The sequence below is a fragment of the Schistocerca gregaria genome, chromosome X (assembly GCF_023897955.1).
Source record: "Schistocerca gregaria isolate iqSchGreg1 chromosome X, iqSchGreg1.2, whole genome shotgun sequence".
NCBI classification, from domain to species: Eukaryota; Metazoa; Arthropoda; class Insecta; order Orthoptera; family Acrididae; genus Schistocerca; species Schistocerca gregaria.
Window position 1 is genome coordinate 207,599,797 of NC_064931.1, and position 265,299 is coordinate 207,865,095.

The 265,299-nt window shown below is 39.8% G+C and overlaps 1 protein-coding gene across 1 annotated transcript; it reads right to left on the reverse strand.

The window, feature by feature from the left end:
• Positions 1-121,645: 121,645 nt before the first annotated feature.
• On the reverse strand, positions 121,646-237,657 carry LOC126297970 (histone-lysine N-methyltransferase trithorax-like). Its single transcript, XM_049989286.1, has 11 exons — positions 237,607-237,657; positions 237,369-237,560; positions 206,619-206,861; positions 182,236-182,397; positions 168,871-168,983; positions 159,595-162,162; positions 159,028-159,528; positions 155,648-158,937; positions 154,744-155,527; positions 149,737-150,049; positions 121,646-122,374 (listed from the first exon to the last, which is right to left on the reverse strand). Exons 1-11 carry the CDS (start codon positions 237,655-237,657, stop codon positions 122,201-122,203), a joined length of 8,391 nt encoding a protein of 2,796 aa, XP_049845243.1. The 3' UTR covers positions 121,646-122,200.
• Between the last annotated feature and the right edge of the window lie 27,642 nt (positions 237,658-265,299).

Consider the following 265,299-nt stretch of genomic DNA (forward strand, 5'->3'; position numbering starts at 1 on the left):
AATAAACTCTTTTTATAGTCTCAAATATTTTATTTATCCAGGAACTGCAGAATATTGCAGTTTTGTGCAGCTGAAGTAATTAAGTCACGCAGAGTACATTGTAATGTCACATGAGTGTCATCAGTATTTATTTGAAAGAAAAAGAACGTTTGATGATTAGCACCTAATGGCATGTTAACTATTTGTGTGTAATCAACAGACCTATTTTATAAACAGACATCACAAAATTAGAGCTACAGACCTAAATGGAGGTTACCAAGGAATAACACATAACATAATTGCTACTGTAGCATTCCTTGATCCTTAAGTATCTGATGAAAATAAATTAATAAAATGCAGATTTTCAATTTATTGGTTGTGTGTGCTTCAGGCTGTGAATGGACTGTATTTCCAGCTGTATCGCTAATTATTTGAAAAGGTAATCTGCAAGAGTTATTGATGTTTCTATATGATTGCTGCAGCATTATTGAGTTCTTGCTATTGGAATATACTGGCATCTAATCTGCAATTCTGTTAAGGTAAGTTTTGAAATGAGAACTCAAATTTGATTTAATGAATAACTTTCCAACTTTATTCTGATCAGCTTCTGAACTACACTTTAACAAAACTTCAACTCGGTTTTGCAACCCAATAAACCACATACTTGCTACCAAATATTCAGTACAACAGCTACTGTACATAACTAAACTTCTGTTTCTACTGCCATAATACACTTGCCAGTCACATTAATGTGACCACCTGTCAAAAGCCACAATAACCACCTTTTGCAGCAAGGGCTGCTGCAAGACATGCAGGAAGTGTGCCGATGAGACTCTGAAAGGTACTGACAGGGATGTGGAGCCATGCCATGGCCAATTGCGGTAGGGTTCTCGATAGGGGGTCCATGGTGTGAATAGCATGATTGGAGTAGCACTATAGAGTCTTGATTGGGTATAAATTGGGGAGTTTGGTGACCAGCGGAATATGGTAAACTCATCCTGGTGCTCTTCAGATCTCTCACGTACACTGTGAGCTATGTGACACATTGTATTGTCCTGCTGGTAGATGCCTTCATGCCGAGGAAAAACAAATTAATCCATTGTGCCTTCCAGAATGACGAGATCACCGAGAGAATGCCACAAAAACAATATCCCAGACCATAACACTTGCAGGGTGTTTGGTTGCAGGCATTTGATGCCACACATGGTAATGGCCATCTGTCCACTGGGGCATAAAATACAATTCATCTGGAAAGGCCACCTGTCACCACTCAATGGACATCCAGTTGTGTGGAAATTCCAGCCATCATTGCCAATGAACAACAGTCAGCATGGGTGCATGAACCAGGTGCCTGCTGCGAAGAACCATAAGCAGCAACATTTTCAGAACAGTAGTTGAGGAAACACTGTTTGTTGCCCCTTGGTTCATCTGGGCAGTCAGTTGCCATGATGACATGTGAACAGTTTAAAAACTTAGATTTTAGAAATGGTTCCACCATTGGCCCGAAAGCCCATGGTCATGTCCTTTTGGACATTAGATAAACCACTCTGTTTCTCCATTAAGACAACAGCTGTACTGTTTTCCACATCCCCTAACACGCACTGAATGCTCTCCACTGTTAGTGCTGCCACTTGCCATCTGTAGATGATTATTACATATTTGACATCGAACATAGGTGTTGGTCACATTACTGTGACTGGATCATGTACACCTACTACTGCAACTGCCTGTGCATTCGTAGCTGCCATCATGTGTACAGTGTCCCAGTAGGAATGATCAGTACTCACGAAAAATCATTTGAAGTGGAATAAATAAATAAATCACATGGACATGTGCCCTATTCAAATGGTTTCTTAGACAGAACAATTTAATGTACATTATTCAATACATTGTCATGTTTACACATGTACAACAGTTAGTAATCATTACAATATGTGATTTACAAAGTATCAGTTGAAAAGTAGATATTTTTAACACATTGCAGCTATTGTAAAATTTGCAATAACTCACAAATATCCCACCATCACCGTCATTGCATCTTTGCAGTGTTGGAAGAATATGTCGTGTTGCTTGCCTTAGTGGCTCTGCACATTCCCTAATGAGGACAGCGGCATCTATGATTGACAGTTAAGGCAAACATATTTGTTCAGATGCAGACTTTTTACAGCAATACACCATCATTTTCACCTCGGCCTTCACTGGATGTAATTACCACACCAACCTAGTTCAAAAGCAGATTTCCCAGGCCATCATATCCAGTCCTGTTACTTCTGATCCCTCTAAAAATGAAATTAAGAATACATCTCTTATCACATGATATTATCCAGGTCTTGGGTGTATTAATCATCTACTTCAACAAAGCTATGACTTCCTAAAATCATGCCCTGAAATGAGATCCGTTCTGTCCGACATTTTGCCCACTACACCTAGAATAGCTTTTCATCGCCCTCCCAATCTCTGCAGTATCCCTGTCTAACCTTTTGCTACTTGTGCACCCATTGCCCTACTGTATGGCTCCTAACACTGTTACCATTTGTGCTGTAACACTTGCCCTATACACCCTCTTACCACCACCTATGCCAGCTTTATAACTGAAAAAAAAAGATATATTATCAAAAGGACAGCCACCTGTGAATGACACTTATTGTGTGCCAGCTGTTATGTAGACATTGCTCAGCCTTTCACATTGGTATGACTATGACTAAGTTATCAGCTAGGATGAATGGCATTCTACTAGAGGGTGTATACTGGCAACACACAATATCCTATTGCAGAACATGCTCTACATTGACATCATGACTTGGTGCCTATTTCACCACACGTGCCATCTGGTTTGTTTCCCCAGACATCAGTTTTTCATGAACGAGCAGGTGGGAATTGGCTTTCATGCCCTTGGTTCTTGCCACTGACTAGGCCTTAATTTAGATTAATTTATTTTGTCTCAGCAGTTCTTGACAGTTACTGCTACTTTCTTCACTCTCTTTTAGTTTTCAATATCTTTTATTTCTGGACCTGTCTATATTTTCCTATCCTCCACTTCTACCTCATAAAATGCACTTTGCTTTCCCCTCTTATCAATTCATGCATTATGTTTTATCAGTAATCTCTGTTTGTGTATTACCCTATCTTCCACCTATGAGCCCTCATGTTTTCAAATCTCATCTGTCACAGTCCCCAACCATCAGTCTTTCCTTCTCATCCTGTCTTATAAGTCTCTCCCAATCCAGGGTTCTGGGTGATTTTTTCTGAAGCCTCCCCATTGGCTACACCACACCAGTCCTCCTCCATCCACCCCTCTATTTTCCTCTTCTGCCAGCAGAAGAAAAAGAAGAAGAAGAAGGAAGAAGCCACTGGCTCCGAAAGCTTGCAAGTTTCAGCATCTTCATGTGTGTTCTTGTGCTGCCTCTTGGTGTATAGAGTTTTTTGTCTATCCAGTTGATTATATTTCCAAAAATTGATTATTTTCATTAATGAATTTGTCTGTGTGACCATCATTCCTTCTCATGTAACCCACTCGTCTGTGTTTGCTGTCATCTATCTTATTCAAACTGTCATTTGTTTTCAACCTTATGTGCTAGTTCGCTTGCTTATTTACCTGTATGACCTATATTAACCTACATATTTCCCCTACATCTTTTCTAGTACTTACTTCTGTGCACTTAGATGGGTCCATTGTTATTAACAAATTTGTGTGTAACTTCGTTTACAGTTTGCCCTGTAAGGCCTTCTCCCAATTGTCATTTGCCGGTTTATTTGCAAATTTGATGGCAATTTTCTTCCCCACCTCCACTTACCTTGCTTCTGTGCAGTTCTTTCATGTTTTCATGCATTTGTTTTTGCCAAACCATATTGATCAATGTTTACTGCCGTGTCCTGCATTATCTCATTTGCCAAACTCTTCCCATTTCGTACACCTCACCAGTCCTATTCTTTCACATCTCTTCCTTCCGCTTCAGCCATTTTGCCTGAAGGAGGAGCCACTGGCTGCAAAAGCTTGCAAATTTCAATATCTTTATGTGTGTGTTCTCTTGCAGCCACTTGGTGAGTAGGTTTTTAATCTATCCAGTTACATTATATTTTCTGAACTTAAAATGTTGGTTATCTTTAGGTATGATTCTGGGTTCAGATCAGTCCAGTTCAAAATACATTAAAGAACTGCTAAAAAATTTCATTGTTTGCTTATGACACAAGAATATTGAAAAAGACGCTAATTCCATCTTTTCAGAGATGGCCAGTATCATAGCTGTTTTGGTTAATGACAAACCAGTTTGTCTTAATTGCACAAAACTCCTACCATATATAAAACAAATAAAATAATTTACAAGATCTAACATTGACATTACTGCTTCTGCACAAATTAAACAGTGTGTGCAACATTTTTTGGTGGTGTTCTGCTGCTCACACACCTATCTTTAATGTACTGTGTGTCATCAGGTCATATTACATATTTCATCATCTGCCTCTTACCCATCTAATAAATACTGTTATAAAACTTGCTCCTCACATCATTCTATGATTGCCTTTTCTGAGGGAAGATTGTATGCAAAAATCATTGTGTAGGTTTCAAACGCTGCATATCTTACTGTGTAATAATGACCACCATAAAACTTGCCATACTTACGTGACTAGACATGCACTGCACAGCACTACTTACTACTCCAGTCAGTCACAAATCTGAATCTTAATAGAAATATATATTCCCAGAAACATAAATTTTATTACAGCCAACAGTATCATGAGCTCCTCTCCTCACCTTCCAAATGTACTTTTCATTATTCCAACCTGGATATGCTCCTTTCTTCCTTTCCAATTAGTGCTTCCTGTTTTCAGTTACTGAGCCTCATAGCCACCACAAACATGTTACATATTTTTTTTTACATTCTCATCTCACCTGGCTCTTTTATTCTACACTTTGTGTGTGTATCAACTTTACTGCTAAAACTGATTTTGTCTTGAGACATTGGTGTAATTGCTTTTACAGATTCTGAAATGATTCCTATCTCTATGTATTACTGAGTGATGTGAATCTTTGTGATGTTTGGTTTGTGGGGGGGTCATCAGTGCCCATACAAAGTTCCAATTTTTTTTACACAACCCAATCTAGCCACTGTCATGAATGATGATGGTGGTGATGATGATGATGATGAAAGGATGAGGACAACACCAACACCCAGTCCCTGAGGCAGCAATGCTAGCCATTAGACCACAAGCTGCGGATGTAAATCTTCATGGTGGAAGAATTTTCTTTACCTTGCAAGGGTAAAAGAAAGGGTGGTATATAGTTTGCAATCATGAGACTGTGCATAAAACTACAAAGTCAAATCCAAAACCTATCTCCACTGTCTTAAGATGTGAGGGTGTACGGCATTGTCAAAAGCAATGGCAATGGCAGTTCATATGTCAAGTGGAGGCGGTACGTTCAGAGGTTTCTCGGGTGTTACTTGAGACGAGTAGACTGTATGACAGCAGTTGCTCTCACTCATGCACAACAGCACATGCACAACATTGCACTGTATCAGCATTTGTCACAGACACTCTCACAGTGTCAGAAATTGTGTTAGCAGTTTATTAGAGGTCAGCTGAATGCAATGGAAACTCATGTTCACTAGGACCTGGAGCAGTACAGCAACACATTGTCTCAAATACTAATAATCTAAGTACAGGATGTGTGTGACAAGTAAAACTGTGGATCTTCTAAAGCACATCTTACTGTTAATTCTGTCATATATTGATGACATAATGACTTGTACGTTGTTATGCTTAAGGCTATTTAGAGCCATCAAGGTCACTCCAAGGTAGGAAATCAGAGACAAAGCAGAGAACAGGCAAAAATGGTAGTGTTTGGATTACTGGAAATAAATAGAAATACTAGAGGCATACAAATCACAGACACTGTATGCAGCTGTCCCAGGGGAGAAGTTTCACTCCAGAGAATTAACTGGGAACTCCATCTGCCACCTAGCTGCTGTCATAAGGTGTCACTGTAGAAGGTGGCCACAAAAAGGCACATCTTAGCAGAAGCAGCAAGTTTGATACTTGCTCCTGAGAACTGCATCAGTGGGTTTACACAGGTTAGAGTGCTACTACAGCAGTCCCTACCCACAGATGGGCAGAGGTCAGGGCCAAGTGGCGTAAAATACTGTTGTTGCTGGCCATAATTGGAGTGGCAGTGACGTTTAGCTTTCAGCTGAACACATTTTATACCAAACGTGGACTTTGTTAATGTAAAATCCAGAAGCATCCCTACCTACCAATTAGTGGTAGGGGATTGGCCAGAGGTGCCCTGGAGGTGCCGAACGACTCACCAGATTGCAGGTGGACTGGTGGATCGACTATAGGAAGGGAGAAATGATGCATACCTACCATTCTTTAAAACCACATGTGTATTGTATTCAGAGGAAGTTCTCAGTCAGATCGCCAGAGTGCCTACTCTGTGTCACTAGTGCCCAGCCTCGGCAAGCTCCGACATATCTGGTTTTCTCACTTGGAGTGCTGCCCTCAAGTTTGTACTTAACATGCTACTAGTCTTCACTACTTCTGTTAACACCTCCCCCAATGGCTTCAGACACTGCCTTCTGTTGTGCAACCAGTTGCCTCGTTTACTTTTTCTAATGCTTACAATTAGCCTCCAGTGTAATAGTTAGCCTGATCAAAAATAGTGTTAGTCAGACCCCTGAATTCCATGAGTCTCCTGCTGCAAGCATCCTGTCAAGTTCCAAAATCCATGTCTCTCGTAGATGCCTTGTGACAGTGTTTGCTGCTGATCCAAGTCATCAACCTGTCTTCACTGGGAATTTGTCTTTCTGCATTTGCTCCTCCACTGCCCGGAAACTGCAGACTGACCTTAAACCCCCTGTCTCCCCTGTATACTGTGTCAGGACACGACAGTTCCCTTAATCTCAGATGAATACTTTTTCTCTTAACCACACCGTACTTCTTGTGTCTTGACTGGTGTGCTGGGGATCTCATCCTAGCACTTCAGTATTTTATTCAATAGAGCCGTTTCTTTTCTGCATCACAGAATGAAGGAAGATCAGGGTTTAACATCCTATCAGCAGTGAGGGTAATTAGGAAAGAGTATGTGACTGGATTGGGGAGGAGGAGGAGATCATTGTTTAATGTCCCGTCAACAATGAGGTCATTACAGATATAGCGCAAGCTTGCACTAGGAAGGAAATTGGCTGTGCCCTTTCGAAGGAACCATCCCAACATTTGCCTGAAACGATTTAGGAAAATCACAAAACTTAAACCTGGATGGCCAGATGCGGGTTTGAACTGTCATCCCCCTGAATGCAAGTCCCGGGGGAACTTTGCCTTTCGCAGGCAAGTGCTCTACCACCTGAGCTACCCAAGCACCACTCAGGATCATGTCTCCGCAATATCCTTTCGTTCAGGAGTGCTACACTCCTGGAAATGGAAAAAAGAACACATTGACATCGGTGTGTCAGACCCACCATACTTGCTCCGGACACTGCGAGAGGGCTGTACAAGCAATGATCACACGCATGGCACAGCGGACACACCAGGAACCGCGGTGTTGGCCGTCGAATGGCGCTAGCTGCACAGCATTTGTGCACCACCGCCGTCAGTGTCAGCCAGTTTGCCGTGGCACACGGAGCTCCATCGCAGTCTTTAACACTGGTAGCATGCCGCGACAGCGTGGACGTGAACCGTATGTGCAGTTGACGGACTTTGAGCGAGGGTGTATAGTGGGCATGCGGGAGGCCGGGTGGACGTACCGCCGAATTGCTCAACACGTGGGGCGTGAGGTCTCCACAGTACATCGATGTTGTGGCCAGTGGTCGGCGGAAGGTACACGTGCCTGTCGACCTGGGACCGGACCGCAGCGACGCACGGATGCACGCCAAGACCGTAGGATCCTACGCAGTGCCGTAGGGGACCGCACCGCCACTTCCCAGCAAATTAGGGACACTGTTGCTCCTGGGCTATCGGCGAGAACCATTCGCAACTGTCTCCATGAAGCTGGGCTACGGTCCCGCACACCGTTAGGCCGTCTTCCACTCACGCCCCAACATCGTGCAGCCCGCCTCCAGTGGTGTCGTGATAGGTGTGAATGGAGGGACGAATGGAGATGTGTTATCTTCAGTGATGAGAGTCGCTTCTGCCTTGGTGCCAATGATGGTCGTATGGGTGTTTGGCTCCATGCAGGTGAGCGCCACAATCAGGACTGCATACGACCAAGGCCAACACCCGGCACCATGGTGTGGGGAGCGATCTCCTACACTAGCCGTACACCTCTGGTGATCGTCGAGGGGACACTGAATAGTGCACGGTACATCCAAACCATCATCGAAGCCATTGTTCTACCATTCCTAGACCGGCAAGGGAACTTGCTGTTCCAACAGGACAATGCACGTGCTCTAGAAGGTGTAAGTCAACTACCCTGGCCAGCAAGATCTCCGCATCTGTCCCCCATTGAGCATGTTTGGGACTGGATGAAGCGTCGTCTTAAGTGGCCTGCACGTCCAGCACGAATGCTGGTCCAACTGAGGTGCCAGGTGGAAATGGCATGGCAAGCCGTTCCACAGGACTACATCCAGCATCTCTACGATCGTCTCCATGGGAGAATAGAAGCCTGCATTGCTGCGAAAGGTGGATATACACTGTACTAGTGCCGACATTGTGCATGCTCTGTTGCCTGTGTCTATGTGCCTGTGGTTCTGTCAGTATGATCATGTGATGTATCTGACCCCAGGAATGTGTCAATAAAGTTTCCCCTTCCTGGGACAATGAATTCACGGTGTTCTTATTTCAATTTCCAGGAGTGTAGTTGAGCAAGGTTTGTAGAAGAGCATCTGTGAAGTTTAGAAGGTAGGATATGAGGTACTGGTAGAATCCAAACTGTGATGGCAGGTTGTGAGTTGTACTTGGGTAGCCCAGTTGGTAGAGCACTTGCCTGCAAAAGGCAAAGGTCCCGAGTTCGAGTCTTGGTCTGGCACACAGTTTTAATCTGCCAGGAAGTTTCATATCAGTGCACACTCCACTTCAGACTGAAAATCTCATTCTGGAAACCTCCCGCAGGCTGTGGCTAAGCCATGTCTCCACAATATCCTATCTTCCAGGAGTGCTAGTTCTCCAAGGTTTGTATTTTAGTGGCTAAAATAAATGAAGGAACTAAAAGCACGAAAGCAGTCTAAATAAAGTTATCTGAACTCGAAATCCATCAATCAATCCATCCATCCATACATACATACATACATACATACATACATACATCCATCCATCCTTCCTTCCTTCTGCAGAAATTTCTTGGTTACTGCCTCGTAGAATCTGGATTTAACAACTCACAGGTCAGTAAATAATTCTTTCTCGATGGAGATAAGACTTAAGTCAGTCATGCAGCTCCTCATTTGAGCAAGGTGGCAGTAATTGTATATCCTTAGTAATGAGAATGACCTCTCGACAAATGATGTAGTGGAAGGAACTGTTGAGACCAGCAATGCCAATTTGTATATTTCTATAAACCTGCTGATTAAATCATCTCCAACAGCTAATTTACAATCTGAATTGGTGTTTTGTCCAGCCCATTATCAGAAGCACACGATACGTGAAGTTCATTCTGGAGTTCGCTTACACTGAAAACACTGCCATAAATGTTGTTCACTTTATGCAATTGTTATGAAAATTCTCTCTTTTTTGAAATGAGCCATTTTTATTTGATTTATCAAATTGAATTACTCTAGGTTTCTAAATAGTGCATATGTAATTTTTAACTAATTGCTGATATTATCAATAATTTCATAATAAACTGACCAGAAACAATGTTGCTGAGCTTTAATGTTCAATTTTCTCCTTTTTATTTGAAGCACCTCTTCATTTTCCACAGTACCATGAACAGAAGATCACACTGCTCCAAAATACCCTCTTTCATTTTGCAATGTCAATGTTTTTGGGTTCAAGTATACTAAACAAAACATGTGAATCAACAAGTTGGATAAAACCTTTATTAGAAATATGTTCCAGAAATCCTTCAGGAAGTTATTTCCTTCATTGCAATAACACAGTCAAAGTTTCCACTTTCATGAATACATTCCAATCACATTACCAATACTTGTCTGTTCTCACAAACTGTTTGGATAAAACTAGAGGTAAAATTCCATCAAGTATTAGACAATGATTTGAGTTTATGGGACATGAATGTTGATAGCTCATGCAACCTCTTACAAGAATGAGAAAAGAATGTACGCAGTGATTTAAGTTCAGAAAAAATATAATAATTTGAGGTTCTTGTTACATTCTAATGATCATTGAAGTATCAGGTTCATTATGTGAGCATAGATGTGTAGACAGAGCCTTAGGATACTTTTCCAGAACTTTACTTTGGGGTGTATTTAGGTAGCTACACATTATGTCAGCGTCATCATAGGTTTGGGCAATTAGTTTATTCCCACAGTAATACAGTTCCAATATTTCATCGACACAATTAAAAAGAGCTGTTGTAGTTCTGTCAGCACTCACATTGTGAATCCCAACAAATCGTTCCATTGCTTTTTTTCTGTTAAACGGAAACGTAACAGAATACAATTGATAACTGTAATTTATTACCTATATATGATGTTTCACTAAGCATAATAGCCACAGACTCCATATTCTTAATTTAATTAAAGAGTTCATCTCTCAAAACATCAGATATTGCATTTACTACATCATTTACAATGTTTGCCAATGTGCTGCAGAAACCTGTAGATGTTACTAAATGTTCTTTCAATGGAGGATCAAATTCGGCATTTGCAAGAAGAAATTCCATGTAATTTCCTTTGTTTGTACATTCTGAATTTTCCTTGTGACCTCAAAAGGAAAGTTCCTGTTTCACTAAATAGCACACTGCATTAATTAATCTATTCAGTATTTCCCTGCTCCTTCTTTATTTTCTAACTGTGCACTTCTATTTCTACCTTTCATTAAGAACTCAAAAGAATGACAGTTCTAGCAGGCATCACAATAAATCTGTCGTATGTTAAAAAGTGAATTTCAGACACACCATATTTCTTCATTGCAGTATTAAGATGAATTAAATCACAATACCCTTACTTATTCCACACAAATTTCTTTGTAGCAAATAACATTTAGGTTCAACAATAAAATGTATTTGTCACACCACAGCCACAAAGCCAGTCTGATAACCCATACAACTCGTTACAAAAATGTCTCTCAAATCCCTTTGCAGTAGAGCCACAGTTTGCCTTCATGCACATTGATACTGTCAAGTTAGGGCACAGTCTGCCATCATCAATAATTTGTTTCTTCTCTGTTTAAGATAGTAATGAAAAATGACTATATAATAGTCCTTGCACAATGCTTTCACTACTCATTTAAAAACTACCGCAACCTTCACATACACAAGAAACACTAGATGTAAACAACACCACAGTAATCAGCCAGCCAGCAACGTGCTGAGTCAGTGACAAACGAGACAGCATCCTAACTGCATTCTGGTTGACCAGTGAATGGAGCTGACGCATGCGCAATGACATTCGCACAGTGAGGGATTCAGCAGTGAAGTCATCCAATGCTTTGGTTCATTTTTAGTGTGTTGCGTACTGCCATAGGCTTGGCTGGTGGTAGACAGTGAAGTTGAATAATTGTCAAGCAAATTCATGGACACAATGTACTTTATACTTATTAAGAATAGTAATAAGGGTGATTCAAAAAGAATACTACAACTTTAGGAATTTAAAACTCTGCAACAACAAAAGGCAAAGCTAAGCACTATCTGTCGGCGAATTAAGGGAGCTATAAAGTTCCATTTCATTGTACATTGGTTTGCTTGAGGCGCTGTTGACTAGGCGTCAGCGTCAGTTGATGCTAAGATGGCGACCGCTCAACAGAAAGCTTATTGTGTTATTGAGTATGGCAGAAGTGAATCGACGACAGTTGTTCAGGGTGCATTTCAAACGAAGTATGGTGTTAAACCTCCTGATAGGTGGTGTATTAAACGTTGGTATAAACAGTTTACAGAGAATTGGTTTTTGTGCAAAGGGAAAAGTTCTGGACAGCCGAGAACGAGTGATGAAAATGTAGCACGCATCCAGCAAGCATTTGTTCGCAGCCCAGGAAAATTGACTTGCAGAGCTAGCAGAGAGCTGCAAATTCCACAATCAACTGTATGGAGAGTCCTACAAAAAAGGTTAGTTATGAAACCTTATCATCTTAAATTGGTTCAAGCACTGTCTGCAGCTGATAAGATTAAAAGAATTGATTTCTGTGATTTTATCCTTGCTCAAATGGAAACAGACGAATCTTTCATTTCAAAGATTGTGTTTAGTCATGAAGCAACTTTCCACACTAACGGGAAAGTCAACCATCACAATGTCTGTATATGGGGCACTGAGAATCCTCAGGAAACAACTCAGTATGAACATGACTCGTCTAAGGTGAACATTTTCTGTGCCATTTCAGCCAATAAAGTTTTTGGTTCCTTTTCTTCGAAGGTGCTACTGTAACTGGACTACAGTATCTGGAGATGTTAGAGAATTGGCTGTTCCCTCAGCTTGAACAAGAAGCACAACAATTCATATTTCAGCAGGATGGAGCACCACCACATTGGCACTTATCTGTGCGTAACTACCTGAACGTCAACTACCCGAGGCGATGGATTGGCCGCCAGGCAGCCCGTGACAGAGCACTTCACCACTGGCCTCCAAGAAGCCCTGATCTTACCCCCTGCGATTTTTTCTTATGGGGGTATGTTAAGGATATGGTGTTTCCAAGAAGCCCTGATCTTACCCCCTGCGATTTTTTCTTATGGGGGTATGTTAAGGATATGGTGTTTCGGCCACCTCTCCCAGCCACCATTGATGATTTGAAACGAGAAATAACAGCAGCTATCCAAACTGTTACGCCTGATATGCTACAGAGAGTGTGGAACGAGTTGGAGTATCGGGTTGATATTGCTCGAGTGTATGGAGGGGGCCATATTGAACATCTCTGAACTTGTTTTTGAGTGAAAAAAAACCTTTTTAAATACTCTTTGTAATGATGTATAACAGAAGGTTATATTATGTTTCTTTCATTAAACACACATTTTTAAAGTTGTGGTATTCTTTTTGAATCACCCTGTATAATTTCCTAATTTTATTCAGACATTGGTGGCACAACCTGCACATCGCAAGGGGCAGCCGATGGCTAACCACTACACCGCCTCAACACAGTGGCTTTGCACAACTGCATGCACTACCCTAGCATACCTCCCTCCTCCATCAAAATCCCCATTTATGCCTCAGCCCACTTGGTATTCCCTAAACTCGAACAGCTTTGCAGAGGTTCTCCAATTGTATCGGAGTAGCACCTGAGCATCGAATGGATCGATAAAACACCTTTGTGTGGGTTTCAGGCAGGATGCCCCACTTTTTTCATTTGATGTTGAGGTGCTGTCCAATACAGTTGGAGAACCTCTGCAATCCTGTTCAAGTTTAGGGGGAATACAGAGTGGACTCAATGGGGTGACTAGGACTTTGGATGGAGGACGGAGGCATGCTAAGGTATTCCATGCAGTTCTGCAAAGCCACTGTGCAAAGTGATGTAGCGGTTAGCGCATCGGTCTAGTGAGGGGGAGACCTAGGTTCAAATCCCACCCAGCCTTAGTTGCGTCAATCTGCATGCATACTTTTCAACTTTGTAGCTACAAGCAAGCATATCCTTATCCACAGCATCAGTAAATGAGCAAGGAATATTGATCATGATGTCATATAGTGACTATGATTACTGAAGTTAATAAATGTGTCAAGAAGGCTGGGAGCATTTTTATGCTGGAACAAGGAGATAAGGAATAGTTAGCATCCCCAAAGTTTAAATGGATTGTAATTGGCGCTCTGAAGAAGTACGTGCTGAGTAACTGGTTACTCAACTTCGACAACTTCCTGTCATCACAGCAACATCGGCAAACAACTGCAGACTATTGCTCACCCTGCCCATTAGATATTTTATGTATGTAGAGAATAATATTGATCCTATCACATGTCCCTGTGGCTTTCCTGATGATACTCTCTTTCTTTTCCTACTGTCAAATTGCAGTCCCCCATCACAATTAAATTTTCATCTCCCTCGATTATGTGAATAATTTGTTTTATTTCCTTCATGAAGTTTGTTGTAAATAATCCACTACTGTGCAAAAGGAACAATGATGTACATAATTGGAATACCAGAAGGAAAAATGACATTCATTACTCCATATTAAGATTGTCCTTAGCAGAAAAAGAGGAGCACAATGCTGCAACAAAAATTTTTGATCACTTACCCATTGATATAAAATTTCTGACAGACAGAAAAGTAAAATCTAAAAACAAATTGAGAAAGTTTCTCATTGACAACTCTCCCTATTTCACAGAAGAATTTCTATTACTGCAATGTATACATAGAAATGTTCAGACTGTAACAATACGCACAAATTAATTTACAATGTGAATGTAAAATGACTCGTTCCACATTATTACGATCTAGCATGCAAAATGATCTGTGGAACATGAAACTAACTTTCTTTTAATCTCTTCATCACTTGCAGCACTAGTTGGCATATAAACATGTACTACTGTGAAGGGTGTTGGCTTAATATCTGTCTTGGCTATGATAATTCATTCACTATGTTGTTCATAGTAGCGTACTTACATTCCTATTTTCTTTTATTCATTATTAGGCCTACTTCTCCATTACCCCTATTTCATTTTTTATTTATACTCCTGTAATCACTTGACCAGAAGTCCTACTCCACATGCCACTACATTTCATTCATTTACAATATATTTAACTTCAACCTACCCATTTTCCTTTAAGTTTTATAACCTAACTACCCAATTAAAGGATCTGGCATTCCATGCTCTGACCTGTAGAATGACAATTTTTTTTTCCTGACATCCTCCTGAGTACGCCCTGCCAGACAGTAGAGCTGATACTCTCAAGAAAAATAACAGCTATAGTTTTCCCTCACTTTCAGCCATTCATAATACCAGCACAACAAGGACATGTTGACTAATATTACAAAGCCACATCAGTCACCCACCCCAACTGTGGCCACCAGCTACTGAAAAGGCTGCTGCCACTCTTTGAGAACCATAAGTTAGTCTGGCCTCTCCATAGCTTCTTCTCCAATGTGGTTGCACATGTGGCATGCTAAATGTATCATGGAGGCATGTAAGACACCCACCTTGGGAAAGTCCTAGAGATCTCAATGGGGGACTATTCCAGGCCACTTGTTCTGTGGATGCATGGTGTGTGTCTTTAATGCAGTGGTTACCATTGCCTTCTGCATCCTGATGCTGTTGACCATTCGTGTTTCTTCTGCCTTTTAGCCGGCCATTGTGGCCGAGCGGTTCTAGGCACTTCAGTCCGGAACCGCATTGCTGCTATGGTCGCAGGTTCAAATTCTGCCTCGGGCATGGATGTGTGTGATGTCCTTAGGTTAGTTAGGTTTAAGTAGTTCTAAGTCTAGAGGACTGAAGACCTCAGATGTTACATCTCATAGTGCACAAAGCCATTCTGCCTTTTAGGGGCAGTTTTCCACTCTGAGGGCAAGAAGTGCCTTGAACCTCTGTCCACCCCGTTTTGAGAAGACCATTGACGGAATGAGGGTGACTTATTATCCTCTAATCTAAATCTGAAACAAGTTTGAGTCCTGTGACTATTAAATACAAGTACAGTGCTTAACTGCACCTCCTTATTCTGTGATTTTTGTTAGTACTGAAACAACCACATATGCCATACACATTAGAATACAAATTACAAAGCAACCATTGGTTATAGTCACCTGAATAAAAGCATACTGACATTTTTTAACCCACTAACTATAAGTGTTTACAGTTTCTGTCATTTTCATTTGCAGTTTGTCATTGGCTTAACATACAAACACTATGCAATTACAAGTCAGAACAGTAAGTAGGCAATAGATGAAAATGTTATACGATAAAAGGTTTGACACATTGCCAGGCTTGAAATCTGTAGCCTTGATATTCTCTTCAGTACAAACAGCAGCATACAGAGACACAATTTATTATTGTCAGAGAGCACTGAACTGTGCGCAGTGACTCTTCATGGCAAACAAGTCAAAAATAAATAATGTGGACAGGTACGTTCTGTGTGTCGTATATGTTATCTAAGGTATTAACATGAATGTTTGGAACACAAGAGAGGTAATACTACTCTGTCTTTATTCTGTTTACATGGACTATAACCAGTGCCAGATTAGCCATAGTTAGTGCATGCTATGGGCTGCATGCCTGTCAAGTTAGATATTAATGGTATTCTACCTACGATCCAATTGAAAGATGATGGTGACCAAATCTACAGTGTGTAGTAACAATTTTAGTTCATTTGTAAAAATGAGTGCTGGTCACAACATTGCAAAATTTACAGGAAGATGATGTCCAAGTTCATCATTATAAACGATTGATTAGAATAGGGTTCTACTCGTTACCAATAAGAAAGTAATTAATAAATAACATTTTTGTTTTAGTAAGTCTACTATTAGTTTTTTTCCTTTCTACAGAGTATTTACTTTTTTTACAGACCCTTACATTTGATACGGGTCTTCTAGAGTAATGGTTACTTATTTGTTGATGGGTTGTTGTATAATGTGTTGTAGTTTCATGATTCTGTGTTCGTTTTGTGTTTTCGTTACTTTGCCAGTTGCTGTGGACAAATGAGCTGCTAGGGGGAACACAATGGTAAGCGCCATCACTGTGTATTTTGCGGTAGATGGCTAATGACACCACCTGTGGGATGCACAATACAGTATACTTAATAGTAGTTCCAAATTCACTCAATAGATGTCAGGGCGGAGCTTAATGGTAAACGCCACTGTCCATCTGTTGTGGAAACATAATGGTAAGTGACTGAGAGAATGGCGGCAAGTAAAAACATCTCCGAGATTATGGTAACAGTGAACATGGCAGAAGATGAGGAATATACTTCCAAAGATACTGATATCTTCGAGAGGGATCCAGAATACATTCCTAACAATTCAGATGACTCAGAGGTACGTTATTTTGTAAATATACTGTCTTTAGTACGTTTCAAGAACATAATGGTAAGTGCATGTACATACCATTATGTTCCTGAAGTACAACTGAAAATTAAGTTCGCCGACAAGTACAAGATATGTACAGTCCAGATCAGTGGTGCGAGATCATCAAGAAGTCAGCTAAGAAGAATCCATTGCTTGTATATAATATGAAAAGAGAGGATTTCTATCAAATACGACACTCTAAAGAAGCGTTTGTCTTGAGAAAGAAGACAGTTAATGGTCGAGGTGTCAACCTAAGGAAAGTATGCAGGTGGAAGGTGACCTCCGGAAATCAATTATCTTTATTCATCAGCGAGACATTTTGTCATGACATTTGGCATGAAATAAGCTTCAGGAAACGTGGAAGGCAAGGGCCAGTTCCTACGCTTCGACTTAAATAAATGGGCCAAGGCTTATTGAAAAGAAGAAAGTCGCTCCTAAGTAACATACCTCCTGTCCACCATGGATTTTTCCTGTCACTAAAGCCAACAGTTTTGGATGAAAAAGACATTGGTAATGAGAGTGATCAATGATTCTGCAGTTTCAGTAAAGTGTTGGAGACTTACTGTAAAATTTAATATGTAATGTTCTATCACTAAGTGTTGTTAATGGTGTATGGTAATGTAATAATTTTTGTATATTTCATTTGTTTTAGTCAGTTTTGATTTTCATTTATGTCTATATAGTAGAAGATAGATGTTAGAATCAGTACAAAATAAAAGGACTGTTCAAAAAATTATTCAGATTTGCAGATCAATTGAAACTTTAGATGCCCTGTATCTGGAAACTGTGATTTTGGCGCTTACCATTTTGTTCCCCCGAGCAGCTCAAATAAGGCAAGCTTATTTGTTTTGTTTATCTATGTTTAAAAAAAAGTTAGGTTTTATATGCCACTTATGTAAGTGTGTATCAATTATTGGCATTTGATCTGATAATGACATGTTATCATTATAACTTGTCTACTTCTGAATACAGTTAAGATTTATTTGCCACTGAGACAAGGATAGGCATTGATTTTTTGAAACCACCCATACAGTGTTATAGGTTTTTGTGCCAGGTTTCACGTCATGCAGCCATCCAACCTGGTAGACCTTTGTTTGTTAAAATGTGTCAAAATCTGCCCATAAGATAATGGCTAAGGCTCTAGGCTCATAAGCTAGAGGTTGTGTGTTCAATTCCTACATAATGGTATTTTTTAAATCTTTACTGAAAGAAAATTTTTAATCCTTGAATGTTTCATTTCAGTCAGTGTGCTTACTTTATTATTTTGCAAAAATTTCATGAATTGCATTTGTATTAAAAAATGTGATTGCAGTAAGGTAGTGTCAATATTTTCTCATGGTGTACAAAGAATTTATGTTTTAAATGTTTGTGTGATGATAACCATCCAATGAAATGCAAATATCATTTTGGGACTAAAGCATGGAAAAATACTCTGAGGTAACAAAAATCATGGGATAGTTATATGCACATATACCGATGGTGGTAGTATTGCATATACAAGGTATAACAGGTCTGTGGATTGGTGAAGCCGTCATTTGTACACAGGTGCTTCATGTGAAAAGGTTTCCAATGTAATTATGGCTGTACGAAAGGAATTAACTGAAGTTGAATGTGGAATGGTAGTTGGAGCTAGATGCATGGTGCATTCCATTTTGGAAATTGTTAGGGAATTCAATATTGCGAGATCCGCAGTATCAAGAGTATGCTGAGATTACCAGACTACAATCATTAGCACCCACCATGGGAAACACAGTAGCTGATGGTTTTCACTTAATGACCAAGAGCAGTGGCAGTTGAGTAGAGTTATCAGTGCAAACAGACAAGCAAGACTAGGTGAAATAACCACAGAAATCATTGTTGGACAAATGACAGTACCCGTTATGTCAGTGTGGTGAAATCTGACATTAGTAGTCTGTGGAAGCAGATGAGTGCCATGAATACCTTTGCTAACAGCAAGATATCACGTGCAATGCCTCTGCTTGTGACATGGACAACTGGAGAATCTTTGCGTGGTCAAATGAGTCTCAATTTCAGTTGTTCATATTTGTAATGAACTTTATGAAACTTCCGTGTGACATTTCTACCATAGTAGATGATTGTCAAAAGCATATGTTGTGAACCTTGATGCAACTGTTTCCCCTTGCACCGCCCATCACCCCACGAAAGTTTATTTACTTCTTCTCCTTTTCCCTTATACCCCTCTGGACAAGACTTACTGAAACTTTTACAGATTCTAAATAGTGGGTTTCATCTGTGTTTAATTGATAGACTGGTAATTTTTTAAACTTCAAGTATTACAAAAGATTACTAAAAGTACAATAATTATAATGACATAAACAAAGACTTCAAACGAAAAAAGAATAGAAAGAAGAAAAAGTTTGAGCAAAATAAAAAATTGCTTACTTTAATGTGACCCAATCAGAATGGGCAGATTTTGAAATTCAGACTGGAATGCTAATACTTCACTCTTCTGAAGCCTAATTGTTCAGAAGTTGGGATACATTACCAATTTTAAACTTACTTCCTTAAGTGAACATCTAATTACTAACAGCATTAAGATCCTAATGCTACCCCCATCTATACAACCCGTTTTTCACATAGCACCAAAATCTTTCACAGCCAGCACTAGTTAATCCATTTGCAAATTACAATCAACTTATATCAAATATGGGACATCACATTCAACAAAAATAAGTAGATTCATTTACGTAAATATCTGTTTAGATCATGGTGGGCATACAACCCCTTAATATTATTGGTTCTCGGGTATGCCACGAAAACAATGAACATAATGGCAATGATGGCTGTAGAATTATTATAGTGGTAATGTACAATTTTATCTCCACAATGTTAGATCAGATTATTTAATTACAATATGATGATTAAAATGACATGGGTAAGGATTATAAATGAACTAAATAAATAATTATTTTTAAAACCAAATTACATGGATAAAATTAAAGACAACAGTCATTTTTTTAAGATTGTTAAAAAAAATTAGCAAACCACTGGAACTAATGCCACAATCTGCAGTTTACAATCATACCGCTTTGCTCATTTTTTGGAGTGTAACTTCATTGGGCATGTGTAAAACTTCAATGTTGTGACACCTGCATCACACACAAGGTTGGTCACATAACAATTAAACACAAAAATGGCATTTGTGCATGAACCACACAAGATAAATACATGCTGTCATGGAATGATATGTAGACCTCTTTAAGATCTACAATTTGGCACCATGTATAATTTAGTATCTAAGGGAACACAACAATAAGATGTATCAATGTGATTGAATGGATTTGGGGAACATTTTGCCACCTGTGCACTACTTCACAATATACTGCCTAAGCCCTAACAGCTACATGAAAATGATGTAATACTAAAATGTAGATCCCAAAGATATGTACATCAAACACTATGATGGCATATGTCTACTTTATACACTTCACTCACAATTGCCAGGTTAGTATTTTGTCTTCACTGCACACAGCAACATCAAATGAGGCAAATAGTGGTGATTGTGGGTACTGTAAAATATAAACAGATATATAAAATATTATATACAACAGTCTTGATTGCATAAAAACATTTTTATTCATAAGTGTGATGGCCGTCAACATCAGTGGGTGGTATCTAATGTTCCTTCTCTGTGCCATTGCCTCCACACATCATCACAGGAGTATGGTTTGAAGGCATCCACATCAGATAGAAAACAGCCACAGCTTAGGAATAAAAGTATTTTTTTGTGATCCAGACTGGTCTACATGGCACTTCATTACTGTTCATTGTGATTGCTACTATGCCCAATATAAACAAATGCTATCATGGTGTTTTGTGTATGGTAAATGTTTTTGAGTACATGTCAACAGAAACATTGCTCCACTAGAACACTACAGAGTGAGTTTATTTTCACGCAGAAAAAAAAATTCTGAAAGGTTTTCTTTTTGATCATTTAAAAAATTACTAACACTTGTTCTCTTAACTTCAAGTGTTTTGTTTCACTGTCAAGAACTTTATTGAAGTGTAACTTTTACTGACTGGGCAGAAGTACTTTCTTCACAATGGTGAAGTTTACTGAATGTAATTTTTTGGGTAGTTTTGTCACAGTACATTGCTGATTCAGAATGAATGAGTACAGGTGTCCATGCAAGTGTCGCTGCATCCACTTTTGGATGGGTATGGCTATTCTCCACTCCAGTTTTGAAGCTACAAAGGAGGGACCATCAGAGCGCACAGCTGAAGGCTGTGATACCTGATTTCGGAAAGTTGATTCCGCCCCTTCAGTCCTCCCCTATGAGAACTTATTTGTTCTTCCATCTGAGGCAACCAACTGGCATTGGCTTCAGTACAAAATGGATATAAATTATAATACCGAAGTGTAAAGCCATCAAATTAAGTGGCTGACTTCCATTTTACTTTTATTTTGCTTTCTATGCAGATCAAGGAAGCTAACATGAGCAGCAGACCTAGAGATACAGATCAATGTTATGCATCTGGAAATGCAAAGCATAAAGCAAAAGATGAAAAGGAAAAAGAAAGCTTGTTATATCAAAGATACATAAGCTATCTGTGTTTTATAACGTTCAGCATGATGTTGATTGGTCTAAAGAAACTGAAACCAAAAACGGAAGTGGCAACTCATCATCCAGATGATGGTGGTAGGTCCACTATAAAATATTTATTAGAATCTGCAAGTCTTTCCAATGTAGCTAACAGTGATGCTGTAGTCATATGGACAGCATGTCCTCCCAATTCAGCCACATTGTCTAACAACTGGAGAGAAGTTAAAAGCTTTGCAAGCCCTCCTGCTCTGCTACAAGACAAAAACGAAATGAAAGTAAATTGTACTCCAATGATATTGGTGTATAACCTAGCAACTTTGATCAAAGTTATTGCATTGTGAATGGCAATAGAGAAGTGCAACATATGAACACTAATTTTTTGTCTTCAAAGAAAATATATGCAAAGAAAATAAATCACAATTCAGTCAAAAGCCATTTTCCACATACACATAAACTAACAAATAAACGAAATGTAAGAGATTGGCTGTGTTATTTAGAATGCAATGGGGAAGGTTTCTGTTTTGTTTGCAAAGTTGCAGATTCAGATAGATTGTCAAGGTCTATGAAAGATGGATTACATAAGTGAAAGACCATGAATATGTTATTGAAAAGGCACGAAGAAAGCAATTCACATTGGTAAGACATAATTTCATTGTTACTTTGCAAAAACAAGGACGTACATGTCAATTCTCAACTTGTAAACGAAACTGAGACCAAACAAAAATATTGGCACCCACTGTTATAACGCATTACTACATTTGCAACTTTTTTTTTTTTTTTTTTTTTTTTTTTTTAATACCAGAATGAGGTCTTTCATTTCAGGGGTGATGTCATTGTTGCATCACCTCACAACAGACTTATGTTTATTAGAATTAACATTAACATGTGATATTTTTCTTGGGAAACATATTCATGCAAATAAAGGGGAGCAACATCTACTGTATTTGTTAAAAACCACATGCGAGGAATTTATCCATCTAATTGCATCAAGCATACAGGATTATATTATTTGCAAAATTAAGAGTTGCAAATATTATTCTGTTTCACTGGCTTCTCCTCCAGGTATATCATGTATCATTAGGGAAAGCTCGGCCCGATACATGAATAACCAATAGTATTTCAGGATAATGAGAGCCAATGAGATTGCTTCATTTTGGATGAGCTTGACAAGTGTCTAATATCAGGAAATGCAAGGCCTGCATCTGGTGTTTGGCTGAAATTGGAAAGTGGCCCATGATGCCCCTCCGTTTGGTTGAACTTGGAAATTGGTTGTGAAGGATACTTTAGAAGTTTGCACCTGCAAAACAGAAAAGATAATTATAATATCAGAAAAGAATACAGGATGAATGATTCCTCAACATGTGAAAATAATGTCGTCAGTGTGCATCTTTGGGTCCAGCAGTGGAAGCTGCATCTGTAACTTTTCACAAAGCCCAGGAGGGGAGAATTCAACATTAGATAGTTATGGTTTTATGCTGCTGCTAATGGCACCATTTCAAATAGAAATGGCCAGGACATAAATGCCAAATAAAGTCTTGACTGACAGTACTCATGGTAATAACAAATACAGTTTCCATTTAACCACTTTAGAATAAGGTGTCCTGTGACATTTTGCTGAAGTACACATACTAATATGATTTCAATGGAGGTTTTCACACAGGCAATGCTGAAATGAGTCAGGCCCTTAAAAACACAGGTAAAAAAATGATCTTTTATTTGTCAATCTTTCATGCATTCTCTTTCTTGAAGTATCATGTGCTATAATCGGATTTTTGTTTACTTACTAGTGTTCATGTCTGACAATTATCTGATGCACTACAATGCTTTGTGTACAGTAATGGGCCAGTGTAATAATAAATTGTTGTGCACTTGGCATGTCGACCAAGCTTGGAGATGGAGCTTGAGGAACAAAGTTGAAGAGAATATGATTAAACATAACCTGTACAAAGTGTTGGAGACTTAACACATTGAAACCAAAAAAGATAAATTTTGTCTGATGCTACAAAGTTTTGTAAGGTAGTGCGCAGAAGATCACAAGACACAAGAGTTCAGTAGTTATTTTAGGAAAGAATCTGCAACAAGGCCAGAAATGTAGGCCTACTGCTACCAAGCAGGGATAGGGCTGAATACAAACAAGCATTTGGAGCTGCTCCAAAAAACTTTCAAACATTGTTATTTTTCTGGAAAAGTCAATAATAGATGTGACATATGTGTTCGGGCCCTGATCCATCACTCAAGGGACTTCCTGTTTGAGAGGGCCACAAGGTTAGCCAAGAGAGGATTGGCATCTGGCCACAATGCCAGATTAATTCAAAGCTATAAACAGAGAGTGAGTATGAAGGAGGAAAGCAGATGATAAGTGGGAAGTGATACTGAATGGCCTCTCATATATTGTGATCACTGCACACAGTACATGTGCTGGGTGTCCTCTATCCTGTACAACACACAAGGTATGTTTACTTGTTTTCAAACTTATATTTTGTGACTGCCTGCCAGTAGAATTCTACTTCTTCTTTCTTATAGGTATTTGCACACAGGGATATTTGCTCCTGCATAGATTTTGAGGTGTAGAGCAACTTCTGTAAACATGTCCATAAAGTTGCACTGCACCATGGAAATACTGTGGGCCCCTGACAAGACAAGATAACTCAAAAGGAGGCACTGCAGATTATAATGGAAGTGGTAGCACCACAGCCATCCTCTGTTGCCACCACTTAGATCTGGCATGCTGTATTATTCGAGAAAAGTGCAATGTTCCAAGCATTTGCAGTAAATGTTAGTGATGAAGATGCACATTTTGTTGTGGCAACACTATATAAACTCATACAGCCAACTAGTGCAGCCATTTCTTCACACAAAGAGAACTTGGCTGTTCAAGTTGCAACTATTTCCCTTTTTCCGGTCACTGCATCGAGAGTTTCAGCAAGCAAGAAGATTCCTACTCAGTAAAAGAAAGAAACAGTAAACAAGGTGGTAATTTGTCAGCACAGACACCTTCAGAAATTGTTGCAACTGAAAAAGGTCTCTTGCATGGTGAAAATATTAGCACAGCAAGTGACCATACTTGCCTTTAATTTTAGCTTTTTTTCAACAGTCTAATGTGATACAGAATCAGAAGTTTTGTTAAGTATATTAGTGTATCACAGGTGGTGCCCTCTATGTTTACTGGAAGTGTAACTGTAATTTTAAGGCATTCAGAGGAAGTATAATCAACATGGCTATAATTTACAAGATATAGAACAGGGACATTCTGATTTCCTGAATTATTCATTTTAGAACATACTTAACTAGCTGCAGTGCCTGTCATTGCCCAGGATGTTTAATATCTGCTACACAAAGTAATTGGTTCTGTTCAAAGTGAATGGTAGCCATGTGAGAAACCGCAGTCACTTTACATCGAAGGGCATATCTGAATCACTGGCTGTCAATGGAATGCAATGAATGAATATTCTTTCCCTGTTTGAAAAGGTGATTAGTTGCACCATCTGTTGTTAGATTTTGCAATAAGTAACTCATTGTGTTTTTGATGAATTTGTCTTCTATTGTTTCAGCTCTGTTTTCACTGGTAATTGGTAACAACAAGGGACTGTATAAATTTATAGACAATTAGTTAACAATTTTGGTCTTTGGTCATTTTAATGTTAGAATAATGTAACTTTGACAAATAAGTTATTGGTATGTGTTGGTTTTTTTCCTTTGGTAAACCAAGAAAAGAATGAGAATTCACATGATGTCCCACATGTGACAGTGGCCAATTAACTACTTCTTCTAGTTTGTTCACTCTATAAAATTATTATTACTATTATTATTATTATTATTATTATTATATGTTGAATATGTAGATAATATTATGTAGTTTTAACAAAAAATTTATTAGAATAAAATGTTCTTAGGTTCACAGAGCTTTTAAACAACAAACGAAGTCCCACACATGACAGCTGAATTTCCTTCAGTATTTCAGATACCAACATACATTCCAAAAATTAATTCCTATAAGTAACAGAGTTCTTTCTAGACAATTTTCAGTGGCACATTAGTTGGTTGTTACATTATATTTTTAAGGCAGAGTAATAAAAATGTACCAATAAAAAGTGTGCTAATGTCTCACTGTTGACTGTAGAATGCTCCTATATGATGTGGCATTATTTTTTGGGTAACACAAGCAAAATGACTGCAGTACTAAAATTACAACAAGCAATTGTTAGAAATATGTAATACAAAACCAAAAGAATCCCATCGGCTACTGTTAATATATTTAAAAATATTAAGTGTCCCAAGAGACATCTTTTTTTCTCAGTTTGTTGTGTTATAGTGCCTGAAAGTGCAATACTGATATATAAAAATTTGGATCTGTGGAAGGGTCCGAGTCCACCTGTCTGCTTTGTCCCGTGAAGTAACTGTGTTGTGTCGTGTGACATCACTGAGATGCAGTGTGTTAGAAATGGACTGTTTTTGTGAAGGGCGTTGGACTCTAGTGTTGTTTGTTTGTTTGTTTATTTCTAAATTGTCCGTGAGTGATGATAGTGCAGTATTATACTTAGTGCTGTTACACAGTGTTGTGGGAGTTTGTTTTTGGCAGTATGTTATCTCAGTGTCTTTAGTTGTTGGCTACTGATTTATTTTTGATTTTGAACTTGCTAGTTTGCTGTGTTTCCTAATTGTTTGAAGGTTATTTTTTATTTTTAGTACTGTCTATGGATGTTAGAATGAAATATGTTAGTCACTGATTTCTTGCTGCTTTGGGTGACAATATGGCATATACAATTATAGTTCATCAGTTATATGGCCACTGGGCAAAATGTGCGTAGTGTCAGCAGTGCACGGTAATTACGAAACTGAGCCAACCTTGATGACGTCATGAGTCAAAGCTGAAGGGAGGAATCTGACATTTCCATATTGCAAAAATTCTACAGAAAGCAAATGGTTCACAAGTTTTGTTAGTTAAGTTTGACAGTTTCTTGTCAAATAAATGACTGTTAATTATATTTTCATATTAATGCTAATGTTATATATTGTTTCTGTATCACACATCAATTGTAACTGCAGTGTAGACAAGTCTGCTGTAGATTAAACCCAAGTTTCTAGAACAAAACTAATTAAGAAAAACTATTCCTCTACCATCCCACATTGACAAGATTTAATGTACAACATGTATGTTAACAGAGAGATAAGAAAAACAAACTCAAGTATTAAATTATTATGTTCAAGATATGAAAGATGTTTAATTTTAGATATAGGCACATTAGATGAGAGCATGCACACTATCAGGGTAAACGTTTGCTGCGTGAAAAACTAAGCAAATTAATTACAAGAAAGATCAAACTTGGGTAGCTTAATACATGAAAACAGTCCATTCTTGAGTGAAACTGATGTCCCTTTTTTTTTAAATGTAAATAGGCTCTCAGTGTGCACACATGAAGGCAAAAGATTTACTGACAGCATCAAGAAAGATGAAAAATGCTAAATAATGTTCCAGAATGTCCATAACATTACTAACAAAGTAGAAAAAGTTGATGGAATTTTAGGAGACAGTAAACCACACATACATATTGCGCATGAACTTGGGTGCAAGAATGATGAAGGTCATAGTTTTAAGTTAAGAAATTACAAAAATGTGAGTGCATATCAGAGAAAGATAACAAGGGTGGTGGTGTAGGCTTTTATGTTAGAAATAACATTCATTGTGAGCACATTGAGTGGGTTGATAATCTTGCAATGGAGATGGTATTTGAAGTAGCAGCAGTTAAAGAGAAGGTAGGCAAAAACAGCTTAATAGTTATTGACCTGTATAGATCACCAAATAGTGATGAAGAGGAATTCTTTTGCTGATTAGAAGAGCTCATAGATAAACTATCTACAAACAAAAACAGGTTGTAATAATAGGAAATGTAAACATAGACCCTTTAAGATCTAACCTAAATTATCTTAGATATTCTGACTTGTTGCATTCCTATAACCATATTAAAATAAATTAGGAACCAACTAGAATAACACCTAACTCACAATTCTGCCTTGTCCATGTTATTACATATCTAGACAGAAAAGAAACAGTAGTAAGAACTGTTGAAACACAGCTCACGAACTGTAGAGCTCTATCCATGGAAATTAATAGACCACAACAAAGTTCTGTAGAGTGACCTGCTCACTTTTAAAAGGAAATTAATTATAACAAACTTAAGACAGGACTTGTACACAGACACTGCCAGAAGGTCAACAGATTGCATGATATTAATGAAAAGAGAGGCCTTTTCTGTGCAATATTAACCATAATTTCAATTGGGAATGTCCTCTAGTAAAAAAAGAAAATTCCCCCAGAGACACACAAACTAAAAGCAAATATGAAAGAATTAAACATGCTGTTCCGAGGTACTAAATTGCACTACTTCCTAACAAAGTACAAAAGCAGCAGCAAATTATACAGGGAATCCCTGAAGAGACTAAAAGCACACCGTTATGCTCAACAGATAAGTAAATCCAATAATGTTAACAAAAAAGCCTGGCATGTACCAAATAACATGAACACGGAGAGAATCCAAACTGTAGCAACAGAGCGGGTCAATAGAAGCGTTGTCTGTTTTGACCAGTGACATAATGGTGGTGTGGTGTGTTACACCACTACGGAGCAGAATTTTTGAGTTGGTTGTATTTGTAGATGTTGTGTTTTGTGTTTTATGGTGTCCTCTGGTGGTGTATGTGTATGTGCTAAGTGTAACATGCTGCATTGAGTTCATTTGAGGTTTGGTTATGACAGTTGTAATGTCACAGAGCGTATGTAGCAGGTGGCATAATGTGGTTTGGAACTGTTTTCTGTGAGTTAGGTGGTTTTCTTTGTGTTTATTGTTAGGTCAGATTTGTTTGGTATGGTTTCTGTTGTTAGGTACGGATATGACAGTGACATTTACTAGTGCATCATTGCAGGCAAGATGGGAGAAATCATTATGTCTGTTAATAAATTTCTGCAGTTCTTTGGGCTCATTAGTTAGGATGTTACATGTAGCATAATATGAGGCTCACAAGAGTTCTGGTGTCTGAGACCAGGGACATGTATACGTGACAATGTCAGTGGGATAAGTACCTGGTTCAACAAGTGCAGGTTGGCCATGAGCGAGATTTTTTTGCTGAATTATCATTTTTTGAGCCACCAAGTTAGCCAAGAGCACTAATGCGCTGCTTCCTGGAATCAGGTAGGCGCGCCGGCCCCGGATCGAATCCACATGGCAGATTACTGATGAGGGGCAGTGTACCGGCCAGCCTGGATGTGGTTTTGATGTGGTTTCCCACATCCCACTAGGTGAATACCGGGCTGGTCCCATACCCTGGCTCAGCTACACGACTTGCAAACATCTGTACATGTTGCTCTGTTCCATGGATTACACTAAATGCAAATAGCTGGGGTACAATTATTCTGTTCCCAAGTGGGGAGAGAGGGGGTACGGGGTGGCAACAGGAGTGGGACAAGGGCACAAGGAAATGATGATGTCCTCTATCAGCTCTTGTGCGCATGAGACTGGTGTGAGCGAGAGAATGGTGTTGGATTGGTTTTCGTTTTGTTGAGAGGTTTGTTCTGAGTATGTTAAGTAGCTATACTTCTACATCTACATCTACATTTATACTCTGCAAGCCACCCAATGGTGTGTGGCGGAGGGCACTTTACGTGCCACTGTCATTACTTTCCTTTTCTGTTAGAGTCGCGTATGTTTCGTGGGAAGAAATGTATGAAAGCCTCTGTGCTCACTCGAATCTCTCTAATTTTACCTTCGTGATCTCCTCGGGAGGTATAAGTAGGGGGAAGCAATATATTCGATACCTCATCCAGAAACGCACCTTCTCGAAACCTGGCGAGCAAGCTACACCGCGATGCAGAGCGCCTCTCTTGCAGAGTCTGCCACTTGAGTTTGCTAAACATCTCCGTAACACTATCACGGTTACCAAATAACCCTGTGACAAAACGTGCCACTCTTCTTTGGATCTTCTCTTTCTCCTCTGTCAATCCGATGTCCTGGCACCCGCCTTACCAACAATTAATTTTATATAATCATTCCACTTCAAATCGTTCCGCACACATACTCCCAGATATTTTACAGAAGTAAATGATATCAGTGTTTCTTCCGCTATCATATAATCATACAATAAAGGATCCATCTTTCTATGTATTCGCAATACATTACATTTGTCAATGTTAAGGGTCAGTTGCCACTCCTTACGCCAAGTGCCTATCTGCTGCAGATCTTCCTGCATTTCGCTACAATTTTCTAATGGTGCAACTTCTCTGTATACTACAGCATCATCCGTGAAAAGCCGCAAGGAACTTCTGACACTATCTACTAGGTTTTTTATATAAATTGTGAAAAGCAATGGTCCCATAACACTCCCCTATGGCAAGCCAGCGGTTACTTTAGCGTCTGTAGACGTCTCTCCAATGAGAAAAACATGCTGTGTTCTGTTTGCTAAAAACTCTTCAATCCAGCCACACAGCTGGTCTGATATTCTTTACACTCTTACTTTGTTTATCAGGCGACAGTGCGGAACTTTATCGAACGTCTTCCAGAAGTCAAGGAAAATAGCACCTACCTGGGAGCCTGTATCTAATATTTTCTGCGTCTCATGAACAAATAAAGCGAGTTGGGTCTCACACGATCGCTGTTTCCGGAATCCATGTTGATTCCTACAGAGTAGATTCTGGGTTTGCAAAAACGACGTGATACTCGAGCAAAAAACATGTTCTAAAATTCTACAACAGATCGACATCAGAGATATAGGTCTATAGTTTCGCACATCTGCTCGACCACCCTTCTTGAAGACTGGGACTTCCTGTGCTCTTTTCCAATCATTTGGAACCTTGCATTCCTCTAGAGACTGTTAGAAGGGGGGCAAGTTGGCCGGCCGGAGTGGCCGAGCGGTTCTAGGTGCTACAGTGTGGAACCACGCGACCGCTACAGTCGCAGGTTCGAATCCTGCCTCGGCCATGGATGTGTGTGATGTCTTTAGGTTAGTTAGGTTTAAGTAGTTCTAAGTTCTAGGGAACTGATGACCAAAGAAGTTAAGTCCCATAGTGCTCAGAGCCATTTGGGGGCAAGTTCTTTCGCGTCCTCTGTGTAGAATCGAATTGGTATTCCGTCAGGTCCAGTGGACTTTCCTCTGTTGAGTGATTCCAGTTGCTTTTGTATTCCTTGGACACTTATTTCGATGTCAGCCATTTTTTCGTTTGTGCGAGGATTTAGAGAAGGAACTGCAGTGCGGTCTTCCTCTGTGAAACAGCTTTGGAAAAAGGTGTTTAGTATTTCAGCTTTACGCGTGTCATCCTCTGTTTCAATGCCATCATCATCCCAGAGTGTCTGGATATGCTGTTTCGAGGCACTTACTGATTTAACGTAAGACCAGAACTTCCTAGATTTTCTTTCAAGTCGGTACATAGATTTTACTTTCGAATTCACTGAACGCTTGACGCATAGCCCTCCTTACGCTAACTTTGACATTGTTTATCATCTGTTTGTCTGAGAGGTTTTGGCTGCTTTTAACTTGGAGTGAAGCTCTCTTTGCTTTCGCAGTAGTTTCTTGATTTTGTTGTTGAACCACGGTGGGTTTCTCCCATCCCTCACAGTTTTACTCGGCACGTACCTGTCTAAAACGCATTTTACGTTTTCCTTAAACTTTTTCCATAAACACTCAACATTGTCAGTGTCGGAACAGAAATTTTCGTTTTGATCTGTTAGGTAGTCTGAAATCTGCCTCCTATTACGCTTGCTAAAGAGATAAATCTTCCTCCCTTTTCTTATATTCCTATTGACTTCCATATTCAGGGATGCTGCAGAGTCGAAAAGTTCGGGTCTGTTTGTTATCAGTAGGCCCAAGATGTTATCTACACGAGTCGGTTCTCTGTTTAATTGCTCGAGGCAATTTTCGGATAGTGCACTCAGTATAATGTCACTCGATGCTCTGTCCCTACCACCCGTCCTAAACATCTGAGTGTCCCAGTCTATATCTGGTAAATTGAAATCTCCACCTAAGACTATAACATGCTGAGAAAAGTTATGTGAAATGTATTCCAAATTTTCTCTCAGTTGTTCTGCCACTAATGCTGCTGAGTCAGGAGGTCGGTAAAAGGAGCCAATTATTAACCTAGCTCGGTTATTGAGTGTAACCTCCACACATAATAATTCACAGGAACTACCCACTCCTACTTCACTACAGGATAAACTACTACTAACAGCGACAAACACACCACCACCGGTTGGATGCAATCTATCCTTTCTAAACACCGTCTGTGCCTTTGTAAAAATTTCGGCAGAATTTATCTCTGGCTTCAGCCAGCTTTCTGTACCTATAACGATTTCAGCTTCAGTGCTTTCTATCAGCGCTTGAATTTCCGGTACTTTACCAATGCAGCTTCGACAGTTTACAATTACAATACCGATTGCTGCTTGGTCCTCGCATGTCCTGACTTTGCCTCGCACCCTTTGAGGCTGTTGCCCTTTCTGTACTTGGCCGAGGCCATCTAACCTAAAAAACCGCCCAGTCCATACCACACAACCCCTGCTACCCTAGTAGCCGCTTGCTGCGTGTAGTGGACTCCTGACCTATCCAGCAGAACCCAAAACCCCACCACCCTATGGCACAAGTGGAGGAATCTGCAGTCCACACGGTCGTAGAACCGTCTGAGCCTCTGAATCAGACCTTCCACTCGGCTCTGTACCAAAGGTCCGCAGTCAGTCCTGTCGACGATGCTGCAGATGGTGAGCTCTGCTTTCATCCCACTAGCGAGACTGGCAGTCTTCACCAAATCAGATAGCCGCCGGAAGCCAGAGAGGATTTCCTCCGATCCATAGCGACACACATCATTGGTGCCGACATGAGCGACCACCTGCAGATGGGTGTACCCTGTAACCTTCATGGCATCTGGAAGGAACCTTTCCACATCTGGAACAGGACAAGCAGTCATGTCCGGTCGAAGATCAGTATCAGCCTGAGACAGAGCCTGAAACCGGTTCGTCAGAAAAACTGGAGAGAATTTCCGTTCAGCCCTCCGGAATGTCTTTCGCCCCCTGCCACACCTCGAGACGACCTCCCACTCTACCACAGGTGAGGGATCAGCCTCAATGTGGGCAGTATCCCGAGCAGCCACAGTCGTAGTCCGATCGGGGGATGCGTGGGAAGAGCTGGCCATCCCCGACAAACCTCCATCTGGACCCCCACAGTGATGCCCATTGGCAACAACATCAAGTTGTGTGACCGAAGCCAACGCTGCCTGCAGATGGGAGCGAAGGAATGTCAACTCAGCCTGCATCCGAACACAGCAGTTGCAGTCCCTATTCATGCTAAAAACTGTTGTGCAAAGAAGGTCTGAACTAATCCACAGAGAGCACAAACAAATCGACACAAAATTTAAACGCTTATTACAATACAAGACTGCCTAGTAAATGCAGTAATGCTGCTACTTGCGCACTGCTGACACACTGCTTGGCAGTGGAAGGAGACTACGCGATTTTAAACTATTCAGGTACTAAAACGTGATGCTACAACTCTCAAATACTATAATACGCCCGAAATTTATGAATTAAACAATGCAAGTACCAAAAACACGCAAAGAAATTAAGAATTAAACTATGTAACAAATAAGTGAACTTTTCGCACTTGTAGCACTTGTTTTTTGGTATCAACAGCTGCGGTTGAGCTATATAGGTCAATGGAATTGTCCGATTCCATTTTTTGTTGGTTGGTTGTTTGGTTTAAAGATTAAAGGGACCAAACTGCAAAGGTCATCGGTCCCTTGTTTCATAAAAACACAGAGCACATTGAAACTATCCACCAGTCAGGCGAAGCACTGAAATAAAAATTCCGGGGGAACAAAAGCCCCAAGGTCAAAAGTAAGACAACATGGAAAACACAGCACAGCAACAAAAGTATCATATAGAAGAAAGGCAGAAGGAATTAAAACTGTACAGCAGAGGACTGTGGCTGTCTTATCACGAAAATAAGAGGATGAGCCAGCAACTCGGCAACACGTTAAAACCTCCAGCATAAAAGATTAGGCTAAAGTCGAATTACAACACAAAACTAAGTAAAATACACAGCACAAAAGAGGGTGATGCAATAAAATTAGATTGACCTGCAAAAGCCGCTTGCACAAATAAAAGTTAAAACACGATCTGCCATGGAGACATTGTCATCTAAAAGAGATGATAAATCACCCAGGAGATTAAACGTTCGCCTGAGGGCGGTTAAAAGAGGACATTCCAACAATATATGGGCCACCGTCATGTTTGCACCACAACGACAATGAAGGGGTCCTCTCAATGCAGCAGATGACCATGCGTCAGCCAAGAGTGACCAATGCAGAGCCTACACAGAACAACAGAATCCCTGTGAGAGGCCCCCATGGAGGAATCCCACACAGTCGTGGTCTCCTTTATTTGATGCAGCTTGTTCGGTGCAGACAGAGTGCGCCATTCGTCTCCCCACATCCCAAAGACCCGACGGTGCAACACCGATTGGAGATCAGTTGCCGGGAGGTCGATCTCCAACGTCTGTTTGCAGGTAACCTCTTTGGCTAACTTGTCGTTGAGTTCGTTTCCCGCTATCCCAATGTGTCCCAGGGTCCATATGAACACCACCGAACGACCACGATGTTCAAGAGCATGAATGGACCCCTGGATGGCACTGCAAATGACGAAGGACTCTCCAGTGCTGGCACGAAAAATGGCTGTCAGTTCTGCGGTATAAACACTGCAGCCTTCCGGCAAGGAGCACTGGTCAACATAGTCCACATGAGCAAAGGCGTACCCCACACGGCCATCAACCATCAAGCCATCTGTATAGATAACCTCCAAGTCAAGGGATGCATCGAGGAGAGCAAGAAATTGGCGGGGCAAGTCTGCAGGAGGAACTGAATCCTTTTGCCATCGTGAGAGGTCCAGTCGAAGCTGCGGCCAACGAATACTCCAAGATGGTGTATGTGGGTGGACCTGAAAAGCAGATGGAAGAGGCAAAGACTCGAGTTCACTAAGGAGTGACCAAACACGGATTCCAATGGTATGGCCTGATCACGGCCGCCAGTGTGGGATATGGACTGCCACATTAGCGAAAAGGAGACTGTAGTTAGCGTGACGGGGCAAACAACGGAAGTGGGCAGCATAGTTGGCTAACAGTTGTTGACGCCGAATGCGAAGTGGAGGAACCCCAGCCTCAGCAGGTAGGCTATCAACAGGGCTGGTGCGGAATGCTCCTGTCGCCTGTCGAACCCCACAGTGGTGAACGGGGTCCAGCAGTTGCAACACTGAGCCATACGCCACACTCCCATAATCCAGTTGGGACAGCACGAGGGCTTTGTAGAGCTGCAGCAGCGTATTAAGATCTGCACCTCAAGTGGTGTTGCTGAGGCAGTGGAGGGCATTCAGATGCTGCCAGCACCGACACTTGAGCTGATGAATATGGGGAAGCCAACAGCATCGAACAGCATCAAACAGCAATCCCAGAAAACGGTAAGTGTCAACAACCCTGAGCATGGCATCCTGAAGATAGAGCTCAGGGTGAGGATGGACAGTTGGACACTGACAAAAGTGCATAACACAAGTCTTCACAGGAGAAAAGTGAAACCCATGGGCTAGGGCCCACACCTGAGCCTTACGTATGGCTCCCTGCAACCTATGTTCTGCAACACTAATGGTGGAGGAGCTGAAAAAGATGCAGAAATCGTCAGCATATAACGTGGGTGAGACAGACGACCCCACTGCTGCTGCAAGGCCATTAATGGTCACAAGGAAAAGTGGCATGCTCAATACAGAGCCCTGTGGAACGCCGTTCTCCTGGACATGAAGTGAACTATGGAATGTGCCAAGTAAAACGCGGAATGTCCGAACAGATAAAAAATTCTTAATAAAAATGGGTAGAGAGCCCCAGAGACCCCACGCAGGCAATGTGGCTAGAATATGGTGCTGCCACGTCGTGTCATATGCTCTGGAGAGCTCAAAAAAGACAGAGACGAGGTGTTGGCGCGTGAAAAAAGCAGTGCAGATTGCAGTCTCAAGGAAGAGCAAAGTATCGGCAGTGGAACGGCCCTGACGGAGGCCGCTCTGGCACGGAGCCAGAAGACCCCGAGACTCGAGCAGCCAACACAGCCATCGACTCACCATATGTTCCAGTAGCTTGCACAGAGTGTTTGTCAAGCTGATGAGCCGAAAGCTATCCACATTAAGCGGGTCCTTACCAGGCTTCAGCACCGGAATGATGGTACTCTCTCGCCATTGCGACAGAAAGACACCATCGCTCCATATGTGGTTGAAGATGGCAAGAAAACATCACTGACAGTCTGGGGACAGGTGTTTGAGCATCTAATTGTGGATGCCATATGGCCTAGAGGCTGTATTGGGGCACTGTGCCCGGGCGCTTTGGAGTTCCCACTAACTAAATGGGGCGTTATACACCGTAGGGTGGTGAGAAGCAAAAGAAAGCCGTTTGCCTTACTCCCGGCGTTTAACACGCGAAACGCAGGTCAGTAATTCCCTGACGCAGAGGCCTGAACATAATGCTGAGCGAAATGCTCAGCAATTGCATCGGCATTGGTGCATAGTGCCCCGTTGATGGTAAGCCCTGGGACACCTGTAGAGTGCTGCAATCCAAAGATGCGCCGAATCTTCATCCACACCGGGGAGGGAGAAGAACGGGAACCAATGGTGGAAACATACCTCTCCCAGCACTCCTGTTTCCGCCTTTTGATGAGCCGCTGGACCTGAGCACAGAGACGTTTGAATAAAATGAGGTTCTCCAAAGACAGGTGCTGCCTATGTCGCTGAAGAGTCCGCTGACGCTCTTTGATGGCTTCAGCGAGCTCTGGAGACCACCAAGGCACTGACTTTCGCCGGGGGCACAGTAACGAACGAGGAATGGTACTTTCCGCAGTGGAAACAATCGCTGCAGTCAGTGTCTCAACCGCCACATCGATTTTACCTTGGGGGAGAGATTCAACAGTGGCAGCAGAAGGGAACACTTCCCAGTTTGCCTTGCTAAATGCCCATCAGGGCATGCTTTCATGGGAGCGACGCTGTGGTAGTGAAAGGAAGATGGGAAAATGGTCACTACCATACAAGTCGTCATGGACTCTCCAGTGGACCGATGGTACAAGCCCTGGGCTGCACAAAGACAGATCTATGGCCGAGAACATGCCATCCACCACAGTGAAATGTGTGTTGGCATCAGTGTTTAAGAGGCAGAGGTCGAGTTGGGTGATGAGATTCTCGACATCTCTGCCTCAGCCAGTAATCTTCGTTCCACCCCACAAGGGATTGTGGGCGTTAAAATCCCCCAGGAGAAGAAAAGGTGTGGGGAGTTGAGTGACAAGTGCAGCCAGTTCGGCCATGGGGACTGTACCACCTGGAGGGAGATAGACACTGCAGACGCTTATGTAGTGGGTAGCCCTTACTCTAACAGCCACAGCTTCCAATGATGTGTGAAGGGGCACGGGAGCACTATATACAGAGGTAAGGACATACATGCAGGCTCCACCTGACACACTATTGTAAACGCTACGGTTACAGTAATAGCCCCTGTAACCACGAAGGACAGGGGTCCGCATTGCCGGTAACCAGGTTTCCTGGAGTGCAATGCAGAAAGCAGGTGTCATGCTTAGAAGCTGTTGTAGCTCAGGGAGATGGCTAAAATAACCTCCACAATTCCACTGGAGGATTGTACAAAGCGTGTCCTGTAGGGGCATTAAGGCACTGAAAAAGCAAATTACTTCACAGAGTCAAATGCTGCCACCGACTGAGTGACTGACGACGCAACTGCCATCGTTTATGAGACGGCGAGATCCAGGTCATCAGGGGACGCAAAGAACTCGACCTCATCCTCAGAGGCTGAGCTGACAGGAAGCGGTGGCGCGGGAACCACTGGGTCCTTAGTCTTATTAGAGAGCTTCCCCTTCTCTCTCTTGTCTTTGGGAGGAGGGTTCACATGCTGGGAAGGCTTTCCTGACGCACTGTCAGGAACAGAGGAAGAGCGTGAAGCCCTTCGACCAGCAGCTGGTGGCTTCTTCAGCCACTGGCTAGCGTCTTGCGAGACACTGGTAAAGTCCTTGGAAGGGACTCCCCCAAGGGACCCCTTCCGAATGAGTGAGGCCTGAGGAGGCTGTTGCCTCTCCGGCTGAGCAGCCGGAGGAGGCTGTGGCCTCTCCAGCTGAGAGGTAGGGATGGATTTCCCAAGCTGATCAGGGTCCACTGCTCCCAAACCAGGTGTTTTGGGAGCAGTGGAAGAGAGTGTGGCCCCTACCAGCAGTGGGGCAAGCGTAACTTGACTGTTCTGTGGGCCAACTGAGAAGGGAGTTTTTGCAGGAACTGGTGGCGGCAGAGTTGCAGCAGCATAACTCCTCAACACAGATGTGGGGTTGAGACGTTCTACCTTCTTCCTCGCCTCTTGGTAAGTTAAACGGTCAAGGGTCTTAATTTCTTGTATCTTCCGCTCTCTTTGGTAGACTGCACTGTCTGGCGAGCAGAGAGAATGATGCTCCCCACAGTTAACACAGGTGGGAGGTGGATCACACGGAGCATTAGGATGTGAAGGTCGTCATGACACATGGGGCTGGCAGTGCATCTGGAGGACATATATCCAAACTTCCAGCACTGGAAGCATCGCATAGGGGGTGGGACATAGGGCTTGACATCACACCGGTAGATCATGACCTTGACCTTCTCAGGCAAGCAGTCACTCTCAAAGGCGAGGATGAAGGCACCGGTAGCGACCCTATTATCCTTGGGCCCCCTAAAGACACGACGGACAAAGTGCACACCTCATCGTGCCAGGTTCTCCCGTAGCTCATCATCAGACTGTAGCAGAAGATGTTTATGAAAGGTAATCCCCTGGGCCAAATTTATGGACTAACGGGGAGTGACGTTAACGGGGATGTCACAAAGCTTCTCACAGGCGAGTAATGCCCGTGACTGTGCAGATGAAACTGCTTGTATCACAGTAGCCCCGCTCCTCATTTTGGAAAGAGATGCCACTTCCCCAAACTTATCTTCAAGATGGTGACCAAAGAAGAGAGGCTTAGTCCCCAGAAACGAATACCCAACGGTTCTGCTGCACACAAGTTATCACGGTAAATATCGCTCCCTTCTGTCTGTAGCCCTACATTCCTCCCATGGCGTGGCTAGGGAAGGGAACGATAGGGGTCAAATGTCACAGCATTAAATTCTGTCTTACCGCACTTAGAGACGTTGGTGGTCGTGCGACCACCGGATTGAGACTTCACCCACTTCATTGCGGGGCATCCACCCCGATGCCACCCACTCCGACCAGGGGCTCTCCCCACGGGCGCCACCCAGCCACAGCAAAGGCCACCTGGCAGGATGGCCGTTGCCGGAAGTCCTGATGCCCCAGAGAGACGAGCATCTACTCCTTGGCTTGCGTGGGGAGGTGTCAGCTCAGGCATAGGCAGTATGATCCCCGTGTTGTCAGGAGGGTACAACCTAGAGGGTACATGACGACCCCACCACAATATACTGGCTACTATCCTGGATTTTGGGTGCCATGGGAAGTCCATAGCTATCGTGGGTGCAGATGGTGACGCACTAATGGTGTAACTTACACAGTCCATCAGGTGCGTGTGCCCAAAATGAGGGATGGAAGGTGCAGTTACAACGCCAAGGTTTTGGGGCACAGAGGACTGATGATGCACCACGTAAGGTGTCCTTCCCCAAAAGGCTCGTAGTTCTGTTGAATTTGGAAAAATGGAGGTCAAACCACTATGGGGACCATCATATTAAAGGCCGGAATGGTTGAGACTCCTTTTAGTCGCTTCTTAAGACAGGTAGGAATACCGCGGGCCTATTCTAACCCCCGAACCCGCAGGGGGATCCATTTTTTGTAGTTGCAGTTGTTATTTTGGTACTGACAGCTGCAGTTGAGATGTACAGGGCAAGGTAAATGTCTGATTCCAGTTTTCACAGTTGTAGGTGTTGACTTTTTGGTATCGACAGCTGCAGTTGAACTATATAGGTCAAAGGAACTGTCCTATTCCTGTAGTTTTTTGTAGATGTAGCGGAATGCTGCAACTTTGGTTTTTTTGTGATATTGTTTAGTTTTGGATCGTGTGGTGTTTTTTTATTATTGTATACGTAGATTGCTCCCACCTTAGATACCAAATTTTCTACGAGTTGTCTCATTACTTTCATTTTATTTTTCGAGTGACACAGTACTGTGTCATTTAAGTGTGTTTTCGCGTTTGTTGGCATGTGTATGTAATGATGTCATAGTCAGTATAATGAACACACTGAATGTAGTAGATACTGACATATTTATAATGTCATGGATCAAAGCAGATGGGTGGAATCGGACGCTTCTGTAGAAGAAACTGGAATATAGTTGAATAAGCCAAAGACAGTACATGACGCCTTCATAAAACATTTCAATACGGCATGCAGAGAAGAAACTGGTGAACCAACACTACAAGTAAACTCAGTTAAAATGAGTACTTCAGTTTTTCTAAGGAGTGTAACTGAATATGTCATGAGAATAATCTCAAAATTCAAAATAGAAACATCTAGTGGCTGGGAGGAGATATGGTCTACATTACTTAAAGAATGCAAAAATGAATTAATAAAACCAATAACACATTTAATAAACAGTTCAACTGGCCAACAGATCTTTCCTGAACTTTTCAAAATTACTGAGATACGACCAGTGTGTAAAATGATTGCAACCACTGACATATTTAATTACAGGCCAATCTCATTGAGTTCTCACACGGCAAGCTGCTTGGAAGAGTAATTCTAGATAAATGAAATCCTCCTCCTGTAAATGCAATCTATTAAACAACTCGCAGCATGGGTTCCTAAAAGGATGGTCCACAATAACAGCAATAGCAGCTTTTCTCCATGAAATGCTGAACAGACTAGAAAAAGGAAACAAGGTTATTGAAACTTTTCTAGATTTGTCTAAAGCATTTGAGTCTGTGAATCATGCAGTACTACCACCCAAGTTAGAAACTTATGGTGTAAGAGGAGTATCACTAAAAATCTTATGTTCTTATCTCCGAGATACAAGACAGTGAACTAAACTAAGTTATAACAATGAAAGTAATATCCAAATAGTAAAATAAGCATACAGAACTCTGAACTGTGGAGTTCCACAGGGAAGTCTACTCAGGCTATTCTTCTTTCTTGTATATATTAATGACTTACTACGGCCACAAAACTCAAACTAGTGAACTATGCTGATGACACATATTTATTTGCTGGGGATTTAGTGAGCAGCTAGCATTCCAGAGCAATAACAAGAATTTTGAAATGATCAGAGAATGTCTGACAATGAACAAACATACACTAAATAAGGACAAGACCATAGTAATAAAGTTCTTGTTAAATTATAATAATGCTTATATTGAATCTCTTTCTACAGTTGAAAAACCTTAAAAACGTAAGTTTTTAAGCATTTTGATAGATGAACATCTCACATATGAGCAACAACCAGATGTGACTATCATAGGATACTGACTAACAAAAGAACTACACAGCACAGACCCTTTGAAACTGGGGACAATTCTACAATAAGATGCCGAATAATGTACAGAAACACCATGGCACTCTTTTTAAGGGCAAGTTGGAACAGTTGTTCACTGAAAGATGTTTATTCTCAAAGAATTCTGAGCTGCAATACAGACAATTCTACTCTTATATACTGCAGTATATTCGTGATGATAAAGGTCTATGTAAGAGAATATAATGTGCGACTTGATGAATATATTTATTACCTGTATGGCATGACACCATTGTTACAAATGCACAAAAAAATTAGAATGTCCACGCCTGTAAAGTTAATGTGGACAAATACAGATTATTATTACTACTGTTATTTAACTTTGTAAGTCTGATTCTGATAGTAAGCTGTGAGCGAGTCCATTTCCAAATACAACAACTACCTCTCCATTAATAATGCTGACAATGTTCATTTCACCAAACAGCTCCAGATTTTGCAATGTTTATCACTGCTGGTCTTTTAACGTTTCCACATCATCAAAGTCTTAAGTCATTCACAAAGTGTTAACTCGCACCACAGTCCAAATACCACGAAAAGATTCATTAAAAGCACTAGTACAAAAAAAATTGCATCAGAATTCACAGAAACGTCTGAAGAGTCACAACTTACTGAGTTTGCTGGACCTTTCTGTTTTTTGTTTCTTTTATTTCAGTCATTCCTTTTGTGTCCAAATTCACCACTGTTATTATTGGATTAGATTTAGGTTTCATTCCATAGACCCAAAAAAGAGATGGTTCCTGTGAGTGTGGAACAAGTCAGAAAGTGTAACATAAAAAAAAACATAAAACATTTGAATAATATACTAACTACCCTGATCACTTGTTTGGTGACTGTCGTAATAGGTGAATACAATACATTAAACTGGTGCTTAACTTTATATTTTCCATTACGTATTCAAAATGGCTGTCGCGCAGTCTATTATTCTTAAATAACAGTTTTTATCACGCTATGTGATATTTTTGAGATGTTTGTCTTTCTCAGCCCATCCCTTTTCCGTTTCCCTTACTATAAACGTCACTTTTTCTATGTATTCTTTGCTGAAAATCCAACAAATCTAATTCAGCAACACATCTTGCATTCGAAATGTCCAGTTTCCACAACTGCTTTTATCAGTAAGTGGAACACGATATTTGCTTTACTATTATTCCGACATTTTGTCATTAAAACTCAGGAACTATGAATACAAAACTGCTTGCACAATAGTTACTTTACAAACTAAACTAGAAACTTCCAACTAGCACTATTTAATTTCTGTCTCTGGATCCCACCTGTCGAGGAAAGTGTAAAGCGTTGTTGCAAGCGAGATACGTTTTGAGTTGAACTGATTTATTCACATACGAAAACAAATGATCACAACGACAACGAACAATCTAGTATTTACAAGCATATTGTAGGAGAAAGACGTGGAAAAAAAAACTTCGTAACAAAACTTTTAAATATATCAGAGAGTTCATAAACTAGGCGATCGCACTAGCCGCCACGGTTCAATGCTCACGATGAAGTGGTGAACAAAGGCGCAGTGTGGCCACCTAAAAAAGCGTATGAACAGAGCAAGCACCAAGCTCGGACTGCATTCGTCATCGTAGCAGCGCATGCGCAGTACAGGCTGTTATCTGGCGCTGTCTGCTAACTGCTCAAACCTGCCCTCGGCGAGCGTGGGTTAGGCAAGAATGCAAGAGGAGGTGCTGCACCATGCCCAACTGGTGCGTGAAATACAATTGCTATTCCTTCAAATAAGAAATACAAAATACTTTGCAGTTATATTTTTGTGGACATTAAGTCTCGGCAGAGCTTTAAAAAAAAATAAATGGCACTCAACATCAAGGTTTGCTGATGAGCATGATGTCGAGCGCCTCCTCAACCCAACTCAACTCAACTCACCGTCAAGGTTATTAAAATTATTGCTAAAACAGTTGGAGGAGAACTGCTTGAAATATGTACAACTTAAAACGACATACGACGTTCATTCCATGCAGCCGTGTTCACATACGCAACAAAAATGTCGCCACGGCTAATGGCATACTGCAGTTGCATGTGTGAATGTCCAGTTTTCAGTGGCGCAGTTTATGAAATCCAACAGTTGTCATGCCACAAAAAGTTCAACTTGGTTGTACTTTGTTACGCCACTTTCCTTCCACCACTGCTTCCTGTATATAAATAAATAAATAAATAAAATTTTATCGTCAATCAATTGCTACAGCATTAGACAATGTCAAGTTACAAATATATACAAGAACACAGTATATACATGAAAAAGATTAGTTCCTAAGCAAAACTACAATAACCTTCCAACAAAGCTAAAACAATTCGAACAAAGTGTCTTACATTAACGATGCTAGAAAAAAATTTGGTACACTCTCCAAAGAATTAGCACTCTGATGTCACATTTACAAAAATCATTAACTAAGTAAAAAGGATTAATAGATAATCAACTGCACAATCTATGCTTAAATAGGTCGAATGGAGCTTCTACTTATTCTAGAGACACTTTTCTACCTGTTACTTCATAGTTGTTCAATGATTTACATAGTCTACAATAAGGTGTGTCAATATGCCTATTATTTCTAGTGCCATGAGAGTGTAGATCTGGTCTAAGCTGGCATTCTCATAAGTTATTCTTTGTATAGAAGAGAACAATGTAAATGTGCAAGTTCATTACTGTTAATATTTTTAGGTCAGTCGACGATGGTCTGCAGTTGGCAAGTTTTTATTAGTTTGTAACAACCCTAAAAACTTTCTTTTGAAGTACCAAAATATCCTGAACATGTGTGCTATTGCCCCAAAATAAAAGCCCGTAGGATGTAATAATATGAAAAATCAGCAAATTAGACTGACCTTACATAAATCAAAGGTACACGATTTTCTAAATTTCTTAACTAGTACACCAATCTAGACAACCTAGCACTAATCTACTTAATGTGTGGACCCCCAAGACAATTTACAAACAATCACAAAACCTAAAAACTTAAGACTACCTAAAGAGACTTCTACTGGCAAAGCTCTCAAACTAAATACAGTTTGGTGTGGTTTACTGACTTTACTCGCACTGAGAAAGACTCCATATGCTCAAAACCAGATTGATATTTGTGATATAGAATGTTCAGACATAGTTTGAAGGGTATGAAAATCTGAACTGACAGTGAAAAAAGGGGTATCATCAGCTTAGAGAATGGAGTGAGAACGTATTTATATAAAATGGCAAATCATTTATCATGCGAATAAATAAGAAACATCCCAAAAGTGAACCTTGTGACACACCACACTTAATTTCAGCTACTTGCGATCTCTCTTTCTCAATACACACAATTTGTTTACAGTTATTAAGAAATGATTCAAAAATGTTACCTACTTTGTTGTTAATGACACTGTAAAAAAATAATTTGCTCAGAAGCGAATTATGGTCTACACAGCAAAGGCCTTGCTAAGATCGCAAAAAGTAGCCTGAGCAAAGTTTTTCTCCTAATAAGCACTAAGCACCTTTTTAATCAAAGAGTCAATAGCATGTACATACAGTAGATTTGCCTTTTCTAAAGCCAAATTATGCAGCAGAAAGAATGTTGTTATATTCCAAGTACTCACATAACTGGTAACAGACGATGGATTTAAAATCTTTTGAAATACGAGAATTCTGTGGCAGTTATTGTAGAGTAATTGCTGCTGTGCTTCATTCCATGTGTGGGTAATAACCTCCCAGTTTGATGTGATAGCTGTTAAACTAAAAATTAGTTTTTGGAATATCAATAAGGTTCTAAAATTTTGGAACCTGCGGTGAATCAGCAGGTCATATTTATATGCCAGCTGTGGATTAGTTTGCCCTAGCAGACAGTATTTTCATCTTCGAGTGTTTTTTTCTTTTGTAAATGTGTTTGTGGCTGCTGGTTTATCTTTGAACGAAATGTGTTTTCCAATCTAACAGTTGGGTTTCATCTTCCTTGTGTTTAACTCTTGTCACAGCTCTAATGCCATAATCTGCACTATAAAATTAATACCCACACTTTTTTCTTCAGTTGGAGACATGTTTAAAGCTGTGCATCTAAGTTTAATTTGTGGCATCCTGTGTGAACAGTATCTCATGGCGCCACTACAGAAACCCACAAACTGTGGTGTCACATTAGCTGCATGCATGAACCTAGCTTAAGTCGGCAACCATGATATACCTTGTGATAATGCGACAATGTCGGAATTCCACCATTTGCACTGAACCAGTAAGGCAGTGTGTATCTGAATGCCAACATCAAAAGGGTTAAGTTACAACAGGTCATGGGAAAGGGTGAAATGAAACACACTTATTTGAACTCTATGTAAAGTTATTGTGCACAAGTTCATATGGAACAAAAATGAATCAAAATCAACTATTGTCCTTCAAAAAAGTCCACCCAGTGTACCGACACAGTGTATCCAACGACGGGGAAGGCACTGAAAGCCATTGGCATTACCATCAATGTGTGTCACTTGTGGTCAAAATTCCGTGAGGATATCCACCCTGTTTGCAAAGCATCTCTCACATAATGTTATCTTCAGTTGTGAAACTAGGTCAAAGTGGCATGGATTGATGAGGTGAGTAAGGTGGAAGTGGGAGGATTTCCCACTCCCACCCCTGCCCCTGTACATAATTTTTCATGACGTCTGCAGTGTGGGCTACAACATAATCAAGGAGTATGATTGTATTATCCAGTTGTGCCTAACGTTTTGCTGAAGTGTACATCACAGATGGTACAGTAGAAAGTTGTGGTAGTATTGAGTATTGACTGTGTGGTCATCCCTAACAGGATGACTCTCCAGAATAGCATTGGCCATCATATGCCAGAGTGAGCCAGGCCTTTATGGGTGATGGTTTCTGTCGCACCTTTTGTCATTGCTGTGAACCCGGGTGACACCACTCTGCTGATTGGGTCTTCATACACTCATGTCCATGTTTAATCAGCTGGAAAAATGTAATTGAGTATGTCATTCTCTCCTCACTCAAACACTCCAGACTGATATGGCTGGTCTTATATCACATCTACTTTTGCTCTGCTGTTAACTGATGTAGTATCCATTTTGAATACTTCTGGCATTCCTTCAAGTCCTGGCGCAGAATGCGCAACTGTCATACCCTTGACATACCCATTTTTGTCATTAATTCTTGCACAATCCAACCTCGGTACACTGTTAATCATTGTTCAATAATAAAGGCAGACGTTAGCCACCCATTTTAAGCGAGTCTGTTGTTGCTACATGTCCACATCGAAAAGCCTCCCTCCAAGGAGCAACTGTTCAGTAGGGTAATGCCCTCTCACTCACAGATGGTCATAGTTCCACATGATACATAGTAGCATTTCTGACACAAGAAAGGCAATTTTCATTTATGCTTGCTGTTCTACTCTGCTTACATCCATGTTGTAGCATGACCAAACTCACCCCGAGTGTTTCAGGAGCCGGTTCCAAGCCATTCTCTCATGGGGTCACAATCTTTTGGTTGATTTTGATACTGTTTCTCATGGGCTTTTGAATGTATTGTCTGCAGTTACGATGTACTATAGTTGCCACAACTTATGGAATGACCCTCGTATAGTATTGCCTTTTTAAAATCACACATTCATTTTAATTCACCAGCATCATCCACTTGTGTTGTCCACAAGGCACTTTTCCATGTGGGCTACACTACATAGTGCACTCATAAAAAAAAGGCAAATGGTGAAAAAATGCGGCACATTAACTTAAAACAACAAGCAAGCAAGTAATTCTTCATCTGTGACAAAACTATTTAATGGCTATATACGTGTCATTGCAGAAAATACCCTGATGCAGCTTTCTGTAATGAAACCCATGGGGGCCAAGTATAAACTGCATCATGACCAAAATAAGCTTTATTAGTGCCGTCTTTGGACATAAAGATGTGAAAGCAGTAAGGTGACTATCCTCTCATATTAAGCTGGTACTGATTTCAGTCCTGTGTAATTTTGAAGAAGTATTTGTAGAACATAGTAACTCATTTAACATACATAATTATCTCAGAATGCATTATGTATAAGAAACTGATGTTATTTAAAGGTAAGAGTTATTAATAATTATTTGTCGGTTCTGTAAATTAATTCAGTACACAACCCATGACAGTTATGTCATAGGCTCAGTTACTTTATACGGCGTTCTACAGCACAACAGGTGTAAAACAAATCATAGGGCTCCAGGTACGTAAACACTGGTCATCACGACCAATCCCATTAATACATTCTGCAATGCATTTAAAATGGTGGCATCCACACAAGCTGTGCCATCATATCATGTCACATAATGGCACTGTTAAGGCTTCTGAGCAAGAAAGTTTTGATGGTTGACATTATCAGTCTGTTGTTAATTACATGACTCCCCCCCCCCAAGCTCATTTCCTCCTGGTACATGGCCATTCACAGATCTCATATTTAATTTTGTTGTGGTTGATATCAGTTGCTTGTTGTTTGTTATTTTTGTTATTTATCTAAATAAATCCCATGGCGACCACACTGTTTCCCGCCATTTCCCCCCACCATCTTGGATTATGTCACAGGAGGGATGACAGCACCCTCTGGTGATGGTACTGTGTACTACGTCAGTTGGAGTCCGGACCCTTGGCGACCACACTGGATGGTGCTAGTGCCTCTAATTGTTTCAATAAAATAGTGCATGCAAAATACTAAAGACTTACATCAAGCACAGGTTGAGTCCTCTCCCCACCAATCAGTAGGAAGAGGTGGCGGCTGGGTGACCTAGGTTAGTGGAGGTGGCCCAACTGTCCTTTCTTTCCAGCCATTATAATTAGGTTAGTAGAAATAGTCCAACTGACCTATCTTCCTGCCAAGATTCAAACTTGGCTCAGTTCCTAGGATGAGGTGGCGGTCAGATGACTTAGGTTAGTGGGGGTAGCCTACGTGACCTATCTTCCCGCCATTTTTTTACGTTAGTAGAGATAACCATGGTGTGATGCGTTATCCTGTTGGAATTTGAACTTCCCGCCATTTTTCTTGGGGTGGGGATTAGAGGTGAGGTTAGGTTAATGGAGGTAGCCCAAATGACCTTCTCACCAAAATTCAAACTTCCCATCATAATCCAGTTGTATTCAAATGGCGAATGATGGTGGTTTTCTTCAAGTGCTGTGGACAGATATTGGAAATCCACTGCATGAAATCAGATTTCTACAAGGTGACAGTAGTGTCAGTTGTTACCTGTGTCCCACATTGGGAAGGGAGGTTGGCAACACTTTTCGAAATTTATTTCACTAGTAAAATAACGCAAAGAATTAATTCCAGTCCCCTAAACAACAGTTTCCTCTTCGAAGGATATGAAATTACATGATGTAGCACAAATGTGTGCCTCAGACAGATCTAAACCGTGAGAAACATTTGAGCCATTACATGCAAAAACTGAACATCAGCTATGAATCAGCACTGTGAGGCCCCTTTTGCTTTCCAGTCAGAAAGGAAATGTTACATTAAATGAGCTGGATTATACCTGATACTAATTATACACAGCCTGCCCAGTTGGCCATGCGGTCAGACTCATGGCTTTCCAGGCGGGAAGGAGTGCCTTGTCCCCGGCCTGAATCCGCACAGCGGATTTGTGTCGAGGTCTGGTGAACTGGCCAGTCTGTGGATGGTTTTTAGGCGGTTTTCCATCTGCCTCGGCGAATGCGGGCTGGTTCCCATTATTTTGCCACAGTTACACTATGTCGGCAATTGCTGCGCAAACAAGTTCTCCACGTACGCGTACACCACCATTACTCTACCACGGAAAAATAGGGGTTACACTCATCTGGTATGAGACGTTTCCTGGAGGGTCCACCAGGGGGTGAACCACACAATAACCCTGGGTTCAGTGTGGGGCGGTGGTGGGGTGAAGTGGACTGCAGTAGTCGTTGTGGGGTTGTGGACCACTGCGGCTGTGACACGGACATAGCGTCTCCATTGTTTCCGATTAACATACAATACAATACAATTACACACAAATTTAATTATTATAATATACGAAGATTGTTGCAATGAAATAAATTACATTAAACAAACACACATTCAAATAAACGAAATTTCTGGCTTTTCACATCACTAATTTTTTTTAAGATTATGTCATAGTTAATACCAGCTGCTATTTCCGCTTCAGTTGGTACTACTGACAATGCATCTTCCTAGGCACATCGGGATTCTTAAGTATGTCTTAATCAATTTAACTTTCAGAAATTTCTCTCAGCAGAAGGGGTACTAACCGGAATTATGAGTATAATTCAGATTGTTATGGAAAGATTTGGAACGAAGAGTCAAAGAAGCTGATACATCTGCCTGATATCGTGTAGTGCAGAAGTGCTACAACACAACGTGGCATGGACTCGAATAATGTCTGAAGCAGTGTTGGAGGGAATCAACACCATGAATTCTGCAGGGCTGTCCATAAATCTGTAAGAGTACAACCGGTAGTAGATCTCTTCTGAACAGATACTTGGAAGGCATCCCAGATATGCTCAATAATGTTCATGACTGGGGGGTCTGGTGGCCAGCAGAAGTGTTCAAACTCAGAAGAGTGTTCATGGAGCCACTCTGTAGCAATTCTCGATGCGTGGAGTGTCGTATTGTACTGGTGGAATTGCTGAGGTTTGTTGGAATACACAAAGGACTTCAATAGACACAGGTGATCTGACAGGATTCTTACGTATGTGTCATCTCTCAGAGTCGTATTCAGACGTTTCAGGGCTCCCATATCATTCCAACTGCTAACGCCCCACACCATTACAGAGCCTTCGTCAACTTGAACAGTCCCCTGCTGACATGCAGGATCCATGGATTCATGAGGTTGTCTCCATACCCGTACACATACATTCGCTTGATACAATTTGAAACGAGACTCATCAGACCAGGCATGTTTCCAGTCATCAATAGTCAAGTGCCAGTGTTGACAGGCCCACGCAAGACATGACTTTTGTGTTGAGTAATTTTTAAGGGTACACGAGTGGGCCTTCGGCTCCAAAAGCCCATATCGATGATGTTTCGTTGAAAGGTTTGCATGCTGACACTTGTTGATGGCCCAGGATTGACATCTGCAGCAATTTGCATAAGAGTTGTATTTCTGTCAAGTTGAACGATTCTCTTCAGTTGCCATTGGTCCCATTCCTGCAAGATCTTTTTCTGGCCGCAGCGATGTCAGAGATTTTATGTTTTACCATATTCCTTATATTCACAGAACACTCGTGAAATGGCCGTATGGGAAAATTCCCACTTCATCAGTACCTCAATAACGCTGCTCGTGACCCGACTGTAATACCATGTTAAAACTCACTAAAATCTTGATAACCTGTCATTATAGCAGCAGTAGCTGGTCTAACGAATGTGGCAGACACTTGTTGTCTTACATAGGCATTGCCGGCTGCAGCCCCGTTTTCTGTCTATTTACATTGTATCTCTGCATTTAAACAGCCGCGTGTGGTAGCCACATGGTCTGAGGAGTCTTGTCATGGTCCAAAGGGGCCTTCCATCGGAGGTCCGAGGCCTCCCTCGAGCATGTGTAAGCTTAGGGACCGATGACCTCAGCAGTTTGATACCACAAGACCTAACTGCTATTTGTATTTGAACACACACTTCTATACAAGTTTCTTTGTGCACTTCAGTGTACTTATTCCAAATTATTTTCTAATATGTACTGAATAAATTGTTTTGTATCTTTGACTGAGTTGTGTAAGTTTGATTTTAAATGTTTGAGTTCTTCATAGAGTTTGGAAGTTTGTCACTAATTTGGTCTTCTCGATGTATTGTATCTGAATCATTACAATGTTTGCGGAGGTCGTCCTTGGATAATGATTTGAAATTATTGATATCATAAATAAAACGAAATTGTTCAAAATATTCGTTGTGTGCGTTGCATCGACATTCACTGTTGACTATTATAGTGTCTATCATTGTATTCAAAAGCTAATTCTGTACTGCATTTCAGCATTTTATTGTAAAAAATTCATTAATTTGTTCATAACTGAACATTCGTTTATTTCTGTGCTATTCATTTTTTTTAAACTAGTACCCAATTTCCTAACTACTTTTTTCTACAAACAGTTGAGTTTCTGCAGCACTTGTTTCAAATCCTGAATTCTTGCATCCAGTCATGAAATGAACGTAAAGTATGGTAAGCGACTTTCAAGTTCATAGTTTATGAGGTACCGGGGTGGAGAAGAGTTTGTACCTAATCCTCATTAGTTCTAATGAACTCTGCATGAGAACTGGACATGCACTTGACCCCCTCCTTTCCTACCACCTAATTGATTATGTGCACAATGGGAACGAAAGGAATTGATGGTGGATCCTGCTAGTTGGTAAAATAAGAAGTGCACACAATAATTTAATAAAAATCATTATCTACTCCGTAAAGAAAAAAGGAATTTTATTGTAATAAATGAAAGGAAATGGGTTTCTGCATCTATCTATGAAATGATATGCGGATTAAAAATTAAAATGTGATTTATTATACATCACAACACAAAGGTACTTTATTGTCAATACAAACAGTTGGCTACTACCAGTCCAAATTTAATAAATTTAACTGAAAATTAAAACAATGAAAAATTCCTGAAATTCTAAAGAATTTCCACATTTTACCCAGATAAAAAAATTTCCATGATTTTCCAACATTTCCTTGGATGTATACATGCTGTAATCAGCTACATTTGCAAAGATGGACTTCACTTAGTTCCATCACAATAAAAATTGTTAGTATACAGTACTGAGTTCAGGGATATGAAATGAAATTTTTGAAATATGCTGATGAAATTTTAATTGTGTTAGAGATGCAAAGGACTGGTAGGAGCAATTGGGCAGAAAGGATATTGCCCTCAAAACAGCATGATTTATTCAACACCTCCCACATCTGTGTGGAGAAACCAGCAGCAGGTAGTGTCCCCAATAAAAATTTCATATAACTTTAGTAGGTGCTAAATCTGAATGTAGAATGAAAAAAAGCACAACCCTTATGCAGGTTTTGCCGCTGTCCCATTATATATTACTAGATCAAAAATATCCACATACCCCTATGTAATTTGGAACTGACCACTAGACGCTGTGAGAGGCAGACCCACCAACATAAAAGAGACAGGAAATATTTTATTTCCAGTATAGAAGCACTGACAGCAGAACGGACTGGTTACAAGAACTCAGTGACTTGCAACATGGACTAGTTACTGGATGTCAGCTGAGCAACAAATTCGTCAGAGGGATTTCACCTATCTAAAGCTGCCCAAGTTGACTGTTGGTGGTGTGACTGGGAAATGTAAATGTGAAAGAAGTGCTACAGCTAATCCAAGAGCAGAATGAGATTTTCACTCTGCAGCGGAGTGTGCGCTGATATGAAACTTCCTGGCAGATTAAAACTGTGTGCCCGACCGAGACTCGAACTCGGGACCTTTGCCTTTCACAGGCAAGTGCTCTACCATCTGAGCTACCGAAGCACGACTCATGCCTGGTACTCACAGCTTTACTTCTGCCAGTAAGTTAATCCAAGAGCAGGTTGACCACACATATTGATGGAGAGCGCCATCAAGCATAGTGTAAGGGGGTTGTGAAAAATCACACAAAATCAGTAGATCGAATCACTCATGAGTTCCAAAGAGGTACCAGATGTCCAGCTAACACAACCTGTGCAGGAAGTTTCAAAAATGGGGTACAATAATTGAGCACCTCCTCATAAACCATTTCTGTAGTCAGTGATAAATGACATTTAAGGTGTTAAACAGTGATAGCGGATGACAAAACGAGTGATTTGGAGTGATGAATCATGCTACATCCTGTGGAAAACTGACAAAAGTGTTTGGATGTACTGAATGCCTAGAGAATGTTACTTGCCATCATGTGCAGTACCAACAGTTAAGTATTAATGAAGTGGCAATGATTTGGTAGGAGGGTATTTTTTGTGGTTAGGACTGCACGACTGCATCTATAAAAATGCTAAATAGTGAAGGACATGAATCCATTTTACAGCATAGTGTACTAGATGCAGTAAAGAGATAGTTTGAAGAAGATGACGAAGAAGAAGATGATGATGATGATAGAATCAGCATGACAATGCACTGTGTCTTAATACACCATCTGTGAGGCAATGATCTGTAGCATTGACATTTCTCAGATAGACTGGGCACCCCAGAGTCTCAACATGAACACATTAGAGTACATCTACATCTGCACGATTACTCTGCAATTCACATTTAAGTGGTTGGCAGAGTGTTCATCGAACCACAATCACACTATCTCTCTACCATTCCACTCCCGAACAGCGCGCGGGAAAAACGAACACCTAAACCTTTCAGTTCGAGCTCTGATTTCTCTTATTTTATTTTGACGATCATTCCTACCTATGTAGGTTGGGGTCAACAAAATATTTTCGCATTCGGAAGAGAAAGTTGGTGACTAAAATTTCGTAAATAGATCTCGCCGCGACGAAAAACGTCTTTGCTTTAATGACTTCCATCCCAATCCGCCTATCATATCTGCCACACTCTCTCGCCTATTACGTGATAATACAAAACGAGCTGCCCTTTTTTGCACCCTTTCAATATCCTCCGTCAATCCCACTTGGTAAGGATCCCACACCGCGCAGCAATATTCTAACAGAGGACGAACGAGTGTAGTGTAAGCTGTCTCTTTAGTGGACTTGTTGCATCTTCTAAGAGTCCTGCCAATGAAACGCAACCTCTGGCTCGCCTTCCCCACAATATTATCCATGTGGTCTTTCCAACTGAAGTTGTTCGTAATTTTAACACCCAGGTACTTAGTTGAATTGACAGCCTTGAGAATTGTACTATTTATCGAGTAATCGAATTCCAACGAATTTCTTTTGGAACTCATGTGGATCACCTCATACTTTTCGTTATTTAGCGTCAACTGCCACCTGCCACACCATACAGCAATCTTTTCTAAATCGCTTTGCAACTGATACTGGTCGTCGGATGACCTTACTAGACGGTAAATTACAGCATCATCTGCGAAAAACCTAAGAGAATTGCTCAGATTGTCACCCAGGTCATTTATATAGATCAGGAATAGCAGAGGTCCCAGGACGCTTCCCTGGGGAACACCTGATATCACTTCAGTTTTACTCGATGATTTGCCGTCTATTACTACGAACTGCGACCTTCCTGACAGGAAGTCACTAATCCAGTCACACAACTGAGACGATACCCCATAGGCCCGTAGCTTGATTAGAAGTCGCTTGTTAGGAACGGTGTCAAAAGCTTTCCTGGAAATATAGAAATACGGAATCAACTTGAGATCCCCTGTCGATAGCGGCCATTACTTCGTGCGAATAAAGAGCTAGCTGCGTTGCACAAGAACAATGTTTTCTGAAACCATGCTGATTACGTATCAATAGATCGTTCCATTCGAGGTGATTCATAATGTTTGAATACAGTATATGCTCCAAAACCCTACTGCAAACCGACGTCAATGATATAGGTCTGTAGTTTGATGGATTACTCCTACTATCCTTCTTAAACACTGGTGCGACCTGCGCAATTTTCCAATCTGTAGGTACAGATCTATCGATGAGCGAGCGGTTGTATATGATTGCTAAGTAGGGGATATTGTATCAGCCTAATCTGAAAGGAACCTAATCGGTATACAATCTGGACCTGAAGACTTGCCCGTATCAAGCTATTTGAGTTGCTTCACAACCCCTAAAGTATCCACTTCTAAGAAACTCATGCTAGCAGCTGTTCGTGTATCAGATTCTGGAATATTCCATTCGTCTTCCCTGGTGAACATTTTCGGAAAACTGCGTTCAATAATTCCGCTTTAGCGGCACAGTCGTCGGTAATAGTACCATCGACACTGCGCAGGGAAGGTATTTACTGCGTCATGCCGCTTGTGTACTTTACATACGACCAGAATTTCTTCGGATTTTCTACCAAATTTCGAGACAATGTTTCGTTGTGGAACCTATTAAAGGCATCTCGCATTGAAGTCCGTGCCAAATTTCGTGCGTCTGTAAATTTTAGCCAATCTTCGGTATTTCGCGTTCTTCTGAACTTCGCATGCTTTTTCCGTTGCCTCTGCAACAGCGTTCGGACCTGTTTTGTGTACCACGGGGGATCAATTCCATCTCTTACCAATTTATGAGATATGAATCTCTCAAATGCTGTTGCTACTATATCTTCGAATTTGAGCCACATCTCGTCTACATTTGCATAGTCAGTTCGGAAGGAATGGAGTTTGTCTCTTAGGAAGGCTTCTAGTGACACACTATCCACTTTTTTAAATAAAATTATTTTGCGTTTGTTTCTGGTGGATTTGGAAGAAACGGTATTGAGCCTAGCTGCAACGACCCTGTGATCACTAATCCCTGTATCATTTATGATGCTCTCTGTCAGCTCTGGATTGTTTGTGGCTAAGAGGTCAAGTGTGTTTTCGCAACCATTTACAATTCGCGTGGGTTCGTGGACTAACTGCTCGAAATAATTTTCGGAGAAAGCATTGAGGACAATCTCGGAAGATGTTTTCTGCCTACCGCCGGTTCTGAACAAGTATTTTTGATAACATATCGAGGGAAGGCTGATGTCCCCACCAACTACACTCCTGGAAATGGAAAAAAGAACACATTGACACCGGTGTATTAGAACCACCATACTTGCTCCGGACACTGCGAGAGGGCTGTACAAGCAATGATCACACACACAGCACAGCGGACACACCAGGAACCGCGGTGTTGGCCGTCGAATGGCGCTAGCTGCGCAGCATTTGTGCACCGCCGCCGTCAGTGTCAGCCAGTTTGCCGTGGCATACGGAGCTCCATCGCAGTCTTTAACACTGGTAGCATGCCGCGACAGCGTGGACGTGAACCGTATGTGCAGTTGACGGACTTTGAGCGAGGGCGTATAGTGGGCATGCGGGAGGCCGGGTGGACGTACCGCCGAATTGCTCAACACGTGGGGCGTGAGGTCTCCACAGTATATCGATGTTGTCGCCAGTGGTCGGCGGAAGGTGCACGTGCCCGTCGACCTGGGACCGGACCTCAGCGACGCGCGGATGCACGCCAAGACCGTAGGATCCTACGCAGTGCCGTAGGGGACCGCACCGCCACTTCCCAGCAAATTAGGGACACTGTTGCTCCTGGGGTATCGGCGAGGACCATTCGCAACCGTTTGCATGAAGCTGGGCTACGGTCCCGCACACCGTTAGCCCGTCTTTCGCTCACGCCCCAACATCGTGCAGCCCGCCTCCAGTGGCGTCGCGACAGGCGTGAATGCAGGGACGAATGGAGACGTGTCGTCTTCAGCGATGAGAGTCGCTTCTGCCTTGGTGCCAATGATGGTCGTATGCGTGTTTGGCGCCGTGCAGGTGAGCGCCACAATCAGGACTGCATACGACCGAGGCACACAGGGCCAACACCCGGCATCATGGTGTGGGGAGCGATCTCCTACACTGGCCGTACACCTCTGGTGATCGTCGAGGGGACACTGAATAGTGCACGGTACATCCAAACCGTCATCGAACCCATCGTTCTACCATTCCTAGACCGGCAAGGGAACTTGCTGTTCCAACAGGACAATGCACGTCCGCATGTATCCCATGCCACCCAACGTGCTCTAGAAGGTGTAAGTCAACTACCCTGGCCAACAAGATCTCCGGATCTGTCCCCCATTGAGCATGTTTGGGACTGGATGAAGCGTCGTCTCACGCGGTCTGCACGTCTAGCACGAACGCTGGTCCAACTTAGGCGCCAGGTGGAAATGGCATGGCAAGCCGTTCCACAGGATTACATCCAGCATCTCTACGATCGTCTCCATGGGAGAATAGCAGCCTGCATTGCTGCGAAAGGTGGATATACACTGTACTAGTGCCGACGTTGTGCATGCTCTGTTGCCTGTGTCCATGTGCCTGTGGTTCTGTCAGTGTGATCATGTGATGTATCTGACCCCAGGAATGTGTCAATAAAGTTTCCCCTTCCTGGAACAATGAATTCACGGTGTTCTTATTTCAATTTCCAGGAGTGTATAACCGTATGAGTGGGGTATGTATTTGTTACGAGACTCAAATTTTCTCTGAACTGTTCAGCAACTATATCATCGGAGTCTGGAGGTCGGTAGAAGGAGCCAATTATTAACTTAGTTCGGCTGTTAAGTATGACCTCCACCCACACCAATTCGCATGGAGTATCTACTTCGACCTCACTACAAGATAAACCACTACTGACAGACACAAAATCTCCACCACCAATTCTGCGTAATCCATCTTTCCTGAACACCGTCTGAGACTTCGTAAAAATTTCTGCAGAACTTATTTCAGGCGTTAGACAGCTTTCTGTACCTATAACGATGTCAGCTTCTGTGTTTTCTATTAGCACTTGAAGCTCAGAGACTTCCCCAGCATAACTACAACAATTTACAACTACAATTCCGACTGTTACTTGATCCAAGCACATCCTGTATTTGCAATGCACCCTTTGAGATTGCAGCCCACCCCGTACTTTCCCGAGGCCTTCTAACCTAAAAAACCACACAGCCTCCGCTACCCGTGTAGCCGCCAGCTGAGTGTAGTGAACTCCTGACCTATTCAGCGGAATCCGAAACCCCACCACCCTATGGCGCAAGTCAAGGAATCTGCAGCCAACACGGTCACAAAACCGTCTGAGCCTCTGATTCAGACCCTCCACCCGGCTCTGCATCAAAGGTCCGCAGTCGGTTCTGTCGACGATGCTGCAGATGGTGAGCTCTGCCTTCATCTCGTAAGCAAGACCGGCAGCCTTCACCAAATCAGATAGCCGCTGGAATCCAGAGAGAATTTCCTCAGATCCAAAGCGACACACGTCATTAGTGCCGACATGTGCCACCACCGGAAGCTGGCTGCACCCTGTGTTCTTCATGGCATCCGGAAGGACCCTTTCCACATCAGGAATGACTCCACCTTGAATGCACACGGAGTGCACACTGGATTTCTTCCCCTCCTTAGCCGCCACATCCCTAAGGGGCCCCATTCCGTGCCTAAAATTAAAGCTCCCAACTACCAATAAGCCCACCCTCTGTGATTGCTCTGACCTTGAGGGCTGAGAATCATCCTCTGAAACAGAGCAGGCAGCTGCATCTGGCTCATCCAGAGACAGTGCCTGAAACATGTTTGTCAGACGCACCGGGGAGGCTTTCTGATCAGCCTCCAGGGACGTCTTTCGCTGCCTGCCACGCCTTGGAACGACCTGCCAATCAACCACAGGCGAGGGCTCAGCCCCACTGCAGCAACCGGGGCAACTACAGCGGCAGACCGATCTGGGGACAGACGGGACGAGGTTGACATCCCTGTGATATACAAGTCCGGCTCCCCACAGTGGTGCTCATTGGCAACAGCCTCAAGCTGCGCGACCGAAGTCAGCGCCGCTTGCAGCTGTGAGCGAAGGGATGCCAACTCAGCCCTCATCTGAACACAGCAATCACAGTCCCTGTCCATTCTAATCGATGTTGAACAACGGTTACTGAAACAAGAGTCCGTGCCTAGATAACGCAAGGGAAACACACAAAGAATGTAATAACTAACCTGTAAAAATGCCTAACGACTGCGCTACAATCTGACTGAATTTACGATTACAGTAGCTAAAACTCGAAATTACACCTCCTATATGAAACTCACACGCAATTTAAGTAAGAACCTACGAAGTAAACACTAAAGCGCGATGATACAACTCTCAAATACTATAATAAGCCCGAAATTTATAAATTAAACAATGCAAGTACCCAAAAACACGCTAAGAAATTAAGAATTAAACTATTTAACAAATTAGTAAGCGAGGGGTATACGACTTGCTGCTGCAGCTGCTTATCCAACGGCGGCAGGGAACACACTGGGAGTACCTTTAGTGTCAGAACACTGATCTCGCCTCAGACCCGAGCATGCAACATCATGATTATCTCTGTTTTTGGCTTTTATGGAAGAACAGACTGCCATTTCCCCATTGATATTCAGACAAATCACTGAGTGTCCACATCTGAGTTCTGATTGTCATAAAAGTGAAGGGTGGACACACTCAATATTAACACTTTGCTGCCCACACATCTTGTACAAATTTAATCACTTGGCTCCGGCAGCGCTAATTTGGCTTGTCGCCAGCCGTTCTTGACGTAATCAGGAGATTATAAATTCTTAAGTTTTACTAATCTCATCATCTTTTCTCATAAGTTCTCAACCCTGTTCCCTTACTTTCATAAAATTTTGAAGATATACATAGATAAATAAATACAAAATTTGTTTCATATATTTGTTTATTTGCATTGTCTTTGGTACTTTGTATTTCTCTTTCATATGATATGCAGCCTAACAGTTTCCAAGATGTAATGCAACTCCACAAGACTTGCACAATAAGTTTGTTGTTCTTTTTTTCTTTTTGGGATATACATGGCAGTTTCTCTGTTTTTGTTTATTTGTTCTGGATATAAGTATTAGTCGGTGTTGCTTTATGTGACCGAAAAGTCTGTCAAACGGAACATGATGAGATGTACGCGATGTAGTGGCAACCTCTAAGTTTTTCTCAGAAGGAGGTACACAGTCTTTTATCAACGAATCAGATACTTTCAATAAAAAATTGTGAAATCAGAGACTTATATTCTGTATTGAAATAATGACATGTACAGAATACATTAAATAATGCGCAATAAAAGAGGTACATGCAAACCTTTTTTTACCATTTTATAGTTTTTGTGTATATAGGTTGATAACTCAAATATCGTTCTGCCCGTTCCACTCCTTTCATGTATTTGTTGTAGTCTGATAAACTTTCAGGTTTTTTATTGTGTAATTGGTTTTTCTACATTTTCGTCAAGTGTCAGTCAAAGTGGCATTAGATATTGTAGAGATCATTCATAACATTTCAGATTTCGAAGCACTCCACCATACCTGTGCAAGTGCTACACCTTTCCATTGACGATAAGCTTCAAACACATTGACTTTTGCACACCTTAATTTTTTCCGGAAATCCTCTATTTTGCCATATCGTTCCACAAACTCAAATTTTCTGTTCAAGTAACTTCTCTGTAAGTTATACACTGTTATAGTCATTATCCATGTAGAGGTGATGCCACTTTCCATAATAAGGTATCAATAGTTTGATCACTGTTTTTGCTAAAGGCTGTCCAGTGCCGGAATATATGTCGAATGAGGAAATGTATCCCATACTCAAATCACACAGCATCCAAATGAGTATGCCATATTTTGTAATTTTTGATGGACTGTAAACTTTAAAATTTAACTGTCCATCCCATGGTATCAGCCCTTCACAAATTGAGATGTTTTGACTTAGATTAAAAGTTTATTTAAACTTTTTGAAAAAGTAATCAATTATGGATTGCACTTTGAAAAGCTGGTCAGCATTATCTGGTTTATTGTAGTTGGAAAAATGTAAAAATGATAATATTTGTTTGAATCTGTTGCAGAACATTGTTTTGCGAAATATTGGTGTGTGTATCAATGCATTCATTGATCAATAATCATTGATCCTTGGTTTTTTTTTACAATTTTCATAAGGATAGTAAGCCCAAACCATTTTCTAAGTTCAGGTCCCATAAATTTGACAAATCTGGCAATTTTTTATCCAGTTTCCTTCTATTGCAATTTTGACTGTAGTACTTGTTGGTTTTATTGCTAATATATTCAAATAGATCCTCCCAATATATAGTTCTATGATATGCTTGACTCTCTGTGCATCTTTGGGAAATGTGTTTGAACCAAAAGATCCTTCAAATTTATTGCAGTGAAGGCAGTTAAGGACAAGAATAGCACAACCACACCACTTCCACCACCAAACACAGCAACTGAAAATTTCCAACAAGAAAATGAAACTGAATCACTGACAACATGTCCAGCACTAGAATCTCCACTTTCCTCAAAAACAGCTGAGATAAATGATTCAACTAGGACAGAAATTTCCAAAGCAGCTTCAGCAGAAGCAGCTACATACTACGCAACTGCATCATTAACAAGAAAAAAAACGCCTGATGTGCCAGCAGCCAATGACCTTTCATTAGTATTGGCCCCTCCTCAGTCTTCAACAGTGAAAGTCTTTTCACCAGCTTCACCATCATCAGCAGTAATAGAAGCAAACAGAAGAAGCACAAGAACCAGGAAACTTACAACTCTGCAGGATTTTTGGTACCCGGCCTGAGTTACAAGACTAACATAAGGCAGATACCTTCAGATACACCAACTTCCAAGTCTAACTGGCAACAGACTCATCTCCACTGTCATCAACAGAAGAATAAGCATACCACCAGCTCATCTAAAGGATTTTTTAGCACCAGGTCTAAAGGGAAAGGTGCCACCAAGATAAGTGAAAACAAATACCTAACAGTGTTTCACCAAAACATTCAAGCCATAAAGAACAAAGCACAACAGCTAGAAGTAGAATTGGAAAATTCTGATAGCAAAATTTAGTGTATCACTGAACACTGGTGCAAAGGGAAGGAAGTTGAACACATTGCATTAGCCTCATTTGGCCTTGCATGTTACTATAGCAGAATCTCAATGAATGATGGAGGTTCATATATCTATATATAAAAAAAAAAGGTATGTCATTTAAAGTTAGATATAATCTTTTAGATCTAGGTGAAGACAAACATTTTGAACTTTCTGCTGTTGAAATAATAGGACGTGGCATAGCAAAAAAATTAGTAATATTTTGTGTCTACCACTCTCCCAGTGGAGACATTTATATTTTCTTCTCAAAACTGAATCAAAGCTTAGACAAGGTTTCTGGACCAAAAGCAAATGTAATTATCTGTGGTGACTTAAACATTAATATGATGAAGCCTGATAAGGCTAGCAACATATATGTGAATATTCTAAGCGGTTATGGAATATCTTCCCTTGTTAATTGTCCAACTACAATAACGAAAGAATCTTCCTCATCTATAGATCACGTAGCTACAGATATTGATAGTAAAAAATGTCATATTGTTGTCCAAAACCTGGGCCTATCAGACCACCTCTGCCAGATCTTAAAAACTAACATTCATGAAGAAACTCCTCCTAAACTTTGTACATACAAAAGAATGTTTTCCAAATCAGCCCTGTATCAGTTTAAATCCCAGCTAGAATATGAATATGCAGAGGGAAGTCTACGGAGAAACCACTGCAAATCAGAAATTTATGAAGTTCATGTCAATTTTTGAACTCAGATTTGAAGAGATGTTTCCCAAAACTCTTTATCAAATTAATACTACAAAGAGGAATCAATGGGTGACTACAGGTATCAAAAAATCCTCAGAAACTCTTAGATATCTCAACACCATAAAAAATAATAAATTTAAGCCAGAAGTTCTGCAATTCTACAAAAAGTACAGGAAAATATACAGAAAGGTGTTGCTAGCCACAAAAAAACTTTCAGACAACAAAATATTACTTGAAGCTGAAAACAAGAGCAAAGCATCCTCGAACATCGCCAAACAGGAACATCTAACTCTGCTAAAAAGGACCTCAATTCACATATTAAAAACAAAGAGGTACCAGTAGGTAACCTTAAAAAATTAGCTGATTTTGTAAACTCATATTTCAGTAGTATTGCAAAAAAATTACAGCAGAAATTTCCAGATTCATATGATTTACCTACTCAGAACCAGCCAACAAACTCAATGGTGCTCTTGCCAACTACAGAAAGGGAAGTGGCACTAGTACTACATCAACTAAAAAATAAAACTTCAGTAGGACTTGATGAAATCCCAGTCTGCGTAATTTAAGAATGTATAGACTCCATAAAGGGCCGATTAACAGACATAATTAATGAATCTTTTGAATCTGGATACTTTCCAGAGTACGTAAAACAAGCAAAAGTTATACCTATCCTTAAAAATGGAGATGTGGAAAATGTAGAGAACTACAGGCCGATTTCTATACTGTCTACCATTTCTAAAATAATAGAAATACTAGTCAAAAAGAGACTGCTAAATTACCTGAATAAATATAACCTTCTTTCCAATGACCAATTTGGTTTTAGGCCCGGAAAAGGCACACTTAGCACAGTTCACTAAAGTAATTTTAGAAGCGCTGTACAAAGCTGAAAATGTAAGTGGTATCTTTTTAGACTTGTCCAAGGTCTTTGATACAGTTGACCACAAAGTCTTACTTCATAAATTAGGGCAAACAGGAAGAAGAGGTGTGACGAAGAAGTGGTTCAAATCATACTTGGAAAACAGACTTCAACGAGTTGAGATATCACAAGTTTCAAACAATTCCCTTACAAAACACCTGTCTGACCCAGAAAATGAGAATATAGGCGTCCCACAGGGAAGTGTATTAGGCCCAACATTGTTTCTTATATATGTTAACGACTTCCCACAAAGTATCAGACATGGAGAAAAAATACTTTTTGTTGACGACAGCAACATAGTAATAACAGGTGAAAATCCAACACAACTGTCAGAAAGAGCAAACGAGGCTCTCAATTATGTCCACAACTGGTCATTAAAAAATAAAGTAACCCTAAATGTAAAGAAAACTAACTATATTAACTTCCAATTGAACAAAAAACACAATGCCACTAGAATAAAAGTTAATAATAATGAATTAGAATGTGTAACAAGTACCAAATTCTTAGGTATGAATGTAGACAGCCAATTGAAATGGAAAAACTATGTCAACATTTTGGCAAAGAAATTATCCACAGCATGCTATGCTCTTAGAATCCTTGCACCGGTATGCAGAAATATCTGTCTTAAAATAACATATTACGGACATCTACACTCAGTCCTCAGCTATGGGATCATGTTTTGGGGAACAAGTGCCAGTAACATACAAACTGTGTTCAAAGTACAAAAAAGAGCCATAAGGATAATAACAAACAGCAACAACAGGGCCCACTGTCTAGAATTATTTAGAAAGCTAGGCATTCTAACTGTTTCTTGTGAGTACATCTTTCAGAACATAATGTTCATTAAGAAAAATCTCAACATGTATAACACAAACAGCCTAATACATGACCATGAAATAAGAGCTTGTCACCACCTCCATCTAGATAGAAAGAACAAGGCAAAGACACAAAACAGTATATTATATAATGGTATAAAACAGTACAACAAATTACCACAAGAAATTAAAGAAATAAATGAGCCCTTCACTTTCAGACAAAAGCTTAAAACCTTTTTAGTAAGTAAAAGTTGTTATACTGTAAATGAATATTTAACATAGATGTAGATTATTAGCAACATATGACGTTATCACCAAAAATATTATGTAATTATAAAAGTGTGTATGACTAGTTATAAAGACTACACAAAATATGAGAAACCTGTTTCATTGTAAATGTAAATGTGTGCTCATGTGTTGTGAAGTGACGACATCCATAAAATATTTATTGTTCCACGGATGGATAAATAAAATTATTGGTCCTTGGTAAAATAAAGTCTGACCATAGTGCACTGTCTTCTTCATCTGATTCATGTGAATCACTTGGCAACCGTAGCATTCGCCAAATCCTTCTTGGAAGTATTTCACTATCTTCCAACAATTCTGCTTCACTTTCATTCTTTTTATATCCTATGTCTTCTTCCCAATCGGCCAAGTCGCCCGGAACATCAGACGAGACGTCCGCGCATTCATCATAAATAATCGTATTGTGTCTTTCGTCTGCCATGATAAAAGGGCACAAGAACATATAAAAACAAAAAACTTGTTGACATGTGTAACTGATTGTTACCTAAATAAAACACCAACAGAATGCGAAAGATACTAAAGTGCTGTCACTGGCCACTGCGCAGATCTATGCTCACAACACCACTGTGGTGTCGCTGGCCACTGATCGATTTTATGCACACGACATCACTGTGGTGTTGCCAGCCTGCTATTTCGCGCACGACACCACTGTGGGATCGCCGGATGGCATAGTGTTAATGTACACTAATATGTGACTGGATGCTTTTGATGAGATAGTGTATAAGGATCAATCAAAAAGTTTCTGTTTGAGACAGTTGCTACAGTGTATGTTCAATGTAGTGAGACTGATATGAATATATAAGCACCTACATATTGGCACATTCTTGTCTTTCCTACATTCATGCGGTAAATGTGGAAACGTGAACTATAATGATGTTACTATCTAATGCATTCAAAATTAGGACTAGAGGAAGGAACAAAATAAGTGTAGAATTTAAATTAAGAGTCTGTTTTTCATTATGGCTCTGATACTGTCATGGCATGAGGCTGTACAGAGTAGCACATAATTAGGAGTAGCAATGAGAAGTTCTTAGTAAAGCTGTAGCAGTAACGTCTTAGTGTCTGGTTGGAGGAAGTCTGTGAAGAGACTTCTGATCTGAATGATAAAAATGTACAGCGGAAAATGTCACTAAAACATAACAGTTCCGGGAAATGGACAAGAAACAAAATTTTGCAATTATATGCATTAATAACATTATTTGCATTAATCGAGTCAGCAGCATGCTTTTGAAAGTAAGGACAACTAGTCTGAAAGAAGATGCATAAATATTCAGTCAGATATTGATAAGACTTCAAAGTGGTGCAAAGACTGGCAACATATAAAACATATAAAACTGTGCACTTCACAAAATGAAAAAAAAACATAGTATATTATGACTATAATATCAATGAGTCACTATTGGAACTGGCCAACTCATACAAATACCTGGGTGTAACACTTCATAAGGACATGAACTGGAATGATCACATAGGCTCGGTTGTGGGTGAAGCAGGTGATAGACTTCAGTTTATTGGTAGAACACTAGGGCAGTGCAATCAGCCTGTAAAGGAATTGCTTACAGAACACTCATGTGACCTGTTCTAGAATGCTTCTCAAGTGTTTGGAACCCATACCAAATAAGAGTAACAGTGTATATTGAATGTATACAGAGAAGGGCAGCATGATTGGTCACTTTCTTTTCTTTTTTCTTTTTTTGTTTGAAGAGTGTCACAGAGATATTGAAGGAATTGAACCGGAAGACTTTTGAAGATAGATGTAAACTATCCCATGAGAGTCTATAAACAAAGTCTTAAGATCCAGCTTTAAATGATGGTTCTAGGAATACATTACAATCCCCTACGCGTCTCCCAAACAGTGATCATGAGGATAAGATTAGAATAATTACAGCATGCAAAGTGGCATTCAAACAATCATTCTTCCTATGCTCCAGACATGAATGGAGTGGGAAGAAACCCTAATGACTGATGCAGTGGGACGTACCCTCTACCATGCATCTCAGAGTATATATGTAGATTTAGATGTAGTTTTTAAAAAATCATGTGCACTACTGCAGGAGAAATTTCTGGGTCATGTCATTTCATGTCATGGAGACCAGAACTGGCCACGAACATCTTGTGGCATGACATCATGTAGCTCTTTCCTTTTGGGTTATGCAAAACCATGTGTTCATGTGAACAAACTGAGAATGGCTCCTTGGTTAAAGGATGAAACTGGGCATATTACAGAGGTTACTAATACAGAAATGTGCAAAAATGTCATTAAAATTTTTATAAAAATAGTAAGAATTTGTCAGCTGATTACTCAGTTCTTGTTGCAAAAATCTGAGTAATGCAGCTGTGCATAGTCATGAGTTTTCAACAATCTTGTTGTAGTGCCATGCTCAAATGCATGTGTCTATTTCGAATCCCAGCAGCTGCAGAGTGAGGAATATAAACTGTTTCTCCTTGCAAAGTGAAATGCAACATTTCAGATCTAATACAAAATGAAATCTGTTTATGGGGGTGGTGTGATGAATTACACTAATGTGTACAAGTGGTGGTGTGAGTTTGGAACTGGCAGAAGAATGTTCATGATGAATAAAGGAGTGGGCATTTCTCAATTGTGACTGATAAAATGGTGAACAGGTTTGAGGAAATGATTCATGACAACCTTCAATGTTTTCAGGAATCTATCTCTTCTGCAAGAAATCATTATTGGAACACTTGGTTTTCACAAACTGCATGTGAGGTTGATACCGAACCAGCTCACACATCAGCAAAAAGTCAATAGGCTCTCTCCTCTATGGGAATTTTCTTGTGCACTACAAACTGGAAGGTATAATAATTCTTTGACTGACAACAAATTTTGGGTGGCCCACTACACCCCTGAGACAAAAAAAAGCAATCAATGCAGTGGTGAAATCAATCCCCACCATCAGTGAAATAAATTCACAACTGCAGTTTTGGTCCAAAAAATCATGGTCTCTGTCATTTGTGGGCCATAAAGGGATTCTCCTCACAATATTTTTGTACCAGAGAAAAATAATGTTGTAGGGTACTTTGAAACCCTAAAAAACTATGAGAATGGCACAGAACAAAAGAAGTGGAATGTCAACAAAAGCAGTGTGCTCATTGTATGGCAATGTATCTTCCCTCACAGCCAACATCACAAAGCAAATCTTTCACTCATGTGATTGGACATCATCAATCTTCCCATTCACAACCCTAATTTGAACCCTTTAGATATTCATTCTTTCTCTCATTAAATATGTTGAGGAGTGTGTTTCATACTAACGGTGAGATCAAGAGGGCCATCAAACAATGGGTGGAAGAGGTGAGAGGGGTTGGGGGGGGGGGGGGACATTTCTGACAAAGGAAAAAGAATGCTTATTCCTCAGTTTACAAAGTGCTTGGAGAACAACATCCAAACATATTGTGAATTTTCAATTTTTAAACAGATGAATACACTTAATTTCAGGACATAACTCATATTTTCCAAACAGATAAATATAACATTTCCAAAGAGAAATTACTCGAGAGACAACTAACCTTTACTTCACACGTGAGTTATGTTTCTACAGGAAGTCTCAGGTCTTTTGGATCAACTTGAAACAGGTCGTAGTAGGTCCACAACTGATTATATTGAGATATGCAACAGATGGTCAGAAATGCATATTTGTTGTGTTACAAACAAACACAGTGCACACTAGATGACAACAACATAGCTCACAGTAATTGTTCAAAGTGACAATCCTTATTCTCAAAGAACCCATATCAATGGTGCATGAAGTTCTGCTACACTTTCTCACTTTCTCAAAGATCCTTGATGTCCGTTGTACCAGGAGACAGGCAGATGGACCCTGGCAAGCAGATCTTCATATATTTCTATGGAGGTTACATATACCAATGTCTTGATGTAACCCCAGAGGAAAATATCCAGAAGTATAAGATCTGGTGACTGTGCTAGCCACAGGACTGGAACCCTCCCCCTCCCTCCCCCTTCCAATCCAGTGATCAGGGTATGTGTTGTTTGGGTGCTCACAGACATTAAAACTAAAATGGGGTTGTGTACTGACATGTTGAAGCCACATCCTTTCATCGGCAATAGGAGTTAAAGTGTGCAAGATTGGTGGCAGCATATCTTGAAAGAACATTAAGTAATGTGGACCAGTCAAATGGGGAGGTAGGAAATATGGTCCTATCAGCTCATATTGGATAATGCCCACCCATACATTGACAGAGAATCATTGCTGGTAGCCACTGATGTGGGTGGTGTGAGAATTGCCCTCAGTTAACACATGGCTGTTTCGACTGTTAAAAACATCATCATGGTTGAATAAGGCCTGATCCATGGACAATAGAAACTATTTAAAGTTTGGAAAATCCAGGACGGAATGTAACATTATCACCATATAGTGGAGATGATTGTGTGAATCTTTTTGTTGTGCCTATCACGACTCAGCATCTCCGCTATATGGTGAGTAGCAACTTTCCTTCTCTAATATTGCTATTTGAAGTTTGCCACTACAGCACTGTGGTGGGTAATCTGTTTATAGAAGTGAACACTGGGCTCAAAATATGTTGGTCCCAGTGCTTGCACACATTCTCTATGATAGGGGTGTAATACCTATTCTACCAGTACTCTCCACAATATATCCTTTGAAGTGCACATTTCATGGGCAGTTTGATGAGTGTTTATTCTTGGGTGGTTGGTCACATATTCGAACATTACCTTCTCAAAGCCTAGTGTTCAGATGTGTCTTTGGCAGGAACCCTGGCCTTCTCTCTGTGGCATGAAAGACCCCATCTCTCGTAAATTGGTATCCACAGAGATACATTTCTTCCAATTAGGCTAATAATTGTTGGGAAAGTGTTCTCTGTACATTCCTGCTGCTTTATGGGTACTCATCCTACCACACTGTACATTAAATGAATGTCTGCCAAATTTCGTGATGAGTAACATTACACCTTGACTACATGTACACAGTAACACACCTCACCATTGGCACATCACAAGCTGTCTGATCTAATAGATAACGAACTCCAGGGATAGTGGTGTGCATGGATCACAGGTCAAAGCACCAGTCATGCAGAAATCACCTGACATATGTGCTATGAACTAAGTTGTGTACAGGATGTCTGTCTGCTGGTTTCAGGGGTGTATGCTGTTTACCACTTGCTGCCTGTTCCAGTGCACAACATACACCCAGAATCTTCGTGAGAGCTTGGCAAAACTGCATGCATTGTTGCAATACACTACCAAGACTGACAGTCATCACATTAAAGAATTACTGGATGTGCTTAATACAATAAATATGCATTACTGACTATTGGTTTCCTATCTCAATATAATCAGTTGTGGACCAATTACCACCTTTCTCAATTTGACCCAAAAGGTTTTGAGACTCCCTGTAAAAGTTATCAGCTATGTATAACAGTTTCATTATTATTATTTTAATGCAGGTTATAAGATGAAAACCCATGCAAAGTGAGTTTTTAGAGACTACAGAAATATGCCCACTTGTCAACAGAATGGTAATTATCTTACCTCACTACATTTACAATTTCACCAACAACTTGACTTTCTGAGGGTCATAGACAGCACTGTTCTGACAGTGGCACTGCTGAGAGCCGTTCTTACCATATTTCTCCTGACTGCAGCGGCAGTCACACTGCATGCCATCCTGCCCTGGATTAAAGAAGAGTTCATATGAGTAATTTAATAGTTTCACAGTGTAGTAGCAGTTAAGCTACAAAACTAATAGAAATTGCATTAACAGGAAAATTCAGCAGAAGACCATAAAACAATGAGAGACCACAGCGTTCAAGTAATTACTTTACAGAGACAAAATATTTTATACTGCTGACAGACATGTACACTCATGAACCAAACAAATTATGACCACCTGCTCGACCCTCTGAATGTCTAGGTATCAATCTATCATTACTCCCTACCAATTCCAGAAGTGTCAGAGTACCAATTTGTTGGTATACTGTTTACTTTTGCTCAGCTTGGAAAATTCATCTTTAGATGTAGCCAGCATACTCAGTATTGATGCTCAACATTTCAATTTATGTGTACATCAATAGTTAATCCAACTTCTGGGCATCAGCACAGTGAAAAATTGACAATAGGTAATTCTGTTACTGCATTGTTCATTTGTTGACATCATGCTACATAATGTTTGTTTATATTGTGTAATTTCATTCAACACCATTGTTTTTGTGTAGTATTGTTATTTAAAATTGTTTTGGTGCTATTTTTCTTTAAGTCAATGTTTGCGGTGTTTTATTTCATTCACTTGTGCAATTTGTTTTATAAAATGTGTCCAATAATGAAAATTGTGAGTTACTGGAAAATACTAGTAATAGGGAGTATTTTACTGAAAGTAGCAGCAGTTCAGAAAAAGACAGTAATGGTCTTGTTGGAATATTGAGTGAAAGTGAAGACAGAACAGAAAATATATGATACACTGAAATGATTTCATCTGAAATACTACAGGTGATAACACATCCAACGTTCAATTCATGAGATGCCTGGACCACAGCATGTCACCAGTGGGATCTACTGGTATTGAATATTTCAGTCTATTTTTCACTGTAGTGTTACTTCAACTAACCATCACTGAAACAAATTGCTCAGCTAGGTAATTTATATCTAAACATGCTTCTACTTTGTCCAGCCTAATTTAAAAATGGAGGAATGTCACAACATAGAGGTAATACATCCTATAGCATGCTTACTAAATATGAGACTCAACAAAAGACCTACATTGCCTTCGACAGTTGTGTATGAAAACATTTACAATGTGTGTATGAAAACATTTACAATTTTTGGAAAAAAGTATTTTACTTCAAAACACAAGTGTCAGGTGACACAGAACTGCATACACCAGGCTGACTGGAATGTATTGTACAATTATTGTAACTATTAGCCGTGTAAATTATATAACAAAATTTAATTTTTCTTACGACATTTTATTCACGAATCTATATAGGTTTTATGGACATTAGTGAGCTGCTTTTAAATCAAATTTAGTGTTAACTATATGGAAGCAAGTTCGAACAATGTGTGTATGTTGTTGACAAAGGCCTTAACGGCCAAAAGCTATAATTGTGAGAGATTTTTTGTTGTGCCTATCTGCGACTCAGCATCTCTGCTATATGGTGAGTGGCAAATTTCCTTCTGGAAACAAAATCAAATTTATATATTTTTTTAATTATTTTTATTTCATCACTTATGCACATTTTAAAGTGAATAAGTATGACAGTCTGGGTGGATAAGTGGTGCTTTTTCCATATTTTTAAACTCAATGCAGCTTGATATATGACAATTTAAATAAAAGACTTAATGACAATATAAAAACATTTGACATTTTTAGCATTCACCACTCAAAATGGCAAACTGCAGAAGCATTAATATCATGTTTTTTCACCTTTGGAATGCAATACAGCAGTAGTTCTGTGTGGCATGGGTTTCTCAAGCCTTTGACAGATATCTAAAGGTATATGGTACACCACCAGCTGTATATTCACAGGCCAAAAGCCAAACATTTACAGTAAATTTTACACCAGTGGTTTGTCAGCATGGTGCTGGTGACTGTGACCATCCCAGATGTGTTCCATTGAGTTCACATCAGGCAAATTCTTGCTCACAACAGAAATGAGTGTCCATTATCATAACCCACAAACCATGTAGCATGATTCTGACCTCATGACACACACAGTTACCCTGTTATAAATTTACAGGCTTCAAATGTGAAGGGATGCAGCTGATCTGCAATAATGTTCACAGTCAGTAGAGCACTTGCCCATGATAGGTAGAGGTCTTGATTTCAAGACTTTGTCTGGCACACAGTTTTAATCTGGCAGGAAGTTTCATATCAGCACACACTCCACCACAGACTAAAAATCTCATTCTGGATTTGTTCACAGCTTTCATGGCACCTCTGATTACAACCACAATGTCCTGAGACAACTAGCAAATAGTAAATGGGGAACCAGACCAACTATATTAAAAACAGCTGTCCAAGCATTTTGAATTTACACAAGAGAATATGCATGTCCCATTGGGTCCAGATAGAAACACGCCAAAAAAATCAGTGCAAGACTTAATCACACAAGGAGGATAACAACAGGGTGTATGAAACTCACACCACTTGCGAAGTTATATATTGTCAAATTCTGAACCCAAACAATTGCTCATGAGCATACAGAAAAATTTCAAGAAACTTTCAATGAGTAGCACCTGCTGCATGGTGCTTCATGCAGACCTCACAGATTAAATCCCACAAGAGATTCCTTACTATTGAACTAAAGTAGGACTACTACATCTCACAACAGATAACCAGTGGCAATGTATCAAGCTGGAAGATTTGGAGAACACAGAATCACGCCAGAACAAGTGTATTGCTAGTCAACAAATAAAATGGAGCCTTAAAGATGAAGCAGACAACAAATGTGACATGGTGAAGTCCATGCCATGGAAGTTCATCTACAATGTCACAGTTACCCAAAGATGTACCTTTTATGACCTACAGCTTGACAAGAAAGGAGCACTTGACACGGCTCAACATTTGGTTGAAGAACTTTCAGAGAAATTTTTTTGACACAAAAAAGTAGAGTGTCACTGAAAGTCAAACAAAAGCCAAGAAGACCCCCCCTCCTCCCTCACCGCCCTCCCCATGGTGTAATATACAACCATTGACCTGGTGTAACAAGAAACATGATTCATCAAACCAAGTGTCACATTTCTGCTGATCCATGGTCCAATCTCACAGTGTATATGTGGACAAGAAAAAAATTCACAGATTTTTGCTGGATTTATCAGTTAAAAATGCACTATTTCCATGTTAAGTGACAATATACTTTCCATCAAAACTGTAATACTTGTCAATGGTTTGAATGATAAAGGTTTCATACACCAGTGTAGAATTTCCCAGCACTTTAGGAAGTGAAACCTATAAAAAATAACATTATCTGGAAAGATCTGACGCACAGAAACATGTACACTACATATTTTTATATTACGGAAATATAGACATGAATTCCACCAAATACAGTATGGTAGTTTTCAAAGTACTGAAAACAAGACTGTACTGTGTGATGCACTTTTGTTAGCCAATCATAGCTCATGTCATTTTATCTCACCAGCCAATGACAGCAGATACTCCGAACATAGGATATATGATGTAGTCAGCCAGTAGCAACGTCATTGTTAAGCAACTCAAACACACAAATAGGAAAAGTTACTGGTTAAAATTAATATAAAAGTGCTGCCCTTCTGTTTTCTGTTCATAGAATTACTTTGAAAGGAGCAGCAGTGAATTTTAGAGCTGTTTGGAGTGTGGTTTGGAGAAGAGAAGACGATTCACTGGCAAAACAAGCAGAAAACTGGCAAAAAATATTTCTCTGATTTATCTTTGTATGCCAGAACACTTTGACTTTTCCATAGAAAAGCCAAGTGAAATTGCTCAGTAACTTAACTTGCACTTTTTATAGGATAATTATACTTTCTGCCATTGTTATTGCGTAATTTGTATCTATGAATAAAATGAAATTGAAGTTTGGACATTTTTAATGGGTTTTACCCATTAAGATATATCAAACACAAATGTGTCAGTAAAATTTTGAAAAATGGCATAAATGGCTGATCTTTTGGGTCCAAATTTTTTCCAACTGGCTTGTCCTTAAAGTGACTTAAGAAATACATTCCATATTCTCGCATATGACATAACTCATCTTGTGTAAAGAAAATTTAGTTTGGAAGTTATGCTTCTCAAAACACCAATTACAATATTTTCCTCTGACCAGTTAAAAGTGTAAACAGTTGTGTTGTTATGCACATCAAAAGTAGTTTGTTGTTAAGAAGTACTGCACAGCCATCATTATGCTGTCATCAGATGCTTGTGTTTGTGCACTGTATTTTGTTGTTGTAAATAGTGCATTTTCTCTACAACAAAAGTTTTATTTAGGTTTTTGTTCTCATTTATGTTTTATTCCTGTAGTATTATTCTGCAGTAGCAAGCTAACATAAAATCTTTTGCCAGATCCTCAGTTCATAACAGCCAAAATTATAAAAATTTAACTGGAAACTGGAAAAATTGAAAATCCTTAGAATTCTAAAAATGACCAGGTTTTCCTTTGATTGCTCCCAGATGAAAAAATTCCCACATTCTTCCTGGATTTCCAGTTGTCCCATGGTGAATACACCCTGAATCTCAATGACACTGTGCCCACTGCCATCACAATTGACAGTATCATGGTGTCAACATGGGAACACAGAGGGGTGAACTGCTGCAGAGTCTCATGTTTAATGGCTTGACACTTACTCATGACTTCAGCATCCTTCAACCACTTTCCTCAGATGCTCACGACAGCAGCATGCAAACAGCTGACCAGCTTTGTTGTTTGCTGGGGGCTCAGTCCTACCTGCTGTGCCACAACAATCTGCCTTTCGTCCAAGTCACTGTATTTCAATTGATTGCGTCATTTGATGACTGTACTATCACTAGCACGATTCACCATTCACCTCTTCTCCACTTACATACTTTCCTTCCTGCATTACATGCCTGTGAGAACATCAGGCAGCATTCAAACTCATGGCAGGCAATTGTCATAGTTTGATATTTGATGATGAGCTACAGTATTCAGTATTAAAATCTGTTCCTGAAATTGAGCTTAAATGTAATTGGTATATATGTACAACCTAAAGTGACATATGAAAATCTGCACCAGATAGGGACTCGAACCCAGTTTTCAACTTATCCCAAGGAGTCAGCTTACCACTTAGGCTATCTGAGCACCCAAAGTTCCAAATGTGGCACATCTCTCTGTTTCTTCTTGAGGCTAGTAATTCAGTTACCCACATTCACACACCTTGAGATACCTGTGCAGGTTTTAGAATTGAGACAACACAAACTCAGATTATCAATATGATTTTCAAAAATGGCTTCTCAGTGTCTTGATTTGAAAACCTGCCAGATGTGTGAATGAAGATAAGTGAATTAATAATCTATAAGAAGAAATAGATAGGTGTGTGCCTTATGGAGTTTTGGTCAGTCTGAGCAGTGTGCTCTGGTAGCCTAAGTGGGAAGACAACCACCAGCAATGGCCATAAAATCCAGGTTCAAGTCCTAGCCTGGCACAAACTGTCGAAAGTCACTTTAGGTTGTACATCTATACCCATTACTGCAAAGTTAAATTTCAGGATTACATTTCCATTGTCATAATGTTTTGGCTTACCAATATATAAAGTTACATTACTCTATCCTAACTTTCAGAAATATTAGTTCTTTCCTTCAGAAGGGGAGACTTGGACTCAGTGCTGATTTGAATCTACAAGGGGTATATTTTTTCAGACTTAAGTATAAGCGGGACCAACATGCTGTGAGGAACTAATAGCTTCAAAAGCTAAAATATTTACTTGATCCTTTACATGTACCTATCAGTGGGACTATTTCAACTTCTGAAGGTGAATACTGGCCAGCAATTCCATTTTCACAAATTATACGAGATGATTCAATGTGACAATTTCAGTAGTCTCCAACACCAGTTTATTTGTATATAATGTGAAATCATTCAAACTATAAACATCATCTGGGACAAGGGTACATTGTAATCTGATACTGTAAACAATAACACTTGACTCTGCTGTCAAGCCTCATTTGACACGATTTTCGTAACTGTCACATGATTTGTTCACAAATCTGACTGTACTAGGCATTAGTGCTGCATAGTACTGCATGTGTTAAGTCTGTGCCAAACTATAGCATTTGTGTTGTGATTCGCCGATCTTTCAAAGTGCAGTTACGGAGCGTCCTCTACATGCGGCGCTGTCTGCCAGCCATGCAGCAGCAGCGCCACCTGAGCGGACAGCCAGCCAGCCGCCGCTAGACTTGGACTCAGTGCTGATTTGAATCTTACTGTCTACACGTCTTACTTTGTCTACTTGCTCTGTGACTTAATGTGTTGTGTCGTTTTTGAAATATGTGTTCAACTTGGCGTTATAACAGTTGGCGACGAAGTAGTGGTTTTTTTCCTTTTCATCGTTGACCCACAGGTTTCCATGGCTACTTTAGTGCAACTATTGCAAGGTCTCGTTGAACAGCAAACGCTTCTCAAATCGGCGATTCGCCATTTCGTCGCGGCATCAAATGTGGGGCGTTTCTCGTTGTTCCTCCTTTTCCTCCTTACGACGAGACGGCGGAAGACTGGTCTGATTACGAAAAACGTCTTCGACAGCACTTCTTGGTATTTCATGTCGCGGACGAACAAACATGTAAGTCTCTGTTCCTTTCATGGATTTCTCCGCAAATGTATCGGTTGTTGTCGCAATTGGCTCCTGTGAAAGATCCTGCGTCTTTGTCCTTTGCTGAAATGTGCTCACTTCTGTCCGTCTATTTTCAAAAGCAAACGCATGTGGTGGCCTCTCGTGTTACTTTTTATCGCTGTCAAAAACAATCGAATCAATCCTATCACATTTGTGCCGCTGAACTTCACGGCCTCAGTAGAAAGTGTCAATTTGTTACTTAAGTTCAGAAAGAATCCTACGCCGATTCCATAATACGGGATGCTATTATCCGGTCGGCGCCAGACAAAGAAGTGCGGCAACGTGCCCTTCAGTTGGCAAATCCGACTCTACATGAAGTGCTATCCATCGCGCAGTCGTTTGAAATTTCTCGCGCCGCTAGAGCGTGAGGTGACGTTGGGGAAATACAACGTCCGTGCGCTGTTGACGACGCGTACGGCATGTCTCCGTCGGCCGCAGTACGCTCCCAAGCGCAGCCTCGGCCTAACCGTAAACAAACCTCTAAGAAACTGCAGCAAAACCCCCGGCAACTTCCTTCATGTCCGCGGTGTTTTACGAAACATTCACGGGAGGATTGTCCCCAACGTTGGGCCGTGTGTCACAATTTGCAAAAAGAAGGGTTATGTGTCATCCATTTGCAAATCCGACCGCATACCTGATATTCGTGACCATGACGCTTATTCTGCTTCTGTGTTGTCTATCAATGGTACATCTTTCCTTTCAGAGAAGTTATTCCTCACTGTCCAAATTCTTGCTCAGGATGTTCGCATGCAGGTTGATACTGGTTCTGCTGCCTATCATTAATTTCATCGATTCTCAGACATATCTTCAGTTGGGTTCTCCAATCCTATCACCTGTCACTCGGCAATTACGGACGTACAATAAATAGAAGAGTTCTCTTTTGGGACAATTTAATGCTGAGGCATCTTACAAATCCGTCATTCGCACTGTTACAATATTTGTGGTCGACCATAGTAACGCGGAAAATCTTTTTGGTTTCGATGCCTTTCGCGTTTTTGAGTTCTCCATAAATGACTCTGTCAATATCGTCTCTGATGCTATTCCTTATGCTCAATTGGATTGCTTGTTGACGACATTTTCGTCCCTTTTTTTCTCCTGGGTTAGGCCGTGAAAATGACTTTGAGCTCACATCACGCTCAAACCCACTGCTCGGCCTAAGTTTTTCGGGCTCAGCCCATTCCTGTGGCCCTTCGTGATCGGGTCAAACGGGAGATGGATCGTCTCACTGCTTCAGGGGTCTTGCTTCCTGTCACTTCAAGTGAGTGGTCCTCTCCTGTCGTTGTCGTTGCTAAGACCAATGGTGATATTCGTCTCTGTGGCGATTTCAAAACCACTGTAAATGATCAATGCTTCATCGACACTTACACTATGCCCCGACCTGAAGAATTATTCACTAAACTTGCTGGAGGCCAGTATTTTTCTAAAGTTGACCTGTCAAAAGCTTATCATCAACCTCCTCTCGACGCTGCTTCCCAGCAGTTTCTGGCCCTTAACACGCCTTTCGGCCTCTATCAATGCCAACGACTGCCACTCGCGGTTGCCAGCGCCCCTGCTCTCTTTCAGCGATTCTTGGAACAATTATTGCTCACTGTCCCTGGGTGTATAAATTACCAGGACGACATTGTTGTCACTGGCTCCACCACTGACGAACATCTTCAAAATCTCTGCACACTTTTTCATGTCTTACAGACTGCCGGTCTTAAGTGTAATCTTCAGAAATCAAAATTTTTTCAGGCATCTATCATGTACTTGGGGTTTCAATTCTCTCGGGGTGGTATTTGTCTGCTTCAGCAAACTGTCGCTGTGATCAATGCCCTTGCTCACCCTACATCTGTTAAGGAACTGCAGGCCTTCTTGGGGAAAATAGCATACTATCACAAGTTTTTACCGTTTGCTGCTTTGGTGGCTCAGTCGTTGAATCGCCTGTTGCATAAAAACGTTCCTTTTCACTGGTCCGCGTCATGCGATGCAGCTTTCCAGAAATTGAAGACTATGATGAAACAGGTCCCATGCCTGGCTAGTTATCGACCTGGCCAACATCTTGTTCTTGCCACGGACGCCTCTCAATATGGGGTCGGTGCAGTCGTTGAGCACCGTTTTTCTGATGGTTCTGCACAACCCATTGCTTATGCCTCCAAAATGCTCATGGATGCCCAGCAAAAGTATTCTCAAATTGAGAAACAAGCTTTGGCCATTATTTACGCTCTTCATAAGTTTGGTGTGTTTCTCTATGGATCCAAATTGAATCTTGTTATGATTCACAAACCACTTGTTTCCTTGTTTCATCCATCAATGTCACTTCCCGACAAGGCTGCACACTGCCTCCAGCATTAGCCTCTACTTGTCTCGTTTCAATTGTGAGATTCATTTCCGGCTGACATCTCAACATGCGAATGCTGATGCACTGTCTCGCCTTCCCATGGGTCCTGATCTGGCATTCGGTAGGGACGAACTTTTGTGTCTCACCTGGATGTTGACGACCAGCCGGATGTGGACGGGTTCCCCATCACCGGGGACCGGCTGGTGGCTGCTACGGGCTCTGATCCTCCCTCTACTGGGTTTTACGCTGTATTCTGAAGGGATGGCCAGATCGTCCGTCCGCTAAGACGTCTGATCCATTGTGGAACTACTACACTTTGCGCTCCCACCTCACGGGTAGGGATGGTGTCATCCTCCTTTCCACCCGACAATGCTTCGCCGCGTGTTGTTTTAACTGCGTTTTTGCGTGCTTCGGTCTTGAGCCTCCTTCAGCAAGGGCACTGGGGTGTCTCTCGCACAAAATCTCTGGTGCGCCGTCATGTGTACTGGCCCGGCATCAACTCTGAAATCGCACACAAGGTCGCTGCCTGCGGCCCTTGTGCGTCACAGGCTGCTGCCCCGAAGGCATCTTTGTCACCGTGGCCTTCGCCTGAGAAGCCCTGGGAGCGTATTCATGCTGACTTTGCGGTACCTTTTTTAGGTACTTATTGGCTACTTGTTATTGATGCCTACTCTAACTTTCCTTTCATTGTCCCTTGCACGTCGCCTACCACTGCGGCAACCACAAGTGCTCCAGCACGACGCATTGTCTCTTTGGAATGCCTTCCCTCTACTCTTTTGTTCCCGTCACGGCGTCATGCATGTCACGGCCCCTCAGTTCCATCCACAGACAAAAGGTGAGGCTGAACGACTGGTCCGCACATTTAAGGCTCAGATGAGGAAACTCCTGTCTTCTTGTGCTGCTGACGATGCACTCCTCCAATTTCTGGCTTCTTACTGTTTCACCCCCATGGGCGACCACAGCCCAGCTGAGCTCTTACATGGCCGACAGCCCCGCACGCCACTTCATCTTCTGCGGCCTTCCACCTCACAGCCGCGGGTGCCTTCGCTTGGCTGATTCACTGCCGGCGACCTTGTATGGGTACGAGGATATGGCAGGCGGCCAAAATGGAGTCCTGGCCGCATCTTAAGACACTTTGGCCGACGCCTGTATGAAATCCAGACGGACACGGGTGTTGCAGCAATCATTCGGACCAGCTTTGGCCTCGTATGCCAGCAACGCCTGTTCCGAAGGCTGCTACACCACCTTCGGCTCTACCTGATGCTCGGGATCTTGGCATCTCCCATTACTCACAACGCAGCCCTCTCACCATCATCTCGGTGCCACCAGGAGACGTGCCCATGCAGGAACCGGATGACCATCATCTGTCAGAGCAACTCTACTCGCCTCCTTCTCCTACGGACGCCGACACATCGCCCATGTCTCCTGTTATAACAACCGGACTTGCTGCAATGGGCAGATTGATGCACGGGGTCCCAGCAGATTCGACCCCTACGTCTCCTGTCATCTCGACCCGTTATCATCGGGGACACTTCCTTCCGTACGGGAATCCTCCTCCTCGAGACTTTACGGCCAGTCAAACAACGTTAGCAATCTACAGGCCACCTCCATCAAGACCAGTGCAAAAAATATAAAGGGAGAAAAGTGTTGTGACTTGCTGATCTTTCAAAGTGCCACCGCACAGTTACCCGCGTCCTCTACATATGGCACTGTCTGCCAGCCATGCAGCAACTGGGCCACCTGAGCAGCCAGCCAGCGGCCGCTAGACTTGGACTCGGTGCTGATTTGAATGTTACCGTGTACACGTGTCTTACTTTGTCTTCTTGCTCTGTGACTTACATGTGTTGTGTCGTTTTTGAAATATATGTGTTCAACTTGGCGTTATAACAAGTTGTATTGGGACAAAGGTTGTTATATTTACCTTCAAGTTAGTGGGCGCAAAATGGCTAGTTTTTCATGCAACATCCTTTCTGAGGAAAAGATTTTAGACCTTTAATAAGAATTTCTAAGTTAAAATGGGAGCAACAGTGATTGTGAAGATGAAAGTGATTCATTTGTAAACAATTTGAGTGAAATGACAATGGAAACAGTCCACCCTGAAGAGTTGAAAAAAAAAAATCTCTCAGTGAATGTTTTGTACGGTAATGCTTATGTAAATATACTTGAATAATGCACATTTTGTTTTGATGTGTACCCTGATTGTTTAGCAGTGGCCTCACTGTTTCCACAAAGAGACTTGCACAATTCTCTGTGGTACACTCACTGCCAGGGCAGCAGCTATTTGAAATTAGGTCACGTAGAGACTCTCTGTGCCTGCATTATGGAATGTAAAGGGTTAAGGAGACAGCACAGTGACAAGGATGCATCTGCAGAAACAACATCTATTTCTTTACTACCTGAAGATATGAATAGTAAACAGAAAAATAATCAAAATTAACAAAAATGCTTATATCTTTCCTGTATAGTATTAATACCATAAAAGCTTTCCTTCTTGTGTAACAATAGGCCTGACCTCCCCCAAGTTTGTAATAAGTAGTAAAAAAGCCAGCAAACCAGATATAACAAATATTAAGGATTAAATTATCCTAGGTGTCTCCAGACACAAGACATTTATCTCATTATTTTCTTAACGTTTGTGAACAACGTGTAGTGTTGACTATATAGGCTTTTCTGATGTAATAATTAGTAGTTTTGTTGTCAGTTTTGCCACTGGATGCTGAAATCAACTAGGCATAACATAATGTTTCAAAGATTCGTACTTTCACCATATTTCATTGAAAACTTGCTCAGCAATAAGTTGCTCCCAGCAGAGGTGATAAACATTTGATAAGAGCTCTGGAACTTATTCTGGACACACACATTCCTTGTATCACAAGCTGTGTATTTTTTGCAGTTTTGACCTTGCTACACATGGCGTTGTGTCATCTTGAAGCACTGTTTTCATTTTTGTACAATGCATTGTGTCGGGAAGGTAGATACTGAATTAATACACTGTGTGGAGGAAAAAAAGTGAAAACTCATAAGTGGAGGAGGAAACAAAATTAAGCTTCATGAGGTGAGAGGGTGTGTGATGCTGATTTTACACTGGAGTGCCAAAGAAACTGGTACAGGCATGCATATTCAAATACAGAGAGATGTAAACAGATAGGATGTGGTGCTGCAGTCTGTAATGCCTACATAAACCAACAGTGTCTGGCACAGTTATTAGATCAGTTACTGGTGCTACAATTGCATGTTATCAAGATTTAAGTGAGTTTGAACGTGGTCTTATAATTTGCGCATGAACAGTGGGACACAGCATGTCCAATGTAACGATGAAGTGGGGATTTTCCCCTGCAATCATTTCACGAGTGTACCCTGAATATCAGCAATCTGGTAAAACATCAAATCTCCAATATCACTGCAGCCAGAGAACGGGACAAGCAATGACTGAACAGAATCATTCAACGTGACAGAAGTGCACGTCTTCTGCAAATTTCTGCAGATGTCAAAGCTGAACCATCAGCAAATACCATTCCACAAAATACCATTGATATATGCTTTGAGCCAAAGACCCACTTGTGTACTCTTGATGACTGCACGACGCAAAGTTTTACACCTCGCCTGGGCCCATCAACACTGATATTGGACTATAGATGGCTGCAAACACGTTGCCTGGTCAGACAAGTCTCATTACAAATTGTATTGAGTGGTTGGACGTGTACAAGTAAGGGGACAGCCTCATGAATGCATAGACCCTGCATGTCAGCTGAGAGCTGTTCAAGCTAAGCAAGGCGTTGTTCCCCCTGTGGGTTCTGGGGTAAGAATAGGCCCACGGTATTCCTGCCTGTCGTAAGAGGCGACTAAAAGGAGTCTCAAACGTTTTGGCCTTGTGAGATGGTCCCCTAACGGGTTTGACCTCCATCCTTCTAAATTTTCCGAAGAGCGAGCCGATTGGGGAAGGGCGCCTTACAAGGAGCGATGTGTCCATCAAGCATTACCATCTCTAGCCAGGTTTGTCGTCATCGCTTAGCAGTCCCGCTCACCTACCATCTCTTGGGCGTGGATTTGTTCTTGGGTGCGGTTTCTTGCAGTCTGCTATGCTGTGCCGCTTTATGCGCCAATGACGATATTGGACTACATCACCTGAAATCCAGCACGGTAGCCAGTCCGTTGTGGTGGGGCCGCCATGTACCCTGTTGGTTGTAGCCCCCTGACTACACAGGGATCGCTCTGCTGATGCCAGCGCCGTTAACTCCCCACGTATGCCAAGGAGTAGATGCCTATCTCCTTGGGGCATTGGGACTCCCGGCAATGGCCATCCTGCCAGGTGGTCGTTGCTGAGGCTGGGTGGCGCCCGTGGGGAGGGCCCTTGGTCGGAGTAGGTGGCATCAGGGCGGATGACCCGCAATGAAGCGTGGTACATCATCTCTTGCTGGTGGCCAGCCGCCAGCAGTCTCTAAGCGTTCCAGGGCTCAATACAACGCAACTACATATGACCCCAAATCGTTCCCCTCCCTGGCTACACCATGGGAGGAACGAAAGACTAAGGATGCCAGCGAACCATACTCGCCCCGCTACCTGGTGTGTACGAGAGCTGATGGTGAATCCTTTACATCCATGAAGCCTCAGTTCTTCGTCGAGCACTTAGAGGACAAGTTCGGGGAGGTGGAGGGCTTGTCCAAAATGCGCTCGGGCTCGGTTTTGATCAAATCGGCGTCCTCCGCCCAGTCCCGCCGGTTACTCGATTGTAACAAGCTGGGGGATGTTCCGGTTACAATCACGCCCCATAAGAGTCTTAATATGGTCCAGGGCATAATATTCCATCGGGACCTTCTATTGCAGTCCGATGACGAGCTTCGCGCCAATTTAGAGCAGCGAGGTGTTCACTTCGTCCGGCGCGTACATCGTGGTCCAAGGGATAAGCAGGTTGCCACCGGTGCCTTCATCTTGGCCTTCGAGGGTGATACTTTACCTGAGAAGGTCAAGGTGATGGTCTATCGTTGTGACGTCAAGCCATATATCCCTCCCCCGATGCGGTGCTTTAAGTGCTGGAAGTTCGGGCATATGTCTTCCCGCTGTACTTCCGGCCTCACATGTCGAGATTGTGGACGCCCATCACATCCCGATACTCCATGTGCTCCGCCTCCCATCTGCGTAAACTGCGGAGAGCACCACTCACCTTGCTTGCCGGACTGCAGGATCTACCAGAAAGAGCGCAAAATCATGGAGTATAAGACCCTGGACCGCCTGACATACACTGAGGCCAGGCAGAAGTTCGAACGTCTCCATCCTGTTCGAATGCCTGCCTCTTACGCCGCGGCTACTACTGTTATGGCCCCATTAGCTCTCCCTCAGACTGCCACTTCTCAGAGCCGGAATGCTACGCCTGCCCCCTTGATGGAGGGGGGCACTTCACTCCCTGCTGCTCCTGCACTACCTGCCTCAGGAGCAGCAACCCCCCAACCATCGGGGACATCAGTCCCCACTTCTAAGCTGGGGAAGCCTCAAACTTCCCCTGCTCGAATAGCACGGAAAGGGTCCCTTGGGTCCCTTCCTTCCCAGGTTTCCGCCTCTGGGAAGGGTGACGTCATCCAATGGAAGAAAAGCAGACCAGCGGCTGATCGCAGGGCTTCCCGCTCCTCCTCCGTCCCGGAGACTGACTCGTTGGAGCCCTCCCAGCCAATGAAACCCAAGGACCAGAGAGACAAGACGAAGAAGAAGGCCTCTAAGGCCAAGGACCACGCGGTGGCATCCACCCCACTGCTCCCTACAGGCTCTGCGTCCGGGGATAAGGTGGAGATCCGGGCGTCCGCTGAGGACCTGGATCTCGCCGGACCCTCAGACGCCATGGAAGCAGATTGTACTGGTCCTCCATCGGTGGCAGCAGGTGACCCAGTGGCGTGATCTGCCTCCTCGGCCCCTTCACGCCTTTTTCGGACATGGACAAAGCAATACTCCAGTGGAACTGCAGCGCTTTTTTCCACCACCTTGCTGAGCTTCGCCAACTCATCAGCAGTCACCCTTTCCTCTGCATTGCCCTACAGGAAACTTGGTTTCCGGCAATGCGGACCCCTGCCCTACGTGGGTATCGGGGTTATTACAAGAACCGGGCAGCTTATGAGAGGGTATCTGGTGGAGTCTGCGTCTACATCCTTAACTCTGTCTACAGCGAATGTGTACCTCTTCACACACCTTTAGAGGCTGTCGCTGTAAGGATGTGGACGCCTCAGCCTATTACTGTCTGCAGTTTGTATCTTCCGCCAGATGGTGATGTCTCGCGTCATGTGTTGGCTGCATTGATAGCACAACTGCCTCCTCCTTTTGTGTTACTGGGCGACTTTAACGCCCATAACCCCCTGTGGGGTAGCGCCGCGATTACTGGCCGGGGTAGAGATGTCGAGACTCTTCTCTCGCAGCTTGACCTCTGCCTCTTAAACACGGGAGAGCCGACACATTTCAGCGTCGTCCATGGCACATTTTCGGCCATCGACCTTTCTATCTGCAGCCCCAGACTTTCACCATCCATCCACTGGAGTGTCCATGACGACTTATGTGGTAGTGACCATTTCCCCATCTTTCTGTCACTACCACAGCGTCACTCTTCTGAACGCCCCTCCAGATGGGCTCTGAATAAGGCTGATTGGGGCTTGTTCTCCTCTCTCGCCACTATCGCACCTCCTTCCCCTGACACCATTGATGCGGTGGTTCAGTCGGTCACCACCGGCATCGTTTCTGCGGCGGCATCTGCGATTCCCTGTTCATCCGGGTCCCCTCGGAGGAGGACTGTGCCTTGGTGGGCGCCCGAGATCGCAGAGGCGATTAGAGATCGCCGGCGGGCTCTTCAACGCCATAAGCGGCACCCGTCCTTGGAGAACCTCACCGTTTTTAAACAGCTCCGTGCCCGTGCCCGACGCCTTATTCGCCAACGGAAGCAGGAGTGCTGGGAATGGTATGTTTCCACCATTGGCGTCCGTACCTCTGCATCGCAGGTTTGGGCTAAGATTAGGCGACTCCATGGCTATCGGCCGCCTGTCTCTGTCCCTGGGCTTTCGCTGAATGGAGTGGTGTGTACTGACTCCGACACGATTGCGGACCGGTTAGCAGCGCATTTTGCTCAGTGTTCCGCATCTACGAATTACCCACTGGCCTTCCGCTCCCGGAAAGAGCGGTTGGAAAGTTGGAGGCTTTCCTTTCACACGCGCCACGCAGAGTCGTACAATGCTCCTTTCAGCGACTGGGAATTCCAGTGTGCCCTATCTGCTTGCCCTGATACGGCTCCTGGGCCAGACCGCATCCACAGCCAGATGCTGAAACACATCTCTGTGAATTGCAAGCGACGCCTCCTAGATGTTTTCAACCGCATCTGGGTTGAGGGTGTGTTCCCGTCTCAATGGCGAGAAAGCATCGTCCTCCCCGTGTTGAAACCTGGCAAGAACCCGCTGGAGGTGGACAGCTACCGCCCCATAAGCCTCACCAACGTTCTTTGCAAGTTGCTAGAACGTATGGTGAGCCGGAGGTTGAGTTGACTCCTCGAGTCTCGAGGCCTTCTGGCTCCGTCTCAGGGTGGGTTCCGCAAAGGCCGCTCTGCCGTCGATAATCTGGTCTCCCTAGAGTCTGCCGTCCGTACAGCCTTTGCACGCCGCCAACATCTGGTTGCCGTCTTCTTCGACATGCGGAAGGCGTACGATACGACTTGGCGATATCACATCCTGGCCACACTTCATGGGTGGGGTCTTAGGGGCCCGCTCCCGATTTTTATTCAGAATTTTCTGTCGTCTCGTTCCTTCCGCGTGCAAGTTGCTGCGTCCCATAGTTCCTCCCGGGTCCAGGAGAACGGGGTCCCACAGGGGTCTGTCCTCAGTGTCTCCCTGTTTTTAATTGCGATCAATGGGCTCGCTGAGGCGGTGGGATCGTCCGTCGCAGCTTCGTTGTATGCAGACGATATCTGCCTCTACTACAGCTCCGCTAGCATTGCAGTTGCTGAGCGCCAGCTGCAGGGCGCTATCCGCAAGGCGCAGTCGTGGGCTGTAGCGCACGGCTTCCAGTTTTCGGCCGCTAAGACCTGCGTTGTGCATTTCTGCCGGCGTCGCACGGTTCACCCTGAGCCACGCCTTTACCTTGATGGTGAACCTCTTGCTGTGGTAGAGACGCATCGGTTCTTGGGACTGGTATTTGATGCCCGGTTGACTTGGCTGCCTCATATTAGGCAGCTTAAACAAACATGCTGGCGGCATTTAAACGCTCTCCGTTGCCTTAGCCACACCGGATGGGGTGCCGATCGGTCCACCCTTCTCCGGCTGTATCAAGCGCTGATCCAGTCCCGCCTTGATTATGGGTGTGTGGCTTATGGTTCGGCGTCGCCATCAGCGTTGCAATTGCTGGATCCCATCCATCACTGCGGGATCCGACTCGCCACAGGAGCATTTCGGACAAGCCCTGTTGACAGCTTACTTGTGGAGGCTGGTGTTCCTCCATTGCGGATCCGGTGCGACCGACTTCTGGCCGCTTATGCTGCCCACGTTTGTAGCTTGCCAGGGCATCCCAACTACCGTCTCCTGTTCCCGCACTCGATCGTCCATCTTCCAGACAGGCGGCCCCGGTCAGGGTGTACGATCGCGGTTCGCATCCGGGCTCTACTGTGTGGGATTGAGTTTTTTCCTCTCCCGCCTGTTTTCCGGGCCAATCTCCGTCTGCCCCCTTGGTGTGTGCGCCGACCATGCATTCGGCTGGATTTGGCACAGGGTCCGAAAGACTCGGTCCCTCCTCCGGCCCTCCGCCGCCGCTTTGTTGCTCTCCTTGCCGAGTTTCCCGGATCTGCCGTGACCTATACCGACGGTTCGATGGTCTCTGGTCGCACTGGTTACGCTCTTACTCTAGAGGATCATTGTGAGCAACGGTCGCTGGCACCCGGGAACAGTGTATACACTGCCGAGTTGGTTGCCATCTATCGCGCCCTAGAGTATATCCGCTCCCGCTCAGGTGAGTCCTTTGTCATCTGTAGTGACTCCCTGAGTGGTTTACGAGCTCTTGACCAGTGCTTTCCTCGTTCCCGTCTGGTGATGGCCATCCACGAGTCGCTCCATGCTCTTGCCCGTTGCGGCCGCTCCGTGGTCTTTGTGTGGACCCCAGGTCATGTCGGCATCCCGGGCAATGAGCGGGTTGACACGCTGGCTAAACAGGCAGTGAGTTCACCGGCTCTGGAACTCGGCCTTATGGAGTGTGATCTTCCGTCGCTTTTGCGCCAGAAAGTGCTTGGTGCCTGGGGTGACGAGTGGCGCACCCTGCCCACGCCCAACAAACTTCGGGCGGTGAAGGAGACGACCCGTGTGTGGCGCTCCTCCATGTGGGCCTCTCGGAAGGACTCTGTCGTCCTCTGCCGGCTGCGCGTTGGCCACACGTGGCTGACGCACGGCCATTTGTTGCGCCGGGAGGACCCACCGCTATGTCGCTGCGGGGCAGCTCTGACGGTGGTCCACATTTTGGTGGACTGCCCGCTTTTAACAGGACTCAGGCAGACGTTTGCGCTGCCTGATACCCTCCCTGCCCTTTTATGTGATGACGATGCTATGGCGGACCTCGTGTTGAGTTTTATTCGGGCAGGGGGTTTTTATCGTATGATTTGAGTGTTTGTCCTTTTATTTCCTGTATTGACTTGGGCCTTTGGCCTGTGGTTTTAAACTGTGGGTTTTAATGTCATTTGGTGGTTGGCTTTTCCTTATTTTCATGGTCGGCCAACCACCTTCACACTCGGTGCGATTTTAGTTCCGTTTGTCTGGTCTTTGTCTGCCTTTCTTGTATTGTGTCGTCCCTTCTCTCAGTTCTCCGTTTTTAACGACTGACAGTTTTTATTTCGTGTGATTTTATCGTGGAACAAGGGACCGATGACCTTAGCAGTCTGGTCCCTTCAATCCCACACCCAACCAACCAACCAAGGCGTTGTAATGGTGTAAGGCATGTACAGTTGGAATGATATGGCATCTCTGATATGTCTAGTGTGACTCTGACAGGTGACACCTATGTAAGCATCCTGTCTGATCACCTGCCTCTATTCATGTCCATTGTGCATTCTGACGGACTTGGGCAAAGCGACACACCACATGTCCAGAATTGCTACAGAGTGGCTCCAGGAACACTCTTCTGAGTTTAAACACTTCCACTGGTCACCAGGCTCCCCAGACATGAACATTAGTGAGCATATCTGGGATTCCTTGCAACATGCTGTTACAAAGAGATTTTTTTTTTATTTGTGGTAAGGTATTATGGGATCAAACTGTTGAGGTTATTGGTCCCTAAGCTTACAAACTATTTAATCTAACTTAAACTAATTTATGCTAAGGATGACACATATGCACCCATGCCTGAGAGAGGACTTGAACCTCCGACGGGGGGAGCCGTATGGACCGTGACAAGACACCTCAGACCGCACAGCTACCCCGCATGGCTCACAAGAGATCTCCACACCCTTGTACTCTTATGAATTTATGGACAGCCATGCAGGACTCATGGTGTCAATTCCCTCCACCACAACTTCAGACATTAGTAGGGTCCATGCCACGTCGAGTTGTGGCACTTCTGCGTGCTGACAGGGGCCCTATATGATATTAGGAAGGTGTACCAGTTTCTTTGGCTCTTCAATGTATATCTGTGATTAAAACAAAGAGTTCAAATTTATAAAGAACCTGTCAGCATGCATGTACTTATCAGCAGAAGATGCACTCCCCTCTAGCTCCGATGTACATAATTATTCAGTTGGGAATGGTGTCACAAAGTAGTTTTATCCTCTCCTGAGGCAAGCTGGCTGACAACTGTTGTAATGTTCTTGATATCCCCAATATTGGCACTGGAACAGGGTTAATATTCCCAAGCTGTTCCCACATATTCTGTCAGAGAGAGATCTGGGGATCTTCCTGAGCATAGCAGTCTATCACAATCTTGCAGACAGTTAACAGAAAAAATCACAGCACCAAGGGGCAGTTGTGCAGGATAAACTGACTGGTGGTCACATCTGAAAGATAATGTCTATTGAGATATTGTGCCAGTCACATAAGGGTGTGCTAGTAGCACCACTATGTGGATGCAAATTAGACTCACTGTAAAGATAGGGGACTGATGACCTTAGCTGTTTGGTCCCCCTTAAACATCCCAACAACAACCACCACCACCACCACCTGTAAAGATAGTGAGCTTTTAGCAACTTTGGCATTAGATGTGGTGAGGTGATGTTGATCAAGAATGCCTTTAAGGTAACAAACACACCATCATCAACACCTCACTGAGTTTGACCAAGGTCGTGTAACAGGGCTAGAAGAAGCTGCATGTTCCTTCTGTGATACAGCAGAAAAACTTTTCTGAAATGTAGCCACTGCATATGTCTGCTGGCAGCAGTGGCCACACAAGAATGTATGCTAACAAGACCAGGCTCTGGATGGCCACTGGCACTACCGAGGGGGGAGATCATCATGTACAGCATATCTGGGGCATCACACTGCCTCTGCAGCAGAAATTTGACCAGAAGATGGCACCACAGTGACACAATGAATTGTTACATATCAGTTACTTTACGGACAGCTCTGAGCAAGATGCTCTGTAGTGTGCATTCCACTGACCCCAAACAACAGCCATCTGTGACTTCGGTGGTGTCAGGTGAGGGCTCATAGGAAAACAGAAGGAAGGTTGCCATGTTTTCTGATGAAATCTGGTTTTGCCTTGGTGTCAGCGTTGACTGTGTGTTGGTTAGGAGATCATTTGGGGATCTGTGGCCAACCTGTCCGCATTCTAGATATGCTGCATCTACACCTGGAGTAATGGTCTGGGGTGCGATTCCTTCTTGCAACCAACCTGCCTGCATGTTAGACACACTGGACCTATACCTGCAGTAGTCTCGAGTGTGATTTCATATGACAGCAGGAGCATTTACGCTGTTCTCCCACTCTCCCTGACTGCAAAATTGTAGATCAGAGGGTATTTTCCTACAGGACAACACTTGTCCACATACTGCTGTTGTGACCCAACATGCTCTACAGTGTGTCAACATGTTGCCTTGGCCTATCCAATCACTAGATCTGTCTCCAATCAAGCATATATGGGACATCATCAGACTACAACTCCAGTGTCATCCATAAACAGCATTAACTGCCCCTTTACTGACAGACCAAATGCAACAGGCACAAAATCCATCCCACAAACTAATATCCAGCACCTGTACAACAACACATATGTGCTTGGATGCTTGCATTCAACATTCTGTTTGCTACAGCTGTTATTAAATGTACCACCATTTCACGTTTGCAATGCCTTATTTCACACTTAAAGTAATCCCGTAGTCTTGCAATGTTAGTAGGTTAATGTTTTACCTAGACAAATGTATTCTAGAGATTTGATTATTCTACATTAATTAGCTTTTGGTGTTTTTTCTGTCATATATAATTGAGCATTTTCGTGTAAGCTACTACAGATGTTCATAATTTCTCATACTCACATGCACAATGCTTCAGAAATTAGAAGTTTGTTATAGGAGTGACATTATTAGAAGCAGCCAAGAGTGCAGATAAGCAACACTCTAATTTCATATGGAGAGCCTTTGTTCTGAAAATGAAGAGACAGCTTCTAGCAACAAATTTGCCCAGCACGCAGATGCAATGACCATTTTCTGGTAAATATGTGGCACCGTTATTGCACTTGCAGTGATGTGCACAGTCCTCACCAAAAGTGCTAACGGGACAGTATTCACCACAACTGGTCCTCCTAAACCCTAAAACACAGAAAATAAATAAAATAATAATTATAGTAATAATAATAATAATGATGATGATGCCAATCACTACTGGTTATTAAAGACAGCTTGCAGCCACATGAGCAAAGAAGTGTCTTCTGAATGTGTCATGTGACATGATTTTTAAAACTAAGCCAAATTAAATTGACTGTAGATAGTGTGTCTTCTTTCTAGGTGGATACATATGTTCAATGTCTTTAATTGAACTAACAGAACATTGTTTATACAGTTAAAGTTATTAGACTTAGGACAGCTCAAATGGCTCTAAGCACTATGGGACTTAACATCTGAGGTCATCAGTCCCCTAGACTTAGAAATACTTAAACCTAACTAACCTAAGGACATCACACACATCCATGCCTGAGGCTGGATTCGAACCTGTGGCCTTAGCAGCAGCATGGCTCCGGACTGAAGTGCATAGAACTGCTCGGCCACAGCAGGCGGCAAGAGGACAGCTCTCCAATATTTTTTTTTGTACTTATAGAATTTGCCTGTACATCAAGTTCCTGAAGCAGTAGAACATACTTCTCAAAAGCACTCAAAAATTACTTTTTAAAGATTTTCAACCACTGCCAAGTACAAAAATTGTAATCTCATTTACAAAGCCATATGCAGTTGTGTGCATAGCATCTCGTCTCGCAATCGTGAGATTGTGGGTTCGATTCTAACTCCTGATAATGTCATAGAGGTAAAATTAGAGATATTTGAGCTTGTAAATAGGCTTACCAAAAATCATTTTACCCATAGACCACTCACAAATGGAACAGGAAAGTGGGATGACACACACTGTAATGTGACATGCGGAGTGTGTATCTAGACACAATTTTTTTTAAATTTTATTTGTCTTATACACTGCTCTGAAAAACTTATCAACAAGCTAGAGTAAATAACATAACCTGCTCAGAGGAAACGAAAAAGTGTGGGAGCATGTTACCAGAGGTCTCCCAGGCGTGTACAGGAAGTTGGGCATAATATGGTACGAGGTCAGCGCAACTATAGCACCAAATGGGGCTGGCCCCACAAAACGAGGCAGTTACAGGAATGGGAAAAGACAGTATTTGTCAATCATAGAGCAGTTATGATACACTGTGGTGGTATCCTTCATTACAGCAAGGCCTGATATGGGTGGCTTGACATGGGGAACTGGAATGAAGATGAAGTGGAACAAGTGTAACCCACGAGTTTGATATTGCTCACAGCATTGTTTCACATGCATGGGGAGCATTCTGAAGCACAGGCACTTCTGCATGAAGAGAGGAAGTGGCTGACCGTGCTCAGCCACAGCAGCAGATGACCTGCACATTGTCCAACAGATATAGGGACTGGACCTATGAGAGGTGGGTGGCCTGCTGTTCTCGGATTAGAGCAGATTCAGTCTCAGTAGTGAATCTGAGTGTATATGGTGAGAGATGGGAACATGTAATGGACACAGAAACACTGTAAAATATGATCTTTTGGTGGTTGAGTTGTTGCATAATGTTGCATGGGTGTTCTGACCTCCGAACTGTCAAACACAGTACAATCAGCAGTCTGTGTTATTGTTAAATCTCATCTGCTTTTTTTCTTGGGTGCACTTGGCCCTGACTTCATCTTTATCAATGACAATATGTAACCACTTTGAATAGCGCAAGTGAAGGAGCTCTTGCAGTGAGAAGATATTTGGCAAATAGACTGCCTATTTCAGCATGTCCACATGGATCAATGACTGTGCAGCAGTTGTATACTGTGCTGGTGGAGGAATGGAAAACCATATTAAAAGAATTCCTCACCAACCTTGTGACCAGCATGGGAGCAAATTGCAGAGCCTGCACTGTCATCCCTGGTGATCAAGTACCCTGTTAAGAACCCTGTCCTGCCTTTTACAATGTGCAGGAGACCATCATCATTTGCAGTGTTGTCAGTTTTATTATTGTCTTTGAATAAAAGTGTCATTTCTGTTCATCTACTTGTGCATTTCATTCGGTTATCTTATGTACTAAACTGTAATAGTTCTTTCTATGTATGGCATAAGTTTCATGAAGGTTCATTACTTGTCATTGACAAATCATGCAAAAGTTACTTTCGTTCTTAAGTTTTGCACACCAGTGTCTATTTATTCTCAATCAGAGATGTTAATTAATAAATTATGGACCATAATTTTCTAATAAAAATAATGTCTTATTTTCAACTGCTAATCAAACTAAAAGGTGAGTATTCATTGTAAATTAAAATTTGGTTAAACAAAGTGAAATACCTTTGATTTCTAGGGATTACAAATAAATACAAACACAATATTAAAATAGTATTACCAATACATACAGTTTTTTTTCTTTTTAGCTGAATCTACATGCTCATCACATACACTTTAATGATGTGAGAGAAAAGAAGTGTTTCAAAATAAATGTTGTGGCTAACCCGTGACAGTTCAGTATATATCACTTGCTCGATTGTCACTTGTTTCATGTTTATTTACTCTTTTTTAATCCTGAAAATACTCATAGTGAATTCTGTTCACTGAAGTCTCTGTTTTATTGAAGGATAATCATGGGTAAATGAATAGTGACTAGAAATTCTCTGAAGGCTTTTAAGAAAAGGAGAAATGTTGGAGAGCAAAAGGTAGGTGTTATTACCATAAACAATAAAGATGATAACCAAACTGTATGCATAAGAGAGGAGAATCTACAAAATACTAAGAGAAGAGAAGAAAAAAGAATACATAGAAAGAAAGGCAAAAAGAGAAGCGGATGAAGCAGAGGAAGACTCACATATAGCAGCAAGACCAAGAAAACTGGCTCATATGCCAAATATAGACATGAAGGAATGGGAAGACCACTTCAGTAAGATACTGAACAAATGAGGAATCAAAACACCCCCAAAGAAAGAGAAACAACATCAAACTAAGGAAAAAGACAATATATGGGAACCTATAAATGAAGAAGACGTAAAAGAAGTAATAAAAGCACTGAAGAACAAGAAAGCAGCAGGACCTGATAATATATATTATGAACATATGAAAGATGCAAAAGAGGCCCTCCAACATGTATGGACCAAACTATTTAACAAATGCCTGCAACTTGGAAGAATTCCGACACAATGGAGACACTCGACAACAAAAGTTCTCTACAATGGTAGAGGAGACCCAATGGACCCAAACAAGTACAGAGGCATAGCCCTGGAAAATACTCAAGTCAAGATGTTTCCAAAGATAATTACACAAAATATCCAAGCCTCTGTGGACAGTCATCTCCCAGAAAGACAAATGGGTTTCAGATCTGCAAGATCAATACTTACATCAGTCAGGCTTCTTCTAAACAACGTCGACAAAGCGCTACAAAAGAAACAAATGTTCTACACACTGTTTGTAGACTTTACCAAAGCCTTTGACCTACTGGAAAGAGATCTCATAGTCCAAAAACTGGAAAACACAATGGGAGAAGATAGCGTATGGGCAAGAATAATCAAGACTATCCTCAAATACAACTTAATCACAATATCAGATAACCTCTCTTTTTCTAACTCCATTCTGCAATCAAACGGGGTCTTGCATGGTGATCCAATGAGCCCTTTGCTGTACATTCTTGCCACTGAAGTAGTAATCCTAATTGGAGGAAATGAAGAAGATTTATATGTATACGCATATGCTGACGACATAGCTGTAGGTTCAAAAGATATACAGAAGCTGCAAAGAATCATTGAGAAAATAGACAAATGGTGCAGTGAACACAAACTACACATAAACATAACAAGGAAAGAAATGGTAATTTTCAGAAAAGGAGGCAAAACACCCAAGATTGCGTAAATTAGCATCAGAGGACAAAAATAAAAATCTCAACAGACTTTAAATACCTGGGGGTGACATTGCAACCAACAGCCAAATGCTTCACAAAACATACAACAGAACGTGCAGCCCAAGCAATAATAGCAATACAGGACATCAAAAACATCCACTCAATCTAGAAACAGCCATGAAATTATTCAACACAAAAATCTTGCCAATCCTGGTCTATGGGATGGTGGTTATATGGGACCACCTGACTGAAAAAAAATCTAGAAACACTAGAAAAGGTAAAATCGACTTATCTAAAAAGAGCACTAGGTCTCTCAAAGACAAGATCTAGTCTAGTGTACCTGCTAACAAGAGAGACATTCCTAATTGAAGACATCAGACTTCGATATATGATGCCACACACCAGGGTTTCCAGAAAGCAATTGAAGATCATGGAGGACAAACAAGAAAAAATATGGCCAGAGTTCTATGGCACCAAAGCAATGATGAACCGCTCATGGACAGCACCATATTTCAAACAGCAACATGTCGTAACTAGACTTTCTATTCACGGCTTTCATCATCTAATCTGAAAAAACAAAACTTATCGTGTATGTGAACTGTGTAATGAAGCCTGTGAACGATATCACATAGAACTGTTCAGTAGAAGAGTGAAATCAATAAATGAATATGCAAAAATGTGAAATGTAAATGTAAAATATGTAGCAAAGTAACTGTATTTGGCTGCAATGTTATTAAATAAAATAAAGATGATAACCAAGTGTGTGAAACTAACCTTGTTGGTACACTTGCCCATTGCAATGAAAGTGAGAAAGGAAGTATTTTTCCAGAAGAGGCTTGGTTCAGCTAGTAAAAAGTATGAATGTTTTCTACGTGAATCAGATCTGAATGAAATATTTGATATGTCATTTCTCAATAGATCTTTTGCAAACTGTGTGAGATGCACTCAATGTAGTTGGTCTGTAACTTTCTATAAAAAATCATGTAGGACTTGCCAGTGAAATGGAACTGAAGTGTGGTAAATGCTAATAAATGACTATCTTTTGAAACAGTGTTGCAGTAACTCCAAATGAAGAAACTGGCAGCAAAATCTGTGAACACAACTTTAGATTTGTTAATGCCTTGCCTACACTTGGTAAGGATACTACTGCAGGTGCAGTTTTCCATAGCCTGATGAATCTTCAGAATCCCGCAACCAAGTTTACGAACTATGCTAGAATTATAGGGTCTAAAGCAGAAGATGTCTGTATAGAACCTATGAAGAAAGCTGTGAAAAAAGCAGTAATAGAAAACAGTGGTGATAGAGACTTGACTGCACGATTCGATGATACCTGACAAACAGGGATACACATGTCTTCATGGTGTAGTATCTGCCACCAGTATGTAAGTTTTTGATGAAGTTGTAATATCTAAATATTGTAGGTGTCCACAAAAAAAATAAAGGTAGACATGAAAATATGCACAACTAACTATACTGGCAGTAGTGGAGGAATGGTAGTGGTTGGTATTGCTAGTAAATTTCAGTGTTCTGTTGTGTATGGTGAAGTACAATATGTGGATTATGTTGATGATGGTGATTCCAAAAGTTTCAAACATATTAGAGAACTGAAATGCTACAGTGATGATGATGATGTAGTGCAGTGTATTGGACACAGACAGAAATGAATGGGCTGAAGTCTTCAGTGGCTGAAAGCTTAATAAAAAATAAACAAACTCAGTGATGGTAAATGGTTGGATGGGAAGGGAACGTTGACTGACAATGTAATTGACAAAATTCAGAATAATTATGGAATGGCTGTTAGGAAATACACACAAAGTGTCGATGAAATGAAGAAGGCTTTTTGGGCTCCTTCTTTTTATACTTTTTTAACCAACGAAAATCCCCACCATTACTTGTGTCCCAAAGCAGAAAACAGTTGGTGTAAGTAAAACAACAGATTGCTAACTGGTGAAATGTACACTCATACACATAGTCTGCCTGATGTGATAACAGAGGTGATGAAACCTATTTTCAGGAACTTAGCAGCAGAAATACAAGCCAGAGTAAACAGGAGGAGGAGAAAGAGGAAGCTGGAGAAGGAGTTTGCAGAAAATAAAGGTAATCCATCATATTGACCTGGAATGCACTAAAAAGGTAATCCAAACTTTGTTGCTGGATTCCCAAAAGTTTTATTTTTCATACAAATTACATTCTTTCTCAGGGTCTACCACACAAATTTGCTTCAGATTTTCAGGAAATGTTACACATTCTCTTCTGCTTAGGTTAACAGAGCATTTTTCCAAAAACCTTTATATTGCTGAATTTACAAACAAAAAATGCCACAAAAGTAGTGAATTTTCATTACAATAGAAAAAATTAATCTCTAACAACTGAATTCAGATTTTTGAAAATCCCTGTGTTAAATTGTAGCCAATGCTTCAATAAATAAAATGTAAAAATTTCAACTTCCTAGCTCAAATACTTTCTGAGAAAACACACAATTTATGAGCACTATTTTAACATTGGAAAGACAGGGCTTTCGAAATCCCTTAAATATTTTCTTCAATGTGCCTGTCTGTGACTCAACACCAACTTTCTAGGGTAAGTGGCAAGCAATCTATCCTTTCCATATTATTGTTATCCCAACCTGGACTTCCCACTGTTTGATTTTATAAAGGGATTTGCATTTTTTACTAATTCTCCTGAGTAAGACAATTTTCAATCTTCTGTCCACATTTTCTGTATTTTAAATATGAGGGTGTGCTGAAGAGTAATACCTCTAAAAATATATGTGAAAATTCTTAAACCTTTTGAAATGAAATTAACATTATTAACTTTGTACAGCTTAATTCTTCATACATTTTTGCATTCCTCTGCCACTAGAGGGCTCAGAATTAGCTTGTAACATGGTGCTGTGTAATGTAAATATGTCAATCTGTCAGGAACAGTGTAGTGTAGTATAGATTCAAATTCGAAGTAATTCACACATGGAGCACCCTCTCCTTCAGCATGACAATGCCAGACAACACAAACACTGCAACATCTACATTCAGTGTCATCGATCATCCCCCATACATATAAACTTGCAGCATGCTGCAGGTGAAAAATAGGTCTGAAACTTGTCTTGTAATTGAAATAAATTAATTGCATTAAGAATTACCTTTTTTTATTTCTTTATGGTGACTAGTATCCATTTTCAAACCACACGCACTGTAAGTGTGACAAATATAGGCCCATGTACAGAAACTGCCCCTAAAGTGGTATATGGCCACCTTAACAATGTCATGTTACACCACACAGGAAGGACATTAGAGTTCTCTAATGTTAGCCATATACCACTTTGCTTACTGCAGGTTCAGTTCCTATACATGGGCTATTGCCTATATCCATCACAATTACAGCATGAATGGTTTGAAAATGGACACAGCTGACTAAAATTAGCCACCATAAAGAAATAAAAAAATAGGTACTTCTAAGTGCAACTTATGATGAAGCTACAACCATTTATTTCATCCCCCATACAGTCCTGAGTTGGCTCCATCTAATTTTCATCCTTTTCCAAAACTTAAAGAATACCTTCGAAATGAATAGTGATTAAGTGGTGAAAACAGAGGTGAGGTTGTGGCTCTGCCAACAAAATCAAACATTCTACAGTGATGGTATCAACAACATGGTCTCTTCTTGCGAAAAATGTGTTTGTTAGCAAGGTGCCTTCATTGAGAAATGAATAATAAACCTAAAGAATAAAGATTCAGAATGATAATAACATTTGTTTTGCGTAAAAAAGTTAAGAATTTTTTCCTATAAAAAATTGGAGGCATTACTTTTCAGCATGCCCTCTCATGTGTACATATGAAGTCTTATTTGTTTTTCCCATAATGTGTCATTAGCCATGTTTATGGGAGTTTCAGTGCCTTTTTTTTAAATTTAAACTCACTAACCTAGTCTATGCAAAACAGACCTATGCTCATCTCCTCTGATAGTTGTACAATAAGCAGTTATGTAACTGTAACATCACCATCCTATCACAAAACTGCAACAGCTGCCAGCAGAATAAGCATTTATCACTCTCACTCCTATGCAGTTATCTGTGTCAACTTAATTACTGATTTTCAAACAATGCACGTTATAATATAGCATTTCTCTCCACAAAGCTTTGAATATACAAATAGACTACCAACAAACATAAAAAGTCTTAATTTTATCATTGCACAAGTTTCATATTGCCCACTTTTAAGAGAGAGAACATCAAGCTTGTGTTTTCAGTCAAGTTGTTATTTGGAATATGGCAGCAATGCGAAAATATTTTAAAATCATTTATCAAAATTATCTGTATCATTACACAAATGACTAGAAGAGAGCTTAAAAGCCAAAACTGCTATGTGAGAAACAGCCTACTAGAGTCTTAAAACACTTGCAATGTTCTGATACTTCATGTTAAGAAGATACAGTTGGTATATTTCCTGAAGAAAATTTAAAAATAGCTTTTCTGAAGCATTTGCAGTCCCTGCAGTGAGTATTAAGAGTACATTTCTATGCCTAAAAATATTCTACTGATATCTAGAGCATGCCTAGTTAATTCCTGTAAGAATTTTATTTCAGTCTTTGAAACATCAGGAGATGGTTGTCTGCAAAATGAAGCATAAAAGATAAGACACAAAATTAGAAGACTCAAGACTCCAAGCAGGAGACATAGCCAATATATGTTCCTTTCTGTTCAGCAAGTTTTCAACTATGCTCAATCCTCCAAAAGGTCAGTACCAGCTAAGAAGTACTCCATTTTCATAAACTCTAGTGTAATAGCAAATATGTGTACAAAACACGTAAGTGGCAATCAAAAAGTCTCCATTTGAGGGTATTATTGCAGCGTATATGAATCATAGTGTGAGCCCAATGTGAGTATATAAGCACCAATATGTAGGCAAGGGATTAGTATGGTGAGGTAATTACCATATGTGTCCAAATAGGACTGTGCTGTTATTCCTTTATTGGCTGTCAAAGGACAAACACAAGTTGATATCCATTGGAGAATGAATAATTTGTATAGGGCAGCACGTCCATTGAAAGTCACTGTTGTGGAATGGTGCACCAAGTTATGTTGGTCTTGATTTGACACAAGACACATGGAAGTTATGCCAACTCAAATGGGAGACATTTGAGCATCTCCCCTACAATCCTGATCTCTCCCTGTGCGACCATCATCATACCTTCAATCACTTGAAAATGACTTGAAGGGTCAATGAATTCAATCAAATGACAATGTGCAGAAGGCAGTTATGTATTTCATCATGTCCACGACACGTTTTACCAAACAGATATCTTCAGCCCAGTGTGTCAGTGGGAAGCCTCAATGCTCACAGTGATTCTACATTGTTGGCATACCGGTTCTGGACAGTACCACCTTTAAGTGGATATTTTTTGATGACACTTTATATAATCAGAGAGAACTGACATTACTTCACCAGCCTTCAAACAGGCTGAACAGGAAGAGTTTACTTAAATGATAACACTTGATGCACTTTATTTTCAATACGGTAAAGATGAAAGATTGTACATTGAGTGAAATACATAACAAATTATGCATTAAAAAGTAAATATTTTGTGAAATAAACATCTAACTTTGCCGAAAGGTCACAAAATTTTATTTTTGTAGACTTTTTCATTTACTGCATTACTTTTCATTACAGTGGTAGGATAAAGAACACATCCTATTAAACCACACAGTACAATCTTAAACTTTGTATCTTAATAGTTGCTGAAGTTTAACATCTTTCTTTGTATGAAATTTACCTACAATTTTTTAAAAGTTGACAACAACAGACTAACAAGCTACTATTCTAAGACTGAATCAATCATTCATTCACTCTTTAGGAAAGGATCTTTAAACAAAAACTACAATGAAAGAAAATATAAAAAAACTTATCATCCCCCAGTTCTCACAGTCATATACATTAACAGAAAATGAAAATCAAAATTCTGACAGTCGTGGTACGAAAACTTGATCAGTTAACAGTGAAAAATACATCCGTCAGTAAGTCATTCATAATGTAGAGAAACTGAAAGAATCAGTATGGGGGAAAAAGACTGGAATTATTGACATTCTTAATAATTAGATCAACAGCAATGGCAAATGATGAAGTGGCAATTGCAGAGAGAGACCAAAGCAGGGGGCTACAAGAAAAGTCAAACAAAGAGAAAAGCTGAAAGGAAATAAAATTAAATAGATAATTGTATTATTAAAGAAAGCAATTACTTTGATGGAGCTTACACTCCATCTCAAATAGACTCAAGAATGTAACATGAGAACTTTAATATTTGCCCCATTTTGTCTATGAATGACATTCCAATAAGACAATGTTATTTTTTAAACAAGGTGAGATGAGCTTGGTGATATGCAAGTCATGCAAACATTAACTAAAATTTTTATGTAACATACAATCTTTGATTTCTGACTGTGACATGCTGAGCTTCTGCCTGGACTTTGTTAACCAGCAATGAACAAATTACAATGATGTTCTGTTGTTATTTCTCTGACTGACTAGACATGTAATGAGTTCTTGTCTGAAGTTAATTAGATGCTTTGTTGAAAGTCAGCAGTCTTGTTAAACTTGGAATTCAGATAGTTTAATGATTTATTCAAATCAGAACAATGTAGATACAAAAGAGGAGATAGAGAGCTGCAGATAGGCACAACAGAAAGACTCTCACAATTACAGCTTTTGGCCACTAAGGCCTTCATCAACAATACACACACACACACACACACACACACACACACACACACACACACACACATGGGGAGTAGAAACTTTCATAATACTGTTACATTCCATCCTGGATGTTCCATGGTTTGATAGATACAAAAGAGATTTGTTGTCGTATAAGAAAACAATTCCTTAATGTGAAAAGGCAACTATGAATTTTATTTCAAATGATACAACATACATGAATCCCAATGTATTGCTCATCAGGATAGACCTTTGGACTATGGACTTTTAAAGTAATCCAAGAGCCTGCACAACATCAGAACTTTTCTGCGAGAATGTAATTCACCACAAAAGTTTTTTCCTCTTTTTTTAAAAGGTTTTCCTAGGATGGATAAATCTTACCACTATCTAGTCTAGAATATTGTAATTCCATGGACAATTTCCAAATGGTCTCTTACAAGCAGTCTCATCTATTTCTGAGTTGTTGCCTATGATGAACTTAGAATTGAGGTGCTCGGCAGCAGAAGACTCACTGAGCTGCAGAAAACTTGAGAGTAACTTCCAATACCAGAAAAGAGCACCACTTAATAAACACAGAACTGCATATAACACATTATATACTTGGCAGTTTTGATTTCTTGGTTAATAGTTAGGACATTATCTTTGATGTAGCAAGACTAACTGAATCCTATTAAGTTCCAGATTTTTTTTAGGAAGTCCTGTTGACAACTATAATGGAGGGTTATCTATAGAGAACCCAGACTAATCTGAAGTTCCTGAGGAAAAGCAGCTGCCTTTTCAGCAGCTGCACGGGCAAGAGTCTGCATAATTCACTGATAAGGCCTTGTAACATCACCCAACAGGGGCCTGCTATGTTGGTAATGCTAATGGCTTAGAGCAATTGGAAATTACAACACTGTATTTCCCAGGATTGGAAATCTTTGCCCCCACTCCCTTTTTTTGTGACAAATTACAGCTCTTAATATGAAGTCAACTTAACCATTCCCAGTGGTGGACCTTTCTTGGACCAAATCAGCCTTGTCTGCTAGAAGCTCCGTGGTACAGTGCTCCTGTACATTACCGAAGATGGCATTTGAGCTTCACACATCCATGGCGTATGAGCAATGAAGTGCAATTCATTTTCTTTGGAGCAACTGATGACACTGAAATCAGCAGGGAAATGCAGCTCATTTATGGGGAAAGGTGTCTTGCTTTGAGAAGTGTGAGGAGGAGGAGGAGGAGGAGGAGGAGGTGGTGAGGTGGTGGTGGTGGTGTGAGTTCACGAAAGTCGATGAAGACTTGCATGACAGTGAGTATTTGACGTGGTTGTGTTTGTGACTGACTGATGACATTTTCCCTGTGGATGCAATGGTGACACTGGATCAGTTTATAAACCTCAAAGATGTTTCTGGGGGCTTGCCATTTCATATGGGAGTGTTTACGACATTGTTCATGGGCCACTGGAAAGTTTAGTGTCAGTGGGTGCCTAAGCAGTTGGATGACATGATGAAAAGTAATTGAATGATTGCTTCACTGAATCATCTGCAGTGGTATATTGAGAAGGGTGACAGTTTCCTGGGCCACATTGTTACTGGTGATGAAACGTGGACATTGCATTTCTCAGGCAGCAGAGCACGGCATGTAAAAGTCCAGGATTGCCTGTGACAAAAAAATTCTGCTGAGTGCCATCTGTTGGTAAAGTGGTGTTAATGGTCTTCTGGAAGCATTGTGGGTAACGCCTGCTGGATTTCATGCCACTATGTGCAAACATCAGTGATGATAGAGTTTATTCCACACTGTCATATTTCCAGACTGCCATCAGGAAAAAGTGCTGAGGGATTCTCAATGCGTATAATGTCATTATTCTTCACAGCAATGTGGGGCCACTTGTGGAAATTAGAACTGACAACAAGCTCCAGTCATTTCACAGGGATAGTCTGGATCACGTGCCATACAATCTGGAATTCTACCATAGCAGTTTCCATGTTCTCAGTCTACTGAAGAATTTCCTGGCAGGAAAGCCGAGACAGCAGTCCAACAGTGGTTCCACAGTCAGCCACACAAATTCTACCACAGGGGCATCTCAAATTTAGTGTTGCACTGGCACAAATGTCTGAAACAGTGCGGTGCCTATGTGGCAAATTAGCTTAAGGTATGTAGAACAGTACATGTATTTGTAATTATCTGTATGTAATTTCTTTTGACTTACCAAAAATAGAGTCAAAGACTTTCTAATTCACCTTCATATTAGGAAGTCCTCTTGATTAAAATGTTCTGAAGTGAAGATAACTCCTCATTTTGATCTACAGGTGGAGCCTACTCAGAAGGATGTTGTCATCAAGAAAATCTAAATTGATGTTCTACAGGTCACAGTGCAGAATGTTAAGATCCCTTAAATGGGTATACAATACAGTGTACAGACAAGATGATAATAGAAGTTTTCAAAATGTCATGCACAGGAGAAAGCTAAAAATTAATGGGTAGGTTGAGCAGTTAATGAAGAGGCACTGAACGAAATCAATGAGAAAAGAAATTTATAGCATAATTTGACTAAAATATGAAATCATATTGATAGAACGCAACCAAGAAATCTATTTGGTGCAGCAAACCCCCACTGAAAGCTGCTTCAAGAGTACTAGCGAAGAGTATCATCAAACATTTTCCCACCCCAAAGTGGATTTGCAGGGATACTCCGAAACCCATTGATGCATTTCTCACATTTAAAGGCCTTGACATTATTGATACAATTGTAGACTGTACCAACGCTTTTACTGCGAACAGAAGGGATGAAGTAAAACACTCCAGACATCGGGACTATAAGGACACTACACGGAATGAGATTATGGGTATTTTGGGTCTTTTATTCCTAGTTGGTGTGAAGCATGGGAATCGTGCAAACTACAGAGAGCAATGGAAAGATGGTCGAACAGCTATGATTATCACAAGGGCGGCTGCAGTTACAAGCACTTCCTGTTCTTGCTTCGATCAATGAGGTTTGGTTATGTGTGTATAAGAGTGGAGAGAGAAAAGACTGACAGACTGGCAGCCATCCGCAATATTTATGACAGGTTTTTGTCCAATTGTAGGTATAATTACAGTCATGATGAATTCACACCAATTGACAAGATGCTGTTCGCATTTAGAGGTACATGTGGTTTTGTCCAATATATGCCCAGCAAACCGGGCAAATATGGACTGAAATATTATGCAATATGTGACAGTAAAACATGTTATACACCAAATTTCGAGGTGTACTGTAGAAAGCAGAGGTCAGGCCCTAGGGATGTATCAAAAAACCCAATGATGTAGTTGAAAAACTTTCTCAAGATATTCATCCTTCCAAAAGGAACACTACAATGGATAGCTAGTACACTAGTCTACCATTAGCTGATACCCTTCTTGAGAAAGACTGCCTGTCATTGGTACCCTCAAAGCCAGCAAAAGAGAAAACTCTCCTCAATTTATCTCAAAATCATGGGAAATCGGTTCCTGTCTTTGAAGGATTCAGTATGATAAAACATTTGTTTCCATCCAGACCAAGCGAAGGATATATGTACTCCTTCTATCGACTATGCATGACCGCAAAGTTACCGATGAAATGACGGGTAAACCACAGATCAACACCGATTATATTTCTACCAAGGGAGGTGTCAATACAGTCGATATAATGTGTGTTGCTTACTCAAATGCACGGCAAACAAGGAGATGGCTTCTAAGGATTTTTTTTCAATTTTTGGGACCTTGCTGGCATATATTCACAAGTGGTGTTTCTCCAAAATAATCCTGAATCCATGATACTCTGTCGCGACTTTCTCAGTGAATTAGTGCTCAAACTTCTAGAGGCTCATTTGGAAATAAGAGCTCACATGTGCACACTTCAAAAAGATATCAGACTGTTTCTTGTAAGATACCGCGAGCCACCCCAACAAATTGCAGCCCCAGATGCTGCAAAATGAAGTGGGCCAAGTCATCTATGTGGAAGAAAAAAGTGAAATCGTAAAACTATCACATGTAATGATTATAAACAATTTGTTTGTAAGAAACACTCACAACATATTTTAAAGTGTAAAGATTGTGAAACGTTTGAAAATCCTGCATTCAAATGTTTTCTATTTATCTCGATTTTCAAGAGAGAATGTTAGGAACCTACAAATTATGTTCACACCGATAGTGGTCTGTTCACTTACTGTACTTTTGCTCAATGTTGTTTATTCTTACAATGTTCTCAGTGTAAGCAGCTACCTACTATTTTGCCTGTCAAATTCTGATTATATTTTATTACAGGTCTGATTTTTAATCTTGTGAAATTGGCTGTATTCAAAAGGCGTACATTCTTTATTTCAAAAGGATGTGTTACCACCGATAACGAAATATACTTTTGCTTTAATTACTTGAGTTCGGTATTTTATAGTTTACTGAGAAACAATTACTAGTTTACATTGGAAAAATACATTATACTGAGAGGCTGTAATATGCTCAAGAACCAAATATATAATTCAGTTCGATATCGTGATTTGTTTCTAATGATTGTACCCTTACGTCGAAAACGAGGATGCTAAATGAGCGAAAAAGCCGATTTTATGGAAGCAACAGTCAGTGCTGCACGCATTCGCTTGTGCAAGTTTCACAGGTGCGCCCACCACAACGTTAATTATGAACAAAACAATAATATTCCACAAAAACAATGCCTTCTTTTTTTCAGACAAGTTAATCACACTACTACTACTACTACTGTTGTTGTTATTGTTATTGCCAGTGGATGCAGTTGTATAAATATGTTGCTAAGCATAAATGTTATACAGCATATGCTATTAATTTCACATTATCATCTCATCTGAATCTAAAAACTTGTGAACACCCAGAATATATACTCACGAGCCATCACCGAGGAGAAGGAAAGTGGTCTATTGGACATGGGGAAATATATGGAGTCAAAATATTGTCATTTTTACGAAAACCTGCAGTGTGACCATTGCATTTAATATACCAGATTTGTTTCTGGACTTGATAAACTCATGTTCTATTATGTTTTTAAGACCAAAGTAATCAATTTACAATAAATATTAATTTGTATCTTGTTACAATTTTCTTACTTAGAACTTTGGATTCTAGGCAACCTTGTCATTACAGCAGAATAAGTTACTGAGTTATTTGGAATAATGCAGTATATCCGTTCCTACACAGCGTCTTTCTATTATAATACTTACTTGTTTTCAAAAAAGTATGCTCAGCGGTATTTTAGAAAGCACAACAAAGTATTTTCAACAGTCTGTATATACTAACAATACATATATGTTATTACATTATTAATTTGCATTAATTCTTTGGAATTAACAGTTTTGGTTGATTTCCTAAAATCTCTAAAATGTGCCGTACAGCATTATTCGTGCGCACACTTCAGTTACTGAAGATGTTGGAAGAGTAAGGTTTTGATACTTGTGATCCAGGATTATCTGAGTTTCCTAACAAAGGAGATGCATTTTTGGTCACAACTGATAGTGGTAGCTGTGATTATGACGATTGTGGTGCTAATGGCAATTGCAGTGCACTGCAATAAATGTACAGCAAGTAGAACCTTACGAAGCCACAACTGCGACCAAGGCTAAACTGACAATACCTCACCAACTGAAGACTTACACTATGTGATCAGAAACATGAGTTTTTCATATTAGGTGCACTGTGCTGCCACCTACTGTCAGGTGCTTCATTTCAGTGACATCAGTAGCCAGTACACAGTACACACCATGAAAGAGCAGAATAGGGCGCTGCGCGGAACTCACGGAATTCGAACGTGGTCAGGTGATAGGGTGTCACTTGTTTCATACATCTGTATGTGAGATTTCCACATTCCTAAACATCCATAGGTCCACTGTTTCCGATGTGATAGTGAAGTGAAAACGTGAAGGGACACGTACAGCACAAAAGCGTACAGACCAACCTAGTCTGTTGACTGACAGAGACCGCTGACAGTTGAAAAATGTCATAATGTGTGATAGGCTGACATCTATCCAGACCATCGCGTAGGAATTCCAAACTACATCAGTATCCTCTACAAGTACTATGACAGTTTGGATTTCATGGTCAAGCCACACATCACAGTAAATGCTAAACGTTGCCACACTTGGCGTAAGGAGCGTAAACAGTGGACAATTGAACTGAGGAAAAACGTTGTATGGAGTAACGAATCACGGTACACAATGTGGTGATCCGATGGCAGAGTGTGGGTATGGCGAATGCCTTGTGAACGTCATCTGCCAGCGTGTGGAGTGCCAACAGTAAAATTCAGAGGCGATGATGTTATGATGTGGTCGTTGTTTTTCATGCAGGGGGTTTGCACCCCTTGTTGTTTTGCTTGGCACTATCACAGCACAGTCCTACATTGATGTTTAAGCACCTTCTTGCTTCCCACTGTTGAAGAGCAATTCGGGGATGGTGATTGAATCTTTCAACATAATTTAGCTCCTGTTCATAATGCACAGCCTGTGGCAGAGTGGTTACATGACAGTAACATCCACATAATGGACTGGCCTGCACAGAGTCCTGACCTGAATCCTATAGAGCACAATTGGGATGTTTTGGAACGCCAACTTTGTGCCAGGCCTCACCGACTGACATCAATACCTCTCCTCAGTGCAGCACTCTGCAAAGAATGAGTTGCCATTCCCCAAGGAACCTTCCAGCACTTGACTGAATGTATGCCTGCAAGAGTGTAAGCTGTTTTCAAGGCTAAGGGTGGGCCAACATCATATTGAATTCCAGCGTTACCGATGGAGGGCATCACGAACTTGTAAGTCATTTTCAGGCAGGTGTCCGGATACTTTTGACCACGTAGTGTAAATTTCAGGGCACATTCATCAACAAGCCACATGTGTCTGTGATTGTATTATAACAATGCCATCTGAAGTTATAACTGTACTAAACAGAGTCGAGTGTGTGGCCACTGGTGTGCACATGACATCATGCGTCAGGCTCTGTTGTGTCTGCCGATGGCTTGGTGGCAGTCAAACATGTTAAGGGCCCATTCTGTACATGGTAACTCTACATCAACTAGAGATGATGAAAGATGTACACCTTCCTTTATCTAAATAATTAATAACACCTTAAGCACTCAAAACAAAGTGTCTGCTGACAGAGCTAGATTGTTGTTACAGAAGACAGTATCAATTTTATTTAATAAATAAATATAATTTAAAAATTGTGCTGGAGTGTTGATCTTGATAATTAAAAAACAAAATGAGTAAAAATGGTTTGAAAAACCAACAGACATGATGACAATATATTATTCAAAATCATTACAGCAATCTGTAGATACGTAATTCAATGTAGAAGTAAATAGTTGATGTAAAGTCACTTTTGACTGATTAACTAAAATAGCATAGAACAAGATCCAAATTAAATGACCCAGCAAAAAGCCAAGGACAGCAAGTAAAAGGTACTGAAATTCTAGCTCAGACTGATATACAACAAACCAGTAAGTTTTTATTCATTGAAAAGTTTGTGCATCACGGATGAGAAACAATACATAAGATTTAGCTGTAAATCACAATGAACCTGACATAAGAGTATTGTAATGCAAACCATGGGTTGTGTGATATATTCAGATGTATAATTTGCATACTAATATATCTATCAAATGCAATTTTGTGAGTTTTCCAACAGCAGATTGAAGGCTTTGTATGGGTCATAGATACATTGAAGGTCTAACAACTGTTAGCAGTCATCGTATGCTACGTGTGGAAGAGCGAATACATGCAGATGCACGACAGGTCAACGGACTAGCAAAATTTCTTATTGGGCTTGCAGATTTAGGAAAGTATTCCACAGCAGACCTTACAGACTCTTAACTCTGAACTGCAGTGTAATACTCAAGACAAATTCCTACAAGAGTTTGTGGTAATGACCAGAATTTTAAATTATTTTTGCAAAGTATCACAAAGTAGTCAAACAATAGAAAAAGAATAGCAAGTCAATCTGTCATTGTACTGACAACACATAACAACATGTGAAATAAACAATATATTCAGTAAACTGCAATCACACACTAAAGAAGATGCCTAATCTAATCTAATCTAATCTAATCCTATTTTCTGTCACCTTTATCCTGCTTAGAATACAATCAATTTCCAGGATAAAACAGAACAGTAATCGGATGATGCAAAAGTCATGTGTGTGCCTCCTAGACATCAACGTAGTCAACAAACATTAGAGCTGGTCACACACTTTAATTAAGCCACTTCACTAATGTATTATTATTTTGTTATATGGTCACAATGGTCCTCAAAAGTATTCAAGAAAACAACAACGTCATTCACATAGAAAAGACACAGTCTATGTAAGTCATGCACCTGATTCGACACACTTTTCAAAAACCAATAATTTAAATGTCAAAGCAGGTTAACTATTATGGAACTCAGAGGAGGATACAAAAGTAGTCTTTTCTGGTAAGCCTCACCAACCTTCATCTCCCAGTAACTATATGGCAAATCCATAGTGGAGAAATACTTCACTTCTTTCATTTAGTCCAAAGTGTCCTTAATTTGTGGCAATAGGTGCACATCCTTTTGTGAGATACAGGTCAGCTGCTCATAATTGGCACAAATATGCCATGTATTATCCTTCTGCAACATTAGGACCACAGAAGAGGACGAAGAACTTTCTGACAGCTGAATTATGTCTTTCAGCAGCTTCCCCACTTCCTTCTGAATTATCAGTCATTCAGGTGGAGAGATCCAATATGAGCCCTTATCAATGAGATTTGGGGGGGGGGGGGGGGGGGGGTGATTGATCCTTGTGTTTCACATTAGGTCACCTAGTTGGTCTTTTCTTGTTCCCGAAATTCAATGTACCTGAAAACTGAAACAGAATAACATTATCTCTTCATTATTGTTCTTAAGTCAAGCCAGGACCTACTGGTGTCTGTACAGTATATTCCTTCAGTTGATAGTTCATAATAGCAGTGTAGCATGATGCTCAGTGGCATTGAGCTGACCTTCCGGGACAGGTTCAGCTGGCCGTACACACAAACCCTTAGGGATGAGTTGGAACTCTTCATTGCAATTGGTGACCCAGATCTATCCATGTATGCTTGTGACAGTTACAATCATTCCTGGCAAAGTAAATTTTTAAACTTGACTACAGCTTCACAGTTTTAACTGAGTGTTCAGACTGTTGATGTGAACTTGTCCCGACAACAGTACTATGATTGTGCCTTCAAGGGCAAAAAATCCAATTATCCAAATAATAAGAAGAGAATGAGACATGGCAAGGGAACCATTGCATCAGATTAAACTGATGCCACTAACGACTACACGATGTGAATAAATAAACACTCTTATCAGTCATACAATAAATAATTTCTGGAAATGTGATGTGCTGAAATAAGAAATACTGCTACATTGAATCAGAGGAGCATCTGATGTGTTGAAGATTTGTTTGCCTGACCATTTTTAATCCAATCCACAGATCCAGAGTATTTTCTTACTATGGAGGACAACAGAAATGATATGCAAACACAGTTCATATCTTTCCAGTTTTTATATAAGGTGCATTGATACATCAGGAAAGATACATTTTCTGTTGTCCAGTGAATAAACTGTGGACATTCAGAACACTGCACAACTTATTCTATTTAGATCCCTTTTTAAAGCTCAATCCCACATTCAGAAATGGTTTTCTTACAGTTTCCTTGGTAGCCTTGAAGCCTGGTTCTGCAAGATAAAAGTGGTCTCATTTTCATGAAGCTAGTATTTTGTTGTTTTGTTCATAAAAACGGAATTGCTGGCCGAGAACAAATTTATCCATATCATCAATGTGATATTTATTGTGTGCATTTTGCTGCTGCTTCAATTCCTCTCATATTGACATAATGTCCCTCCAGCTACAACTAGCATTCTATCAACTTACCAAGCTTTTAATATTTTGCTTGCACACACTCACTATTTCCAACTATCACTACATTTTCTATCTCATTGTCAATAAATTTAATGATGTTAATAGCAAACTGTGAAGGCTGTCTGCAAAGACATTTTCCATGACCGCATCCTATGGTTGCACTGCAAGGTAACAACATTCTCTTTAAGTAGAATGTGCCTGTACCTCAACAGGTGACCAGGTTAGTTCCCTCTATGATCAAGTCAGTTTTTCGAGTAATACTTGGTCTCATACCGACCCAGTACAGTGGAAAACCTCTTCTAAGCATCAAACACCTTCTTCAAAATAATTAATGTTTTATTATAAATAACTGAAATGGCATAAAATAGTTTCCTCTTTCACTGCTGGATTTCACTCTTGCCTCTGATCAGCTTCAATTTTTCCCCATCAATAAGCAACATAAATCTCTTACTGTTCAGTCTATATGAACATTCACAATCCTCTTTCTTCCATAATCAGACACTACTCTTTGCCCTCCCCCTTCCCCATCCCTCCTTCCTGGCCACTAATTCCACTTTCATTTGTTGTATATAACTGCGCTGCCACCACTCTGGAAACAGTTCTTGAAAATCACCCCACCATATATATACTCCCAGCCACATTCACACCCTCTAGCACCACAAGGATTTGCTGAGCACTTCAATGAAATAAACTTGAAGATATCCTCAACAAACAATTGTTTTCAATTATTGTTTTTTCTCTTGTATATCCACACAAAATAGCACGAGTTCATTGGTGTATGGCAGTGATAGTCAAGAACTCATCTCATGCACTTGTGTACATATGCCAATCCCACCCGCCCAAAAGCACACTTCCCCCACTACCACCTCGCACTGTCTGGGTGGCAAGAGGAGGAAGGATGCAAAACTGCAAAGTGCTATATGCCACTATGTTTCATATTTCTCAAAAACATAGATCACAAACAAAGCAAATTTTTAGCATTATTTAATTCTTTTAAGCACACTAAAGACTATAAAATTTATATCTGGCACAAGCTGTCAGCATAGAGTCACAAGCAGAAAGTTTCACAGATTTTTGTCACTCAGGTTACTGCATGATTGTGACTTATTTAGTTTCATAATAATAATAATAATAATAAAGCCTTTCGCACACATGCTGATCGAAACACTGATAACATGTTTGCAACCTCATTATGCAGATGTGAAAACAATGTAGAACTCCTGGACAATTTTAATGTAAAAGAATTTGTCTTTTCAATAGGATTACACTGCAGATCGACCAGTTACATCTGCAGATGCACAGGGGCACATTTCTTCTGAAAAGAGAAGCAGTCTCAAAAACAGACAAGATTGGCACTGCCCTCAAATTTTTACAAGTCTATTCCTGTAATTCTTTCACCACCATAGTAGGTTGTCCAAAATTCACATTATCTTTAATGCCAGTGAGCATTGGGAGATGTATGGTGCTCTTTGTCAAAAGTTGTCCCTTCCACAATGTGATTTTCTTTTTAAATGCACCTACATTCACCATGAAATCAGAAACAAGCTGTTTCTCAAGTTGCTATGACTTACTGAGGGGAGTATGCAGTCAACTGTAATAAAATGGAAGCTCTGCAACCCATTCCAGATCTTCTAGTTTTTGTTTTTGCTTTCCTTTTTTCTTCAGAAATTCAACAATAGCAAGTCTTCAATCGAAAACTCATTCCAGGCATGTCCTTTGACTTAACTGAAGTACTTTTGCAGTAATATAAACCATACCCATGCTCACTGTTCAGTTTCATCAAAAACTGCTGCAATTAATGATTTAATAATACATGCAGCTTCAGAAAATTTACTACTCACACCACCAATTCCATCAAGTGTACCATGCCTACATATGTAACACCTTGCACTTCTTGATGCACTGAACAATGAATCTCATACAAATAGTCTCTCAACTGTTGTCATTCTTAGCTCTTTCCTTGTCAACTAAATCTTTGAAACCTTTCTGCATGGTGATGCAATACCATTTTCTGGCAAATATGTGGTTCACCACTTCCTTTTGTCATCACAGTTTTCGAACAGATACAGTGGGTAATGCAGACTGGTCCAAAGGCCACCTATCACAATTCAGACATTCTCAATGAAGGATGTCTGCTGATTGAAGAAGACCTTTGAGAAAAATGAAAGAGGAGCACAGAAAACACATATATTAGTATTGTCTCAATATTGTAACCGAACACAACTTCATAAAATTTATTTCTCAGATTTCATTTTAAGTTTAACCATTAGCTTCTTTAAAATTATCTACCAGCAAACACTTCCAATGGGCCTAGCTGACACTCTTGGCACAACATTAACAATTTGTGCTATGGTCACTGTGCAGGCCTGGTGTGGAACTGTATCTGCTCTGCCTGCAACCAAGATGATGAGCATATACAATTTCCTTGAATCTATGGCAACAGCACTGATAAAAAGCAAACAAGAAATGTTCAATGTGTTTGGCAATTCTTTGGAAACACCTACCTACCTCCTGCAGGCCCTAATTACAATCTTGCTGAAACTTAGTTGATTTCACAAACTGTGCCGGTTGACACTGTTCTGCCATGTCAAGAACTTTTATTAATTCATTACAGTGTTCAGGACAACATATAACCCTTTCAGCAAGTCAAATACAGTTGATATGGACATAATTGCCAGTACCTGATTCCTGCTAACTGCACGGTCTATTACTCGACTCAGTGCCTTTAATGCCACCTGCAGATATGATGATTCTATTCACATGTATTCAACCCCTCATTCTCCACTTGTGTACATTATGCTTTTAGTTTTGCCTAGTTTAACAAGTGTGTCACAATTTTCCCAAAAAAGATTCAAAATTATGAAGTATTTGCATTCAATTTTTCTGAGGCTGTCTTAACAGCTGAAAGGTAACGACAATTTAGGATTTATTTTGGAATACAAAAAAGTAATGAGAATTAGGGCAAAACTAAATTACCTACTCTTATGACAGTATTAATTACGCTACAATTCCAGATAGCAATTGGAAAAATGTAATGCTGAGAAATTTTCACATACTGTGAAGTATAGAGCTAATACAAGTTAGGTAATATAGAGCACCCTCAAATTTATTTCATGTGCACTTATATATATATATATATATATATATATATATATATATATATATATATATATATATATATATATAACCTTCTAGTCAATTACAGAAATAAAAAAAATATTGCAATTAACATTCATTTTTTTAAAAACATAACATACAATAACAGTCTGAATATAACAGACAATTTATTTACACAATTTTTTAATACAGGGTATTTGTAAAACTGGCACCGAACTTGCTGTGATGTTTGGAAAGAGGAAGGGGAGGACCTCTTAAATTCTGCATTGATAATATGCCTTTTGAAGTGTGCCATTTGAGGAAATATCCAAGGATTAAGAGACAAATCTTATTCCACCATATGATACTGAACTATTAAAATGCAGAAGAGCTCATACAATCTGGTGGTGAGTTTTTGACTACAACATGTTCAAAGCGTTTTTTGAAAGTGTTACAGGTATTTTTGAGATACACTGCTACATTCAGCAGTCTATAAAGAAATTACACATATTTGACACTCATTCTCTTCTCCTCTATTAAGAAAATGATAGGCTCCTGCTTCCCAGTAATAAATTTCAGTAGCTTTCAATTAAGAACATTTCATAATAAATGCAGACTCTCATTCAAGGATGAACCCACTTTCATGCACTCAACTGCACCAATAAAAAGCTTAATAGAACAGAAATCTCTTTTTCATAAAGAAGCCCTTGCCAAGGGATACTGACAAGAAGTACACTGACTCTCATTTGGTCCAATGTTACAGTAAAATACATTGCTTATTAAAAGCATGCAGCGACAAATGATATTCACTAGTGTGTTTGCCAATATTTACAAAATTAAACAAACGAGAAGCGAAATTTGAAGGTTGTGAGTTTATAGGTTAACAATATTTAATTAGCGGAAAATAGAGAACATTAGAACTATATGTATACAGTTAGCCAACATGATTTGAAATAATGACTTACTAAAATTACCAAACTATCAGTTTAATAAGTCACAGCTGCAAAATACTGACGCGAATTCTTTACAGATGAATAGAAAAACTGGTAGATGCAGACCTCGGGGAGGATCAGTTTGGATTCCGTAGAAATGTTGGAACACGTGAGGCAATACTAACCTTATGACTTATCTTAGAAGAAAGATTAAGAAAAGGCAAACCTACATTTCTAGCATTTGTAGACTTAGAGAAAGCTTTTGACAATGTTGACTGGAATACTCTCTTTCAAATTCTAAAGGTGGCAGGGGTAAAATACAGGGAGCGAAAGGCTATTTACAATTTGTACAGAAACCAGATGGCAGTCATAAGAGTCGAGGGGCATGAAAGGGAAGCAGTGGTTGGGAAAGGAGTGAGATAGAGTTGTAGCCTCTCCCCTATGTTATTCAATCTGTATATTGAGCAAGCAGTAAAGGAAACAAAAGAAAAATTTGGAGTAGGTATTAAAATTCATGGAGAAGAAGTAAAAACTTTGAGGTTCGCCGATGATATTGTAATTCTGTCAGAGACGGCAAAGGACTTGGAAGAGCAGTTGAACGGAATGGACAGTGTCTTGGAAGGAGGATATAAGATGAACATCAACAAAAGCAAAACGAGGATAATGGAATGTAGTCAAATTAAATAGGGTGATGCTGAGGGAATTAGATTAGGAAATGAGACACTTAAAGTAGTAAAGGAGTTTTGCTATTTAAGAAGTAAAATAACTGATGATGGTCGAAGTAGAGAGGATATAAAATGTAGACTGGCAATGGCAAGTAAAGCGTTTCTGAAGAAGAGAAATTTGTTAACATCGAATATAGATTTATGTATCAGGAAGTCGTTTCTGAAAGTATTTGTTTGGAGCGTAGCCATGTATGGAAGTGAAACATGGATGATAACTAGTTTGGACAAGAAGAGAATAGAAGCTTTCGAAATGTGGTGCCACAGAAGAATACTGAAGATAAGGTGGATAGATCACGTAACTAATGAGGAGGTATTGAATAGGATTGGAGAGAAGAGAAGTTTGTGGCACAACTTGACTAGAAGAAGCGATCAGTTGGTAGGACATGTTTTGAGGCATCAAGGGATCACAAATTTAGCATTGGAGGGCAGCGTGGAGGGTAAAAATCGTAGAGGGAGACCGAGAGATGAGTATACTAAGCATATTCAGAAGGATGTAGGTTGCAGTAGGTACAGGGAGATGAAGAAGTTTGCACAGGATAGAGTAGCATGGAGAGCTGCATCAAACCAGTCTCAGGTCTGAAGACAACAACAACAACAACAAAAGTTCTTCTAAGACTTAAATCAGGTATAAATAATAAACAAATAATTTAAACAAAGGCATTTGTGTGTGTGTGTGTGTGTGTGTGTGTGTGTGTGTGTGTGTTTGTGTGTGAGCGCACGCTCTCAGGTGCGCGTGTTTTATCACATGAATTATAAGACAATGAACATTAAATTTAAACTGGTTTTTAAAAAGTTTGTAGTGATGCCAGAAACAATATAAAAGAGACATATTTATTAGCAATATATAAAATAATACCAAAATATTTTTCTAATCTGGCAATCAATCCCTGATGTTTGAAATATTAATAAATATTTTTAAAAAACCTGTTTTTTTATTATTATTTTAAAAAAGAGGTTATATTTCAGATAGTGACATGTAATGCACCAACTGCTTTGCCTGCATATTTCAATGGTTTCTCCACATCATCCACACTGACCTTTATATTTGTATTAATATTCTTTTACCAGAGAAACAGTAATACCTGACATTTCTAGCTCACATTTTTTTAACTTCTTCTTGCCGTAATTAGGAGCACATATTTAAGTTCGTCATGAACGTTTTGATATTGGCATCTATTCATATCGGTTCTTCATGCAATGAAGCTGACACATTCCAGACGATCTTGGAGAATATACAAATGAATTATGGGTAATGAATCAATGACTCTTTGCCTAAGAGGGAAGATTCTTTACAACATCATGTGAGGTCTTATTTCCGTATGATTTAATTGCTGTATAGTTCAAGAACTATAGTGGTAAGTAGACTGACTTACATCACCCCTATTTAATCACTCTTGGACGAAAGTACGTTTTGATAATGATTCGTCAGAGTCGGAACCAGTACTTTTCCTTGGAGATTCATTAAAGAAAACAATCAAATTTTAACTGCCAACTTTCTGTCATCAAAGACAGTGGATAGTACCAGAATTATACCCTATAAGCAGAAGGTTTTTGCAACAAAATACAAATGAACAAAATAAATAATGATATTCACATAATAATTATTGTTCCTCCACATTTCCACTGCGGGAAGTACTCTTTCATCTTATTTCTCAAGATTAGGCTACTGTTAAGTTTCTAGTACAGATACTCTCTCAAAGTGAACATGCAACTGGTCGTTTATGGATTCAGTTCCTTGTGTCTGATCACTGTATCTCCGACTATATTTGATAGACTTTTGCAATCAGAGTAAATGTTTTCACATTCATACAATGCAGCACAAGATACATGGGTGAGACACAACAGCTTTTGTACACTTGTGTGTAACTGTTCTACAGCATGGGAACAGAAATAATATGTGGCATAATGACCAACATCTGTTTGTAATCTGTCTCGCATTCTATTTCATCAAACAGTTTATCTTTTACATGTGTTTCCACACATATTTCAGAGTAATGGATAGCCAACAAAAGCTGCAGAGATGTTGAACAGATTCTACAACATGTAAATGTCAGTAGGAAAGTGAAGAATTTTGCAGACATGATTGATTACTAGTGTTCATACAGTTTTCATATACAATTTAATTTAGCTTAAAGAGTGTAACACTTATTTATATTTTAGGAAAACTAACACTTCATTCACTTATTTACTGCTCTTGAAAAATCATAACTCTTTACAATAGGCTTTTGGAAATTATTTGTTCCTGGTAGCTGAGCAATACAACTACTCATCAGTGGCATGGGACAGAAGAGTGAGTGAATAATTGTGTGTGTGTGTGTGTGTGTGTGTGTGTGTGTGTGTGTGTGTGCGCGCGTGCAGTGGCATGGGACAGAAGAGTGAGTGAATAATTTTGTGTGTGTGTGTGTGTGTGTGTGTGTGTGTGTGTGTGTGTGTGTGTGCATGTGTGTGTGTGTCTGTGTGTGTGTGTGTGTGTGTGTGTGTGTGTGTGTGTGTGTGTGAGAGAGAGAGAGAGAGAGAGAGAGAGAGAGAGAGAGAGAGAGAGAGAGAGATTGAGATAGAGAGATGAAACACTGTTAAATAACTTAAAATAATCAACAAGCTATCTGCATGCACATCAGTTGGGGCACCCAGTTTTGCAGGAAACCATTGCTTTCAAACCACACACACACACACACACACACACACACACAGATATATATATATATATATATATATATATATATATACAACCTTTTTTCTAGAAAATGTAAAATTGTCAATGACCTACATTCCCATCTTTCAAATATTCACTTCCTATTTATAGCTAATTTAGTGGATAAACCATATCCCATATTACAGCATCCCATTACATACAACAAATGAAACATAGATTACCCAAACAGGTAGTCTTATGTCTAATTGCTTTATATATCCATGCTCCATGCATTAAATGTCAATAAGAAGACTCATTACAGGAATTCAATTCAATTATGTAAATAAGTAAGTCTGGACAGTGTGCCATAAGAAAGGGGAACAAATTTGTTTAGTTCATATCCCTTTCAGTGATTGGTACAGTCAGCAAGTCTCTAGATTCAGCAATTTCACGCCCTACCAGTATAGACGCAACTCTTTCATTCATGTATTCCATTTTGAACAAACTGCTTTGTATCATTTTTTCATAACTCAAGTGAAAATAATCTAAGACACACTAAAATTTACACAACCAGTGTATTAATCAATACTGTTGGCTAAGTTAAAATATTCTGACCATAAACAACCTCACTTCAGGGCATGGTTGCTTCCACCAATAGACTAGTGAAGCTTTTATAGAGGATTTACCAAATAAAGTCAACATGCTGCAACTTCGTGATTAATTTATATATAAAAAAAGTCCTCACGTTGCTATGATTCCCTTAAGCATTCTTACAGTCGCTAAATGTACTCTCTCTCTCTCTCTCTCTCTCTCTCTCTCTCTCTCTCTCTCTCTCTCTCTCATTTGTTGCATATAGTACACTTGGGAATTATTCATATTGAGCTCAAATACTTCATATACTTCTTTATCACCTGAACACGAAAGATTGAATGTGAAGCTGCTGGGGTGTTTACTGTTCTGCAATGACACAAAAAATGGGGAATTTTTCAATGCTTACCAGAACATTCCATTCTATCTCAGTCTCTATTTATAGTTAGCTGGTACTGTGACATCAAAATCAAGTAGATGTATTTAAGTAACACTGACAATAAACACACTTCAACTTTTCTGTCACCTGTTATATACAATACTGCGAATGCAATGTGTAATGGTACAAAAGCCATGCGTTAAGCAAGCTTTAATTTCACGAGAATCCAAATGTCACCCACATTCCACAAATTCAGATATCTCAAAGCAGGATGCAGTCATGCTTCTCAGATACAGGCACCCAACACACAAACAGTGCAGGGATATCATTCTAAGTGATTACAGGCACCAGTCACATTTGCAAACTGGACTGGTAGTTGCTCTCACATTAGAGTTAGCATGCTATTCTCCCACTATGGTACCACTTCCGCCAAAGCAGATGCAACATAATATCAAGAAGGTATATGTCTTCCCTATTTTTAAGGTAAACTAAAGCTACCCAATCATTACCATATGTAAAGGACTGCGGAATATCACAGCACAGAATTTAAGAATTTATTTAGTGTCTGATAAATGGTTTTAAGGCAGCTGTTCAGCCAGTTACAGATACAGCACATGTGCTTAAAATTAATAACTTACTATGAAATAAATCACACAAGCTGCATTGGCATTTTTCATCTACAATCAGTCAAGATGTCCCATTAATTAAAAAACATTAGTAAAGATGGCAATACATTCTGATAAAATTATATTGAAGTCAACATACATTAATATGAAACTGCTGCAGATCCTGTTCCTCAAAATACTGATGTGTCAGTAACTCACAGTTTAAATTACTATTTGTGACTAATACTCGTGGCTCACTTTCCATTTAGGCATATTGCAAAGAGGGGAGACACAGTGTCTACAATGAATTTTTTTGTCAAATTCCAACACAGACAATTATTTCAAATATGCTATTAGCCCTCATGTAGCCACCCAGCCATTGCCAGAAAGGCTTGAGTCTCTCAAAATTAAACAGTTGTTTTAAAAACAAAGCAGTCAAAACTTACAATTATTTATAAAACACATTTTGCTGTTTACATGACTCACACATATACAATTACAGTAATATGCATCCTGGCTGAATGTACAATTATCACCATAACATATTACTAAGAGCAGGACTGAAGACAACATGAAATCTTTGGTACTATATCAAGACTACTTACTTCAAAATTACTCTGTCACCAGTCACATGAAATTTGGTTGTTTCTTCAATTTGCCACAAAAGCAATTTTCAGTGTCCCTTCTTTTATTTAATCACATACAATGACTCACAGACTAACAGGAAAATGCATTAGCAAAATAAAAATATGGAGAGGTCTGCCATAATTTGCCCTGTTCATGCAAAGTTTTCAGCCTGGGCAATAAAACTTATGTTCATACCCACATGCACTGGAACTCAGACCTACACAAGTATCACAATTAACACAGAACATACAAAATTATATATCAGAATACAGTTACTTAAAAAACCACAGGAAAATTAAACAAAGAACTGAAAATGAATGTCACATTGGATATCTATCACATTTCACAGCTCAAAAATATTCCAAAAATTTCCTCCAACAACACACTTGAAAGTTCATATTTTAAAATATAATACTTTAAGAACTACACTTTTACAACAATTTTTATCACAAGAGTATATTTGGTCACCACTTTTACAAACACCTTGCACATGAAAAATTGTTATGAGATTTGTTCTCGTCTTCAAGCCACACGCTCATATTGATGCACGGGTGAGCGCGAGAGCAAACACACACACACACACACACACACACACACACACACACACACACACACACACATATCTACATATACACAAAACGAGAATTTCAGTTTAGATATTTGCGGCACTTTCGCGAACCACAGGTACATGGTATTTTTACATCCTCAAAAGGAAATTTGTAATCATATGTCAGTTCTTCTCCTTGTGGAATCCTACGAAGTGCAAATATTAAAATATGTTTCTTCCCCAGTATGTCCACCACCCGAGAATAGCAGTTGGGCTGAAACAAAATAAAGATGGAATTGCAACACACAATCTTAATGGCCAATTATCCTTACTACTAACAATAAAGATTGGAAAAAAAATGAGCTGATGTAACTAAGTAATACTCCATACATTAATGAACAAGCTCAAAACTATAATTCAGCACAAGGAGCATTTACATACAGGATACTGGCACTGGGACAAAGTTGATGCCACAGCTGCTCTCATTCATGTCCTACTAGAGGCAGATCTGGAGAGCTAGCAGCCTGACAAAAAACGTCAAGCACCCGGAAAGGGAGGAGAAAATGACATGAAACTTCACGGCTTCAGATCAATTGTGATGTTACCACAACAACTACAAAATGGAATTTAAAAAAATGAAATCAAATTTGCATATAATTTTTCAGTAAGAGCACACTCATCAGTATGATATTGTACCCCCTGTGGCATTTATACATGCACCGATTCAGTTGTGAAAGGTGTCATAAAGCTGTTGTATTCTCTCCTGCAGCAAGCTGGTCCACAGCTGTTGCAACTCATCCTTTATATCCTGGGTACTGCCACTGGGACGAAATTGATGTCTCAGAGTTTGCCCCCATTTCTGTTTTATATGGTGAGGATGCAACATGTCCACGATTTACACTTCTGTTGTCCAAGTTCCCTCAGTCTCTACCAGCCATAACCTGAAATCATATCCGATGGCTCCCCATGTCACGACACCAAGAGTAACACCGCCATGACTCCAAACTTTGGAAGAATGGGACATCGCTGAACAAAACGCAACACCATTCATCAGTGGTCTACTCTTTCGGGATATGGCACCATTCCAAAGATAGACATCTGTGCTGTGTCAATGGCAACCCACACATGGGATGGCAATTACCTAATCTGACTGCTGCTAGTATCTGACCAGTGCTGCAGGGTGACACAGAATGTTGCAGGGAGTCCATTACTTGCAATCAGAAGTAGCTGCAGATGTGAAAGGGTTACAATATGTTTGGTGCACGATACGGTGATCTTCCCTCACAGTGGTCAGACGTGGTCGACCGGAATCTTGACGAGAATACCTGCCTCACATTCCCATGTAGCCCAATATCAGGCCACTGTTACGTGCAAATGGTCAACAGATCTACATATTGGATGACGCAACAAGCTGGCCAAATGGAGACCTACGATGAGGCCCCTTTCAAACTCCGTCAAGGTGCTGCTAACACTGTCTCACCCAAGTCTGCAGCAACTCCCTGTCCTTCACTGACATGGAGACCTTATTGATGTCAGAAATTCAGTTCAGGATGGGACTATGAAGGTTAGTAGAATGCCCCACAGGTGTCCACTCACAGAAGTCTTGAAGCACAATATCCAGAAAAAAGGCTGTAATGTTTTAAGCGTAGCTAATATGCAACTCATATATGGTCGTAAGTAGTATTCCAGCATACAAGCTAAACAGCTTAGTCAGTGGGGTGCTAGAATGTCATACAGCCAATCCGTGTTCAATCCTACCTGCAAGATCAATTTTATTTTGTTTTCTTAATTGTTTAAAAAAATTATAACAACTTTTAAATAAAGTTAATGACCTAAGGTATCATCAATTAAATCATCAATACTTTCACTTTGTTTATGAAATGGCTGCCACAGGCTATTTAAATTTTGTATTACATTCGTCAATACTTTATTTTTAAAAATTAAATAATTTCACATGCATTTTTAATGGAGGTAAATTAAAGTGTTAATTACTATCATTACAATCTTATTACAAAATTGGGCGATCTTATAAGCTGTGGAAAGGTTATAAATATTCGCTGTAAATTCGAGGAACTGGTGTCTTTGTAAAAAAGTGCAGTTGCTCTATTGTACATACAAACAAGCATATGGTCAGGAAGTGTCATGGGCTGCACAGAACTAATTGAGCAATGGGCCTTACCTGCTACAGTGCCAGTTCTTTCCTGACTTTCACAGACACTGCAGGATTATGTACTGTGAAATATTATCAGAATTTGTACAATATTGTGAATTAAAAATGTCTGTCAATGAAGACACGCCAAAAGTATCAGAAGCTGCAGATTCATTATATAGTGAAGTGTTGAAGATGATGTTAAAAGATGCGGTTATTTGTTATAAAAGCTTGCGTGCTTCAAATAATTTGATTGCACTGGAATCTTGAACGATAATTTCTCATGAAGCCTGCTGATAGGTGAAGAAATTTACAGACTTATTATGAAAATATTGTCTGAAAAAATGCTTGCTACTGCTGATAAACTTGCTCACGAAAATGAAAATTGTGAAGGTGAACCATTTGAAAAGTATGAATACCACATCTTATTGGATGAATATGAACCAGAAGAAAAGAAGGCAAGATAGGTAGACTGTCTTTCTTTGGAGCATGAAATTAACATTGTTCTTATTGCAAAGGCTCACCACAGGTTGTAACTAAAAAAAAGGATGCAGCCGGTTAAGAAAGAAGGAACACTTATCCCAATGGGAAGAAGAAACAAAAAAAGGAGGCTATCAATTTGATAAGTACGCAGCAATCAGTTCTTGGATGTATCATCATTTTGTTGAAGCCCACGAGAATTATTGGCAAGTGTTTATACAAAATTTACAACAGTGCGCTTTAGCAGCAGCACTAGTTTACAAATTTTGAATTTAAAACTTCTGACAACTGGGTCCATAGATTCAAAAATAAGTATGATTTGTCAGCAAAGAGAGAGAAGATCTGTTTCAAGGAAAAAAGCGATGATCGAAGACATCTTACTTGCTGCAGACAATCTTACTTGCTGCAGACACTTTTTGAAACCAGATGTTTAAATTGATACCGAATTTCCACAAAGATTTTGTTATCAAAACTGACCAGGCAAGTAGTTATTGCAGCAAATTTAAAAATTCATTTTGCTCTCTATTTTTACAATTCTCTGATAAAATACTTCGATTTTGGTTGTTTTTTCTATGCAGGATGTCGGTGTCAGTTGGTGTACAACAGGACTCGGGCTGTCAAAGAAAGCCAAACTATTTTCATCAAATGACACGACTATCTGAAAACATTCTACCTCAACTGTGTGTGTATTCACAAGAGGCAACCAGTAACACTGGACCCCAAGTTCAAAAAAACAGAAAAGAAATTATAAAAATGTTGTAATATGTCTTCCAAATCTGGCAAGCTAACAACAGAACCGTACACTGACTTTCTCACCCAGTGTTTGAATTCTTATGTGGGTCAAGAACAGCTTCTGTTAGCTATTCACTTTTAGGGTGAACAAGCAAAGCCTGAATTATACAACATAGTCTTTCAGAATGATAAGAAATCACCAACATGTACAATTAAAGTGGCTCCTCTGATATGTACTGCACTTGTTCAACCACTGATGTCTATTTTCATAGACAAGAAAAAACTCTGAGAAAGTGTATACAAAATTGTGCTTATCATATAGAAAATGAGAGACACAAACACCCGTGAAGACTGTATAAAAATTTAATCAATAGTCCACCATCAGCTCTCAATGCCAATTTTTAAGGAAATGATCCGATATGCCTGGTTTGCTTCCAGGCTTCCTGATGAAAGACAAGTTCTCAGGAATGTAAGTGAAATATGTTTTTCCACAGATCTTTTAAAAGAACATTGTTCCTGTAAGCAATCATCCTTCAAAACTGTGCAAGATGGCAAATACCTCTTGTTTTCAAAGTTTTTATGACAATTATCATTCTGGTACTTGCACATAAAATATGAAATTGACAAATGAACACATTATTGTAAAAAATTTTATACAATTTAAATTCTGCCAAGAATTTTGTGACAGAGGTGATTAATTTACCTCCACTGAAACACATCTGAAATTATTCAATTTTTTACAAGGAAAATATTGATGAGTGTAATTCCCTTTTTGAATAGCCGTCACAGCCATTTCATAAACAAACTAAAATTATTTATGATCTAACTAATAATACTTTAGGTCATTAACTTTACTTAAAAGTTGTTATAATTTGTAAGATAATTCAGAAAACAAAATAAAATTGGGCCTGCAACTAGGATCAAACCCAGATCGGCCGCATGACATTCTATCATGCTACTGACTGAGCTATTTCACCTGTATGATGGAATGCTACTTCTGACCGTATATTAGATATGTATGAGCTATGCTTAAAACTTTACACCCCTTTTTCTCGAAATTTTCTAGATAGTGAACTTTAAAGACTTCAATGAGTCGATGTCCTTGAGGTATACTACTAACCTGTGAAGTGTCATCCCGAACTGAATTTTCAAGACCGGAACGTCTCCTCACGATACCATTCAATATCTGCTACTCTTCAGACCCTTTATTTTCTCTACCATTCCTGGTAAAACACTGAACACTAATCCACTCTGATGGTCACTCTACCTGTCTTAGAGAATTGCAACTCAAATCATTTACACAGACCCTAATGGGATGTCACTGTATGTTGACGTCCGACAATGACGTCTGTGTACTTCACTTTTTTCGTTAGGCGCTATATATCAGACACGGTGTTGCACACAAAATTATCTTGTTATTGTTATGTCAAAGGATGCAAGAAGCTGCAGAATGTGTCTCAAGTGACTTATACTCTAAACAGAAATCAAATGAATGGCACAAGATTACATCACTGATGATTTAAAAAGCAAACACCCTGTTGCAAACATAACCTATGTACAAGGGCATGCTGAAAAGTAATGCCTAGTTTTTTAAAATAAAACTTACGTTATTAACATTCTACATCTTTATTCTCCATGTCTACATATTTGCAACCCCCTGCCGCAAGAGGACTCTGAATGTAGCGTGTAACAACTATGACCATGCATGGGAAACGATGTGCTGTAATTGAGTTTTAATTTGAAGAGTTCATTCCCACATGGAGAAACCTCTCCTTCAGCATGACAATGCCAGACCACACACAAGAGTGCTGCAACATCTGTAACAATCCGACGCCTTGAATTCACTGTCATAGATCATCCTCCATACAGCCCCAACTTGGCCCCACACAATTTTCATCTGTTTTCATCTTGAAACTGTGCAAGAAGAGGTGAGATTGTGGCTCCAGCAACAATGTGAAATATTCTACAGTGTCAAAATCAACAAACTCATGTCTCACTGGGGAAAATGTGTTCATCACCATGGTGAGTATGTTGAGAAATAAGTATGTTGACATGAAGAATAAAGATTTAGAATGTTAATAACATTTGTTTTAATTAAAAAGCTTTAAGAGTTTTCACATAAAAAATGCAGAGGCATTACTTGTCAGCATGCCCTCATTCATTTCATTTCCTGCCAACAGCTGCAGATCAGCAAGCATACAGAAAATATGGAAGCCTAAGTATCCAAAGGTTCACTATGGTGCATGTGAATGCTGATAGTGAACCACTATGGTTACTGTGGGGCAGTTCACTAGTATTTGTTAAGTGTCCACACACCTATAAGAGGACATTAGTTTAAGGTGTGATCACACTGCACCTTTGTGTTGGCTTGAATTCTGCTGAGGAAACTTTCAATGGGACGTCCGAATGACTGTGGAGGGAACCAAAAAAGGTAGTGATGTTTGACAAGGATTGATGGAGGATGTTGAAAACGATCAAAGAAGGGCGGCTCGTTTATCACTAAATAGGGGGGAGAGTGTTGTGGATATGATAAGTAAGCTGGTGTGGCAGTCATTAAAACAAAGGCTATATTATTGTGTGTGTGGTCTTCTGTTGAACATATCTGACAGAACAGACACCTTAATAGTAATGATAACCTCAGTGTGGTTGCACACTATGTGTGAGTTCCTACAGGAATCAGTTAAAGGGGCATGCAATGAGGACAATAGATGGTAGATTGTGTGTGTGTGTGTGTGTGTGTGTGTGTGTGTGTGTGTGTGTGTATGAAAAGTTAAGAATTTGGGTTGCAGGGGAAGTGTGTCCAGATAGCTGAAGTGGTCAAGGTAATTACTGGCATAAAGCGAGAATTCTGGGTTTGAGTCCCACTCCGGCACAAATTTTCTCTTGTTGCCACTGAATTTAATTCTATGCCCAATTGCGGCTGACATCTGTATTTCTCTTATATCAAGTATATAATTTTATATACGACCGCTGTAGATTAAAACTGAAGAAACTGCAAAAAGGTGGGAATTTAAGGAGATGGGACCTGGATAAACTGACTAAACCAGAGGTTGTACAGAGTTTCAGGGAGAGCGTAAGGGAACAAATGGCAGGAATGGGGGAAAGAAATACAGTAGAAGAAGAATGGGTAGCTTTGAGGGATGAAGTAGTGAACGCAGCAGAGGGTCAAGTAGGTAAAAAGATGAGGGCTAGCAGAAATCGTTGGGTAACAGAAGAAATATTGAATTTAATTGATTAAAGGAGAAAATATAAAAATGCAGTAAATGAAGCAGGCAAAAAGGAATACAAATGTCTCAAAAATGAGATCGACAGGAAGTGAAAAATGGTTAAGCAAGAATGGCTAGAGGATAAATGTAAGGATGTAGAGGCTTATCTCACTAGGGGTAAGATAGATAATGCCTACAGGAAAATTAAAGAGACCTTTGGAGAAAAGAGAACCACTTGTATGAATATTATGAACTCAGATGGAAACCCAGTTCTAAGCAAAGAAGGGAAAGCAGAAAGGTGGAAGGAGTATATAGAGGGTCTATACAAGGGTGATGCACTTGAGGACAATATTGTGGAAATAGAAGACGATGTAGATGAAGATGAAATGGGAGATACAATACTGCATGAAGAGTTTGACAGAGCACTGAAAGACCTGAGTCGAAACAAGGCCCTGGGAGCAGACAACATTCTATTAGAACTACTGCTGCCTTGGGAGAGCCAGTCCTGACAAAACACTACCATCTGGTGAGCAAGATGTATGAGAGAGGCGAAGTACCCTCAGACTTCAAGAAGAATATAATAATTCCAATCCCAAAGAAAGCAGGTGTTGACAGATGTGAAAATTAACAAGCTATCAGTTTAATAAGTCACAGCTTCAAAATACTAATGCGAATTCTTTACAGAGGAATGGAAAAACTAGTAGAAGCCGACCTAGGGGAAGATCAGTTTGGATTCCATAGAAATATTGGAACACATGAGGCAATACTGACCTTACGACTTATCTTAGAAGCTAGATTAAGGAAAGGCAACCTACGTTTCTAGCAATTGTAGACTTAGAAAAAGCTTTTGACAATGTTGACTGGAATACTCTCTTTCAAATTCTGGAGGTGGCAGGGCTAAAATATAGAGATCGAAAGGATATTTACAATTTGTACAGAAACCAAATGGCAGTTATAAGAATTGAGGGGCATGAAAGGGAAGCAGTGGTTGGGAAGGGAGTGAGACAGGGTTGCAGCCTCTCTCCAATGTTATTCAATTTGTATATTGAGCAAGCAGTGAAGGAAACAAAAGAAAAATTCGGAGTAGGTACTAAAATTCATGGAGAAGAAGTAAAAACTTTGAGGTTCACCAATGAGATTGTAATTCTGTCAGAGACAGCAAAGAACTTGGAAGAGCAGTTGAGCAGAATGGATAGTGTCTTGAAAGGAGGGTATAAGATAAACATCAACAAAAGCAAAATGAGAATAATGGAATGTAGTTGAATTAAGTCGGGTGAGGCTGAGGGTATTAGATTAGGAAATGAGACGCTTAAAGTAGTAAAGGAGTTTTGCTATTTGGGGATCAAAATAACTGATGATGGTTGAAGTAGAGAGGATATAAAATGTAGACTGGCAGTGGCAAGGAAAGCTTTTCTGAAGAAGAGAAATTTGTTAACATCGAGTATTCATTTAAGTGTCAGGAAGTCGTTTCTGAAAGTATTTGTATGGAGTGTAGCCATGTATGGAAGTGAAACATCTGTGATAAATAGTTTAGACAAGAAGAGAATAGAAGCTTTCGAAATGTGGTGCTACAGAAGAATGCTGAAGATTAGATGGGTAGATCACGTAACTAATGAGGAGGTGTTGAATAGGATTGGGGAGAAGAGAAGTTTGTGGCACAACTTGACTAGAAGAAGGGATCGGTTGGTAGGACATGTTCTGAGGCATCAAGGGATCACCAATTTAGTATTGGAGGGCAGTGTGGAGGGTAAAAATCATAGAGGGAGACCAAGAGATGCATACACCAAGCAGATTCAGAAGCATGTAGGTTGCAGTTGGTATTGGGAGATGAAGAAGCTTGCACAGGGTAGAGTAGCATGGAGAGCTGCATCAAACCAGTCTCAGGACTGAAGACCACAACGACAACATATGACCGCTGTAGCAAAAATGTTATCTGTTCTACTGAATTGTTAAATGAAAACCAAATATTGTTGCAGGCTATAAGGCTTATAGAGATTGTCTGAGTTATGTGTAGCAAACTTTTTCATGGACAGGGGTGGAGATATACAATTCGAATGTGAGTAATTTTTATTATTAAAAATTTACAGAGGCCACCATTCTTGTCTGATACCTTTCAGCTGATGTGACAGCAATCAACCAGTTCAAGTCAGATCAGGCTGAATCATCACCACCACCAAAGCCGCCTTGCCAATCAAATCACATTGCAGGAAGACCCGAACTGCGAGGTAGAGGGCTCTTGGAGCTGTAACAAAAACTCTCTCTTCCACTTAGGCCCACCATCTAGAGAAGATGCTGAATGGCTTATTTCCTTTAGCTTTGAATTTTGCCTTTACCTCCAAGATGCGTCTGGAGCAATTAGAGTTATCTTTTCCTGTTCCCCTGGTAATCCTCGCCACATAATTCCCATCGGTAAATAAACCAATACAGATTATTTTTCCAGACCTGAGTGCCATATATTAATTATAAGCCCACAGCAATACTGAATACAACCCTTGGGGGGAGGAGTGAGGGGGGGGGGGGGGGGGGTTGGAATACAACAGTTATCAAACCATTTATGAAATTTAACAATGGATATTGACAACTGTGGAAGTCTGAATTTCCTTACTGTTGCACTGGCATTCGTATAACTTTCAAAATACGTTAGACATTAATTATCTCATCGTCCATGGACATGCACAAACAGGCACTTCTTCCATTCCACTAGCTTAACAGGAATCTATATCTTAATATATTGAGGCTATGGTCTTGTTCAACTAAAAGAAAAATACAATTTGTATTTTACTTATTTGCTTATTTTTATTACGATGTATCCTCACTAGTCTGGAATTTGTATGAGGGCATCCTGAAAAGCAATGCTTTCACTCTGAATTTTTTATGTGAAAACTCTTAAAGCTTTGTACATAAAACAAATGTTATTAACATTCTACATCTTTATTCTTCATGTCTACATGTTTGCAACCCTCTGCCGCTAGAGGGCTCTAAATTGTAGTATGTAACATAACTATGTCTCTGTACAAGAAACACCATGCTATAATCAAGTTTCAGATTGGGAGAGTTTATTTACACATGGAGCATCCCCTCCTTCAGCAATACAATGCCAGACCACATACCCAAGTGCTGTGATATCTGCAATAATCCAAAGTCTTGGGTTCACTGTCATCATCATAATCCTCCACACAGTCCAGACTTGGCCCCCATCCAATTGTAATCTGTTTCCAAAACTTAAAGGACATCTTTAGGGCCTCACTTGATGGTGATAAAGTGGTGCAAGCAAAGGTGAGGTTGTAGCTCTGTAATTAAAGTGAAACATTCTACAGTGATGATATTAAGAAACTTGGTGTCTCATTGGGAAAAATGTGTTCATCAGCAGGGTGACTATGCTGAACAATAAATACATAGCATGAAGAATAAAGATGTAGAATGTTAATGACATTTGTTTTATTTAAAAACTTCAAGGGTTCACACATTAAAAATTTTGAGGCATTAATTTTCAGCACGCTCTCGTAGTATGTACATTTATGCTCACTTGTAGCATCAAGTAACTCTGGCAATTTTAGCCAAATGTATGTTTTGTTACTAACAGTATGTGACAAAACTACATTAGCATATCTTTTAGAGGATGTGAGGAAAATAATGAAAACCCAGTATGAGAAACAACAGAAAAGTATAACAGCATGAAGAAATGAGAAGAGCTATTCATGCTGGGTAGACACCACAATTCATCAGGAAATATGGCAGACCACACACAAAAAACAGAAAGAAAATTATAGAAGCATCTCACCTTTTCTTATGTGTTTTCATAGTGTATGAAACAGGTAAGAAAACAGATAGTTAATGAAGAGAATAATGACTTTGTGCATGTAATGCCAATTGAGGTGTGAAAATCTAATGAAGGAACGATAAAACCACACAGTTGGATTGTGGAAAGACAGGCAACGAAACTGATCATGCCCTTTCAAAGGAAATGTGCTGAGATTCAAATGATTCAAGTGATTTGGGGATGCCACATGAGCAGGGGTAGAAAACCAGCAGCCCGCAGGCCAAATGTGGCCCAAATTTTTGGTCCGTGGAGCTGTTTCCTGTTAAAAAAAAATTTACTTCTAATTCACATGAAACCTCCAAAAAAGTACAGATTAGTATGGACTGCACAACTGGATACATTTCTTGCACAGTGCAGGTGAAACAAGTGCCAGAAATAGTCAATACATTCCATATTTAATTTTACTGCTAACTCGCAATACTACTGGCCACAAAGATAGCCCTTCATGTGTATACTTGGTGCATATTTGATCGCTATAGACCTACCGCCATCACTTCATGTAAATAAAGCCAGCTTTCATATTTTTATAGATAATTTGCGATGCTTGCCTTTAATTTTAGTATGCTAGCATTTATTTTATGCTTTCAATTATGGTGAGCAGGTACACCAATCGACATTTGCAATGGTTTCTGCCTCAGTACCTTCTTTTTATTTTAGTAGTATAAAATAAATAATTGTAAAATCCATTTTTATTGATGACTTTTGAGGATTCCGCCTTACAAAGGTAGAAAAGGGACCATCCAGCGCAACTTCAGCAACTTGCCTTTCTCTCTAGCTTACAGCAACTAATAATAATGTTATCGACTTGAAATGTGTAATAGTTTTAAGAAACAATCATAAAAAAGAAATCTAAATGGGGGTCAAAATTTGAAAGTAAGACTGCTAAGTTTAGTGAAACATATGTAACTTTTTATATTTACAATACATGATGTTCAGAACTAAAATATCAATTGCCTCCTAAAGCAGATGAATATTACTCTCAAAAACCTCCTCAAGAGAGAAGACTATGAAGTCTCCCAAGTGCGGATGATACCCAAATGAAAGACCGATAACTCGACAAGCAGTGTGGCTCTGTGGTACAATGACAGCCTTCCATGTGGAGGGCCAGGATTAGCATATGTACATAGTTGATTTATATTTTAAAACATAGTTGCATGCTCTACAACCACTTCTGTGAAGCGTGAAATACATAAAGATTGGGAAAAAATGAAAAAGAGTAGTGCTCGTGAGGTAATTGTGCATTGCTGGTTTGAGCCTAGTTGCAGTAATTACTACTTTAGTTTAGTTCGAATAACTACATCATATATATATAAATGTTAATTAGCACATATTTTATTCTCATTTTTATGAAAAATACATGTCTTTTTATTTATAATTACAAATCAAACACAAAATCCAGTTTTAATTGTAGATATAAATCCACAATCACCAATCCTTTATAAATAAATTTGTTTAAAAAAAAGAAAAACGTTTCAAATTAATTTTTTTTTCCATTGTCATGTACACTACACTTCATATAAATGCCTGTGGAACACAAATCTATCTTTAAGTATTTAACACAACTGGGAATCGAAGGCCACCCATGTGGCAGTTGGGCAAACTACCACAGAGCCACAAAGCCCATCAAAACTGTCCACTTGCTTTATAGTGACAAACAACTTCAGGGAACTTCAAAGAAGATTTTGTAGGGAATTAGGGAATTACAGAGAGTTTCATCGAACCACTGTAGGTAACTGATATTGGATTCTGAACGTCAGGTTCCATACACATACAAAAATTAGCAAACTCTGATCCCTGTATTGTCTCTTTGTCAGTTTCAGACTTATGGTAAAAAAATGTCTGTTTCAGTTCAAGAAGTAAACGTCATATGATGTCAACTAATAAAGAAATAGGACCTAAGAAAAGGAAAACTGCAGAGGAGTTGAGAACTTTTCAAGACAAGTGTACTGCAAACTATTTTTTTTGAGGAATATAAAACAAAACCCATACGTCTGACATGCAATGAATGTGTCTCAGTTCCAAAAGAATATAATAACCAATGGCATTATGAGACTAAACATGCAGTTACATTTCGTAAGACAATTGCGACAAGACCAGGTAAATGACTTAAACAAGAATCTTTCTACTCAACAGCAGATACTTACAAGGGCGAATTCAGAGTCAACTTGCTATGTGAAAGTGAGTTATGCAATAGCTCTTAATACTGGTAAAGAAATCAAAGCCATATTCAGAAGGCAAAATACTCGCTGAAATTGTGTCTCCAGGAAAGAAAAAGTATTTATAAAAAATACGCCTGCCTCGTCAAACTGTTACTAGATGCTAGAAGTGTGGACAACACTGGAAGACAAAACTGAAATAATTTTAAAAATCTTGCATCTGAGTTTATACCTTATTCTCTAGCTTGTGATGAATGCACAGATATGGCAGATACTGCCCAAGTGGCGATTTATGCCAGAGGTGTTGATGCCTATTTTAATACAACAGAAGAATTAGCAGAATTGTATCCACTTGAGGATACGATGAAGCAAAGAGAATTGTTGGAAGCAGTTATATCGACATTAGGTAACTTTTCGTTAAAACTTAAGAACCTACTGGGGCTAAAAATACATGGTGCTCAGATGCAGAGCATGATAACATTTCATATTATACAGAAGTAAGATCGCTAACAAGTGCAACAAAGTAGAAATGAGTGTTTGATTTGAAGCAAGATATACAATCCTCTTTGAAAGCAAGTCAATGAGACTCCTAGAGTTCGAAGATAAAGAATGGCTTTCCGACTTTGCGTTCTTGGTCGATATAACTAGCCACCTAAATGATGTTAATGCTCAACTCCAAGGAAAGATCAAATGAACAATGTCCTGGATTATTTTATTTTCACATTCAAAATGAAACTTGGGTTTTGGGAACAATAATTACAAACAAAGAACTTCACCCATTTTCCTACACTGTCAAAGCAATCATATGTCACACAGCCGGCAGTGGTTAAATATGCTTCTTTGATATCTGATTTAAAACATGAATTCAAACACCGATTTCAAAATTTTATGAAACATCGTCTGCTATTTTTCTATACTTTCTATGCCATTCTCCATAGAAATGAGTTCACAGAGGCTTTTGCAAATGGAATGCTGTGAAATGTGATGTGATGTGACGCACAGTTAAAAGAGAAATTTTATCATGGTGCTTTGGAAGAGTTCTATAAAACATATTTGGACAATTAGAAATAGCCAGCATTTTACAACATGCTTTAAAAATAATTTGATTATTTGGAAACACTTATGAGTGTGAACAGCTTTATAGTTGGATGAATTACACCAAAACACAAATGAGAACACGAATTACTGATGTTCATCTGAAAAATTGCTTGCATGTAGCAACAACTTCAGTTGACATCAACACTGGCTTGCTCAGTTCAGTCAGTCAAAGCCAGACATCCCTCTAACAATGTATTTCATTAAATTTTATAATAAATGTTCTTTCCTCAGATTTGTTTTATTTTCTTTAAAAAGTAAATTAATATTTCTTAGTTGTTTTGGTTCATACAACAAAAACTGGTAATGCAGCCTGCGAGGAAATTCGCTTTCAAAAATTTGGCACACCTGCCAAAAAGGGTGGCCACCCCGGCTGTATGAAGATTTCCCCCAAATACGGGTCCAGTGTCTAAATCTTGCACCATCTCACTCAGAGGAGACTGGAGCAGAAGACGTAATTTGGGCTGTTATAAGAATGAAGTGGCTGGAAAGACATGTAGTTAAATGAATGCGTGATAGATGGACTGAGGAAGTTCTTTTCTGGATTCAGAGAGATAAGAAACGACTGGAGGATTATCTGATAAAATATGCAGCAGTAACATGGTTGCGCATTCATAAAGTCTTTAACACATGGAAAAGTCCAGAACAGACTTTTTTAAAGCAGCAGGTGTCAATGTGAAGCATAATATTGTGTCTGTATGTTTCCTGCACAAACTGAAACACTGTCTTACCATTTTTGTTTGTCAGTGCTATGCCAAGAAAATTTATTTAAATTTTTTTTTGTTTTTTTCTGCTCTACACCCTCAAAAAACTGTATGAAATGTAGTATACATATATATATCATAAAGGAGCACCAGAGCTCAGTTTTTTTTACTGGTTTTGAGTACTGGCTCACTCTCAAAGAGTACCTAGATACACTCAAGCTATTGTTAGCTCATACATCTATGTACATATGGTTGTATTATAAGTTCTTACTTAGGTAATAAGATCTTATATATTATTTTTCAAATATGGTCTTTTATTTTGTGATACTTGTGCATAGTTGTTACATTAACCATTCGTGTGTCAGAAATATAGTTTGCTATTAAATTTACACCTTTAATAAAAATCAATTTATATTGTATCTAAAATACAGGATTGTCTTTTGTTCTGAATTATTTGTCACCAATAACAATTTTGTTTAAGTTCTTAATATATTTATTATTTCTGAACTCTGTTTTTTTGTGCAGAGTGTAGTTTTTCTCGTAGATGTATACTAAAAGTGGAGATGTTGTTTATGATTTTGGTATGTCCTTTGTATGTTGTAAATTTTCATCCTGTTTATCCCATTTGGAATACATCACAGTCACTGCACTTAATTTTACATACTTTTGAGTGGTCTTTGCATACTTTTGATTGGTCATGTTTTTGAATTTTGTCCATTATCTTCATCCCTTGTTTATTCTCTGTGCAGATGCTAATTTTAACATAAGTAGTACAGAAGGTTTCACTTATTTTTTGAGAAATATTTCCCATACATGGAGGCATCACAATTTTTTCTTTCTTTTTTCTTTCTACTTTTGCTACAGTAATTTTTTCATTTATGTTGCACATTTGGCCCTAATTTTCTTTCTGTACATGGAGTATATTAGAATCATAGCCGCTGTGCTGTTTTATGTGCTGGTGGGTCACATGATGAATTATAGTCATTTGTTGTTGGTTTACAACATGTGGCAATTTTATGGTCACCATTATCGTTAGCTGTTTTTATGTCTAAGAAGTTTTTGTTCTTGCCTGTTTCATATCCAATGGTAAATTTGATGCTGTTACACATTTTATTAATTTGTTGGTGAAATTAGTTAAATTTTGTCATTATTTCCAAGAAATAGAATGAGTGTATCATCAACATCATGACAATAAGAAGACATCGTCTGCCCACTGGATTTATTCGCAGAAAAATTTACTTTCCAATTAATCTAAAAATATTTGCCTGGGTTCCTGTAAGGCAGCTACCCATGAACACGTACAGGGTGATTACAATTAAAGTTAAACTTTCAAACCGCTGTACAAATAACACCACTGATCAGAATGGCATCAAATTGCAACAGAATATTATCGGAGAAGGGGGAAAGCGTACTGCAGAAGAAAAATAAATAGTTACAAAATGCAGCATATATGGCACTGTAAGCATCATAATTTAATAGTGGTTGACTACAAATGACAAATGAATCATACAACAACGCCTAAGTTGTACGTTCGGCATTAAACAAACTGCACTACTCAGTGTACATGGGTGTACAGGTGTGATAGTGTTAGTTACATAAGCCCATATACCACGGCAAGGTCATATCACATTGTATGGGAAAAATAGGTTTTTAATCATCCTGAGACCAAAAATTGCATAAAAATCATCAATCTCATTGGCTTTTTAACTGTCCTGAGGCCAAAACCGGCATAAAAAGCATCAGTCAAAATCAGATTGGGTCATTAATTTATGTATGACTGGCACAAAACATGTTCACTACGTTGTCCACCATTTTCTGCAACAAGCTGAAATCAAGAAACAGCATGTTCCACAACTAATCAAAGTGTTTCCGAAGTGAGGTTCACAATGTGTTAGCAATGTAATGAAATCCAATACTCAGATTTGAATGTATACTGCAGAGACAGGCTGGACAGTGAAGGGGGAGGCATGTTTATAGCAATTAGAAGTGCAATAGTATTGAAGGAAATCGACGAAGATACGAAGTGTGAAATAATTTGGGTGAAGGTCACGGTTAAAGCAGGCCCAGACATGGTAATTGGATGTCTCTATAGGCCCCCTAGCTCAGCAGCTATAGAGGCTGAGCACCTGAAGGATAATTTGCAAAATATTTCATGTAGATTTCCCCACCATGTTATAGTTCTGGGTGGAGATTTTAATTTGCTGGATATAGACTGGGAAACATAAAGTTCATAACGGGTGGCAGGGACAAAGAATCCAGCGAAATTTTTTAAAGTGCCTTATCTGAAAACTACCTTGAGCAGCTAAACAGAGAAATGACTCGAAGTGATAACATATTAGACCTTCTGGTGACAAACAGATCCGAACTATTTGAAACAGTTAATGCAGAACAGGGAGTCAGTGATGATAAAGCGGTTACTGCATCGATGATTTAAGCCGTAAATAGAAATATTAAAAAAGGTAGGAAGATTTTTCTGTTTAGCAAAAGTGACAAAAAGCAGATTACAGAGTACCTGATGGCTCAACACAGAAGTTTTGTCTCAAGTACAGATAGCGTTGAGGATCAGTGGACTAAGTTCAAAACCATAGTACAATATGCATTAGATGAGTATGTGCCAATCAAGATCATAAGAGATGGAAAAGAGCCACCGTGTTACAACAACCGAGTTAGAAAACTGCTGCGGAAGCAAAGGGAACTTCACAGCAAACATAAACATAGCCAAAGCCTTGCAGACAAACAAAAATTACGGGAAGCGAAATGTAGTGTCAGAGGGACTATGCGAGAGATGTTCAATGAATTCGAAAGTAAAGTTCTATGAACTGACTTGGCAGAAAATCCTAAGAAATTTTGGCCTTATGTCAAAGCGGTAGGTGGAGCAAAACAAAATATCCAGACACTCTGTGACCAAAATGGTACTGAAACAGAGGATGACAGACTAAAGGCTGAAATACTAAATGTCTTTTTCCAAAGCTGTTTCACAGAGGAAGATTGCACTTTAGTTCCTTCCCTAGATTGTCACACAGATGACAAAATGGTAGATATCGAAATAGATGACAGAGGGATAGAGAAACAATTAAAATTGCTCAAAAGAAGAAAGGCCGCTGGACCTCATGGGATACCAGTGCGATTTTACACAGAGGACATGAAGGAACTTGCCCCCATTCTCGCAGAGGTGTACTGTAGATCTCTAGAAGAGCGTAGCATTCCAAAGGATTGGAAAAGGGCACAGGTCATCCCCATTTTCAAGAAGGGACATCGAACAGATGTGCTGAACTATAGACCTATATCTCTAACTTCGATCAGTTGTAGAATTTTGGAACACATATTATGTGGAGCGTCATGACTTTTCTGCAGACTAGAAATCTACTCTGTAGGAATCAGCATGAGTTTTGAAAAAGACGGTCGTGGGAAACCCAGGTCACGCTATTCATCCACGAGACTCAGAGGGCCATAGACATGGGTTCCCAGGTAGATGCCGTGTTTCTTGACTTCCGCAAGGCGTTCGATACAGTTCCCCACAGTTGTTTAATGAACAAAGTAAGAGCATATGAACTATCAAACCAATTGTGTGATTGGATTGAAGAGTTCCTAGATAACAGAACGCAGCGTGCCATTCTCAATGGAGAGAAGTCTTCTTAAGTGTGAATGATTTCAGGTGTGCTGCAGGGGAGTGTCATAGGACCGTTGCTATTCATAATATACATAAATGACCTTGTGGATGACATCAGAAGTCCACTGAGGCTTTTTGCAGATGATGCTGTGGTGTATCGAGAGGTTGTAACAATTGGAAATTGTACTGAAATGCAGGAGGATCTGCAGTGAATTGACGCATGGTGCAGAGAATGGCAATTGAATCTCAATGTAGACAAGTGTAATGTGCTGCGAATACATAGAAAGATAGATCCCTTATCATTTAGCTACAAACTAGCTGGTCAGCAACTGGAAGGAGTTAATTCCATAAATTATCTGGGAGTAGGCAATAGGAGTGATTTAAAATGGAATTATCATATAAAGTTGACCTTCGGTAAAGCAGAAGCCAGACTGAGATTCATTGGAACAGTCCTAAGGAAATGCCATCAGAAAAAAAAGGAAGTAGGTTACAGAATGCTTGTTTGCCCACTGCTTGAATACTGCTCAGCAGTGTGGGATCCGTACCAGATAGGGTTGATAGAAGAGATAGAGAAGATCCAACAGAGAGCAGCGCGCTACATTACTGGATCATTTAGTAATCGCAAAAGCCTTACGGATATGATAGATAAACTCCAGTGGAAGAATGTGCACGAGAGATGCTCAGTAGCTCGGTATGGGCTTTTCTTGGAGTTTTGAGAACATACCTTTGCCGAGGAGTCAAGCAGTATATTGCTCCCTCCTACATATATCTCATGAAGAGACAATGAGGATAAAATCAGAGAGATTAGAGCCACACAGAGGCATACCGACAATCCTTCTTTCCACGAACAATACGAGAGTGGAATAGAAGGGAGAACTGATAGAGGTACTCAGGGTACCCTCCACCACACACTGTCAGGTGGCTTGCACAGTATGGATGTAGATGTAGACAAATGTGTGCCTTGAATGCAGCTAAACTTTGCTATCGGAACACTGAACAAAACGTCTTTCATGCAGCCCCACAGCCAGAAGCCACAAGGATTAACATCAGGTGATTGAGATGGCCAGGCTGTATGGCAATGGTGGCTAATAATTCTAGCATTTCCGAAACGGCACTTCAGCATCTGCTTTACTGGATTTGCAATGTGTGGAGGTGCACCATCTTGCATAAAAATAATCTCATCCACACATGACTTTATTTCCCAATATACTGTCTGTATTATTAAGCAATAACGGATATATGTAATGCCACAACTCTAGAAAGACAGAGGGAAGGTGAAGAGGCTACTGGTGTTCTCTAGTTGATAGCTCTTCTTTTATTAGTGAAAACTAGTTCTTAAAAAATAATCATAATCATGAAGAACTGTGTTGTGAAAGTTATCCCTCCACACTGCCCAAAACAATCAATCTTCTGAGAAATGTAGCGCACAATCTACAAACACAAATTTGGGAATCTTTAAAATTCTGTTTGAGTATGGTAAGTGTCATATAGATCAAGTGATGCCGATGGATTTTGTACGGATAGCATCAGAGGGTACGCCTAAGTGTCAACCAAACAGTAGTGTATGGAATGCCGGTGTGATGTGCGACTGCACGAGTGCTGACTTCCCTGTGCATAGATGAACCCGCTACAGTCTCCATTTCTTCCTGAACTGTCTCAGCAGCATTACGCCTTGTGCCACTGTGGGGTCTATCATCTAGACAACCCGTGACTTCGAACTACGAAATCATTCTCGCCACAGCTGCATTTGTCAACAGACCTGTACCCATTCGAATCCCCTTCCTATGGCGATAGGATCGTAACGCTGAACTAGCACATTCCCCATTCTGATAATACAGCTTCACTAAAAGTGTCTTTTCAGGTAACGTCAACATGCTGAGACTACTGGTGCATCTGATTCTCTCTCTCATTACAGCTCCTTTTATACGAGGGTCGGTCAAAAAGTAATGCCTCCCATTTTTTTTCTACTTAAAAAAATTAAGTTAAGTGAAAAATTTGAATTTGGCGCCATTCCTCAAACCTTCTTCTGCAATCCACTGCAGTAGTAACTTTCTGTGTCAACAGGTGGCAGCACAGCAGAAGTTTGTAAGATGGCCGACATCGATGTTCGTTTGAGACAGTGTTGTGTGATTGAATTCTTGAATGTAGAAGGTGAAACGCCCATACGCATTCATGAAAGACTGAAGAAGGTGTATGGTGTTGTGACAGTGGATGTCAGCACTGTTAGACGATGGGTTCGTCGTTGTAAGGAAGCTGAAGGGCAAACACCGTTGACTGACGAAAAGCGGAGCGGCAGGCCGGTGAGTGCAGTGACTCCACACGACATTCAGCAAGTTGATGACGTCATTCGTGGTGACCGTCGGGTGACTGCAGATGAAGTGTGTCGCATTATTTCTCTTAGTAAAGGCAGTGTGATCACGATTATTAAACAATTGGGGTACTCAAAAGTTTGTGCACGGTGGGTTCCAAGAATGTTAACCGATCAGAATAAAGAGGCAAGGAAAACAATAGCCTCCAAACACTTGCAGCGCTTCCGTTTGGAGGGAGATGAGTTTCTGAAAAAAATTGTAACCGGGGACGAAACATGGGTGCATTTTTTTGAACCCGAATCAAAGAGGCAGTCAATGGAGTGGTGTCACACAAGCTCGCCGAGGAAGCAAAAATTCAAAACTGTGCGATCGGCAGGGAAAGTTATGGCAACAGTTTTCTGGGATACAGAGGGTGTGATTCTGGTTGATTTTTTGGAGCAGGGATGCACAATAAATTCTGTTCAATACGTCACAACCCTCAAAAAACTTAAAGCACGTCTTCAGCGAGTTCGCCCAACAAAATCAATGGCAGATGTTCTTCTTTTGCATGACAATGCAAGACCACACACCAGTCGTCACACCTTTGACGAGATTGTCAAAATTGGATGGGAAGTTTTGCCTCATCCCCCATACAGCCCTGACCTGGCACCATCAGACTTCCATCTGTTCAGGCCACTAAAAGAAGCTCATCGTGGGATTCATTTTGAAGATGAGGAGGCCGTCAAAACATCCGTGTGTCAATGGCTTAGGAAGCAGAGCTGTGATTTTTACCGTGCTGGGATACATGCCCTTGTTCAAAGATGGACCAAAACTGTAGAGATGGGCGGAGATTACATTGAAAAATGACAAAATGATCCTCAATGTTGTGGTTTTCAACCTATGTAATTGCATTTAAATTTCCTGACAATTAAACGTAGAAAAAAAAATAGGAGGCATTACTTTTTGACTGACCCTCGTACATGATTGTCATGTGCAGTCACTGACGTTTTGCTGTCCAGCGCCATCTGTTGAACATTTTGTGAACTTTTTTTTGTTCTAATAAAACCCCATGTCATTCCAAGCATGTGTATCAATTTTTACCTCTCTATCTACATTATTCTGTGGTTTATTAAGTTTCCAAATTTACACTGACTTTTTGATCACCCGGTTTATATATGTGTGCTGACAATAGCTTTATGTATCTACCTGTTGCCTGAGAGTGAGCCATCAACTTGAAACTGGTAGCAGTAGATAAAATGTAACATGCAGCTCTGGTAGGTCATTATTATATTAGTATGCATTTAATATTAAATTATTATTTTGTTTTCTTTCTTGTATTTGAAATTCTTTGGGAAGACCTCCATTTTGCAGATACCAGTAATGCTCATTCTCATTCTCAAACATTGTAATTTGGCTCCTTTATCATTCTGTTATTGTTTTCAGCCAAATCTAATGATAAATCATTAATATCATATGCAGTTAATAGCAGGTAGGATCAACATGTCAACACTGTTACAGACATATACCACAATGTTGGTATCAACTACACAATCACATTAAGAAAAGGCTGAAATATTGCAGTTCTTGGGATCTGTCAGATACAGTTATCACCAATATGCAGGCAAAGGATTTTGAAGGAACATTACATGCTCTCAATAATTTTTTTTTTTTTTTTTTTTTTTTTGTCATCAGTCTACTGTGCTAACCCCTTCATCTCAGAGTAGCACTTGCAACCTACGTCCTCAATTATTTGCTTGACGTATTCCAATCTCTGTCTTCATCTACAGTTTTTGCCCTCTACAGCTCCCTCTAATACCATGGAAGTCATTCCCTCATGTCTTAGCAGATGTCCTATCATCCTGTCCCTTCTCCTTATCAGTGTTTTCCACATATTCCTTTCCTCTCCGATTCTGCGTAGAACCTCCTCATTCCTTACCTTATCAGTCCACCTAATTATCAACATTCGTCTATAGCACCACATCTCAAATGCTTCGATTCTCTTCTGTTCCGGTTTTCCCACAGTCCATATTTCACTACCATACAATGCTGTACTCCAGACGTACATCCTCAGCAATTTCTTCCTCAAATTAAGGCCGGTATTTGATATTAGTAGACTTCTCTTGGCCAGAAATGCCTTTTTTGCCATAGCGAGTCTGCTTTTGATGTCCTCCTTGCTCCGTCCGTCATTGGTTATTTTACTGCCTAGGTAGCAGAATTCCTTAACTTCATTGACTTCGTGACCATCAATCCTGATGTTAAGTTTCTCGCTGTTCTCATTTCTACTACTTCTCATTACATTCATCTTTCTCCGATTTACTCTCAAACCATACTGTGTACTCATTAGACTGTTCATTCCGTTCAGCAGATCATTTAATTCTTCTTCACTTTCACTCAGGATAGCAATGTCATCAGCGAATCGTATCATTGATATCCTTTCACCTTATATTTTAATTCCACCCCTGAACCTTTCTTTTATTTCCATCATTGCTTCCTCGATGTACAGATTGAAGAGTAGGGGCAAAAGGCTACAACCTTGTCTTATGCCCTTCTTAATACGAGCACTTCGTTCTTGATCGTCCACTCTTATTATTCCCTCTTGGTTGTTGTACATATTGTATATGACCCATCTCTCCCTATAGCTTATCCCTACTTTTTTCAGAATCTCGAACAGCTTGCACCATTTTATATTGTTGAACGCTTTTTCCAGGTCGACAAATCCTAGGAACGTGTCTTGATTTTTCTTTAGCCTTGCTTCCATTATTAGCAGTAACATCAGAATTGCCTCTCTCGTGCCTTTACTTTTCCTAAAGCCAAACTGATCGTCACCTAGCGCATTCTCAATTTACTATTCCATTCTTCTGTATATTATTCTTGTAAGCAGCTTTGATGCATGAGCTGTTAAGCTGATTGTGCAATAATTCTCGCACTTGTCAGCTCTTGCCGTCTTTGGAATTGTGTGGATGATGCTTTTCCGAAAGTCAGATGGTATGTCACCAGACTCATATATTCCACACACCAACATGAATAGTCGTTTTGTTGCCACTTCCCCTAATGATTTTAGAAATTCTGATGGAATGTTATCTATCCCTTCTGCCTTATCTGACCGTAAGTCCTCTAAAGCTCTTTTAAATTCCTATTCTAATACTGGATCCCCTATCTCTTCTAAATCGACTTCTGTTTCTTCTTCTATCACATCAGACAAATCTTCACCCTCAAAGAGGCTTTCAATGTATTCTTTCCACCTATCTGCTCTCTCCTCTGCATTTAACAGTGGAATTCCCATTGCACTCTTAATGTTACCACCGTTGCTTTTGTTTTGACTTTCCTGTATGCTGAGTCTGTCCTTCCAACAATCATATCTTTTTCGATGTCTTCACATTTTTCCTGCAGCCATTTCATCATAGCTTCCCTGCACTTCCTATTTATTTCATTCCTCAGCGACTTGTATTTCTGTATTCCTGATTTTCCCAGAACATGTTTGTACTTCCTCCTTTCATCAATCAACTGAAGTATTTCTTCTGTTACCCATGGTTTCTTCGCAGCTACCTTCTTTGTACCTATGTTTTCCTTCCCAACTTCTGTGATGGCCCTTTTTAGAGATGTCCATTCCTCTTCAACTGTGTTGCCTATTGCGCTATTCCTTATTGCTGTATCTATAGAATTAGAGAACTTCAAACGTATCTCGTCATTCCTTAGAATGTCTTGAACTTCAGCCTACTCTTCATCACTACTATATTGTGATCTGAGTCTGTATCTGCTCCTGGGTACGCCTTACAATCCAGTATCTGATTTTGGAATCTCTGTCTGACCATGATGTAATCTAATTGAAATCTTCCCATATCTCCCGGCCTTTTCCAAGTATACCTCCTCCTCTTGTGATTCTTGAACAGGGTATTCGCTATTACTAGCTGAAACTTGTTACAGAACTCAATTAGTCTTTCTCCTCTTTCATTCCTTGTCCCAAGCCCATATTCTCCTGTAACCTCTTCTTCTACTTCTTCCCCTACAACTGCATTCCAGTCACCCATGACTATTAGATTTTTGTCCCCCTTTACATACTTCATTACCCTTTCAATATCCTCACACACTTTCTCTATCTGTTCATCTTCAGCTTGCGATGTCGGCATGTATACCTGAACTATCGTTGTCGGTGTTGGTCTGCTGTCGATTCTGATTAGAACAACCCGGTCACTGAACTGTTCACAGTAACACACTCTCTGCCCTACCTTCCCATTCATAATGAATCCTACACCTGTTATACCATTTTCTGCTGCTGTTGCTATTACCTAATAATCATCTGACCAGAAATCCTTGTCTTCCTTGAACTTCACTTCACTGACCCCTACTATATCTAGATTGAGCCTTTGCATTTCCCTTTTCAGATTTTCTAGTTTCCCTACCACGTTCAAGCTTCTGACATTTCACGCCCCGACTCGTAGAACATTACCCTTTCATTGATTATTCAATCTTTTTCTCATGGTAACCTCCCCCTTTGCAGTCCTCTCCCAGAGATCCGAATGGGGGACTATTCCGGAATCTTTTGCCAATGGAGAGATCATCATGACACTTCTTCAACTACAGGCCACATGTCCCATGGATACACGTTACATGTCTTTAATGCAGTGGTTTCCATTGCCTTCTGCATCCTCATGTCATTGATCATTGCTGATTCTTCCGCCTTTAGGGGCAATTTCCCACCCCTAGGACAAGAGAGTGCCCTGAACCTCTATCCGCTCCTCCGCCCTCTTTGACAAGGCCGTTGGCAGAATGAGGCTGACTTCATATGCCGGAAATCTTTGGCCGCCAATGCTGATTATTTATCAAAATTTAGGCAGTGGCAGGGATCGAACCCAGGACCAAAGACATTTAGATTATGAATCAAAGACCTAAGCTAGTTGTGTGTTATATGGCACTTTTTTAAATCTTTGACGATTTTTGGGTACCCTCTTTTTTAGTTCGGTTCCGTGTAAAAACAAGCTTCATGAAATTGGGGGTCATCAGGAAAACGGGACAGGCACCAGGGGCCAGGGCCTTCAAAATAAGGGGGGGGGGGGGGGGGGGGGAATACCATTAACTTCATGATAAATTCATCAATTGCCTAAATGTAGGTAGATTGCTTACTTCAATTTCCTTAATTTTCCTTCACTGGTATAGGTCAGATGACATGAGGGGTCAGCGATTTCAAAACAGGTAGAGACAGGGCAGATTGACTCAAGTCGTTTTACGAACCAACCCGGTCCATCTCCTTAGTTTAAACTTTTGAGCAAGAGTAACAGTCATTAGCAAGTGCAATATCTTTTTAATTTGTTTACAGCATGTTATATGTCTACTTGTGTATTCCTCACTTCAAATAACTGGAAGTGAACTGACATCTGCCAAACAACTGTTTTTCTCTGCAATTAGTGCATATGTAAATTAACTGTGCATCTTAGGCCACACTAGTAGTGCAGGAAGTGATTTATTGGGAAAAACAACACACTGTGATACAAAAGGTGGAAAACTTCATATCAAAATTGGAAACTTTGCATCAACAATGGAAGAACCTACAAGAGTATCCTGGAGGATTGTCAGAAGCTCACAAGCAAACAGGAAAAAGATTATGCTAATACTTCAACAATCATTGCTATTGAAAAAGATAGTGAGTTATTGATCAATAAACAGTTGAATGAGATAAGATCTTCTGAGTTAGCAGAGGCAGTCATGAAGAGCTGAGGGTGAAGTGCATATGCACTGTGTGTCTATGTGCTTATAATTCAAATTTTAGACGTAAATATATTTGAATTAAGAGAACTGGAAAACCCATTCGTGTGTAGTTTTAGAATTAACTGTGATTTCATTTGTCAAAGCACCATCTCGAGGAGTATCTTATAATTCTTCAGGGGTTAACCATTATTGAAAATGGATGACAAAGCTGTTTAATGCTTGAAAATGTTCGTGTGACATAAGCTATTTGATTTATGACCACAAGAAGAGATGTTTATTGCTTGAAAATGTTTGTGTGACAGAAGCAATTTGATTTACGACCACAAGAAGAGAATGAAATTTGTGATTTTGTATTTTCCTTATCGCAGTGTATGTTGAAGCATGGTTCTAAGCCACTTCTGAGGCCAAAACACTGTATTTACTTTTCAGTATGCTCTAATACTTTATACATGTCAAGCTTTCTTGTAGGTTTATAAAAACTGAAAAATCATTCATGGTACCTGTCTCCTGTTCAGTTTCTATTAAACAGAGGTGCGACAAATCCACCTAACCACGATGATGGATCTCCATTAAAATCTAAATGTTAAAGATGGAGCTTGCTCTCTGACGTACATAGGGATTCGTAAAGAACTAAAATGCATACAGCTGATTGAATTTCATTAAAAAAAAAGTACAAATGAGAATAGATCAACATCCATAAAATATCCACAATGGCAATGTGTGCCTGTTGAGGACTCAACACTTCCGCTACTCGTTGAGTTGTTTCCTTTACTCCTCAATTATTTACGTTCTGTCAGAGCTTTAAATACCACATTTAGGAATTATTCAATAGCCACCACAACTAGGTCTAGATAGAGCCACTGGTTTCTCTTGACAAAAAACTACTTAGTCAATCCAAGAGCATCACAAAGATGTTCAATAAACTCTGTTGGGTGACCCTACGAATGTGTCTCACTTTTGAAACTTTAGTAGTCTACATTACAATATGAATAATTAATTCTATTACCTTGTGGAAGATGGGTATTACTTAATTAACTAGACAGTAAAATAAGGAAATTTGGGCTTGTAAAGAGGGGGCATCAAAAATTAAATAATGGAGTATCCAGGATACAGTAATGACAATATTATGAAAAGGATAGTTGCTACTCACCATTATAGTGTTACAGCATATAGCGCAATATGGTGAGTAGCAACTATCCTTTTGATTACAAGGGTATCAAAAACTGTTATTCTCGTAAACTATCTATGAATTGAATAACAGGTGGAGAAATGATTCTGGTACACCACATACCCCCATCCCCTTTATACAATGCATGCTGCCCACTGGTGTAAATATGTAAATGTTAAGTCCTTTCGTCACACACATACCATCAATACATTCAACCATCTCCTCATTTTTACCTATACCTCTCATAAGAGGAGGAAGGGGTGGAGGGGAGGGGAAGACAAAATTAAAAATAGAAAATTAAGAAATCAGTTCTTGACGTTAACATCCAATGCCTGTTTCAGCGAATAGTTGCAAGTAAGTTTATTTGTTGGAAATAATAGATCTCTTACCATTATTTGACCACAAGTACGACAATATCAAAATGTTAGCTGTATTAAATGATACATAGAAATAAAAAGGTTTTATAATAATCAATATGTATTGTTTACAAAGATATAATAAATGAAACTAGAAAACTTTACTTACATCACAGGAATGATTGATGAACCGAGCTGCATTGCCACGCATAGTAGCATCCACCACTAACTGATCATCAATTCTAAACATGTAGCAACCAATGCCTTTTGATTCATACAATTTCTCCCTCTTCTCTGTAAGAGTTGAACGAATGACTTCACCTGCATACTCTATAACCATCTCACCAGATTCAATATCTCTCAGACAAAACAGTCCTCTTCCATGAATATGCGACTGGTAAACACCAACAGCTTTGTTTGGATTTGCTCGTTTCAAATTCCGGAAACGCATAGCCATTGGCAGGTTGGAGCTCGTTGCACGCCTGAAATTAAAGATATTTCAATACTCAAAAATGAAACTGTATTATGATAACATCATGTTAAAATTACAAAGTCCTGGTGTGGGCTAAATGAAAACAATCATATCCCCTTCGTTTTTGTATCCAACACTCAACTCAAGAGTACCCCATACTGAATCCTTTAACACAGAATCTAATCATCATAAAGGAAGAAAATGCAGAAAGGTTGTACAGAACAGTGGATGATTTTCAAGATACAAAATCTAAACTGTGAATTAACTTTGCCTACAATTTTAATGCAATGTGTAAATACAAATAAGCAAAGTAGCTCACTGTTACCACACAATCTATCATTCTGGGAATGTCTATTACTTTTTGGCACTTCTTCCAGCAATAAGTGCACTCTAACTGCTATCCTTTATTTCAAAGTTTAATGCAACATGTTTCTGCAACATTCAAATAATAATTCACTATTTCAGTTATTTTATTACACATTACATTTACACATACTGTCTGGCAGGAATATTCTATGACATCTTAAAATACCAATTAACTTTCTACCATGAATCAAAGAGCACATGAAAATATAAAAACCATGTAATGCAAAGCATAGTGTTGCCCCTATCAGAACAGAAGTTAATAAGAAAGAACACAATAATAATAATTCAAAGGGTAATAAAATATTTTTTGAAAGAAGAAGAAGAAAAAGAAGGAAGACAGAGTAAAACAGTTGCATTCCACCTCTAAGAATAAGTATATCCAGATTAAACAGTAATACCAGTCTCAGAAAGATGATTCCCATGTTTGAAGAAGGGATCAAACCACTCCATGCATATCTGCATATCTCAGAAGAATTTTTTTTTTTTTTTTTAACTGTTGTAACTTTTACTCATCCCTGCTGTGACAAAGTTGGACACACTTGAGATTTTCAGTCTTTGTCAGTGCACCCTTTGGATGCTGTGCTCAAACAAATACTGACTGGTTAAAAACATATTTCAGTAGCTACGGTCATTGAGGGCAAAGATTCTGTATCTGTTTCACTCTTTTGACATCCCGATGTGTCATCTCTACTCATTGCAGCTATCACAGTTCCAAGTAGGAGCATGTAGTGCTCTATGGCGGACTGAAGAGAGATGTGATTACATACACACTTGCTTCTTCACACAAGTATTATATAGTGCATAATTATCGGAAATATACCATGGTTGGACAAAAATATGGAAACACAAAGAGAAATGCACACTTGAACACAAATGCAGTTACCAATCAAGCCTTCAGGTTTTGCTGTTATATTTGACCATGAACAGCACTTGTGCAATGTTCTCAATGCATTGCAATGGTCAGTCATTTACAGAACAGTGTACTTTGTAGTTGTGAGTGCATTATTTCACAGCTAAGTGAATTCAAACATGGGAAAATTGTTGGTGCTAGTATGGTGGATGATTCTGTAACCAGGTACCTGAAATGTCTCACATTTCGAGAGTCGCCATATAGAAGATTTATACCACACATAATGAAAGTGGAAAATCATCATCTGCTAAGTCAAAATGCAGACAGAAGTGTGTGCTGAGTGATTGTGACAGGCATCCACTGAAGAGAATTGTGACGGAAAATAAGGGAACAACCCATGCAAAGTGCTGCAGAACTGAATGTCACACTCATCAACCGTATCAGAACCAAAACAAAATGAAAGGAGTTCCATAGTGACGCAAATGGATGTAACAGGAAAATGTGGTGCTGAAGCTGTAAAGCAAAAGAAGAAAGTCATTTGGTTGTATGAGTCTTGCTTCACACTGTTTCTAACTTCTAACTGAGTTTATATCCCAAAAGTGAAACATGGCAGAGGTTCGGTGATGATTTGAGCAGCCATATTGTGGTACTGCATGGCCCATGTGGGTAATCTACAAGCCCACATTACTCCCAAGGATTGCATGTCCATCCCATGGAACAATGGTTGTTCCTCAATGGTGTTGCTGTGTCCCAAGTTGGCAGCATCCCTTTTTACACAGCTTGCATCATCCAGGACTGGTTTTGTAAACATGAGGACGAATTGTCACATCTCCCCTGTCAACAAGTCACCCGATTTCAATATTATCAAGCATATATGCTCTAGCTCAATAAGTCTGGGGCTCCAAAACACCTGGTATCCTTACTAAGAGGTCTTTATAGTAGCCATACTGCAACCATAAAAGTAGATGGTGAATACTCGAAATTTTTCGATGTGACCAACAGCGTCAGATAAGGTTGCATACTGTCACTTCAGCTCTACAATATCTATGCAGCGAGTGTAACCAGGAGAGTGCTGGATGGCTGGGATGTTGGGATTTCAATTGGCAGCAGAAAAATTTATGCTTTGCAGATGATACTACACTCATAGCAGGACGTGAGGAAGAACTTGGTAATCAGGAGTGAGAGATATTAGTCTAAACCTTGACCTAGAGATAAACATGGGAGAAAAGAAGAAGAAGAAGAAGAAGAAGAATGGTTATAAATCACCAAGGCATCGATCAAAACCAACTTACGGGATGCTTAAGGAATCTGGAGATAGTGAGTGATTATGTATACCTAGGCATTCTGATCAGTTTCCAAAGGAAAGTGTGATAAAAAGATAAGAAGACAAATCATTCTTGGCAGAGCCGCAATGGTCAAACTCACTAAGATATGGCAGAATCAGGCAATATCCAAGACAATGAAGATGTGCTTGGTAGAAGCATTGGTGTTTCCTGTATTCTTATACAGATGGAAGATCTGGACTGTGAAAGGTAGTGATAAGAACCGCATTGATGCCTTCGAGATGTGGTGTTGACGGAAAATGCTACATGTATTGTGGACACAAAAAAGAACAAAATAATAGAAGAATTTAAAATCACAAGAAGGTTATCTTCTCGTCTCAGCCAAAGATACCTTCAGTTCCTTGGGTACATCTTCAGAAGGAAAGAGGATAATTTAGAGAAGACCAACGTGCAGGGAAAAATTGACAGCATGAGATCACGTGGGAGAGCAGCGAACAGATGGTTGGATCAAGCGAAGAAGATTACCAGCCTGCCACTTCACATGATATTAAGAAAGGCCAAAGATTGCTGTGAAAGGACACATCTGTCTAAAGTTTCAACTACATAAGAATGAATGAGCAAATGAGGTCACGACACTCAACAATGAGTAAAAACTAATGATGAATGGGCTAAAAAAAGCCATTCTTGGCAGTTTTTTTTCCAATGTATGTCAACGTTTTCCTCAGTTTGTAATCTATTGGAAAGCAGTAGGGGAATGAAATTTTATATTCTAAGTTATTATGTGCAAATTTCAAGCTTATTCCATAATTACATCCAGAGATATAAAAAGCAAAAATTCATATTTCTCCACAAGTGTCCTTTTTCCCCCCAACTTACTTTGCTTCACATTATCCACACAAAAACTGATCAAAAATTTGTGTTATTATTTTGCTTAAGAGAGTGCAAAAAGTTGTACAAGGTGGCCAAGTTTTTGTTTCTTTCAAGTTGCTGGAGACTATGCATCAAAACTGCCAAACAGTCAGGGATACTCTGTTGAAAGCAGTGCTATGGGGTCAAATAAATGACTATATCTCTGCCAGTATTATATTAGCAAAAGTGTATTCATTGGGAACATGTGTGAATGTTCACACAAAAATTTCAGCTAAATCAGTGATGTTCATGAGTGAACTACTTCCAAAATTGACCACTTGTCATGGAATGGCCCAAAGAGAAAAGTCAAGTTTCACAGTTTCTTTTATGTACTTATCACATCTAAGCCGCTGTGAATGTGATGACTATTTGCATCCTTATGAATGGAAATAAGTATTCTGCATTGCTTCAAAATGAACTAAATTTTCCATATCTGCAGTTTATAGAGAAAACAAGAAACGGATCATAGTATAACAAGAGAGTGTTCACAGTTTCTCTGCACAGGCTTTCTTACACACCAACACACATCTGTAAAGCCCACAGTGTTTTTATCCCAGTGGTACTTGTTAGGTCTCAATTCAATTTTCATTTTTTTTTCCTTTTCTGTACCAGATGCACTGTTTGCTCATGCTATGTTACAATAATAGAGAGGTTATTGTATCATAACTGTCAAAATTATTTCTATATTAGTGCTTAATAGAAGTAGTTGTTTTACAGTGTATGTGATGAACCCCCCCCCCCCCCTCAACACCCCCTCCCCCCAATTTAACAGCAGATGATATCATGAAATTATAAATTGGTTAGATAGAATAGATTAATAAAGTCACACTTAGTTACTATTACAGCATATTTGTAATAAATAGAATTTAAACATTGGAAAGAGTAAAGATAGCCTCTTACCAGATAACCAAGCCACATACAGACGACTGAACATACAGCTCAGTTCTTGGGCATGTCACCTTCAATGCTAGTGAGTGAGTGTGTGTGTGTGTGTGTGTGTGTGTGTGTGTGAGAGAGAGAGAGAGAGAGAGAGAGAGAGAGAGAGAGAGAGAGAGAGAGAGAGAGAGAGAGAGAGGGGGGGGAGGGGAGGGGGTGTCTTGGTCCAAATGGATGACCCCCCCTTCTTTTTTTCTTATTGGTGCCTCCGTTATTGCTCAGAACTTTATACAGTGAGTTGTTATTTTTACTCTTTCTGTTGTTTTTATTCCACCTAGGAAGAATGGATTTTTTCAATACCATATTACTACTTAAGTAATTACATAAAAGCATGACACTACAATATACCACAAAACCTACCTGTTACTCATTAACTTGCTGTCATTTTGTTGAACAAATTTCGGAGGATTCCTGTGGCTGGAGGCCAGCCAACTGAACATGTCATAAGGTCTTCGAGATTTAAAAGGTTCAGTTCTAATGCATCCACTTTTATTAGGAGGTGGCAAAGTGTCCAAGTCATCCTCTGGTCGTAATGTCCGTTGTTTGTGGTAACGAGGTTTGTATTTTACACATCGACCAACTCCTGGTAATTGTTCAACGAGATATCTAACAGCATTATGCTTCAAGCCGAGAATCTGTAAACTTTTCTGCTTCAAACTAAATGGATTCAGTGGTAGTGGTGGCATTTTGTTCACAATTCGAGCATTCTGAACAGCGTCAAACACTTTCTGCCATGCCTCACTAAACGATTTTGAAGTGCAACAAAAACCATCTTGAGAACAGATTTCATACATAATATAAGATGATTTTTCTTCAGAATTTTCTCCATTACAGTATACTAGAGACGTGTCCCTACTGTCATCACCACCATTATCATCCTCGTCACCGCTATCATCTTCATTCTCATCCTCGTCACCTTCGTCACAATCATTGTCACCATTTTCTTCCTCTTCCTCCTCGTCGTCATCTTTACAACATTCAGTATCGTCATCCTCTTCATCATTGTAACCGGTAGTACCAGTGTCATCGACATTCTTTTCAGTAGTCAAATCACGTATATCTGGCCTACTGTCTTTCTCAATACTGCCACAAATATTACAGTCACTTGGAGGTCCAAATCCGCTATAAGCATCACCAGCATTATCTTCATCACTGACATCCATACAGTTGCCGCTGTTATTGGTAGCACTTCTGCCACCGCCACCACCACTGCTGCCGCCACCGCCGCCACTACCACCACCGCCGCCGCCGCCGCCACAGCTACTGCCATCACAGTCATCTTTTGTCAATGAAGATGCTGCTCTTTCTTTTTCAGTGTCACTGCTATATACAGACACATCAGAATTTACTTGTGGAACAGTGTTGCATGTGAAAAAGGATTTCCTCTCTTCTGGACAATTTTTCTGAGTGTACAGCCGTGCCACATTCTGTTCATCATATTGTGGGCTGCTGACAGAAGTGTTACATTCTGATGAAGGTGTTCTTTTTGGAAAACGGTCCAAGCTGATTCCAGAGGTACACTCTACATCCTCCTCCTCCTTATCTCTGTTCACAAGTACAGCTTCTGCAAAGGTATCACTTTCTGTGACATCAACATACTTAACATTCTGCAGTTTCAAAATACGGCTTTCATCATTTGTTAGAGATGTACTGAACTTTCCCTGCTTTTGCAAAATAGGTTTTGATGAAGACAATTTGTCAGATAAATTACTAGCTTTAACTTTGATATTATTATGTCTGTTTACAACTGTTTTCGAGGGTGGGATTGCGTCAGTAATGTGTAACACTGACCTGCCGTTCCCTTCTTTATCTGGCTCTTCAACTGAATTATCATTAACTGGACTGGTTTGTCTAGTAGCCAATCTTTTGTATTTTCCATGTGACAGTGTTTCCCTCCTGCAGGGAGATTCTGTTACTTTGTGTCCAGGGAGTCTACTGATGACTGTAGGTGCTGATGTATTGAATGTGGACATATCATTATTGCAAAGTTGATCTTTAGAGGAAGGATTGTGGTTATAGCTAATTGCTTGATTCAGCAAATTAGCAATACATTTTGGTTCATTATATTCTGTGCTAACTTCTAGACTGTGGTCAGGTTCTCTATCGATTACCCACAATTCACTAGGATTATTTGTCAGATGTGCTGGAATATCCGAAGATTTTTGATTCAAACTGAGAGCCCCGTCTTCCATTACTACATGCGTCAGCACTTGTCCTACTATTGCTGCCTCACAGCGCTTCTTACATGCACAACAAACATCAAATGCATAGCAATACACGCATGAACAGCAAATCTGGTTTTTCTTTCTTGTTGACACTGATTCTGCACGCTTTGTAAGGATAGTGGTATTAGATTGCAGACATGTGCAGAATATCTGATGTCCACTGTTTTCAGACAGCTGCTGCTCTGCTTGGATAAGGCAGTCCTCACGGTCAGACTGTGACTTGCCTGAACATTTGTCACAAGCATTTCTGACAGGTGACGCAGGAGGACTCGTGTTAACACCACTGGTCACACACCTAGGTGTTATAATCCTTGCCATTTCAAAACGTGTGTGGACACCAAGTCTAGGATTCATGATCTTTGTTTTATCATAGGGCGTGTTGACACCAGTGCTTACGCGCCTGGGTGTCATTATCTTCGGAAATTCAGAATCGATTGGAAATTTAGATTCAGCGTTACCAAAGTTGCTCACACGTCTGGGTGTCATTATCTTCGGAAATTCAGAATCATCGTTAACAAAGTTGCTCACATGTCTGGGCGTCATGATCTTCGGAAAGTCAGAATCGGCGTTAGCAAACTTGCTCACACGTCTAGGTGTAATGATCTTCGGAAATTCAGAATCGTTCGGAAATTCAGAAACGGCGTTACCGAAGTTGGTCACACGTCTAGGTGTAATGATCTTCGGAAATTCAGAATTTGTGCTAACACATCTTGGTGTCATGATCTTTGGAAATTCAGGTTTTGTGCTAGCACATCTCGGTGTCATTATCTTTGGATATTCAGGTTTTTTATCATTTGACATATCAAAGGATGTGTTCACACCAGTGCTCACACATTTAGGTGTTATGATCTTTGGAAATTCAGGATTTATGCTAACACTACTGCCCACACATCTAGGTGCCATGATCTTTGGAAATTCATGATCTGTGCTCACACATCTAGGTGCCATGATCTTTGGAAATTCATGATCTGTGCTAACACTACTGCCCACACAGCTAGGTGCCATGATCTTTGGAAATTCATGATCTGTGCTAACACTACTGCTCACACGTCTGGGCGTCATGACCTTTGGAAATTCATGATCTGTGCTAGCACTACTGCTCACACGTCTAGGTGTCATGATCTTTGGAAATTCATGATCTGTGCCAACACTACTGCTCACACGTCTAGGCGTCATGATCTTTGGAAATTCAGAATTCTGGCTACCATTATTGCTCACGCATCTGGGTGTCATGACCTTTGACATTTCAAAATACATATGCCCACCACTGTTCACACACCTAGGAGTCTCAACACTAGACATTTCGGGGGCCACATCAACACTGGTGCTCGCACATTTGGGTGTCACAATCTTTGTCACTTCAGGGATTGTTCGCCTGCGATTCTCACTTCTCATAACTGTCTTTAATGTAACTGATGTACACGTGCTAGATGATTCAGGGTACTGAACAGCTTGATCTTCTGTGCACACTTGTTGAGCTGGCAAGAAAGAGTGATCATACGAAGGCACTTGCATGCTGACAGTCGAAGGTGGGCAGTTTACATACTCTGTATTTCTAACAGGAGAATTTGAAATAGGAGTTTGTTGGTTAATAATAAGGTAACTTGGCTGGACTTCCACAACAGGTTCTAATGTTAATTCAATTACAGATCCTAATTTGCTAGCCTGAAACACTTGTGTCGTAGTTGCCGAAAAACTGCTACTCGCAGCAACCACACCGGGTAGAGCAGCAGAGACAAGTTGGCTTGAAGACATAACTGTATTACTGACTACTGTCTCGTAATTTGAAATATACATAGGCTGTCCAGCTAAATGCATTCCTCCTGGCTGTGTCCCATACATGTCTAAAGATGGCGTACAACCAATCATTGTCTGCTCTGCAGAAACACAATGAACCGCATTTTGCTGTGTGGGAGGAAGTACTGTCCCAAGAAATGCAGAATGTGGAGCTGGTGACTGTACAGGTGAGTTCTGAGGTGGTGCAGCAGAGCACTCAACACTTTCACTCCGCACAGACAAATCTGTGGCATCAGTCTCTCCCAGAACACTTTCACCTACATTACAACAAGATTCAGTTGTATCAAACTGCTGCTTTTTGGTGCATTCTTCCTCACTAGAGCGTGTATTTTCTGAATCACTTTCACTTGTCGAAAGCATAAAATCATTGCAGCATGTTGACAAATGGCGCTCAAAACTTTTCTTTGTCCTGTAGGTACAGCGACACTGAGAGCAGCACACTGACTCTTCTTCAGTATCATATGTCTTGCACCAACTCTTTCCGTGCGCCTGGCTTGAGATAGAGCTACAGTTACAAACAGCTCCAAAATTACTTCCAGAATTAAAATCTGAACTGCAACGTTGACATTGGCCGCAACTTCTCAGTGATGAGGAACTTGCTTCGTAAGCACAGTCTGACAGCTTTTCATCATCAGAACGAGGAGATTGACCACCTTCACTGCCACTGCTACTTAAGGGATCGACAGTACCATCTAACTGGAGGAATCGTGTTTGTGGGTGGCCGTTCCAAGGTAGGAATTTGTTTTCCTTCCCTTCTTCCTTTCTGAGTGTGACTTTCCCCTTACTGCTGTCCGACGGAGACTCCTCATCGACTCCGCACTTGAGTTCTGCAGGTGTCTCAGTTGCAGTAGATGAAACACCCGACGGCAGTGATCGTGAAAGTGTTACGTGAACACATTCTGGCAAGCGCGATTCCTGCAAAGTATGTGATGCATCTGAATCAACAACAACAACAAACGGATTTTCACACACACTCCTTCCAACGGTGTGAGATAGTTTCCGTCTTTTGTATGCTGAAGAGTAGTTGCCATCAGGTTTACAATTCCATGTCGTACTACACGCTCGTTTCCGTCTTTTAGGAGGTTCATCAGATGTAATGTGGACAACATTATTTTGCTTTGTTCTTCTCATTTTCATTCTCTTAGTTCGTTTTACTTTATTTTTACTCAAACCAGCATTCTCTGCAGACTTTTGCTTTGAAAGAGTGCTATTGTGGCACAAATCATCTTGATCTTGCACACTCACTTCTAGAAAACCAGTTTTTTTGGCATTTCCCATATGGTGATTATTTACTAGATTAGCCTCATCTGTACTACTAATTTCTTTTTCTGTCACTGATGGATCATTCCCATAAAATCCATCACTTTTCTCCATAGCTCCCATTTCTTCATATATCATCAGCTTAGGTAATACATCCTGCATTGAAATGCCATCTATAAGGTCGTGAGGCAGATCTTCAAAGACAGCTTCTTTTACTTCAGGAGGCAAATGATCAGCTGCACTTTGTGAGTCATGAAGTGAATTCTCATCAAAATCTTTATTGCTCACTATGTCTAACATGTAATTGACAACCTGATAAACAATTTTATCATCAAGTGAATGACACTTTCGCTTATTCTGATACTTGTGGTACGGAATTCGTCTTTTAAATTTGGAAAATTTCTTCTGATTAATTTTAAAAGATAATTTTGAGTTAGCTTTCAGATTCTTTGTGTCATTTGTTTTAATTTCATGTCTCCATTTGGAAATTTCATTTAGTTTTTCCTCGACTACATGCCTTTCTTGACTATGATCTACTGTCATGTTTTTTCCACAGTCGGGAGACTGAGATTCGTTTTTATTACATAGCACAGTTTTAATGTGATATCGAACTATTCTCCAAGGTTCTATTGAAGACCAAAATAATCTTGTACATGAAAACCCATTTGGTATAATAGCCTCTGGAGTATCAGAAACTTCACTAACAAATTCTCCTATATTTTCAACTGAAAGTGAACCAATCATTAACCTAACCTTTTTAGGTTCAGCAAACTTCTTCTTTTTACGGTCTAGTTCCACATAAATTGGGCGGCATATTTCAAAATCTGATTCATTGTGCAGAACTTTACCAGTGGCACCTTTTGCATGCGATGGGCAGAAAACATTTTTGTCATCCATAAAAGTGCAATTCACTTTCCTCGCACAGGGGAAATGGAAGGTTTCTGGACAATTTCGTGTGCAACATCCTACACTTGCACCTCTTTTTCCACAATGATCACATCGTATCTGACGGCCTCGAGACATTGCACTGTGAACATTCTGTAGCGATCCATCAATTTCCTCAAACACTTCTGCTGACCACAGAGCACAGTTTGTGTGTGCCCATTCATTCTGTCCACAGTACAAAAGTCTGCCTTCTTCAGCGGGCAACCCATCACCAACACCTTTACAAAGGACACAAACTCTATTATCCTGGACAGAATACCCGCTGTAGAAATCATCCAAGGATTTCCCTAACATTTTATCAGGAACAGCATGAAAAGAATCATCCAATATTGACACTTCCATTGAACTATTATGATCATCACTGCCAGATTTTTCTGAAATGATTCTTCTCCTCTTACTTGGTTGTGAGTTACGTTCAGAAACAGGATTATTTGAAACACGTGCAAATTTAGGGTTAAACCATGGGAAAACTTCCTGCATATTATGATAATATAGCTGAAGTAAATCAGAGCAGTGAGATTTATTTAGGATGTCTTCCATTTCCTGATGAAACTGCAGAACTGATGTGTACTCACTGGAATTTACTTTATTTTTTACAGACAGAAATGTTAAGGATGACTTGTGTTTCAAATTTTCCAAACAGTTGCATTCGAGGAACTCATCCTTTGGTACATCGTCACTGCACAATTTCTTGGAACTGGCCTCAGTAAAATTTTCAAAGCTTCTGCTGCTGCTGCTACACTGTTCTAATGACAGCAAACGGCTGGAAGCTACAAAACCCAAACATGATAATGCATGTTCCTTCAGCTCCTCTGCATCATTTCCCCCCAAAATTTTCAATTCTTCATCAGTGCTGCTAATGCCAGAATCACTTGTAGGTGTCGCAAGTGAAACCTGATGCACTTTGGAAGGCGATTTAGTAGTATCGAAAGCAGATGTATCAGATAATTCAGCACACTGAACATCAATTTTAACTGGGAAAAGTGAATTTTGCAAGTACTTGGAAACACAGTCCTTTACGCGAACAGAACATTCTTTTAAGTTATACTTCTCTCGCCAAAGTCTAAGAGAGTTTCCTGACAGGTATGGTACAACAGTTTGCCCTTGGGAGTGAGGAAAACATTTTTCTTCTGAACAGCTATTATGCAAATTATATTCACGATTTGACAATCTCTGATCTCTGGCACAGATATTATCACGTTTTGAATCTGCCAAAAATTCATTGTTGTCATCATCAACTTCATACGTCATTTTTACTTCCACATTTTCAACATGCAGATCTGTAATACTGAGAAATTTGTTGTCTTCACAATTTGAGTCAGTCTTTTCACCCAAGCACATATTTCCAATGGCAGTGGGATCCGAATGTGTATTTATGTTATCACCATCTATTAAATTGGGATGGTATTCACAGTGTTTCTTTGGACTGCATCTGAGCATTGAATAAGCTTTACGATTTTTGCTCAGTAACTTCAGCACAGTTAGGTATCCTGCTTTCATCTCTTCTTCAACAGCATACCACCATGGAGCAGGAGGCTTCTCACAACACTTCCTGTAGGGAAGAAAAAGGGATTATTAAATATTTGAAAAGAGAGAGCAGTGATCAATGTTTATAACTATAAGGTGAGAAGCATAGAAGCCAGCCAGGATAATTTTTTTTTTAAATGTTCATTTTATATTGGAAATTATACACCTACAGGGGAGAGGGAGGGGAAAAAAGGGGGGGCAGATGCTGTTAAAAGGACATTTTACAATGTGTAAGGGTCGAATAGACTATATCCATTTATCACGTGTACAAAAATTTGGAAAGTTATTGGTAAAATGTGCTTCATTCTTCCTTAATAATGTGCATTTGTCATATCAATGGTATGCAATGAAAACCTCATAAGTCAATTTTATTAAATTCTGCAACTGAAGCAAAAACAGTTTCTTAAAAAATAAAATGGTTTCTTAAAAATAATGTAAAGCAAGACAGAAAGCTGCTACATGTGTAACTGTATAGTAGAAGTCCAGTTATTGACAGATTAGAGAAAGCTGAGCACTTTCAAATCTTCCTTTGATTATGGAGTCACTGGTTACAGCAATTACAAGTCTTCACAGACAGATGGACTTATGAGGTTTTCACTGACTGCCATTGATATACTGCTTTGTGCAATCTAAAGTTTTAAAAATTATGAAGTTTGTAAACTGCCACTGATTTTATACTCTGCAAGCCACAAAGTGTTTCATGATGCACACAGGTCCCTCATGCCAGTTTCACTTGTAAATGCACTCCCTTACCCGTTCTGCAAATTGGTGCTTCTTGTAAGGTATATCTTAACTGCAAGCCCCCTTCCCCACCCCCCAATTTCATAACCACACGAATGAAGGTGAGCACTACATTCATAGAAAAATATTGTGAAATTTTGAAGGTCAACTTTTTGTAAGCCATTTATGTTATCTTGTCATCTCTTTGATGCTCAAGCATCAACCACATAAACCCATCACAAATTACACACTTCTTCCAAAATTATCACCTTATTTTCTTCTTTCTTTCTTTCTTTCTTGGAGACTAAAAGTACTAAATGGTTGGAGAAAGCCAATGGGAGTCCAACCTACATCCTTCACACAAGCGCATGTGTTACACACACATTTAACAGCAACTTTTACATAGAGAAAACATAAATTTAGGCTGAGAGGTAAGCAAACCAATAAAGGTTTCTGTAGCCAAAACCATCCATCAAAATTTGAAGTGTACAATTACTGATATTTTCGAAACAAATAAAAAATCAGAATATCTTGATAGATCACTGCAGACAAAAATGAAACAATAAAACATAACTACCACAGAACAAAGGGGCTAGTTTAAAATCGCTGCAGATTTTTAAAAAGTTATACAAAGGAAGAAAGTTGGAGGGAAAAGTTTTTCTAGCCACCTACGGTGTTCAAAATGAAAATGGTAAAAGACAAGTATAAAGTTCCTCACGTACTAATAATTTAGCACATTAATACTCTACAGTATGTAACTGTATGTGCAAGAGCTTTACAAAAATGACAACTACAATAATCTTCGACAGCATAGATTCTCAGCCCCAAAAGTGTATTAGTAATGAGAAAAACCCTGCAAATTTACAGCAATACTAAGTTATCGCCACAGGATTGGTGATTAGCAGAAGCATGGAAAAGTCATTCCTGATGACAGTATGAAGATGTACAATCTTTGTATCTACTACCTAGTAATACTTAATGCAAATAGTGATAGGGAGGTACTCCATTCTTCTAGAATCTTTTAAAATATCCCACACATAAATAGTGACATAATATTATTATGAGACATATCCAGATATAACAAAAATATTACACAGAGTAAGTAGTATCATAATTTTTACAATAATATCTGGCGTCCTCTGGTTCCTTTTGCATGTGGGCATATGAAGTATCATTTGGTAAGGTCAGATTTCTTCCCTGTCAACAGCTCAGATTCCAAGAATGCCGTGATGGTAACTCGAAGTGGTTGCAGTATGGGGGAGGAAAAGTATGATAAAAAGAAAATGCTTGCCCTGAATTTAATTACAAACCCTCTGCAAAGGTAAATAATTCAAAACTGATCTTGCTACAGGCTCTTCGCTTGTAAGTCACCAACTAATTCAAGACTGAAATCTGGCACATAAGGGGGGGGGGGGGGGGGGGGGGGAATGAACGTTTACACAACAATCAAGGACAAGTATCTTTTCCCACACTGTTTTAAGGCCCTGTTACTTCCCTACTATTTTTATTAATTTGGGGTATCTGCAGCTCAGACTCAAGGAAAAGTCTAAGGAAGTTCTGAAAAATGCTGCTAGAAGCCTCTGCAAGCAGTTATTTTGCCTCGGAAGCCATTGTCTTAGTACTTCGAGTATTAAATGCTAAGTATTTTTTATCAGGCAGCAAATTCAAATTTAATATAGCTCATCTTTAAATTTAGCAATTTTTCAAATAATTATAGCAATACACAAATGAACCCCTCCCCATGCGCGCTCAAAAAAAACATGTTTTTAAGAAACCTGCAGAAGTTGGCAAGCATGGTAAGCACAGTTTTGCATTTCGACAGCTCCAGGATTTGGAAGCTGCCGGCACACACTGATGCACATTTAGCCATTTCTTAATGCTGGTAATATTCATGATGTAACAATAATAAATGTTTCACTGCCTTAAATTAATTTCATATTCGTGAGTACCAATAATTTCCACATCTGAACAAGAGGGTCCATATAAACAAGCTTTTACATAACCTTGTTACTTCCATGAGAGACTTCTACTATAGCACATGACTGACATGAATCATATGTTATACACAGTGCATGCAATGAGTGAAACTTTCCCACTGCATCATTCCCCCTCCTCTCCCCTAACTCCATTTTTGTTTTTTCCATTGACCCCTAGGAGAATGAGAGCAGTGCTTGCTCAACATTTCCAGACAATACATTTGGATTTCACCCCTTGCTTAAGGCTACTTTCGTACTTTTGTAAAGTGCCAGGTTTAAAGATGTTCACTATACTGTGAAGTTGAAAAGAGAAGTGATGGCTGGTGTTATACATTAGAAGTTGTGCTGAATGATCCTGTTAGGTACCACTGACAGACGTGCTTACCCATGAATGCAGAAATTATCCGAGTGAATGTACACGGAGTTGCTCGATAGCAGAAAATCGTTAATTTCAAATGAATCCGCAATTGGGTTGCCTGTATCATAAAAAATTGAGGATTTTCTCTTCGTAGACACATTTCAACTGCACAGAAGTTGCCAGAAAACTATGAGGAAAGACTCGTTGAATTTCAACATTTCATAATCAGAAGGTGCGCCAAAAATAATTATCTGCCTCGTCAACAATTTAGGAAGAGACAGATTGCTACTCTCCATGAAGAAGACATGTTAAGTTGCAGACAGGCACAAATATAAGACACTTACACAAAGCTTTTGGCCACAGCCTTCATCAGCAAAGGAGAAAAACACACTGTTCATAAACACAAGAAAGCAAACCTCACGCACACGTGACCACCAACTCCAGAAGTGCAGTGGTTTGTATCTTAAAGATAATACCTCATCTGTTGTCATTTTTTATATACTGTATTTTCCCAAATGCAAGCCGACCTTATTTCTAATTTTTGGTGTCCAAAAATGTAGCTGTGACTTAGACTCGAGGCAAAGTCTAATGGCATTCTGGGCCAAGCTGCCTCAGATGGCAGTCGTGTGTGTGAGGTGAGCTTTCTTGTGTGTATGAACTGTGTGTGTTTCTGTTTTGTTGACTGTACACAGCAATCTATCTGTTCCTACATTGTTGGTATTCCTATATGGAGCTTCCATTATCTTTTTGGTCAGATAGGTAATGTGGATCAAACTCTGGTATATTTCGATATGCCAAGAAATTACATCCTAGGAGCAACTGGAGAACAAAGATGTGAAGATAATTTCTGTAATTGGTGAAATGCAGTGTACGTCTGTCATGCTTGCCTGCACAGCCAATGACCACAAACTACCACAATTCAATGTTTTTAAATGCAAGAAGTTACCTAAGTCTGAGGTATTTCCAGAATGTGTTATTGTACATGCTAATGAATGGCTGGTTCACAGAGGACTTGGTTTAGAGTGGATTAAACTTGTATAACAACATCGTACTGATGCCTAGCTAGGTTTGCCAAACATGCTGGTACCAGTTTCATATGCTAGTCATACTACCCAGCTGTAAAGAGGAAATCAGTAGAGAGTAGAACAGATTTAGCTGTAATTCCAGGAGGGATTACGTCAATTTAACAGCCATTAGATGTCTGTTTCAAAAAAACCATTTAAGGACATACTTAAAAATATGTACACACAATGGCTAACAAAAGAAGCTAAGCATTTAACACCTACACAAAGTGTTAAGCGTGCCAGTTTGTCTAAGTGTGTGAGTGGATTGACCAATCTTTGAAATGTGTACTGAATAAAATTATCTATCACGCATTTAAAAAATGATATATTTCTAACTTTCACATTTCATCGTAAATCAATTTTCTTGGTAGACAGGCGACAGTATCCACTCAGTCTGTGAGCCTATGCTACTACAAATGAGAAAGACAGAGAGTGTGTGTGTGTGTGTGTGTGTGTGTGTGTGTGTGTGTGTGTGTGTGTTCTACTATGAGTTGTAAATTTGTATTCATGCATGCCACATTTTTTGGGGCTTCTCTGTAGCACGACTTTCCTGTGATATCACCGCTCACAGCTCCTTGCATGTGGTACCTATTACAGCTGCCATAATTTGTTTGTCGAGCAACGCTGACTGATGTAGGAGATACTGTAGAAGAAACATTTTCTGTAATGATGACAATACTTACAGTTCACACTTTGTATGGATCACTTGTGCTGGAAATCATTCTGTGTAGACAAATATACTGCTTAGAATGTTAAAAAAGTAATCGAAACTAGATGATACAAATTAGTGTCTTTAATACATAGATTGCTCTTCACCAAATTTATATCCTTTAAATCAACTGTGATGCTGTGTGTCAAGCCAAAATGTACCTTTCTTGGATGAAAACAATATACTTTGTTGAAATAAATAATACTTCAGATGAAATTCATTTGAAATAAAAAGACTGACGTATGACTCAAACATGAGATATGGTAGAGTCTGCAAAAGTCTTAGTGGCCCCAACTGCAATAGCTCCACACGGAATATTTTGAAAGATATCGCGGATCTTCACTGCTGTCTCTGTTTGTGATGTAACGATAATTTTAAGTGTCCAATAAGCTAAAGTTGTTTCCACGTGAATTACTAAAATTAGTACAACTCCTCACAAATCCCTGAGAGGTGGAGCCACTATCATTAACCATATCTGTTTTGATTTTTAAATACAACTTGAAATAAGGCATGTACCACAGAGACACAATTCAATCACTCTGCTCATGGCTGACATGGCACCAGAGCGTAATTTATGAGAGCAAGCACACTGATGTCGCTGTGTTTGTTATTTTGAAAATATGTTTTTATGCACATTCTCCTTTCAACTAGAGATACACCGTATGTTGTGCAATAACAGTAACCAAATGTTTGTCACTTTTTTTGTTGTTTACATGCAGAAAATAAAGCTATTTCAATCTACTTCTGATGAAATAGTGCATCTAGATACAATTTGCTGTGCAATAGCATTTATTAGTTAAGTTCGCATTTTGAGGTAAAATTTGCATCTAAATTCACATTTATCACAAATGATAATTTTTCTGGTCTCTAGTATACTTGTGAAACTGAAAAAGCATTGTAATTTTGTTTGTATTTTGTACAGCCAAAATCACGAAAATGTAAAAGCACATGGACAAACTTTCCTTAGGCGCAAAGCATTAAGTGGCAACAGTACATAGTGATGTTTTTAAAACCTAACACTGCACATGAGAAAGCACCATGGGCCTAATTATTTTCAAAATATATGAAAAATTACCATAAAAGCAATAACCCTGTGACAAATTGAATGGAATCAGCTACTACACATTTCATACTCCATTATCCAGCAGCAAAGTGAGATCCTACAGAAAAATATCCATGAATGAAACAGAATAAAGCACTGCACTTGGAAGCAACACAACCAGACAAAGACAATACTGAGAAATTTTCATCAGGGAATGATATGTAGCAATATCACAACTACATGCAAAGTAAAAATGATCAAAAAGACCTAAAAATCACAGTGGACATCAATATTGCCTGATAATGAAGAATAAGTCTCCAATTGTGATAATTTCATTGAGTGCTAACAGAAGATAAATATATTTGTATACTAAGAATCCTTCTTTAAGAAAGAAAGCTGGTACAGTTGAGTATGTATGGACTTCCCTTCCATAAATTCCTAGGAAAAACACAAAACTGTATAGTGCGATCCAAAATTTGCTGAAAATGGTGATGAAAAGTGAGACCATTACTGGACTGAAATGTCGCGTGTGCATGGATTGAAGACAATGAGAATTTGCTTGACCATACCAATCAGTAACGACAAATTGAGTAGGGGGGGGAAAAAAATAAGGTGTGTGTGTGTGTGTGTGTGTGTGTGTGTTTGTGTGTGTGTGTGTGTGTGTGTGTGTGTGTGTGTGTGTGGGTGTGTGTGTGTGATTGCTATGATAAAGCAAATTTTCCTTGTCTTCAATCCAAAACTTAACCAGATAAATGCATTCCTTTTCCTTCAGATACCAAACACAGACACAAAAAAAACAGTTCAAGTCCTTTCGTTAAATAATTTTCACATAATTACTGTTACTATTTCAAATTGCAAACTTACCTGCAGATAAACTCTACAGTATCTGGAAGGTAGCTGAGTATATGATATTTTTCATCTGAAAGTCCTTCACATCTTGAATGGACCCAGCAATTGCATTTCACACACTCCATCATCTAGGGTAAGACAGTATCACATATTACATACAGAATAGAGCATAAAGCATAACAAAAAGTTAAATATCTGAACACTATGTTACAAGATGACATTAGCACAACACACATGGTTCTACACAAACATAACCCTTATAGAACGAAACCAAATAATAAATACTGATTTTTGTAGCAGTGACAAATTCACTGATTAGGAAATGGACTGGTAAAATATCTTATATCATCAATATCTACCTGTCTTCAAACTGGTGCTCATAATATCATGTTACATTGGTACACCATAACAATTTATATAATTTTTGAATGCAGAGCAGACCGATAAAATCTGTAGAGTGCAGTAACACCTGCTGATACTCACACCTGCTGATACTCTATCTCCCCAGTCCTACCTATATACTGTTTAAGTGCACTGAATGTTTCTGGAATCTGGAACAGAATACTAAAAGCTCAGAATGATTTTTTTCTCTCATCAAGTTCAATGCCTCACAAAATAAGACAACCACATTTCTGAAAATTGGAACACCTAAAAAAGATACATGTGAACGAATGGTCTGTATAACACAGATCTGTATAACAAACCCCACCCGTGTGGGGTTGCTGGTCCCCATCGCTTGCCTCCCCATGTGGCGGATAGGTGAACGTCCTCCAGGTATGGAGGGTACCAGGGAAATAAAATACCTAGGGCAGACGAAAACCAGCAGGTATGAGGGCCGATGGCTTGGATGAAAGGCAGAGTAGCCCCAACCATCAAATGCTGCCTTGCAGTCAGTAGAAGGATCTACAAAGGCTAAGGATGTTCCTCTGAAAATGGAACCAGCTACCCGCCGAGATGCAAGGAGTAACCCCTCAAATGGTTGGATGGAAAGTTAACAATCTTCCCCTGTAAAAATCATTTGCTGCAAATGCTAACAAAGGAATAAGCCGGACAGATATTTTGATGATGACCCCATCAAACAAAAAAAAAAAAGGATAAGAGATACGTACATATGAACATGGAATGTGTGGAACCTGTACCAAGCTGGAGCCCTATGGCAGCTGCTAATGCAAGTAAACAACTACGGTATAACACTATTGTCTCTCCAGGAAATTAGGTGGAAGGGAAGTCACATAATGGACTCCCGAAATTTCACAATCATCTATAGTGGCGGGAGGACATATACCTTTGGTACAGGTTTTGTAGTTGCTAAAGGACTGAAACATGCACTTCAAACCAATCAATGAACGGATGTCCATAATAAGATAAGGGGAAAATTTTTCAAATAACAATTGTAAATGTACATGCACCCACAGACGAGGCAGATGAACAACAGAAGGATGAGTTTTATAGAAAGGTAGAGCAGTTGAATGATCAGGCTCCTTAACATGATATTAAGATCTTAATAGGAGACTTGAATGCAAAAATAGGAAAAGAAGAGGCAACTATAGGAAGACATTGCCTCCATGAAATATCAAATGACAATGGAATTAGTGTTTTGGATTTTGCTATAAGTAAAAACATGACTGTCAGCAGTACATGTTTTCCATATAAAAAGACACACAAAGAAACATGCATGTCACCAGATGGACAAACTAGAAATGGAATAGACCATATATTGATTGACTACAGGCATGCATCAGACATCATGGATGTTAGGAGCCCACGTAGATATGACTGCAATTCAGTGAGAATTAAGTACAGGCAAAGGATTTGGCTACTGAGTAAACTAAAAGGCCACAAAAAGAAAAGTTTTGACGTTGAGAAACTAAAGTCATAAGAAATACGTTGAGTATATCAGATGAAAATAGAAGAGGGGCTTTAGAACGATACTGACACATTAAATCAACATATAGAAATAATGTGGAAACAATGTAAGACTGCAATCTTCAAGGCAGCTGGGGAGGTTCTGGGACATGTACGAGCTCAAAGGAAGGCTGATTGGTTGAATGAAGAATGTATGAGAAGAATTGAGGAGTGCAACGTAGCATGAACAAAATTATTTCAGGGAAGGACTAGAGCAAATCTGAATGAATATAATGAGAAGTGCCATGGAGCTAAAAGGGTTTGCAGAAAGAAGAAAAGAACACTAGAAAAGAAAAAAATGGAAGAAACTGAACAGCTAGGAGAAGAGAAGCAAGTATGTGAAATGTACCAAAAGATTAAAGAAGGAAAGGCTGGGTTTCAAGCCAGAACAGATATATGCAGAAATAAAGATGGGAATTTGATAGGGGAGAGTAATAAAACACTTGACAGATGGGCAGAATACTTCCAAAAACTACTGAACCCGGAAATAGGATAAGAATAAGAGAACTGGAGGAAATAACTTATTAGGGACCAGAGGTCGTAACACAAGAACCTGCAATGGAGAAAGTGATACAAGCCATTAAGACATTAAAAAATAATAGGGCACCAGGAGATCAGATTCAGGTGGAATTTCTCAAATATGGTGAGGAAGCATTGTGGAAAGCAATACATAAAATAATACTGAACATCTGGCAGGAGGAGAGCATGCAAATGGAGTAGAAAACAGCTACTGTGTGTCCCATACATAAAAAAAGAGATGAATTAAACTGCCAGAATTACCGAGGAATATCCTTACTACATACTAACTATAAATTGTTCTCCACGATCCTAACTAGGAGGCTTACTCCCTATCTGGAAGACAGAATTCGACACTATCAGAGTGGCTTTAGAAGAAATAGGTCAACAACTGACCAAATATTCACATTACACATACTACTTGAAACATGTTGTGAACATCAAGTAAACATACATCAGCATTATATTGATTTTACATAAGCCTATGATAGCATCTCAAGAATGACATTGCTGAATGTGATGGAAGAAGCTGGAATATCTAAGAAGCTCATTAAACTTACTATGATGACCCTCAGTGAAACCAACTGTAAAGTAAAAATACAGGGCTGAATCTCCAGAGAAGTGGAAGCGAAAAAGGGACTGACACACGGTGACAATATCTCCTCACTGCTACTCAACCTCTGCCTATAAAAAGGCTAAGTCAGATAGAGATAAATAGAGTAGGAACCATTTTTAATCGTTCACTGCAGTACCTAGCCTACACAGATGATGTGGCATTACTTGCACGAAACACTGCTGTGCTGGCTGATGCCTATCAACAAATGGAGAGAGGTGCAAGGGAAAGACCAAATATGAGGTATGCCCACAAAGTTCCGTTTGGTTATATAAAACAAATGTGTACATATACAGAAAAAATATTTATTGTACAAAAATCTACAACTGTTAAACTAATTTTCTACATAGCTTCCAAAATTTTGTAGGCACTTGACATAGCATGGCGCATGTTTTTGTATTCCCTCTTCGTAGAAGGTTGCCGCCTATGTATTCAGCCATGTGGTAACGTGTTCTTTCAGCTTGTAATCACCGCTGAAGTGCTGAAAACCAAGGACAGATTTGAGGTGTAATAAGAGATGAAAGTCGACAGGAGTGCAGGAGTGAGGTACGGGCTGTATGGAGGATGATCAAATGCATTCCATTGAAATTCCTGTAAGAACTGTTTGGTCAAATTCGCTGTGTGAGGTCGGGCATTATCGTGGAAAAAAACAACACCTTTTGACAGTAATCCTCAGCGCGTGTTCTGTATTGCGCAGCACAATTTCTTAATGGTCTCGCAGTAACAATGTGCATTGATTGTTTAGCTTCGTGGTAAGAAATCAATCAGCAAACTGCCTTTTCTATCCCAAAAAACGGTGCACATGACTTTTCGTAGTGTCAAGATTTGCTTGGGCTTAACCATAGTTGGGGATGAAGTGTGCCTCCATTCTACTGACTACCGTTTTGTTTCAGGGGTGTCGTACAATACCCAAGTTTCTTCCCCTGTGACTATCCGAGAAAGAAAACCATTGCCTTCTTCATTGTAGTGTGTCAAAAACTAAAGTGCACTTCCCCTCCGTTGTTTTTTTTTTGTTGTTCAGTGAGAATTTTGGGTACCCAACACGAGCAAAGTTTTCAAAATTTCAGTTTTTCAGTAACAATTTCATGAATTAGTGATCGTGACATTTGTGCGACTTCCGTAGCAAGGGCACTATGCATAAACTTATGGTTATGCTTAATCTCCTCTTCAATTGTGTGAACCAGTTCATCAGCAACCTCAGACGGGCGTCCACTTTGTTCTTCATAGTATGGGCATTGATAACCGCGCTGTTGAGAGCCCCACAAGCCACTCATCATCATCATTACCATCATCGTTCTTCATCGTGCACTTGATCATGACCTTCATTGAACAGCCTGACCCATCTTCTAACCATTGAATCACTTACAGCAGGCCGGCTGGTGTGGCCGAGCGGTTCTAGGCGCTTCAGTCTGGAGCCGCGTGACCGCTACGGTTGCAGGTTCGAATCCTGCCTAGGGCATGGATGTATGTGATGTCCTTAGGTTAGTTAGGTTTAAGTAGTTATAAGTTCTAGGGAACTGATGATCTCAGATGTTAAGTCCCATAGTGCTCAGAGCCACTTTAACCATTTGAACTCGTAGCATTTTGTCCGTAAACCTCGCAATGAATTTCTTTGGGTTTAACTTTCTTTGCATTTAGAAAATGAATCACAGATCTGATTTCACACGTGGTGGCTCACATTATAAAGAAGCACTACAAAGCACACATCGGCAGCAGCGATCTGAAAATGGCGTACATGTCTTCTCCTCGAGTCAGATTAACCGCAGTGCATGCTCGGAAATGCAATCGTAGTGCTACCGTGGATAGAAATACAAATGGAACTTATTCTGTGGACAACCCTGAAAGGGTTAGAGACTTCAAGTAACTCGGATCAACTATCACAGAGACAAATGACATCAGCAGCGAGGTGAAAGCTAGAACAGCAGCAGGCAACAGATGCTACTTTGCCACACTACCCATGCTTAGCAGCTCACTTCTACCACAGAAATATAAAATCCTCATTTACAAAACAATTATAAGACCAGTTGTTATGTATGGTGCCGAGACATGGACCATGACTGAAAATGAGTAAAGGATCCTTAGCATTTGGGAGAGAAAAGTTCTGCTTAAAATATACAGCCCAATATATGATCAAGAAGGTTGGCACATCCGTACGGATGCAGAATTAGAACAACTTTTTGAAAAACCTGACATTGTCACTGCCATTAAAGTAAGAAGACTGCTATGGGCAGAACCCATGGTCAGAATGGAAGAAAATAGAATATGTAAGAAGATTTTTGATGGCTAGGCTTGGGGCAGACAATGGAAGGGACATCCCAGAAAGAGACGGCTGCTGCTGGAGTCAGCCCAAACAAATACTTCTTACCATGCCTTTCATGCAATGCCCAGAGAGAGATGAAAGTGTCAGTTTGTTTCCCTTTACAAAAAAAAATTATTATTAAAGTGTAATTTTATGTGCTCATTCAGTAGAGTGGTCCCAAATTAGTCAAACACAATATTTGTCTTGTCAGTATGTATTAACAGTGTCAGTAAAACATGAAGAATAATCAGTACTTCAGTAGTGACCATAACTCCCTGGCCAGTGCCAACTGCTACCGCCATGCAGCAGTGCTGCTGCTCAGTCACTCCTCGAGTACTGGCTATTCTTTGTGTTTTACTGTCCCTATTAATTGATATTGATGAAAAAATGTCACTCTTGACTAATTTGGGACCACTGTATCAAATGAGCACGTAAAATTCAGCTTTAAAAATAATTTTGTTTGTAACAGGAAAGAAACTGACACTTTCCGTTGACACTGGGTGTTGTATAATAGATGTGATGAGCTGTATTTATTAGCGCTGACTCCAGCTACACACAAACAAAATTGCAAATATCTGCAGATATATCACAGAAAATAAGTCTAAGACTCTTGGGAGAGAGACCCTGTATAAACACATTCAAAAAATGTTTGTTTGGTGCCATATGAAATGAACACAGAATCAGTCATATGTATCCATCTTTTACTTACACTGTCCTCACTATAACATAGTTCCCTTGTAAAAGACAGTTCTTCAGTTCCAAAAACCTTCATGTTGTTATGGTTGCTGTTCACACTTTTGCCAACAAATAATAGTCATGATTGCATGTTTTATTTAACTATGTTTGCTGACAATATCATTTAATAATGCAAACTGCGTTTTCTGTTGTCTCCAGATGCCTTTTCATACACAATCTTCTGTATCTACATCTACAAAGATACTCTGCAATCCACAATACAGTGCATGGTGGAGAGTACACTGTACCACTACTAGTCATTTCGTTTCCTGATCCATTTGCAAATAGAGTGAGGGAAAAATGACTGCCTATATGCCACCATATGACCCATAATTTCTCGAATTTTATCTCTGAGGCCTTTATGCGCAATATATGTTGGCAGCAGTAGAACTTCTCTGCAGTCATCTTCAATTGTCTGTTCTCTAAATTTTATCAATAACATTTCTCGAAAATCATGTCACTTGCCCTCCAGGGATTCTCATTTGAGTTCCCAAAGCACCTCTGTAACACTTACATGTTGCTCGAACCTACCGGTAACAAATCTAGCAGCTCTGCATTGCTTCATGTCTTCCTTCAGTCTGATCCGCATGGATCCCAAACACTTTAGCAGTACTCAAGAATAGGTCGCACCGTCGTCCCATATGTGGTCTCCTTTCCAGTTGAACCACACTTTCCTAAAATTCTCCCAATGAACTGAAGTCGATCATTTGCCTTCCCTACCACAGTTCTCATGTTTGTTTCATTTCATATTGCTTTTCCACGTTACGGCCAGATATCTGAATGACTTCACTGTGTCAAGCAGGACACTATTAATACTGTATGTGAACATTACAGGCCTGTTCTTCATACTCATCTGCACTGACTTTTTATGAGTCTTACACCAAGTATTTGCATAGATGCAATTGTGCTCTGTGCAAAATTCTACTGGGCAGTTTCCAATTTCATTCCATTCCTCCAGTCCACATTCTCCAGCTATTTTTTTTCCTTTTCATCTTTTCTTACTATTTAATTCTAGTTCCTCATAACAAAGTTACGCCTCGCTTAATATACTGTATAGTTCATTTAATCTCGTCATACATTCTTTCAATCACTTCATCATCTGCAGAGCTGGTATGCATGCAATACTGTGGTGGGTTGCGGCTTTGTGTGTATCTCATCTATGATGATTTGTTGACTTCACTGTTTGTGATAGTGTACTCACATTCACTGTCCTTACTCCTGCATTACCCCTATAGGATCTTGTGTTCATAAACCTGTAGCCATGTGACCAATAATCATGGTCTTCCTGCAACAGCATTTACTGGTTTCATTATATCTAACTTCAAACTATCCGTGTCTCTAACATGTCTATTTGATTAAATGATTTAATATAACATACTCTTACCCACAGAGGTCATTTCTTTTCACATCACCCTTCTGATCAGTACTTCCCAGAGATCCAAATGGTGGATTATTTTACCTCCAGAATGGATACCATCATCATTTAACTATGCAATACAGCTGCATGTCCCCAGAAAAGGTAACAGCTGCAGTTTACCATCAGTTGCTGATGTCCAAAATAAAAATATATTAAGGACGTGTTGGCCAATGTTACAAGGCAAGATATGTCAATTATGCATACTTTTTAAAAAATAAATAAAAAGGGCGCACTACAAAGGAATTACCTGAATGAGACACAAATCTGTAGATGTGATGTACATGTACAGACAAACAAATGATTTCAGTTTCACAAAAATTGGATCATTTATTCAAGGAAAGGAGCTTCACAAATTGAGTAAGTCAACAACATATTGGCCTCCCTCTGGCTCTTGTGCAAGCACTGACTGATACAGTTGTTGGCTGTCCTCCTGAGGGATACTGTGCCAAATTCTGTCCAACTGGTATGTTAATATCATCAAAATCCCGAGCTGATTGGAGGGCTCCACCCATAGTGCTTCAAATGTTTTCAGTTGGGGTGATATCTGGTGACCTTGCTGTCCAAGGTTGGGTTTGAAACGCACGAAGACAAGCAGCAGCAACTCTTGCCCTTTATGGGTGGGCATTATCTTGCTAAAATGTACACCCAGGATGGCTTGTCACAAATGGCAACAGAACATGGCGCACAACATCTTCAATGTATTGCTGTGCTGTAAGAGTGCTGCAGATGGCAGTCAAATGGGTCCTGCTGTGAGAAGAAATGGCACCCCCAGACTGTTACTCATGGCTGTCAGGCCATATGGTTCAGGTTGGTATATCCCGGAAGGTTTACCAGAAGACATGTCATCTGGTCATGAAAGCCTTCATACTATGATCAGGTTGGTATCCCACCACTGTCTGTGGTGTCTCCAGACACGTATTTGACCTGGAATCTCATTCACTGGAGTAGAGTTGTCTTCAGTGATGAGTCCTGCTTCGCATTTAGTACAATGACAAGCAAATACGTGTCTTAAGATGCCCTGGACAACAGTGGGATACCAACCCGACTGTAACCACCATACGGCAGAACAGCCAGGAGTGATGGTTTAGGGGGACATTTCTTTTCATTTTGTTTGGTTGTTATCCACAGCGCCCCTACAGCATGATACGTTGACTACATTCTACCCCCTGTTTTGCTACCCTTCATGGCAAGTCATCCTGGGCTTGTATTTCAGCAAGATAATGCCCTCCTGTACACTGCAAGAGTTTCTACTGCTTGTCTTCTGGTTGCCAAACCCTAGCTCGGCCAGCAAGGTCGCTGGATCTCTCCCCAACTAAGAACACTTGGAGCATTACAGGCAGAGCCCTCCAACAATCTCAAGAGTTTGACAATCTAATGTGCCAACTGGACAGAATTTAGTACCACATCTCTCAGTAGGACAGCCAACAACGACAAGGTGAATAATTGCTTGCATAAGGGCCAGAGGTGGACCAACACATTACCGACTTCCTCAATCATCAAAATTCCTTCAAATTTTTTTGAAATTGCTATCATTTCTTTGTCCATACATGTACACCATATCTAACAATTTCTGTCCCATTTGGATAATTTCTCCATGGTGTGTGTATTTTTTGGTCCTAAAAGTGTGTAATTTTGGTCAGTTCAACACCCCGTAACAGTCAAAGATTGAGAGCAAGCACTCAATTGAGATATGATTGATTGCTACTAAATGAAAACTTTATCTTAGTTCTGATGTAACCCCCCCCCCCTCCCCCCCGCCCATCACACACACACCTACAACATAATTATTATTTTTTTTCCTCCATATTGCATTTTACTTACATTTACTCTATCAGTTGTAATCAAATGATTTGACTTTTCACATTTGGTTTCCTTTTTAGAAATTCACTGTCCACCTTTCACTATTAGTGACATACACTTACTCGAATCTAAGCCACACCTGAGAAATGAGACTCGAAATTAAGGAAAAAAATTTCAGCCGCACCTGAAATTTGAGACTCAAAATTCAAGGGGGGAGAAAAGTTTTAGATCGCACTTCCAAATCGAAACAAAGTTGGTCCATTGTAACATGGGACACAATTGAGGTCGAATGGATGAAGATACAGCTACAATAGTTTGGTTTGAATCGTAAGCTTAACTCTTAAGCTTTGCGAAGTAGCCATTGCTATGTGCCAGGGGCTCCGTCCGTACCCTTCCTTTTTCACATGCTTCATCTGGTTTGAATCAATTGCTTATTTTGCTATGATCTGATAAGTGCCGTTCTCTTTCTTATATGTGTTTACGTCACTCTAAGCTGAAAATGCATTATTGTACTGTGTCATAAATGTCACATTGTGATAATGATTGTTCACAACTTGTTGCTGCTTGCAGCATGGCTTGCTTCTGTGCGTGCTACCACCACTTACAAAATATATATATATATATATATATATATATATAGACACACACTCCTGGAAATGAAAAAAAGAACACATTGACACCGGTGTGTCAGACCCACCATACTTGCTCCGGACACTGCGAGAGGGCTGTACAAGCAATGATCACACGCACTGCACAGCGGACACACCAGGAAGCGCGGTGTTGGCCGTCGAATGGCGCTAGCTGCGCAGCATTTGTGCACTGCCGCCGTCAGTGTCAGCCAGTTTGCCATGGCATACGGAGCTCCATCGCAGTCTTTAACACTGGTAGCATGCCGGGACAGTGTGGACGTGAACCGTATGTGGAGTTGACGGACTTTGAGCGAGGGTGTATAGTGGGCATGCGGGAGGCCGGGTGGACGTACCGCCGAATTGCTCAACACGTGGGGCGTGAGGTCTCCACAGTACATCGATGTTGTCGCCAGTGGTCGGCGGAAGGTGCATGTGCCCGTCGACCTGGGACCGGACCGCAGCGACTCACGGATGCACGCCAAGACCATAGGATCCTACGCAGTGCCGTAGGGGACCGCACCGCCACTTCCCAGCAAATTAGGGACACTGTTGCTCCTCGGGTATCGGCAAGGACCATTCGCAACCGTTTGCATGAAGCTGGGCTACGGTCCCGCACACCGTTAGGCCGTCTTCCGCTCACGCCCCAACATCGTGCAGACCGCCTCCAGTGGTGTCGCGACAGGCGTGAATGGAGGGACGAATGGAGACGTGTCGTCTTCAGCGATGAGAGTTGCTTCTGCCTTGGTAACAATGATGGTCGTAAGCGTGTTTGGCACCGTGCAGGTGAGCACCACAATCAGGACTGCATACGACCGAGGTACACAGGGCCAACACCCGGCATCATGGTGTGGGGAGCGATCTCCTACACTGGCCGTACACCTCTGGTGATCGTCGAGGGGACACTGAATAGTGCACGGTACATCCAAACCGTCATCGAACCCATCGTTCTACCATTCCTACACCGGCAAGGGAACTTGCTGTTCCAACAGGACAATGCACGTCCGCATGTATCCCGTGCCACCCGATGTGCTCTAGAAGGTTTAAGTCAACTACCCTGGCCAGCAAGATCTCCGGATCTGTCCCCCATTGAGCATATTTGGGACTGGATGAAGCGTCGTCACACGCGGTCTACACGTCCAGCACGAACGCTGGTCCAACTGAGGCCCCAGGTGGAAATGGCATGGCAAGCCATTCCACAGGACTACATCCAGCATCTCTATGATCGTCTCCATGGGAGAATAGCAGCCTGCATTGCTGCAAAATGTGGATATACACTGTACTATCGCCGACATTGTGCATGCTCTGTTGCCTGTGTCTATGTGCCTGTGGTTCTGTCAGTGTGATCATGTGATGTATCTGACCCCAGGAATGTGTCAATAAAGTTTCCCCTTCCTGGGACAATGAATTCACGGTGTTCTTATTTCAATTTCCAGGAGTGTATATGCAAGAGACTGCAGCTTTCTTTGATAACAAGGAACCAAATAATAGACTGCGTATGATAGATGTTCTGAATGAGAGTTTAGCGAAAAAATTTCTCTGTTTGAAAATCTTTGCAGAAGCCTCTTTAGTACATTACATTCTGCACAAAAATTGGATTCATCTTAGATTTAAAAATCTAGTCAGTTGCTGTGCTTCGTTTCTGACTGTATCACTATTCAGCATAAGAATAATATGAATATAAACATGACATAATATGTATATTCTTCCGCATTTGCTCTTGTCTCACTCCAGTTTCATAGTTCATTAGGCAGCAAACACGAAAGAATACATGGCATAATGTTTACATTCTTCTACCTTTTCTTTTAATTTATTTACTGACGCAGAGGTTTTGGCGCCAGTATTTATCTTTGTGCCTGCTAAGCATGCCTGTGGAGCGCTATGTATCTTCAATGGCAGAAGTTAGTTGTGGCAGCACCTACCAACATTTTTCAGAACTTCCACTTACTTTGCACTCGATTCTAAGCTGCAGGCAGTTTTTTGGATTACAAAAAGGCACCATAAAATATTTTTTACATGGATTAGGTGAGGCAAAGAACAAACCGAACAGTGTTATAAGCAGGAACCTAGACTACAGATTCTTTTGTTTAGTGATGGAAGTGTTTTGTGGATGAAGTATGAATGAAGAACTTCATCTGGCACTCACAAGTATGTTTGTTCAAATTTGTACCTATAGCTCTTGTGATGTAGAGGGGTCATTTTTTGCTACAAAAATATTTTGACTGATACATGCAGGAACCCCACAGGACAAATTTAAAAATAATGTTAGCTGTTAGCTATGCAAAAAGGGAAGTGAATTAACAAATTGAGAACAAAAATGATAGTGCCTCTTATAATGTATTTTTCACTTGATCATGCATGTATTGTTGTCTGACAGTGGAAGAATGCACACATATTTTGTGACTGTGCATATAATTCTCCTCTTTTAATTATCACATCAGTAATCAGAACACAAAAAAACCTAATGAATAAGCCACTTTCATTAAAAGGTTTTTTCATTGTTGTCCAACATCTATGTTTCACCAAGTGTTATAGAAATAAGTATTCTGATGATTCAGAATACTCCTGAACAGCACTGTTGCTTGTTTCAGAGCAGTTCACAACAACATCAAGTTATTTTACAAAAGAAATGTGACACAGTTATTACTAGATAATAATAAAAATTAAAATAAATTTTGATTCCAAAGTCATAAAGAAATAATCTTTTTCCTGTATTTTCACAGGGTCACCACATCAATTACTGGATTTGGCAATGTCCCCCCCCCCTCCACCCCCCCCCCCTCCACCCCCCACCCACCCGACGACAATTTTGTGTACCTCCCCAGACTGCATCTATTGTTACACAATAGGAAAGTCTGTGAAAGTTTTTTTCTAAATTTTTGTGAGTCATGTAACTGACATGGTTACCAGTCTGGTATTCACTTAGACAGATATTTGAAACTGCCTAAAAACCACATCTACGCTGACCAGGTCACGATGTACCTCCCAGAATCCTGGAAGCGCCTTCATGCTAATGCACACAACTATCAGGGCAGATCACAATCATATAGAAATAATGACTGCTATTTGGTCAAAAGCATATTTATGTGAAATAAAAATTGAGACCGAGAACTTTATTTACTTACTGCAGCTGCCAGCAGCTGTACATTCCTACTTCATGCACAGAGCAAGAAGCTTTTGTATACAAAATCTAATGCAGCCATCAGCAATCAATATAATGGCAAATTGAATTGCCAAGAGAACAAATTAGACAAGAATGAAACTAATCGCTTGTGAGCGATCACACTTTTATATGCAGTGGAAAAATACCACTTAATGGTTGACTGCAAAAAACTGAGTATTCTACACTTAACAGGACAATAAGGTAATCAATTACAGGAAAATATGTTATGGATATTCTTTGGTAACATACACAAAGAAAGCAGTGTTAACTGCTACGTCAGGCTATTATTAATGACAGGGAACTTACCTTGGTATCATAATCATGATCTTCATAACAACGCTGGCACAAAGGGCAATAGTTCCCTTTCTGTCGCAGTTTAAAGCATGCTTTACAGAGTGGAATGTTACCCACAAAATTAGTCACATTTTCAGTACCACAGCTCTTGCATCGGAGACATGTTGAACATACCTAAAACAAATTTATCCTAGGTGTCAGTAACATTATACCATCTTTACAAATATGGTAGTTGTGAGGTTTTTTTTTTTTTTTTTTTTTTTTATATATATATATATTAATGGGAACTCTAATAGTGTTTTGTCCGTAATTTCATATCATCTTTTGTGATGTTTATTTTGGGTATTCCTGCAACAAATTGAACTTCGTAATTCAACTCTATTATGCTTTTTGTGGAAGGTGGTGAACTGACAGTTAAGTGCTCAAATCACAGTAAAAAGTTTACAATTTTCAAGGCAACCTGTTCTCAAAATAATCATGTACACTTATTTTGCAGAGTGTGTTTTGAGAGAATTGGTGCAAGATCACCACCATTACAGAGCAGGCAGGTGTGCAACAAAGTAGCAACTAACATTACAATTCAATAATATCGAGTATGTGTGCTTCATTAGCTGTTCCATATTTAAGTTTCACTACTAGCCACACAACTCATAAAAACAATAGTTAGCGCCACTGCAGATATTTGTGTGGATTAAACCTAAGCCACAAACTTTTCACAACTAATTTCATGCATTTATTGCAGTTCATATGAAGGGATATATGGCATAATTATGTAAGTCAAGTCTGCTCATTTTGAGAAATTGTACATTTTGTGAAAAATTTTACAGAAAAACTAGGAAAGCCTAAATGAAGTGCATATAGGGATACTGAGTCTAGTAAGGGATATTATTAATAATGGAGCATAAATTAAGTGTAGTAATATTAATATTATGACCATAATTAATAAAGTCTATGAATTTAATTTCATTTTGAACTAATAATTTCACTTTGAATTAACAATACCTGAGCACAATTACATGTAGCAATATTAACATCAACATCATAATTGTGTACAAATTGCATGAATTTCAGTCTGAATTAAAACAAAAATACATTCAGTTATCCTTGCCCTCAATAGTTTCTTTCAGGGAATAAAAGAACACATGGTGAACAGGAAGGATGTATGGTAACAAGGCTAACATGTCCTTTTTCTTCAAATTACCAGCTAGTTGTATTTCACAGTAGAGTGGTTCCTGTTTTATAATGTTGAGCTCGACTAGACATCCCTTCTTTCCCTGTCATATATATGCATGGTGTAAAATTCCTTTTTAGCACAGTTGTCTCGTAATTTTTTTTCCAGGTTCAAATCTTTTATATTACAATCATTGAATTTGTAGCCAAGAAACTGGACACTACAATTCATTTGTATTGGGATTAACTACTGCCTTCTGCAAAGCTACTGTCAATGAAAATTTTCTTGCTTCATCTGTACTACTCTATACTGAGGTGTAAAATGGCATGGGATAGTGATATGCACGTATGCAGATGGCAGTAGTATCACGTATACAAGGCATAAAAATGCAGTGCATTGGCAGATCTGTCATTTTTACTCGTGTGATTAATGTAAAAAGGTTTCAGATGTGATAATGAATACACATTGAGAATTAACAGACTTTGAACACAGAAAGGTAGTTGAAGTTGGGCACATGAGACATTCCATTTCAGAAATTATTAGGGAATTCAACATTCTGAGATCAACAGTGTTAAGAGTGTGCCGAGAATATTGAATTTCAGGCATTACTCTCAGCACAGACAACACCATGGGTGATTGCCTTCACTTACCGACAGAGAGTTGCAGCATTTGTGTAGAGTTGTCAGTGCAAACAGAGAAACAACACTGCATGAAATAACCACAGAAATCCATTAGGATACTGTGGCAAAATCTGGTGTTAATGGGCTATGGCAACAAATGACCAATGGGAGTGCCTTGGCTAACAGCAGGACATCAACAGTGCATCTCTCCTAGGCTCGTAGCCATATCAGTTGTACCCTAGATGACTGGAAATCCATGGCCTGATCAGATGAGTCCCATTTTCAGTTGATAAGAGGTGATGGTAGGATTCGAGTCTGGCACAGGCCCCACGAAGCCATGGACCCAAGTTGTCACAAGACACTGTGCAAACTGGTGGTGGCTTCATAATGCTGTGGGCTGTGTTTACATGGAATAGACTGGGTCTGACTGAACCGATCATTGACTGAACTTAGTTACGTTCAGCTTCTTGAAGACTATTTGCAGCCAAACAACAATGGAATTTTTATGGACGATAATGCGCCATGTCACTAGACCACAGTTGTTTGCACTTGGCTTGAAGAACATTCCGCACAGTTCGAGTGAATGATCTGACCACTCATACTACCAGACATGAACCCCATTAAACATTTATGGGGCATAATCGAGTGGTCAGTTCATGCACTAAATACAGCATCAGCAACACATTCACAATAATGGACAGATATAGAGGCAACATGGCTCAATATTTCTGCAGGGGCTTCCAAGGACTTGTTGAGTCCATGCCATGTTGAGCTGCTGCACCGCATCGAGCAAAAAGAGGTCCAACATGATATAAGGAGGTATCCTATATGACTTCTGTCACCTCAGTGCAAATGGCTTCCTTCTTTGTGATTGAGCAATGATTTTACCCCAGTCTGACAGTGTGTAGAAAGTTTTTCCTTCTGCCTGAAGTTCCACAGATCCAAAATCAGCATCATTTGAGAGTTTGGGAGATACAAATGCCCACTTGTCATAAAATTATGCTCAAGAACATCCACCTGAAGTAGTGATCTGTCACAAGTTTCGAAAGCAAAGTGCAATTTTAAAATTTCTATTTTGTCCAGTGCAGGCATTACTGTACATTGTTTGGTGTTTTCTTGCACAAACCAATTCTTTTACGTGATGCACTATGGATAATGAAATTTCCTGTTTTCCTTTCAAAGCTACAGTTTCATACCATACATACAAGACAACAGTCATGTTCCGAGGTCGTGAGAGCCAAGATTATAACAATATACATTGCATTTATAATGTGCTACTGAACATGTTAACTTGAAAAGGCCAGAGCTTTTTCCAAATCTAATGTAAAAGTGTACAAACTTTCGGAGTTGGATTTTGATCATTCCTTATTGACTTTCAAAGAATTTCATGCAGATTTGGCTCTCCTTAAATGAAATTCATGTGGCATTTCTAACTGTCTGTTTTTTTTTTTTTTTTTTTTTTCACCTGCAGCAACTTACATTTGCTTCTAGTACATATTACATGATGTGCGCGTATCTCTTTTTGGCGGGTGAGAACTTAGATTGAAATCATGATTGAAAATCTTTGTATACAAATGCTCTGACACTGGTTTAATGTTATCTTCAAATAAATTTTTCTATATAATAAATTTTACACAACTGTGGTGTTCAACTCAGGACTCAGTAATGTTTGATAGGGTTTTTCAGTGGAGAATAATGCAACTGATAATATGAAAACTTTTAATGCGGGAATGAGTATGATGAACTGTACCTTCCGGAGCTTTATTGGAAGGTTTATGACGACCTCTCTAATCACTAATGCACCTCTCTGCTTGCTATTCTCTTCATGTACATCGACACATTCTGCTGTTGTATATTCGAAAAGGTCCCAGAAAACACTTTTTACAGACAATAATTCTGAAAATGTAAAGTGCATTTGGAGATCAAGATACAGTTAGTGGGCTACTTGCTGCAGGCGTTTCTGATTTGATTAGTTCACATAAGTTCACATAGGTACGCACTTCCAGAGTTAAAATATACCATTTTTCTAAAATTTACAAAATTCCTTTCCTTTCTTCTTTGGTTATTTTTAAGCACAATGTAGTGTGCAGTGGCAACCATAATTACAAAATATATTAGCAAAAACTGTTTCACCTTTTCTGGTACTATATGCTTCACCTCAATTTCTTTCCAGTTTTGTCTCCTGTCTTGTATCTTCTCTCTGTCATTTTCTTCCACACCTTTGGCATTAGTTATCCTCTTTGTACTCACATTCAGATGAATAATATTCTGAAGCAGAACCCAATATTTCTTCCTCTTTGTTCATGATTTTTCTAAGCCTTTCTAAATTACTCATATTACCATAAACATAAGCTCATTCAAACACCAGTAACGACTGCCAAATAATCAAGCTAACGGTTTAGACAAAAATATAATAATATAATACTTGTCTGAAAATGGTCTAGACAATATTATCATACAAAACTTTTCTGAAAAGGGTTTAGACAATGTTATAATACAAAACTTAGCTGAAAACAGTTTTTATACTGTTAAAATACAACATACTTTTCTGCAAAATAATAATAAAGAAAGGAAAACTTCTGGTGGTGAAACAGAAAATCTAATTTTGTTTTTATGGCATTGTGGTACCAGTCACACTTACTTCACTTTGCAGTAACATGTAAACAGAATGTCTCATTTTCTTTCATAATCATTTTGCAAGTGAGACTTACTTCATTTTGCCATAACATATATCATACAAACCATTTCAAAGTAGAGTTTGTGCTGCCATCTGTGATGCTATTGTGGATATAAAGACATATATCACTATGCCATGCAAATGAGTGCAGTGTTCACTACATAACATGGTGCTTAACTCATTTTCATCCACACCTGGCTTACATCATTATGCCATAAACCCCTCCATATTATAGCACAATTTTTACCCAACACTTGTAATCGATGTGCAGTCCCTGAAGGATAACTGTATCACACACACTTTCCAAAATCAATTTTCACTCAATAGCAGATTGTGTGCTGATTTGAAACTTCCTGGCACTGTGTGCCATACCAGGACACAAACCTAGGACATTAAAAAAAGATTCCAGGTTTGAGTCTTGTTCCAGTAAACACTGTTGATATGCCATGAAGCTTCTGTCACATACTACTTGACTCTTTCTCTGATTTGTCCATTTTAACTAGCATTTATTCCTAATCATGTCAAGCTTCCATTCACTACACACAATGTAAATTATGTCTTCCAAAATTTTTAACACTTACACAGCAATGGCACTTGACAAAGGAATTGAACTGCTAACTGTGAGAGTTGCTCATTTATTCTCTTAATATAAAGCAGCACTACACTGGAAAAACAATTCTTTTCTGGGAATACATGTTGCGTTCTATGCATCACACAATTTGAAAGATAATCGATATAATTGTACCACCATTTTCTGTACACAGGGTAGTATGTAATGAATATCTTTCTGGAGGAAAATAAGCTAACTTGAAGTCTGGTCATGCTCTACCAGGTATGCTGCTACTGGAACTGATATGCCCTTGCCTCCGCCTGACATGGGAAATGACAGTTGGAACCCCATTTGCCTGTAATACAGCTGTGACGCTTCTTGCAATACTGGCATATAACGATCACACAATCTCCAGTGGAATGTTATACCAATCCTCGATCAGAACCTCTTCTAACTCCTGTAGTGATGAGGGAGTCGGAAATCTGCTCCATAGTCCAATACCGCCCACAAGGGTTCAATAACGTTCAAGTCCTGGGTCCATGCTGGCCAGGGAAGACGCTGTGGTTCAATTGCATGCCCCTCATACCATGATTGTTCCGTCCTGGCTGTGTGAAAGGGTGCATCATCCTGAAATATGTCATCATTGTTGGGAAATAACATTTGAAACATGGGGTGCACCTGATCACCTAATATGTTCACATAATCGCTGGCTGTAATGTGACCTTTAAGACTACTGCCTGTGTCCTTAGGATACCGTAATATGGCTGCCCACACCATCACACTTCCACCTCCATGCCTAACTGTAGGAATCAAGTAATCAGGATTGTAGGCTTCTTTTGGCGTTCTCCAGACGTAAACCTGGCCAAGTGTGGAAATGATGAAAAGGTTGACTCGTCAGGCCATATGACGTGTTTCCATTGATCAGCCATCCAGGATTTGCATTCCTGATACCATGTTTTATACTTCTTTGCATTGGTTGTCATCACTAATGGTTTTGGTATAGCAGCTCATCCATGAATATTTGCTGTATACAGTTCTCTAAGGTGGCTATTGAGCTCTGCAGTAACTATGACCGCCATACTTTTGTGTTGTTTTGACACAATTTTTGTTAGTGTATGTCGATCTCTGTCATTTAGTTTTTATTTGCGCCCACTATTACGTTTACACGATGATGTCTTTCCACGATTTGTGCAAGCTGTCATGACCTTTGAAACAGTTGCTCTTGAAACATTCAATAAGCTGGCTGTCTTGGTTACTGATGATCCAGTTAATCGGGCCCCCTCAATCAGCCCTCTCTTGAAGTCTGTTAGGTTTTTGATTGCACATTGACCTCGGCCTCTGAATGCAAATACAAAGTGTGCACTACTGAACCTGCAATGATGCCTAGTCCATACTGAACATACAATGTACACACAGCCCTGTCTCAGTATGAAAGGAATAGCAAAGATTTCAGTTACACGATGTGAGAAATATGATTGCATTCCAGAGACCCTCAACCATTTTCCATTTGCAGGCATGCACACATCTGGGTTATCATTTCTTCTTCTTCTTCTTCTTCTTCTTCTTCTTCTTCTTCCTCCTCCAAATTTCCAACTGAAGTCTTCCAGCTACTGCTGAAGTGAGCTGGTGACTGAATGGAGATTTGAACCTATTTAGTCTTCGATATGTCAACACGTGGGCATCTCAGACAACATAACTGACGCAGTGACACACACATATAAACCTTACGCAGCTTAATAAAAATTCACCAAATATCAATTTTTGCAACTCGTACATACCAGCACAGAGTCACTTTACAACATCTGCAAGTCTGAATAGGTTATGAGTCAGGTGGAACATTGTAAAAATGGTAGCAGACTTCAGAACGTAAACACAGCAAAGCCTCTTCTTAAAAACTGCTGTGATAGCGGAAATGAGATATAGAAAGATTCTAGAATCTGTCTAAATGGAATCTATCATTCCACTTTATTTGCAGTGTATCTAACATATTTCCACCAGTTAATTGAGCACAAAAGCTCAGAAAGAGGCAGCTGTGTCCCAGATCTGAATTTTCACAATTCATTCAGTGGCCAGCAGAAATTGTAAGACTATACCATCACTGATTTATTAATATGAAGAAGTTGGGTGTTTTGCTGATGTTCAGTGCACCATTCTTTAATCTTTATCACTTGATCTATATGACACTTACCATACTCAAACGGAATTTTAAAGATTCCCAAATTTGTGTTTGTAGATTGTGCGCTACATTTCTCAGAAGATTGACTGTTTTGGACAGTGTGGAGGGATAACTTTCACAACACAGTTCTTCATGATTATGATAATTTTTTAAGAAATAGTTTTCACTAATAATAGAAGAGCTATCAACTAGAGAACACCAGTAGCCTCTTCACCTTCCCTCAGTCTTTCTAGAGTTCTGGCATTACATATACCCGTTATTGCTTAATAATACAGACAGTATATTGGGAAATAAAATTTAAAGGGTGCTTGTAGGCTGCAGAGCATAGCAGTGGTTCAATGTCTGCAATTGCAAGTCCATACGGACAAGCTTGTGGTAAACGGAATGTCCTGTCTACAAATCTTCCGCTCCCAAAATGAATAACTCCAAAAATACCAGAACTCTATTATTCTGACATTCCATGGTAAGCTTAATATTCCAACGGAACAAAATCAACTTAATTCAATTTACCAACTTCAATTGAAATTAATGAATATGCACTCAGATGAAATGATGTCCTGTGAAAACCATTCCTTATTGCTGAACCTGAAATAGAATGACTATGTTGAGATAAAGGATAATGTGAGGTACACTAGGACTCAAATTTAAATCTCTTGCTTATTGCAAAAAGTCACCTTAATCATTAGACTATCTGAGTGAGTCTCCATACCTGACTCCAATTTTTATTGTCACTAACATTTCCTAATATTACTTCTGAACACTACAGCCAGCACTTCTTCCACAGGGTATGTGGGAACAGAATCGTGATCAGACAGTATAATGGTCAAGGTGATTGCTCATCATAGATGGTATCAATCAGACGTGAATGAGGGCTACCCATGGTAACAGTCTCTTTCTTCAAAATATATGTTAGTAAGAAATATGTGGAGGTTAGTGTGTGCTTAAATTATGAGATTATATCCATGCAGTTACCAATCGCTGACCAAGACTCAAGAAGCCATATTCTAGCACACAAGGAAACGCATTAAAGCTAACTAATAAACTTGATCTGTTACAGCTAAGTGTTTTATTTACGAATAAAAGCAGTGGAAAGGCTAAAACTGTGTGTGCACTTTCCAACAAAAGGCCTCAACAATTTGGTTAAATATGTCGTGAAAATTATAGACTGAATTTGGTTGCTCATTTTTGGTCTAGAAGGAGTGTGTTTAAGAATAACACTAAGCATGATGTCTGCATTTCCCTTTCTTCTTAACATGTTTGTTGTTCTTAGTCTAATAACACTTCAATTCACTTACTGTGGCGTAAGTATTCTTTAATGAACTAAACTTGCCTCATTCTATCTTCAACTATTTTTGCACGACTTTGTGACCCTTGCAAAGGCCATAATAATCAGGAAGGCACAGAGCTATGTGGCTTCAAACAGATGGATATATCCTGTGGTTTGCAGCTGGAGTTCCTATGCACCCTGACTATGTAACTACTCAGTTTTACATTATGTTGATGAAGCACATGCCCTGTACACCTTTTTTATGTACACATCAATCGGTAAAAAATAGTGGCATTGCCTTCATGACCAAGAAGAATGGACATTTGTGAACTGACCTAATGACTACACTAATCACTTTACTACATCACAGGATTGGAGCAAATGTATTTTCGTGAAATATCTAGAACATAAGCTCCTTATGTACTCTCTATACTTTTTTGAGTTGTTTTGCTCAGAAGGTCATGTGAGCAGTGTATGTGGATGTTTAGAACAATGACGCTCAAACAGCTTAAGAGTTGTTTAAACCAAATGATAACAATTTTTTTAAGAATTGAACAGCAACAGTATAGCGTGACAACTGTCACAGATACAATGACCATCCTCCCTTAATACTGTGATAATTATGACATTTTGAATGCCAATTGTACATTTTGAGCTTTAAAAATGAAGAGAACTATCTTAAAGGATAAGATTGCAGTTTTATTAACTACAGAAGAATGTTATATAGAGAAAGAGGTTTTCAAGACTGCCATTCACTTAAGACTTCTCGAAGTTTTTGATAAAATGGCGAAGGTATATACGACTGTTCTTCATATTTCTGAGCGACACTGGAAAAGAAAGCTGTCTACAACGCAAGAGCTTTTCTTGAAAAGTGTGGAGAATAGTTCTCTCCCATACTCGAAGATCTAAAAATTCACAGCGAGAATAGCAGAAGAAAACCAACTTTCCTAATGAAGAGCCAGTTTCACCAAACAACTCTTATTTAAACATCAAAGTTCATTAAGTGTCAGGTATCCCACAGACTAAGTTTGTAATTTATGAGTTGGCTCAATTTGTTCCTTTTTCCATTATGATTGTCAGGCACGTCCATTTGATTTCCAAGAAATGTTCGTCAACATACTCAGGGGGCAGCATGATGTAAATACTGGGAGTGATGAAACAAACACCAGCCGTGAAGTTAACAGGGACATAAGTGAAGACTGTGATTACAAGTATGGTATTTCTGTGTATTTTATCTACACTATCTGATCAAAAGTATGTGGACACCTATTAGTAGACACGAATGTGGAGTGCATCCACCCTTCACCTTTATGATGGCTTGAACTCTGCTGGGGACACTTTCAATTATGTGTCTGAATATCTGTGGAGGAAAGCCAGGTCATTCTTTCCCAAGAGCTTAAACCATAGAAGGCAGTGATGCTGGATGCTCAGGTATGGAGTTATAACTCATCCCGAAGGTGTTCCGTTGTGTTCAGGTTGTGTCTCTGGGAAAGGCCAGTCCATTACTGGAATGTTATTGGCCACAAACTATTGCCTGAAAGATGTTGCTTATCACCACGTGCATTGCCATGCTAATGCAAACAGTTATGTTCCTCCGCCATACGCAAAATAAAATGCTATAAAATGAGTTCATATCCTTCCGCATTTAGCATTTTTTTAAGAGCAATAAGTGACCACATCTTAACCACAAAAAACATCCCCACACCATAACACCACTTCCTTCATACTTCAATGTTGGCACCATGGAGGCATTTTTTGTACAGTACACTGAGAACTAAACATTTTGAAAAAAAGAAAAAGAAATCTCAACATAAAAACTTCTAAAATAGAAAGACTGCCAAAGTAACTTAGTAACATGTTTCCACTAATATTGCATGAAACTATTACAGAATTTTTTATAGGCTGATCTCATCTCAAATTGTACAGGACAAGTTCGAATGTGTAATATCAATATTTCAAAGTATGCCAGAAATTATATACACACCAAACGGGAAAGTGTTGGTAGATAGACACAATAAAAAAATATCAAGCTTTCGCAACCCACAGTTGCTTCATCAGGAAAGAGGGAAGGAGAGGGAAAGACGAAAGGATGTGGGTTTCAAGTGAGAGGGTAAGGAGTCATTCCAAACCCGGGAGCGGAAAGACTTACCTTAGGGGTAAGACACTATCTAAATTGAATCCTGCCTGGACAGTTCCGTCCTCCATCCCAGCGGGACCCACCTCCTCTTCCTCAAAATCACCCTCTCCAACCTTCCAGGAATTTCACACTTCCAGCATTGCCTCTCAATCTTTCTTGAAAAACCTTGATCCTACTCCCAACATCACCACAGCTGAAGCCCAGGCTATCCGTGATCTGAAAGCTGACCGATCCATCGTCATTCTTCCGGCTGACAAGGGTTCCACGACAGTGGTACTTGACTGCTGGGAGTATGTGGCAGAGGGACTGCGTCAGCTTTCAGACAACACTACATACAAAGTTTGCCAAAGTAATCTCATTCCTGATGTCCAGGCGGAGCTTCAAGGAATCCTCAGAACCTTAGGCCCCCTACAAAACCTTTCACCCGACTCCATCAACCTCCTGACCCCATCGACACCCAGCACCCCTACCTTCTACCTACTTCCTAAAATTCACAAACCCAACCATCCCGGCCGCCCCATTGTAGCTGGTTACCAGGCCCCCACAGAACGTATCTCTGCCTACGTAGATCAACACCTTCAACCCATTACATGCAGTCTCACAACCTTCATCAAAGACACCAACCACTTTCTCAAATGCCTGGAATCCTTACCCAATCTGTTACCCCCGGAAACCATCCTTGTAACCACTGATGCCACTTCCCTATACATAAATATACCACACGTCCAGGGCCTCACTGCGATGGAGCACTTCCTTTCACGCTGATCACCTGCCACCCTACCTAAAATCTCTTTCCTCATTACCATGGCCAGCTTCATCCTAGCTCACAACTTCTTCACTTTTGAACGCCAGACATACTAACAATTAAAGGGAACAGCCATGGGTACCAGGATGGCCCCCTCATACGTCAACCTATTTATGGGTCACTTAGCGGAAGCCTTCTTGGTTACCCAGGCCTGCCAACCCAAAGTTTGGTACAGATTTATTGATGACATCTTCATGATTTGGACTCAAAGTGAAGAAGAACTCCAGAATTTCCTATCCAACCTCAACACCTTTGGTTCCATCAGTTTCACCTGGTCCTACTCCAAATCCCATGCCACTTTCCTTGACATTGACCTCCATCTGTCCAATGGCCAGCTTCACACATCCGTCCACATCAAACCCACCAACAAGCAACAGTACCTCCATTATGACAGCTGCCGCCCATTCCATATCATATGGTCCCTTCCCTACAGCTTAGGTCTTCATGGCTCCAGTCCCGAATCCCTTGGTACAGAAGCAAATAACCAGAGTCACTTCCTCATCCCCTCAAACCGAGAACCTCCCACAGAAAAACCCCAAAAGTGCCCCACTTATGACAGGATACTTTCCGGGACTGGATCAGACTCTGAATGTGGCTCTCCAGCAAAGATACAACTTCAGCAAATCCTGCCCCGAAATGAGATCCATCATGAAATCCTCCCCATTCCACCAAGAGTGTCTTTCTGCCGTCCACCTTGCCTTCATAACCTCTTGGTTTATCCCTATGAAATCCCTAAACCACCTTCCCTACCCTCTGGCTCCTACCATTGTAACCACCCCCGGTGTAAAACCTGTCCCATGCACCCTCCCACCACGATCTACTCCAGGCCTGTAACCTGGAAGGTGTACACGATCAATGGCAGAGCCACCTGTGAAAGCACCCATGTGATTTACCATCTGACCCGCCTGCAATGTGAAGCCTTCTATGTGGGAACGACTAGCAACAAACTGTCCATTTGCATGAACAGTCACAGGCGGACAGTGTTTGTTGGTAATGAGGATCACCCTGTGGCTAAACATGCCTCGGTGCACGGCCAGCACATCTTGGCACAGTGTTACACCGTCCAGGTTATCTGGATACTTCCCACTAACACCAACCTATCAGAACTCCAGAGATGGGAACTTGCCCTTCAATATATCCTCTCCTCCCGTTACCCACCTGGCCTCAACCTCCGCTAATTTCAACTTGCCGCCCCTCGTTCATCATTTGACACTCAGCAACACCTTTGCCTCTGTACTTTAGCCTCAACTGACATCTCTGCCCAAACTCTTTGCCTTTACATATGTCTGCTTGTGTCTGTATATGTGCGGATAGATGTGTGTGCGTGTGTGCAAGTGTATACCTATCCCTTTTTCCCCCTAAGGTAAGTCTTTCCGCTCCCGGGATTGAAATGATTCCTTACCCTCTCCCTTAAAACCCACATTCTTTTGTCTTTCTCTCTCCTTCCCTCTTTTCTGATGAAGCAACCGTGGGTTGCGAAAGCTTGACATTTGTGTGTGTGTGTTTGCGTGTTTTTTATTGTGTCTATCTACCAGGGGTTTCCTGTTTGGTACGTCACAACATCTTTTTTTAATATATTTTTCCCATGTGGAATGTTTCTTCACATGACATGTATCGAAAAATAAAATATTTTCATTTTATGTTGATTAATTAAAATGTTATTAACTTATCGAAAAATGGCATTTGTGATATTGTGTTAATGAAAGGAAGGTAAAAAATGTAATTAGTAAACTATACTGAAGAGCCCAAGCAACTGGTATAAGCATTCGTATTCAAATGCAGAGATATATAAACAGGTAGAATACAGCGCTGTGGGCGGCAATGACTATATATAACAAGTGTATAGCAAAATTGTTAGATTGGTTACTGCTGCTACAATAGTACTTTATCAAGATTTAAGTGAGTTTGAACATGGTGTTATAGTTGGTGCACGAGCGATGGGACACACCATCTCCGAGGTAGCGATGAAGTGGGGATTTTCGCAGACAACCATTTCATGAATGTACCGTAAATATCAGCAGTCTGGCAAAACATCAAATCTCCAATATCACTGGGGCCGGAAAAAAATCCTGCAAGAATGGGTTCAACAACAACTGAAGATAATTGTTCAACGCTACAGAAATGCAACCATTCTGCAAATTGCTGCAGATTTCAATTCTGGGCCATCTTCAAGCATCAGGAAGCGAACCATTCATCGAAACATCATCGTTACGAGCTTTCAAAGCCGATGGTCCACTCATATAACCTTGATGACTGCATGATAAAGTTTTACGCCTCATCTGGGCTCGTCAAAATCAACATTGGTCTGTTGATGACTGGAAACACGTTGACCTGTTGGACGAGTCTCATTTCAAAGTGTATCAAGTGGATGGATGTTTAAGGGTATGGAGGCAACCTCACGGATCCATGGACCCCAATTGTCAGTCAGGCATGAACATTATTGAGCATGTCTGGGATGCCTTGCAACATGCTGTTCAGAAGAGATCTCCACTCTCTCATGCTCTTACAAATTTATGGACAGCCCTGCAGGTATCATGGTGTCAATCCCCTCCAGCACTACTTCAGACATTACTCAAGTCCATGCCACATCGTGCTGCAGCACTTTTGCATGTTCGCAGGGGCCCTACACGATATTAGGCAGGTGTACCAGTTTCTTTGGCTCTTCAGTGTATTTACTATACAACGTACTGTTTTCAATTACCCAGAATGACAATCACAGTAACATCTGCATTGCAAGCAAGTCTCAAAATTGCATTAAAAATTGCAAGATCTGGGAAACTGTTTTCAAAAGGGGAGTTTGTAAAAGTCTGTCTCCTTGATGCTGCAGAACTTGTGTGTCCACAAACATCATCAGGTTTTAAGAAATTGGTTTTTCGAAACAGTGACACGGGCCGTAAGTGTTATGGCTCACTAGGGGCTTTGTTGCTTCATTAGTTGCACTTGATGAAGCAACAGATCTTACAAATACAGCTCTGGTAGTAATATACGTATCAGATGTGTATAACGCTCTACATGTAACAGAGGATGTATGGACTTATCAGGGGACCTTCCAGTCTTGGAAATTCAGTTTGGGATGAGACTTTGCAAGTTGGTGGCACACCTCAAGTGTGCCCACTCATAGAAGACTGAAAGCACACTATTTAGAAAATTCTGAGAAAAAGGGCTCCCAAGTTTTATAGTTCCATATGCATCTCATATCTGGTCAGAAGTAGCATTCCAGCATACAGGTGAAATAGCTTGGTCAGTAGTGTGCTAGAATGTCATATGACCAATCTGGGTTCGATCCTACCTGGCGGCTCGATTTTACTTTGTTTCCTTAATTGTTTTACAAATTATAACAACTTTTACATAAAGTTAATGACCTATAGTATTACCAATTACATCACAAATAATTTTATTTTGTTTATGAAAAGGCTGTCAGTAGCTACTTAAAGTGTGGATCACACTCGTCAATACTTTCTTTTTAAAAGGTTGAATCATTTCAATTGCATTTTTAATCGAGGTAAATTAAAAGTGTTTAGTACTGTCATTATAACATTATAATAAAATTTGGTGATATTGTAAGCTGTGGAAAGGTTATAAATATTCATTGTAAATTCGAGGAACCAGTGTATTCATGGAAAAGCAAAGTACAGCTGTTGCCCTATTGTATATAGAAACAGGCAGACAGTCAGGAAATGTTAAGGCTTGCACTGAACTAATCAAGCAGTGGACCTTACCTGCTACATTACCACTTCATTCCTGACTTTACAGTGAAGTGATGATAAAAGATGTAGTTATTTATTACAAAAGCTTGCTTGCTGCAAATAATTTGACTGCATCAGAATCTTGAACGAAAATTTCTCGTGAAGCAATGTTGATGAGTGAAGAAATTTATAGACATACTATGGACATGTTGGCTGAAAAAATGCTTGTGACTGCTGATGAACTTGCTCACAAAAATGAAAACTGTGAATATGAACCATTTGAAAAGCATGAAGTCCACAAGTTATCCGATGAATACAAAACAGAAGAAAAGAAGGAAAGAGAAGTAGATCCTCACAAAGCCACAGCCCAGGCGCAAACTACAAATATTACAAAAAAAAGATGCAGCCAGTTAAGAAAGAAAGAATATTTATCCCAATGGGAAGAAGACATAAAACAGTGGGGCTATCAATTTGATAAGTGTGCAGCAATCAGTTCCTGGACATACCATCATTTTTTGTTGAAGCCAAAGACAATTATCAGTAAATGTTTACACGAAATTTACAACATCGGTCTTTAGTAGCAGCACAACAGTTTACAGATTTTTTATTTAAAGCTTCTGACAGCTGGGTTCATATATTCAAAAATAAATATGGAATTTGTCAGCAAAAAGTGACAAGATTTGTTTCAAGAAAAGACAACACAGCGATGATCGAAGAGACTTTGGCTGCGGCACATGCTTTTCGAACCCAGATGTTAAAACTGATACCGGATTTCAATAAAGATTTTTTTATCAACACTAACCAGACAGGATTTTGCTCTCTCTGTTTTTATGATTCTCTAACAAAATTCTTCGATTTTGGTTGTTCTTTCTTTCCAGATGTCAGTATTAGTCTGTGTACAAACTATTTTCATCAAAAGACATGGCATGAATACATAGATACACTGCTCTATATGCTCTCAATCTGTCTGAAAATATCCTACCTAATCCTACCTAAAGTGTGTGTGTGTGTGTGTGTGTGTGTGTGTGTGTGTGTGTGTGTGTGTGTGTGTGAGTTCACAAGAGGCATCTGGTAACTTTGGCCCCCAAGTTAAAAAAAAAAAAAAAAAAACAGGAAAAGAAATTATAAAAATGTTGTAATAATGTCTTCCGCATCTGGAAAGCTAACAACAGAGAGGTATACTGACTTCCTCAACTAGTGTTTGAAGTCTTTATGTGGGTCAAGAACAGTTTCTGTTAATTATTGACTCTTGGGGTGGACAAGCAAAGGCTGAATTATACGATGAAATTCTTCAGGATGATGAGAAATAATCAACATTTACAATTAAAGTGACTCCTCCGATAGGTACTCCACTTATTCAGCCATTGATGTCTATTTTTATAGACAATAAAAAAAATTGATGAAGCATATACAAAATTGCCCTTATTGTATCGATAATAGTAGAGACATAAACTGACAAACTCTCGTGAAGACTGTTTAAAAATACTATCAATAGTCCGTCCATCATCAGCTGACACTGTCAATTTTAAGGGAAATGATCCGATATGACTGGTATGCTTCCAGGGTTTCTTATGAATGTTTCTGATGAATGTCAACAAAGTATGTTTTTCAACAGACCTTTAAAAAAAACATTGTTCCTGTAAACAATCGTCCTTCATAAATTGTGCAAAATGCGAAAATATTTTTTGTTTTCACTGTTTTTCTGCCAATTATCATTCTGGTGCTTGGACATAAAATACAAAATTGACATATGACCATGCCACTGTAAAACATTTTATATGACTGAAACGTCACCCAGAATTTTGTGACAGTAGTAATTAATTTACCTCCATTAAAAATGCATTTGAAATTATTTAACTTTTCAAAAAGAAAATATTGATAATTGTAATTCACATTTTAAGTAGCTGTGACAGTCATTTCATAAGATAAATAAAATTATTTATGATTTATTTGATAACACTTTAGGTCATTAACTTCATTTAAAAGTTGTTATAATTTTTAAAACAATTAAAAAATAAACTGAATTGTATCAGCAGGTAGGTAGGATCACACCCGGATTGTTCGTATGCCTTTCTAGCATGGCTATTTTATCCATATGCTAGAATGCTACTTCTTACCATATATGAGGTGGGTATGAGCTACGCCTAAAACTTTCAATCCACTCCACCCCCCCCCCCCCTTTCTCCCCACCACCTTTCTTTTTTAAAAAAATTTTTCTTGAAAGCATGCTTTAAGACTGCTATGAGTGGATACCCCTGAGGTGCACTACCAACCTGTGAAGTCTCATCCCGAACTGAATTTCCAAGACCAAAAGGTCCCCTTGTTACTGCCTTTCAAAGTGCCTACGACAGATGTGGACTTCCTAGCCGCTGTCAACCAAGTGATCAATGGTGTCAGTACGCATTGGAATCTGTTATTATCAGTGATCATGAATGGAGCACCAGCAATGTGATGCCATCATAGAGGGCTCATAGACCTGATATGCAAAAAGGTAGAATGCACACAAACGAGATGTTGTATGGAATTCACTGCATTCTACATCGAGAGCCGTTTTGTGCAAAATCAGTAATGTTAGAAAACATCACGCAAATTATTACATGCACTATAACCTATCTGAAAACATGTGGGCTTATACATTGCCAGTTTCGCCAGTTCTTGGAGGAATTAGAAGAGGAGTACAGTGACATACTTTACTAGAACAAAGGACACTGGGTCAGTCTAAGTGAAATGCTGGAAAGATTTTTTTATTTATGTTTGGTCTAGTACATTTCTTACACGAGACAGGAAAGAGTGAAGCAAAATTGGAAGATCCTTGCTGGATATCAGACATCACACTTCTCACGGACATTACATCTCGCATGAACAGCCTGGGCGTCAGTTTGCAAGTGAAAATAATTTTAATTTCTGACATTTTGGAACAAGTAAACACTTTTCATAGGCAGCTTGCTCTTTGGGAGATCCAACTATTGTCTGAAAACACTTAAAGTTTCCCTACCCTTGATTTGGTACATGAAAGAGCTGCATTTCAAGAATGTGTGTCAATAATTATAAAAGTTAAGAAGCTATTTTAAGCACAATTTGTAGACGTTACAAGTGTGTCTCCTACCATTTGTTGCTTTGCGCAGCCATTATCAGCATCAGTTGAAGGTGCTCCGAATCATCTACAGATGGAAATGATCGACCTGCAGTGCAATACACGGCTGAAGGACAAGTTCTTTGCAATACAAAGTACAAAAGAATGCTATGAAAACTTTCCACAGCAAGAATTCCCATGCCCGTCTCATGAAGCCATGAGGGTTATGTCCATGTCTGGTTTCGACCTATGCATGTGTGAAAGACTTTTCTATGTAATGAAAATAAATAAATAAAAGTTTAGATCGAGTATTACTGACAAAAATCTTCGTGACTCCTTGAATTTATCATTGTATTGTGCTTTTGTGCTTGATATTAACTTTTATAAAACTTCCTAGCAGATTAGAACTGTGTGCCGGACCGAAACTTGAACTCGGAACCTTTGCCTTTTGCAGGCAAGTGCTCTACCAACTGAGCTATCCAAGCACAACCCATGCCCCGTCCTCACGGCTTTACTTCTGCCAGTACCTCGTCTCCTACCTTCCAAAATTTACAGAAGCTCTTCTGCAAACCTAGCAGAATTAGAACTAATGGGGAAAAAAAAGGATATTGCGGAGACGTGGCTTAGCCACAGCCAGGGTGATGTTTCTAGAATGAAATTTTCACTCTACAGCAGAGACAAGGTACTGGCAGAAGTAAAGCTGTGAGGACGGGGCATCATTCGTGCTTGGGTAGCTCAATTGGTAGAGCACTTGCCCGCAAAAGGCAAAGGTCCTGAGTTTGAGTCTCGGTCCGGCACACAGTTTTAATCTGCCAGGAAGTTTCATATCAGCGCACACTCCACTGTAGAGTGAAAATTTCATTCTAGAAACATCCCCCAGGCTGTGGCTAAGCCATGTCTCCGCAATATCCTTTCTTTCAGGAGTGCTAGTTCTGCAAGGTTCGCAGAAGAGCTTCTGTAAAGTTTGGAAGGTAGGAGACAAGGTACAGGCAGAATTAAAGCTGTGAGGACGGGGCATCATTCGTGCTTGGGTAGCTCAATTGGTAGAGCACTTGCCCGCAAAAGGCAAAGGTCCTGAGTTTGAGTCTCGGTCCGGCACACAGTTTTAATCTGCCAGGAAGTTTCATATCAGCGCACACTCCACTGTAGAGTGAAAATTTCATTCTAGAAACATCCCCCAGGCTGTGGCTAAGCCATGTCTCCGCAATATCCTTTCTTTCAGGAGTGCTAGTTCTGCAAGGTTCGCAGAAGAGCTTCTGTAAAGTTTGGAAGGTAGGAGACAAGGTACAGGCAGAATTAAAGCTGTGAGGACGGGGCATCATTCGTGCTTGGGTAGCTCAATTGGTAGAGCACTTACCCGCAAAAGGCAAAGGTCCTGAGTTTGAGTCTCGGTCCGGCACACAGTTTTAATCTGCCAGGAAGTTTCATATCAGCGCACACTCCACTGTAGAGTGAAAATTTCATTCTAGAAACATCCCCCAGGCTGTGGCTAAGCCATGTCTCCGCAATATCCTTTCTTTCAGGAGTGCTAGTTCTGCAAGGTTCGCAGAAGAGCTTCTGTAAAGTTTGGAAGGTAGGAGACAAGGTACAGGCAGAATTAAAGCTGTGAGGACGGGGTGTGAGTCATGCTCGAGTAGCTCAGTTGGTAGAGCACTTGCCCGCCAAAGCCAAGGTCCCAAGTTTGAGTCTCAGTGCGGCACACAGTTTTAATCTGCCAGGAAGTTTCATATCAGCGCACACTCCGCTGTAGAGTGAAAATTTCATTGTATTAACTTTATAGTTTCTCATCACCAATGATATACACATTTTGGACTTTTTTCTTTTGTCTAATTTAAAACTTTTATTTACTAATTGTGTCTCATCCTGTTCCATATTACAGAGGCGAACATTGTTATCAGAAAAAATTGGTATTAAACCAGTTGTTCAAGGTATACTTATATGCCTAAAAATTATTCTTTAATTACTGAGCCGAATATGTGATATCGTTGAAATGAAGGGTATTCAGGTACCTAACATGGGCATAAAACAAATCCAGCATATTTCTGCACTTTTTATTTTAACCATGTCGTATGTTGACAGGGTGATGGAATAACACAGTACCTTCCCACAACAGCTTTGCACACTGCGAAAGGAGCATGAGAGAGCACTAGGTACAGTGTATCCCAGCTAGTGGGAAAAGTGAACCAGTGACATCCGTGTTTAGACACACATACTGAATTAGCGGTTATAGTTCTGTTTCCCTGTTTACACATATGGTAAGTGTACACACTGTGGCCAGGAAGTCGCACATGTGCAGCAGCTCCCCATGTGTGCAGAATTTCTGGCCGGCCCTGGTGTACTGGGTAGAAAGAACCATTACAGACCATTCAAAATAATTTGACAAAATTTGAATGTGATCTGGAGCAGCAAAGGATGTTTATTGTTTTTCAGCCCTCACGTTCCTGTGGCATGTAGCATGATCACAGACTTGGGGGACGGGGGCTCTGACATTGTTATATGGTTGAATAAAATGGCAAACGGTCCCCCTATAATCCCCCAGTTCGGCAACAGCCTTCGTGCTACATGTGTACCACTGATCACATTTAACATGTACCTGTGTGGTGAGAGGCCATTTAGTGATACCAAATGACTAGCAGTATAGCTAACACTTTCCACAAACATAACAATTCGTATGCAGCCAGCAAATGCTAGTGCAGAGAAGTGTGCAACCAAGCTATTTTGCTTTGATTGACAAAAATCATTCTTTTCAGTGCATTGCATGAAATCTGGGAATAAAAAAATGTTAAAAGTGTTGCTTACACTCTGGCTCACTTCAACACAAAGAACACAAATGTTTATTGTGTTTTACAGAAATGTGTTATGGAGACATGGGTGAGTCACATTTCTCCACAGAAGGTCATGACTGCAGGACCGATGTTTGGCAATCATGATGAGGAAGCAAGAAATCAGTCGAATGTCATTTCCCAACACACTGCAATTCATGGCAGACCTATCACAGTTTGCGGAGGCACCAGACTTAACGAGAAAATGCCCTTTTTGCTGAGCCACCTCCAGCACTGAGTGTAGAGCGCTAGCGGGATGAGACAGAGGAGCCATATGTCATTCAGGTTGGGGAGTGGCCATCCACCCCGACTTAAATCCAATTGAAAGTGTGTGGGAATACATGAAATGAAAGCTAAGGCACATGCATCTCCAACCAGGAAAAGGTGGGAAATTGACCAATGCCTTACAAAACATCTGGACCAACATCCCCCATGACTGCATCAATTCTGTGACCCACAGTGGTTGTCGCCGATGCCAAGCTGTTATTACTACCAGAGTTGGTATCACCTGTTTCTGAATATTCATTGTAACCAATAAATAAATCATTGAAATAGGAATGTGTATCTTTCTTTGCGATGAAAATGATTTCCTTGTCCATCAAAACCAAATAGGTGAGTTGCACTACATCACTGCACTGGCATTTGCTGGCCACATTTGAGATATAATTGTGTCAAAAAGAGTTGCCTATACCACAGGCACTGAGGCTGTCGCCAAACTGAAGGTGGGGAGTGTAGAGGGACAACCTGCCATTTTATTCAAACATATAACAATGTCCGTGTCCCCCCCCCATGATCATGCCATAGAAATGTGTGAAACATGAGGACTGAAAAAGTATAAACATCCTTTGCTGCTTTGGATGACATTCACATTTTGTCAGACAGGAATGAATGGTCTCATGACACTCCAAAGCAAAGAAGTGTTGAACCATCCAGGAGGTGTCAGCAGTACAAAACGTTGTCAAAAACATTGTCCTGTTGCTCATCACACTGCAAACTGTAATTTTTGACTGTAAAACATGTGGGAATCAATGTCCCAGAGGAAGAGATGGTTTCTTAGACACCTTTTATACCATCCCCTGAAGCCTTTTCAGGTCAATTCTGAGCGGTGGTGTGTGTGAAATGCTTTCCTCGGCCACTCATATGAAAATGACATGTTTTAAACACTAGGAATTGCACTTCTAACCTTCATTGCAGAAGCGTCAAAAGAAAGTGTGAAATGTGGGCAAGAGGATCATTAACCCAACTTACACCTTACATGAACTTCTGAGTTCTGGCCTTCTTTTCTCACATTTGTCAACACCATGCGGTTAGAACTGTCAATGAGCCTGAAGGTGACGTCACAGAGCGCCACGTTTTGCACCATTACAGAGGAAGGCCATAGGCACCTTTCAGCCAAGCTTCACGCTTACGCACTGTGATGTGATATAAAAAGGAGATCTTTAAATTGTGCTGTGCAGTTAAATACTGCCATTTAAATGTGCCACATATTTTGTAAACCCAAAGTTTCTATTTTACAATTTTATAAAATAACTTTTACAATTATTTTATACTTTTGATTTTTGCAAGAGAGAAGAAACATAAGTTAACATAAAATTGTTAATAATAGCCAAGCCGAATGTCACTATAATCATTAATTTGGACAATACAGCTTCTAGAACATTCAAGAAGTCCATGTTTTGATATATACAACTGACCATCAGTCAGTAGTTGGCAGTCGGTACCTGCGTAAGTCTTTGTTTCAGCATGCCTACAGCAGGTCTTTTGTCTCACAAAGGTATGTGCAAAAAGCTCTTTCTAGTAATTGATTTCTCTTTCCTTGATTTTTTTTAGAAGAATCACTGTAGTGTATGTGCAGGCATTTATATCTAGAGACAATGAGAAAGAAGATATGGTCACATATATAAAGCTCACATCTAAAAATAATAAAAATTCTGAAAGTGTGTAATTCTGTTATGAAGATCAAGATACCTTAAAATAACAGCTATCACACTCTCAATGGAAGCACAGCTGTCTACAAGATGCCAAAGCTAAAACAATTAGTAGGTAGGTAGTCCTCTTTCATCCATTTCTGCTAAGAATGATGTTCCTAATAACTACGAGAACCCTCCCATCAATGATGCTGTAGTAGCACAATAGGTAAATGGGTTGGCCCAGCTAATCTTATAGTTTCTGAGAATACCTATACTGCTGATGGAAGTGTTCAGGTGTACAGTCCCACATTCATAGTCTGTTTTGATGCCCAATTTGGCAGTGCCCTGCCACTCACTATGGCTAAGCACAGCACAAGTGGATTGGGTTATGGGAAAATGTGTGTGCACAGGAACACGTGTAGAACCCATAGTGCATTAAATGTTTTGCATAATGCACTGGTTCCTCAGTTGTTGTCACTTCCAAAAATAAGAGCTCAAAGTAAAGTAATTATAATTCATAATGGTTGTACAAACTCCTCCTTAGTCTCTGCCTATCAACAAAGAAATAGTGTGAATGGTTCCAGTTCCAAATGGCTGAAAATCACTATTAACATCAAAGAGAGTATCTTATGTGTAAACCAACAATTTTAAAATCCTGGCCAGTGAACTTATCTTGTACCTCAAATAATGTGTGTTTCAATGGAATAACTATTTGTCAATATTCAGAAATAATCACTATCTCAAGTATTTTTTTGTACATTTCTCCTAAAGTTCTTCCTTGATACAGTTTCTATGTCTTGTAAATTACCTCTAAATTCACTTGTCAATGCCATTACTTGCTCGTTGTGTGCTTTTACCTAAAACCTTCTATATTTACCATAAAATGACAATACAAATTCGTTTTTGGAGGGGGTCCACAGTCTGTAAACAGTGACAGTGAAAGTTAAATAGTGCAGTTTTTCACAATGAAGGCAACAGGGAAACCCAGAAAAAAATGAGAGACTGTGGAAGGAAAACCATAATGTAAAACATAAAAAAACCAAGAAAACCACAAAACGTGGTAACAAGAAAGAGAATAAGAGCTCACTGATGCTGCTGCTTTGGTAATAGAAGAAAAAAATGTTTACCTCATGGAGAACCCCTTCCAACACCAAATTTGTTTGTAAGCAAACATAGACAGAAGTGCTTCAACCTCAAGACAATAAAAAGTTTCATTTTCTTCCAAATTGAGGTTTTAACTTGCCTGAAATACACATCCTACTAGTTATCTAACCAGTGTTTATTTTATCCAGACAAATTAAATGTTTTTTTTTAAGTTTCTGAGTTTCACTTTACAGTTCCTTCTCACATTTTTCCTCCACCACCACCACTACCAACTCGCCTTTAACTTGCACAGTCTAAATTTACTGGCAAATGCTAAACAGAAGTGTGTAAGGTCCTAAAGTTTAATATTCATTTGTACCAGCAAGTTTTGTTTGTATATATATACAATACTACTTACCCATGGCCTATTGGCACTGTGGAGTCGTCGACCACTCAGGCAATCTGTATGGTAAGTGCGATGACAACACTGACAGCTGAGCTGCTGTCCTTTCCCATTACCACACACAGAACACACCGTGCAGCGTTGACACACCCAGTTTGACAGTGAGGTGCTACCAAACGCTTTTATGTTTGGATCACGAAGGCCGTCTTCCAGGCAGAATCTGTGGTATGGCTCGCAACATGAGGCACAGTGAATAAGCTGGTTAAGAGGGAGGAAATATGAATAAATATGCAAATTATACATTCAGACATAAGATATGTAAATTAAAAACTAATATCAAAATTCAAAATATTAAGCCAGTAAGAGTCAGATGAAGTATCACAGTACACTGTTTGAGAAGCTGAAGATGCCGCTAACCTAATAATGCAAGCTAAACTAGAAAAAGTATATCATAAGTATCCTGTGTGATGCACAGTAAATAAACTCTGAAACATAACAGATAAACTTTGTTGCACATTTATTAAGTCAACACACTATTACTGCTGAAATTCGGTTGGCAAAGCAAAAAAATATTTCCGTACTGCTGGTCATTAACACAATAAATGTGTGAGTTTAGGGAATAACAATTTGTACTTTTGTACCTACATCTAGATTCTGATCTGATTGTGGTAACTAAAGTAAGTAAGTAAGTAAGAAAGAAAGAAAGATAAGTGTTTAACATCCCATTAGTGTCGAGGTCATTAGAGAAGGAGCACAAGGTTGGATCAAGGTGGGATAGCAAAGTAAACCAGCTATACCCTTTCAAAAGAACCGAGTAATTTAGGGAAATCCTGGTAAACCTAAATCACAGACCACACAATAATTTTGAGAGTCCACAGTGTGATAACCACTGTGTTACCGCACTCAGTGCAGCATCTAAATATCTTACCTTCAACTATTACTGGCATAGCAACAACACCATCCCTAATTGCCACCAGTTTTTTAGTGTTTACATGAAACTACCCACATTCTTAATATTTAATGGCCATCATAACACAACCAGAAAGCTCACTGAAATGTCACTTTCAGTCACATTGCTCTTAATTTGTGTCGTAGAATTTGAATTTATAACAAATGCTCCTCCTGTTTTGGTGTAAACCTGTGTTTATTTTTCATATGTGTTGAAAAATTTCTCTCTTGTCTAGAATATAATACAATTATGGCGAAGCATGTCTTGCGACACTTTCCCCTCTACCAAGTGCTTCCCCCTCAAACTCTAATTGCATGGTGCCATCACAGCTTCTCTGCAGACTACAGTTCGCTTGTCTGTAAGTGATCAAGGGAGGCAGCATCCCTTTGATTATTTACTCAAAGCAAAGGCTCTCAGCTCCTGCATATTCACTCATTCTTGGACTATGAACAGGCGTAACTGACTCAATGGTCCACTTGCTCCACTCTCGTTTCTTAATATAGCACTACCTCTCAATATCTCTACTGCAGTTCTTGAGAATGTCTAAAGGAAGAATACTGAAAATAGTCTTTTCTGTGAGGAGTAGAGTAAGTATTTTTTTGCACACAATTTGGATGAAACATCTTAAACGTTTAATACGTAAAAAAATTCTCAAGTCAAAACATTTCTTTTCACTACATGAAGCAACACATGGGTATTACTCACATTATAAATGATGAGCTTTAGTGAACAAGTTAAAAAAACAAATACAGGAGTTGTCTGAACCAGTAAATCCTTAAGAAAAGAGTTTAGCTGTATCTTGTATGGTATGCTTCAAATTTTCAGACAATCACAATTGCTACAGTGGTGGCATACTCTTGAGAGAATGTACAAAAGAAATGGAAAAAATGTTCTGTCACTATGATGCTTTGACACATATCACTAAAAAATAAAATTCTTTATATGGATGATAACATTAAAACATATTAAACAATTTAACTGCAAACTTTCAGTATTATTTTTGGTATGCAGAAGAGAGTGCTGATCAAACCTATCTTGGTTTTCTACTTTTATTTGCCTAATATTGGACAACTTTTTTTTTAAGATGAAGAGGTATTCACTTTGGTTCCAGAATATCATGTTTGGATATTTTTAGTGCAGTTAAAAGGAGTGATCACAAAACTGGCAGTTTTAGAAAATACTCTGCAATTTGTACCAGTGGCACAATAGCTACAGTGTGCAGCGAACATTGCTTCCTCACTCAAAAGAAATAGAACAAATTGTTTAACTTTTTATTTTACTGTTCACCAAGAAGCACAAATTGAGAAAAGCCTCAGAGTGCTGTCCACAAAGAAGGCAATGTAAAGCAAAAGTAATAGGTGGAGGAAATCAATCACCATCTCTTGAAAATTTACACAATTTTTGGAAGAAGTTGATGTAGAATATAGAAATGTACTACTCCATTCCGAAATTCATTGGTTGAGCAAATGCCCCCTCCCCCCACCCCACCCCACTTAGAACAGAATGTTTCAAGTTTTTAAATGTGAAATTGGATGCTACAGAATTTTAAAATAAACATAAGGATTCATTTTTTAAAAATCAGAATTCACATTTCTAACAAATTTTGCAAATCGGTGAAATTTTCTGAACCTACAGCTGCACAGAAAGAAATGCACTATTTCTCATATGTTTGCAGATATTACTGGATTTCAGTGTAAACTTACATTGTTTAAAATTTATGTTTTAATAGCTTAAATCTTGTGACACTTTTGTATGGAGAGTAAGTAGGGTTCATGATCCCCAATGACTTATGTTCATCTCTGCAATTGGTGGGCATGGTTGTGTTGGGTTGCTGGTGTTACAGCACAAATAGTGCTCGGGCGGCGAGGGTGGGGGGCAGCTGCTGCTCGCTGGAGGAAAATGGTTCTTGAGCCACACTTCGCCAGGACTGTTATAATATGTACAGCTAAATGTCAAGAGTTCATTCTTATTTTACTCATTTGTAATACCACTAAAGGGGTGTAGTAGATACATTAAAAATCCTTTTCTCCTCAATTCTGAATCATTTCAACAAGTCATATGAATGGCACACGCCTAAGAAATATGTTTCAAAAAACTGGAAGGCAAACATAATATTTAGATTTGTTGAAGGGCTCCTGGGAAAGTGGAGTGCATCTGTAAGTAAACCGTGTGCAAGTTAGTTTCATGTTCCATGGACCATTTGCTTGATAAATCATAACGATGTGGAATGAGTCATATTACATTCACATTGCAAATTAATTTGTAAATATTGCTACAAATTGAACATTTATACGTCTTTTTTTAAATTATTGTTAGTACTAATATCAAATATGAAGACTGGAGTTGATTATTCCGACCCACCAACTTGTACACATACAATTACAGAAATAATTCTACAAAACAAGAGGAGTTGTTGAGGAGATACTTTTTGGGTTTATTTTCAAATTTTAATTTTCTTTCAACTGTGGTAGATTATTTACAACAGACTTCATGAGGGAATAAATATACAACTAAAGCAGCAGTCTGTATGTCCAATTCCTTAAAAAATATTTGCAAGATCATCATGGGTGAGCACCCCATATTATTGTCACACCACATTTTTGAGCAGCGCACACTTTAGTTTCATAAAGGTGAGTTACCACAAAACATTATTCTATTTTATGAAAACTGAAGCTCATGGGGGGAGGGGGGGGGGGGGGGGATGGGAGAGGAAGGAGAGGGAAGGAATGTCAGCTGCATTCGGACTTTATGCGGATTCAGTGGTGACGAGCCAAAATGTGTGTCAGACTGGAATCTGTGCCCAAGATCTCCTGCTTATTAGGCAGTTGCATTAACCATTGTGCCACCCGGACACAGTGTTTATCGCAATTACATGGGGTATCTTGGTACATCACTCAGAAAACCCACATTCCCATCCAGCACCACCTGTCCACAGTCTCTGTCTATGTCCTCTTTGCTTACTACTTTGAGATTCCCACAGGAGGTCAAATGTGATATTTCATTCGCAGTGAAGGTGTTGGATTCATTGCCCATTGAGGAGAATAAATTATATAAATGCATTGTGTATGTTCTCTCCTTTCTGTGCCCCCCCCCCCCCCTCCTCTCCCCCACCCTCCACCCCTCCGTCACCTACAATTTCATAATATGTATCACAGCTGTGAACATGTCCAAAAGAACAGACACCACACATTTGTATAATTCATTATTCCAAATATACAAAATATGTGAACTTACTGATCTGTCTCACCCCAAGATTTACAATGATTCTAAGTTCAAACATGCCCAAGCCAAGTTATTTTAGGAAATCCAAAATGTGTCTTTTTCCAGTTTAAATTCTCATCAACATTGACACCTAAGAATTCTGTAGTTTTCACCCTATTTATTATTTCCTTGCCATATGTTACATTTATTACTAGCATGGTTCCCCTGCTTATGCAGAACTGAATATGTAGTACCTTTTCAAAATGGAGGGCAAGACCATTCCCAGAAAAACAGTCAATGATACTTTTAAGAACATTGTTTAACATATCTTCTGTTGCTGTATGTATGCTTGGACTGATTACAATACTACTGCCATCTGCAAAAAGAATGTTTACATATATGAGGACCATTAGGGGACCTAAGACTGAGACTTGGAGAACTCCATATATGCTTTGTCCCCAGTCTGAATAATGTCCCCAAACCACACTGGCTGCATTATTAAGTACAACTTTCTGCATTCTTTGGCTTACATCTGACATAATCAAACAGTTGGCTAAAGTATCAATCCCATAAAACTTCAGTATATCTAGGAGAATATTGTGATTCACACAGTCACATGCTTTAGATAGGTTGCAGAAAATACTAGGTGGTGGCATTCAGTTATTTAATGCTTGTAAAATTTGTTGAGTGAGGGCATAAATGGCATGCACAACAGAGCGACTCTTCTGAAATCTGAAGTGCGATTTGTTGGACTACTTTTGTGTCTAAGGTAAGACAGTATTGTAGAAAGTTAAGTTTTCAAAATACTGCTCTGATTTTTCTCTTAGTATGTTTGTCCCTATACTTTCTACAATACTTAAGCAATGATTGTAATATATATTTGCTCCCTATGACTCAACATTTATAGCTGTTACGTTCTGCTCAATAGTGATGTTATCCTGTTCCATCGCTGGCTGTTCTCTCACGCAATTTGATTTCACACAAGCAGACAACACAAAAAATAATCCTGGATTTCCTAATTTAAATACAATTTTTCCTGCATGAAACTACAATTTTCCATGTTAAGTGACAACATACTTTCCCTTGGAGTTGCAAAACCTACCAATCCTTTGAACGGTAAATGCTTTATACAGCAGCGTAAAACTTCTCCGCACTTTAGGAAATGAAACCCAGCAAAAAACGACCAAAATTTTGACGCGCCGCAACAAGTACACTGTATATTTTTGCATTACAAAAGTATATATATGCATTCCACCAAATACTGCATGGTAGCTTCTGAAACACTGAAATCAATATTATGATGCACTTTTTTCAGGCAATCCTAGCTCATGTCACGTGATCACATACACTGATCAGCCACAACATTATGATGATTGACCTAGTATCAATATAAACCCATCCAGGAAGTAGCAGCATCACCTGGTGAGGAATGACTGCTAGTCAGACACACACATACTATATGCAATATCAGTAAGCATGGGGAAGACACCCAATTTACCCGAGTTTGACTGGGGGCAGACTGTGATGACCCATAGGCTTGTCGTGAACAGTTCGAAAACTGCACGACTTGTCGGGTGTTCGAAATACTATGCTGATGGGAGGTTGCGAACCATCTTCCAGGGGAATTGCTCCTAGACACCTATACTGTGGAGTGTAGACAACCTGGCAGCGGCTTCATTATGTTCTGGGGACAATTCATATAGGCATCCACAGGTCCAGTGGAGCTCGTGCAATGCACCATGATGCCAAGGAGTATCATGTACTGGTTGCAGGCTACATACAACTCTTTATGACAGTTCCAATTGATGTACTGGCCCTCCAACAAACCAGATCTGAACCCAATTGAGCACATCTAGATTTGATTGAACATGGTGTTAGGGCTCACTGGCTCCCTCCCCAGAATGTATGGAATCAGGTGACTTATGTGTGGAGAAGCGCTGTCAACTCCCACTCAGCGACCTACCATGGCCTCACTGCTTCCATGCCATGACACATCACTGCTGTCACCTGTGCCAAAGGTGCACATACCAGCTATGAGGCAGGTGGTCATACTGTTCTGGCTGATCAGTGTATCAAACACAAATGTACCACTAAAATTTTAATAATGGCATAAATGGCTGGTCATCAGGGTCTGGAGTTTTTCTATGTGGCTGGTACTCAAAGTGCTAAGTTTTGAATAAGAGTCAAATGCACTGTGACTTAAGAAATTCATTGCACATTCTCACACGTAACGTAATTCATACTGCGTAACAGGAAATTTAATTTGAAAACCATCATTCCCAATATTTGCGCACAACCTGTTAGAAATGTAAACAGTTGTGACGTCATGTTCACCAAAAGCAGTTTGTTGTTATGAAGTATTGCATAGTCTTTGTTCTAAAGCCTTTGACACACTTTGCTGCCGGCAGATGCCTGTGTGTCAACCATGTTTTGTTGTTGTAAACGGTGCATTTTCTTTGAAACTTCATTCTATTTTGGTGTTATTCTCTCATTTGTTTCATTGCTGCAGTACAATTCTGCAGTAGTGGCCTAAAGTAAAATTCTTTGTTAGACCATGAATTCTCGTCAATCAAAATTATACAAATTTAACTGAAAACAGGAACAATGAAAAACTCTTGGGGAATTTTTTTCCCCACATGAAAATATTCCTGTAGTTTTCCCAGCTGTCTCAGAGCATATCACCCAGATATAGCTGAAAGTCTGTTGTCAGAATAACTGATTTCTGACCAATTCTACAGTACTGCTCCAGACTTTATCAACTAGGTTGCGTAATAGATACTGAATGAAATCACGTTTTGCTAGAGCCATAAAAGGCCAGTGTACCTTATACAAAAGCTTAAAAGAGATGCTACACTAATTTCAATGAAAAGCTTTGGAGGAAAAAGCAACACTGAGGTTGCAAAACCTTGTCAGATAAATTTAGTGAACTTGTGTTAGAATACAATTGTGCATTCTGTTGTTTCATGTGTACTGAATGTATGGACCACAACTATAGGATATGAGAAGAAGGATGACTGGGTTTTAACAACTCATCAACAATGAGGTCATTAGAGACAGAAGAGATCAGTGTGTACTGAGGCAGTAAATTTCCCTCACTCCATATGCAAATGAAATAGGACAAAGTTACTAACATTGGTAAGCTGTACTCTACTGATTCACAGTACAATGGCTCACAGACTCTGTGTTTACTAGTGTGAAATATAAAAATAACATTTGTGATTAGCACCATTTTCAGGAATTGGTATATGTGGTATGTCAAATCCAAGTATATTGTTTTAAACATATATTTATGGAAGGTAAGTACTATTACCATTTCCTGTTCCTTCACAAAATCTGATAAAACTATTCCATAAAACATCCTCCTCAGTATCTCTCCAAGCCACTTCCTCCTCTGCTTTCATTCTCTGCTGCATGCACACCTACAAGTTCCACACCAGCTTAATGATTTGCAACACCCTTCCCTGATGTGATACTCCCACTCCTCCCTTTAACAACACCGGCTGTGATCACTGTACTTTGCTCATCTTATGTTTAAATCTAATGTAAACAAATGTCTACTCAACATGCTCCATGGCTTTGTATTGATGGTCAGGCTCAGTCTACCCACACCAGATATTGTGATGGCACTGAAAATTTCCCTACTTACATATTAGTTATTTTGTTCTTATTCTAATGTGAAGTATTCAACGACATGAGCTAAAGTATTGCATTATTTACTGTTTTGGTCAATCACCATGTTAAATGTTTAACTTGTGTAGTTCTTGTTTTAAATTTCATTGGACAGTCATTACCTCTCTAGCTCATGTGGTCTTATCATTTGTACATGCTGTGGAAATTAGTGAAGTTGCTTTGAATTATGTAAGGGGAAAAAAAGAATGGAAAACCATTAAAAAGCAGTGAAGAACAGATCGTGGTTAATATTTCCAAATTTCTTGGAAATATTATCCTTTGCTACCAGTACAGCAGATTTCGGAAACAACATTCAAGTTTACTGGAGATTTTGTGATGAGTGTATTCGGTGCTTGGGAAGAAAAATGGAACACAGGTAAACAGTCTAATTTTGATATATCAGCAATATACTTTTACATCAGAGCTATCTCATGCAGCTGCAATATTGTAGGTTTGGAACAGGCTTTTCTGCTGCTCATACTCTCTCATAACTTTCACTTTCCACTTGATCTCATGTGCAGCATATTACAGAGTTTTACTGTGCATTATTTCATTGTTCTTCAAATTACACTAAGTGAATTTAGAAGTTAACCTGTTCACAAATCACATATAAACAGAATTTGATGTTTCATTGTTCAGCTGTAGCAGTGCGTTAATGCTGCAACTTATAGCCTAATCCTAGTGTGCTGCAGATTCCAGCTATGGGGAGTTCAGCGCAGCTGCATGTTAAAGTATTTGACATAGAGCCCAACTGCACAATGTTAACTAAGGTACGTGCACACAGGATAGGTTTTCAGATATTCAAGTGGCTCTTAAAGACTTCATAAGTAATAGGACCCAGTACATTGTCGTAGATGGTCAGTGTTCAGAGACAAGGGTATTGTAAGAAGTGCCCCAGGGAAGTATGATAGGACCACTATTATTTTCTGCCTACACGAATGAACTAGTGGACCGGGTGGGCAACCTGTGGTTGTTTGCTAATGATGCCATGGTGAATGGGAATGTATTGAATTTAAGTGACTGCAGGAAGATGACTTGGACAAAATTTCTAGATGGTGTAATGAATGACAGCTGGCCATAAATGTAGAAAATATAAGTTAATGTGGAAAAGTAGGAAAACAAACCCGTAATGCTCAGACACAGCATTAATAGTGGCCATGGCATTTAAGTATCTGAATGCGATGCTCTAAAGCAGTATGAAATGGAACAAGCATTATGAGGACTGTGGTAGGGCAGGTGAATGGACAACTTGAGTTTATTGAGAGAATTTTAGGGAAGTGTGGTTCGCCTATGAAGGAGACCTCATGTAGGACACTAGTGCGACCTACTCTTGAGTATTGCTTAAGTGTTCTGGTAGGTTCAATAAACATACAGATATTATAGAGATGTTTTGAGAACTCAAATGAGAACCCTTAATTAGAGGAGACGTTCTTTTCGAGAAATGCTATCGAGAAAATTTAGAGAACCAGCATTTAAAGCCGACTGCTGATGATCCTACTGCTGCTAACTTGTATTTCACATAAGGACCTCAAAGATAAGATATGAGATATTAGGGTTCATAGGGAAGCATAGACAAAGTCATTTTTTCCTCTCTCTGTGGGTGGAACAGGAAAGGACTTAACACTACAGGATACCCTTCACCACACACTGTTTGGTGGCTTGCAGAGTATGTCTGTAAATACAGAAATGTGCCAGCAAGGCAACAAACGAGCTGTGTGGCTGTAGCACAACAAGATTGCACTAACTGTATCCAAGTGTACTCAAGAAGGCATCATGTACATTTAACGAAACAGACACACCAATGACGTCACAACAAATTTCGAGAAATCTTACAATGAACAAAGTATTGCAACTGTAGGCAGGACACAGTAACGGGATGAAATGGTTTGTAGCAAGGTACTGCAGGTACAAACATACAATGCAGGACAGAATCAAAATATGTATGTGATTAAATGAGAGTCATTGAGCAGCAGACAGACAAATAGAAATGACATGCTGAGCCTTCATCCAAAGAGTCCTCATCCAACACACACACACACACACACACACACACACACACACACACACACACACACACAAAAGTGTGCTTGAGAATAATGCGAGTGATGACCTCTTAAAAAATATCAGTGCACCTTTCATTACATGAGACTTTTTTCAGTACACAAAAACCAACATGTTAATTGAAGTAATTTGTGGAACATGTACATTAGCATGCAGTTATTTGCTTTACTTGAAATATACAAGGTGATTCAATCTGTCTCATTTTCAACGCACCTAGGAACTGCAACCAGGGGACAGCAACAAGCACATGAGATTTGCACAGTGGTTTCTGCAGGAATCCGCTGCAGACTGAAGCTTCATAGTGTCCTCATCACTGATGAAGTGGCATTCTCACTCTAGGATGTGTTGAACATTCACAACCTGCATACATGGGTGGACATGAACCAACATGCTACACATATGCATGCCTCACAATGCGAATTTACCCTTACCATGTGGGCCGGCATCATCGCGGACTGTTTAATTGGGCCATAAAATCTCCCAGACAGACTTGATGGTCACACGTATCTCATATTCCTGCAAGAGGTCCTGCCAACCATGCTGAATGTTTCCACACCTATTTGTCACCGCATTCGATTTCTGCATGACAGAGCTCCCACCGATTTCAGCAGACAAGTGACAACATCTGCTGGCGACATTTCCTGGCTGCTGGATTGGTCACAGTGGCCAGTTACATGGCCACCATGATCACCCAACCAGTCCCCAATCGATTTTGTCCTGTGGAGGTACCCAGAGAGGATTATGTATGAAACAACTGTTACATCGCCGGAGGATCTAGTGGGAAGGACTGTCGTGGTAGCACAATGTCTTTGAGATACACCAGGTACCTCTGAGAGAGTGCACCATTCAATTTAGTGTCAATGTCAGGGGTGTCTCAATGCATCTGGCTAAAACGTTGACTATCTCCTGTAATGCACGTCCATTTGTAGCATTCTGATTAAATCTACATCTACAGTAACATACTCTGCAAATCACACGTAAGTGCCTGGAAGGTTCATCAAACGCCTACACAATACTTCCCTATTATTAATCGAAAGCACGTGGAAAAACCAAACACCTATATCTTTTCTATCATGCTCTGTTTTCCCTTATTTTATTATGATGATTGTTTCTCCATATGTAGGTAGGCACCAACAAAACTTTGTTGCACTCTGAGGAGAAAGTTGGTGATTGAAATTTCGTGAGAAGATTTCACCGCAATGAAAATGTCTGTTTTAATTATATCCACCTCAAATCCTGTACCATTTCAGTGACATTCTACCCCTATTTTGCAATAATATGAAATGTGCTGCCCTTCTCTGAACTTTCTCGATGTACTCTGTTAATCCTATCTGGTAAGGATCCCACACCACACAGCAGTACTCTAAAAGAAGATGGACAATTGTAGTATAAGTCAGTCTCTTATGTAGATCTGTTACGCTTTCTAAGTGTTCTGCCAGGAACACGCAGTCTTTGGTTTCCATTCCCACAGTATTTTGTGTGTGTTCTTTCCAATTCAAGTTGTTTGTAATTATACTTCCTAGGTATTTAGTTGAATTTACCACCATTACATTTGACTGATTTATTGTGTAACTGAAGTTTAATGGGTTCCTTTTAGCACAAACACTTTTCATTATTTAGAGACAACTGCCAATTTTTGCACCATACAGAAATCTTTTCGAAGTCATTTTAGAATTTGTTTTGATCTTCTTATGACTTTACTAGCCAATAAACAGCAGCATCATCTGCAAACAACCTTAGACAGCTGCTCAGATTGTGTCCTAAATTGTTTATATAGATAATTAACAGCAGAGGGCCTCCAACACTACCTTGAGGAATGCCAGAAATCACTTCTGTTTTACCCCATGAGTTTCCATCAATTATTATGAACTGTGACCTCTCCAACAGGAAATCACAAATCCAGAACTGAGACAATATTCCATAAGAGCGCAATTTCACTACAAGCCATTTGTGTGGTAGTGTCAAAAGACATCTGTAAATACAGAATCAATCCTGAAATCCCCTGTCAATAGCATTCAACACTTAGTGTGTGAGAAAAGCCAGTTGTGTTTCACAAGAACAATGTTTTCTGAATCAGTGTTGACTGTTTGTCAATAGCCCGTTCTCTTCGAAGTCATTCATAATGTTTGAACACAATATACATTCCAAAATATTGCATATTGACGTTAATGATATGGACCTGTAACTTAGTGGATTACTCCTACTACCTTCCTTGAATACTGGTGTGACTAATGCAACTTTCCAGTCTTTGGGTGCAGACCTTTCGTTGAGCAAGCGGTTGTATATGACAGTTACGTATGGACCTATTGCATCAACATACTCGGAAAGGAACCTAATTGGTAGACAGTCTGGACGCAAAGACTTGCTTTTGTTAATTGATTTTAAGTTACTTCACTACTCCAAGGATATCTACTTCTAACGAGGGGACCTTCTGGGAGGTGCATCAAGTTATGGGCTCCCGCTTCACCTGCTTATAGTGTGGATAGGCACCTATCACACCCTAAAATTGCAGGTGCCAATGCGGCCTTGTTTTTTAAATATTGCCTGATAAAGTTTGGGCAGCTCTTTATATACAGAAAAGTTTCACTGTTGTGTCAAGTGAGCGAGTAGCCCAAGTGGCAAGTGAGCAATACTACCGTCCAGGCGACCCTGGTTCGAGACCCGTCTATGATACTCTTTTTTTCAAATGCCTGTTTTAATTTATAATTAATCATGAAAATTCCACAAAGAATTGTATACAAGAATTACAAGCATAAAAAGTGGCATAGACGGGTCTCGAACCAGGGTCACCTGGAAGGGAGTATCGCTCGCTTGCCACTCAGCTAGTTGCTCACTTGACACAACAGTGAAACTTTTCTGTATATAAAGAGCTGCCCAAACTTAAACAGGCAATATTTCAAAAATGTGGCCGCACTGGCACCTACAATTTTAGGGTGTGTTAGGTGCCTACCCACACTATAAGCAGGCAAAGTGGGAGCTCATAACTTAATGCACCTTCCAGAAGGTCCCCTCGTAAGTTACTCATAGTGGAAGCTGTTCCTGATGCAAATTCTGGAATATTTACTTTTGTCTTCTTTGGTAAAGGAATTTCAGAATGTTGCATTTAGCAATTCTGCTTTTCCAGCACATTTGTAAATAGTATTTCCATTGCTATCTTGCAGAGAAGGCATTAACACTGTCTTGCCACTAGCATACTTTACACACGACCAGAATTTCTCTGGATTTTCTTCCAGATTTTGAGAAAAAGTTTCGTTGTGGAAACTTATAAGCATCTCGCAGTGATGTCCGCACTACATTTCAAGCCCCTGTAAAAGAACGCCAAACTTGGATGTATTGCATTCGTTTAAATTTGGCATGCCTTTTTTTTTTGTTGTTGTTTCTGCAACAGTGTTCTGACCTGTTTTGTGAACCAAGGAGAATCAGCTCCATCATTTATTAATTTATTTTGTATAAATCTTTCAATAGATGTCAATACTATTTCTCTGAATTCAAGACACATCTGGTCTACACTTACACTATTAATTTGGAAGGAGTGGTGATTGTCTCCCACGGAGGAGTCAAGTAAATTTTTAGCTGCTTTTTGAATAGGTATATTTTTCGTTTATTTCTGGAGGATCTGGGGATTACAATATTCAATCTCACTATGACAACCCTCTGTGCCAGCCGCGGTGGTCTCGCGGTTCTAAGCGCGCAGTCTGGAACCGTGCGACTGCTACAGTCACAGGTTTGAATCCTGCTTTGGGCATGGATGTGTGTGATGTCCTTAGGTTAGTTAGGTTTAAGTAGTTCTAAGTTCTAGGGGACTGATGACCACAGCAGTTGAGTCCCATAGTGCTCAGAGCCATTTGAACCATTTTTGAACAACCCTCTGTTCACTAATCCCTGTATCCATTTTGATACTCGTTATTAGCTAATGGTTATTTGTTGCTAGGAGGTCAAGTGTGTTTTCACAACTGTTTACTATTCGCATGAGCTCATGAACTAACTGCATGAAATAATTTTCAGAGAATGGACCAAGCACAATTTTGGATGATGTTATGAGTTGGGTACACGGTTAAAATTAAACTGAAGTTATTTTTGAACCTTTTAGCAACTGTATCACCTGAATTGGGTGGTCGGTAAAATGATCCTACTATTATTTTATTCGGGTTGCCCATACTAACTCCCTTCAGTTTTGCAACAAGATAAACTACTTCTAACAGTAACAAAAATGTCACTGCCACCTGTGTTTAGCCTATCTTTTCAAAACACAGTTAGGTTCCTCACAACAATTTCAGTTGAACTTATCTCTTTGCTTTAGCCAGCTTTCAGTGCATATAACAATTCGAGCATCAGCGCTTTCTATTAGCTCTTGGAGCTCTAGTACCTTCCCAACACAGCTACGACACGTCAGCCACAGACAGCACCTGGAAACTCTTTGTCAGACTAATCATGGACGCCTTAAGTGTGGCCTCCTGAGTTGTCTTTTGCCACCTGCCATGCCTCGAGGAGACATCCCACTCAACCACGAGTGAGGGGCCAACCTCAGTGCAAAGAGTAACTGGGATGGCCACCAGTGTAAACTGATTGGAGGACTCAGGAGTGCTGGATGTCCACTGGAACCCCATGGTCAGCCCACAACAGTGACGCCCATCCACTGCAGGTTCAGGCTGTGTATATAAAGCCATCACAGCTTGAGTTCAGAGTGAAGTGTCACCAACTGGGCTCACATCCACACGCAGCAATCGCAGTCCCAATCCATGCTAAAGGCTATGGAAAACTACACTATGCTGACAAACGGTAGAGCGATGTGCTGCAGAAATCTACTGAAAAAAACGAAAGAACCCTGTCTAAGAAATTATATTAATCCACACAGATTAAAAACTGGACTACCAACGCACTCAGTTGAGACTAAATAACTCTCTCCTAATTAGAAACTACACTCCTGGAAATTGAAATAAGAACACCGTGAATTCATTGTCCCAGGAAGGGGAAACTTTATTGACACATTCCTGGGGTCAGATACATCACATGATCACACTGACAGAACCACAGGCACATAGACACAGGCAACAGAGCATTCACAATGTCGGCACTAGTACAGTGTATATCCACCTTTTGCAGCAATGCAGGCTGCTATTCTATCTTGTTGTTGTTTCTGCAACAGTGTTCTGACCTGTTTTGTGAACCAAGGAGAATCAGCTCCATCATTTATTAATTTATTTTGTATAAATCTTTCAATAGATGTCAATACTATTTCTCTGAATTCAAGACACATCTGGTCTACACTTACACTATTAATTTGGAAGGAGTGGTGATTGTCTCCCACGGAGGAGTCAAGTAAATTTTTAGCTGCTTTTTGAATAGGTATATTTTTCGTTTATTTCTGGAGGATCTGGGGATTACAATATTCAATCTCACTATGACAACCCTCTGTGCCAGCCGCGGTGGTCTCGCGGTTCTAAGCGCGCAGTCTGGAACCGTGCGACTGCTACAGTCACAGGTTTGAATCCTGCTTTGGGCATGGATGTGTGTGATGTCCTTAGGTTAGTTAGGTTTAAGTAGTTCTAAGTTCTAGGGGACTGATGACCACAGCAGTTGAGTCCCATAGTGCTCAGAGCCATTTGAACCATTTTTGAACAACCCTCTGTTCACTAATCCCTGTATCCATTTTGATACTCGTTATTAGCTAATGGTTATTTGTTGCTAGGAGGTCAAGTGTGTTTTCACAACTGTTTACTATTCGCATGAGCTCATGAACTAACTGCATGAAATAATTTTCAGAGAATGGACCAAGCACAATTTTGGATGATGTTATGAGTTGGGTACACGGTTAAAATTAAACTGAAGTTATTTTTGAACCTTTTAGCAACTGTATCACCTGAATTGGGTGGTCGGTAAAATGATCCTACTATTATTTTATTCGGGTTGCCCATACTAACTCCCTTCAGTTTTGCAACAAGATAAACTACTTCTAACAGTAACAAAAATGTCACTGCCACCTGTGTTTAGCCTATCTTTTCAAAACACAGTTAGGTTCCTCACAACAATTTCAGTTGAACTTATCTCTTTGCTTTAGCCAGCTTTCAGTGCATATAACAATTCGAGCATCAGCGCTTTCTATTAGCTCTTGGAGCTCTAGTACCTTCCCAACACAGCTACGACACGTCAGCCACAGACAGCACCTGGAAACTCTTTGTCAGACTAATCATGGACGCCTTAAGTGTGGCCTCCTGAGTTGTCTTTTGCCACCTGCCATGCCTCGAGGAGACATCCCACTCAACCACGAGTGAGGGGCCAACCTCAGTGTAAAGAGTAACTGGGATGGCCACCAGTGTAAACTGACTGGAGGACTCAGGAGTGCTGGATGTCCACTGGATCCCCATGGTCAGCCCACAACAGTGACGCCCATCCACTGCAGGTTCAGGCTGTGTATCTAAAGCCATCACAGCTTGAGTTCAGAGTGAAGTGTCACCAACTGTGCTCACATCCACACGCAGCAATCGCAGTCCCAATCCATGCTAAAGGCTATGGAAAACTACACTATGCTGACAAACGATAGAGCGATGTGCTGCAGAAATCTACTGAAAAAAACGAAAGAACCCTGTCTAAGAAATTATATTAATCCGCACAGATTAAAAACTGGACTACCAACGCACTCAGTTGAGACTAAATAACTCTCTCCTAATTAGAAACTACACTCCTGGAAATTGAAATAAGAACACCGTGAATTCATTGTCCCAGGAAGGGGAAACTTTATTGACACATTCCTGGGGTCAGATACATCACATGATCACACTGACAGAACCACAGGCACATAGACACAGGCAACAGAGCATTCACAATGTCGGCACTAGTACAGTGTATATCCACCTTTTGCAGCAATGCAGGCTGCTATTCTCCCATGGAGACGATCGTAGAGATGCTGGATGTAGTCCTGTGGAATGGCTTGCCATGCCATTTCCACCTGGTGCCTCAGTTGGACCAGCGTTCGTGCTGGACGTGCAGACCGTGTGAGACGACACTTCATCCAGTCCCAAACATGCTCAATGGGAGACAGATCCGGAGATCTTGCTGGCCAGGGTAGTTGACTTACACCTTCTAGAGCACGTTGGGTGGCACGGGATACATGCGGACGTGCATTGTCCTGTTGGAACAGCAAGTTCCCTTGCCGATCTAGGAATGGTAGAATGATGGGTTCGGTGACGGTTTGGATGTACCGTGCACTATTCAGTGTCCCCTCGACGATCACCAGAGGTGTACGGCCAGTGTAGGAGATCGCTCCCCACACCATGATGCCGGGTGTTGGCCCTGTGTGCCTCGGTCGTATGCAGTCCTGATTGTGGCGCTCACCTGCACGGCGCCAAACACGCTTACGACCATCATTGGCACCAAGGCAGAAGCGACTCTCATCGCTGAAGACGACACGTCTCCATTCGTCCCTCCATTCACGCCTGTCGCGACACCGCTGGAGGCGGTCTGCACGATGTTGGGGCGTGAGCGGAAGACGGCCTAACGGTGTGCGGGACCATAGCCCAGCTTCATTGAGACGGTTGCGAATGGTCCTCGCCGATACCCCAGGAGCAACAGTGTCCCTAACTTGCTGGGAAGTGGCGGTGCAGTCCCCTACGGCACTGCGTAGGATCCTACGGTCTTGGCGTGCATCCATGCATCGCTGTGGTCCGGTCCCAGGTCGACGGGCACGTGCACCTTCCGCCGACCACTGGCGACAACATCGATGTACTGTGGAGACCTCACACCCCACGTGATGAGCAATTCGGTGGTACGTCCACCCGGCCTCCCGCATGCCCACTATACGCCCTCGCTCAAAGTCCATCAACTACACATACGGTTCACGTCCACACTGTCGCGGCATGCTACCAGTGTTAAAGACTGTGATGGAGCTCCGTATGCCACGGCAAACTGCCTGACACTGACGGCGGCGGTGCACAAATGCTGCGCAGCTAGCGCCATTCGACGGCCAACACCGTGGTTTCTGGTGTGTCCGCTGTGCCGTGCGTGTGATCATTGCTTGTACAGCCCTCTCGCAGTGTCCGGAGCAAGTATGGTGGGTCTGACACACCGGTGTCAATGTGTTCTTTTTTCCATTTCCAGGAGTGTAGTAATATGTTGCAAAATCGCTTTACTTTCCAACACAAACGAAAATGTAAGAACTTTGTCTATTAAATATTACATTAACATGTGGAAACTGACAAAACTAAAATACCAAAGCACACAGATGAAAATATACAATTTGCTCCTTGTTAGGAAGTCGTAAAATGTCACAAAATCAGTTACTTCTCTGTTACTACTTGTGTCTTGGCTGGTTGCTGCTGCCTGCAATGCCATTTAGTAGCCACAGATGGCCTTTACAACCCCTGATTCATATGTGATTATTGAGCCTTGTTGTATGCCTCATGTCCCATGTCCATTTATAAATGTTTCTTTGAATCACCCTGTATAATGGAAGTGCTTATATCATGTTGTTCTTTCAAAGGTTGTGATGAATACTGTCATACTTGTACCAATGGCGTATGTCAGGAATTTGCTTTGCGATTTGGATATTTGTTAGAAGTAGGTGACCACTTACAGACTGGGATTTGAAGAGAATTTACTTTACAGTTTAAATATTACCATTTTTGAATCAGGACGTATGAAACATTGATAAGTTTCTTAAATTATCATCATCATAATCATCATCATATACAGATTTTTCAGACACTATGCTTTCTTGTTTGGCATCTGGCATTATAAGTCAGCTAAGCATTATTTGTCAATTTTGAGTGCAGCAACCATAATATAATAAAGACGGAACAAAATCTCTTACAGTTAAAGAATTCTAAATTCTATTATGTTTTAAACTCTGACAATCTGTAACACACGTCCACTTCAAGTGATAGACACAACATATTCTTCATGTCACACACAAAAATTATTTATGTGACACGTCAGGGAAAAATGTTTTATTTTATAGCTAATTTATGTGTTATTTTAGTCATTTTTGCTGATTTTTCTCAATGTGTATTTCTCAAGCCTGTTCCTTATTTTTGTCTCATTTCATTGTTTTTCAGTACTATGTTGAAAATGAAAATATACCCCTCAATTACACTATTTTAAACATTAAATTCATTCACATTTTTTGTCTGAAAAATATATATATATACATTGAACATATTGATTTGCTCAAAGGAAAAATGACTCTTTTTAACTACATAACAAGTAAAGTTTTTCCTACGAAACAAGTGTCATCAGTTCCGAATTCTCTTCTGAGAGATATGCCTCTAATTTGTCACTACTTCAATATATTGGGAAACTAACCACTCCGTGTCTATGTTGGAACATGGAAGCTGAACTGCCTTCAACCCAACAGCAGCTAACTGCGGGTTGTTGAGTGTAGTTGACTGCAGATACTTCACAACGTCCATATTTCCTGCTAAAAGCTGCTGTTCAAGTATATTCTGACGGGATCTGTATCCCTACAGAATATCTATATTGTTAAGAGCTGTTGCACCACATATACCTGACAGACACTTGGCCATGTCAGCACTGACAGAAATTGTGATTACTACCCTATGAATGAAGCACAACCATAAGGCTGAGAATAAAAATTTGCATCCAATCTGTAGCCATGAGCACAGACAGCTTTGTTTGTAGGAATAATCCAGTGCTTTTAAGTATTTCTCCCATCTCCACCTCAAGTGTATGTTTCTTTACATTATTCATCTTGTTGGTTTCTTCACCAAAAAACGTCATCTGCCACAGTAACAGATTTTTCCAGCTGTTTTAATTTTGAACTTCATTCATGGACGATATGATACTTTGAAGACTAAGTCTGCACTTATTGTCATAAAAACATTTGCATATTCCTAAATAAACAAGGCCTCCACAAGAATTGAATTATGTCATCACCGAAATGTGGATTAAGATAATCAATAGAACTTCTGCATATCATCAGTGTGGAAATAATCTGTCATTTAAATGACTGTGGAAAGCCAAGAGTTTCAAAACATTAACACTTGAAGAGGAAATGCCTTTGACTCTCTCCACTTCTTTGAAACCTGCAGATATAAATGTTTTCTCTTCTTAGTATTCAGAAAAGCACCCTTTCATTTAGTTACTGCAGTGTTCCACTTGAGAAGTTCCTATGAAGAAACATTTATAATCATATGCAGCTTGTGTGTCCAATACTGAACACAGCTCAAATGGTCTCCTATAATTGTTTTAAAAAGAGTTGACACAGTTGTTCGTGTACCTTGCACTGTCACTAGTAACAGATTTACATTGTCATACTAAATGTTATAGTTCTGCAAAACACAGAATATTGCATGAACACACTGTGTTGAGTTGTTGTTGAGAATCTGTACACTAACAACAAAAAGTGTTTTGTTCATTCTAGGCCTCATCTGTCTTCACTAACTGCAAAAACACAACAACCTCTTGTCAGTGGTCTCATCAGCTACCACGACAGCACTGGCAGCTAGATGCTGCATCATTTCATCTTTTGTTGCTTTTTTACTTAAGGCACAACAGTTGTCCTCATTATCTTGACACATGGGACCAGCACCTTAAACAAAATTATCCTACTGTTACCATTCAGTTTAAAAATAATTTAATCTGAATCTGTACTAATAAAATGTATTAATTTATTAAACAGACAGTGGCAAGCTGAAAACAATAATCTGAATTATCATGCTGTTTACTATCAGTAATTCTAGCTTACCTTCCATGAATTCGTTTGCATACTGCGAAAATCTTCATTTTCTAGTTTGTGTAGCAGAATGTTGGCTTATAAAAACATTTTGATACCCCTTTGAGCCATATATTCACAGTTGTTTTTCTCCTTCTCAGCCACTTCAAAGCTTGTCCCTTCATTTTCACACTGGAATTGTTTGATTTCTTTCCCTTGTGTGTTTCACTTGGCATGTGCGTTAATACAGTATCTTTTCTTTCCCACACTATCCCACTGGTGATGTATTTACAGAACACTGTAAATTTATTGGGAGCATACAAAGAATCACCTTCAAACGCCCATAGTCTGTTGTTGCAGTAACTGCAAGCATGATGTTTTTACAATTGCGAATCCTACTTCAGTGAACAATCTCAAAGTAAACAGTGAGAAATCTCAAGAAAATGTGGACACTGGTCAAGGCTTGATTCTTTGGAGAAAGATCTGAAACAATCATTCTGAACAGCCGAAGATCTTGCATCAAGATGAATTTTGATCCAATAAGAGTTGCTTCAGTGAGGACATACATTGGGTGTTCGACTGAAATTTGTAGATCTGGTTGTGGTGATAGATCGATCTGTAGCATAACCCAATCTAAGATAGGCTGAAATGAGAATCTGGTGGTGAGTTGGCTAGGACAACAAATGTGAATGCCAAATACATGTTGTGGCAACAGATTGCACTATATTATTTAAGCGAGCAAGGGATGTCACGTGACCTCACACATGGTTGCAGTGTCGTCATTTCAGTCACTTGTATAAACACAATTGTATATAACATAGAAACTTTTCGAACTACTTTTCATGGCAATGTCTACAAAATTCAGTCACTATTAAATAACATTTCTGTTAGCTAATATCAGGTGCAGCTTGTCGTTTGTCACCACAACCACGACTTCAAACAGGGAGGGGAGGGGGGGGGGGGGGACAATGTCACACACTAGCCGAACACTTACATACTGTACCTTCTTTCTATCCACTACTAAGTAATCTCAAAATCTAACTCCAACATAAAATCTTTAGGAAGCTACTTTATCCCTTCACGTTACATTTCCTGACAGTTTACCACAACAAATCATACTAAAAACGTGCTTTGGAGAGATCGTTAATGTGGTATGTGTAAGCTTCGCTACACGCTTAATGGCTTTGGTATTTTCATTCCTAAAATTCACATGTTTAATGTTTGTGTGCTCAAATGGCAATGTTTATGTGTTCATGTGATGAAAGAGTGATGTTTCCATGATGTCCTGGATCATGTGCTGTGACTGGCTGACCTTAACAACCTGAGCAACTGCCATGGTAATTTACACACTGTATTTATACTTGTGTATCACAAATATAAGCTTTTTAAGTGATAAAGTGCATACAATCACTCAGCTGTATTGTATAGAAGAGTACGACCCCCCCCCCCCCCCTTACACACATGTGCACACACACACACACACACACACACACACATACACACACACACACAAACCAGAATAACATTGCCGTGGACAGAGCTTATGTAGTACGCACTTCTACTATTAGGCGTGTATAGCACAACTCATTGCCAGTTCAGTGCCACCTTTGTTGGTGACATGGCTTGTTCTGTTCAACTGCAGTGACTGCTCTTGCTGCCACTGTTTTGTCCTCGTTTCATTTTTTATGATAAGTTTAATGAACAAGGTGCAGCTGTGAAATTTTGTTTTCTTCTCAGCAAAAATTCTGCTGAAACTGTTTTAATGCTGAAAACAGCTTACCCAGATGACACCATGGGAAAAACTCAAGTGTACAAGCGGTTTGCGGAATTTAAAAGTGGCAACATGTTGACTGATTGCAAACCTTGTTCTGGACATCCATAATCTGTCCGAATTGACGAAAATATTGACAACATTTTAAAGGTTGTGTTCACAGACTGTCGACAGCCAATTTGGAAGTTTTAAGAAGACTGGGCAACAATATTCATCAAAAAAGACCCAATTTGTGGCAGACAGGAGACTGGTTCTTCCACCACAACAATGCACCTGCACGCACACACACACACACACACACACACACACACACACACACACACCCATCTCTGTTACACAGTTTTTGGCTAAAATCTGCTTGGTTCCGCTGTCCCATCCACCTTAATTGCCTCACCTCACTCCGTGCGACTTTTTCTTATTTCTACGCATGAAAAGGGGCATGAAAGGAAATTGATTTGACAACACTGAAGGAGTCAAGAAAAAACAAGGGAGGAGCTGTCAGCCATTTCTACAGATGACTGCAAAAAATGTGGAAGCACCAGTGGGGCAAATGTATTATTTGTAATGGAGAGTATTTTGAAGGGGATAAGGTTGTTTGTAAACAATTTGAAAATATACAGCTTTTAAAAAATAGTTCCAACTTTTTTTCTCTTTTGGTACTCCCTTGTACACTGCTCTGTTGAAATTGTGTGTATACTTTGCCTTCACTTCCATCCTAATCGCATGTTCCAAAATTTTATCTGATAAATGGCACACTGAATTCAGACTGTGTTGTATTCTAACTCTTAGCACACTGCTGTTATTTGCAAAAACATAACACTCATTAAATTCATGCATAATAGACTAACAAAAAGAAACTTGATAATAGCGCACATTACTACAGTCAGCAAGCAAGAAAACTAAAGTAACATGGCACATTTCACGCCTTGGGTATATTTTGGGTGTCTTTTCCTCTAATCATTCATGGAACTCTCACTAGGTGGTGATACTTGCGGTACCACACTCTAGCACACTCCGGTGATACAGCTGCAAACTTATTCCAATGGTGCATTGAGCAGTCAATGGCAGAAACAAAAGACTATCTGAAACACTATCAGAACAATAATACTAAATGTTCATTAATGATGCACCAAAACATAAGAGAGATATACAGAGACAGGGATTCAATACCAAAGTTTCAGAAACTCTGTTCATTCCCTTTTGATGTAAGCAGTGAAACATGGATATTGTTTGCAGGTTTGTAGGACATCCGTAGGCTGAAACACCAGAGCACGAGGAAGCCATGCTCCCAAGCCTCTGCTACATTAGAGCTCCATGGCATTTCAAGGTGCAGCCTTGTGACTAGCTACTACCTGTTTGAAAAAAAAATCACTTGACATCAGACATCAACAGTTCCAAAAATGCTGACTGCCATTATTTAAATTTGTATGGGAAATACATTAAATGCTTTCTGATAATTTAAATTCTGTAATATATTACTGAGAAATTTAATTTAATATACTGTTTTGGGCAGCTCTACCTCAGAGCTCTTAATTACAAACCTCGCTTGCTTAGTCTGTTCAGAGTACAAGCTGAGTTCACGATGTGACAAACATGGAGTTTTTTGTGCCTTTATCCAGGTAAACAAAATGTACGATAAATATATTTGTTTTCAGTCTGTGACTGTACCTTTAGAATTTTTTAATGTAGGGGAAGGACCATGAATACTACATATTCTGTGGTTAGCAAGCAAAACAAGCAAGTACTAATGCACAGGCATCACACAAAAGTAAACAGTAATGAATGCTAAAATACAAACATCAAAAAGAGTTTTGCATCCCCCCAGTTCCCAGAACTCCTGAAGAGAGACATTCACTGTGGATATTGTATCAGAGACACAGTCCCTTTGACTGTTCAGAGATGTCACTAAACCTGCCCACAATCATGCATGAGCAATGCATATTAGACGGAGGGGGGTCTGACAGCCAAACAGTTCCAGTCATTTCAGCACGAAGGAGGTACACGGCTTGTGTTGTCTGTAGTTTAACCATGTCTAGACGGTCAATACTACGGTTTGGTAGTGTCCGCATTGTTACTTTGTGCCAGGAAGGGCTCTCAACAAGGAAAGTGTCCAGGCATCTAGGAGTGAACCGAAGCGACGTTGTTTGTACATGGAGGAGATACAGAGAGAGAGAGAGACAGAGAGAGAGAGAGAGAGAGAGAGAGAGAGAGAGAGAGAGAGAGAGAGAGAGAGAGAGAGAGAGAGGAGCTGTCGATGACATGCGACATGCCTCGCTCAGGTCATCCAAGGGCTACTACTGCAGTGGATGACCACCTACGGATTATGTTCAACCAGACAATTGTCAAGAGTTGTGTTTGGAGGCAACCCAGTCAGGCTGAGTGCCTTGGACACGTTGTCCAATAAGTGCAGCAAGGTGGGGGTTCCCTGCTGTTTTGGGGTGGCATTATGTGGGACCGATGTACGTCGCTGGTGGTAATGAAAGGCGCCGTAACGGCTGTACAATACGTGAATGCCATCCTCTGATTGATAGTGCAACCATATCAACAGCATATTGGCGAGGCATTCGTCTTTATGGATGTCAATTCACTCCGCCATTGTGCACATCTTGTAAATGACTTGCTTCAGGATAACAACATCACTCGACTAGAGTAGCCAGTATGTTCTCCAGACATGAACCCTATCGAACATGCCTGGGATAAATTGAAAAGGACTGCTTATGGACGACGTGACCCTTCTACCACTCTGAAGGATCTATGCCGAATCACAGCTGAAGAGTGGGAAAATCTGGACCAACAGTGCCTTGATGAACTTGTGGATAGTAAGCCACGAAGAATACAAGCCTACACGAATGCAAGAGGAGGTGCTACTGGGTATTAGAGGTACCAGTGTGTACAGCAATCTGGACCAATTAGGTATTAAGAGGTACCAGTATGTACAGCAATCTGGACCACCACCTCTGAAGGTCTTGCTGTATGGTGGTACAACATGCAATGTTTGGTTTTCACGAGCAATAAAAAGGCCAGAAATGATGTTTACATTCTATCCCAGATTTCTTTACAGGTTCCGGAACTCTCGGAACCGACGTGACACAAAACTTTTATTGATGTGTGTATATCAAGTAATCAGAATTTTTATCACCTTTCATACTGATGAGTTCAATAATAATAATATGCTGAAACATTACATCAGTGAAACTGAAACAAGCAATGAACAAGCACAAAAGATTGGTAATTTCATGGTTACATGTGAAAGTCAACCTTAAAGTCAAGATTCAATTTCAAAGTTAAATTACCTTCAGTCATCAATATTAATTAATTGTTGCCATTTTGTACAGGAAATGGTAGATAGCCAAACTGCATGACAAATTGTTAAAACAGCCAATTCATGATGTCGCTAAAAAAAACTGCCAATTTCACATTATTTTTTGCATTATCATTAACAAAAAGTTTTCTTGTCCATATTCTTAAGATACGAGGAGGAATGTGTGTTTCTCTGTAGTGAACGAGCACAGATTCTCACAAATGTGACACGTCACAGTTAAAGGAGACTTCTGCGAAAACCTTGCACTGTCTGCTAGAGCCCTGTAATACTATCTGCAGGGTCTGCACATGCCTGCAGTGTGTGAGAGGGAGGGTGAATACACTTTATGGATGTCTGCAGAAGTTGCCGACAATGTCTGATACTGCCTCACCTAATAACATAAATGAGTGAGCGATTGCCCACGGTCACGTGGATGTTACGCTTTTACATTCACTTGTACATAGGCTACCAATATTCAGTGTGCACATGCACAAAGGACATTGATTATGACCCAAGTTGGGCCACATTTATTCAAATGCTCAATGACAAATAAAAATATTAATTTAAAATGTTATTCATTAACATGAATAATGACATTTACTCAGGATCTGTGAATAAAAAATGTTCCAGATAATAGATAAATCTGAAATCCAATGACATTTATTGTTTGAATTATTTGTCATTTCATCAACAAATGTACTTCTAGTTCCTTCAAAATTAGTTTTCAAAACAAGTCTTCTTTTCAAACATCTCATGAAGTTTATCTAATTTGGGAAGAGCTGTCATTGTGATACATTAAAGGACTTCCACACAAGTAAAGAGGATATCGGAGCATTATATCTCCTGAAACCATCTTTATTACAGAATAATTATACAAGACTCAGTTTCACATGGTCTTCAACAACCACTGAGGGATTATCAATTCCACTGTAGTTTTTTGCACATAATTTGTTATGGTCCCACATTAACTTCACCTTCCAAATCATGTTCCAAATAAGATTTTCTTTTTATGATACATCATTCATTTGAAACTCATGACCCGATCGATATCTTTGACTATTATTTGTCTGTAGTTTGCTGTAAGCCTCCCTCAGTTCATGTCCGGCCATATAGATTTAGGTGTTCTGTGATTTCCGTAAATAGTTTCATGCCGAACAGTTCCTTTGAAAAAGCATGGATAAGCTCCTTTCCCAGCCTTCTCTAATCCGAGTTCGTGCTCCATCTCCAACAACCTTGTTATCGACAGTTTGTTAAACACTAACCACCTACCTTAATTGATATTCAAAAAATGAAACCTGGACCTAATTGCCAATTCTGTCATTTTCATTTTAAGCAGTGTCAAATACTAAGTATTTTGGTTCAGTTTTGGCACTGACCACTCTAAGGGCTGAATGTATGAAGCATTTAACCTTTGGTTAACACAGAAAATGACCTCAGATCAAAGTTAACCTGGAAATCTGCATTGCATAAACATTAGTCCTCTATCACATCACAATGAAATCTGATCATATTTGGCGGCGAAAATTTGTGGTTCAACGTCAGGATCAGCTCTAATTCCCAGTTTATAGTGTAGTGGCACTACAATTCATTGCTTTTTTAGCAGATACCAACTGAAATAATAATAAAAAGTTCTCATTAACACAAAAATAGCATGTAAATATGTGACTATGCCATTACCATGCTGCTGATGCTCAAAATACTGTTTTTCAATCTGGAATGTTAGGTTAAGGAAATTACCAGCTACTGTGTGTACTTAATGAGAGTTCTTGGGATATGACTCTTAATTTATGTGATTAGTTCAAAGGCATTTTATAGACACTTAGCAGCAGACTAATTAAAGGAGAATTCAAAATATTTGCAGTAAACAGTTAAGTATGGGAATTTTGACAGCAGCCAATAATAATTCAAAATCACATATATAAGGTCTCTTTCAGCTCAAGTAGGAGTAACTATGACATTTGTATTAAATTTTTAACTACTGAACATTTCCTTAAATTGCTATGACAATTCCATGTGTGTTGATAAATAGAACATAAGCAAGTGTTTTGAAATACACTAACCTCATAATACTGTCTCATTAATTTCGATGGCTCAGAGGTTATGCTGTGCCCCGCAGTGCAGAAGATCACATGTTTAAATCCACATCAATTCTTGAAACATTTTTTTTTTCATTTCTTACTACTTTCACTACCTTATGGGTCATAAAGATAATCATAACATCATTAACATGCCATTCCATACCACTGAAACCATACCTTACTCTCTGCTTTGGAACATTCTGAATCACTATTGGGTAAAATTCTGTGTGCAGTAACCCTGATGATAATGATAATGTCTGATACCCAAAGGAGTGTAGGGGATGATGCGGGAGACCCACACTGCTGTACTAGGCAAGGTCCTAGTGGAGGTGGTTTGCCATTGCCTTCCTCCGACCGTAATGGGGATGAATGATGATGATGATGATGATGATGATGATGACACAACAACACCCAGTCATTTCAAGGCAGGAAAAATCCCTGACACTGTCGGGAATCGAACCTGGTACCCCATGTGTGGAAAGTGAGAACGCTACCCCAAGACCACAAGCTGCAGCAATAACCTTATGCGATGTGAATTGAATTGTTTCCTTTACAGATATCTAAGCATTCTGATGTGTTCACTGAGGATGATGATGGCAAGACCCAACGAGCTCACCACACATTTCATAAAAGGGTGAGCCCATTGTTGGAGTTAAGTAACAAGTCATTTAAGTTGAGGTTTTGTTTGGAGAAAAGTACTGTAAAGCAACTGGAACTAAGGTTCTGAGACTGTCTGATGAAATCATCCAAAAGAAATTAACCCCTGACTGCAATGTACAAGTTGCTGTTAATCTTAAGATTTCACACCACAGGAACGTTTCGTTTTCAGTGAATTATATCTTTATACTGGCCCAACACAATATCCAGCAACAAATATTTCTCGTATTGAGAGTTGTTTGATGACTGCTCCTTTTTCTGTTTACTTGCTCCTAGGTTTCTAGCAAGACACTTTCAATAATAAATGCTGCCTATTACGATGTACTATAAATATTTGCAGTTGAAGTACAATAATCACCCGCCAGAAAATTTTAGCCTCGTTGCCAAGTATGGGTAAGATCAAATCTGAACCTGCTTTGGTGGGTCCAAGTTTAGCGTTATACAACAGAGCTGAATCCTGAACATAATTCAATTTTTGATCTTATGTCAAATTTGATCTCGAGTCAGCGATTTTTATACAGTCAGCCCTAATTAGTGCCAATGAGTCACTTCATTCCAATACCAGTCATTAAACCCCAGTGCTTATTGGTACCTTCATTCCAGTGAGAGAGATATTTTGTGGTGCTGACTTGGCACATGTAACTAATTGCGATAACCCTGTTTCACGACAATAACATTAAAATCATAAAATTAGCAGGCTGCTTCATTAACACTAACCTAACACACACACACACACACACACACACACACACACACACACACACACACACACACATACACTGATGAGAAAAATTTACAGTTTAATTAAATTTGGGAGAACTGTCAAGTGACATGATGTTACCAGTCAGCTAATAGATTTTTACATTTGTTGATCACTGAAGCTCCCACTATGCAAAATGAATTTCACAATTTATGTGCTAAATTACTTCCTATTGAATACAAATTCGCTCTAACAAGTAGCAATACCAGCAGTCTAAGTTTCGGCTCCACAATGGCTTATCATATCTACATAAGTAAATGCTGACTCTATTGAGAATGCATCCACTCGCCTCCAACATATAAATCTATATGAGAACATAGTTCTTATGGTGATATTCTTGTACAAATGCTTCTCAGATTTCTTGCTTCATATGATTTGTAAATAAATTCAAGCTTTCAATGACTTGCTCTGTCATCGAAGTCATAATGTGTCTGTCATATTAATAGTGTGTTCGTATTTGTTGGCCAAATTATGTTGCAGATATGTTAAAAAGTCAAGGAAATTCCATATGCTACCAGAGATAATGTTGATGTCTATGATAGAAGAACCTAGGTGCAACACTGATTCTGCTAGATGGTAAATAATTCACCTTATTTCTCTGTAGTCTTTAAGGATTGAGTGTCCATTTCCATGCACCACTAAGGGTATAGCCGTTGCCCTGGTAGCAGCAGCAGCAGCAGCAGCAACACCACCACCAACACCACCACCACCACCAGCAGATTTTATTGTTGTATTAGTAGTAGTAGTAGTAGTAGTAGTAGTAAAAGTGCATTCCAATCTCACTGACTTCTTTAAAGGCAGAGTCCCAGTAGGTAGATGGATGCAAAAGATTTTCATTTCATCAAATGTGATCATATCTGTTTATAAAGCTATGTTCAGCAACAGCAGATTCATCAAACTGAGGGTTATATTTCAAAATGATGAACTACAGTTGCCCAGTTCCAATCACTCACCTACGAACATTCTGCAGAACACCTTTTTGTCAGATCAGCAATATTTATTATGAACATTACAGCTTCCTCTGAGTCAATAACCCTAACATTCTTGTTGCTTTCCCATTTATCACTTACACTGTCAAAATCTTCACCATCTTCTAATCGTTAATATCCCTTTCTTATAAAGATGCAATAATATCATGACTTCTTGTTCATACGGGTATGGCATGCTGTCATTCTGCTCGTGAAGTACAGACTAAACCATGTAAGCTTGTACTTTGGGCATAGTTTCATGCACCCAAAACTCATAATGGCTACTGGTATTAAAATAGAGCTACTACAAAAATCACTGATCTGCAGAAGAAACACATTACATGTCTACAGCACTGTGACAGCTGTACCCATCACTGTAGTGCATAAACAGAACTGTCACAACAGCTGTACTTGTCCTTGTAAGTGAATGAGTTGTGAGTTCATGACATCATCTCATTTGAGTTCTTTAAAATTCTACATACACTAAATAATACTTTCATGTGGTAAACATTACAAAGGAAACATAATGTGCTAAGCTTTCTTTCTATTTTCTACACACAACTGAAAAACAAACTGAACCTGCAAAATATGAATTATTTTACTAGTCAGCTACATAAATTGCATTGCAGCAACCTCACAACTAATTTTCTTTCAGTATAAGCTAGCAATACAAATATAACTTACTTGTTCTTGACCAGCACTTCCACAAAGAAAACAAACTGCTCGTACTGGGAATGGTTCAGATGCAATTAAAGCAAATCCTAAATTGCAAACCACATCTGGGTCATAGCTCTCCCAAAAGTCTATGGTCATCTGCTGGGAAGATTCCTCTGACCTATCCTTCCCCATAGGAAGAGGCAAGGTATGCAACCTAGTCTGTAAAAGTAAACAAACAGTAAAAGCACTGGAGAGACTATAATACACATGAGAATTGCTTTCTTTGCTTGCTGTTATTCAGTTGTGTGTTTGTCATGCTCACTGTGCAGTTGGGAAATACTATTGGTAAGTAGTTTCTATGATAAGGTCACCACAACTACTGAATCATTATTACTTAAATTAACAGCAAAGTTGCTGAGCTGATTTGAAATTTCATGTCCAAACCATTATCAGCTTACCACAGAATTTGAAGAATCAGAGTACTGCAAGGTTAAAAAGCTGCTAACCAAATTAGAACGAGGAGACAACATCTACTTTGCTCCATGAGATGCGTGTTCTTGCTGGAATGCAAGTAACAAACAATTTTTTAAGATCTATATTTCTTCAGTGACTACCAATCAATGCATGTTCTATAACAGAAACTAGTCAAGATGTAAATCTTGAAGCAATAGTTTCTATGGCCTACAAAATTGTAGAGATTACGACACCTTGTCAGTACATATATAGTACAGAAACTGTTTTGTCTCCATCTCAAGATGACAGACTTTCCCCCTCTGGAAAGACAGCTTTTGAAAGTAACAACCGCAATTCAGAATCTACAAACTGGGTCTTGATCAGAAAGCAGATTGAAATCACCGTGGTGTGCACAGAAACATTCTGTGTTCTGGTACCACTATACAGTCAAACAGAACGCGAAGAAGTATACACCACCATGTTCATTTATTTCTCATCAGTCCGCTAATGCTCAGACAGAAAATTAGTGTGCTACTCACTTGGCATTGCACAGAGTGAGGAGGCCAAGTCATCTTGCTTCCTATTACTAACTGATCGCAACAGACATCTTCAATTTTTAGTTTACTCCAGAGCAGAGATTTCTGTATTGCCAACAGTATTACATCACAAAAACATTAAAAAACAGCAATTCTATGCTGCAAATCGTTTCGTAATACACATATACGGTGAAAGACTACTGAAGCTAGAAAGATTTCCATGGCTGTTCTTTCTTGCAGATATTTACCAACCAATTATTATCTGTTGCTTGATGTTGTCAAAAAAGTTACTTGACCGAGAAACTTTCAATTGCTAGTACAGGCTCTGTAGACATACCTACAGAGAGTTTAGTGTTTCTGATTGACCCACAGCATAAACATCAAAGCTTGCTAAAGACATAACCTAAAATTCCTATGAAGAGACCTAATGATGATTTTCCTGAAGGTAATGTACACACACAATGGCAACAACAGGAGCTTCAGTGTATGCACAAGTGGGACACTGATCACCAGAAAAATTAGCACAAGCAAAACTTGAATTTCAGGAGACAATCTTGGCATACATCGTCCTTCCAAAAGCTGCTGGTCTACTGCTCACCATCCTGTTCCAAAGAAAAATGGAACTTGGGTCCTGTGGAAATTACAGAGCTTTAAATGCTGCCACAGTGCTAGACCGTTACCCAATTCCACATTTACAATATTTCAACTGTCCACTCTCCAACAGAAAGATATTCCCTTAAATCGAACTTATCTGAGCTCGTCACCCCATTTCTGCTACAACAAAAGATGAGCCTAAAACAGCCGTTATCGCACCATTTGCATTTTCTGCACTACTGAAAATGGCATTTGTTCTATACAATGCAGCGCTAATATTCTAACGAATTATTCATACATTCTGAATGGTCTGCCTTTTGTGTATTCCAATTTAGATGATATTCTTGTTGCTTCAACATCAGATGAAGAGCATGTAATGCATCTGCAACAACTTCTTCAATGGCTAGATAAATATCATCTTAACATCAACATAGCAAAATGTGTTTTTGGAGAGAAAGAGAGATCATGGTCATTATTAGGTTTTTGTGTGTCACATCAAGGAATTTCTGGATTGTGAGAAAAAGTGAAAGTAACCAAGAACTTCCATCACCCCAAAACAGTAGCACAACTGTGTTATTTTTTAGGACTGGTGAATTTCTACAGATGTATGCTACCACATACTGAAGAAATCCCAAACACATTTGTTTAACTTGTGCAAAAACACCAAGGGGAAGGATAATCTCCTTGTTACATGAACTGGCAAGCCAGACAAATTGCTCAAGAAGTTAAAAGAAGAACTAGCTAACACAACTCTGCTTCCTCACCCAACTGATCTTCCCTTAATTTTGATGGTCGATGCTTTGGACTATGCTATAGGTGCTACACCAATTGCACATAGGAACACCTGAACTTCTTGCATTTTTCTACAGGTCTCTCACCAATACACAACATAACTTTTTCACTGCACTATTTTTTTTTTTAACTGGGTGATACACTGCACTGAGATTCAAATGAAGATTGTTCATTTAAGAAACATCAAAAACAATTCTTAAATGTGGATGCCTCATTAACTTACAATCTTATGCAATACCTATTATATAACTGCCACACATCTATCTACATTCGACTTCAACAACAAACAAAATTAGTTATTTCTATTACCTTGTATTGTAATGCTGATGCTCTTAGAACAGACACAGTACAATGCAAATAAACTATTGAGCAGAGTGGACAATTCATTGCAAACATACAACATGAAACACAGGACCAAAACTAGTAAATATACAAGAACCGACATGGAAATTAAAACTTACCATAGGGATCCTAAGTCTGCCTTACATTGCTAGTACACAATGGAGCAACTGGAAGTTAGCAAGAACTGACAAAGAGTTATAACATGAGAAGGTGGGGAGGAATGTTTTCTATAACAGCAATAAATATTTAAAAGCTCATTTAAGGTGCATGTAATAAAATTACAGAAGAAAGAAAAACACCGAACAACAAAGAAACATTCTTGCTTTACACACACGAAGATCTGGCAGGATTCCTTTTTTTTATAAAATATGTTGACATAAATTACACGCAAAACTAAATCTGACACAGAGGCATTGTAACAGATTTAACATATTACCAAGAAGTCACTTCTTGTCTGGTATACTGAACTGTGCCCATCAACAATAGTTGGTTTAAAGCTAAAATTGTTCACATAAGTGGGAAAATTTTCTAAGTTTAACATAAACAAAATATTAAAATGTTTGCTGAAACCTTATGATGTCAATACAGACCCTTCCAACACAGCTACAGCCCAAAATAATACCCCAGGCTAATTGTTGCATGAAGTGCTGGGAAGTGCCTATCAGGTCACCAGCATTGTGAAGGCTAGTGCGGGGTTGGCTCAGGTGACTGTTGATGTAGTGGAGTTGCATAGGAATTTTACGAAAGAGGATCAGGAAGTGATTGTGGGTGGGGAGTATGATGTAGGTGGTGAGCTTGAAACAATAGCTACTCAACTTGGTGTCACAAAAGAGCACTCCATGCACTTATCTCAGCGCCATGATCGGCTTCATCTTAATGCTGCAGTCAGGCATGCTGGAGAAGGCACTGATAGTGGAGGGGATGGCTCAAATTGCGCTGGTCCCAGATGAATCTATCAATAGATCGGGTTTCACAAGGTATGGTCTGCACCTCAATAGGTATGAGAAGGGGAGGTTGGCAAAGTTTACAGGTGACAGCATAGTAGGCAGTGGCGGGATCACTCATGGGAAAATTCCTATAGTAGTTGGTGTTAGAGCTGAATCTTTTTTAGACTGAAGTCAGCTGATAGATATCCCTACTTAAAAGAACTCTCCAATAAAGGAATCATCTTCAAAGGAGATCAAGTAGCTAAATAATGAAGCAATTACCATATTTCATCAAAATATGAGGTGTTAGAGCCAAAGTTAGTGAACTTCTTACAGACGTTGACTAACATTATTGGTATATTGGGGCACCACTTAAATAATTTCACAATTTATAGGCCTCCTTTACCAGGATACAGATTAGTTGGCTGTTTTTCAAGGAGTTCTTTGAGGGAATGCGGGAGGGGGGGGGGGGAGGGGAGTGGCCATGTATGTAGAAAGCAGTATTCCATTGGAGTCCGCAGACATATCATGGCACTGCACTGAACAGGTATTTGAATGTTGTGCAGCAACAGTTTAATTTAGTGAAACAAAACTTTGAATTATTGTTATTTATAAGTCCCCAAATTCTGACTTCAGAACATTTCTACTCAAGCTAGAGAGCGTTCTTGGTTCACTTTATAAGAAGTACCAAAATTAGTTGCATGTGGTGACCTCAACTTTAATTTTGTATGTGGGGGAAAAAAAGAAAGAAAGAAAGAATGATGGAATGCATGGGAACAGTAGGACAGACACAGACAATAATTTTATCCATTCTTCATTACAAGACAGGCATTCTGTTAGTAAAACATGGTGCACAAAATTTAACACTAAAAGGTTTCTTGTACTCAAGCAAATGTTATATATAACTACAAACTGTGTATAAAAGCTAATTCAATGGTAATAGAGTTTTTTAAACCTCGTTATGGAACAAGAGTGACAGGATGCTTATAGTGCCGATAACATAGATCTTCCTCTTCTTATGATGCATGTCCACTTCTTCATGCCTATTCTGTCTAAATCAGTTGCAATGCAAACAGTTCTTCAGAGCTAATATTAAACCAAGATCTAATGTTATTGAGCCAGGAAATTCTTCTTCATCCTGGATGTCTCTTTCCCTCGATTTTTCCTTGCAGGATACATTGAAGCAGTTCATATCATTTTTAATTACTCATGAAGTGGTCAAGGTATTGTAGTTTGCGACACTTGATGATGTTGGTCAGCTCCGGGCTTTTGTTAACTCGACATAGAACCTTGATGTTTGTCACTTTTTGAGTCCATGATATTCTCAACATTCTTCTGTATAGCCAGAGTTCAAAGGCTTGGAGTCTGGTAGTGGTTGCCTTTGTAAGGGTCCGTGTTTCCACACCATACAAGACAACTGAGAATACTTTTTCTTGTTCATGGTAAGATCATGACTCTTGAATGCTGAACTCATCGAGTTGAAAACACTCCTCACCTTTCCGATGCGACACTTTACCTCCTCCGAGTTGTCCCATGCTTTGTTAATGATGGTGCCCAGATACGGGTACTGTGAAACTTGCTCTATGCTTGTGCCAACAATGTACAGATTCTCACCTCGAACGTCATTCCTCATGATGATCATAAATTTTGTTTTGTTTTGTTTGTGTTCATGTCAAAGCCTTATTTCTTGCTAGTCTCAGAAATTTTTAACAGCTTCTGCAGCCCTTCCATTGTATCCACAAAAACCATGGTGTCATTTGCATAACAAAAATTGTTGAGTGGGACCCCATTCACTGAGATTCCGTCTTCCATGTCAAGAATGGCTTCTTTGAATGTGTGTTCTGAATACTGGTTAAAGAGTATTGGTTATATTATACAACCCTGCCTGACGCCATGTTGTATTCTCACTTGTTCTGATTGGTCTAGGTTATAGATTGGTTCCAGTATTATTTGGCTATAATTTCTTTCCCATCAATTCCTGTTTCCTTTAGTACTTATTTCATTTGTTCAAGCTCCACATGATCAAATGCCTTCTGATAATGAGGCAAGCACATACATCACAACTGATGTCCCTACATCTTTGGAACAATACTCGTACATTAAATACTGCTTCTCTTGATAACATAGATGGCACAGATAATTCTTTCCTTGACACATTTCTCATGCTCATTGAAAGTTGCTTTCCATTATAACATTCAAAAAAGGGGACCGGCAGTAAAAGGCAGCCTGAGTGTCTGACTAGTGGGATAAGGATATCCTATAGAACAAAGTGGGAATTATATCAAAATGTTAGAAGTAGTCCCAACTGAGCTACAGTAGCCCATTACAAATAGTATTGCAAGGTGCTTAAAATGATATTTCTGTTACCGATAAGTCAGATACATGTACAGTATTTAACAACCACTTTCTGGGCATTGCTGGCGAATTAAATAAAAACTTATGTTTCTACAGGGAATCATATAACTCTCTTAGAAAACACTTTTCTGCGACTGACATATGAAATACTCCTCTGTGTCACTGACAAGGTGGAGATTGAATCAATAATTAAATCATGGAAAACTAAGGACTCTTATGGATATGATGGAGTACCTAGCAGAATATTAAAGTACTGTGCTGCACATGTTAGCTCTGTACTTGGCCATATTTGTAATTTTTCCTTTTAGAATGGTCAGTTTCCCGAATGATTCAGTAGCAAAAGGCGCTTTACAGAAAGGAAGAAAGGGATAATGTAGACAATTTTAGACCTATATCTATGCCTTCAGTGGTTGCTAAGGTTATTGAAAAGGCTGTGTATGTAAGGATAATTAATCATTTTATTTTGCATAATTTGCTATGAAATGTACAGTTCGATTTCAGAAGTGATTTAACAACTGAAAATGCTACATTCTCTTTTATTTGCAAAGTACTGGATGAATTAAACAAAAGGTTTCGAATGCTAGGCATCTTTTTTGATTTAACTAAAGTGTTTGATTATGTTCATCACAACATATTGTTCCAGAAGTTAGACCATTACGAAATAAGGGAAGTAGCTCACAATTGGTTTACCTTTACTTTAATAACAGACAGCAAAAGGTTCTTCTCCACAGTGTCAAGAATGGCTATGATGGGTGGTGGCCTAGTGGGGCGAAACTAACGGAGACAAACTACTAGGTGTTCATATAGATAGTAAACTGCTGTGGAAAGCCAAGTTCAGACCTCGTTCAAGACTTTATGCTGCCATTTTTAGTATTCAAATGGCATCTTAAGTTAGTGATAGTTCAATATGAAAAGTAGGCTACTTTGCTTATTTTCATTCGTTTATGACATATGGTATTATATTTTGGGGTAACTCTTCCCATTCTCAAAGGATACAAGAATTGTACAAAAGTAAGGTTCCCAATGAGCTCTAGGGAAGGTACTAGGCTAAATCCGACTACAGTGCTGTGAGCAGTGGTTCCCCCACTTTCAAGCCTGCCCTTCTGCGATTCGCAATGTCGCTCAGTGTTGGCCTGGCAGCCATCAGAGGTGGAAGTGTTGATCGCTGCTCCTGCCAAGAGCGAGGTTCGAGCAGTATCCAGTTTCTCCGTACAAGGAACTTACCGCCTGTGAAGATTCATCGACAACTGACTGAGGTTTATGGTGAAGAGTGCATATCCGTTCAGCACATCCGCAAATGGGTCGCACGGAAGTTCACGATGAAGAACGGAGTGGCAGACCGCTGGTTTTGGATGCAATTGTCCAGAAGATCAACAGTGAGCTGCTCAAAGATCAGAGGGTCACTGTGCATGAACATGTTGAATGCATTCCTGAAGCTTCCCACAGCACAATTCAAAGAACTTAAACAGAAAGTTTGGGTTAACACAAGGTGTGCATTCGCTGGGTCCCACGGATGCTGACTGACGGACACAAGGAGCATTGCCTTGACTGTGCTTGCAAATTTCTTCTACAGTGTGAGGGGGAGACAACAAGGAGAAGTTGTTGGACTCTAGCGTGACGAAAGATGAAGCGTGGGTTTTCATTACACCCTCAAAACGAAACAACAATCTCGTCAGTGGCATCACTCTGGTTCACCGCCACCAAAGAAATAAAAAAAACGCATTCGGCAGGAAAAGTTATGGTGATGGTGTTTTGGGATCTGAAGGGGGTACTCCTCATCAATTTCATGCAACCTGGGACGACAATAAACTCAGACAGATATTGTGAAACATTGACCAAACTCCGGCGGGCAATCCAGAATCAACACATAGAACAACTGACGCGAGGGATTAGTGCTTCTTCATGATAACGCTCAACCCTACGTTGCTCATCAAACACAGGAGCTTTTCAATAAATTTGGGTGGACTGTTATGCCCCATCCCCCGTACAGCACAGACTTAGCCCCCAGTGATTATCACCTCCTCCCCAAGAAAAAGAAACACTTAGGTGGCAAACGCTTCAAGAGCAATGATGAAGTCCGAGCAGAGGCCACACACTTCTTCAAGCGGTTGACGGGAGACTTCTTTGACTTAGCAATACAAAAGTTGGAGCATCGTCTTCAAAAGTGTGTCAAAAAAAATGGAGACTATATAGAAACACGGCGGACGCGGTGGTCTCGCGGTTCTAGGCGCGCAGTCTGGAACCGTGCGACTGCTAAGGTCACAGGTTCGACTCCTGCCTCGGGCATGGATGTGTGTGATGTCCTTAGGTTAGTTCTAAGTCCTAGGCGACTAATGACTACAGCAGTTGAGTCCCATAGTGCTCAGAGCCATTTGAACCATTTTGTAGAAACACAGACAAAAGTGTAAGCTTTGCAACAATGTATAAAATAACAACAACAGACAATGCTTTCTATTTGTAAAATATTGAGATCCTTACTTTTGGTACAGCCCTCATATTTTTGCCTCAAAAATGGGTGGTTTGGGTAATAAGTGGTACAAGTCCATGAACTTCTTGTTGACCCCTGTTAATTAGTCTGGATATTCTGACACTGGCCTCTCAATATGTATATGTTTAATCTTTTTTTGTTAACAGTATCAACTTATTCCCAAGAATTAGCAGCTTTCACTACAATAGACAGAAATCCAATCTGCATTTGGATCACACTTCCTTGTCTCTTATGCAGAAAGGTGTGAAGTATAATGTTGCATCCATTTCCAATAAGTTACAACAAGAATCAAAAATCAAGCGATTTCAAATCTAAACTGAAGAGTTTTCTCATGGGTCACTTCTCTTATTCTGTCAAGGAGCTCCTTGAAAAATTAAGCTGATTCCAGTGTTATATTGTTGATTGCATTTACATACATTCGTGGCCTGTCTTTTTATGGGTTCATGAACATTTTATTTTATCTGTTATTACTTCTATGTTGTAATGTCATGTACTGACACATTCCATGACCTTTGAGATTGCTAATCAATTTGGTCCTTCGGGACTAGACATGTAAAATAAAGTAGAATAAAAAGTAAAAATAGCAGGCTTTTCATTCAGAGGTAGACAAGTTTCTTTCACATCCTGAAGAAATTATGTGCCAAGTACAGAATGGATACAATATATATTTCAAAAGGTTGTTAAAAATCTTATGTTTTATGCAAAACGTATGCTATTATTACAAACACTGTTTTACAGTGTTTAGTGTAACACAGTGGCAGTCAGCCTCGTCCTATCGCTCACTAGTGGGCGTTCCAGCTTTAAGGGAGGGCATCAGATTGTACAGATAACGTTTTCATAAAAGTTTGACAAAGTATTTAGTAACAATTACATTATTATTCACTTTAACTAGCTGCAATTCTGCTTCATAAATTTTATAAAGTAAAGTTACTTTCCTACCAATCACCACTACTGTGGAACTTCTGGATGGTTACAAAATCATACTAATATAGATACAAATGTAGGCATTAGTTAAAAAAAGGTTGACTACCCCTCACATAACAGTTTACACCAGTCTTACAGCTACTGCTGTCCTAACCAGGTAATGACTTACAGATGCAATAAACAACAAATGCCTACTTTAAATACCCAGAAGCATGTTTGGACCTTGGATAACTGTTCATTACAATTCTTGATTTTACCTCACCATTAGTTCTCCCTTTACCCTTGCACCATTCTATCTTTCATTTTTCCTTTCTGTTTCAGTAACATCATAGAAACATTGAACATCATCTTGTATCCACTTCACTTCATAAGTACTCTTCGTTTTGTGTACTAACTCTTGCATCCTCCTTCCTAAGAATACTTACGTAATTTCTACAGTTATAATCACCACCACCAAAAACTTTAATTACTTCTTGTCAACCTCTCAAACTTCCTATTTCCTTTCTTAGCTCACAACAAAAAGTAAAACCAGATTTCGAACCCTTTCGCAGCACTCTCGTGACTTGCGCAGTTTGTATTTTTTGATCAGACATCTTTTCCCCAATAACCTTTTATCCACATGGAACAGCCACTACTTGGGTAGTGGAGGTAACAACTATACACGCATTCTCAGTGCACTTCAACCAAGTGTGATGTGCCTCCAAGTGCACACACTGCAGCTTGTGCACACTGTTCAGTCAGTCAACAAGCCCTGAGTTTAGATCACACACACACAGCAAGAAAGGTTGTCAGCATGGAAGTTGTCCTCAAAATTGCCATATGACACAGCAGCATCATTCCAACACACTACCACTATAGTGAGACACAAAATATTAAAGGTAAGCCTTTTAGTGACTGTCCACAGTTAACACCACCAGCTAATGACTGACACACAAAAATTATGGCTCACATATACCCTAGGAAAGTGCAATAGAAGAATAAACTGCCTTTTTGGAGGAAACTGAGTTTTCTGCCAACTCCAACAGATAGCAACCATCTTCACATGTGCAACCAATTTGACCTTCCAGCATCCATTTCATTGAGCGGAACAAATACCTCAGCACTGCAGTGTGCAAGAGCATCCCTGGAACAGAACATTGGTGCGTAGCATCTGGTTCCCTCCATCGATGAATGGAGCATTTGTCCAGTGCTTGACAATAATCGTAGTAGCGTGTGAAGGTGGCCGGCTACCGATGCTCATCTTGAGCACGTAGTTCCGAGGATTCGGCAGGGAGGTGAGTCAGTCACTTTTCAAGCCAGTATCATGTATGGATAACTGACATCACTCATTACTATTGAGGACAATCTGAAGGCTGTGCAGTATTGAGACAAGATTCTCCAGCCTAATGCCCGGCATTTCAGCCATGGATTCGTCCTGGATGAGGAAAATGCACAAGCACACAATGTCCACATCGAGAACACCTTCCTAAGAGACACAGGAATTGAATAAATGGAATGGCCTGCGGTATCTGCTGTCATGAACTCGATTGGGCTAGACTGTGACATTGCAGGAACCCTCACAGGTCACTGGATGACTCTGAGACGGCGTTGTGAATCAGTCAGATGGGCTTGAGTGTGATTTGTGTACCACCATCAGACAGCATGCCGAAGAACACAGTATTGAATGCTATCTGGCAGCACAATTTCAAAGAAGTGCATTTCTAAACACACAGCCTTTATTTTGTTTATAGTTTTGCTTTTATTTCACAGTACAGTATCTCTTAGTTTCCATAATGCTTTTTCTTTTATTCTATGTGCCCCTCAAAATCTAAGCCCATGTACATTCACAAATATGAGGGTGGTTTTTGAGCAATTTAAATATTTCCGCAAAGGAGAAATTTTTTGCATTACAAGTTTTTTTATCGACAGTACTGTGACTTGTGCACCCTGGTGGTAAGTTGCTCATGAAGATATAATGATATGCCTTCTTGAAAGAACTGTTCATGCATATTCTCTCAGTACAGCCCAGTAGATACAATTTCTGTAAATCAAAATTGATATTGACGTGATGAACAGTGACTGGTGTGAATTTTTGATTAAGCTTGCATAAGCATTTTAAGATTTGCACAAGAACCTGTAAGAAGTTGACAAAAGTTCACGAATAAAAGTAATGTCATTTCCTGGAGGAGTTAAAACTCATGGAGGGCAAAATGTGGATCTAAGGTGCCTAACAAAGAGAGTCCAAAATGTTCAGATCACAGATATACTTCAGACTTCGTACACTATTAGTAGTCCAGTAGGATAACAACATCGAAGTAGTAAGGAGTACTACTGCGGTGAGTTCAAGAAAACGTCAAGAGAAGTCTTTTACGTCAATGGTGTACAGGTGCGTTGTGACCCTGCGCATGAACTGGAAGCAGTAGTGTGGTTAGCGTTCGAGCTCAGTAATCTTTGGATCACTGGATCGAACCCCACTGATCTTTTTATTTGAATTTATATTTTTTTCAACACTAATCATCTTGCAGGGTTATTCTAAATGAGGGACCCATTTTCAAAACTTCATATTATTCAAGCACAAATCCAAAATGAACAGTCTTTATACCAATAAAACAAGCAAGTTGTCATTAGTGAATACCCGAAGTATTTTTAACTAGGGGATTTCATGTCAGGTTAACTAGTCTGACTTCTTAAAATCTTTACTACTGTTATTTCTGTGAGTGATTTGCACTCAGGATTATAGCTAGTCTAACACTGTGGAACTTTTGGTTTTAAACTTATGCTAAGGGAATTTTGATTATTTCTCATAATTTACCGGAAGTTTATGTGACTGTGAAACACTGTCCTCTTTCGTTTAAGACTTGTACAGGTATCAGTTGATTCAATGTTAAATCATTATTAACTTGTTATTAGTGGCACAAGAATATAGAAATCATTCAGTTTTGTTAAAATTTAAAACTGTAAATTCCTGCCTGCATTTATTTGAACTCTGTGACTTGACTTAAGGAATGTGACAATATGCAGTGGTTGGTCTCTACACTGTAGCACAGCCAACACTTAAAAATCCAATCACATGTGGAGGTCCTATGAACAGTGACTTCCAAATTTACAATTAACTGTTTGTGCTGGTACATGTGGGGGTTCACGAGCTAGAAGTTTATTCAATAATATTGTGTGGAGTCAACAAGACTGTCACATGTCAGCTTCTCCAATTTTATCCTATCACATGACACATGTGAGTCTCATCTGAGAACATCTCCATTTATAATCCAATACATGACGTGATCGAAGAAACTTTATTTACTCGGGTGTTATTCCCAGACAATAACTGGAAGCAAACTGCCATCTGTCCAACAAAAGTTAAAGGTTTTCCCTTACGATATGAGGTTGAATAAATCAACTGAGGATCAAAGTGCCACACTATCTGTGTATGGGATGGGATGATTTATTGGGGTGAATCACAAATTACAAAACATGAGCTGAGGAACTGTGTACAAAATTAGAAATTTCTTGTCAACAACGGAGGCAACAACAAAAACTTGATAAAAGATTACTGAATGCTGATAAGCAAAGACAAACACATTTTGTTCAAAGACTGACATTTTTCACATAGCACATGCTAATGTGTTTAATATCATAATTTCGGAAGAAGATAAAAAGTTCTTGATCAACTAACAGTTAAAAGGATGGCCAAGAGTCAAGCACGGGATTGCTTATCAACTACCTGTGAATGAGAGAGAGGAGTATCTGAGCAAGCAAAGCAGCTGGGAGAACAAAGTGAATATGAATTTCAACAATTTGGTAAGTAATTCATTTATGAACTTTTAACATAAATGTTATACATAAACAAACTTGAAAATTAAAGGAAAACTCACTAAACATTTACCACTGTTACTTTTTCTTGTACTTCCCTCATTTAACTGGCTATCATTGAGATCTTCCTATCATTTTTACACAAACCAACTAGCTTAACTGGTGACAGCTAGTTCCTGCAGTGTTAAATCAAAGTTACTAGATTTTGATCAACCTCCAGGAACATGCAATAATAAAACTCTCTCAAAAATGCCATCACCACAATTAAAAGAAGAGTGTTTTTCAGTGTTCCAGAAGTATCTGTCATGCACGGTGGATGCTGAAACTCATTTACTGCTTGAAAATATTTGTATTTCATGGTGAATTTGAATTTATCACTACAGGAACACACATTTTTGATGTTTGTTATTTTGATTGGCAGAGTGTATGCTGAAGTGTGGTTTGCTGCCCCTTCTGCGGCCAAAGCACCATCAGGAACACACATTTTTGATGTTTGTTATTTTGATTGGCAGAGTGTATGCTGAAGTGTGGTTTGCTGCCCCTTCTGCGGCCAAAGCACCATTATGGATTTCAGCATTCTTTCAAAACTTCATAAACATCAGGTTGTCGATTGTGAAATCTCTCATGTGGCTTGACATACAGAGAAAAAACATTTATAGTACCTTCTTCCTTCAACGTGCTGATTGTATACTTGTATTTTTTATCATAATTTAAATTCCAATTCAAATTGAAAAGTGGTCAATGCACTGAACCTTGAGGCAGAACGATCACACAAAAATCTAGAAAGTATTGAAGCAAAAATTGATCAAATCACAGAAGACATCAATAACATGACTGAACAGTTTGATTTGTATAAAACACGACCACTTTTCACCAGACTGAACTTTAGTGTTGAGTCTAACAGATCCTTTGCAGAGACATGAAAATGAAGATATCATTTATGCTGTAGAACTGAATTGCTCACCTAAAAAACATTGTAACTAGCAAAAAGCTAATTTTACATTTTCCTATTTGGACTTTCTTGGTGCAGGCAGTGTATATTAGATAAAATACCATTATCGATTTTTTAACAGTTATTACACAATTGCTTATGTTTTCCTTGAAAAACTAGCAATATTTTAATTTTCCTGGACAAATAATGTTGTATCTGGATAGTAACAGCATTGTAATGCTCAAATACACTGTTTTTCTGCGTTAATTGTTGTAGAAACAGAAACACAGGAAAGAGTAAAATAAGAGAAATAATATTTTAAGCTACCCCCTTGCACTTTATGTATGATATATGTACACAACCCGCATCAAAACACACAATGGTTGTTGCAATACAAATAGGAACAAGAAGCAGTAGAAAAATACTGGAAATTTTAGCACTATGTCTGTTACAATTACACTAAACATGCATAATCACCATTCCATTCCTGGTCCTTGATCAAAGGGTTTTTCCACACCCATGTACAAATCTACTATTCACTTGGTAGATATTGATAGAAATTTCGCATTTCAGCTGAGATATACTGCTATGTCAAGTAAGTCTTTCCTCTTCACACTTTCAGTTGGTAAAATAGCTAGATGTACTCTGTTATTTTGAATGAGCCTTTATGCAACTGCCGGTCTAGTGCACGAAACTCCCTCCAATACTGGCACTTCATCTTCCAAATAAGGCCAATAAAAGGGCCAGATTACACTACCACATTGCCGACCTCACCACCACTAAGCAGACTGAAATGTGTGAGAACATACTTCAGTGCGCATGAAGATGTTTCTTCTGAGCTTCTCCTTGAAATGCTTTCAGGCCAAAAACATATGAAAGCATTAGAGAACAACCCCCCCCCCCCCCCCCCCCCCCACACACACACACACACACACACTTTTACACTTTTCAAGGGACTTAAAAATTAAAGTGGAAAATGTGGGAAATAAGTTACGTAAAAGAAACCCCCTTGCACTTTATGTGTAACCTTTTTATTATCTAATGAAGGTTTATTAGATAATAAAAACCACTGATGTAACTGGAACTGATAACTGTTTGGGAAGTAGGAATGTTTAACTCAATTTCATGTGTCATAATCGACATTTTTGTTAGTCTGTAGCTGCCATTCTTTATTTAAATAATGAAATACTGCAGTTGTTACGTAGTTTTTCATGCTTAGCATGACACGCTTCAATAATTTTTTCTCATTGTCAAGTCCAAATACGTAGATAAATATTTTGTATGGTGTTTGCATATGTGTTATTCTGCATCACTTTCACTGCTGTCATCTTTTTGATGTTATCAAGGACTGTGCCTCATCAGCTGTGTAGAAAATCTCTCTCTCTCTCTCTCACACACACACACACACACACAAAAAAAAATATCACTCACATTGTTTGTGTAACATCACAAAAAATACATACCTAAATACTGCACTTGACAACGAGAATACATTCTCGAAACACGTTTTGATCAGCATGTATAAAATACGTAACCAGCACTGTGTTTAAACTAAAAGCATTTCAGCAGTTTGGGCAATGCAGAGTCAATGACGGTATCAACTAGTGCTCCAAGTGGCCATAAGCCAAAACACACTAAATACTGTTCAACAAAGGTGTCACCAATGATCACAACAATCACGAAACTGTGTCTGCGCTGTAGAGGCAGTTTGAAAATGGCAGTGATTGATCATGATATCTTCATTCAAACAAACCTAGTTACTCTCATCAGCCACCATACCAAGTAGAACTTGGCAGTGGCAGGAGATACGGCACAAATTGTTCCAAATTTTACATACTTACTGGTTCAGATCCGCTGAGTAGAGTGCCCTAGTGTCAAGAAACTTGACCACGTAATATTTGTAGACACTACTGGACGGCCAACATCATGCCACGAACATTTTTTTGTAATGCATAAATTCCGGGAAAATTATAAATATGTTGATGCAAAATTGGGTGATAATTAACGTTATGGGCATAGGAAATATGACGGGACCGACAAAAATTGTCATAAACAGCGTAAAAATGTTAAAGTCCTAGGATTTTTCGCTGACAAATTTTGATATCTCAAAAGTAAGTTTAGACGTAAGTTGCAATCTGCTTTGCAGCTTTGGTACAAGAAACAATAGCACAAACGAGGAAATACCTAACAAAACATGCAAGCAGATGGCGTTTCCTGATGTGAGCAAGAATCTTATAAGTACTAACATCAACATCTTTTGTAATTAAATGTTTTTAGATGAAGAAACCAAGCCAAATGGTGTATGTGTTTCATTAAGACAACTGATGTTATTTTAATTCAATAAAACAAAACAAATTTTGTGACCAAAAAATGGATTTCCTTGGAGTTGCAAGACAGATTTAAAACATCTTCACTGATTTCAGAAATTACTTCAGAAAAAAGTAGGCCTCTAGAAATAATTGTGTAAACCAACACTGTAGGTGACCACCAATAAAATGTTGGTTCTACTATGTTCATTATTGTTGGTTATTACCTACTGTGTTGTATCTATTACTTTACATTTATTGTACAATTTTTCTTTCGAGAAATATATGAGAACACAACGTAAAAACCACCATACTTTCTAATATATAAACTCCTTTCAAAGTGCCAAAATGTACTAAAAGAAATAGAATGTCTATAAAATGCCACACTGTACTATGTACTTGTGGTGAGACAGTCGCAATTCCTGAAATCCATCGCCTGTGGCCTCTGGCCTGGCGAGGAGCACCGCAGTCCTCAGTCCATGGATAAACCTCGAAAATCCTCTGTATTACGCAACACACAAACACACTCGGCTTGTGGATAGATCGGTGAGACTAGATGCGATGGGCAGGGCCTGCACAGTAGTGGGAAACGAATGGCTTCAGATGGCAGGCCCGATCCATTACAGATACCTGCAAAAACGGCCTACAGTTTTGGCCTGTTGCGAAAATCCACTTGTGTGGCCAGATACTCACGAGCCACAGACAGCATGTCGGTGAAATGAGACTGCGATGGTCAATCCTTGCAACAGATAACTTGTTCAAATAATCTGAGAATCAATAATAATTAAGATAGGTAGCAACTCACTGTCAAGATGATTGGCACATAGACGGGCACATAGAAGACACAATTATCCTCTCACAACTAAATTTTCTGCCATAGTTTTTGTCAGAAAACAAGAATACACACAATCACTCAGACACAACTCATGCACTCGCGACCAGTGTGTAAGGCCGCTGTGTCTACAGTCTCTGAAATCCAGATGAGCCTCAGAGGAACAGATCCAAACAAACTATTGCCCATGCCCCTCATCAGCAGCTGCTAGGCTAGTGACAAGAAGTGGTGACAGCACTGACTGAAGCTGAGGGGAGAAGCAGTAAGAATGAGGGAGTAGGGAGGCAGTGCACAGACACAGCTGCACCCAGCCAGTGACTGTGCATGACACCTCAGTAAACAAACCATTTCATCTACTGAGGCAAAAAATGAGATGTTTCTAGAGCTTTTTTTTCTTCAAATTTCCCTGATGTGGTTGAAATTCCCTGACTTCCAGAACCTGTGGCAACTCATTTGTTACAATCAAGTGAATAAAATGTCTGAAAGAGCTGCACCTTATCTTTGCATAAAAACTGACAGTGACGAATTCTTTCCTTGAAAAGAAGGAAATTGCATTCCTAATATTCTGAACATATCTCGCAAAATCATATTTGGGTTAACATTCGAATGAAAATCATATGAAAAAAATAGCAATTATGTCCAAACCATTACAGTTTATATTAAATGTTATGTTATTGTATTAGAGCCCTTGAAATATGTAACATATAACACAACTTTCGGCTACGCAATTTACAAGAAACGGTTTTTTCATTACAAATAGTAACTACAATGTTGTTCCTTTTACCCCATCAGGCAACAATTTTCCAGGTACAAAATCATTTCTCCTCAATATGTAAGGGCATTCACTATTTCTAAGTGTCTTGCATTTTAGCCCTTTCACTCACAAATGGCAGCCTTGTGCTTCCTTCATTTATTCAATATGCTAATGATCTCTCCCTGTTACAATATTTAGTGCATTAGCCATGTTGTGTTCACATAAAATGTTGTCCGTTGCAACAAAGAATTTTGTCTCTAGAAGTCAAACTTTCAATGCGATGGTTGAGGGACCTCGGCTGTTCAATATAAAATGTAAAAGTAGAAACACCTTCCGCAATCTATATTTTGAATGTAATTTGTTTATGCGACCAATTTTAGCAATTCACTACACCATCTTCAGCACCCCTGTCCAACATGTAGGAGGAATCCAACAACCTATGCAGTCAAAACAGAGGTCATCATTAAGTAACTGGTATCTGTAAACTTCTGGTTTCACTAACACGATTCCTTCATTCATCAACTGAAGAACAATGAATGAAGGAATGGCATTGCTGAAACCAAAAGTCTATGGATACCAGTCACTTAATGCTGGCCCCTATTTTGACTGCAGGGGACGTTGGATTCCTCCTGCACATTGGTCAGGGGGCCTGAAGATGGCATAGTGAAATGCCATATAAATAAATTACATTCAAAATATATATCCGGAAAGTGTTTTTTTTTTAATAAAGGATTTTGTGGTCCAACAATTATCTTAAAAATAACTTTAGGAGAGAATAATTTAACCAGTAGGTGCAGGGCGTTCAGATACAATGCTATTCGAACTCTAACTCACTGCCTACAAAAGTGTTTAATAAGAATATCTCGGTGTACATGCCGCGTCAATTCACGATAAAACTCCAAGCTTTCGACCACTACCTCCATGGTCGTCATCAGGGCTAAAACTGACTATCGTGAACTAGCGAGGCTCCAACTTTGATATGCAAAGGACGACTTCTGATTGGCTGGAATACGTCATAGCAACAGCGATATGGCACGTAGTGAAGTGTTGCCCTCTACTTCCATATATGTAGTTTCTATCCCGCGTTGCTTGCAGCGCCATCCCTTGAATCAGGAGGTAAAGTACAGGAAGTTTTTCTCTGACCTTGACTCTTTCATGATTACGCTTGACACTATAGATATGATCGAGGAAGATGAACATCGGCCAAGACAACCGGTTATGCAGAGGAGAGCGATTGAGGCGCCAAACGCAAACCGGAACGGAAACGGCTTTAATAATTATTGTACTAGGAATAGTCAGAGATTCAATGGAAACAATTGCAACGCAAATGGAAATTTCAATAACAGTGCTGCGAGGGGCAGATTCAGAGACAACCGAACAGGTCACAGATACAACCCAATGTTTGGAAATGCAAGAGATTATCAGAACCACCAGTTTTCAAACAATAATAATGCGTACAGAAATTCTGACCCTCGATTTGAAGCAAATAACACAACTAGTCATCAACAACAACCAATCATAAAAGAAGTAGTAGATGATTCAAGAGGAAATAATAATCGACATTTAAACTGAAGGGGGCCGCTTTATGCTCCGTAAAGTCGGCTGGGGAATACAAAAGGGGCAAATCTGTTTTAAATGAAATTAATTCCGTGGCAATGTTGAGATATAATGAGGGCGAATTAATGACAGATAAATCTACGAGAGACTTAAGAGGCCTGTGTAGCCGAAGATAATATCACAGAAGTGAGAGGAATTTTAACCAATGTTGTATTGGACACAGTTTCATCTACAGACGTAGTAACCAGAACTTTGTTTAACAGAATTAGTAAAATTAAGAAAATCCCTGTTCTACCAGTACAAAATTGCCGAGTTATAGGTGCAGTGGGAGCAAAATCCCGGGACATCAAGATACAAACGCTTATAAAGATAAAATTGGGAAATGTAGCTCAACAATGCACACTCCTTGTAGTGGAAAAGTAGTTAGTAGATTGTATTCTTGGCATTGGAACTTTGCAAGCCTGCAATTGCAAGTTGGACTTGGTAGAAGGAAAGGTGCATTTTAAAATCTAAGATCAATTTGTTACACTGATCTTACTGAGAAAGGAGGCAGTGTATGAGCGATATTTCCGTGGTGCTACTGTGCAGTTCATTTGTGCTGAAAATAATAATATGTACCGACTACCGATCAAGTCAATTCAAGTAGTTCAGGAGGAGATACAAAAAATGTTAAACTGGAATCTTATTGAACCGTCAAACAGCCCATATTCTTCTCCGTTGCTTGTTGTACCAAAGCTAGGAGGAAAAGTTCGATTGGTATTAGATGCAAGGGAAATTAACAAAATTATAGTACCTGTGCGCACACATCCGGAGAACATCAATGAGTTAATACAGAAATTTCAAGATGTATCCTATTTAACCAGTATTGATTTGAGAAGTTCGTTCTGGCAAGTCCAGTTAGACAAGGACTCAAGAAAATATACTGCTTTTATATATGGAGGGAGAAGTTATCAGTTCAAGGTCGTTCCGTTTGGTCTCAATATCAGCTATGGAGTTTTTATTTCTGCGTTTGACTATGCCCTTGAACCAGAACTACGTAGTCGAATAACAATTTTTGTGGACGATTTATTAATTGCCTCTAAAACTTGGGAGGAACATGTACAACTTATTATGAGGATTTATGCTGTGTTCAAACAAACTGGTATAACTTCAAATCTAAAAAAATCCCAATTTTCTCTACAGAGAATTACATTCTTAGGACATATGATTAATGCAAAAGGCATTCTTCCAACAGAAGCGAAGATTAGTGCGATAAAAAATTTTCCAACTCCAAGAAACAGAAGACAACTGAAAGGCTTTATAGGCTTGGCTTCATTTTTCCGTCAGTTTATTAAAACTCAAGCAATGAACTCTGAAGCACTAAACCGGCTCCTGAGGAAAGATGTACCATGGCAATGGTCTAATGATTGTGAAAAGGCTTTTTGTGAAATTAAGGATTAACTGATAAATGCTCTGTAATTATACCACCCTGATATGAATGTCGGATACTGTTTAGCCACTGATTCATCAGATGTGGGATTAGGATCTTGCTTATTTCAAATTAGGTACCGTATTTACTCGAATCTAAGCCGCACCTGAAAAATGAGACTCGAAATTGGGGAAAAAAAATTTTCCCGAATCTAAGCCGCTCCTGAAATTTGAGACTCGGAATTCAATGTGAGAGAAAAGTTTTTGACCGCCCCTCCAAATCGAAACAAAGTTGATCCATTGCAACGTGAAACACAATTGAGGTCGAATGGATGAAGATACAGCTACAGTAGTTTGGTTCGAGTCGTAAGCTTGACAGTTAAGCTTTAGCAAGTAGCCATTGTTGTGTCAGGCGTTTCCTTTTTCGCGTGCTTCGTCTGGTTGGAATCATTTGTTTATTTTGCTTCGATCTGATAAGTGTCGTTCTCTTTATTATAGGGGTTTACTTCACTCTAAGCTGAAAATGCATTATTGTACTATGTCATGCATTGTTTGTCACATTCTGATAATGAGTGTTAACGACCTGTCGCAGCTCGCGGCATGGCTTGATTTTGTGCACGCTACCTTACAATAAAAAGAAAGAGAGGAATTGTCTCATAAGCGAAACAATGGCATGATACTGCTATTTGTTGTTACTTACACTGCTGCTTTCTTTGATAATCATCAACAAGAACCAAATAATAGACTACGTATGATAGAAGATGTTCTGAACAAGATTTTAGGGAAAATTTTTCTCCGTTTGAAAATCTTTGCAGATGCCTCTTTAGTACATTACATTCTGCACAGAAATTAGAGTCATCTTATATTTAAGAATCTAGTCAGTTGCTCTGCTTCATTTCTGACTGTATCACTATTCAACGTAAGAATAATACGAATATAAACATGACATGATATGTATATTCTTCCGCGTTTGCTGTTGTCTCACTCTAGTTGCGTATTTTTTAGACAGACAGGATTTAAATGAGACAGCAGCAAACACGAAAGAATTCATGGCATAATGTTTACATTCTTCTACCTTTTCTTTCAATTTATTTACTGACGCAGGGGTTTTGGCACCAGTATTTATCTTTGTGCTTGCAAAACATACCTGTGTTGCGCTACGTGTATTTGATGGCAGAAGTTAGTTGTGGCGACACCTACCAACATTTTCAGAACTTTCGCTTACTTTGCACTCGATTCTAAGCCGCAGACAGTTTTTTGGATTACAAAAAAAAGGAAAAAAGTGCGGATTAGATTCGAGTAAATACGGTACAACGATGGTGTAAAAACCTTTTGTCCAACTGCATTTCCTAGCAGAGTTTTATCCACCTGTGAAAGAGCATATACCACTACGGAATTGGAAGCCTTAGCAGTTATTTGGCATTTGAAAAGGTTTAATTATTATGCATATGATTCAAAGATAACCGTTTATTGTGACCACCAATCACTAGCCTTTTTACAAACTTGTAAGTTGCTGCATCTCGCTTGTCAAGGTGGACGCTGGCGCTGCAAGAATATCAGTTTCAAATTATTCATGTAGCCGGATAATAAAATATTATAGCTGACGCGTTGTCAAGATCTCCAGAAGGAATAACACCTGAAATGGATGTAAGTAATAAGGCAGAATTTCCCGTGCTTCTTCTTCAAGAAAATGATTACAAGTTATATTATATTCATTTATGTAGGACAATGGCTCAGCTTCAGAAGAAGAATCGGCGATGGAATGCTATAATACGACAATTCAATCAACAAAATCCTATGGTCAGTTTGGAAGAGTACCGGCTTGTGAATAATATTTTCTTTTTTAAATCTGGGAAGGCTCAGAATCCAAAGTGGTGTGTCTGCATACCCGAAGAATATGAAGAACGATTAATTTGGTTTACACATTTGACCTGGGGTCATGTTGGTGTTGTAAAGCGTGCTAATAAAATTAGATATTATTGTTACTTCCCAAATATAAGACGAAAAGTGCACAAAGTCATACAGAAATGTGCTCTCTGTCAAAAGGTTATGCCGGACAACAAGGGAAATAAAACTGCGCTTCACTCCATAATACCTGAAGCACCATATCACCTATATCATGTGATATTTGTAGACCACTTCCTAGTGCCAGAGGTGGTGTTAAGTACATTATTGGATTCTGTGATGTGTTTACAAAATATGTTAAACTGTTGGTGTTGTCTTCAGTCCTGAGACTGGTTTGATGCAGCTCTCCATGCTACTCTATCCTGTGCAAGCTGCTTCATCTCCCAGTACCTACTGCAACCAACATCCTTCTGAATCTGCTTAGTGTACTCATCTCTCGGTCTCCCTCTACGATTTTTACCTTCCACACTGCCCTCCAATGCTAAATTTGTGATCCCTTGATGCCTCAAAACATGTCCTACCAACCGATCCCTTCTTCTAGTCAAGTTGTGCCACAAACTTCTCTTCTCCCCAATCCTATTCAATACCTCCTCATTAGTTACGTGATCTATCCACCTTATCTTCAGCATTCTTCTGTAGCACCACATTTCGAAAGCTTCTATTCTCTTCTTGTCCAAACTAGTTATCGTCCATGTTTCACTTCCATACATGGCTACACTCCAAACAAATACTTTCAGAAACGACTTCCTGATACATAAATCTATATTCGATGTTAACAAATTTCTCTTCTTCAGAAACGCTTTCCTTGCCATTGCCAGTCTACATTTTATATCCTCTCTACTTCGACCATCATCAGTTATTTTACTTCCTAAATAGCAAAACTCCTTTACTACTTTAAGTGTCTCATTTTCTAATCTAATTCCCTCAGCATCACCCGATTTAATTTGACTACATTCCATTATCCTCGTTTTGCTTTTGTTAATGTTCATCTTATATCCTCCTTTCAAGACACTATCCATTCCGTTCAACAGCTCTTCCAAGTCCTTTGCTGTCTCTGACATAATTACAATGTCATCGGCGAACCTCAAAGTTTTTACTTCGTCTCCATGAATTTTAGTACCTACTCCAAATTTTTCTTTTGTTTCCTTTACTGCTTCCTCAATATACAGATTGAATAACATCGGGGAGAGGCTACAACCCTGTCTCACTCCTTTCCCAACCACTGCTTCCCTTTCATGCCCCTCGACTCTTATGACTGCCGTCTGGTTTCTGTACAAATTCTAAATAGCCTTTCGCTCCCTGTATTTTACCCCTGCCACCTTAAGAATTTGAAAAAGAGTATTCCAGTCAACATTGTCAAAAGCTTTCTCTAAGTCTACAAATGCTAGAAACGTAGGTTTGCCTTTTCTTAATCTTTCTTCTAAGATAAGTCGTAAGGTCAGTATTGCCTCACGTGTTCCAACATTTCGACGGAATCCAAACTGATCCTCCCCGAGGTCCGCATCTACCAGTTTTTCCATTCGTCTGTAAAGAATTCGCGTTAGTATTTTGCAGCCGTGGCTTATTAAACTGATAGTTCGGTAATTTTCACATCTGTCAACACCTGCTTTCTTTGGGATTGGAATTATTATATTCTTCTTGAAGTCTGAGGGTATTTCGCCTGTCTCATACATCTTGCTCACCAGCTGGTAGAGTTTTGTCAGGACTGGTTGTCCCAAGGCCGTCAGTAGTTCTAATGGAATGTTGTCTACTCCGGGGACCTTGTTTCGACTCAGGTCTTTCAGTGCTCTGTCAAACTCTTCACGCAGTATAGTATTTCCCATTTCGTCTTCATCTACATCCTCTTCCATTTCCATAATATTGTCCTCAAGTACCTCGCCCTTGTATAAACCTTCTATATACTCCTTCCACCTTTCTGCCTTCCCTTCTTTGCTTAGAACTGGGCTGCCATCTGACCTCTTGATATTCATACACGTGGTTCTCTTCTCTCCAAAGGTCTCTTTAATTTTCCTGTAGGCAGTATCTATCTTACCCCTAGTGAGATAAGCTTCTACATCCTTACATTTGTCCTCTAGCCATCCCTGTTTAGCCATTTTGCACTTCCTGTCGATCTCATTTTTGAAACGTTTGTATTCCTTTTTGCCTTCTTCATTTACTGCATTTTTATATTTTCTCCTTTCATCAATTAAATTCAATATTTCTTCTGTTACCCAAGGATTTCTAGCAGCCCTCGTCTTTGTACCTACTTTATCCTCTGCTACCTTCACTACTACATCCCTCAGAGCTACCCATTCTTCTTCTACTGTATTTCTTTCCCCTATTCCTGTCAATTGTTCCCTTATGCTCTCCCTGAAACTCTGTACAACCTCTGGTTCTTTCAGTTTATCCAGGTCCCATCTCCTTAATTTCCCACATTTTTGCAGTTTCTTCAGTTTTAACCTACAGGTCATAACCAATAGATTGTGGTCAGAGTCCACATCTGCCCCTGGAAATGTCTTACAACTTAAAACCTGGTTCCTAAATCTCTGTCTTACCATTATATAATCTATCTGATACCTTTTAGTATCTCCAGGGTTCTTCCACGTATACAATCTTCTTTCATGATTCTTAAACCAAGTGTTAGCTATGATTAAGTTGTGCTCTGTGCAAAATTCTACTAGGCGGCTTCCTCTTTCGTTTCTTAGCCCCAATCCATATTCACCTACTATGTTTCCTTCTCTCCCTTTTCCTACACTCGAATTCCAGTCACCCATTACTATTAAATTTTCGTCTCCCTTCACTATCTGAATAATTTCTTTTATTTCATCGTACATTTCTTCAATTTCTTCATCATCTGCAGTAGGTGTGGGCTTCGTATCTATCTTGGCCACAATAATGCGTTCACTATGCTGTTTGTAGTAGCTTACCTGCATTCCTATTTTCCTATTCATTATTAAACCTACTCCTGCATTACCCTTATTTGATTTTGTGTTTATAACACTGTAGTCACCTGACCAGAAGTCTTGTTCCTCCTGCCACCGAACTTCACTAATTCCCACTATATCTAACTTTAACCTATCCATTTCCCTTTTTAAATTTTCTAACCTACCTGCCCGATTAAGGGATCTGACATTCCACGCTCCGATCCGTAGAACGCCAGTTTTCTTTCTCCTGATAACGACATCCTCCTGAGTAGTCCCCGCCCGGAGATCCGAATGGGGGACTATTTTACCTCCGGAATATTTTACCCAAGAGGATGCCATCATCATTTAATCATACAGTAAAGCTGCATGTCCTCGGGAAAAATTACGGCTGTAGTTTCCCCTTGCTTTCAGCCGTTCCCAGTACCAGCACAGCAAGGCCGTTTTGGTTAATGTTGCAAGGCCAGATCAGTCAATCATCCAGACTGTTGCCCCTGCAACTACTGAAAAGGCTGCTGCCCCTCTTCAGGAACCACACGTTTGTCTGGCCTCTCAACAGATACTCCTCCGTTGTGGTTGCACCTACGGTACGGCCATCTGTATCGCTGAGGCACGCAAGCCTCCCCACCAACGGCAAGGTCCATGGTTCATGGGGGGAGGAATGTTAAACTATATCTTATAAAATCAGCAACTGCAAGAGCTGCCGCAGTAAAGTTTGTAAATGACTACAGTTCTCATGCAGGGTTCCAAAATATATAATCTCTGACAATGCGAAGATATTTACTGGATATTTACTGAGATAATTAGTATCACAACTAGGAATAAAACAGATATTTACATCTTGCTACCATCCACAAGGGAATTTAATTGAACGGGTTTTCCGAGAACTAAACAGATTAATGAGAACATACTGTCATGATAAACAAACTACCTGGATAAACTATTTAACCGAGTTTGAGCAGATTTATAATAATTTACCGCATAGTTCTACAAACTTTACCCCGAATGAACTGATGTTCAGAGATAACGAAAGAAACTTTTGGGTAGATAACTTGCCTAAACTCGAGGACACCAAAATGTCATGTGAAGAAAAAATTCGCAATGCTCTCATTAATATTATGGAGAAAGCAAGACAGCGAAAGGAAATCCATTATAGAAACATCAAACGGATTCAGACTTTCAATATCGGACAGAAAATTCTTTTAAGAAGACACATCAAGTCAAGAAGGTTGAAGAAGACCATTAGAAAATGGATATTCCGAATCCTGATGCGTATTTATTAGCATATCCGGATTCTGGAAGAATAAAAGGATTATTTCCCCATGTAGACATAAAGAGGTACTTTTAAGAAAAGTGTTTCAAATTAAATGACAGCATGCCAAGCATCTGTGATAGTTTAATGAACAGTAAGCAATTGCGTCTGTGGTAGTATAGGAATATTTAGGAAAGTAAGCGGAACTGTAGCTATTGTTGCTGTGAAGACTTACGGTTTATCTGTCTACGCGATGATCACCAAAGAAGCTTGTGCGTGTGACATAATATACATTCAGCGACTGTTAATCTCCAGTGATAATAAGTTTACTGAAGCTATATGATTGAATATGGCGCTTGCGTGTGAAGTTAGTGTTTGTAAACTGACAGTTCACAGGACAACAAATGAACCGCGTTAGGAAATTAGAATCGATTTTTAAATTTTTTTGAGTGCCACAAAAAAAATTAAAAGCAGATTAGGCAGAAGGATGATTTTGGAGCAAACAAGAATATCATTGTAAAGCTTCTGATGGAAAATCCACAACAATATCAAAATTTTACAAGAATACTATTTACAATTGAACCCAAAATTCCCAAACTAGATACTACTATTAGTAAATTCATTAACGTTAAAAACAGTCTGCTTGTAACACTAATATGGTGTATGTATTTCATTAAGACAACTGATGTTATTTTAATTCAATAAAACAAAACAAATTTTGTGACCAAAAAATGGATTTCCTTGGAGTTGCAAGACAGATTTCAAACATCTTCACTGATTTCAGAAATTACTTCAGAAAAAAGTAGGCCTCTAGAAATAATTGTGTAAACCAACACTGTAGGTGACCACCAATAAAATGTTGGTTCTACTATGTTCGTTATTGTTGGTTATTACCTACTGTGTTGTATCTATTAC

What these genes read in the sequence shown, in the direction of transcription:
- LOC126297970 (XM_049989286.1), bottom strand. Translation starts at nt 237,657, where the DNA reads ATGACAAACACACAACTGAATAACAGCAAGCAAAGAAAGCAATTCTCA. An exon ending in AAAGAAAGCAATTCTCATGT is followed by an intron (nt 237,561 to 237,606) that starts GTATTATAGTCT and finishes TTACTTTTACAG; the next exon opens with ACTAGGTTGCATACCTTGCC. An exon ending in AAAAGATGACTGTGATGGCA is followed by an intron (nt 155,528 to 155,647) that starts GTAGCTGTGGCG and finishes TCAGTGATGAAG; the next exon opens with ATAATGCTGGTGATGCTTAT.